The 288,358-nt window shown below is 35.7% G+C and overlaps 1 protein-coding gene and 2 pseudogenes across 2 annotated transcripts; 1 reads left to right on the plus strand and 2 right to left on the minus strand.

Annotated features, from left to right (window-relative positions):
- The first annotated feature begins 35,712 nt into the window (after positions 1–35,712).
- On the plus strand, positions 35,713–223,633 carry LOC149530227 (ChaC-like family protein). Of its 2 annotated transcripts, XM_089809205.1 has the most exons (7): positions 35,713–36,113; positions 69,726–69,779; positions 129,616–129,672; positions 222,733–222,773; positions 222,941–223,012; positions 223,104–223,183; positions 223,283–223,633. In XM_089809205.1, exons 1-7 carry the CDS (start codon positions 35,922–35,924, stop codon positions 223,381–223,383), a joined length of 597 nt encoding a protein of 198 aa, XP_089665331.1. In that variant the 5' UTR covers positions 35,713–35,921; the 3' UTR covers positions 223,384–223,633. The 2 variants fall into 2 exon arrangements, with proteins under 2 accessions (XP_089665331.1, XP_089665332.1); XM_089809206.1 differs by lacking the exon at positions 69,726–69,779 and having other exon boundaries at positions 35,809–36,113.
- Positions 223,634–260,512: 36,879 nt separating this feature from the next.
- LOC149530228 (UDP-glycosyltransferase 74E1-like) lies at positions 260,513–261,852 on the minus strand (annotated as a pseudogene).
- An 8,423-nt stretch (positions 261,853–270,275) lies between these two features.
- On the minus strand, positions 270,276–283,971 carry LOC149530229 (mogroside I-E synthase-like; annotated as a pseudogene).
- Positions 283,972–288,358: the final 4,387 nt, after the last annotated feature.

A 288,358-nucleotide genomic window follows, 5' to 3' on the forward strand; every position in this document is an offset into this window, starting at 1 on the left:
ATGATTGTACCTTTCTTCCTTTCATTCGAAAGAGGCTAATGTTTTTTTATAGAAAATTTCTAAGATTGCCTTGCAAGAGATGATCACAGTAAGTGACAAACCTTTAAATTTTGAAATAGGACTAGGGCCCATAATTTAAAACCCTAGAGGTACAAGATGACCTAATTGACCTATATAGTTATAGATTGACTAGGTTAACCTATCCTCAAGAAGTGTGAATTATAGGGAGCTTCCCCAAAATCTCATAACTGTAAAAGGTTTGAGTGTAATTGCTTGGAAGATAGAGAAATTGAGATCAAAATAAAGAAATAGGACCTAGAAAGAGGAGGATGCATAGAAATCATATCCTACCTCAAATTTGCAAGAGGGGAAAAGAGAATTTATGTAGGATGTGTTAGGTCCAACCTAATTTCACCACGGAGAAATAAAAAGAAAGAAAGAATATGTGGTCCAAGTACAAATGTATAATGGAAACACACTAATGCAAATGCATAATATATATACACTTAATATTTTATCAATTTGATAAAAGAAAGGTATGTTAAGAATTTAATATATAAATATAATGAAATATAGTATTTTCTTTAAAAAATTAGTCATTACAAGTACAAATATCAAGATTTAAAAATATAATTAAAATGAATTTAATTATTATTTCTAAACTATGGTCAAACTAGATAAAGTTTATTTATGATTTTTTTAATTTTTATTGAGAAAACTTTCAACTTAAATTATTAGGGTTGGTAAATTATGGTTATAGTTTTGTTAATGTTATCAAATATCAAGACAAACAATGAATTGTTTCAAGAATAGTGTGTTGGTATATTTACCATGAAATTGGCTTGTGTAAGTAATGTAATCTTAATAAACATTAGAGAAATATGATCAAACCTAACCCTCAAGATAGTAAACTTTGATTTTAAGTAATATCAAATTGTATGATTTCTCAACATAAGTGTTTACCTTGTACATAACAAACTTTTTATGTCATTATCAACATAGCTCCTTATAAACTCAATGATGTAATTGTTAATATGATTATTTCCTAGAAAATCAATATGTGAACATTGAACAAAAATGGTAAACACTTCATTAGTAAGTTCCAATCAAGGTTATCATAAAATTTAATATGGCCCCTTAAACATAAAACTCTTACTTCCAACTTATACATTGAAAATTCTACTACTCGAATAGAAACATAGTATATTTAATTTAACAGAGTAGCTAATCTTAACATAGTAAATGGAAAATTAACCCATTATGCTTCAACTTATGTAAACACATTAACCTTTATGTAGGATACTAGTTGTTACTTGAGTCAATCGAGTAGGACAAGGTAGTTGAGGTGGTTGATGCAGTGGGGCTCCTACAGCTTCTCGTTCAGCCAATGTTGACATAGAGCATGAGGTTGAGGTTTTTTGAGGGGATCTTGTACCTCTACCTAAACCACCTTTAAATCCCAACCAAGATATTTTGGATGCCCTTATAATTTGAAAGGATTTTTTTAGTAGAGATTACAACTTGTACCTCCATAGTAAGAGCAGAGGATTTCAAGTAGTCATAGGATAGTGATCAGGGAGAGGAGTAGGAGTCCACAACCCACTCAGGTTGAAGGTTGGGATGATCATAAGAAGTCAATTCATCAAATATTACCATGTCCTAACCTAGTCGCATGCATAGTGGAGAGAGATCTTAGAGACACATAAGATGAAATTAGCAAGTTGATTTGACTCCAACCTCCCATATTTAAAAGGAGATATAGAAAATGTAGGAGCATAGGAAAGGTTACAAATTTTATAGTGATACTTTGGATTGTGTCCTTATGGGAGAAATCTAAAGGCGTGACTTGCACTCCATCTTCTCTGACACTCAGCCTTTATCTAGTGGTAGGAAGAGGAGGCTTTAGGTGAGATGAATGTTGACACACTTACATGGGAAACATTTCAAAGCACATTTAGGGTAGGTACCTCTTAGAGAATTTTAGACAGAGACAATTGCAGGCCTTCCATGGTCTTCACTAGAGAGGTCTTATAGTAGTGTAGTATAAGTGTACATTTATTGAACTACTTCCCTATGTTGACTACATGAAGGATGAGAAACTATGTATTCATTGTTTTGATAAGGGTCTCAATGCACCACTCTAGGATTTAGTCCAACCAACTTTCCCTACTTCTTTTAGAGAGGTGGTTGAGACAACCCTAGTTGTAGAGGATATAAATAAGAGGGGATAGAAGTAGTTTCAGAATTGTAACACTTTAGGTTAGTCTTTAAGACATTAGAGCCCCCCTTGTAAATGGAATAGGAATTAGTTAGGAGGATCCTTTAAGGTTCCACAACCATAGTAAGATGATAGACATAGATCATCATGAGGATATAAGGGCTCTAAGCCTAATAAGTAGTGGTAGTCTTTGGTTCTTAGATAATATTAGAAGACAGAAACCCCTTATACATAGCTAGGTAGGACTCAACAACCCAATAGGGGTGGTTTGAGTAGATCCAGTAGGACTCGAGGTACTAAACAAACTAGGTCTCAGGGTGTTTAGATCTAGGCTAGAGGACCATGCTACACTTGTGATGGTATGGATCACATTGCTAGAGATTACCCCTAGGGTCAAACATTATGTTATCATAGAGTGGCTACTTCAGAGCCCATAATAGGTGAAATGGGTAGATCTCACAAAGTATTTGCAGTGATTGATACTTTCCAAGAAGAGCACCAAGTCACAGTCATTAAGGTCGCAGGTATGATTCAAGGTAGCATAGTTTCTATTCTATTTGATTTAGGAGCTACTAATTATTTTGTGCCTCCATTTATGCTAGAGCATTGTGGGATGATGGCAGTTAGACGAGATTAATTTGGGAGGTAGAGTTAGCCTCAAGACCTAGAGTGTTAGTTAATTCTTTGATCTGTGGTTCTGAGATTCATATTGGAGACATGAATACCATAGTTGACCATCACAATAACTCTTTAGGTACATATGGTGTAGTTCTTGGTATGGATTGGCTATATTCCCATAGCACCAAGATGGATTGCCAGAAGAAGGTAGAGTGTGTAGACAGTCATGACACTTCCATAATGATTTCAAGAGTACAGAGACCCATATCTCTTTTTATGATATCTGTGATGCAACTTAAGAGGTGAATGTGAAATGGATGTCACTTATTTTCCATCACTATTAATGACATAGATGAGGATTTTGAAAATGAGATTTCTCTCTATGATTTTCCTATCTTATAGGAGTTTGCAGATGTGTTTCCCTCAGAGCTCTTGGTATGTCTCCACCTAGAGTAGTTGATTTTTACATTGATCTTGTGCCATGAGCTAAGCCTATACCTAGAGCACCATACATGATGACTACATAGGAGCTCAATGAGCTCAACATTCAATTAGAAGAGTTGTTAGAGAAGGGGCATATTTGTCCTAGTGTGTCACCTTGGGGTGCACCAACCATTTTTGTGAAGGTGAAATATGGATCACTCAAGATGTGAATTGATTATTGATAGCTAAAAAAAGTAACTATTAGGAACTGATATCCAATTCCTAGGATTAATGATCTTTTTATCAGCTTAAGGGTGCCCATGTTTTCTCAAAGATAGATCTTAAGTCAAGTTATCATCAGTTGAGGATTGTGGAAAGTGACATCCACAAGGCTTATTTTCACATGAGGTATGGTCACTACGAGTTCACTATGGTACAATTTTGGCCTCATGAATGCTCTATCTATATTCATGAGTCTCATGAATGAGGTATTTCTTGCATTTTATAATAAGTTTTTGGTGGTGTTCCTTGATGATATTTTTGTTTATTCTCATGATGAGAAGGAGCATGAGAAGCACTTGAGAAAGGTATTGTAGTTATTAAGGGAGAATTAGTTGTATGGTAGCTTGAAGAAGTGTGATTTCTATAGATCTGAGATTCACTATTTAGGTCACATGATCACAGGTGATGGGATCTTAGTGAACCCATAAAATATTAGAATCATTAAAGATTGGCTTGCACCTACTAGTGTTACTTAGGTCAAGAGGTTTATGGGAGTAGCATATTACTACTAGCACTTGGTTGTGAGATTTTTTAGGTTGGCTCATCCCATCACACCACTTTAGAGGAAGGGAAATAAAATTGAGTGGATAAAGAAGTGTGATAAGGCTTTTTGAGAGCTGAAGAGGGGACTTACTACTGCTCCTATTCTTGCAGTATGTGATCCTTCAGGGGATTTTGTATTTTGCATAGATGCTTCTTTGGATGGCATAGGAGTATTTCTTATGCAAGATGGTTGAGTTATAGCATACACGTCTAGGAAGCTAAAGAATCATGAGCTTGATTATCCTACTCATGACCTAGAACTTGCAGTAGTAGTTCATGCTTTGGTGAGATGGCATCATTTCCTATTAGGTCACCATTTTGAGCTTCATTCAAACCATAAAATTTTACAGAATATATTCTCTCAGTCAAACCTTAATGCTAGGAAAAGGTGATGGATGAAGTTCTTATGCGTGTTTGATTTTAATGTTCATTAAATCAAGGGGAAAGAGAATGTGGTTGCAAACTCTTTTAGTAGGAGGCACCATGAGATATCATCCATGATTACTAGCACATATGTGAGAGAGTGTATCTTATGATGTTTTCTTAAGGATAGGTCATATGTGGAGGTTTTTAAAATAGTTTGTTCTCAAAGGACCTTAGAAGGGAAGTATGCAGACTATTCCTTGGAGTCTGATGGACTTTTACATCACAGAGGACACATTTATGTACCTTCTACTAGTCATTTTCATGAGTTTATTATGTTTATTATATTAGAGACTCATTGAGCACCATATGCAGAGCATCCCATTGTTAAAAAGTTTCATACAGATTTGAGGCAGTTGCATCATTAGCCAGGCATGAAATTGTAGGTCACCAGTATAGTAGCTAGATGCTTAGAATGCCAAAGAGTAAAGGCCGAGAATAGTCATCGAGGTGGACTCTTGTAGTCACATGAGATACCTGAGTGGAAGTGAGATTTGATTTCTATGGACTTCATTGTTGGTCTTCCTATGTCTTCTCTCTACCATGATGCTATTTTGGTGATAGTTGATACATTGACCAAAATCGCCCACTTTTCACTTGTTCATACTACCTTTACAACACTAGTAGTTGCATAGGTGTTTTGTAGGATATTTTTAGACTCCATGGAATTCCTTGTAAGATAATTTTTCATAGAGACACCTTGTTCACATCATCATTTTGGAGTGAGCTTCAGATAGCTTTGGGTAATCGCCTTGATTTTAGTACAACAAATCACCCTTAGATAGATGGAAAAACTAAGAGAGTTAATCAGGTTTTGGAGGATATGTTGCAAATATATTTTATGGATCACTAGGTCAAATGGGAAGAGTGATTTCATGTTCTAGAGTTTTCCTATAATAATGGGCATCACTCATCCATTGGTATGTCACCGTATCAGGCATTATATGGAAGACCTTGTAGGACTCCATTGAGTTTGAATAGGATTGAGGATAGAGTTTCTATTAGACCATAGTTGTTTAGGGATATGAAGTAATTAATAGATTTTATTAGACATCATCTTAGAGAGGCTCAAGATAGGTAGAATAAGTATGCATATGTGAAGAGGGTTGACAGGGAGTACATGGTCAAAGATAGATTTTTTCTAAGAGTGTGTCCGCACAAGAGTCCAATTCATTTTTGAAAGGGTTCTAAGTTGGTGCCTTAATTTCTTGGACAATCTAAGATATTGGAGAGGATAGGACCAGATGCCTACCATTTAGCTTTACCACTTAGCTTGTTACACATCCACGATGTGTTTCATGTTTCAATATTAAGAAAGTATTTTTATTATGAATCTTACATTATAGATTGGGATGCTTTGCAAGTAGAGTTAGACAAGAAGCTAGCACTAGAACACATTTGTATTTTGGGCTAATAGACCCTAGTACTTTGAGGCAAAGAGTTGGACTAGGTTAGAGACTAATGGGACTGTTATGATAAGGACACGACTTCATGAGAGGACACAACACATATGAGATAATAGTACCTGTACCTCTTTGATGAACTCCAGGAGGATATTCATGCCTAGGGGGGATAATGTAAGGCCTCACCCTAACCCATCATAGCATATAAGTTTAGTTGCATTTTAGATATTTTATATTTTGAGACCTTGTTATATGATGGACTTATTTGGATAGTTATTTAGACTATTGGATACCATATAATGTTTACTTTATGGTGGTTAGGACTTATTATGATGGTTAATGATTATTTATACTCATGCACATGTTTTCTTATTTTATTGAGTTGACATAGTCATGTTTTAATACTAATGATAGATGGAAATGATATCATGTTTTTTATAAGATAAACAAGTTTTATAGGGACCCTAAAACCCAAAAGTAGCTACAAACCAAGGCTGATAATAAGCAATAAAGCCCAACTAGATAAAATGAGTCTAAAGGTTGATAATAAGCACGAGGCCTAGCCAACAACAAAGCCCAACAAAAAGGCTAGAACAAACAATATTTAGCAAAACTAAGCAAAAGCCAAAACAAAAAGCTAGTAGAACAACAAAAACACAAAAGATAGAACTAGAGGACTACTCTTCATTCTTCTTCTCAAAATCTTGCATGGTTTGGGAAGCCTCATAAATCTTCTAGTGCTCCTTGGCCTTCTGCTCCTAGACTTTATCTATTTCCTTGTCCAAACTAGTAAAGGTGATGTCAGTAGCCATATCATCATCAAACCTGGCTCTTTCTCTGTCCTTTCCCTCCTCCCCTACCAGCAAGCCTTTGTCTTTGATCACACTAGTTAAAGAGAGCATATTGTCATTGATCAAATTAAGGAGAGAGATCATCTAACTAGCTAGATTGTGATTGTAGTTTTCAAGATTCTTAATTCTCCTCTCAACCAAACTGGATCTATCACTCTGATCCTCCTAGTTCTCATTTTTGTTCCTCCTTTTGTTGCCCTCCAATTGACACACCTTCTCTCTGACCTCTTCTAGCTCATGGTATATCCACTTGATTGATCTGAAATTATCAATCATGTTGTTACGAGCATTGTTTAGAAGGTTCATTCCAGTCTCCCTTGCATTATTAGAGATGGCCACAATAGTTGGATCAATGAGCTCTTCAAGCTTGGGCTCTTCTTGATTCTCCACCAAAATATGAGGATTCATAGCGTCTCTATAAATTCCCAATGTCATAGTCCTAACATTGAAATTCCTCCAAGCTTTTCTCCTCTTTTTGACAAGCACTTCCCCCACTTTAGCACCGGCATTATCCTTTTCCTTCTCCTCAGAATGAGATTGAGGGTGGGGATGAACAGGGGAAAGGGGGAGAATTGAAACATCTAGTTCCTGATTTGAAGCCCTCGCTATATTTGCATTATCCCTCTTCCATTTTTTCCTGGCCTGGTCCTCTTTAATCTCCTCTTCCATCTCCTTGTCTTCATCCTCAAAGTCCATGTCCTCCTCATCCTCATTGTAATCCATATCCTCTTTGCCAGAGGTTTGGCCATGGTCCCTAGGGCTCTTTCTCCTTGGGGTTAAATCAGAGGACTGCTTCTTAACATGACCCTTAATTTTCTTTCTAGAAGTAGCATTCCCTTCCTCCAAGCTTATGCTCTAGATTTCATTAGAGTCAAAAGAATAGTTGGAGCTACCATTGTCCTCATCTGCATCTAATGAAGGATTGTTGCTAATTGTCTAAGCTTTGAAGTACTCATGGATTAGAAGCAACAATCCCTCATACAGAGTAGGGTTGATAATGGGTTTCTTCTTAAAGCTAGTGATAGCCTTGCTCATGGAATTAAGTAAGTAGAAAGGGAAAGAAATTTTCTTATCATGGAAAAATGATTAAGAAGAATGAAATGGTGAGTTCTTACTCGATCAAACCTAGGGTCCAGAGTTATATATTCAATAATAGCATGCAATACATACCTCCAGAGCTTTTTGATGGATTTTGTCACATAAAATGTCTCACTCTTAATCAATTCATTCATTTCCTCAGCGCTTTTCACAAAATCCTTCACAGCATTGGTAGAGAGTTTTTTGTCCCTGTAAAACTTGAAACCCTCCATAGGAATCTCTGTGACCATAGAAAAAACCTCATCAGTGATAAAAAAGGAGACACCATTCACTTTCACCTTGCCATCTTTGCACAAATTTTCCATACTATTGGTGACCTTAGGATCTAAACCATGAAGTTTGGCAATGTAACTAGCATCCCCTCCCTTTTTCAAAATTTTCCAAACTTTTCTTCTTTTCCTCCATTTCTCTTGCTCCCCCATTGACTCCTTTCTGTAGCGTTCTCCCACCATCTCTTCAGTATTTGCTCCAACAATTCTCATAAATCCAATCTTTGCAAATCCTTCACAGACAAGATTTTGGCACAATTTCTCTGATATGCACCAAGATAATTCCCCTTACTTAAACACAAGTAGTAAATGACAATTTTGACCCACAAAATGTGTTGAAAAGACAAAGAAAGCCTCAACTGCTTGCATAAACCAAAAAGGCCTTTATGACGCGTACTCATATCCCATATACCTTTAATATTCATTATTACCATTAGATCTCCACCATACACCCCTAGATTTTTTCCAAGTCGATAAGAGTCTTTGCTTCCATCAGAATATCTATTCCCAATTGCCATGTAATCAACTTGTCAGATTGTACACCTTTATTGGCAAACCAATTGGCAACAAGATTTGCTTCTCTGAACACATGTGTGATGTGGATAGTCTCAAATTTAGCAAGGGTGTCATGTGTCTCTTCAATTAGATTGGCAATCGACCAAGAAGGATGATATTTTCCATTAATACAATTAATTATGTTATTTGAATCCCCCTCTAACCAAAGCTTAGTTATTTTGACTTCAAAAGCTAGATTAACCACTTGGCATGCTGCTCTAGCTTTCGCAAAATGATTAGTTTAGATTCCCAACGAAAGAGAAAAAATCATGACTCCCTCTCCAAAATTATTTCTTATTATTCCACCACTTCTCGAGGGACCTAGATTTCCTTTTGAGGCACCATCGAAATTAGCTTTATGCCATCCCTCCGGGGGAAGAAACCATTTGGCTTCCTATCTTTTAATCTTCCTATCTTTTTCCTCATCTATCTTGCTACCACCAACTTCAAAATCTCCTCCCTTCTTAACTTGATAGTTTTCCTTAATGTTTTTATTAATCTTCATCCCAAGAACAAGAGTTGGCTTCTCTCTATCCCTAAAAATTATGTTATTCCTTTCCTTCTAGATACTCCAATAGAAGTGAGGAAAAATCTAGGTGCTTAATTTTTGCAAAACAGAAGATTTAAATAGACTTTTCCATTGACTAAAAAAATCCAGAAGATTATCTAACATACACCAACTAATCTCAAGATCCTAGGTTAGGAACTCCAAAACCTCCCTAGAGTAAACACAATGAATGAAAAGATGGTTTCCTGTCTCCAGCTAGTTTTTACAAAGAGGACATCTATTAAGCATTACATGCCCTCTCTTTTTAAGATTATCTTGAGTAAGGATTTTATTCTAAAGGGCTAGCCAATAGAAGATGTTGATCTTGGGAATGAGGCCAAGAAGCCAGGCATTCACCCAAGGGGGTTTCTCTCTCAAACACCAACGAGAGTTATAACCTAAAGCCATTGAATAACTTCCATTAGTATTATCTCACCAAATCATTTCATCTCTCTTATTACTGAGAATGATAGAGTTTAATATAATCATAATCAGATTCAAATCTTCAGATAAGAGGGAAAGATCTCTCCATCCCTAGCCATTCCTATAATTGCTAACTTTATACCCAAATTGTCGCGAACATTCATTCACCCAAAATTCATATGTAGGATTGTTAATAAGGGGACCTTGGAATAGCCAACTATCAGACTAGAACTAAATATCCTCTCCATTCCCCAGTTTCCAAGAAACCTTGGCCCTTGCCAGGTCCCTAGCCTTCAGAATACAATTCCAAATAATTGACCCTTTTGGAATATACTCATTATTTAAAATGAAATGAAGAGAAGGCCTTTTGATATATTTATTGACTAGGATATCCCTCCATTCACCAATGCTGCTGAATATATGCCATATTTGCTTCACCAGGAAAGGCTTATTAAGATGGGTTAACTTTCTTATGCCAAGGTTGCCATACCTCTTTGGAAGACACACATTCTCCCAGGCAACCAGAGGATATCTTTTTCTCCCTTCAAGACTAGTCCATAGAAAGTCTCTCTGAATTTTTTTCATCTTTTCTGCAAATCTCCCAAGAATTCCATACAAGCTCAAAGCATACATTGGCAAGTTCTGTAGAGTTGATTTGACCAACTGACATTTTCCTACCTGGCTGAGCGAAGCACCTCTCCACCCAACCAGCTTTTTACTAAATCTGTCCAAAATCCCATTCCAGAAGGAATCTAGGGGAGAAGATCCCAAAGGGAGACCAAGATAAGTAGAGGAAGCTTTCCCACTCCGTAGCCAAGGATCCTTGCAATTTTTCTCTATCAGACTTCAAGGGTGTTAACACAGAAAATAGAGCTCCTTTCCCAATTGATCAACTGGCCAGACCCTCTAGTGTATATTTCAAGAATCTCCTTCATAGCCTTAGCCTCCCTAACAGAGGCCTCCCCCCCCCCCATTATTGTGTCATCCACAAATTTCTGGTGGGAGAAAGGTTCACATTTTGATGAAGGCTTGATCCCCTTGAGACTTCCATCTTTCTTTTTGCACTTAATAAGCCTACCAATATATTTAGCCAAAATAATTAAAAGAATAGGCGAGAGGGGGTCTCCCTATCTAAGACCTCTAGTAGGTTTAAAGAAATCTGAGGGACCTTCATTGACCAAAATAGCAAGAGAGGAGGTAGAAACAAGCTAAGAGATAATCTTACAAACTTTTTGATCAAAACCAAAGGCCTGAAGGACCAACCCAAGAAAAGACTAGTCAACTCGATCATATGCTTTAGAGAGATCCAATTTAATCAACATACCTTCATGTTTACTAGCTTCCAAAGAATGAATAACTTCATGAACCATCATAATTGAATCTAAAATCTATCTTCCAAGGACAAAGCCAGTTTGTTGGGGAGAAATAATTAGAGGGAGGATTTTGAGCATTCTTGAAGTAAGCACCTTTGAGATGATCTTATAAAAGGAGTTTCATAAACTAATAGGTCTAAAATTTTCCAAAGAGTTAGCCCCCAAAGATTTAGGAATGAGGACCAAGAAAGTGGAATTAATCTCCTTGAGAATACTTCTCACTCCAAAGAGCTCCTAAACTGCCTTCACCACATCTTCCATAATCACCTACCAATACATTTGGAAAAAGAAGGTAGGGAACCCATCCAGACTTGGAGATTTATCAGCAAGCAAGGAAAAAAGAGCTTCTTTAACCTCCATCACATTAGGAATAGCCCAAAACATTTTATTATGGTGGGGTTGGATTATCTAAGGGATACTAGAAAAAATGTCCTCTTGATCCACCCTTGATAACAAGGCATCCCAAGACAGAAGAGAAGAGAAGAAAGACACCGCCTCAGCAGAGATATCATTTTCTTTGGTAAGCAAAACTTGCCCCCTCTTGATAGCAAAAATTTTATTATTAGCTCTATGCGTAAGAGTGGAGAGGTGAAAAAATGTCATGTTGAGATCTCCATCCTTAAGCCAGTTTATCCTTGATCTCTGTCTCAAAAAAAATTCCTCCTTATTGATGATATTGTGCAAGTCTAAAAGGATAGTTAGCTCAGCCTCCCTATTAATCTCATTGTAACCTTCCTGTTGGATATTGTCTTGAATTGAAGAAAGTTTATCTGATAGATCCTCCTTATCATAAAAGATGTGACCAAATTCCATCTTGTTCAAGAATTTAATCACCCTCTTCACATTGCTCAATTTCCTAGCAACTCTAAACATAGCAATACCTTCCACCTCAATCCCCCACTAGAGTTTCATTTTATCTAGCAGCTCTAGGTGGGAAGTCCACATTTTTTCAAACCTAAAAGGGAAATTCTTTCTAGGTTCAAAAGGAACAATCAAAAGGGAAATAGGAGAGTGATCAGAGCCAACTCTAGGAAGCAGAGATAGCTTACATGAGAAAGATTGCAACCCATTAGTAGATATTAAGGCTCTATCTAGCCTAACCTGAATACACTCCTAACCAACTCTTTTGTCAGACCAAGTAAAAACACCTCTCAAGAGATCCAAATGATATCATGTTTAGATTGATGATGCACATTTGTTTAGAAATAGAAAATGTTATTTGGAATTTGATTGAGAAAAGCTTTTATTTGATGATTGAGTTATGAATGTAGAATTGATTTAGGATGTATATGTGTGTGTGATTTATTTATCTTGGACTGTTGATATGTGGTTTGAGTGTGAGGAGATAACCATGGTAAAATGGAGAACCAAGACTATACCTTTGAATTAATTGAGAATGCCAAGGTTAGATCTAATGAAGAGATCTTAACCTCATTGTTGAGTGTTTTGTTTTTGTAAATGCAATGTGAATAATTGTTTTAGAATAGATTCATTTTGTGAAAATTGATTTGTCACTCATAATTTAAATTATATTTTGTGTCACTTGACACATGTGGTGTTATGTGTATAGTGGCAAATCAAATAAAGACATCGGTTAAATACACCTTAACCTTAGTATTAACCAATTAGAAATGTTTAAGTTTAATTCAATTGCATAGTATTATCATATGAAGGCCTTGATCAGATTAAATTAGAACTTCAAGTTTAGGGTGACTTTAGAGGGGTTTATAGGAAACCTAGATTGTTCTTTTAGTAAAATTTACTTACCTACATGTAAGTACTATAAGTTAGGGCTCTAATTTTGACCTTATTAATGTAAAATTCACTTTATGACCCTTTAAAAATCCCAAGTGTTGCAAAAATTAGGGTTATCTCAACCAACTTCCCATCTCCTATATACCTAGTTGGAGTTCCATTCAAGAGGGAGTCATAGGTGGAGCAAAAGTAGAAGTTTAGATGCCTAGTAAAGGGGAATTCAAAATTAGAGTGGTTGTTCACCTACTTCCTAGTTTTAGAGACCTTGTGGAATTGGGAGTTTGGTTGAAGAAGTAAAAGGGATAGCTCTTCTTTAGTTTTTCATTTTCCATAGCTTTGGATCAAGGTTGGTGGATTTTAACATGGAAGAAATCTCACGTATATGGTTGTTTTCATTATGTAATTGTAGCAAGAAATTTATATGAATGTACATATGTGTATTGTAAGATTTGTTCATGTTATGTGGTATTGGGTATGCTTGATTTTCTTTGCTTCTTTTCTATTTTGATTTTTGCAAGCATGATGTTTATGTGTGGAAGGACATAACTCACCTTGGGAAGGGAAGCAGTGGCCTTTAGGTAAAGGGATTAGTTGGATCTTTCCCTAAGTGTAGAGTATCTTCCCTAGAAGGAAGAGGGACAAGCATGAAGTATGGCCTTCATGTGCTAATACAATGTTTTACACTTTGGGGGAGATAAGGCAAGAAGTTCTACAACAAATAGTAATTGCTTTGTATGCCTTATGAAGGAAAATTTGATTTATTTATTTGGTTTCTCCTCATAGTTTAGGCACACCTTCACCCATATTTTTGGTTGCTATGGTAACTTATTGTATAAGCTCAAAATGGGAGTTCAATGTTGTAATATATAATTTTTTTTTTGAGAGTTTGTGCTTGTATGTTACCCAATTGGTCTTGGTTCTCCAAGCTTGGTGGGTGGTCTCATAGAGACCTAGGTTGGGAGGTGAGCTCTCTATGGTTTCTTTTGTTGTTTCTATAGGTTTCAAAGTGGATTGTGTTGAAGAAAAATCTTAGAATATTGCATTCTATGTTGGATTTTTCAAGATGAAATATCATGAGTCCTTGTATAGCTACTATATTGTAACAGATTATATGTTGATCCTCATTGTTGTAATTGTGGTTTGATGAATTGTTTCCAAAAGAAATTGTAATAGTAAAAGTAAAATTCAATGTTGTAAATGCTTTTCACTCAAATTGTTTTCTTGAAAAATGACTTAGAAGTTATTAAAAGTTTTCTTTCATGGTATTCAAATGATAATTGAAAATGCTTTAAAAAATGGGTTTTAAATTATAGCAAAATCTGAATATTGAATTTATATGAACTCTTTAAATGATTTTAAAAAAAGGTTAGAATTTATTGTGTGTGTCTTGTTCAAATTATGAGCATGACAAAGCTAAAAGGCCATAAGTTGAAGTGCTTAAAATTTAGGATGGTACATTTAGCCCCCACTTTAGCATTATATGATACTACACGCATATACAATCTAATGTAATAAAATCACATATATGAAAAATGATATGGCTAAGTCCATACACATAGATCCTACAAAAAAATAATAGTAATTTCTCTTGCAAAACCACATATTAGTGATAATCGAAATCACCTTGGACTTACTAAAGAAAGATGACAAAGTTCACATGTAGCTACATACCCCCCTATTTTGGCTTTCTAATTTAAAAAGGTCAAATTGGGAATCATGTTTACCATAGTGGACTGATAATGCAATGCATTAACAAGTATCCTCCAAAATTATTCAAAATATTTGCTAAATATTCTTGAAGGTACTCGAATATCAAGGTTACCAAATCAAGATTCCAACACCTACAATGACACCCAATAAGAGCTTTTAGACTCATGATATGGTCAAAATAATGAGAGAGATTATTATTACTAAAAGAGTAAGAGAGAGAGTTTTATTATTTAGACATAATTGGTATATTGTCAATTAGTGTCAAAATACTTAGTCATAATGGAAAGACAGTTGTAATTGAGTATCTAGCCTATAGTGTTAACTGAGCCCACAAAGGAACCAAGCAAACAATACTAACCTTGCAAGAAATGCCAACTGAGTTGCAATGCAAACTAAGTTGATAGTTCACATTGAGCTATAGTGTCAACTAAGTTGATAGTATCTAGCAAGCTCCAATGAGAATCGAGTCAAAAGAGTTTTCCATAATAGTAAGCAAGCTGGAAAAGAAGTAAAATCCAAGTCAGAAGTGTCTACCTAGTGATTAATATCAATCAAGCATCCAGTATCAACCGAGTACTAGAGTTAGCCAAGGTGACAGTGGTGCCTGAGTATCTACAACATTGGCTAAGTAAGTCATTGGAATCAAGTTCTAGCACTGAGCCAACTTCATGATTATTTTTGGAAATAATTATGTTGTAGTTGACCTATGCTATAACTATTTGGATGGATTTAAGTATAAGATGTTTTGGTTATCCAAAAAATATATGAACAAGTTGAAGAACATTGTATAAGTGAATATGGAAGGGCATATTATCTAGAAGGCTACAAGAAACACAAGGAAAGGAAGAGACTCATCTATCACATTCAAGTGATCAATTTTACTTAAAAGGATCTTCATCAAAAATCATAGTTGCATTTCAGATATAATCCATTGATTCATCCTAATAGGTGCATCAATCCCAAATCCTCTAATAGGGTAGACCTAACAATCCTTTGCAGAAACTCCTAACAGAGTGCATACTTAATTGTATTGTATTAATCCTTTCACAAGGTGGACCTAATAGTCCTTATTACTCTTAACTGAGTAAGATCATTAGAAGCGATCATTTGTAAGCCTTAACAGGCCAACTTTATTACTACAGTAGTGAAGCATTATGGGTGTCATCCCCACCCCGGTTTTACCTTCTACTTGGAGGGTTTTTGGGTTACCAAATATTATATTATGTTGTTGTTACTTTATAGCTGTATGTTTCTTACATGCAAGTAGAGTATACAACTTAATAAAGTGGATTAAGAGAAAGAACTTTAAGTGGTTCTTGATTCACCTCCCCCCCTCTCAATCACCTAGTTTGGATTACATTTCCAACAGTGGAAGTATACAAGATAGAAAAAAACATTGAGAATGAAAAGTAGGTTCTACATGTGGCCATGGAGCAAATCAAGAAACTAAAGAAGCAACTCTCTCAATCCCTAAAAAGAAGAAAATAATTAGCAAAAAGGATGAATGACAATATCTACATAGAAGAAAGCATTGAAGATATTTGCAAAAAAAGAAGTTTAGATGAAGTATATGTAGCGATAAAAGGTCTACTTGGAAGGAACCTTATTCTTCAAGAAGAAGTTAGAAAATTGAGAAGAGAACATGAGATTCATTTAGTCAGAATATGTGAAGTCATGGAACAGAAGAACCAAGCTAAAATTGACAAAAACCTGGTAGAAGAAGACATAAGATTACTCAACACCAGTATAGAAGATAAAGACAATGAAATCCACCAACTTTCACTACATTAGGAAAATATGGAAAATCAGTTGAATAATGCAAATCAAGAAGTCATCAATCTAAGGACAGAAAATGAAAGACTCATGAATGATCTTAGAGAAGAAAGAGAAAGTAATGAAAGAATGATAAGATCACAAGAAAGCATGGATTAGTTAGCTAAAATATCTTAGAAAAGACACAAAGGGAAAGAAAGATTGGGCTACACTAAACAAGGAGAGTCATCACAACAAGGACCTACATGCAATCATTGTGGAAAGAAATGGCATACTTCAAATGACCATTGGGGCAATGTAAAGTCAAATTTTTATGGAAAATGTTATATTTGAAAAAAACATGGACATAGAGTAAGTGAATGCACCAAGAAAACTAAGTTTGAAGGAAAATTTTTCACATGCAACAAACAAGACCATAAATCTTCAAAGTGCAGAACCAAGAATTGGAATCCTACTGAACAACTTGCTAAAGAAATATTTGGTTGGGATTACAACACATTGTACAGATGTTATTTATGTGGATAATTTGGATGCATTGAAGCTAATTGCATGAAGACTCATCTTAGAAAAATAAATCCTACCAAAAGATTTTATGTATACAAATAACTAAGTCATCTAGCAAAGAAATGTATGAATAGAGATAAAATTGAAGATGAAAAGAAATCAAAGGTTGATAATATTAGGACTCAAATGAAGTAGAAATGGGTGAAAAAGTCTTCAAAAAATTTAAGTGAAAATAGTGAGGTTATTGACACCTAAAGCAATGAATTGGGTAACCCAATTTTCTTTGCTTGGATAGGCAAGAGGATCACTAGAGCTATGATAAAACTCATATTAAACATTAGTTCCAGTCATTCAAGCAAGATAGTCCATATCAACATATCATATTTATGTAGTGTAAGGAAGGAGAAACCCTAATGGAGATGTTCTAGCCCCCAAAAAATAACCACACAATGAAAAATGAAAAATAACACAAGATGTGATAGTCAATGTGTCAGGTTGTAAGGCCTTCCTAGTTATGGCCAAATATAAAGAAATTCCAATAGTTCTTCAAGATACCTCAAGATCTAACTCAAATCCTAGCTTACCTAAATCTATAACACAACAACAATCTAGTAGAAACCTCCAAGATCTCAACTTGTGCTCGCAAGCCACCAAGCAACCTCCTTGTTTCTAAACTATAGCCACTAGCTCTTCTCACAAACTCCCATTCCAGATTCCAACTTGAATATTTCCTCTCCAACTCCCACACTAAACTAAATTTCTTCCTCTTTTGCAATGCTATGCTTAAGACACTACCCAAGCTCTCCTTATATAGCCAACTAAGCCACAAGTCGGCTAGTCAAGCATTTATTACAATATAGGTCCACCTTGGAATAGTAAACCAAAACTATAAAAAGCATCGACAAAACTAATTGACAACTTATATTTAGGTCCACACATGATACAATAACAGGTCCCTATCTTAAAAATATCCCATTTCCTCATACAAAATTGTGCAAGATGAAAACTCCACACATTTTCATGAAAACTATTGATCGATACCTGAGGAAAACAATGATATCTCCTTGCTTTGATTGAGTTAGAACTTTTTCTTTGAAATAACAATATTTTTTTAAGGTCCTCTACAACCCCTTAAGTATGTAAAGTCAAATTCACTAAGGACAAGTGCGCATCCACCCCAAAAGTCACACACAGAAACCCATCGCACAAACTGACAAAAATTCATACTCCAAGAGAATTGTCATATCTCGCAACTCATAATGAATTAAGAATTTTACTCTTAAAAAAAAATATTACTCTAGGCCATTTTCAATCCCTAAAATTTTTAGCTTATAATAATTGCACATAATTAGTTATGTCACCCGCAATAGGCATGCAAAAACCAAAAAATATAGTTCCAACAACAAGGTAAAAATGGCTCTAACTTTAACACCATAACTTCAATCTCTATGCGCTCATGAGAAAGGTTCCCCAATGTGTCTCCAACACATTCCTAACCATGAAAATCATAACTCCACCAAAATCCAATCTTGATGCTCTTGCATCAAATTCCCTAGGTAAATAGAAAAGTATGTCCCATACTTTGATGCCCAACAAAAGATTTGAAACTAACTTCATCTCTACCAAAGGAATCCATGCCATCAAAATCAATAGAAAAAATATGAAAATCAACCATCTATGCTTCATCCACTAAAACATCATAATCAAATAAATCTCAGCAACCCAATTAGCATGCTCGCTCCTAAGAACAAACTAAACATAATGCTTCACCAAGAATCGCTGCAAATGATCACAACCAGCAACAACAATATCCTCAAATATGTACTCCATGTTAGCAAGATCATGTAACTCCAAAACCAAGTTAGCAATATGTAATTTCAAATCCCCAATAAGAACAACATGTAAATCCTTAGCCATGTCAACCATAGGAAAATCGAGAATATATATATTTGGGGTATCATATAGATCCAAAACCAAACCAACAACTAGTGAATCCACACCAACAACATCAGCAAAAACATCCATACCCTCAATCATCTCAGCAACAACTTATTAATTTAGATCCATATCAATAACCATATGCAAATCCTCAACAATCTTATTGATCACAACAAGATGCTCTGCAACATGTAACTCATCACCAACAAAAACCTGATTATCCATGACCAAGTGCTCTGCAATCTCTATATTAGACTCAACCAACTGATCATGAAAACAAATTTCTATCCCAACATCAACAAGGTTAGGAATATCCTCAGAAACAACCTCAAGTTTCTCTATAGGTTTTGTATCATACTCCAAAAACTAAACAACAAAACCAACTTCTTCCTCCTCAACCTTCTCATGCCATCTTCTCTCTTGAACAAGTCCCTTAACCAACCATACAACTTTCTTTTAGATTAGTATAATCCAACTCTAGCAGTGTACAACTTCATTCTTTTGTTTCTCAAATCTTTTATAAAAATTAGCATCCACAACAACATCCACCCAAGCTATTGTCTCATTGATCCTTCTCTCCACTATATCAAAGAGATTTTCAATCATCTCAGTTTCCAATCCTCTTAGAGCCATATTCAAAGATCTTCGTAAACCCTCTACAACAAATCTTCCTCACGCTCCCTATGACAACCTAAATTTTTTCACAAGTTAGATTGCAACCTGCCACCTCACACAAACAATCAAGAACCAAATAAAAAGTCCAAGAACATAGATATCCAATCCACAAATGCTCTGCAATCATGCCTCAACAAGATCAACATTTGATCTTCGCATCCATCTATTCATTTGCAATTTCTTTGCAAGTGAAAGTTAGATCAAAATCTACCACCCCACACCAAGAATCACCAACTAGGACTCTAGAAGCAAATGATCCTCAACAGAATCACCACTAGATCAAGGTCTTCTCAAATTAACTCCACACAACCTAAGGTCCTGGTGCAAACTACCTCAACTGTGGCAATTTGTCTACACACTCAAGAACAACTATGCTCTAATACCACCTGATGAAGTGCAAGGTTGGAGAATCCCCAATGTAGATGTCCTAGCCCACAACAAATAACCACACGATAGAAAATAAAAAATAACACAAGATCTGATACCAATTCACAACTCTTTATTCATAAAACAACTAATTATAGTTAATGTGTCAGGCTATAAGGCCTTCCTGGTTGTGGAAAAATACAAAGAAATTAAAATAGTTCTTCAAGATCCCACAAGATCCAACTCAAATCCTATCTAGTCTAGATCTATAACACAATAACAATCTAGTAGAAACCTCCAAGAGCTTAACTTGTGCTCACAAGACACCAAGCAACTTCCTTGTTTCTAAACTGCAACCACTAGCTCTTCTCACAAACTCCCATTCTAGATTCCAACATGAATCTTTTCTCTCCAGATCCCACATGTAACTTAATTTCCTCTTATTCCTCAATATTATTCTTAATACACTACCCAAGCCCTCCTTAACTAGCTAGCTAAGCCACATGTCAGCTAGTCAAGCATTTAATTACAATGTAGGTCCACCTTGGAATAGTAAACCAAAACTATAACAAACATGGAAAAAGCTAAATGAAAACTTATATTTAGGTCCACAAATGATCCAATGATATGTCCCTATCTTAAAAATATCCCATTTCCTCATACTTAATTACATAAGATGAAAAATCCACATGTTTCCATAAAAACTACCCGAAAATCGATACCTAAGGAAAACAATGATATCTCCTTACTCTGATTGAATTAGAACTTGTGATCTGAAATTAAGGTATTAATTCAAGTCCTCTATAAACCATTAAGTGTGAAAAGACTAATTCACTAAGGATAAGTTAGCATCCACCCAAAAGTCACTCAGAGAAACCCATCACAAAAAATGATAGAAATTGATACTCCAGGAGAATTGCCATATCTCCCAACTCATAATGAATTAATAGTTACACTCTTAACCAAAGATTTTACTCTAGCCCCTCTTCAATCCCTCAATTTTTTAGCCTTTGAATAATTTTACATAATTAGTTACATCGCTCAAAATAGTTATGCAAAAACCAAAAAATATAGCTCAATCAGCAAGGTAAAAACAACTCTAACTTTAACACCATAACTCCAATCTCTATGCACTCCTGAGGAAAGGTTCCCCAATCTAACACATCCCTAACCATAAAAAATATAATTCCACCAAAATATAAGCTCAATTCTCCTACATCACAGATGCACTTGGACAGAAAGAAGACTCAGATCAAACCAAGCTATTAGTTCTAACTAAGTCACTCCTTTGGCCTAACTGAGGTGTTAGACCAATTGAATCACTTCTTAGACCTAACTAAGAATGGAAAGAGTTGACTAAGTTACTAACTCAACAAAGCATGGTTAACTAGTGTTTACTAATCATTTAAGGGTTAGAGACCAAATCGAGCTTCTCTTACCTACCCTAGTATGGAGCATTGAATAAAGCCCTAAAATTGAAAATTGATAAAAAGGAAGAAAATGCAGTCTTATTCTCACCATGAATTCAGATTTTTCTAGAGAGTGTAGCATTCCTTGAGCCCCCAAAGTGATTAGATGAAAGTTTTTTGAAAGAAAATTCTCAGGAAAAGTCAATATTATTTAGATTCTTCCTTAATCGAGCATCATGGCATCATCTTCCAGTGTAAAGGTAAAGAAAGGATTAAAAATCATGGTGAAGAGTTTGGATTAAATTCCTCCAAAGTTCTAGCTTTATCCATCAATTGTTGAGAAGGAACCTCAAGGGGCACACTCATCGATTCCTCTAAAGGTACTTCTCATCCATGACATCAGGTCATTTTATCATTGCTATACTCAAGACCTAGGGAATCTTGAGCTAGATCAAGCATATGGTGCATTGTGCAATAATGATGTATTGAATCCAAAACACAAACACATGGAGTTCAAGGGATTGACCCACATCATCCACATGCCAAGGAACTTCCAAGTCAAATGGATCAGGCTTATATTAAGCCAAGTCCATGATATGTCATTTTGGTTGGAGTAGTCCTATCCCATCACCAAGAAGATGATTCACAGGATAAAAGGGTGTATGTTGTTAAAGAAATCTAAGACTACCAAAAGCCTAGGTCAAGTAAAATTGACAAAGCTAACCCTACTTGAATGGGATAGTAGAGGTATGAAGTTGAATAATGTGATAGACATGGAAATCAAGTTCAACATTCATGTCATTACATACAAAATCTACAACCCAAGCCATGCAAACAACATTCCATGTGAGGCAATGGACCTAGCATACAAAATTGTTAAGAAGAATCTATCTATTGACCTAGCTAAGCTTCAATGTACCCAGCTAAGCAAGAACATGGAGAGCATGTAGGCCTCAATGAATAACACATGTAAGTTTGATTCACTCTTAGTATTTTTGTTATTTTATGTATAAAAATTATTTCCTTTAAGAGGAAATGTTGTTTGAAAGAAAGATAGTTCAGTCCTATATCAAATAAATGAATTCATAAGTGAGATGTTTGAGAACTTTGAGAAAATCATGGATGCTTACTTTGAAAATTTCAAGGAGAGAATGCAGAGAAAGCTTATGATCCCTAAGAAACTTGTAGAGGATTATGAGCAAGATATATGTCTCCTGGTTGACTATGATGGAGTTCACATACATGCAGTTAGGCCTAGGATAGAATGGGTTAAACCTCTACCATATGAGGTGAATATTGATGAGACAAGAGACAGTGATGAGGTTCTCATCAATGAGTCAATGGACCCTAAGGCTACATATTTTGGGACATATGATGAAGTTTAAAAAACAATCTCGCTTGAGATTCAGATCCCTCAAATTCTAAAAAGAGGAAAGAAGAGGTAGAAAGCATTGAAAAGAAACTTGCCAAATCATATTCATCTTCTATGATCACTGAAGGAAAAGGTGATGATATAGAAGAGGAAGAAGAAGATGAAGAGGTAGAAGAAGAAGAAGAGTAAGAGGAACCTCCCAAGAAGAAGGCAAAGACCCCATCCAAGCCACCAAAGAGGACTACAAGATCTACTCCTATGATTACTGCCTCCAAGCCAAGAAAACCCAAGAGGAAACTAAAGCTACAAGATGAAGATGAAGATGATGATGATGAAAACAATACCCCAATTATATCTTTGAAAAAGGCACCTCCTATCTTTGAGAAACAACTAAAAAATATAAGGGGAAGGAAGGGATATGGCAGGCTTTAAATATTTCAGGTATGACTCTAGGAGCAAAGAGGAGTAGAAATAGATTGAGGAAGATTTGGTTGAGAAAATGGCAAGATGGAAGTATGACCCTTTTGAGCTTAAAGGGCATGCTCCTAAAAATCTATTGAAGGTTGTTTCACATCTTTGGGATAATACAACAAAAATAGAGAACGATATCAAATAATAGACCCTAAGGAGTCTTATGCCTAATCTCTTTGATAAGGAAATCAAGGAGGAAATGTCCAAAAATAAAATAAAACAAACTCCAAAATTTAAAACTTTTCAAGTTTTATCAAATAATATAGAAGATGTTGTACAGTCCACAACAAAGACATGGAAGAACATTTTTTACATCAACGAAGAACGTGACCTACCAGAGGTTCAGACTATAGAAGAGTCTAATCCTAAGAAGATAGTTGTAGAGGTAATAGCATCACTTCCTACCACTCCACCTGAGGGAACACTTGAGTAGGATCCCATAGTCTCAACTAAGCATAAAAAATAGTAGACTCCCATAGCCTTGACCAAATAGAAGGAGCATCTTATTCTCACAGTCTCGACTGAGCAGTAGCAGAAGGACTCAATTGACAAAGGAAAAGCTATAGTTCCTTCTTAAACTATCCAACACAAGAGAAAAGGCAAAGGAAAATGGATGATAGTTGATGGAATTGATCTTGATGAGGAGATTATTATCCCTAATTAGGACCAATCTAATATATATACTAAGGAAATGAACATTTTGGGAGAGCTATGGAAGAAAAGAGCAAAGCAACGAATGTTAAGAGTTGAGAGAAATAGGAGCAAAGTCTTGGAAGACATCAAAGATATATTTGTAGATGCTCTATCTCTAGAGGTAAATGATAAAACCCCTTATCATTGGTCAATTAATTGATATTGTGCATAGATTTGATGAGAGTACTGATGGGCATGATAAACTTCTTATGAAAGCTTAAAGGAAGTTTGAAAATAAAGTGCTAGAAAATGTAGCACAAAAGATAACAATCGATCAAGTAGAACTATTTACTTTGATTTCCACATTAGAAAATATTATAAAAAATGTTATATCTTTATTTCTAAATTTGAGTGATTCCACTAACTTTACCAAGGAAGTAAAAGAGAAATTGGCCAAGATTTTCATGGACTTAAAGGATAATGCAAATCAATAGGTACTTTATCCAAGCTCCAATTCCAATCATTTTGCAAAAACCATATTTTTGATAGATCTTCAGGTCAAACTATTAAGGGAAGAATCCATAATAAGGGTAACATTGGTTGATATGCAAGGTATGATTCTTCCCCACATGGACATTATGAAGAAGAGAATGGATCATGGAAAGACACTAAACAAAGATACAAATTTGTCAATTGAAAATCATATGTATGAGTTATTTGTAGAGCTTCAGATTGATCTTCACATTTTGAAGGTGCTAGAAGATAACTGGGATATGACTTTGTCTATAATTTTGAAGGTACACCATGATTTTCTTTCTCATTTTGGCATAACCCTGTAAATTTTTGACATTTGTAACAAAAACAAGGGGGAAAATATACTAAGGGGGAAAGTGTACTACAGAGAAAGTATAATGCATATATTTATACATATAAAGGGAAATATGTATATGAAGGACAAAGTATAATGTACATATTTATACATGTAAAGGGAAATATGTATAGGAAGGAAAAAATATGTGCAACAAAGTAGATATGTAAAAAGAAATTTTTGAAAAAGCAAAAATAGAAGTTTTAGTTCAAACCAAGTTACAGATCTTCAGTGCAATCTGAGCTTCAGAAAAAAGCATACTCAAAGGGGGAGTTTGCCTGAAGAAATTTTGTTTTTAGATCTTATACATGATAAGTGTCTTTTGTCACTAATGCTAAAAGGGAAATTGTTAATCTCATTGCAAGATATATTATCAATTAGTGTCAAAACACTTAGTCATAATGGAAAGATAGTTATAACCGAGTATCTAGCCTACAATGTTAATCAAACCCACAAAGGAACCAAGAAAATAATGTTAACTTTGTAAAAAATGTCAATCAAGTTACAGTGCCAATCATGTTGATTGTTCACACTGAGCTATAGTGTCAACCAAATTGATAGTTTCTACCGAGCTCCAGTGAGAACCGAGTCAGAAGAGTTTTCTAGAATAGTAAGCAAGCTAGTAGGGCAATGCAAACTAAGTCAGAAGTGTCTACCAAGTGATCAGTATGAAACAAGCATCTAGTATCAACCGATTGCCAGAGTTAGCCAAGGTGACAATGGTGCCTGAGTATCTTCAGCATCATCTGAGTGAGTCATTGGACACAAGTTCCAGCACTGAGCCAACTTCGTGATTGTTTTTAGAAATAATTATGTTGTAGCTAACCTATGTTATAACTATTTGGATGGATATACGTATAAGATGTTTTGGTTATCCAAAGAATATGAAAACAAGTTAAAGAACATTGGCATAAGTGAATATGGTAGTGCAAATTGTCTAGAAGGCTACACGCAACACAAGGAAAGGAAGAGACTCATCTATCACAATCAGGTAATCATTTTTACTTAAAGGGTCTTCATCAGCGATCACAGTTGTATTTTAAAGATCATTCACTGATTCATCCTAATAAGTGCATCAGTCCCAAATCCCCTGATAGGGTGGACCTACCAATCCTTTACAGAAACGTTGAACATAGTGCATACTTAATTGTATTGTATAAATCCTTTTACAAGGTAGACCTAACAATCCTTATTACTCTTAACTGAGTAAGATCATCAGAAGTGATCATTTATAAGCCTTAATGAGACAACTTTTTTACTATAGTAGTGAAGCATTGTGGGTGTCATCCCTACCCCAATTTTACCTTCTACTTGGAGGGTTTATGGGTCACCAAATATTGTGTTACGGTGTTGTTACTTTACAACTTTATGTTTCTTGCATGCAAGCAGATCAGACAACTTAATAAAGTGGATTAAGAGAAAGAAGTTTAAGTGGTTCCTGATTCACCACCCCCTCCCCCCTTCCCACAATCACCTAGTTTGCATTACATTTCCAATAGAAGTTCACATGTAGCTACATACTCCCACTATTGTAGCTTTCTAATTTAAAAAGGTCAAATAGTGAATCATGTTTACCGAAGTGGATTGATAATGCAGCGTATTAACAAGTATCCTCCAAAATTATTCAAAATATTTGCTAAATATTCTTGAAGGTACTTGAATATTAAGGTTACCAAATCAAGATTCCAACACCTACAATGAGACCCAATTAGAGCTTCCAGACTCATGATATGATCAAAAGAGTGAGAGAGAGTATTATTACTTATGAAAGAATAGCTAACCTTTTGAAAACAATTTTAAAAAGTAGTGTAATGAGAAAGGATAAAAGGAAAAATTACCTTTTCAAAAGTTCATTTGGGATATTTACTTGTGATGGTGAAGAAGGAGGAAGAAGATGTAACAACCATTTTTTCCAGGTCTTAACTACCAATTTATCATATCAAAGAAATACACTTAATACTCCATATTCGTAGGAAGATAGTTATAACAGTTATGTTCATGTGAATAAAATTGATGGATATAATAAATTAAATGGAAATTTCCTAACTATCAATTGAAGGCACCATCAATGAATTTAACAAGGAATTTAAAATCTACATACCATAGAATTCAAAATTGAAATCCATCTAGGGAGTCCATATATACCACTTAGGAACAAATAGCTATACCACATTATTAAAATGACAAATACCATCAAATACCACTATATCATTTAGGGCATCAAATACCACTGTATCATTTAGGGCATTAAATACTACTATATCATTCCTTTTCTTCCTATTTCTAATCATGGCAATAACATACAGTTAGAAGGTACGTTCATATTCATTATTCAGATAAATGAAAGACATAAATAAGAATCCATGAGATAAACCTATCTCTTGCATATAGATATATTTCATGTTCAGTTGGAAGATCAACCAATCTATTGGTTACCAATTACATTTTTGAGAAATGTTGCTTTCATTAAAGGAAATAATGGAATCGATGATACAAATCAATCCATCATATCTTCTACTTGTATAAACATCATAAAAGTAAAATACCTATTACCAAAAAATATTTGAATGAATAACTCATGTTTGTCTTGTGCATGTCCAGACATCTTGTGGAGAGGGGAAACATTATCAGGGGCTTAACCTCCCAACCGCAAACCCTTAAAATATCCCCACATAATCTCATCCAAGAAAGGCCCTCCCTACTCGAAATAGACATGGAACACCTTGTCCAGCCATTGAGCATCCCTGTACTTAATTTCACCACTCAAATTGACAACAAGGTATATGAATTGGACAAACATGAGCTTACTTGGATGTTCTTAGAGTTTAATTATATATATTAATCATACTTAAATGGTTCTGATTTTTGTTCTTCCTTTTGCATTGATTTCCTCCACCTCTTCACTCTCTTTCATTGGTCCTTCTGACTAGGATGAATCCTTGGTGATTGATTATGCTGATAAGCATGAAAATTATCCATTAGTAGTATATTGTTGACTCTAAGCTAAAAACATGAGATAAAACCATTATGGCAACAAGTTTTTCTAATGAATTAGAAATCATAAAATTAAGATGTTTCACAAACAGTCATAGATTGGTTCTATATGAGAGCCATGCTTATGCCTTCTGACTCATTTAGATTCTGAAATCGACGGCATTCAATCATGAAGAAAGAACAATAAAAGCCAACAAACATGAGTTGAGTACTTATACTTTGCTTGAAGCATTGAACATAAAAAGTTTGAGGAACAATGGAAAATTTAGACTTGTCGAGAAAGTATTGGCCTCATTTTCTGAATAAGAGGAAATGAAAATAAACATAACCTGATTGTAGATCTGTCTGGCTTAGGAAGTCTTGTCATTGTTTGGATCAAGGCATTCGATCAATAGAGAACAATGCTAGCGATGTAGTATGTAAGAATTGTGAGATAGATGAAGTTTGAAACTTAATGTAAGAAGGCCGAGAGTGAAGAAAAAGATGCAATTCCATTCTTGATTGTGAGAGAGTTTTAAATATAAGGCCGTGACAGTTTTAAAGAACAAGATCCTCGATTTTCTTGAATTCACCAAAAAAGGAAGAGGCATCTAATGTACTCAATGTCTCTCATAGAGATTTATAAATTTAAAACAAGTATCAAAGGGCTCCTTTGAAGAGTTATTAAAAGAGAAAGGATATATATATATATATATATATATATATATATATATATATATATATATATATATATATATAATTTTTAAAATGATGTCATCATACTATTATTATGTCCAAGGTGATACCTATTAAAATACACATATCTATATATGTGCATAATTTAGAAGATTATGATTATTCTAACCTTATATACTCTCGATATATATGCACGTATATATTTATACATATGTTACTAGAGACAAACTAGAGATTTAATATCATAGTGGCATCATACATTTATATACATATATGTGTTTACACACACACACACACACACACACACATATATATGTGTATATATATATATATGTATATGTGTATATATATATATGTATATGTATGTATATATATATATATATATATATATATATATGTATGTATATATATGTATATATGTATGTATATATATATATATGTATGTATATATATGTGTGTGTATATATATATATGTGTGTGTGTGTGTGTGTGTATAATGATGATGATGATGAAAAATGGAGACACCATCATAGAACAACAAAGGTAATGGTTCTAAATGTGAATTTTGATAATGATAGCTATATATTTTATGTTTGACCAAGTAGCTCATGGTATTGTCCAACGTATACTCTTGCTTGCCTAGTTGTTTACCCTTAGCCATGGTGATTCAAGATTCATGCCTATTTGCCCAGTGATGGTGGTGCCCCCATGCCCAATTCTTTTTTGACAATGCTTCCACCCCTTCGATGTGCTCCTGTAGGGAATTCTCCATGATTATATCATATTCCTCAATATAATAATGGTTTACCATAACAAGTTATTATTCGTAAATCATCATAATGGCTAATGTCCATTCTACTTCCCATGATGAATAACTAATTTTCTAAGATTTCAAGATAATCATATAATAACATCATAATGATTTACTAACATTTCATCTACATATGAAATTATAATGATTAACCATCTTACCATTTCACATAATCATAACAACTTTTAACTGTCAATTGACTTCACATGAAACCTCAAAGGCTATATGAACATTTTAAATTCAATAAAAAATTGGGATGTAACAGACAATGTCAATGAAGCAAGAGTTATCACTAGCATAGATGGAGATGCTCTGACAGGCAGTGAGAGATGACATAAAGCTAGATGAGGTAGGCCTTACTATCTATGTTCTTTGTCCTTTTGTTTGTCATGTTTATGTAAATTTAGGAATTTGATGTGGATGTCATAGAAATCTATTTTTGATGTTCAAATAAGGAAGTTGACCTATACCAAGGAAGTCAAAATGTACCTAGGAAAATGACCTATACCTCAGGATATAAGTCAACCCATACCTAATAATTTAGCCTATATCAGGGAGGTCAACCTATACCTATGTAGATCAATTTTCAAGATTGTGTCTTTATATGTTGTCATATGAGATGAGATGTTGATGAGGATCCATTGACTTGCCACTACAAGAGTTGTCGATGATGTAGTATCACTATATGCCACATACCATGGTCTATGTTTGTGACCATATAGAGGAGTTGGGAGCACATGAGACACATATCCTGAGGGATGCAAGACTCTACTATGTAGTCTGACTTCCATGCATGCATTACCATAGGTCTATGTTATTGGCTTTGATGGGGAGATGTGATAAGGATACCTGTACATTCCATCTACTAATGGGAGAGATGACCACCATTGTTGAGGATGTCTACCACATCTTACAACTCTATTCTAAGGATTGATGTTTAAACCACAAGTCAACTGGGTGAAGGAGAGATTATGAAAGACTACAGGTACCACATGGGAGTACCATATGGAGGTAGTGAGAGACCAAACCATATCAACTTGAAAGGGATCTTATTCAGTTGGGATCATTTCCTCAAGTTGCTCATGTTATGCATGATTACCATAGTATTTATTCCTGACACAATGACATAGTATTCTACAACCCTCTAGCTCATAGGGTGCATCACATGGAGAGGGAGTTAGATGTTTATGTGTGGGACTAAAGAATGCTCATACATTTTTACTACGAAGATCATCTTAAAAGAGATCTTATTCAATTGAGCTCCCTTTCTCAAGTGCCTCATTTTATGCATGATTACCATGGTGGTGACACCTGATGCGAAGGCACAAATGTTCTACATCCCTCTAGCTCATGTAGTATATTGCATGGAGAGCGATTGAGATATTTATTCATAGGACTAGAGCATGCCCATGAATTTTTACTATGAGCTAAGAATATTTTTTAGCTACTAGAGACATAGCCTACTAGTCTTCAAACTCTTATAGGTTTGAGCCTTTGAGCACATCAGCTATACCAGATCAGTGGATTACTTGTTGGATATACTAGCAGAGTCATCGATATAACACACACACACACACACACACACACACACACACACACACACACACACATATTCACTAAGCCATATGTGGAAGTTTGGAGATATATTGTGCTAGATATTTTCATTGGACTATTTACCAAGTACATATGTGATATGGAAACCCTATCATCAAATGATAGCATGACCAAAATCAATAGTTAAACTAAGATTGATACATTGGCAAAGGTTATCAAAGGGAAAACATGACTATATTATGATGCCCTACTATTATGATAGAGTCATGGACTGATTTGGTCATCATTAGGTTCCTCCCACACTCATACCCTAATATAACCATGGGAAGAGGTACACACAAAGGCCTAGGACTCTACCACAACTTGTTGTGGATGATATAAAAATGGCATATATAGAGATCTTAGATTATGTCACAATCTCTCTTATAGTAGCATATGAACGAGTGTCAAGGGATTATCTGCAATACATGAGAGTGCAAGGTTTGAGACCCTTATTCTCTAATGACTATCCCACTAGGGATTTAGGCCCATTCCTTAGGGCTCAACACAAAAGAGAGGATGAGGAGAGAGAGAATGATTATGATTATCTACCACCTAGTGGATATACCATTAAGGTGGAAGGGGGGAGATGAGATGCCAACAATAGGTGGGATATAAGATGAGGAGCCATCATCCCCTATAGAGACCCTACTCCTACAATCTTGGCTAGCACAAGCTCACATAAATATTCCCCCTTCTAGGATGAGACAATTGGAGTGTGGGGAAAGTAGTTGGTCCATGCTACTAACATCATCTTAACAGAGAGATCCCATCTTCCAAGAGGGAGATCCAGATATGAGAAAGATTTGATATAAGTTTATTAATTTAGATAATGTAATTTTGATTATATGCAATAAATTATAGAAACATATATGATATGCAACTAGCACAAGGAATGAAGATCCTTTCTGAGGGATGTCATCAAGGACATGGTCCTACCATACACACTATAGGCACGATATGAGGGACAATAAGATCTAGAGAGACATAGAGATATCTTTGTACCCATAGCACTTGATCTATAACTGAGGAGAGAGAGCGAGGGGTAGCTAGAGTGCAAGCTACAAGAGCTACAGAGTAGACTACATAGTTGATCAAAGTGGAGCTTGTTTAGGAGCTATTCCTATACATCTCCATTACACAGACCATCATTATCATGCTTGAGGGTTGAGAGGTCAAGATCTCACTATCCCATGGATGAGAAGTGATGTACTGATAAAAATATTTTGATATAAAAAAAATCACCCCAATTTCAACCACTTAGCATTAAAGTTCCCTTCTAGACATGATATTAGTGGGTGAGACATTTATGGTCGAGGCCTCTTTCACTAGTTGATTTGTAGGTTCATTTTAGCAATAACCATTTTTTTCATTTTGGTGTCTTTTTTTGTGCTTTTCCTTTGCTTTCATGCCCTTATGTATGAATGTGGAGTTAGGATACCTAGTTTAGGGGCTTATGTCAAATTGAACGCTGTCTTATCTCTTTGCAATTTTTGGGAATTATCTTTCTTCATCTTCTTTTATCATGAGCATGAGCTTGTCTTATACTCCCTAAAGTGGGGACTAAATGTATAGTCCTAAAAAGTAAGCACTTACTTTTATGTTCATTTAGGACCATTTTACACCACTTTAGTGTGTTCCTTATATTGTGATCTTACATTGCACCTAATTGAATATATAATTTAAATCAAGGTCCTATCTTGTCCTTCCATCTTGCTTAAAATTCTAAGTTAGCTCTAATGTCTATGTACAATTTCCCATTTATCTATCCATTCACATTTCATTTCACTCTTCGACCCATTTTAGCATTTACCCTCGATCTTCCCACTTATCCTTCTATTTTTTCCTAAAACTTTTAATACTTCTTGAATCCCACAAATGTTAGCTCAAAATTGACACCTCTCAAATATAGGTTGAACCTAGTTTAATTTATAGCTTAGGGGTTTAATTTTGATGGGTTTCATACCTAATGTAAAGTTCTTTTCATTTTCCCTCCCAATGAGGTTTGCCTTCAAAAATTTAGACCTAAAATCGCTATAAAAGGAGACCTCTTCCCCGCAGTTCCACATCCACTCTCAAGAAATCTATCTACAAGAAAGCTACACAAGTAAGAAAATACTTATTGAATCTACTCATCCATTATCCATCCATCGTTCATGCATTTCATTCTATGGATCCAACTTCTTTCTTCATATGAGATAAAGGAGTTGGCTATCAAGGAAGGATATCTACATTCATCTATTCAATTCTTCTTCTTATTCTTCAATTCAATATTGAGGAAAATTATGAGTATCTACTACATGAGGTAATGTCTTATGTATTTTCCTTTTGGTTTTTGTGTGTAGCCAAAGCTATTGCATCAACATACTTGATTGCATACTAAGGACAATTGCGTTTTACATTGTATGATATTTTTCATTGTTATTTACTCTCTACTATATGATAAAAATTCCTTTATTTCAATGCAAGGTTAATTCTAAATGTGGGCTTGACCAAGGCAAGCCCCTTCCCCAAAAACATTATCCTTCTCTTTGGTATGCAAGTGCAAGTTTGTGGAGTTTTGAGTTTGGAATTATAAATCTAGTGGTGCAGATTCAATTTTAGTCCCAAGAATTAAAATTCAACCCTTTGGATACAATATCATGACTAAAGTTACTCAACATGTACCATCTTAGGTAAGGTGGATACTTTAAATGTTTCTAAACCTTAAGATATGACAAAAGGTAAATCCATCCGTTGGACCTTCATCCATCAACACTTGAGAGAGGAGCATTTGTGCACAATTTTACAATATTTTATCACTTGGGCCTACAATAGTAAACACACACATTATTAATTATGTTGTTATCATGTAAAGAGTGTTTTCTGTTGTGAAAGACTAGAAGCACCATTTAACCTTTTTGCCTTGAAAAAGTCAACCAATGATTGTCTTATTATCTTTTGAGTATTTTCATGCCAAAATACAAAACAAACAACTATCCTAAACAAAATTTAAACAAACATGTTAAACATTTAAGTCAAAAAAGTCAATAGTTACACAAAACACAACTATTCCTTTGTTTCTTTTGAAGCTTAGAATATTGTAATTGTAGCATTTCTGAGGTATTTAAGACATCATACAACACATTCGAGCCATTTTATAATGCACTTGAACAAATCTATGGAGTATTAGAGTCCTTTTGTAATGTATTTAAGCCATCTTAGAATGTATTTGAGCCATCATATTACTTATTTAAGCAATTTTATAATACATTTGAGCAATTCTATGATATACTTGAGCCATTTGTGATGCATTGAGAAATACTAGAACTTATCTAAGCTATTTTGTGACACATATAAACCATTATGTGATGCCACCAATTTCATTTTTTTAGTGCCCTGAAACTCTAAAATTTAAAACAAGACTTCTATATAGGCATACTAAAGATAAAACATGAGACATACTAGTGCACATCCCCCATATTATTTTTCTCAAAACATGATTTATCCTAGTCCTAATCCCCCAAACAAGCATCATGGATTGGTTTGATAAAATGATTATGAAAGTTTAAACATATATACCTTCAATCGAAGAACAAAATTATCGCAACCACCTTCATTTCAATCTCTCATGTGACCATACCATCACAATCAACCTATTATTCATATCAATCCGACTTATACACCTCCCAAAATTATCCAACCTCACACATTCAATACATATCACCCTAATCACCATCACAAAACTTGTAATTCATAAATCTCTTATACCAATACACCACATCACCTTAACATGTCACTACACCCATCCTCATGAAAAATACTCAAAATCATTCATACATTCTTCTAAACAAGAAACCCATAACAAACATTCTATAGGCAACAACACAAAAATATACTAATTTTGGAGAACCATTGAATCTTTTAAAATAAAATTGGTCTAGTCAAATATCATCACATTACCTAAAATTTGTTCACTATGAACCTCAAGTGACACCAACATGGTGGAAAGACCCCAAATCTTACAAATACCTTATAACCAAATGATAGAAAAATTCTAATTGCATAAGATTGAAAATACTTATTTAAGACCTATCGATCAAGGTGGCACCACTATTGAAGATCATCCTAATTGTTCACTAAATACGAAATTAAGCATATGTCAATATACCTTTTCCAAACACGATAAAAATATCCACTCGTTTCTAGTAATAGATCAATCCAAAGAAATCACACGCACACAAAAATCCAACTCATATGATCTAATAATTGGCGATCCAACATAAGTTGGTTCACAAGTAGCCTTCATCTCCTCCACCATTCCTTCATCTCCTAATGTGTTGCAACAAAAAATTGCACCATCTCTACCAAATAATTTACTCGATAATAAAATCTTTAAAATTTTTTCCAAGAGCTATCCCATAATAGATAATCATGAAATCCAAGCTACTCCATTCCTTGATTAAAATTCCTTCTATGATTTAGAAGTACTAATCCAAGACCATCATACACTACATTGCCAATCAAGCCCACTTCAAAGAGTTGGATTCAAAATCTATTATTGTCATGCCAAAACATTATATCCATCCAAGAATCCTCCATACATATCCAAACTCATATCCACTCATCATAATTAGATCCATGCAAAGTAGATAATCCAAAATATGAACCACTAAGTCCTCAAAAGAATCAAGATCAAGATTGCCAAAGGGTTGTAGCTCAATCAATTGAGCACTATTGGTGAGGATGATAATAAGAGAGGATAATGCCATCCACTAAGGTTCAAATCTCCAGAGGCACATTTGTGTCAAGGATCCCATTGCACATGATTACTTAGCGAAAGGAAGCTTGTAGTTTAGATGCATGCTTACTCATAACATTGCAATCTCCCATATAAAAACAAAAATGCTGATATCTATATATACTGAAATGTTTCCATCAAAAAAAACATCAAGATCAAAATACCATAAATCTCCACTCCTATCCAATTTTTGACCGAGAATTCATCTCCATAACACCTCATTATGATCTCATCCTCACTTTTCATTGCATCTAACATGAACTGCTTCAAGATCAACTTCCTCTCCAAAAATGATATCCTTTCCATCACATCCAATACGTTGAGAATGAATAAAATACTACTTCCTCTCCAACAATGATATTCTTTCCATCACATCCAACAATAATTCCGTTGAGAATGAGTAGAATACTATTTCCAATGGAAAGGAATTTAAAACTAGCATTTGCTTTTTAAAGTTTCTTTATCGAATAAGAGTTAAGGACTGACAAAAGAAAATGTACTAAAATCAATTATTTTGAACGACGTCGACGCGAGAGCAGGCAGTGCGGGCGCGAGCAGAGGAAGAGAGATGGTGATGTGGGTGTTCGGGTATGGGTCATTGATATGGAATGCGGGATTCGAGTACGAGCAGCGCCTGCTGGGTTTTGTTCGGGGATATCGTCGTGTCTTCCATCAAGGCAGCACCGATCACAGGGGTACTCCCGCATTCCCCGGCAGAACTGTCACTCTCGAACCTCACCCCGACCCTGCTCACATTTGCGTCAGTCATTTTTCGCCTTTACTTTTCGACTATATTTCCTTGCTCATAGCTTGATAATCAATACACAATTAATTGTGTTCTGTCATCTACAGTTGACTTGGATATGCCAATGTACAATCGCTAAATATGAGTTTTAGAATTGGCAATGCGTTGTGCACATTCATTTGCCATTAAAATCAACATACGTAGGCCTGAAAAAAAGTGATATATGTTAGTGCAATAAGCTCCATTTAGGTGAATACATAATGTTCACTGACTTGTCTGCACAAGCATCTTTGTGTGGACCGTGGGCAAGCAGGGATTACTTCTGCATGATTCTCAACCTAAGAGTGCTTTGAATACCTTAAATATCCCCCGACACACATATCTGCCAAAATGTCTGTGCAGGACATACGATGTACCTTTGAACGTGTTGTTGTATTTTGATTTTTAATTAATTTATTACCGTCAAAAGTGCATCCCGACTGCTGCTTAGACCTCGGCCATCTCTACCCCAACCTCCTAAAAACCTACTTTTCCCATTCTAGGGAGAGGACCCAGTGTCCCTATTGTAGTTGTTAATTTAATACCCACACTTGTTGATTACATATCCAATATCAATGGTTTTGATAACAGTTGTTAACTTAATATCTACACTTGTTGATGAAGTATCCAATATTTTTGACAACATTATACTAATAGTTGTGACTTTAAATTTATTTCTAATGATGACTACCCATAATTGAATGGAATGCACCGTTTAAGTAATCTATCATGTGATGCCACATAAAGTGCAAGAGTATGAGGGCACCTAATGCACTGTGACTGGTCTCACCTTTTTTCTAGACTGTTTAGGACACTTGGGACTAAAAAAATGCGGATGCGTCACCATATTTGATAATGTGTCCCTGAAACCATAGTTATAAGTAGGGGACTTATCAAGTAAGCAGCTGTAAAAAAATGAGTGATTTGAAATTTACATGTACAATTTTTGAGAAGCACAAAGTTAGGGTGCTCAGCTACTGGATCCTCTACCCTAACAGATTGATGCCAACATGTTTGATTGCAGTCGCACATGCTCCCCAGACTCTTCCCACGTTAAGGCATGCTTGCCGTGTTCAACCATAGGTGAATATGTCATTCTTGCACCACATTAGATATTATGAAAGGTATAAATAGGTGAGCACATGACATTTCAAAATTGGATATTTTGATCGTTTGAATTGTAATCCTTAACCTTCCAATATCAGTTATTCATATCATTGGAATCTTGTAATTGACAATTCCCCTTTAGCATACTCACGTCTATTTGATTCAAAGTATAGGTACTCTGACGATACTCATTCTTCCATATTGATCTTTTTGAAGATATGTGCAAAGTTTCTGGAATATATGCTGAAGGAAGAGGCAAGTCTAATTTTTGAACCTTGTTTGGGGTGGTGGAGGCTATTAATATAAATTTTCAGGTTTAATGGGAAGAAATTGACATTTAGGAGGACTGCATGACTTAGGAAGGTGCAAGCTAGTTTGTTTAATGTTGAGAAAATGCTTCAAAGTGATCCTTGTAGTAATCTCCTTCAGATTAAATTTGCAGATCTTAACCCCAAAATAAAACAAATATTATTGAGCCTCAGTGTCCACGTCTCAAAGTCATTAACCTCCCAAAGGGTGTTGAAGTGTGCATGAACAGTAACAAATTCTTACAGTATATTGGACACATTTCTAACAAAATCTTAATCAATTTGCTGCCATAGGTCCATGATAAATTGTGCCACAACCTGGTGCTATAGTTCCTCTCTAAGAAGGTCTGTGGTATAAGATTAAATAAGTGTTAATTGAGGATGAGGACAGGATCTTAGAGTTTTGATTAGGATCATTTTACTTCTGCTAGAGTAGACTCTAATAAAGAATTGAGACATAAAAAAGTGTTACTAAGAAAATCAATGTTGCTTTAGAGTTGGGTGAGACTTTTTCTTTATATAAGTTAAAATTGTTAGTAGTTCCCTTAGCAATGTGAAAGCTCATGAGGTTGATGTGTTTTTGGCTGGATTTGCAAATGCAACAAACAATGGCTTTCTCCTTTTTCATTGTCGTTATATGAGGAGACCATTTTGGGTAGGACATTGAGAAGGATACAAATAACGTGTTAATCAAGCTGCTGCCTTAGTAGATGAGTCCTCTTTAATAAAAAACATAGAGGCCTATCAATTTGTCAAATATCTCCTAGAAGCAGGGAAACAAAATGCAGGTTGCAGGTTGCTGATTTATTTTTTCCTTTTACAGAAAAACGACACCCAATTACAAATACAACTTTCAGACCAGCCACAAAATTCTCAGAAAAACCCGTACTCGGATTTTAGCCACAAACTCTGCTAAAATACCAAAAATGACGACCACAACAGTGATTTGCAGAGATAAAAACACTGCTAAGAAATCCTACTTGGGTTTGAAGAAAAATCTCTCAGCGCAAAACGATTCACCAAAAAAAATGTTTTCAAAAGACAGGAAAATATTCATTCAAAATTTATCAAAAAAATGAATTTTTAGAAGGCTCTGACACCATATTACGCAAGTAATTGGCAAATAATTTGATGTATTAACAATGAGCAAAGTGTGAGAAAGTAAAGTCTAAGATAATTGGGGTATCTGATCAATACAATTTTTATCAACATTATTAAACTTCAAACATGTGATCAATATAACAACAACCATATGAAGATACACACACAATAACACCAAATTTGTTAACTAGGGAATACCTTGATCAGAGGGAAGAATTGGTGGGGATGGCACCCACAAAATGATGTACTATTATAAAAGTTCCTTGTAAGAGGATGGACTCTATCAGGAGCCAATGAAATACATTCAGTACATATTAGTACCTGTCAGGAGACTTTGAATTCCTGTTAGGTGATTCCAACCCTATTAGGAGTTGCGCCAACCCTGTTAGGAGTTGTAGAAGAGAAAAGGACCCACTGTCCAAACAGCTTCAGGGGCAAGATCATCGAACTCACTGTCCAATTGGTTTCTGTATTATTCCTTTCAGAATAATAGAAATGCAACTGATCTCAGCAATTCAATACTTGCTCTGTTCTCTTATCGTGCCTCTACTACACCATAACACTTCTTAGATCTCAATACCAGATCTGCAAACTCGCATCACAATGATCCCTTTGATCGCTTTTTCGCATTCACCAAATTCCCATATTACTTGCACACTTCACTTCTTACATTACAAGGAAAATAACTTTCCTTTATACCAAATCCTCAAAATAATTCATTGAGTTGGCCTTGATGCTTTCCCAATTAATTACAATAGGACCTTATTAAGATAATACGCTACAATACATCTTTTTCATAACTACAAAATATTGTCTGCTCATAGTCTTCACAACTTCTCACATGTGCGACCTCGAACTTTACACACTCACTGACGTCATCATCAAGCTGCCTTCTGTCTCTATCTATCTTCGCTCATCCAGATTCTATCCCTATTAGGAGATATAATCTAAACACTAGAAACAACTCCTTAGGTACTTTGTCTGCAAACTGTTTTCTGTAAATCACAAATAACTACTACCAGTCTTCGACTTTCTGCATCTGTAGTTGACCACTGAATCAAGACACACTGTAGAACATGTCCCCAATTGCTCTTGACCTAATCTTCTGTGCTTGATCCGTACGACCTCAATCTCTGTTTGCTATTTTGCCAATCTTCTCGAATCTCAGTATGTTGACATCAATGACAAACAGTCATACATGCAACACACAATCGTGCTAACTATCTCTACTGCTCTAGCAATGCTAGAATACTCCCCCATAGGAATATTGTCAGCATTCATGCTAACAATCTCTTCCTTTGGCATTGATGACAACATATATGAAAAATATTTAAGTTTCAAGAATACCAAATATACTGCTTTGTTGCTGCTCCTCTCATCTTTTCAAATCCTCTTCATCAATCAAATCTGAAACTCTCAGGAACAACTGTTGCTTCCCCATTGATAAACTTCTCTGATTGACATATTTCTCCCTCATTCATAGGAGATACTTCTATCATGCACTTACTTCTCCCCAATTCATAGGAGATGTTTTTCATGCGCTCACTTCTCCCCAGTTGACATCAATGACAAAAGCATCATTATGTCAATCAATTACTCAAATGTCTTCAACCAGCTCAAGTGTCCAAAGACACTGTTCAGTACCATCTACCAAGAGTCCTTCATGACTCTCCTCAATCACAAGTACTCCCTCGTAGAGGAAGCATCAACATTCAGTCCAGATAAACAATAGTGATGCAGAGGTAAGGGTGGCAGATGAATGGCCCAACTACAAGCTTACTAATTTGTGAAGGTTAACTAGTGTTTCCCAAGGCCTAAAGTACTTCAATGTCTTCAAAACCTAACAAGTACTCTTCCTCAAGATTCCTGTTAATGTTTAACATCAGTAGAAGTAATGATGTTATGCAATTTCTGTTTATTAGACATATGCAAATCTGTAACAGGTTCATCTGATAATATTCATTGATGTTACACACACACACACACACACACACACACACACATATATATGTATGTTTAGATGATTGTCTTAACATATGTTTGATAATATTATTGGTAGGTAGTATTATTTACAGATTATCGGCAGACATCTTAACACACATGTCATCGGGGGTCATGTGTTACTACCGATCATGTTGGATTAGTTTAACTAACAATTAGTTAGTTGTGCCTTCGTAGAGGCATGACCCTACGTGGCCAAAGGTCACATAGAGTCACGATTCTACAGGGCATGACCCTTCTCATATCTATATAAACAAGTGCAGACTGATGGGAAACGTAATCAATACAAGGCATTATAGACCCAACGATCTGCACATTAATCTTGCAGAATATATTCTCAACATTCTCCTCTATGATTTGATTGGAAGACTATCACCATATTCCTTCTACAGTCTGTGTTATTAGCGATATACATTGGAGGATATTCTGCATCTTAGCAATTTGAGATCATTCATCATTTGAAGAACAATTCTGTTCTGCAGTTATTCAAGTAAGAATATCTATTGTTATTCATATCTACTGTCATAGTTTTATCTATCAGAGATCACTAAAACTAACAATTCCAAGTGATAAGTTTGATATATTTAGATGGTATTTGCTTGGATTTAAGGATTCTCAGGGTTTCACTGTTCCCAACTCTCCAACCCTTCTAATCTCTTCAAACTGCCTTCTAGGCCTAGTTGCCCCTATTAGGCCTCCAGCAATAAATAATCTTGATTTCCTCTCAACTTTCCCAAAGCACAAATCTAACTCTATAGGTTTTCAGACACCCATTTGGCCATATTTCAACATACCAAAAGGATTCCTTGGGTTCCTTTGGACCATACCCTACTGTTCCTATACTGTGGCTCTAAAATGCATAAAAAGAGGGCAATTTAACAAAGCAACTATAAGTTCTTTGCACTCCCAAGACTCCACACTCTAGATAGTCTCTTCTTAGGTCAGGAATGTCACAAATCCAAGAGGAATTAGACCAAAAGCTTATGCAACACCAAAAGCCCCGAATTGCTTCCCAAAACCCTAAAAAACTAGGGCTTTCTAATTAGATGCTGTCCCCACACTTCTGAGATCAAACAAGGGTGGTTTCACCTTGTCCCCAACATATTCAATCATTTCCAATCATTAAACAATGACCTCTAATGGCTAGAATTTCTACTGCTGCTCCATACCTACATCTCCATTCACCATTCACTTCCTTCTTGGGTGATCACTATCAAACAAACTCTCATCTGCACATGTCAGTGTTAGAATATCATTGTACAAGTCAGGGACGAGTCATTCCATGAGAATCAGCAATGTCATTCATGGAATGATCATCCAACCATTAATTCTTGTCAAAAACTAGTAAAAAGAGCACTATTCCTAATGCTGTCAGCAGTAATTTGCAAAGTCAGAGATCAACAAGTGACTTCAAAGCATCTAAAGTGGATCTTACACAAAATACAATGCTCTCTAATGTGAGAACATCTTTTGATCACAAAACTAAATAGAAAACATCAAGATTGAATCAACAAAATGGAGTTTTATTCATCTTTCTTGCACTGTCCATACAAAATGAATGATTCACAATGCTGCTCTCTGTACAATGCCTCCAAATGAACTTAGAAACCTTCCTAGCAACTATCCCAACCGATTGGAATCGGTTTCCATGCTTAGTTAGGCTTAAAACTCCTTAAAACTACTTTCCCTCCAAAAATGCACTAACCATTGGGATTCAAAGATTTGAATTCTCCAACTTACAATTTATTGCATAAATCTATTACAAGGTAATTGGTAAATACTTGCTTATTAATAACAGAGACCGAAAGGTCAATTTATACAAAAGGAAGAGACGATGTTTCCTTAGGAAATGATCGTAAAGAATAGAAACATTCTTTTCCAGAGAAAGCAAAAAACGAAAGCAAACTAAAGCTAAAGATATTTACAAGATAACCATTAACTAATAATAGACGTCTTATCTATTATTGTAATACCCTCCCTTAATGGTTAATCTATCTAACACACCAAGCCGTCCTCTGAATTTGACAAACTTATCAGGACCAAGAGGCTTGGTGAGAATATCTGCAGTTTGATCTGAGGTAGGAACATACTGCAGATCTATAGTCCCGTCTTCAACCAGCTGTCGTATGTAATAACAATGAACATCCACATGCTTGGTTCGTTCATGGAAGATTGGATTCCGTGCTAACTTGATAACGCCTTCGTTATCAACAAACAGAGTAGTCGGTCCTGCTGGTGACATCTGCATATCCCCAAGCATCCGACGAAGCCAGACAGCTTCACATCCTGCCTTAACACTCCCTCTATATTCAGCCTCTGTAGAAGAGAGAGAAACTGCCTGCTGCTTCTTGCTGGTCCATGTGACTGCACCGGATCCCAAACTGAACACATATCCAGATGTTGACTTTTTATCATCAACAGAGCCTGCCCAATCTGAATCTGTGAACCCACTGAGTTTAGGATTAGAACTCCAAGAATACAGAAGTCCATAATCAGAAGTGCCCTTCACATAACGAAGCACACGCTTTGCTGCCATCCAATGATCAGCCTTAGGAGCTGTCATAAAGCGTGAAATATAGCTGACTGCGAAGCTGATATCAGGCCTAGTAGCAGATAGGTAGATGAGGCTGCCTACTAGTTGCCTATACGTAGTATCATCAACGGAAGGAGAATCAGACTTGGCTGATAACTTGAGACCTTTCTCCATAGGTGTAGATGCAGGTTTGCAATCCTGCATTCGGAATTTGTCTAACAAGGCTCTGACATATTTGGACTGAGAGATGAATATACCAGAAGACTATTGCCAAACTTCAACACTTAAGCAATAATGCATGAGCCCAAGGTCAGTCATATCAAAAGACTGGCATAAGTGTTGTTTGATTCCCTGAATCAAAGATGCCGAACTGCCAGTGATGATCAGATCATCCACGTAGATAACCAGAAGGATGATGTCACTGTCAGTAGTCTTGATGTACAGATTTGAGTCTGAAGAACTCCTCTTGAAGCCTTGATCACTGAGGTACGTATCAATCTTGATGTACCATGCCCGAGGGGCCTGCTTCAAACCATAGAGAGCTTTTACCAATCTGAGAACCTGATGGTCTTTACCAGCAACCTTGAAACCAGGAGGCTGTGTCATGTAGACCTCTTCATGGAGATCACCATTCAGGAAAGCACTCTTTACGTCCATCTGATGGACCTTCCAGCCAAACTGTGCTGCCATGGCTAAGACTAATCTGATGGTGCTCATCTTTGCAGTAGGAGCAAAGGTCTCCTCATAATCAATGCCCTGATGCTGAGAAAAGCCCTTTGCCACTAAACGAGCTTTGTACTTATCCAAAGTACCATCTGATTTGTATTTGATTTTGTAGATCCATTTGCAGCTAATGGGTTTCTTCCCTGGGGGAAGATCAGAAAGGACCCAAGTGTTGTTCTTCAGCAGGCTCTGGTGTTCAGATTGCATGGCCTGTTCCCACTCTGGAATTCCTTTAGCCTCGGAATATGTTTGAGGTTCAAACACACTGTGAATGTTGGCCATAAGAGCAAAGTTAACAGAATCTATAGTTTTGCTCTTTTTTCGAGTAGTTCTCCCATCAATGAGCTCATCATCATGAAGATCAGCAAGTGTCTTAGCCCACCACTTAGGCCGGAGAGGAGAATGACCAACAGTAGTACTAGGAGATGCTTGATCAGCAGGATCCTGATCAGAAGAATCTGGATCAAACTCAGGTGAAGCATCTTCAAAACGAGGTGATCCTGCAGGAGAAGCCGGAGGTGGCTGTACAGGTATCACTGGCAGGACTGGAGCTGTAGGAGCTACTGGAGCCCTCCCATCAGGTGGACCTAATGGAAGCCGAACTCCCAAATCATGAACCTGCATAGGCTGGTCTGCTGGATCAGGAACAGGAGAAACAGGCATGAATGGTCCTCGCTGCTCATCAAAGACTACATCGCGGCTGTATATGAGACGAGATGTCTCAACATCAATAAGGCGGTAGGCTTTGTGAAGACTGCTATATCCAGCAAGCATCAGTTTCTGACTCTTGGCATCCAACTTGGTGCGTGAAGCATCAGGGATCCAAACAAAAGCAAGAGAGGCAAAAACCTTCAGGTGACTGATTCTGGGCTTGCGACCTGACCAGGCCTCTTCCGGAGTTTTACCTTTGACCGCCACTGTGGGTGACCGGTTCAACAGATAAACTGCAGTGTTAACTGCTTCTGCCCAAAAACGCTTCGGAACATGTCTGTGTTCGAGCATGAAACGAGCCATCTCGGTGATTGTCCTGTTCCGACGTTCAACTACACTGTTCTGTTGTGGCGTGTGGGGTGTGGTGAACTGGCGTTGGATGCCATGTGTATCCAAGAAGCTGGAGAAAACATTAGAACAAAATTCCCCCCCATTGTCTGATCTAAGAGTAATAATAGATTTCCCAGACTCTTTTTCAACTAAGGGTTTAAACTTCTGAAATACAATAAATGCATCGGATTTCTTTTTAAGGAAATACACCCACATTTTTCTACTGAAATCATCTACAAACAACAGAAAATACTTGTACCCAAGAACAGAAGGAGTGGCCATAGGGCCGCAGATATCAGCATGAACAAGCTGAAGTACTTGAGAAGCTCGCCAAGAATCGCCACTGGGGAAAGGTGTGCGATGTTGCTTCCCAGCCTGACATGCGTCACAAACTCCAAGGTGTTGGGTTTGAATCTCTGGCAAACCAAGAACAAGCTCATCCCGAGCAAGTTGTGAGAGATAATGCACATTTAAGTGCCCATATCGCTGATGCCAAAGTGAGCTGATGGAAGATCGCCGAGCAGCCATAGCTAAGTCCTGAGAATCACCAGAATCAGTAAGTCTGAATAGACCACGATCCTCAAGACCAACTGCAATAGTAGACTTAGTCGCCCGATCAGTGATGGTGCACTGATGTGAACTGAAGGTGACTGCCAAGTGTGGAGAATGTCGCAGCAACTGACTGATCGAGAGTAGATTTAGTTCCATCCCTGGAACATAGTACACATCAAGGAATATGAGCTTCCTCCCAATAGACTGAATTTGAATGTTGCCTTTACCAACAATCGTGTACTCTTCTCCACCACCAAAGATAACAGAATCTGAATAAGGCTGGTAGTCAGTAAACCAGTCTCTGCGGTGAGTGAAATGTTGAGAGGCACTTGAATCAATGTACCAGGCAGATGACTGTACATGATCTGCGGGTCTTTTAGCCATGAAGGCATAAAAGGCAGATTCCACCTGCTCAGTGTGCTCTGCACTGCTCGCTTTGGGTTGCGAACCTGATTGCTTAGACTGGGCAGCTAAGCGTTTCTGACATGCAACCTTCATGTGACCATACTTGTGGCAATAGTTGCATTGAATGTTCTTCTTTTTGGTACCATCGGATGCTGGAGCAGAAGACTTCTGCTGAGATGGTTGCTGAAACTTGCCCTTATCCTTCTGAAAGGATTTCGCAGCAAAGGCTTGCTCAGTGGAGGTGGAACTGGAGCTGCTACCGAACTGTTGTTTCCACCGATCTTGCTGAAGTAGCAGAGTGCAGAGATCAGTGAACTTTAGATCAACACCAGTAGATGTGATGTTGAGAGTCTCGATAAAATGCTCATAGGAATTTGGTAAACTCCGAAGAGTGATTACCACAATATCCTCTTCCTCCATCTTGCGACCGATGGCAAGTAATTGATCACAGATATCCTGAATCCGATTCAGGTGTGCTTGGAGCGAGGTGCGCTCATCCATGACAATAGAAAACAGAGTGTTTTTCAGAAAGAAGGCTCTGCTCTTGTCGGAAGTCTCATGAAGACCTTTTAGATGTGTCCAGATTTCGGCCGCTGTCTTGCCGGATGGAATCTGAGAAAGCTGGTCATCAGCTACAGAGAGTTTGAGAAGCATTACTGCCTCTCGATTGTTCAGATCCCATGTATCTTGATCAGGACCCGGAGAAGTCGGACGCTGCTTAACACCCAGAGCAAGTTGATCGGTGTTTCGATATTCGAAGATTGCGATGATGCGCTGCTTCCAGGTTCCATAATTGCGACCATTGAATTTGGAATTATGCTCGAGCAAAATATTTGTCAGAGATGCCATGGCACGTTTTTCAATGAAAAACTGTGAAAATCTGTGAAGGCACGTTCTTCGAGGCAAAAATACGGAAGACCCAGAAGAATCAGAGAATGACCCAAAAGAGAGTTCGAAAAACCCAAAAGGAATCTGCTGTCGTTTTCTGAATCCGCTAGCTCGAAAATCGAGGCATAAAAATCGAGGCACCCAGAAAAAACGGACGACAACCCAGTTGAGCTCTCGAAAAACCCACCAAGAATCTGCAAACAAAAATTTTTTTCGACCCCAAAAATTAGGGTTTCGAAAAAAAACAGCCCTAGCTGAAAAAAGCTTGAAAAAACTTCAGATTTCTTGATGAAAAATGGTCGAATCTGCTTCCCAGAGCATGATGACAGACTGAGACAGCTAAGAGCATGAAGATTTGATACAGAAACATGCAGATTTTCACCCCAAAAACGCGAGTCTTCAAAAAATGGCCACGATTTCCACGCGATTTGCAGACCCGTAATTCGGGAATTTCTCCAAGCAGAAAAACCCTGGGTGGGTTTTGGAGAAATTAGCTGAAATAATTTTGGAAAAATTTAAACAAATAATTTCAAGAAGAAATTATAAATTTTTCCGAAAAAATTTAAGTATTTAGCTCTAATACCATATTACAAGATAATTGGTAAATACTTGCTTATTAATAACAGAGACCGAAAGGTCAATTTATACAAAAGGAAGAGACGATGTTTCCTTAGGAAACGATCGTAAAGAATAGAAACATTCTTTTCCAGAGAAAGCAAAAAACGAAAGCAAATTAAAGCTAAAGATATTTACAAGATAACCATTAACTAATAATAGACGTCTTATCTATTATTGTAATAAAATCAACTATTTAACTTTTCAGACTTGCCTATTAGTTCCACAAGACCAATTTAACCAATCCCAGACCTTCCTAAGACTCCTTAGAACTTATTTGAATTCATCCTTTCCACCCTTAATTCACCATTAGGGGTCTTAAGGTGCTTAACAGACCTTGTAGAATTCATTACAACTTTAACATCCTTAAAGTCTCCTAAGAGCATGAATGGCCTCAAAACATGCCAACTGACTGGTTCATACACTTCTTTGCCTCTGAACCATCTTTTGTCTTCTATAGAGATCCTTGCATGTGCTGATGCTCCTGCATCATACTCCCCTCCTCCAATGAAACTCTTGTCCCAAGAGTTGATCTTCTTAGGCCAAGCACTGATCTTTGGTGACTTCTGGTATGTAGGGGTGAGGTAATCTCCCATAATGACCTGCCTCCTCATCAAATGCCCTGCACTCACACACAAAGAATTAGTAAAACAATGTGTCCTTGTTGACTGTCTGGATGAAGGACAGTAAGATGGTTTTAAGGTCTTCATTGCTGATTTATTCTTCGGATAAAACATCTGCCTCCCCACTTCTTCTTTAGTTCTAGGTGGTGGCTCCATTATAGGACATATAACTTCCCTAACTTGCGCAAAGTTCAAATCCCAAAGCTCTCCTTGTTTAGGACTGTTCTGATTACTCAATGACTGTACTCCCTTACTGCTGTACCATCCACTATCATATTGTACCTGCACTTGCATTTCCTGCCCAAAACACATGATAATTGGATCTTCTTGCTCCTTTGACAAGGGTTGTAACTCATACCTCCTACCTTCATGTTGGACTAAGTACTTGTTTGTGAATCCATCATGGATAACTCTTCTAGACCATTGCCAAGGTCTTCCTAAACTCAAATGTCCACAACTCATATTGAGAACATCACACCATACCTTATCGCTGTACTTTCCAACTAAGAACTCAATCATGACTTGATCACTAACAAGCATATGCTGATTCATGTTCACCCAAGTTGGATAATATGGTTTAGGATGTGGAAAAGTTTGTAGATCCAACTTCCTAACACCTTCATGAGACACTACATTATGACTTGCTCCTGAGTCTATAATGAATTGACATACTTTACCTTGGATCAAAACAATTGGATTTGAAGATGCTTGGATTGTGTGGTTGTCCCCTTCCTTTCTTCTTTATTATTCTTGCTTCCAACTGATTATCATTGGTATGTTTAATAATATTTATATTTCTGAATTCATTTAGAGTTTTGGGGAATTCGAAATGAATCTTGTAATTGTAGGGAGACGTAGAGGTAGGCTTATTTTATTTAATAGCTTCCTTATTTGGTTGTCGGCAACCTTTCTTTCTCCTACAGCTTTTCTTAACATCTCTGCTTTCGGCTACCTCCTTACATCTCTAGCCAGGTTTCTTATTCCAAAATTTCGAAGCTTTTTAAGATAGAAATTAGTTCCTCTCTGAACAATCCAAAAGCAAAACTACACATTAAAGATCTCAGGCGTGAAGACTCAAAGCCAGGTAGGCGGACTTTCTTAGGTTTCGGCTTTCCAGAGTGCATTGCCCAAGGAGTCACGTAAGGATTGATTATGTTATTTTCTCCAATGAGAATGCTAAGTCTGTGTAGGAGCTGAATTAAACAAATACATATGTAATTAATTCCTGGTAATGAGAACCTGAACTGTGCATATGGATTCCATAATAGAACTAGGCATATGAAATTCCGTATTCCATTTGACTTGTATATTATAGGAAAGTAATAAAGGAAGCCGTCTGCCATAGTACATTTAAATCACGCAAGATCAATATGTCTGCCTTATTGAATTTGAATGAGTCTGTATCATTACATATATTTCGGAATATGCAATAATTCATCCTGGGATGGCTTTTCTCTTTCATGATCAAATTTAATATACAAATTGAATTAATGTTTAGGACTAAGTTAGTAGTTGGATCAAAATGCTCTGTGGTTTGTGACATTATTTGAGTTTCCTTTGATTGAATGAAGTTATAAATCTTACAATGCTTGGAATGGGGCTTTACCATTGTCAAATTGGTCTTACGATGTTTGGATTGGGTTTCACCAGTTTATACTTATGATTTTTTTCTGTTGTTCAAATATGAATAGGAACTCTCTCTTTTTACCTTGATTAAATGCTTTCTATTACTTGCTGTTTTGGTCTTTTATACTGAGGTCAAATTAGGTCTAAGCTCTGTATTTTTATTTATTTATCCACAATAGAGTTAATGCTATCATGGAATTAGAATTCTGGACGAAATGTAATAAGACATAGATCCTTAGCCATAGCTTGCAGGAATTCGTTATCATATTACTTGCATATTACCAATAGTCATAAGAATGTCTTTGTTATCCAGAGGATGTAAATCTCTATTAGAATCCGGGAACCATAAGTCCCGTCCATCATATTAAATTGTTTCCCATAATCTAATTTAAGATTGCCGTAGTTTTCTTTATATGGAAAAAGTTAAATATCTCTGATTTCCTTCAAAGAATCAAGACAAATGAGTAACAATCCAGTATTAAACATTTATAGACTGATCGACATATATAAATATCTCAATAAGAGAACACCAAGGAATTCACCAAGCGAATTGCCAAAGTATGGTGAAGAGGTGTGAAGTATCACTATGAATATAATTTGTTAGCATCGGGGAATCACCGGCTTGACAACCTGATATAGGTGAAGAGGTATAGAGAATCTACAATAAACAAGAACGTTATAATAACAAGAGAATTAAATAATGCATTAGCTCAAGCATGAAAAATGTTGTCAAGAATGTTGACATTTTGTGATCATTTAAGAATATAATCATAGAATGTGAAATGATGGATGTATGAAATCTTCTTGAATAATTGTTTAAACTGTTCGCTCTGAGAATTCCGTGTAACTGGGACTCACCCAACTATGTAGTCGAAAAGATGGGTGATCGTCAATCATACGAACTAGTAACAGTTAAGACATTTCAATATTTCTCGTTTAATATGAATTAAATAATAGCTTATGCATATTCCTGTCATGGTGATCTCCTGTTGCCAAGTCGTATGGCGTGTTATATATCATGATGCCTAGTGGATGGTAAGATGATGTTCCCTGTCGATTCCGGGTAGGGAGGGCCTTTCGAGGGCCTTTCTCGTTGGAGATTGTGTGGGGATATATTGTGGTCTGAGGTTGGGTGGTTAAGCCCTTGGCAACGTTTCACCTCTGTCAAGATGTCGGATATGCATCAGAGAGAGATAAGCCATGCATTCAATTGTTTATGAGAAACAAGTACTATTAGTTTTGTTTATGAGAAGGTAAGATTTAATTGAAGTATTTCATTGTTATCATTATTTTACTTTCATATAAATGAATATTGAATATAAGTATTTATCTAATTTTGAGAAACTATCAAAGATAAGCGATCGAAAGAAAAGAAATCCAAAGCCCTAATTGATTGTGTGACGGCTGGAACCTTAATTGATATAGTGGTATTGGAAGCCCTAACTGAATCTGTGGTATTGAAGGCGCTAGTTGAATCCGTGGTCGCGGAAGCCCTAAATTGAGTTTATCGTCGCGGAAACCCTAGATAGAATCCGTCGTCGTGGATGCCCTAATTGAATTCCGTGGTCGTGGAAGCCCTAAGTGGTAAAGCGGTATCAGAAGCCCTAAATAAACTGATGGTAATTGATGCCCTAATTGGTTAGATGATATGTGATGCCCTAATTTAAATTATAGTTGTAATCATCAAATGATTTTTGAGATAGCAGTCGATTTGAGAAATTGTTAGTGTATTTGTGGACTAACCCGAGTGGTTGTAGAAGCATACTTAGATGATTTTCAGTCTCAATTTTTTGAGGAATGTGATTTCAATTTTCTGAAGTAATTTCATTAAAAGGTATTTCAAGTATTTAGTTAAGAAATTTTGTTTAATTGACTTCAACTGTAATCTTCTTCATATGAACATGAATGATGTAACTGCCTTCTTATGAAATCGAAGTTAAAACTGTATTCTATGCTTATGTTAGATGTTAAATTAGACCCGAAAAAACTGGTTGTTACATATGGTATCAGAGTGCTAGGTTCAACACTGAAACCTTGGGTCCAGCACTATTTTTGAGAAAACTAAAAACAAAAATGTTGAAAGAGATTTATTTTTGCATATTTGGATAATGCAAACAAATCTGGAAAAACACATTGGAAAATCATTTAGAATAGCCAGGAAGGCTGAAATGATATAAAGTGAACAAATGTATAAACAATTAAAAAGATAAAAAGGATTGGCAAGCTGAGTGGTGGAGATCGGGTTTGACGACCCAAATTTTGAAATCCCTGGCCAGGGTGGAATTAGGAAGATTTGCCAGAACAATTGATCTTGTTGATTGTCCTAATGCTTCAGTTATTTTGTCGAATAATTGTTGGGACTTCAACCCACCTGATTACTCAGTGGCAGGACCAGAATGTTATATATGCCTTATCCCTAGTGGGAGGGCCATTCTTTGTCGAGAATGAGAAGATTTAAAAAGGGTCCCGCTGACTAGACTTGCGCAATCCAAACATAGTTTATAATCTTGATAAAATATTATCTAAATCCATCATAAGCGGGTTTGTCGACCCAAATTAATGAAAGAAATAAATTGTTACCAATTTGAACCTGAATTGAATGAAAATAAAACTGTGAACCATGATTCTTTCTGAAGTTGGTTAAATGACAAGATCATTATGTGCTCCAGTAAGGAGTTGGAACTATCAATGATTGTTTACAGATGTAAACTTTTGATGAAATGGGCATGGAAGCCTGAATCATAGAAATGGAAGAGATGAATTTCCAAGTATTTACAGATGAATGATGAGAATACTCATGAGAATTTTAAGAATTGTTTCAGATGCTTATGATCTTGATTTGATGATCTTGCATAGTATATCATGTTTTTACCCTTGATCACATTGTTATACATGTATAATACACATGCGATGTTGACTTTACTTATTGAGCTGTTATATATTGTTTTGGAGATATCCTAACATGAAATGGTTATTCTAATGAAATATTGGGCTTGAAGGTCAAGGATTACAATGGAAAAACATGGATTCATTAACCTATTACAGGTAATCTGTAAGCTGCAAGGATGATCTATCCATTAATAAGGACCATGTGTCAGATGATATCAAAATGAAATTGAATTGATGATATGATGGGTACCGGCATGAGTATGACAGGAACATGAAATAGAATCAACTCAAAAGATACTAAGAAAATCACAAGGTAAAGAGAACTCAGGTGAGTACGTGATAAATTTTGTATTACCATACAAGTATCTTCCTAGAAACTTTAAAGTAAACATGGATCTTGAGTTTCGATTATGATTTTCATTTTAACCCAATTGAGAAAAGAAATGATATCATAATGTTATATATATATATATATATATATATATATATATATATATATATATATATATATATATATATATATATATATATCTTGTATGTGGAATATTCTTTTAGTGTGTAAATTGCAGAGGTCATTGAGGATGATGAATCACAAGGGGAATGGTACAGTACATCCCAATTTTAAAATACTCCTTTATAATGTTCATTGCAATTTCTAGTTCATCAAGGACGATGAACCTCAAGGGGAATGGTATGTTACATCCCAATTTTTGACCTAGCTTGAAATATAGACGTTTAGGTTCACATGAAGTCAGTTGGCAGTTTAATTTGATATAATTTGGCGAAATGATAAGTTAGTTGGTCGTTATAATTTCAAGTGCAGATGACATGTTAGTTGATCGTTAATTGCGAATTCATGGAATTAGGATGAAAGGTTAATTGTTATAATTATATAATTTAAATTTAATTATAGAGAAATTTCTTGCAGGGAGCATGCCGAAGGGGTGAAGCATTGTCAGAAAAGAATTAGGCAGGGCATTACCATCACTGGGTAGGCAGACTTGGAACAGAATACATCTATGGAGTCGCATGAGTTATTTTAAGAAATAATTTAATTATAATTATTGTGTTATTTAATAAATAATTTAATTAAAATAATTAAATTATTTCTAAAACGTATCTTAAAGAATTTTGAAATTATCTTTTGTCGTAGTATTTCTAATAATTGTTTAATGATCATATAATATAACCATGATTTGGCACCATTATCATTTAATAATTTAAAAGTTGTATTTTATAATAATGTTCAGATTATAATAATTATATTATTATAATCTTCGAATTTTAATTTTCTAATTCTATTTTCTTCTTTATTATTCTTGCTTCCAATTGATTATCGTTGGTATGTTTAATAATATTTATGTTTTTGAATTCATTTAGAGTTTTGGGTAATTTGAAATGAATCTTGTAATTGTAGGGAGACGTAGAGGCAGGCTTATTTAATTTAATAGCTTCCTTATTTGGTTGTCAGCAACCTTTCTTTCTCCTACGGCTTTTCTTAACATCTCTGCTTTCGGCTACCTCCTTGCATCTCTGGCCGGGTTTCTTATTCCAGAATTTCGAAGCTTTTTAAGATAGAAATTAGTTCCTCACTGAACAATCCAAAACCAGAACTACACATTAAAGATCTCAAGTGTGAAGACTTAGAGCCAGGTAGGCGGACTTTCTCAGGTGTCAGCTTTCCAGAGTGCATTGCCCAAGGAGTCACGTAACGATTGATTATGTTATTTTCTTCCAATGAGAATGCTAAGTCTGCGTAGGAGCTGAATCAAACAAATACATATGTAATTTATTCTTGGTAATGAGAACCTGAAAATTGCATATGGATTCCATAATAGAACTAGGCATATGAAATTCCGTATTCCATCTGACTTGTATATTATAGGAAAGTAATAAAGGAAGCCGTTTGCCATAGTACATTTAAATCATGCAAGATCAATATGTCCGCCTTATTGAATTTGAATATGAGTCTATATCATTACACATATTCAGAATATGCAATAATTCGTCCTGGGATGGCTTTTCTCTTTCATGATCAAATTTAATATACAAATCGAATTAATGTTTAAGACTAAGTTAGCAGTAGGATCAAAATGCTCTGTGGTTTGTGACATTATTGAGTTTCCTTTGATTGAGTGAAGTCATAAATCTTACAGTGCTTGGAATGGGGCTTTACCATTGTCAAATTGGTCTCACGATGTTTGGATTGGGTTTCACCATTTTATACTTATGCTTTTTTCTGTTGTTCAAATATGAATAGGAACTCTCTCTTTTTACTTTGATTAAATGCTTTCTATTACTTACTGTTTTGGTCTTTTATACTGAGGTCAAACTAGGTTTGAGCTCTGTATTTTTATTTATTTATCCACGATAGAGTTAATGCTGTCATGGAATTAGAATTCTGGATGAAATGAAATAAGACATAGATCCTTAGCCATAGCTTACAAGAATTCGTCATCATATTACTTGTATATTACCAATAGTCATGAGAATGTCTTTGTTATCCAGAGGATGCAAATTTGTATTAGAATCTGGGAACCACAGATCCCATCCATCATATTAAATTGTTTCCCATAATCTGATTTAAGATTGCCGTAGTTTTCTTTATATAGAAAAAGTTAAATATCTCTGATTTCCTTCAAAGATTCAAGACAAATGAGTAACAATCCAGTATTAAACATTTATAGACTGATCGACATATATAAATATCTCAATAAGAGAACAACAAGGAATTCACCAGTCGAATTTTCAAAGTATGGTGAAGAGGTGTGTAGTATCACTATGAATATAATTTGTTAGCATCGGGGAATCATCGGCTTGACAACCTGATATAGGTGAAGAGGTATAGAGAATCTACAATAAACAAGAACGTTATAATAACAAGAGAATTAAATAATGCATTAGCTCAAGCATGAAGAATGTTGTCAAGAATGTTGACATTTTGTGATCTTTTAAGAATATAATCATAGAATGTGAAATGATGGATGTATGAAATCTTCTTGAATAATTGTTTAAATTGTTCGCTCTGAGAATTTCGGGTAACTGGGACTCACCCGGCTATGTAGTCGAAAAGATGGGTGATCGTCAATCAAACGAACCAATAACAGTTAAGACATTTCAATATTTCTCGTTTAATATGAATTAAATAATAGCTCATGCATATTCCTGTCATGGTGATCTCCTTTTGCCAAGTCGTATGGCATGTTATATATCATGATGCCCAGTGGATGGTAAGATGATGTTCCCTGTCAATTCCGGGTAAGGAGGGCCTTTCTCGTTGGAGATCGTGTGGGGATATATTGTGGTCAGAGGTTGGGTGGTTAAGCCCATGACAATGTTTCACCTCTCTCAAGATGTCGGTTATGCCTCAGAGAGAGATAAGCCATGCGTTCAATTGTTTATCAGAAACAGGTACTATTAGTTTTGTTTATGAGAAGGTAAGATTTAATTGAAGTATTTCATTGTTATCATTATTTTACTTTCATATAAATGAATATTGAATATAAGTATTTATCTAATCTTGAGAAACTGTCACAGATAAGCAATTGAAGGAAAAGAAATTCGAAGCCCTAATTGATTGTGTGACAGCTGGAACCTTAATTGATACAGTGGAAGCCCTAAGTGAATCCGTGGTATCGAAAGCCCTAGTTGAATCCGTGGTCACAGAAGCCCAAAATTGAGTCCATCGTCGTGGAAACGCTAGATAGAATTCGTCGTTGCGGATGCCCTAATTGAATTCCGTGGTCGTGGAAGCCCTAAGTGGTAAAGCGGTATCAGAAGCCCTAAATAAAATGATGATAATTGATGCCATAATTGGTAAGATGATATGTGATGCCTTAATTTAAATTATAGTTGTAATCATCAAATGATTTTTGAGATAGCTGTCAATTTGAGAAATTGTTATAGTGTATTTGTGGACTAACCTGAGTGGTTGCAGAAGCATACTTAGATGATTTTCAGTCTCAATTTTCCGAGGTATGTGGTTTCAATTTTTCTGAAGTAATTTCATTAAAAGGTATTTCAAGTATTTAGTTAAGAAATTTTGTTTAACTGACTTTAACGGTAATCTTCTTCACATGAACATGAATGATGTAACTGCCTTCTTATGAAATCGAAGTTAAAACTGTAGTCTATGCTTATGTTAGATGTTAAATTAGACCGGGAAAAATTGGTTGTTACATCATTGGATGACAATAAAGCATGTGCTTCGTTATGTAAAGAGGACTACAAATTTTGGACTTCTTTACTCTCGAATTTCTAATCCTAGACTCAGTGGGTTCACAGATTCAGATTAGGCAGTCTTTGTTGATGATAAAATGTCAACTTCTGGATGTGTTCAATTTGGGATTTGGTGTTGTCACATGGACTAGTAAGAAGCAACAGGTAGTTTCTCTATCCTCTATAGAGGCCGAATACAAAGGGACAGTCAAGGTAGGTTGCGAAGCTGTTTGACTTCGCCGGATGCTTGGGGATATGACTATGTCACTAGTAGGACTGACCACTTTGTTTGTTGATAATGAAGGCATTATCAAATTAGTACGGAATCCAATCTTCCACGAATGAACCAAGCACGTGGATGTTCATTGTCATTATATACGACAACTGGTTGAAGACATGACAATAGACTTGCAGTATGTTCCTACCATGGGTCAGACTGCAGACATTCTCACCAAGCCAGTTGGTCTTGATAAGTTTGTTAAATTCAGAGGACAACTTGGTGTTGTGGATAGGTTAACCATGAAGGGAGGGTATTATGATAATAGATAAGCTTCTATTATTAGTTAATGGTTATCTATTTGTAATCTATTGTAAATATTATAATGTTTCTAATATTAGTTAGTCTATAGTGTTAGCTTTCTGTAGCTTTTTTTTAGCTAGAATAGAATGTTTCTATTGTTTACGATCGTTTCCTAAGGAAGCATCGTTTTATTCTTTTGTATATATTGACCTCTGGGTCTTTGTTAAAATCAAGCAAGCATTTTACCAATTACTTTGTAATAGGAAAATCATCATGGCAGATACATACAAGTACAATTACATATAGAAATCTCCAAAATTGGTTTGGGCAAGGAAGAAAAGAAGTAGCATCGTGAAATGGATTAAGGAATTGAAAATGGAAAACCATTGGAAGATATATACAATGGATAAATTGCAGATTACGGGAATGGGAGAATAAAAGGGATAAGTCGAAACATCCAAATTAAGATGCAATTGGAGATTCGCCTTTGAAAAGGAAATAATATTGAAGCTGCATTCGAAAGTAAGGATTACAAATTAATTTGTGCCGATAAAGTCCAATAATTATTAGACAAAGTGTTGGTGCCTGTAAACTATTGAAAAGGTGCAATTATATTTTAAGACAAGGAGCACGATGAAGCACAAGAATGAAGCCAGTAAAGGAAAACAAACAAATAATAATTGAAGTAGTGCGATTAATTAAAAGGGAACTCTATTGTAAAATAAAGATGTTGTATCTCTTTATTTCAAAAGACACATCGTTAAAAAATAAGAGATATAAAAGGAAGTAAGATAAGTGTGAAGTCAAAAAAAAAGAAAAAAGACAAGCATGAGAATCACTAAGTAAGTACGAAGAGCAGCGAATGAGAAGAAAATGAGATATAAGGAGGAATTAAATATTCTTTACAAATTGGATATGCTAATTATTGTAAATAAGTAAAGACCATTTGTACTCATTTTACAAATTTAATGCAAAGAGCCCTATTTTTCTTATTCATCTTGAAAATTGAAGTTCAGAATATTCTTTTAGATTTATCCCTTATGATTATTATTTCTAAAATTAGTTGCTCCTAAATTGAAAAATTCATTCCAATACAAGGCTTTGATCATTAGAAGTTGCATAGGAAATGTTGTCTATGTAATTTTTATCCAGTTGGTTTTCCCAAAGAAATTAAATTCAACTATACTAAGGTTAGTATTTCTAATTGAAGCTTCAGTCTATAAAGTAGTGGATGGTGTAAGTACTCTCATCTTAGGGTTGTATAGAAGGATTTGAAGGATTTTGACTCTATTTGCCCAAGGTAGAATAAGGGACTAGTTTGCATTTTATGTTGAGAAAATGGGTTAGTGTCTGAAGTCTTGAAAGTTCGATATTCCATCATATCTATAATTCATAAACACTATTCTTTTCATTCAAATAACATTCATTTCAAAAACAGATATTAAAGCATTCACATAACCTTATTTTAATAGTTTTAAAGACTTTTCCAACCTAAGAACACCAAGTCTAAATTCACTATAGAAAAGCTTTGAACTAGGTGGTTAGGTTTGAGGTGAAGGTTGACTTGCCTAAGTGTAGTGAAGCCTAAAGTGCAGGGGAATTTCGATTATTCTCATTCGTTGGCCAGAATTGATTGAGGAATCCTATTGGAGAATTCACAGAGCTCTTGGATTTCCAATCTGTGATTTTGGGAACCAACACAGTGACTTTCCCACATGGACCCATGTCATACGAATGTTTGCAATTTGTATTAGCAAATCTTCACCAATCGCAGATTCTGAGGACATCTTCGACTTAGGAAAAATGATCAACTTGGAACTCTCAACTGTTGGGTGTAGTGGAATCGTCCTCAGGTTAATAGATCCCTCAACACATTAATAATTCTATTAAATTCTTCATCATCAACTGTATAGTTTTCCTGGCTAGTGTAAAAGGGGCCGTTATTGTCATGCTCACTTTCATTTTCAGTCAGCTCCCCATTACGCTCATAAAATGTACAACGCCATTGTAATTTTGTTTTACCACTGCCAATGGACTGCAATATGTCTTCCTAGAAAATACTTTGTTGTGAAATCCTTATTGTTTTAGGAATTTCATTCATAAAACCCAATGTTAGACGCATATGCAAAATATTATGTCTTCTCTCTCTCTCTCTCTCCCATCTCCTTCACTAACAACAGTTGGGTTTTCGTCATCACTCTAGTTATATTACATGCCTGTCAAAGGCAAAGAGAAAGTTGAGATATATTGTAATGCAGTTTCTTTCATAGTAGATTTGCTTAATAGAGTGTTTCAGTTATTCCTTGCATAAGCCTCGTAAACTTTATCAATGGATGTTGCGTCTCTCCGGTTTGTGTTTATTATGTTGGGAACTCTGATATTTACTATATATTTGAAAACTTGGTAGAATAAGAGTTTGCTGAATTGTTGATTGAAGGATCCTTCTTCACTGAACAATTCTTGTCTTAGGGTCCGCAATTGCCTTCTACTAATGCGGCCTCTTTCGTCTCATCAATATCCAAAGTTAGTCACATTTCTTTTGTAGTAATGGTATGGGAATTCCACACATTGAGCACACCCTTCTTCCATTCTTTGAATGTTATTGATTATTAGAATTGTTAAATTCATGTTGTACTATCTTTTGGTTTTTTTAACACACGGTAAGCTCATGTACTGGTATTTGGGACTGCATGGCTTTCTTCCAAAAAGCTTTTTACAAAGATAAGTTCTAGATTCCCGTCTGATGCTAGTGCTTTCTTATTTGCAACTTTTGCCTCAAGTGTAACCTTTCCACATCAAGATTTCCTCATCATATGGATATATTTAGTTACAAACTTTGTTGCAATCCTTTGTCCTCTGTAAGGTTTGATGACAACCATCATTTCTATATGGTCTCAAGAAGTACTCCTATGCAGTCTGAAACACACAGTAGTCCCCACTCATTTTCCAAGAAAAAGCCTTCATAAGACTTGAACTGTTCAAACTTGATGCATGAATCTACGCCCAATTGTTTTGGGATATTCTTTTGTGGTCTAGACAATGTTTTGGAAAATTTCCATGATATGCATAGTGCTTATATGCATGCATACATAAACCAACTTCCTCACACAACTTAGTTTGATGATGCACATGCTTTTGCAAAATGGGCTTCTAAACATCCAATGAAAGACTGTTGCCTCACACATCATATTATGCCGAAGAAACTGATCTGTGATGACATTGATTTCTAGCTTTTTTTGTCTACATAATGAAAGCAAGGAATATGTTAATCAGAGTAATTCGTATTGCACAAATGTTTGAACTTAACAATGGTGATACCTTTATAATTGGGTTATGCAAAATAATGCTTTGTATGAGATCTTGAGATTTATTTACTTTGAAGATATGACCTAAGGATATGGAAAAATACATATCTTGACTAGTTATTTGCAAAGATCACTAAATCTTTCCCTAATATAAATATGCAAAATAAAAATATAACATTAGTTATATGATAAAAAGATTAGAGAGGGTGCTCAAATGGAGGCCCTAATTTGCAAAAACTAGGGCTCCATTGAGACTGATGCCACCTAATGATGTGCCAAAGAAAAAGGGTTTAAATTCTCTTGATTGAATCCCAATCAGACTCGAGAGAGGGCCCCCTAACAATAGAACCATAGAGTATAGTTGGCTAGACCAAAGAGTCCAAGAGGGACATCTTAGTTGAGACATCTTGGAAGTGATGATTGAAGCATTGTCTCTCAAGCATAGCCATGGACCCAAGCCCCTTACTAACACGGGGCTGCATGGTAGGTCTCAAATGGAAATGGAGTCCGAAGAACTTAACTCCCAAGTAAGTATAAATGAATGTGATCTCAACCTCCATGCCCTAAAAGTATAAATGGATATGCGAGGTCTTCATGCAGTTGAACACCATTACCTAGGTCTTGCCCAAGTTTATAGCTAATTGTTGTGAATCACATAAGGAAGCCAACCCATCAAGAAGTCACAGGAGCCCCTCAAGAGAAGAAGCTAAAAGAACCACATCGTCGACAAATAATTAAATGGAGATCAAAACCTGGTTTAAGTAGCAGCCATCTCTAGTAAGCAAGAAGTATAGAAGGAAGGCCTCAAGCTTGTAAATGTAGATACCAAAGAGAGTGGAAAAGAGGGGGCAGCCGTGCTTCACCTCGATGGTGCTCTAGATAGGGTATGAGAATCTCTGCAATGTCCTAAATCTATGTACAATGCTCTCATACAACCTCATGATAGTCATAAAGAGGGCCTCTAGAAGAGAGCCACTCGAAGAACTAAATCAAAGGGTTTGCGAAAGTCTATGAAACAACAATAGACTTTCGTCGAGCGGTGGTGGGCCTCCTCAATGATGGCTCGTAGAGTTGGAATACGGTTCATGGTCTGAAAATCTGTACAAAAACTGACCTACCCCCTAGCCTAACAATGTTGTCAATCAAGCTCCTTGGATAAGATAGTATTTAGCACGAAGGCGTAGAGTTCGGAAAACCTTGTGCTCAACCATGATGGTCTTGCAGTTATCGAGGTCCGAAATTGACTTGGACTTATGAATCTGATAGATGATATGCTATCCCCAAGAGTTAGGGAAGCCAATACAAACCACTCTGTTAAAGAGCACTGTGAAAAAGGTGTCCAAAACCGTGATACCAAGCTTGAAGAAATCCGCTTGGAACCCTTCCTCATCCATTCTCCTGCTATTGTGCATACATATAACAACCTTAGTAATGTTGTAGAAAGTAAAGAGGTGGCAACGACGTGGGGGGTGAGAAGCCAAGGGGACTAGCCAGGGATATCATAGAGAGTAGAGAGGTGAGAGACAAGGGGGCGGTGGTCTAGAGTGGAGAGTGGAGGGGAATAGGGTGCCAAAAGAGCTTAGGAGACTGCAAGAGGGAGGCGCAAAGGGATCTATACTACAACAAGGGATAAGAAAGCTTCTTGTGGTGAAGAAAGTGGCAATAGGTGAGTCTCAACTGGGCAAAAGAGGGGGAAAGGGTGGCGAATGCCAAGCGAACCGAGCAGTGAAGAGACTTGTGGTCCCCATCAAACTATTGGCTCTAGGGGAAGGAACCCTTGCGCTTGGGGTGATGGGTGAGGGAGGAGGTGCGGTGGGGGATGGAGAGAAGGATATACTTCCACAATGTGGATGCAAGAAGAGAAAACATGGAGGGAGCATCCCCAAAATTAGTGAAGGAATCCTGGGGAAGGAGCTGTCTAAGGTGGTGGATAAAGAGGTCACAATCACTGATGAGTAGAATTAACTCTCAATTCTTATTATATCTAGCTATAAGAAACCTCTCTCCACAAAATATTCAAGCAACTCATGGTTGTGCTATTGGATTGTATATGTACTCTCAGGTGTTCTATATCAGCCAGTTGCAATTTCATGTGAAACAAACACCATTGTTAACGAGTATCAATTCACAATATATGTGCACATGATTATTATCATTTAACTGTTCCTGGTGCTTGAGATAATTTGATAATCCTTCTCTTCTGTATGAATTGATGATGACAATATATACACAAATTTCTCAAAGGTTTGATGTTTCTAAGGTTCAATAAAATGATAATATATTATTAGCACCACACTTCTCTCATATTCCAATTAGTCTTGACTCCCGACTATTGTCTACACTTAATAACGCATGAATCATTGATTTTATTCTCTCAAAAATGACGGCATGGATATTTTGATATGCAACATTAGTCATGCGCTATACTCGATAGCCTCCCATGAAATATATTGCTTAAACATAGAATCACTTCCAGTTATCCTCAAAATTTATAAAGTTTCACTTTTATATGATAATTCATATAATTCTTTATATCATTGTATAAAGACATAGTTGTTGATATCTGTCCTTTGAATGCTTGAATCACTATGCATGCTTCTATAAAGGCAAACTTCCATTTAAAGTATCATAGAAATATGTGTGGTGGCCTTGTCCAATCTGAATATAGGGCCCGACTTTCATATTCCAAGCTTCAACAATTCTCTCACTGTTGCCCTTGTGTGATACTTCAAAATTTCCATCATACACACTATTGGGGATATCTCTGTCTTCCAATGATTATACCAAGCGCTCAACAAAGAACTCTCTAGAGTTACTCCTACGCAATAGATGCTTCAAACTTTAGCCAGTTTAATAAGGTATCACCCTTGCTAAACTCAAATGATCTCAAAAATAACCTTCCACCCAAACCATTAGCAAAAGGGAATAAGGGAACAACTCCACACTATCTTTGCATTAGTTATTGCGATCTGTCATGAATGCACAAATCAAACTCTTGGTAGCACAACCATCTCAATTGGGATAAACTTACTGGACTCTATCTTCCAAGCGTAAGTAATTCACATGCTTATGCCATCTCTTTTTTTATCATTTAAAGCTGTGTGTATTTCACTATTTCTAGACCTCTCAAATCTGGATCAGTGCAAAGTCCCTTTTATAGATCTTTGCAACCACTTGTCTGTCTCTTTGTTTTTCTCACAGTAACAAGAGACAAAACAACCACATGCTTTTCTTACAAAATAGAGGATATTAGAATCACTTTCCTCTAGCCAAAGTCTTATGCGGACTCTATTCCTTAGACCATGGATGAACCAACAATAACCAGCGACTTTTAGATTTGGTCTGCAATCACGAACACCTCTGTGTTTTCACCGATCGGGCTTCCTAACTCCCAACGACCGAGCTGCTTTGCTAGATTATCCATGGGCAATAAATCTTGTTGCACTCCCAACCATAAGCGATATATTTGTCTCTCCCGAGCACTATGATATATTAATCTGCATATTATTCAATTGGTATTCTTGTATATTGGATGAGATCACACATCTCATCATGTGTGTGTGTGTGTGTGTGAGGTGACTTTTCACCAATGGGCACCACTCTTCCAAGTGGGGCACCAATTAATATAATATAACAATTTATAAATAATAAAAGTTATTTAATACAACTATAATTTAAGTATATTATTATATAATGATATATTATCTCACAATAATAATATAAATATAATCACAACCTTCATAATATCTATGTTGGCTTGTAGATTCTGACCATAACTACAATAAAGTCAACACATGTGAACCATGACTCATGAAACACGGGTCAATAAGTCTGACTCAAAAAACTACACAGTTGAATCCTGATAGCTATATCACAATTCAACTTGTTGTGGAAAATATCTCCTACTTATCATGGTTTATCATTTTCAAAACATATTTATTTGAGAAAGGTGGTTAGGAAGTAGCTATTGAGATAGTTACAAGTGGTTACTGAGAAGAGGCCTATACATACATTGCTATTTTGTAATGGAAGGGGGAGTCATATAGGGGGGAAACTCTAGAGAAATTCAGAGAGAAATTTAAAACTAGTTTTAGTTTTGCATTATGCACAGAAAGGTTCGAGATTGTACAATCTCATAAGCATGATAAAAAGGACATTTGCTTGTATGTTTTGAATGTTCCTCTGTGTTATCATTGCCAATCTCTCGTATGTTAAATTGGCAATCTTTTTGTCTCATTGTGCAAATACTGATTTTTCAATCAAAATATTTATAGATTGTGCAATTGTGTAATGATACGCAAGCAAACTTTGGTATCTTAGTCTGAGTGTTTTGGAGAAGTTTATCTCTTTGTATGTTGAGATTCATCATCCTTAGTTCATTTTTGTTGCATGTCTATACACACTTTTAAGCTAAAATTGTTTCATAATTGTTATCAATTTTTGAAATCCTATTGGTGTTGGTTTGTCTGTCATAGGGATTCTGTTATTCATTCTCTTTTAATTTAATGTTTTCTCCTTTTTGTACATTTTGGTTACAAGTACGCAAAAATCTTAAATACCCCCACTGTACAAGGGAGCTGCCCCTTTCTAATGCAGAGTAAAATTGTGATTTGATCGTGATTGGATATCAATCTCTCCGACTGTAGTGTCATTGTCACTGCTCTTTGGGGAAACAGGCTCAAGTTCAAAGAAACATCTGCAGTGACAAGTTTGTTTACCAACACACTGGACTATCTTGGTCATTATGCTTAACCATTCTACCTTGTTGCTACTCATTTTCCTTGGACGGTGATGCAACGTTCCTCTTTTGGTTTCCAAATTGAGTGCTGGCTGCCATTGTCATTTCCTTCCTTCGACGATTCTCCATACCAGCCCATTTGAAACTTGATTAGGTTGATGGTATCTTGGCATGATGGACGAGTAGATTCTGAATGTGAGAGGTTGTGCGTCGTACACCAATGATGGCTCCAAGTATTTCCTTCACATCTCTTTCTTGTTTTCCTCTTGATCTTTTCTTGGAATTCATGGAACTCTAATTCTGATCTGACAACTATTACTAGTTTACATAGACTTGAAAATTGCCACTAAATTGGGACTACCAGAGGCAATTACCCCACTGCCAAGTAAAAAGATGGGGTCCCCATTTGTAATGTGGCGATGGTGTGAAACATTCACTAAGGTATCAATATAGTTCTTGATCATGCAAAATGCAAGGATATGACATAATGATTTTTTCATCCTCATCTTGTAATTTGTCATTCCATTGCAATTATATTACATTAAATACACATCAGCATATTCAGATCCATCTTATACATTAGCATATATTGCAATTGCAATCTCTCTCTCTCTCTCTCTCTCTCTCTATATATATATATATATATATATATATATATATCTTCTCTAATCCTTTGATCCATAGTTTGCAAACTCTCCGAGTACTCTCAAGTTTTTTTTGCTGGGCAAGTACTCTCAGGTTTAACTCTCGCGTATTTATAGATGTTAAAAAACGTAGGTAAGCATGTTGATGCATGGAAAACATTGGAGAAGATGCATTTTTCACATCATTTTAGTGCTATAAAACTATACATTTTCTCTATTGAAATGTCAATTTCTAATTTAATACATTTTATAATTGTATTCTACAAAAATATATATGTTTATTTGAGATTTTAAATTTTAGTACTTTTTGAGTTGCCGAGTTTTCCTCGAGTTTTTGTTAAGAATATGCTGAGTTTTTCCTGAGTTGAAAATTCTGGGCTTGCCAAGTACTCTTCAAGTCCAAGTCTACAAACTATGCTTTGATCAATTTCCACTAAATATTTATCAATTGTCATTAGTTGATCATAGAAACCATCATCATTAGACAAGTATCATTCGACAATCTAAACCTTGCATATTTTCAAGATAATTCACATTGCATTTACTGCTCTCCAAATTAATTTTTGAGTTTAAGTTAATAGAAAGAAGTTTCTTGCAATTGGAATCCAAGACAGTAATCCCAAACCCTAAGAGATTTAATGAGGAAATATTACAAAAGGTCTTCAATCCCTGCTATTTATGTCCTTTTGTAGTCATTTTTTACGAAGAATTCTTTCAATATTGAAGATCTTCAATACGATCTATGTTTTCTCTTTTGCACACTCATCTAGCTAGCGAGTCATCTCCTTTTCATGTGATTGGGGCATCTAAAAATGACAGCAAACCATTTTCTCCATTTTCCTGATAAATTTAATTCTGTCAAATAAGTCATAGGTACAAGCATTGGATTCTTGAAGGCTGACTTTGTTAAAATGCCAAGCTTGTTGCATTCAACATCTCTCTCCCATCGTTTTTTCTTCAACTGTAATGGGATTAGAGCTTGTATTTCAAATCTCTTTATAAACAAGTTGCTCCCTACTGGTGATAACTCCTTTTTGGTCCACAAAAGCATGATGGTGTAAACTTTCCTATGTCTTCATTTATAGCATCCATTATATTCAAGAATGTCTTTGTAGAGTAATCGTTTCGAATAAAGAGGCCCTAGCAAATCAAATACAGCTATTATTGGCTTCCACCTTCTTATCTTTTACAAATTCTGCAAAGAGGTGTATTTTCTGTAAACGAAAATCTCTTTGAAAGAGTTGCTTCAGTTTTACATTTTAATGCTATATAAAATGCTAGATTATAGGTCAGAGAGCACTTGGTAATATACATTTGGTCTAAATGGAACACCTTCTTTGTGAATCTTTGGCTTGCTATTGAACATTCAAGAGAATTCTTTGCTTGGTAAATGATTTTCTTTCATATCTGCCTTCGAGGATAAGTTCGTAGTAGCTTTCTTGAGCTTTCTAATCCTTGACCAAAGAATGTCTTCATAATGCAATTCTTTGATAATAAAGATGCCCCATCAAATTCAATCAAACTATTATTGTCTTCCACCCTCTTTATCTATTACAAATTGTGTAAAGTGGTGTATTCTTTGTAAATGAAAAATCTATTCCAACTAGTTGTTTCAGTTTTAGCATTTTATGCTTGATAAAGCGCTAGATGATAGGTCAGAAAGCACTTGGTAATCTACAGTTGGTTTAAATGGAGCACCTTCTTTGTGAATCTTTTGTTTCCTATTGAACATTGGAGAGAATTCTTTGCTTGGTAAAATATTTGCTTTCATATCTGTATTCAAGGATGAGATCATAATAGCTTTTTTGAGCTTTCTAATCACATTGACAAGAGATTTTAATTCCAAAATCTTAGCTTCCTCAAATATGGAGGCGATGTTATTTTTTGCTAGGTAATACACCTCATCCATCACCATAGTTGCATTTCTATTTTCCACCTTTCTCTTAGCTAGATACTCATTTTTCTTGAACCCTTTTAATGTCCAAAAATAATTTTGAAATATTACTTTTAGTATTTTTGTATTGAAGGAAAATTTCTAATAGCCAGATCAGTTCACACTAATGGTGTTTATATGGCATTTGTCTACCAATGTAGGTATTTCTAATATTATGGTACAAATTTTGATAAGAAACTTTTAACTGATTTTCTTACCTAAAATGAACATTAAAATTACTTTTAAGTCATATAGATCCATTGTATTTAGAAAAAGGTATTGGAGGTTACTGGGTTGATTTTTAGTGTGGATTTCATTGCATATGAGCAATCAAGAGAATTATTTACAAAAGGGTGAAGGAACGTTCTGCAGACATTAATAATGGTTGTGTAAAAAGTTCAGCAATAGCAAAACATTCTAAAATGTGACACGTTATATCTATGTGAGATACAAAGGTGCTGTGAAAGAAGACAATTTATTGAAAAGGAAATTAAGGACAGTGGAAAGCATTCAAATAATTTTAATTGGCATGGAGGTCCAGAACTAAGAGATCCTTCAAAACCAGATACTTATAAAGCACAGGGAGAATATTGATCCATATTCTAGAAATATATTATGTTTGCTATTATAAATATATATAATAAATTTTGCATTAGCAATAAATATTTTCCAGGAAATTACCTTATAGTATTTATTCTGATTATATTGGAGGGGCTCATTATGTTTTGATCTGTAACAGAGTTATCTATATTAGGAACAACAATTGTAATTCTTATCATAGATCTTCATGGTGGACCACAATGTGCGACTGAAATCCTGATACAAAAATCCTGTAATATAATTTTTCATGAAGGTCCTTGCTGTCAATTTTACAACTATGACACTTAGCTCAATATATCAATACACACAAGATAAACACTATGAAATAAATAATTAATTTAAGATTCATGAATACATGACTTTTGTTGTTTCTTGTAACAGATAAAGTTGGATATTCAAATAATTATATTGGCATGCTGAAAATTTACATTGTTTCTCCCAAAACATGCTCCATATAAAGTTGAGCACAAGAAGCTTTACAACTATTGTTTCCATGGGGGGATCTTTTAATCAGTGTAACACCGGTACTAGGGTATGTCGGGATGCTGGGACAAGTTTTTGGGACAGGGGGACAAAGGGCCTCAATTTGGGGACAGTGGTGGGGGGAGAGGGGAGGAGAGGGGGTGTTGTATACTATACATGTAGAAATTGAAATGCTACTTATGAAATTATGTTTCAGTACGACATACCAAATTGAAATACTTGAATATAGAAAAATTGCAACACTAACCAAAACCTTTGAACATGTAACATAGTAACATAGTACATACCTAATAGTAACATTCACAATTCAAAATTCAAATAGAAATTCAAGCATCCATCTTGGCAGCATCGTGGTTGCAGAATGGCGGAGGTGGGGGTACTTGGGTACACAAGTATTAGATGCTGGAACATCTTAGGGACGGGTACTTTGAGGTTTTTTTTTTTTTTTTGGGGGGGGGGGGGGGGACGGTGTGCAAGTCCTGGTGTTTCACTGTTTTTAACAGTTCCAAAACTAGTTAAATCTACTGAATTTACTGCTTAGGGAAAACTCAGGAAATCAAAATTCGTTTCCTATGTGGCTTGATGTTGGACCACACAGTTCTCTTCCTTTATTATTATGGTGTTTTTGAAATCTGTTAACATTTTGTGTTCATTTTTATAATATGAAATGATACATTTTATTTTATTATTTTATTTTAGTTTATCTGATTTTAGTTTTTGTTTTCAATTCTCTAGTGGGGCACTGCTTACAAGGTTTCTGGACACGAGGCTGAACAGATCGCATCTTCTGTATGAGAAAAATTCTCCTTTTTCTGCTATGCGTATTTTCCATCAGTTGGAGGATGCTGACTCCTGTTTCTTGCTTCATATAGAATATTTGTATGCATCTGTCTTGCATAAATTAATATTCTTTATCACGTGTCAACTTGTTATATTACTAACAGCATTTAGCTCTGAAGTGATTTTATGTCACCCATCTTTGAAACCTTTGTTTACATGAACTTGGAAGGGAGTTTTATCATATTATAGTTGCTGAACATCAAATGATATTTCTTATTTTCCTTGAACTTCAGTGGGCAGTAAAAGCTATGAACTTAACTCAACGGGGACTACATACATGAATATGAGACCAAAGTAAACAGTTTCTTTTTGTACTGTTTGAATCGTTATTAAGGCTATTCAAATTCCTCCTCATGCTTTTCTTTTTTTTGATTCTTTGATTGTATTTCCTTTGCCATTTTTCTATCTACTGCATTTTATTTTTTGAAATACAAAAGAATGTCATTTTCCAGTGAAAAGCAAAGAAACAGATTTGCACGGTCCTAAATTTATGGCACCGAGTACTTGCATCTCTCCAAGAAGCATCAAAATTGTTGCACTTTATTTGGTTTTAGGTCATTGTACACAAATACTACTCACAGATTAGAATTTTTTCTTTTTGGGGGCTGAAGTGGTAGATGAAGAACATAATTCTATGTAAAGACTTTAAGGTCTGTATGATCTGAGTTTTTTTTTTCTAAACTGTTTAATCCTCAAAATAAATAAATGATTACAGAATATTGATTCAGGAAAAGAAATAATCAACAATGCTTTTGCAGATTCAAATCACCAAATAACAAGTTTTATCCAATAACTGTATATTCGGAAATATATTTGTATTTGAAACTGTGTAATATTCCCATGTAATGGGCTGCCTTGAACTGAGTTTTGTTTTTTCCAATGGTTATCCTTCACAGTAATTTTGTTGAACAGTTTGCTTGCAATGTTTTCAGAGATGTGTTGTGCTTGCCAAATGCATGTAATAGCTCATATTAACTACAAGAACAACTTACAAGAATAATTCATATTATCAAATACCAATACATTCATTCTAACAACAAACTAGTACCCAGTACTCTCAAATTCCAAGATATAACACAAGATTTATTTCAGAACAATACTTCTGATAGAAATTAGAAGAAAATGTTGGCAGGCCTGGAATGTTGAATGCATACGAAATTTCAGTAATAAGAGCAGCTTCAGCTCACATATTCAGTGTTCGTGAAGATCAGAGGTTGTACAGCAGATATTAGTTGCCTGTAGGCTCATAGTCCACTCCCAGATTGCTGCCCAGACCTGGACTGGTCCCTCTGGATGGCTCACGTCTCTGTGCAGCAGCTATTCATGCGACTTCCACCAAGTGTGATCTCTATAGTATTCCCCAAGATCGAATGGCTCCCTCTTTTCAGCTGACATGACACCCAATAACTGCCCAGCAGCAAGTGTTATGACTGGAACAAACCTCAATCAGACTCACATATTTAGCCAATTCAGTTTATAATACTTATGGGAGGCGACCTTCATGTATTTCCAAAGAAAATAGCATTGCAGTTTAAACTCCATCAGCCAATGCTTCAAATCAAACCTCTTACCTAGCAATAGATAAATGTCATGAACACAATATATTTCCAAAATGGTACCTTGCAGTTCTAAACAAATCTTCTTGGCTGTATCATTGCAACAGTGAGGAAGATACTATTCAAAAGGGTAAACGCCCTCAAGAACCCAGTAAAACTCCACAATCACCAAACATCGAATCTCCAGCATATAACTTAGTTCTTTCTTCGTAGCATGCTAAAAGAGAGCTCTTCAATCTCTTTTATGACAAGAGCTCAATCACTCACCTTGACAATGCAGGATAAACAAAATCACTTTTTTGCCCATTCCTTTAATTCCGGGATTTTTTGCCTTTTCGCTCATATTTTCTCACAGTTGCTTTTTCGGCCCCTATTTTATCGCGATTCATTTTTCCCCTTTGTATTTTCATGCCATGTTATATCATTTCCTTTCAACTTAAAGTGCCCAAACACTTTTTCCAAGTCTTGAAAGTATCATAAAATAGAGGGGACCATTTAATTTAAATATTTCCCACATAACTATATTCCAACATTAATAAAGTTAATTAATAAAATTTAACTTTATAAAATAACTCATTAATGCATAATAAATCATATGAATGAAAAAAAATGATCTTGTCGATATCAAACAATTTTACATCGACAATCCACTGCAACTAGAAGTCCCACATGCCCATAATGACTTTCTATAAATAGTAAGTGCATCCAAAACTTCCGAGATCATCTCGGAATGAACTGCTACCAAAATTGTCTAGGCCAAATGGCATCAAAGTCCCTTAAATGTCGTAGTTATCCTATGCCACCCTTGGGAAATAGGCTGATGACAATATCATGCAACTTGTGCTAGAAAGGGAACATTACAGTCCACCCTTCCCAAAGATTGCTTGTCTGCAAGCATTTCCAATGCAATCCAGAATCAACTAACCAATCCATACTAAAACCAAGAATGATCCCAGAGTCCCAAGTCAACCTAGGAAAATTACAACACCATCTGTTATAGACATTGTCCTGCAAAGGCACAGACCAGGACCTCTTGCCAATCTCCAGCAAGAAGAGCAGTCAAGCATTACATAAGCTTAGTCATCCCTTCAAGAAACTACTCTTTAAAAGGACCAAACTGAAAATCCATAGGAGTGAATTCTGTGATGTCAACATAAATTGTCACAATTGTATAAATTGTTGAGCTGCTAACCAAAGCAATCTCAAGGTTTTGAATCGAACTTAGAACATTACCACCACATTGACATTGCACTCCTCTGTTCATAACTAATAAACCAACATACTCAAACTGCACTCTCCTCTCGTGGAACCCCATAAAGAAAGCATCATTAAAACCAAAATTGAATTCCCTAAATGGAAGTAACCTAGAAAAACCCACATCAGAAAACTCACTGCCATTCACGATCCTGGGCAATAGAAAGAACACCATGTTCAACTATATAACATAATATCAAGCGTCACTTTGTATGACATCACAAAAACAAAGAGCGATCACTGTACAACTCTGCACTTTGTCAACTGAGAAATGCCTCTTATATTGCCAAGTGGAAACATACCATCAACACTTAATCTCCAAGTGTCAAGGGAAAGACCCTGTATACACCAGTCAGACCATTTCACTATGATACAATCAATCATCATTTGAAAGATTGCCACTTAATACCTTGAAATGACTGCAGTGTCCAAACTATCCCAAGCAGAATTTGTGAATAACAGAACTGTGCCCAGAGAATCTCCCATAACTTGTCATACTGAAGACTGCAAGTGCTCAGCCCCAATTCTGAGGTTACCATCAATAGAGTAAGAAAACTAAGACAATGGTGGTCAATCAGAAAACTCACGGAATACATAAAAGACATTAAATGGAAGTATCTAAAAAATTATCTCCAGTGACGTAGTTTCCTCTACCATCAATCCTCAACCATGGACAAATCATATGCTGGACTGGAAATTCATACAAACTCATCTGCATGCCAAGAACTGTAGTCCTGCTAGTGCTGATTGGAAGGTGAACAGTGGAATGAACACTGAAACTTTGTCCACAACTCCAATCTTGAATCAACAACTCACTGCTAGCAATTGAATCTGGGTTTCAAATTGTGTAATGAACCCTACTACCATCACTAAAATTGGGAAAACTTCATCATCTAACTTGAAGAGCGAATTGTCAAAAGTCATATAAGCCTCTGCATCAAACACAGGATAATTAGTCAGCTGATTACTATCATAATTCCTATGCTCTACCGAAACATTTTGCTGCTCCAAACTCACCTTTTCTGATCTTATTGGACAAAGAGAAATATCATACTCCTCATGAATGCAATCAAGCTCCCCCATTTCTTTATATTCTCATTCTCTGAAATGTTTAGTCTCATAAAGCTAATCATTTTCTTCAAGACGTGCCTCTGAGGCACTCTTGAAAGCAAGCCTAGTGGAATCAAGCTCAATGGTGAGCTCAGTAACCTCTCTACTCAACTGATTATTCAAACACACAGTCTCATCTACAAACTTGGTGGCAACAGCCCTATCATGCATCAGGTGTAAGTAAGCTATTTTAATATCTTCCACAGAGCTCTTCAATGCTTGCAAATCAGTAACTGAAATATTAAGCTCATTTAGTCCTCTTGATGAATTGTGGATCATGTTTTCAACTTGCCTATGTGTTCCATCCAACCTTGATAAAACTTGCACTTCATTTTCAGTGGATATCAAGAATTGTCTTTTCCATCATGATGACTCAAAGGTGACAAACTGTTGTTTTGTTGCATGTAAACATCAGAATTAGATTCATACCTATCATCAAGATCTTCAAAACTGTCCCAAGTCACCTGTGCCTCTCCTTTATCATTATCAACGACAAATTGTGAATCCAAGTCAACAAGGCCACTATGATCAGCATACTTCTCATGCTTGGTTGCCTCTGTGAATAAATTTACTCTCCAATTCATAAGTACCATCTTCAGCTTCAATTGTTCCCATATCTTCAAGACAACTTGGCTGCAATGTTGGAAGCTTTTGTTCAAATTCGACTAGGGATCTTAGGCTCTCACTTCATCTGTAGGAAAAACCTCACCATCTACATCAACTGATTCACTAGTTGAAACAACACATTCTTCAAGTGAGTGAAATGTGACGGCATTATGATCAAACACAATATCATCAAGGGAATTCACCTCTTCATCATGATTATCAATGATGATCTCTATGTCTCCAATATAGACGCTTGTGCAACCCATACCTGTAGCAACATGTGATTCTTTTTCGTTATCATCGGAAAGTGCATTTACTATTTCTAACTCTTTACCAACTTCTTGTGCAATCAAAGCTGTTGGTTTGAGCATTTCATTGTAGTCATTTCCAGCTTGTATTGATGCGTGAACATCAGTAGAAACATCTTGGAGAATTGTCGCACTTCCATCATTAGACAACTTATTCTCTATGTTCTTCGAATTGAATTTTTCATCTTCTATTTTCTGCTCATCTTTTTTAAGAATGGCCTTCACCTCACAAGAACTGAAAACTCTGTTGACTAATTCACCTGCAATGGAAGAGACAATCCTCTAATTTTTAAGAACTGCCATTACCATGGATGATAGGGGCTGAGATATAACAACACTCTCATTTATACACAAGACCGTAATGGTCTTCATAGCTGCAATAATTTCTTTGTCATGTTGTATATTGGTTGTGTCCAAGAAATGATAAAACCTTTTGTAGATCAGGTAATGCAATTCCAATTCTTTCGAATCTTTTCTTAATCTGCTTTTTGCAAATATTCAGTATAGAAATCCTTTGTGAATAAAAAATATTTTTGATGTCATCAAGGTCCTGAAAACTATCCACAATTGGATACATTACCTCCTTCATTGTATCCTTATCATAAGGAACTTCAAGTACCAAAATCCTCATAATCTCGCTCAAACATGAAGTAACCAAATGTACACAAAGAAGTTAAACACAAAATAACACTTACAACTCATGCATGGTTGTAGAAATTGAATAGCTTCTTCATCTTGAGCCCTGTTGGTTTCCAAAACCACAGATTGGAAATCCAAGAGCTTTGCCAATTCTTTAATAGGATTACTCAATAAGTTTTGGCCAATGAATGGGAATAACCTCTTGATTCAATTCCCCGACACTGTAGGCTTTGCTAAACCTAGGCAAGTAAACCTTCCTTAAACCCTTATGACTTGATTCAAAGCTTTTCTATAGAAAATTTAAATCTTTTGAGTTCTTAAGTTGGCAAAATCTTTTAAACATGATCAAAATAAAGTTATATGAATGCTTGAAAATATTTACTTGTGAAATGCATATTGCTTGAATGAAAGAAGTAATGTTTATGTGTTACGAATATGGTAGAATATTGAACTGCAAAACCTCAAACATCAACCACTTTCACAAAATAAAAGGCAGACCAATTCCCTTATCCAACCTTGGGTAAATAGAGCTAAAATTTCTCCAATTCCTTATATACAACCCTGAGAGACAGTGCTATACCATCTACTACTTCATAGGCTGAAGTTTCAATTGACAACACAACCCCTAGTCTAGTTGAATTTAATTTCTTTAAGAAAATGTAATGTCCCCATTTTCACTAGCATCAGGGTTTGAGGGATTAGCTTATTATTGAGATCCTCGTAAGCTAATTATTGTGGATAGAGGGTCTTTTGAGGCAGTGGCTTGGCTTGGGAGGGTCTTCTCTTCTCCTCAATTCAGTAAGTTACAGGTTGGTCTTCGTTTGGCTCAGATTGGACTTTGTTTGGGCTTAGTTTTGTGTACTTACTATTTGTGGTAAGTTGGGTGTTGATTGAGATGGACCCTTTCTATTTTTGGAAGGTGTATTTGGTGACATGGAGAAATAATAGGTGTGACTCCTATTTCAGATGACATATTTAAATGATGAGTATTTTGGGAGTTATTAGATTTTTAGTGGCCAAATTATTATTAAATCATTAAATGGCTTATTATAAAGTTATAATTTAACTTTATAATTTCACTTAAGTTGAGGGTTGAGTCATCATTGGAAGGGGCCATTTAATTAATTAGTTATAAGCCAAGTCAAGTACTAAATACAAAGGGGCAAGGAATTTTTATTCATTAAAATAATCTAATGGAAGCTTCTAATTAATGTTGTGTTCATGAAGCTTCTTGAGTGGAGTTTCGTTTGGGAAACAAGTGGTATTTGGAGATTATAAATATGGGCTCATTGTGAAAGGAAAGGCATCCGATTATTTGATTGATTATTTTGTTTGCCGTCTTTGTGACATTTCCTGAGGTTGATTCCTTTGTCCTTGCTAAAGTGTAAGGGTTTGAAGTTGATCGTCTTCCACAGCTGAGGTATTGTGGATTGCTGAGAATTTGCATTGTCTTCTTACCATGCTTACTGTTGCTGGAAGACATTAATTATTACTATCTTGATATCTGGCTGAGGGTTTTGGAAACCTGAAAATTATCCTTGCTATTGTTCTGCAAAAGTGTTGCTGTTGTATAGCAATTTTGCCATACTTCTCTACTGTTTCAGACTGTGGCTGAGAAGTTTTGTGTTGAGGAGTTAATATTGAATTTCTGGGAATTATTTCATAGTCTTCCTTACTGTTAGTATTGTTTCTTGGAGGACAATTGCTCTGAAATTTAGAGGATTAATTTATCTACATAATTGGGATTACAGTTCTGTTTATTTAGCATTACCATTGGATGCTGAGTATTAAGAAAGTGGATGTCAGGGTTTCCTGTGTAGTGGTGTGAAGTGATTCACAGTGGGAATCGAGGCCGGAAATTCGATGTCAAAGTATCCATGCTATTTGGTGTTGCCTGTCATTGCAGATTGGGATCCCAATTACCAGTAGATCGAGCACTTGTATTCAGTTGTTAGGCGACTGTATTCACTGTTCCGAGTGTAGGTTTGTGTGCCAGCTTTAGCATTTGGAATTGGAGACTTTTGGCAGACTATTGGCTGCATCTAACAGCGATTTAGACACCTATATCTGTACATTTGGGACTGACTGGAAATTAGCAGCAGGCATCCACTCTTTGCAACTGATGTCCAGGTTTGGAGGGAGGTTTGTCACAGCTGGGAATCGCTGCTTTGAAGCGATTATAATTTCTGAGTCTCCCTGTGAGAGAGTGTGGGAAGCTGAGAGTATTTTGGTGACACTACAGGTCAAGTGGTTGGAAGCTCTATGAGCTGGGCATTTGAATTCAGGTCTTTCATATAGGCTTGCTGCAAATCGACAGGTCTTTGGGAGAAATACCAGGTTTCTCACTAATTTTGAACATTTAATATTTGCAACTCTACTTACTGTTACAATATTTGGGCAATAATTGATGTTCATTTCTGATTTTAGTAGATTAGAGTTGATTATTGTTATATTCCCAGCATTGTCATTTCTTACAATATATATATCTATATCTAATTTGCCCAATGATTTAAATGCAAACATTCATTGTCATTTCACTAGCATTATTTGGGTTTCCTACAGTAGCATTAAATTTGCTTGCCAAGTGTTTGATGAAGCATCAAATGGTTTAATAGTAAGCAAACTGTAGTTGGACAATGTTATAACCAATCACGGTTACTATAGAAAACCAATTAGACAAAATTTCACATAGACAACGTTTGGTATGTAAGTTCTGAAAATCAAAGACTTGTATCGAAATCAAACTCGCCACCGTTAGTAGCAATTAATTTTAAAATTGATATCACGGGGGAGAAATCTGAATAAAATATTTTGAACTTCAATTTTCAAGATAAATAAGGAGAACAGGGCTCTTGCATTAATTTTGAAAATGAATATAAGGAGTTAGTGTTTTAATTACAATATCCAATTTACCCAAAAACTGCAAAAAAAAATCTACTTCTCCTTATATCTTTATATTTTGTTTTTCTCTTTCTTTATATTACTTCTCTTTTTATTTTCTCTTCACTTGTCTCTCTATACACATGAAATAAGTCTCATAAATAGCTTATCCTTTATAAGGCGTGACTTTTCAAATACATAAGGTCATGCCCCTTTTAGATATAAGTTACGTTTCCTTTTTAATTGAAAAATTCATTTAATTTAATAATCACAGTTTCGACAAGTCAATGAACTTTTGTTTTAATAGATTTATTTGTCCTAAATCTCCATCATAGATTCCTCTCTAACTTAATTTCTTCATGCTGAGTGGTGAACAACAATATTCGTTTGCAGTGAATCACTGCCCATCATGCCTGGCACCTTGATGAATTCTAACGCTGTCATAATTGTTTTCTTGTCTCTTCAAATATCCCAGTTCACACTTTTTATGGCCATCTTTTTGTGCTCTTACACAGCTGTATCATTGGCACAATCGCTGTGACTGGATTTGATTATATTTCTCTTGGATAAACATCAGAGTTCCCTTGTATCATGTTCGATATTTTAAAGACTCCCGATGGTATCCCAATTACAAGGTATTGTTTGATTCTGCCATAAATTGCATATTGCTGTTGTGGCTGCTTGAAACCTGACATATATTATCTATGCCTTTGTCTTATATTATATATGAATCGGGTTTTTAAATCCCTGACAGTAATTCTTTGAAAACAACGCTTCTAACTTGTTTTACTTGGATGGCAATTGTTGTTTCTGAATGAATTATTCAAAACTCCATATTTATTTTCCAAACCCAATGCTCCTTTGTATTTTATGAGTATGTCGCGTATCATCAAGTTTATCAATAATTGTGTTCTGTATTACATGGCATTTGTAGTGTTGGTTAACAGTTTGTAATTCTCCTTTGATTGGTTTTATCTTGACTCTTAATGCCCAAAGTGTTGAGAAACAAACTATTACCAGCAGATTGGATTGGTGCAATCTGATGTCACTAATCCCTGAATTGAAGGGTACAACTCCCCTATATGCAAGATGTGCAATGAATTATGTTTTTAGTTGATCAAAGGGCAGGCATATGCTCTTAACCTGAGAGTAGAAGAGGATTTAACTAAGGTACTCATAACTCTAAGTAACTCAGGCGGGTTTATGGTCTACAACTAACACTACTCCTACTCCTAAATGCACATTAAACCTATTGAATGCAACCAGCAACAAGAAAGTAGAAAAGATTAAATGATGCAGTAAGAGTCAACTCACCCTGTCAAGCTACAACTCTCAGGCTGCCCCTAACTTGAACAGTTTCTCACTAACCAGACCCACTCTTTGGCACTGTATGAAATGCAGCCAAGGAAAAGAACAGAAATGCATGTGAAAGACAACACTCAGACTGCTTCGACTATTAACACTTGTTGACTCTCTCATTGGCTAGACATTAACAACTTCACATGAACTTGTCCTACAATTCTGAGGAGAAACTAATCTACATGCATGTTAGCTCGGCAAACAAGAGACAGTGAAAGGGAAAGACACTCACAAACACCATCAAATCCCTCCCCACAACCTTTCGATTCCCACTCAATAGTCTTAGCTACAGGGGGAAAGATTGCAGAACAAATTGCCGATCCTATTTACTTCTCAAAAAGTTACATTTATAGGCCCTTTAGAACTGGCCAATTACATTTCGTGATTACCACACAGAGCACTTGAATCGCTCAGGAATCATCAGTCATTAGTTACAATTCAATACATCAGAGAAGGAAAGCATAAATGGTCAGAAACCGTTAAAACTATAACAGTTTGGCATCATTACATGGTTTTTGTAACGTTCCTAACTCTAGATTTGACAACTTGATATTCCTTATTAACCTCTGGCATCCTCCATGGCTTTTGTAGTTCACTGTCATTTTGGAATGTGCTCGGAACGCTTCATTTTCTATTACTGGTTCAGAAAAACCCTTCTCGCCACCTTTTCCATTTTATATTTCCAGCCGTTTCTTTGAGTTTAAATCTCTGTTGTCGATGTACCATCTTCAATTACCAAATCGACGATCAAGATTGTTCTTTGTGCTTTGACTGGGCCTTTAACTTTATCCTTCCTTCGCTAAGATAATGGATAGCCACGATTAATCCAGATCAACAATCGCGATTGAGTCTTTGCGCTTTGATTGGAAACTGCATATTAATATGTTGGGTCCGCACCCCCACGTGACATTACTTTATTTGCTCTGGGTCCACGCATTTATCTTTTCAACTGTTTCTCGACTGTTGTTGATTTCTTCAAAATCTATGACCACAATCACACGAGCTCTTTGCCTTTATAATCTGAAATTACGGTTGCTGTTTACAAGTCAATTTTGATCCTTTTAATTTTTGGCCCGAAATGAATTTGAGTGTAGACAAGTGTCATTATTCCGGAGACTTTCTCCAAAACTTTTTGTCCTTCAACATTTAGGCCCAAAATATGACTAGGGCGATTCGATCTTTGTTTTGTTGGACGATCAACATGAATTGATGATCTGGGCCCGCAACTTACTAGGTGGAAGGAGATCTACAGCTCCCATTGTCTCGTGGAACTTAACTAGCACACATCTTTTGCTTACGGGACAACGGGGATCGTTCGGTAAAATCGAACGTTAATCCGAGCTTACAAGCATCTTGTGGGGGCCTTGACTTTTCAATCTCAATTCTCATCCATTGATCTTCATACATTTGACGATCTGGATTGATCGATGCGCTGGGACCACCTCCTTCCAAGGTTAAAGAGATCAATGGCTCCTGCATCTTCGTGATAAGTAACTGAAGGTCATCTTTCTTTGGCGGATACATGGGAACCGTTGGATCATCTCGATCTTTAACTTGCCTTTGTTTAGTGCATGGCGGGACACTTGACACGTGGAAACATCTAATTGGAGCTTGACTATTCAAACTTCTGACTATGTAAACATTAGATTAAAACTACTGACGTTGATTAAACCTCCATTTGACGGTCCAGATCACCTCTTCGAACAATTTGACTTTTTTGCCTTCGCTACGTAGATATGAAGATCAAATCTGTGCCATTGATTCAGTTCATCATGCAAAAATCAGAATTGACAAGAGGATTCGCTATTGCTGATCAGTTCCATTGCTTCCTTTCTCCAAGTGACTTTGTGCCCGATTCCATTGAACTTGATTTCCATTCCTCAGTCATCAAGATAAACTCTTTAAATTTGACCATGCAGTTCTATGTTGCCTTGTTCTCTTGTGTTGATGTGATCTTCTTCTCCAACTGGAGCCTATCTCAGAATGAGCATTCATTGAACATATATTGGAGTTTATCAGAGAGATAGATTTCTTCTTATCTTAGGGATATGCTTGACACTTACCCACCCAGAATGGTACTTCCAAGAGCTTACCTGACTCAAACAAACGAGAACTGTGCAAGAGTTTTCTTGTAATTTCCAAGGCTTATCTGTTATGGTCTCAGATCTTTTCAAAAAGAGGCTGACTTATATGCTTATAGGAGGACTAAAGGATTCCAACAAAAAAATTGTAAAACCACTTGAACCTCAAAATTTGGAAGAAGCCATTGAAAAAGAAAAGAAAGTTAAATCAGATCCGTCAAAAGAAACACTGAGAAGTTTTCAACAAACAAAAATCACAACCATGAAGATTCGAGAAAAGATTATAGAGAAAAAGAAATGTTATTCTTGCAAGGAACATTTGAGCAAGGGACAACAACGCCAAAACAAGAAAGCCCTAAAACAAAAAGAGGACTTATTGAAGAAAGGAGTATGTTTGAGATGCATTGTTCCTTGGGAGCCAAGACATTAAGTCTGAGAAAAAGAGTCAAATCCGTAGGTTAGTAGCAACATCGGAAACACATGAGGAAGGAACTCCACATAAGAAAACAAAGTGTGATTAAGGGAGTCTTAGCAATATCCAATCAAAGAATGAGGGAATAAGAGGCCGTTGGAGCTTCGACGAAGTTCAACTATGGTCATACTCTAATCTGAAGGTTTATCTTCAATCAAGAATATAGCAAATATTAAATAATGTAAATAGTTTTCATGATTGAATGAATGATTTTAATGATGTCTACGAGACCACAACAGTCTAAGGGACCAAAGGATCGCAACACTAAGAAATTTCCATATTCCTTTCTATTTCCAATCTTTTGATAGGGATCTTAACCAAAAATCTTGCAGTTTTCTTGATCTTGTCAACTTCAAATAAGCTACGCATGTTGTTCGTCTTTAGGATGACATCATAATAAGTTTAGATATTGTTGTAAGCTTTGCATTCTGAGAGAAAATTTCATTTCATTTCAATTGCTCCCGTCCTACAAAACATGCATGTTCTCTCCTCCCAGGTCTCTTCAGGCCTCTTCCATCTACCCGTCATGCACCTGAGGTGACAAGATCCTCTCCTCAATTGTGCCACTAACAACCTTTCCTTACCTTTAATAGCAGCCCCAAGGTGCGCTTTCTCACCATGTTCTCTGGTTGGGTTTGATTCTTTAATGTAATAAGCCTTTCTTCTACCAATGTTATTATTCCACATGACACTCTAAAACTTCTCTCTGACAAACTATTTAATGACCTCATTTGTGTTTGGACACTCATGTAGCTTGATGTTTCATTTATCCATCCATTTAATGTTTTGCTTCATCTAGATTTTCTTCCTACGGTTAAGAGCCTCTCCTTTCGCAATTTTCGGCCTATGATGGTCATGCATGTTTGCCTCTAACAGAAAAGCACTGGCCTCCGCCAAAAGAATTTCATAGGGTATTATCGCTGAAGCCTCTAATGGAAAAGCATTGGCCTCTGCAAAAAGAATTTCTTAGGGTACGAAAGTTTTGACTTTGAGATTGCTTGTGATTAAGTGTTTCTGAATTCTCTCTATTTGTCTCTATCCACATTTTGACATGCTACCCCCCACACCTCGCAGCCATAAGAACCATCAGCGTGATGAGAAAACCGAAGAGAGTCTTCTTGATTTTCTAGTCCCATAGTTCCGTTGTCTTGCATCTATTCCAAAGTAGATATGAAGCTTTCCAACCCCCTTGAATCTATTTTTCTCTACAAGTCTCCCAACTGAGTTTATAATGGAAGTCAATCCCAAGGTACTTGTACTCCTTCATGATTTTCAGCGGGCTGCCTTCGAAGAGGAATATAATATGCTTTTCTTTTATCCTTAAAGAGAAAATCATGACCTTGGTTTTGGTAATATTCATCTGCATCCCAACTTCTTGGCAAAATTTCTTCGAGGCCCTTAAATGATCTCTTAACTCTTGAGCTGTTTTTAATATCAAAATAAGATCATTGGCATACAAAAGAAGCTTCACCACATACCCTGCCAAATGAACACCCTCCCCCTTACTTAGTGTTATCTAGCCAAGTTTTTAGTTTATCGATGTACAACCCAAATGAGGTAGGAGATAAAGGACATTTTGCCTTTTCACTAATGGCAATCCCAAAACATTCAGACATTCTATCACTAGTTCTGATTTTAGCTCTAACTTTTTCATATAATCTATGTACTCCTACTCTATATTCATCTGGAAAGCCTAATTCTTTCATTCTATTCCATAACTTGTCTCTAGGCATTGCGTCAAAGACTTTCTTGAAGTGTACAAAACAATAGTAAGCTTCTTCTCCCTAATTGCCCTGCACTTTCTCTATTATGTGCCGAAGAGTAATGCATTGATCAATGGTGGAGTGTCTAGATCTGAAACTTGCTTGTCCTCTTGCTCTTTTACCTTCATTTTCTGCCCATTTGTTGATTCTACGTTCTATCATGCTCCCAAAAAGTTTGCCGAGAAGTGGGTTAACCATAATAGTTTGGTAGTTCAATGGATTATTGATATCTCCACTCTTAAGGAGTGGGATAACCACACTAGTAGTCCAGTCTAATGGGAAGCCTTTACAAGAAACACATTTGAAGATATCCTTTATATGAGGTGCAAGGATTTCTGCTCCCCATTTTATAAATTCAGCTTGCATCCCATCAATGCCACTAGCTTTACCATTTGCCAATTTCTTTATCCCTATTTTGATATCATCAACCGCAAAGATTTCCTCCGTTGTATTCGCAATAGGAGGATTGTTCTCCTCTTAGGGGTTCTCGTATAGCAGCTTTGCTTATTCAAGCCATTGTGCATTTGTAATGTTGTTATTTATTTGTTTTCTCTCCTGCTGTAATTCTTTCTAAAACTTCTTGGGGTCATGCTTTCCAAGGGGTATTAACTTTTACCTTCTTGCTGTAACATACACTTCATTTTTTTGTGCGAATCAGTTTGGTATACCATTTCTTGAGCTCTTTGTTTGTTTCCTTTTCTTTCATAGACCTGTTTGCTGCCTTACACTCCTCATCATACCATGGATTTGTCGAAAAAGTATTAGTAGCACTCTTTTCGTTGTTTGACCTTTTACATGCGTCTAAAGCCTTATGAATAGTAATAATGGTCATCAGGCTGCTATGGATCTGTTCACATTCCTCATTAACCTTGTCACTAACCAAAAGATTATTACTTTCATGGAGTTGCTGCTCAAGCATTGCATTAAAGTTGACTTTGTTCTCTTGATTTAAAATGATTTTGCCTTTGTTGGTTGTTTTCTATTGCACATGAGTATCATGTTTATTGTGTGGTTTGTTTGAAGTGAAGTCCAGCTTAAAACATAGAGGCATGTGATCAGAATTCATCTTTATGGGGAAAATACCAGTGTTAAACTCCAGCACTTTAGCTATAAGATTTTGTGAATAAATTACATAGTCAACCACACTTTGGCCATTTATATGTTTTGCACGTGCCACCCATTGATTTTGGCCAACTTTTCAACCCGTTGCAAATAACCATATCAAACACGCTACACAACCCCAATAATTCAGATTGAAAGTGCAAGACACCCCCATTGCCATCATCAGAGACTTTCTTCCAAAGTCGATCATTGCCTACTTCTAACCATAGAGGATTATTTGTCTTTTTTCCACTATCAATCAGCTGCAAGGATTGATTATTAGCTGTCCTAGCATTGAAGTCCCCCACTAACATTATGTCTTTGGTGCTGCTGAAATTTAAAATGTCTTTTTTCTGTGATGCATATGGATCTTTGTTCTCCAGGTTCCAATCCTTATAGAACTTAGAGTTTTGCGGAACGAAGTAGCATGTAGCTAGTCTCGGATTTAGTTCGTTCACTGATATTTGCAGCCAAATATATTGCTTATTTGGTTCCTCAAATTTAACAATGCTGTACCAACTCTCACGAATAAGCAATGCAATCCCACCATGCCATTTACCTGTCTCATTCCCTTTACTCCAAACTGATTTTTTTTTGTAACCTTCAAAAATTGGTACTGTGCAACCATCGCTCATGGGTTTCTACAAGAATGATAATATCCTTCTCTTCCACTATGGGCCCCACCTTCAAACCTCTTCTCCATGGATAACCTTTGCAACTCCAACTTATTGTTAGAATATATAGTCTGTAATGTCCTAGGCTAGCAATGGAGTGATTAGCAGATTTGTTTATACAAAAAAATGGCTGCGAATATGTTCTTGAATGAGGTCCGTACGGTGAGGGCAGCTGTCTGAAGTAGCCATACGGTGGAGAGGATGAGTTGCAGACGTTATATGGAGCTCAGGAAAGTATGTACAGAGTCATAGGAAGCTGTACAATAGTCAAACCCGGCTGTTATGGAGATAGCTGGCTGTACACTAGACAAGATAGTCCGTACAGATGTTATAGAGGATTGTACAGTGTATTTAGAAGGTTGTACTGTGTTTATGGAATGCCATATGGTGACTTATAGAAGGCCGTACGGTGACTTGAACAGACTGTATGGTGATTTCAGCAGGACTGTAAGAAGGATGCAAATGGAGAATGTGTGACTGTACTTTGTAATCAGAAATCTTAAGCCATATAGTGATGTGATGAATAGCACGGATGGATGGATGAGGGTCGTATGGATGAGGAATACACAGTTAGGTATTTGGGACCGAAACAAAATCTTGCTCATACACAAACACAAAAAATGTTGATGAAATCCACACAACAATAGAGACTCGAATGTGAATAATGATTGCCGGAAGATAATGCTCCGATTTGCTAGATCCGAGCGAAGTAATACATGCAACAACGGAATAGGGTGAGGGTTGAATCCCACCGGACCGCACGAGCCAAATAGGGAAGATCTTTCACTTTTGAAATGGCGAATTACAAAGAACTCCAATAGGAATTCGCAATATAGAGAAAAATAATCTAAAGCATGCCTACAGACTACCTACAAGCCGTGCTTAAATACCCGTCGGGAAACTTTTCGAGGGTGTACAAAGATATCCGACGGTGACACAAACTACGGAAACAAAAAAAAAGGGTCCAAGATACATTAAATCAATCGGCCCATTACAAAAGTTTGATTTATTATTTATTATATTACGGGAACATTACATAGTCCACCAATATAATTGGGAGGGGGGGGGAGGTGAATCAATTATCCAACTATTATCACAACTACCAACCTTATTAAAACATAATCATATGAGTAATATAATCAGAAACCACAGCAAGATACTCATACACAATAACAGTAGATATGTTAACTAGGGAAACCCTTGATCAGTGGAAAAACCTCGGTGGGGATGGTACCCACAAGATGATGTATTAATATAAATATTCCTTGTTAGAGGATGGACCCTGTTAGGAGTCTATAACAACATTCAATATATATTAGTCCTTGTTAGGAGACTTTAAAACCTTGTTAGGAGATTCGAACCCTGTTAGGAGTTGTAGAAGGCAGATGGACCCACTGTCCAAACAACTTCAGGGGAAAGACCAATGAACCCACTGTCCAAATGATCTATGTATTATTCTTTGCAAAATATTAGAATTGTACTGTACTGATCCTTCCTCTTTCTTTGTTCTGTTAACCGAACCTCTGCTCCTAATCTCAATACTAGATCACAAACTTCACATCCAATAATCCTTGGATCACTTACTTGCATTCACCAAACACTCTACTCTTATTCGCACTTCCTTGAACACTTTGCATTCAACTTACATTACAAACAAGGAAAACATCTTTCCTTTATACCGTCTCTTCAAAATAATTCCTTGAGTCGGCCTTGAGGCTTTCTCAATTAATTATAATAAGACAATTAATTAATTCACAATTACAATATCACTGTTGGCTCACAATCTATACCACTTCTCACACGTGCAATACTAGGGCTTGCACACTCGCTGACGTCACCATTAGACTATCTTTTGTCACTGTTTAACTGTGTATCTCTAGATTATATCTCTGTTAGAAGATATAATGCAATATCAGAAACCGCTTCTTAGGTACTCTGTCTTTGTACTGCTGTCTGTCAATCAAGCATATCTTCCATACATCTTCTACTTTTGTTACGCGCATTGAACCTTAACATCAAGACACAGTGTAGAAAATGTCCTTAGCCGCCCATCACCAGAACGTTAAACATCTTTCCGTACGACCTTGATCACTGTTTGCTACTCTGCCAGTCTTCATATTCTTATTGCTATGTTCACATCAATGACAAACACAATCATGAATCCAACATGTCAATACTGCCACATGCTTTCCAATGCTTAGTATACTCCCCTACAGGAATACCATCAACATTCATACTAACACTTACAATGCTTAAGCAGTCCTGTGGGGTCCCTAATTGCTATTTCTCATTCGAGAAACATTCACTGATTTGGACTTTCCCATTCTTCAACCAAGCTCATTTCCCTTGATTTCTTGTTGTTTTCACCTTTTCCAATTCCTTTGTTTGTTCTTCTTGCTGGGAAAAGGTTAAATCTTCATCAAAATAAAATTGAGTGCCTTTGAGCAACCCTCTATTTCTAAGAATGATGTTCTTATCTTCTATATTTTTCAAGGTAACCCTTATATGCCCATCTCTCCCTCTATCTAACCATTTACCAATCTTGTTTGCTTGTTGAATACCACTTGTCCATTTCAGCTGATCTCTAAGAAAATCCCTCATACGGGTGTCCGTTTTCTCATTCTATCCTAAATCATTCACTCCTTTGACTATTGTATTGGTCACTTTGCCATGCTTGGCCTCCTCTTGTATTTTGACTTTTCATTCAATAATCTCCTTTTGTTTGATCGCTGATCTGTTAACGACTTGAGACCAAGACTCTCTTCTTCTACTTGTACTTTTGGTGGAGACTCTTTAACTTCCATATCCACCATGGCTTCTTGAATCTCCTTTATTTGTGTTATAATTTTGCTACATTTGTTATAACCGACCCCTTACTTCCAACTGATCTCCATTGCTTCAGTTCATGTTTTATGGTTTCTAGCCCTTCCTATCCTATCTCCATTTTCACTTGCATGATTGAAATCCACTCTTTTTAAAGTTTTGTTTTCTTGCTCTAACTTGTGTACTTCATTGCTTCATATACATTGTTCTCTTCTTCCCAATTCCTCGTTTCTATAGATTCGAGCCTTGTTTTTAAGTCCATGAGCTCCCGTACAGATAGTTCTCGGCACCACGTTAGTGGCGTAATAGTTGGGCTGTAATATATTTTATCGTCTTGTGATTCTCCAGTGCTGTATGCTTTAGCCATTGTGACTGTTTCTCCTTGTTGTGTAAACAAACTGGAGCTCTCGCTTGCTACTACCTATTTTTGAAAACCCTCAACCCCCTTCTCCTCCAACCTTGTTCGTTCCACATTGGATTGACCGATAGTATCTAAGACACCATTTACATGCGGAAAAATCATTGCAATACACTTCTTATATGATTGTTTGAACTTCCAGATCTATCTACGTCTTAAAGGCTCTTTGTATTGTTTTGCATTTACCAATATTAGTCTTTTGATCCAGCATGATAGCCTCCCACACACCCCTTAAACCATTTGAGTTGTCCATAGGTAATGGTGTTGTGTGCCTAGCTGTTTGCTCTCTTATAAATTGGTTACATCCCTCTTGATATAGGGCGTTCAGCATTGGACCCAACAGATGAATATTGTTGTTGAAACTGACACCACCCATTAGGCTGGGTTGGGACAAAATCTTATTCCCTTTTTGTTAGTTGAGAGTCTGCTATGTTGGGTTCATGACAGATGTTACATCCCAATTTTTGACCCAATTTAAAATGTTCATATAGCCATTGAGGTTCACATGAAGTCAGTGGACAGTTGAATTTGTTATAATCTTGCGAAATGGTAAGATGGTTTGTCATTATAATTTTATATGAAGATAACATGCTAGTTGATTATTTATCATGAATTCATAGAATTGAAAAGGCAGTTAGCCGTTATGATTAATAACTTGTTATGGTAATATGATTTAACTACGGAGAATTTCCTTGTAGGGAGCATGTCAAAGGGGTGAAAGCATTGTCAGAAAAAAATTGGGCACATGAGCATCACCATCATTGGGAAAATGGGTATGAATCGTGAATCACCATGGTTGACGACCTAGCGATTGCATAACATGATACAATCATTGGACACACATGAGCTATTAGATAAATATTAGAAACATTAATGATCTTAACTTAAATTAAAGTACATACCTTTAATGGTTTATGGTTGACATTCTCATCACTTCATTACAATACATATTTATGTATGTGCACATAGATATAGAAATAAAGGTGACACCATAGTATTATTTTTATATAAAATTTTATCAAATTAATATGTACATTTAAATACGTACAAGAAGATAAAATAATCTTCCACATGAAGCATGTATTTAGAAATACATATTTCAAAGATACGACTTTGGATAAAACATATAATATGATGCCAATCTTATAAATACATCTATGTGCACGTAGATAAATATATTATAATTATCCTTGATTCATAGCCTTCAAATTCTTTTCCTTATCTATTCAATTCTTTACTTGAAAACTGAAACGTACATTTGGCATTTGATTCTTGATGGATCAAAAAAACAAATCTTTCTAAACCGATCATGAGTTACGGCTGACGATCTTGGAAATCCTTTTTATTTATAGAAGCCATGAGAAACCAAGAATATATTATACGATTGAGTCTCATTCCTCACGATATATCTCTCTACATTTTTCCTTACGTTCTTTCCCTCTGCATCTTTTCTTGCCCCAATATTCCCATTTCATTTATACTTTTGCTGAAAGATGCGATTGGTAATCACACTAAGATAGCGTTTGGAGTTATTTCCGTAAAGGAGCTGGTTGATAGTGTCCAGCCAAGGCTCAATTACCTTTCAAACTTACCAGGTTATGTGGTTGCCTCCCCACATTCGAATGATTTATAATGTGTTTTATCAGATACTACTGCATTTGTAATTACAACAGTAAGGTACAGTTCCTAGAAATGCCGTACATCATCCTTGTTTGATATCATCAAATAGATCCTCCTTAGGTTAGAACTTCTCATGATGAGTCAAGACCAAATATTCATGTCATGATTTCATATCTTTATTTTATTGTTGAATTTCAGAATCAAATGGTATTTATTTTGCAAGTCTTAAGATTATAGTTCTTAAGTCACAGAAATGTGATATGCTGAAAACATGTAATATTCTTATGTCTGTTGAGGATCAAAAGAAAGAGCTGGTTGCTCTGAGATTCAAACACCTGGGACTCACTGGACTGTATAGCCAAGGAAGAGGTGAAGAGGTGAGAGAAAATTTGCAAGAACATGAAATCAGAATCAGAAGTGATTCATAAACTTATTACATATTAAAAGAATTATTTTAAATAGCTCATGCATGTCCAATTTTTTCTCTGTTGTTAAGTTGAGTGGTGTGATTAAGTACCAAGATGCCCAATGGTTGACAAGGTGTTCCATGTCTATTCTGGGTAGGGAGGGCCTTTCTAGTTAGAGAAAGTGTGGGGATAAGTTTGAGGTCCATGTTTGGGAGGTTAAGCCCTTGACAATGTTTCCCCTATCCACGAGATGTCAGGATGTGCATTAGATAAAGATAAGTTGAGCATTCAAAAATTTATTGGTAACAGATATTTTTACTTTTATGATATTTATACAAGTAGAAGATATGATGGATTAATTTATATCGTTGAATTCGGTTATTTCCTTTGATGAAAGCAACCATTCTCGTCAATGTAATTGCTAACCGTTTAGATCGGTTGACCTTCCAACTGAATATGGAATATATCTATAGGATTGTTAGTTCAGTCTTTCATTTATAAGAATAATGATTATGAGCATATCTTCTAATCTTATGTTATTGCCATAGTTAGCAATAGGAAGAAAAAGAATGAAATAGAGGTATCTGATGCCTCAAATGATATAGTGGTATCTGATGTCCTAAACGATACAGTGGTATTTGATGCCTTAAATGATATAATAGTATCTGACGCTCCAAATGATACAGTGGTATCTAATGTCCTAAATGATCGAATGGTAATTGATGCCATAATTAACACAGTGGTATGTGATTCCCTAAATGTTCCAATGATAATAGATGCCCTAATTTATACAATGGTATGTGATGACCTAAATGATCCAATGGTAATTGATGCCCTAATTGATATAAGTGGTATTTAATGGTAATCATCATTTGATTTTGATATAGTGGTATTGGATGATAATCGTCATTTGGTCCTAAGTGGTATTTGTGGACTAACCTGGGTGTTTGCAAAAGCATCCCTAGATTGATTTTGGTTTCGAATTCCATGTTATGTAGATTTTAATTTCCACAGTAAATTCATTGACGGTGTCTTGAATTGTTAGTTATGAAATTTTTGTTTAACTGATTATAACCGTTAATCTTATTCCCATGAACGTAACTAATATAACTGTCTTCCTATGAAAATGAAGTAATAACTGTATTTCTTTGATATGTTAGTTGTTAGTTAAGACTCGGGAAAAGTGGATGTTACAACAGACCACTACTAACTTTCCCTCTGACTTGTTTTGACGAGCTCCATGCTAAAGCATGCTATGTAACGTTTATGCTTGAAATGGTTTTGAGTTTTGGACCAATGCGGTTTGTGTGTTAACCAATTTTGGTTTAATGTTAACTTTGCAATAGCGGTACATAAATACAATAAGTGAAAAAGGGATAACAAAAAGCTGTAGGTAAAATATGACACACACCTGTTGAGAATGTAGATTTGTGCTCCTTGCTTTTTCTGCGGGCCTGGAAAAATGTTGATCTTCCAATGTGATTGGATCCATGAAAGCTTTGGGATTTGAGTTGCAATGGCAGATCTATGAAGGATAGGTGTTCATAGTATGGGTTAGATACTTATGGAACACATTTGATGGCTGGAAATGAATGGGACAGTTTGTATTTTGGGCAAAAAATGACCAAAATCGAGTTTAGAGTGATGGATTACATGAAGGTAAAGTGGGGCGTTTGTTTTGAATGGCCAAGAGTGCAAGTTGGAAGCAAATGAATGTATGCAAAATGGGAATTTAGATATTTAAAGTGTGATCTTTCACCAAAATCGGGTTCACGAGAGGTAATTACATGTGGTGAAAATTGATTATTTTTAGTTGATGTAAATATGCAGTCAGGTTTGGAAGATGCAATTGCATATGTAGGAAGATGGAGTTGGAATGTATTTGGAAAATAGATTGGCATGGAAGATGAAAACATGTATATGCACTTGCATTCTTGGGTGGAAATTCTCAACTTTTCTCCAAAAATAGACAAAAAATGAACAAGATATATACAAAACTAAAAACAAAGAGAAAAACATAGCTCTTGCTTTTGGCTCAACTTTGACAACTTTGAAACTTCTCTTTGCATGCAATTTCATTTTTGAGATGAAAAGAGCTTTGCATTTGCAATGAAGATAAAGATTTCAAGCTTCTTTAATAACTTAATGCAAAAACTAGGGCTGCATTTGAACAAATGGATATCAACGAGCCAAAAAATGCAGCAATTCAGCAAAACAAGCATGAAATGCAAGCAAAATCAAATCCTCATACTTACTTTGAGATCAATGAGAAAAATTTGGAAGGAAGAGAAGTTAGGATGAACTTGTCTTCTCCAAAATTGGATTCTCCAAGTGTACTTGCATGTGATAACCAAATATCTTTGAAAAAAAGTTTTGCTTCAAGTCGTGGTTGCAAGATGCAAATGCATGTGCAAGGTATTACCAATACGATTGCAAATGTCTTCGTAAGTGTAGATCACACTTGTTGAAGGATTTCAATGTTTGAAATAGTCTTCTTTTGGCAAGTCGTGGTCTCCAAGCTGCATTGCATTTGAATGTGTTTGATGCAAATGCTTCAAGAATCCCTTTCCTTCCAAAGATTTATGCAAAATCGGGTTTAGAATGCTCTATTACATTTGTGTTTTGCCTTGGAAAGCCCAAAATCGGGTTCATGGTGCCCAAACCCATGTTTTTAATGGGCAAAATAAATGCATTTTAGCCAAAATTGGGTTCTCAAAGGGAAAATGCACACAATGTTTGGCCTTTTGAAAGAAAAATCAGGGTCTTGGGAGGCTTTTACATGTCAAGTGTTTGGACTTAAAGGCAAGATCAGGTTCTCCAAGCCTTATTGCATGTTACATTTTTATGCAAACACATCTCTTCAAGCAAAATTGGGTTCTTTAGAGGCTTCAACATGTTTTAAATATGCAATAAGTCCAAATGTTTTTCCTCCAGAAGAAAAATCGGGTTCTTGGGAGGCTTTTACATGTCATGTGTTTGGTGTTAGAGAAAAATCACACTCTCCCAACTCAAGCGCATGAATGAAATGGTCATGCAAATACATGCATTTGACTTGAAAGCCAAAATCGCAGTCTCTACATGTCATTGCATGTGATGGTTTTAGATGCAAATGCAAAATTGGGTTTAGAATGGTCAAATGCAAGTTTAAAATATGCAAGGCAAATGCATATAATTCATCTATAGACCGAAATCGGGTTTGGAAGATCGATTGCATGTCATGTTTTCTTGCCTTCATTTATATGTTATACACTTACATGTATTTTGACAAAAACTCTTTCTCCAAGCCAAAATCGTACTCTCTAAGTGATTGCATGTTGTAAATATGTAATACATTTACATGCATTTACATATCCAACCCAAAATCGGGTTCTCTAGATGCATTTACATGTATCTCATTTAAAAAAAGAACATGTAATGGAGTTGCACCACTTAAGTTTTCTCTTAGCACATGTCTAATTGATTATTGAACAAATATCACTTAAAGGGGTCAAATACAATATTTACATTATATAGTTTACATATTATGTGTAAATAGATGAAAAATGTAATATTTCTCTTAAATGTTTCAAAATAAAACATAAGGTAAATCTCAACATTAAATTAGATTATATAGTGCATCATGCAAGGGAAAAATAGGAGGAATGAGATGAGATAAACTTAACTTAAAACTCCCAACACCCTTGCTTAGAGTTACACACGAAATCTTTATTCACATAGATCAATAAAGGACAAAAAAGCTATCTGCAACAGATCAATAGTGTAATTATTTCACTTCATATGTAAAGAAACAATATGCCTGACTGTGAGGCCTTTTAGGTTGCGGCTATATACAAGGAAAATTACAAAATCAGAGTCCAAGCTCGCATCTTCTATCCTTTTCTCTCTAAGATGATGATTTCCTAAATCTAACCAAGCTTCATATAGAGCCAGCTAAGCCACAAGTCGGTTAGTTAGGTATTTAATTACATTACAGGTTTAGTCTTGGAAGAGTAAACTAAAACTCAAGCAAAGGACACCATAAGATCATGTGCACTTAGCCTAATGCAAGGGAAGAGTAGGAGGAAGGAAATGGGATAAACTCAACTTAAACCTCCCAACACCCTTGCTTAGAGTTACACATATAAGCTTTTATCACACAGATCAATAGAGGACATATGCAACAGATCAATAGTGTAATTATTTCACTTCATATGTAAAGAAACAACATGCCCGACTGTGAGGCCTTTCGGGTTGTGGCCATATACAAGGTAGATTACAAAATTAGAATCCAAGCTCGCATCTTCTATCCTTTTCTCTCTAAGATGATGATTTTCTACATCTAATCAAGCTTCATATATAGCCAGCTAAGCCACAAATCGACTAGTCAGGGATTTAATTACATTATAGGTCCAGTCTTGGAAGAGTAAACCAAAACCCAAGAAAAGGACAACATAAGATTATCCGCGATTAGGAATAGGTCCAAACACAAGTTAGGAGTCGACTCCCAAACGCGCAAGACACCACATAAGCATAAGAAGAAACTGTGTCAACAAAAACAACGCACCTCATCGAATGAAAATTGTAGGAAATAGAGACCACAAAGAACGACACAGAACACGACGAATATGAAACATCATATTGCACACACTTAGGACAAGGATCTAGAATAGGTTCTTGACATGATGTTAGCTGCGCACACCATGAAAGCAAAAGCAACAATGACTACTTCATGAACAACGGACTGGTATAGAAAACAAGAAATATTTTTGATTGATGCAAGATTGCTCAAAGACCCAAGATGCTCCTCCATCAGACACTTGGGGTTAATAAAGATTTCATGTCCACATCAGGCATTCCTGATATTTTGACTTGAATCATAAAGATCGAACTTAGCTTGTGCAATCCATGAACTATCTTCAATTGGTTTGTCTTTCCACTGAACAAGGTATTCCATGTAGTCTTTTCCTTTGGTACTTTTTCTTATTCCACTATTCAAAATCTTTTCAATGATGTCAGCCTTCTTCTTAGGATAATCCAGGTTATCTTTTAATTCCTCATCTGTTTCAAAGTACTGAAAGATGTCCGCAATGCTACAGATAGTAAAATATCCATGTCTCCAAGTAATTCAACTTTAGAAGCATTTCCACTATCAAACTTTCTCAGAATCTCACAAGGACCAAATTTCTTTTTCTTTAGCTTACAATATGTACTTACAAGAAATCTGTTCTTCAAATGAATTATCACTTTATCCCCAACCTCAAAAGATTTATGTCTTCTCCCTTTATCTGCTCACTATTTATATCCAAGATTACTGTTCTCTAGATTATTTCTCACTTCATTAGGCAAAGTCTTTAGTTTTAGAACTTCTCTTTTTCCCAGTAGACAAATTCCTTAATTCAGTAGTCCCTTTAGGATTCAAGCCATTGACAATCTCAAAAGGTGTCTTTTTGGTGCTTCTATTCACAGAATTGTTATTTGCGAACTTTGCTTGTGCTAGAATCGAATCCCAATTAGCAGGCTTATCTCCAACCAAATATCTCAACAAGTTATCCAAACTTTTGTTCACAACCTTAGTTTGTCCATCTGTTTGCGGATGAAATGTAGAACTAAACCTCAACTCTCTATTCAACTTCCTCCAAAGTGTCCTCAAGGAATAACCAGTAAACCTGGTATCTCTGTCTGAAACAATAGTCTTAGGCAAACCATGCAATTTCACTATCTCCTTAAAGAATAATTCAGCCACGTGTACTGCATCAGATGTCTTCTTGCAAGGTATGAAATAAGCCATTTTTGAAAATCTGTCAACTACTACCAAAATAGAATCATTACCTCTCTAAGTTCTAGGCAAACCAAGAACAAAGTCCATGCTGATATCTTCCCAAGGCTTATTAGGTACAGGAAACGGTGAATACAATCCCGAATTCTGACTAGTTCCTTTTGTTGTTTGACAAACTTTGCAACCTCTAACCAACCTTTGCACATCTTTATAAATCTGGGGCCACAAGTATCTATCAACAGTACACTTAACTGTTTTATCAATCTTGAAATGTCCAACAAGTCTGCCACTATGCTTCTTCATGATGTTATCTCTCGTAGATCCTCTAGGTATGAACAACTGAAATCCTTTAAATAACATATCTTCTTGAATGAAATAACTAGCCCACTTATCTCATACCTTCTGATCTTTACAAGCTTTCCAAGGTTCTGCAAAATCAAGATTAGTTTTTGATGCAAGTAATGGGTGTAACTAACCAACTACACTCAGTATCCTTTCCTTGAGCTTATTCTAAGCCCTACTAATACTTCTTCAAGTCTCTCTCAGGACCTACCCTTGGCTTATGATGTGGTGAATGACCTCTTTGACACTTCACATTCACCTTTCAGACTCATCTCTACCTTTTAGGTACCCCAAAGCTTACAAAAAGAAACCAACTTCAACTCCTTTGCACCTTCTAGGATCTTAAGCATTCCTACACCTCCTTACACTACCTTCCATCTTTCCACGAAGTTTCAGGACCAACCAATCTGTTTTGGGCACTCTCCTAAGCTCAAACAACAATTTGCTCTAGGAGATCTAATTGGGGGCTCTTCCTTGTAGCCCTATTTCACAAGCTTCGCCATTAAGCTCACAAAACTTGCAAAGAAGCTACCAAACAAATTTGATAATCTTTCATAGGTCAATTAAATTTGACAAAATCCAAAAGATGGGATTTTGGTCTGTCTTCCTTACCCCTTAACTATCGAGCCCTAGTTTAGGCCTAAAAAGACTAAAGCCCACAATTTGTCCTAACTCTTGCATTGTTCTAAAACCCACTTCATAAATGACCATGTCAACACCTAGGACATCTCAAAACACCTCACCTTCAAGGTTTCAAGCATCTACACCTTCCCTATTGCCTTTTGCAATGTTGTCTTTGACTGTCTGCTCACTAAGCACATGAAGATGCTTAGCCTAATGACCACCAAAGGACTCCAAGTTGGCAGGTCATATGAAAATGAATTGTAAAACTCTAAACTCCATCCTATACCCCTTCTGTACACCAAGTTTCATGACTTTTTACCATGGGGTTTAGGAGGGAGAGTCCATTTAGCTTCAAACCCTAGTTACAGGTTAGGGTGACCAGTGAACAAAAATAAAAACAAACTTTATTCAATTTTATTATACCACGACCAAATGAATCAGTACATCCCTTAGAAAGAAAAAATGCAACTATCTACAATGAAAACATGTACCAACTAATATCAACTGCAAGAAGATATTAGACTACACTAACTGTCCTACACAATTTACCCACCAAAACTTGAAATTCTCTTTATTGCATCAATCCTCTTTTCAACAACCTTTTTCTCGGTTGGATTACAACAAGATATAGGTCATGATAGTTGACCTTTCACCTTCTTTCACATTTGATCGATCATTCAAAGGCCATGATTGTTGACCTTCCAAAAATTACAAAAATTGTTGCTTGACAACTTTTTGACAAATTTTCAACTTTTATTGTTTCAAAACTCTAAATACCTCCAAATGTATACAAATGCAAGCTAAAACATAATAGACTTCTCACAAACATGAAAATGCATAATTTTGGTCAAATCTTAGCATTGACCAACGTTGACTGACCCAAATCTTGCACATAGGTCTTATTACAACATGAACAAAAATTGCTTAAATGAACTCTAGAGATGCTTGAAATCTAACATAATGTTTTGTGTCAACCTAGACACTTATTTCCATCCTAATATGTCAAAATTGTGGGGACCTTGGGCCCTTGCTACAGTTTCATACAAGTACTTCAAATCATCAAAACTAAGTACCCCAACTCTCATTTCTATTAGCAAATTCCTTCTTCGGCTCAAAGCATCAACAACTTTATTTGATTGTCCACTCTTATGCCTCAGTGAAAAAGAAAAGTTCTACAAATACATAACCACTTCATGTGTGTTTGATTCAACTTATTCTGACTTCCCAAAACTGCAAAGCTTTATGGTCAGTGTACAACACAAAATCTTTAGGCCTTAAATAATAACTCCATTTCTTAAAAGCTTGAACAATAGCATGGAATTCCTGATCATAAACTGAATATCTTTTCATAGCATCATTCAACTTCTCACCAAAGAAAGCTATAGGTCTTCCTTCTTGACTTGGAACAACTCCAATATCACTTCCACTAGCATCACATTCAACTTGAAAAACTTTATTGAAATTAGACAAAGCAAGTGTAGGTAATTCTAGAACTCTCGGTTTCAAGGTCTCAAAACTTTTGTGCTCCATGTGTCCACTTGAAATCCTTTTTATCCCCTCTCATAGTCTCAGTCATAGCATTATATATTGAATTGAAATTTTTGATAAACTTCCTATAAAAGCTTACCAATTCATGAAATGATCTAACTTCTCCAACATTCTTAGGTGTAGGCCATTTAAGAATAACTTTTACCTTTCCAAGATCCATCTTCAAACCATTAGCTAAAATTAAAAGAACAAGATACAAAATCTCTTCCTTCATGAATGAACATTTCTTCAAGTTAATCAACAACTTATCTTCCTTCAATTTCTGCAATACTTATCTGATATGTTCAAGATGTAGTAGAATGTCATCAAGATATACGATCACAAACTTACCCAATTATTTCTTCAAAACTTCATTCATCAATCTCATGAAAGTACTAGGTGCATTAGTTGAAACAAAAGGCATAACCAACCATTCATACAATCCTTCATTAGTCTTAAAAGCAATTTTCCATTCACCTCCTCTAATTTTGAAATGATGATAGCCACTTTTCAAATCAATCTTGGTAAAATACTTTGCTCCGCTCAAACAATCCATTATGTCATCTATCCTAGGGAAGGGAAACCTATACTTCACTGTGATCTTATTAATAGCTGTAGAATTAGTGCACATTCTCCATTCTCCATTCTTCTTAGGTGCTAACACTATAGGTACTAAAAAAGGAATCAAACTTTCTCTAATTAGACCTTTTGCAAGCAATTCTTGCACTTGTCTGTTCAATTCAGCATCTTCTTTAAGTGTAAGCCTATGTGGTGCTTTATTAGGCAAACTAGCTCCAGGAATCAAATCCATACAATGACTTATGCTTCTTATAGGAGGTAAACCATCAGGTACATTATCATAAATAATGTCTTGAGACTTTGCCAACAAAGATTCAATGTCATGTGCATGTTCTATTTCATCTTGTTTCTCAATCTTTCTAGAAATCAAAGCAAAACAAATATTTAGTTCCTTCATATCCTTAGCAAATTGTTTTCCTTCAACCAAACATACTCTAACCGTGGTAGAATAGTTCTCGTCGGGCTTTTCTACCAACGTTAACAAAATTTGCTTCTTCCCACCAACCCAAATAGTATACTGATTCAATCTACCATTATGCAAAACTTGTCTATCATACTGCCAAGGTCTACCCAAAGAATATGACAACAATCCATAGGCATAATATCACAGAAGACTTCATCATGATAATTTCCACTTTTGAACTTAACAAGACATTGCCCAATTACAAGTAAATTATGCTCCTTTTGAATCCAAGCAACATGCTAGGGTTTAGGATGTCTCAATCTTTGCAACTTCAATTTGTTAACCAACTCCTCAGATGCCAAATTTTCAGAACTTCCAATATCAATGATTACTTTGTAACATTTCAAGCGATCATACATCTGGTCTTGAACAAACTTCTTCTCAAAATAGTTTCTTCATTTCACAAAATTCTTCTTCTCATTAGGTTCTTGCCATGCTCAAGTTCATTACGTGTTTCAACAACTGCTTCACACAACTGCTTCACAAGCCAAAGTACTTTTACTACTGCATCCAATCTTCTTGCCAGAAGTAGTTCATTCAAAATTTTTATGCGCTTCTTCTCCTCATTCGAAACAATTGCCCTTGTTACATCCCAAATCTTGCCCTAAAATTTCAAATTGATTATAGCCGTTGTTTATCCCTTCATGATCATGTGAAATTGAGTTAGTTAATTATAGCCATTGTATCGATTTAATTATCATATGTAAGTGAGTTAGTTAATTATAGCCGTTGTATCCATCTAATTCATGATCATGTGAAATTGAGTTAGTTAATTATAGTCGTTGTACATATATGATGAGCATGTAAAGTTAGTTATTCTAACATTGATGAAATCCCTAACGATTACTTGATGATTTTGAATTAGCAATTTATAAATCTTGAATTGATGTCTTGGGGAGTGTTGTTTTGAATGATTACAGGATGAAGACTGAAGAAAGAGGGGAAGCATTGCGAAACGGGGTCATTGGAAGGGGATGGTCAAATAGTTTAGTCATCAAAATCTATTGGTTTGACCTAAAACCTTCTTGACAAGGTTACTAGAACTTGGCAACATATTTCATGGTGGAACTGCATGAGCTATAAGTGGAACATTATAATAAATAATATAAAATAAACATAAATTCTTACCTTTAAAGAATTATCAAATATAAATATTATTTAATTATTATTTTACTTTCTCAAATATGATTATATGTAAATAATAATAAAATAACACAATTACATTAAAAATATTAATCCAATGATGCCACCTTATCATTACGTACATATATAAGCATAGTTGAGAAAATAAAATAATAATAAAATAATATTAATTGTTAAAAAACCTTTCATCTTTCTTTCTCATTTTTCTCTCCTTTCTTCTTTTCTTTCGAAATGAGTCTTGTAACTGTAGCAAGTCGTAAAGACAGACTCGAGTCTATATTATGAATTCCTTAATCGTCTTTTGGCATTCAACTTTCTCGGCCAGTCTTTCTCCTTGGCAACCGCATACATTACTAGATACCATCAGTGAGGCTGAGCTCTGCTCCAAAGGCACCACCCAGTCACCTATGTTCAGAATTTATTCTTTTCCAACTTAAATCATTTTCCATTTGCCATGGGTCTGATAGCAGGGTTGGCGGATTTTATCAAGTGCAAGTCGATCTCAGTTTTTGGTCACATAAGAGATATCAGATGCAACCTGTAACTTTTTATTTTATGCTTTCTTAATGAATATTTTGGATTCAAAATTCGTTCTTTAAGTTGTCCGTAATAAGGCAATGATTTAAGTAAAGGATATTGCCATTTTCCCTTTCTAAGTTTGTTATTTTCCTTAAGATAATAAGACAATGATTTAATGCATAAGTTTGTCGTATTCCATGAAAAGACTATCATTTTTCTTAGTAGAATTAGTTGACTGCCTTAGTTGATATTAATGCACTGTTTGATACATATAGTCTAACGTTTTTCCTTACATATATATATAAACATCCGAATATGTAGAATTTCTCTGAATCATTTAAGAATAATGGCAAGAAAGTTATCATTCCAGTTGGAATTAATTACACCCTGATATAATATTGAAACCAGAACACCAAGGAATTTACTAGGCGAAAATGCCAGTATGTGGTGAAGGTGTAAAGTATCATTGTGAATCTAATCTGAAAGCACCAAGGATTCACTGGCTTGTTGGCCTGAAAATGGTGAGGAGGTGTATAGAAATCTGTAGAACAAGAATGACATCAAAATAAATAAATAACATGATTATTAATAATGCAGTAGCTCATGCATGTTCCATTCATGAAGTAAGTTGTCAAGCCGAGTGGTGGAGATCGGGTTTGTCAACCAACAATTTGAAATCCTTGGCCAGGGTGGAATTAGGCAGATTTGCTGGAACAAATGATCTATGTTGATTGTCCAGACGCTTCAATTATGTCGAATAACTGTTGGGACCTCAACCCACCTGGATACTCTGATGGCTGGATTAATGAACATCCCAAGCCCAACTTCGGGGTAGGGAGGGCCGTTTTATTAAATTAGAATAAGTGGGGATAATTAATGGTCTATGGTTGGGAGGTTAAGCCTATGCCAATGCTTCTCCTCTCACCAAAGCCAGCGTTTGGACAACCAATAAAAGAAGCTTCACAAAATAATTTGTATGTTCTTTTAACCTCTATATGTTTAGTTATTTCATTTCAAGATGAAAGTCATTTACTTTATAAATAACTATTACATTAAAGTAGTTAAATGATCACAAATATCTCAAATTGTATTTCTTTTTATCTGCTATTTAATTTCGGTTGAAAAACTAGAAGTAGTTAAATGAATACATCTGATATTTACTTTCAGCTGATTAAGTTAGTTAATTGTTAACATCTCATTTTGTATTCTTTGTAATTCAGCATTGTAAATAAGTTTTATTCTAGTTTAAACAGTTGTTGGAAATCTTAGTCATGTGAAATAGGAAATCAGCTTAATTCAAGATTAAAACTTGTTTAGGAAATCCGTATGTTACATATGGTATCAGAGCACTGGGTTCGACACTAAACCTAGGGCACATCACCTTCTTAAAAACTTAATAGAAATTTGAAATGACTACAAGATGTTAGTACGTAAAACACCTCACAAGAAAACTCGGCATCCTATTTTCCCCTATCTTATTAAGAACATGGCAAAGTATGATTACTCTGGCTATTATAAACCTCAAGATAATGAAACCCTGAGCCAAGCAATTCAACGGATGAAGAAGGAGAGAGTCAGATGGACTCCTGCCAAGAAGGCGGCATATAGAAACAAACTGATACAAAATTGGAACGCTCAACAGAGCAGCTCCCTTTTCCATTTTCATAGGTCTTGGATGGTATGAGACGTACTAGTCTGAACTAGATGTTGCAAAGCAAGAATAAAGATACTGTAGACTTCCTTAATAGAGGAAAATTTTGTAAATAAAGATTGCTTAGTCGAGCAATGGAAATGAATTTTGTAAATAAAGATTGCTTAGTCGAGCAATGGAAATGAATTTTGTAAATAAAGATTGCTTAGTCGAGCAATGGAAATGAATTTTATAAATAAAGATTGCTTAGTCTCGAGGAATGCCAATGAATTTAATAAATAAAGATTGCTTAGTCGAGCAATGAAAATGAATTTTGTAAATAAAGATTGCTTAGTCGAGCAATGGAATGAATTTTGTAAATGTGATTGTTTAGTGGAACAATGAAAATGTAACTTTGAACAATGGAAATGAAATTTTTCTTAGTCGAGCAATGAAACTAAAATTGTGTAAATTAGAATACTTAGTTGAGCTATTTGAAAATTGTGTGCTTGTAAATTTTTCTTTTCGCACATTAGCACAATTGTAAATTAACATATGAGAGACCTGAAACATAAAAATGAATAACAACAGAAATGTGGAAAACCAAGATATAGTTCGCGAGAACCCCCAATCCTCTAATGAACTGTTACTCCAAATTTTGCAAGAGATGCAATTAAAACTAGAAACCATGGAAAGGAGAATGAGTGAAATGGCAGCCTAGATGGGGCAAAATCGTGAAGAAGTGCAAACCACACCCACTTTTAGAGTAGAGACAGAAATCTCTGAACGTAACGAAACCCCCTCTCCCAAACAATCAGAAAAGAAAAAGAAGAAGGAAATAGTGGCTGATTTATCTGCAGATATAAAGAAAATTAAATCACCTAAGTTCTCTGGTTCCGAGTCCGGAGAAGAAGCAGAAGCACGGCTAACTGAAATGGAGCAATACTTTGAGATTAGAAACTTCTCTGAGACGTCAAAGGCAGTATGGGGTATATGTCATTTCAGTGGGGAAGTTGCAACTTGGTGGTGAAACACTAAGGTAGAACAAAACATCAGATCTACTGACATCACCTAGGAAAAGTTCATAAATATATTTTAGAGATGTTGGCTGCCTTAGACTTTTTATGATCAGAAACTCTTGGATTTCTTGAACTTAAAACAAGGAGATTTGTCAATACATAAATATTGGGAGAAGTATACTCGGTTTCTTAAATACGTACCACCTTACTAGCAAGACACCAACCTGAAGGTGAGAAAGTTTATCATGGGACTGAATACCAGGATAGGGGGAGCTGTAGATGTTCTTGCACCTCGAACCATGGAAGAGGCTGTCCGACAAGAACATAAGATTAGAAAGGATGATTCCATCCGAGACAACAAAAGAAAGACTACCTAGAATTCAGAAGGCGCTGATTTTGGACTGCGGAGAAAACAATTTAAGGATTATAAGTGTTAAGTATAATGGATCTCTAATAGATAAACAATTACAAAAGAATGCTTGCAGATAAGTTCTAATTTGAATTATGCAGAATATAATTACTTATCGTTAACTGTGACTTCGGCAATATTTTTTATTGTCTTCCTCCTTCTGCAGTAGTCGTATCACTGGATTGCTTGTAACAAAAGAAATGATGTGAACAACAGTAAGTAATGTCTTTCAATGTGCTGATGTTGATTACAAGTACTCGAATGCCAAGGAATTGATGCTTTCCTTGCAGTAGGGCATATATATATATATATATATATATATATATATATATATATATATATATATATATATATATAAGACGTAAAGACATGACTCCGAAGAGTCATGTCTCTACGTGGCTCAAGAGCCACATAGGGACATGCCTCTTCAGAGGCATGTTAGTTAACTGCCAACTTTAACTAATATATGTTATGGCTTGATAATACATCAAGGCTCGATAAGGGTTTGAAAGAAGCAAAACACGATAAGTAAGAAACCTGTATGAAACCTGATATAAGGCAGGAAACTGAAGTTTTTCGGCAATATGAAGTCCGACTGCTATGGAGTCGGTTAATAATATTATCTTTACTCTACCGGTAATCCAAGAGGCAAAAACAGGGATGGAGACATACGTATATGTATATTAATATGTATACATATACGTATGTTTATATCTCTGTCATTCATAGAGAACAGTAGTAACTTCAGTGCATCAAGAAACTTATGTTTTGCTTCTTCTAATGCTAAACATTAACAATAAGAATAACAAACCTGAAATAAAAGCGATGGAACAAGATATAACAAAGGAAATTTTCATATTAGACCCACGGCAAATGGAAAATGATTTAAGTTGGAAAAGAATAAATTTTGAACAAAGGTGACTGGGTGGTTCCTTTGGAGCAGAGCTCAGCCTCACTAGTGATATCTAGTAATGTATCCGGTTGCCAAGGAGAAAGAATGGCCGAGAAAGTTGAATGCCAAAAGATGATTAAGAAGTTCATAATATAGACTCGAGTTTGTCTTTACGGCTTCCTACAATTACAAGACTCAATTCGAAAGAAAAGAAGAAAGGAGGGAAAAATGAGAAAGAAAGATGAAAGGTTTTTAAAAATTAATATTATTTTATTATTGTTTTGTTTTCTCAACTATGCTTATATGTATGTAATGATAAGGTGGCATCATTGGATTAATATTTTTAATGTAATGGTGTCATTTTATTATTATTTACATATGATCATATTTGAGAAAGTAAAATAATTAAATAATATTTATATTTGATAATTCTTTAAAGGTTAGAATTTATGTTTATTTTATATTATTTATTGTAATGTTCCACTTATAGCTCATGCAGTTGTACCATGAAATATGTTGCCAAGTCCTAGTAACCTTGTCAAGATGGTTTTAGGTCAAACTTGTCAATTTTGATGACTGAACTATTCGACCATCCCCTTCCGATGACATCATTTTGCAATGCTTCCCCTCTCTCTTCAGTCTTTATCCTGTAATCATTCAAAACAACATTCTCGCAAAGACATCAATTCAAGATTTATAATTTGCTAATTCAAAATCATGAAGTAATCGTTAGGGATTTCATCAATGTCAGAATAACTAACTTTACATGCTTATCATATATGTGCAACGGCTATAATTAACTAACTCAATTTCACATGATCATGAATTAGATTGATACAACGACTATAATTAACTAAGTCACATATGATAATTAAATTGATACAACAGCTATAATTAACTAACTCAATTTCACATGACCATGAAGGAATAGAGAACGGCTATAATTAACTAATTCAATTTCACATAATCATGAAGGGATAAACAATGGCTATAATCAATTTAAAATTTTAGGGCAAAATTTGGGATGTAACATACCCACCCCCTTAGATTTTTCATCGTCCTCGATGAAAATAGTACTTAATCAGTTAAATAAAAGAAAAAAAAAAGTATTCATTTTTCAACTTCAAAGAAAAGGTAGGGATATCTTTGAAAAATATCATGATAATCTTCCCAGGTGGCATTATCTTCTGTGTACTGGTCCCACGGGACCTTGCATTGTGTTACTTCTCAATTTTGTAAGCATAGCTTACGTACCTCGAGTATTCTGAGCAGTTTTACCTCTACTACTCCTGGCTCTCGGACCTGTAGTAATTTCCAATCAATCATATGCTCATGGTGACTAATAAACTTTTTAAGGTAAGACACATGGAAGACGTCATGCATCCTGGCAAGGGCTGGTGGTAAAGCAATCTTGTAAGCCACTGGGTTGACAACCTCCAAAACCTCGAAAGGTCCTACATATCTGGGGGCTAATTTCGCATTCTTGCCAAAGTTGATAGTACTCTTCAAAGTTTAACTCTTAGTAACACCTTGTCCCCTACAGAAAATTCTTTGGGTGTTCTTTTAGCATCAACATAACTCTTCTGTCTGTCGTTTGCTTCTTTCAATCTCTGACGAATCTGAAGTACCTGTTCTTCCATCTCCTGAAGCATTTTAGGCCCGACTATGACCCTGTCTTCCAATCGATTCCAACTTACTGGAGCTCTACAATTACGACCATACAAAGCCTCAAAAGGAGCCATTTTAATTGAAGACTGATAAGAGTTATTATATGCAAATTCGACCAAAGGCAAGTATGTTTCCCACTGATACTGTCGATCCATACAATATACCCTTAGGAGATCCTCTAGTACTTGATTTACTTGCTCGGTCTGGCCATCTGTTTCAGGATGATAGGCTGAACTTATATTCAATTTGGTGCTCAAGGCTGTAAATAATGTTTGCCAAAATTTGGAAGTTATTCTAGCATCCCTATTTGAAATAATTTTTTTTGGAATCCCGTGTAACCTGAAAATTTCTTTTATGAACTTATAAGCAATCTTAGGTGCTCCATCAGATAAATTCCCTGGTATGAACTGTGCAACCTTAGTCAATCTGACAACTATGACCAAAATAGTGTTATACTGATTTCGAGTCATAGGTAGCCCTTGTACAAAATCCATGGATATTACCTGCCACTTCCACTCAGGTACCTCATTTGGATGCAATAAACCTGCTAGGTACCGATGTTCTTCCTTCACTCTCTAACATTCTAAACAACCTTCTACAAACTCAATTATTTCCCTTTTCATTCCCTTCCATAAATATAAAGGTTTTATATCAAATAACATCTTTGTTACCCATGGATGTCCTGAGTATGGGGCTGAATGATAGTCACCTAAAATTAATCTTCATGGTTCAGGGTGATTGGGCACATAGATTCTATGGCAATATTATCTCAACAATCCATCTTCTTCTAGGCTAAACTCTAAATACTTGGTATCCTGTGGATCTATAATAAGTGCCATGCTGATTTTTGTATAAGACTCATCATGCTCTAAATGCTGTAAAATTTGGTCTCTCAATCTGAAATTTACCATAGTCATTGCCGAGATGTGTCTTCTCCGGCTTAGGGCATTAGCCACCTTGTTTTCCTTTCTTTTAATGTAGCTTATGTCGAACTCATAATCTGCTAAAAATTCCAACCATCTCCTTTGTCTAGCATTAAGATTTTGTAGGGTGAAAATATATTTTAAACTTTGATGATCAGATCTAAGCTGAAAAGGTTTTCCAATTAAATAATGTCTCCACATTTGTAAGGCATGCACTATTGCTGCTAATTCAAGGTCATGGGGTGCATAATTTTATTTGTAATTTTTTAGTTTCCTAGATTCATAAGCAATGACTTGTTCTTCCTGAATTCATACACCCCATAAATCTTCACTTGATGCATCAGTGATAACCACAAACTGCTTCTGTGGATCGAGTACCCTCAAGATAGGTGCAATAGTCAATTTTTCTTTCAGAAACTCAAAAGTTGATTGACATTTTTCTTTCCAAACAAATTTCTTTCCTTTCCTCTGGAGTGAAGTGATTGGATAGACTATCTTTGAGAAGTTTTTGACAAATTTTCTATAGAATCCAACTAATCCCGTGAAGCTCCTGACTTCAGATACGTTCCTAGGTATGGGCCACTCTTTAATTGCTTTGGTCTTAGATGGATCTACTGCTATAGCCTGTGCTGAAATAATATGCCCTAGGTATTGAATTTCGTTCTGTTAAAAAGTACACTTAGATAGTTTTCCATATAACTTGTGTTCTCTAAGTCTTTGTAGAACTATCTCTAAGTGTCTCTGATGTTCCTCTTCATTCTTGGAGTATACTAAAATGTCATCTATAAAGACCAATACAAATTTCTCCAAACAATCCCGAAATATATTGTTCATTAAATTCATGAAAGTTGCGGGGGCATTAGTTAATCCAAATGACAATATTGTAAACTCATAATTTCTATATCTAGTTTTGAAAGCAGTTTTATGTATATCCTCATCCTTAATTCGCGGTTGATGGTATCCTGATCTTAGATCAATTTTTGAAAATACAGTCACACCCTTCATTTGGTCAAAAAGATCATCTATCCCTGGCAATGGTTACCGATTTTTGATGGTGACTTTATTAAGTGTCCTGTAGTCTATGCATAGCCTCATGGTTCCATCCTTCTTTCTTACAAATAACATAGGGGCTCCTCATGGTGAGACACTAGGTCAAATCATCTTCTTATCCAACATATCCTGTAGTTGAATTTGCAACTCCATTAATTCTATGGTGGTCATTCTGTATGGGGCCCTGGATATAGGTTCCGCTCCTGGTATCAAGTCTATGGTAAAATCAAATGCCCGAGAAGGAGGTAATCTAGGAAGCTCTTTAGGAAACACATCTTGATAATTCTTCAAATAGGGGTATTTCTCTTCGAAGGATTCTTTTAATTTTTGTTTGATTTCTCCATCTTCATAAATACAATCATCCCCATATGTGGTTTCCCTTGTATCTTCAACTGTAACTGCGAATATTTCATAGCCTTTTCTTCCATATCGCTTAAGTTGCATCGCAGAAATCTGTTGTGTATAATGTCCCTTTTTGGGGACATTAGAAATATTAAGGGTGTCATCTCTATAATATTAAAATGTACTAGGAGAGCTGAAACTTCATTAATTAAAAGTCAAATTAATATTCCAAGTGGACAAAAGAGGACAAGGAAAGATAAGACGAAACCCAAAAAAGAAGTCAAACGGTCATCGTTGAAAGAATAAAAGGAGAAGAGGCTCTATCCTTCGTCATGCTTGATTTAGTATTCAGATTTCCAGTTCTCTCTTTTGAGAGTTTTCAGAAAGCTTCAGCTTTTAGCCAGTGTGAGGACGTAGCTCCTCGTGCAGGTAGGCAGTGGACGAAAACCCATTGTCAAGGGAGATCATTTCAGGTATCTCGGTTGTGCTTACAGGTTCTTCTCTTTAGTTTTCCAATTTGACTGTAGAACTGTGTTTAAGATTGGATTTATAGTTTGCTGGTTATTGTATTGATGTTGTATAATACAATAACGCTTTCAGACATTATTTGGAAGTTGCTGGTTAATTTATTGCTGATGAATAAGATAATAACATGCTTCCAAATTGGTTGGAAGATTGTTGGGTTAGTACTTGATTTGTATTGCATTTCCTTGTGCTTGAGTTGTTAATATTAGTGTGAAAAGACAGATTTATTGGAGAGATTTTTGGGTTTATTTGTTGTTCACATTTTTATCTGCATGTGGATGTTTTGTTGAGTGTGTTATTTAAAAGTGAGTTTGAGTAAATACCTATCTTGAATTTCATCTGTGATCTATATTGATGGTTATTTGTTAAATGAGTTTGTACTTTGAGATTTACATTTAAAAGGGAAAAATGAAAAATTGGATTCAGGATAGTACAATACTGGTTGAATTAATTACAGAACTGGTATGGGTCATTACAGTGGTATCAAACCTTCGAACCTACCAACCTATGTGGTCATGAAATAAATGTAGAGGCTCCAAGTTTGGTAAAATTTCATCAAACGGATAAATTTGTAAGGAGCTGGTTTGATTCAGAACTCATTGTTTGAGTAGATCTTCAATATAGAGACCTTCAGTCCGAAGGAAGTGAGGGTTCACTTTTTGAAAGAGAGCTGCAGTGCAGTGTTAAAATATAAAGGTATACATGATACCAAATAGAGTGTTTTATGTGGATGATAACAGTGAATAGAAAAGAATATTAATATTAAATGCTCATTTAATCTACTGGTTGCTTGAATGTGACTGGTTTCTTTCCTGAGGACAAAACCCCTTAGGATTGGTGCAGAGGTTGAACGTAGTCTCAGCTTCGCATTTAGTGTGGAATCACCCAGATTTCACCATTGATCTTCAAAGTTCGTTTTTTTTGGAGTACTTATGAACAGGCAGTGATAGCGAAAATCTGGTTGTTGAAGGATATTCATAGTGTTGGAAGAATAATGGCGATAGATGGAGGTATGGTGATTGCTTTGAATCAGTAAACGGCAACTTATTGTAACGTGAGCAGAGTGGGTTGTGAAGTCGTGTTTGTTCACAGTGATCAGCGGAACATTGGGGTTCGGCATTGTGTTGGTCGTTTGGGATTTTTAAGAAGTTGGAATTCATTATACCCATTTTCGAAAAGGTTTCCTTTGCACGCGATTGGACACATCCGCGTGGCCTCGTGAATCCTGCACGCAAGCATTGAAGACTTTGACAGACGTTGGATTCACCTATAGCCAATAGTCTTCCCCTCACAGGATCGGGCTTTTGGCTCATGTTTACCATTGTGTCGCATGGAGTGAGTGCGCTAATACATTTGGTGGCATAAATAAAATTTCGTGAGGAAAAAATAGGTCGGGTTGCAGTCATTTTGAATGATTCGCGGGTAGATAAGAGCGCCTACACCATACACACGAGGGTACAAAGGTTATCGGCCTGGTTGCTAGTTCAGGCGTCTTCTAAAACACCAAATCGTGCTTCACGAAGGTTTGATATTGCACGGCAAGAAGAATACAAGCCAGTCAAGTATTTGTTGTCGGTATTCATATTTTTGGGATTTCCGTCACCGGTGGGCACTGAAAAAGAGTTGTTTGGATGTATTAAAGAAAACTGTAAGTGCTCAGAAAGACGTTACGGCAGAGGGCAAAAAGTTCTAGAGGTCGCAACTTAGTGAAAATTAGCTTTCCAGACTCCATCCGCGGCCATACAAACGCATGATATCTTGGCAAAGACATTGCCCACCGGTTTAGTACGTGTCGATTGGGAGCAGTGATAATACGAAAGCCATTTTTTTGTCTTGTTCTTCCGTGTGCGACTTTGCATAGACGTTATTTTGCATGTTGTAAGTAGAGATAGTTTATTTTGCGTGCTGTAAGTAGAGATAACGACACTTTCTAGAATCAACATCATCGGGTTCTGACATAAAATCATTACACATACCCAAACGGTTACTTGAGCAAGATTTGAAAGCTTGGCGGTAACGCGTGGGTTGTTTTGCAAATGACGCGTTAGACATAAAGACAAGGATGTGTCTTATCTAGACCTGGCTTTAGAAAAGAACGAAGTATCATCTTGCGATTTTGTATGGTATTGATCATGGGAAAAAATCGAAACAGGATCCTAAAACAATAGTCACTTGAAATTGACACTAAGTGACTTATAGGAAGATTACGAGTGGTAGCATCCGTGCTACAGGATATCAACTTGAGTGTGCTTCTCAGATATAATGGAAGGAATACAATCAAAATGCTAGATGCATATTTGAAGCTGGAGCATCATCATTCTCTACAAGTTTGAGAAGAAGATTTTGTATCAAAGTGATAGGTACAAGAGAATGCAAGACAGAATGTTTCTTGGCCACATGTTCATACCATTGCATGTGTGCTTCTTTTCTTGGGACAACAAAGCTAAATTCATTTCATGGGGGATCTAACATAATAGTTATCAGATGTTCAAGAAGTATACAGTCTAAGAGAACGGATTTTGGAAAATTTGGCATTTTAATTCTAGCCAACGAGTCTAATATTAACTGTACAAAGTTTCGAAACTTGAGGAAGATTGATGTCACCTGTAATGTAAAGAGCCAACATTCAGAAGGTGTTGAAATAATTGATTTGAAGCTTGGGTCACAGAAAAATAGTGGAAATGATATACCTGCAAACTGCACAGAAGTACTCAAATCAAAAAGTGATTCTTTAAATTTTAATAAAGCACTACATAGTTTTGTTTCTGAGAATGTTATAGAAGGATCTTCAATTTCAGAACTTGCAGGCGGGGAATGTGTTTACACTATAGCAGAGAGCCAGTTTTTTATTTCAACTTCAAAATCCTCAAGTTCAGTCTTCAGGAGTTTGCAGATATCGATCTCGATGGGAAATGTTATTTTGTAAATCAAGGGATATCACAAGACCTTTTCCTAGTGAATCATCAGTTTTGAATCCAGATCAAGAGTTTGTCTGGAACCAGTGGTTACCATCACCATTTAGGGATATAGAACTTCTGAGGATTCAAATTAACAAGAATTTGTTGTTTCCCTTACTGCTCGACAGAGTAGAATTCATCCTGGAAGAGATAGTACCACTTGAGCAATTCCAGGAATCAGTGAAGGATGTCATGTCAAGGGGAATACATAAGCTATTAAATTTTTTCAAAACGGTTTATTGCCAAAACAAACTAGTTATGGATTTGTTGACAAACTGGTGTTTTCGTCAACACATTTAGTGTTACATACCAGTGGACAGAAGTTATTGATTGCAGATTGGTAAAGGCTTGAAGGCCAACAAAAGTAAGATAACTGTTGGAGAACTAATTATTGCTCAAGGAGACACTTAGTTTTTGAAGTTGCAATTTGTAGAAGCTAAGCTTGAAGATATTTTTGTGGCAAATTTTCACATTCATATTTTCGTTACCCAGCTAAAGAAGTGCTCAATACAGGGGAGAAAGATTTGGATAAAATTAGGAAAGGTACGATGAAGCCGCAAGCACAGTTAGCTCATGATTTTGAAGCTGATGTAAGGGTGGAAATACTCGACATTTATGGAGAGTATAATGAATTTCCTATCCGAATTAAAAATGACTTATCATTCAGCGACTACTTGGAATTTCATCTCGAGCAGCAAAATATGGCTGATATGGCAAAAAGAAAGTATCTGGAGTTGGCCTAGGATCTCATTGCAAACGAACAACACTCAGGGTGTATGAAGAAATTCCGATATGGCAGGATTATCATTTGCATGATCTTGAAATAGAAGAGTTGACAACTATCAGAAATGACCAACCTTCTCAAGATCACATAGAAGATGTTACACGAGGTACAAGTTTCTTTGTTGGCAACTTGAAGGTGAGCTTGGTCAAGCAAATTAATGAAACAGATTGCACACAAGGTAGTAGCCGTTTGGTACCTTGGCATCATGAACCCTATATTCATGATACTCAGAAAGTGAATTATGAGGAACAACTAGGGATGACACTACAAAAAAATGAACAGTTTCAGCAGGATGATAAGGAAATACATGCTGTACAAAGTCAACTAAAGGTTAGTGAAGACATGGTTGTGACATTTTTGGTGCAGTTTGATAGCACCCACGAGTTGGTTGAGCAGCTTGTTGTGAGGTTTTCGCACCATCGCCCTAAAATTTTGGGGACCCCCTTTTTTTCGATTGCCTTAGCAATTTTTTCGGTCTAGAGGTTTCAAATATGAAGATTTCATGCCTTGGACACCTTCAGGGCCAGTGGCAGAGACTTAGCTTATCTTCACCCCTTTTTTTTTTAATTTGATTTTCTAGAGCCACCAATTCTATCCTTAGGCCAAACAAATTTCAAAGTTAATTCCAACTTGGCAGGATAAAATTGTGAATTTTGTACTTAGACATTTTCTTTTGAAAATCTGGATATAATTGTATAAATTTGGATAATTTTCAAAAAATGAAATTTTTGTTAAATTTGGTCTTTTGGAAAATCTTAATTATTTTTTGGTGAAGAAAATTAATTTTTGTTATGATGAAAGCAAATGCAAAATCGATTTAAAACTCTAGAGAAATAATTTTATTTGTGTTAAAATGCTAAAATTGCTTAACAAAATCGATTTGAATTAAAATTGCAAAATTTGGCTTTAAATGGATTAAATTGCCTTGAAAACTTTTTAGCCTTTAATGAAATTAGTAATTTAATATTGAAAAATAGCTTTTGGTTAGCCAAAATCCAATTTTAATGATGTATTAATTACTAAATCCTCATTAAATGGAAATATTTAACACCTCTAAGGCATTATTTACTTTCTTTTGCAATTTTGGTTCAATTGGCGATTTAAAAAGTTAATTTTCATCATGGCAAAATTAATTTTAGCTAAGTATTTAATTGTGGGCCATAATTTTGCATTTATTATTTTTTTTTCTTGCTCCCAGGGGTCTAAGTCGGTTAGCTTGGAGAGAGTAAGAAAGTTGGGTATAAGAGGAGGCCTCTCTCTCATTTCCTCCTCACTTCTCACTTCTCCTTCTCAAGGCATTGGCGATTTTGCAAGAGTAGATCTGCACTCTTTTTGCTTGGCGAAATTTGTGGAGGGCGAAATTTGTGGGAGTTGAATTTTGTGGAGGGTGAAATTTGTGGGAGCCGAAATTTGTGGGAGATAAAATTCTGATTTTTGCAAGAGGCTGCAATTTTTGCCCTAGGTTGGGTAATTTTATTTGGAGGTGAATTGCATGATAAATTTTCAATTTGCAAGGGATTTGAAGTTCTTAAGGTCAAGTCCTAATTCCGAAAAGTCGTCGTAAAATTATTGGTTAATGTGAATTTTCATCATTTAGAGTTGCAAGGGATCCTTAAGCTAACATCCTTCTTTCGTTCTAGTCTTAGGATTGCTTCCCTTGGTTCTACTTGTCTTCTGGTCCACCACTCTACCATCCTGTAATAGGGCAACGAGCATGGAGGATGTTAGTGCAAGTAAGAATCCCAAGCGGACAAGACTAAGAAAGACAAAGAGGATATGATGCCCAAAATGCCCTTCTCGAAAATGAAGAGAATAACCGACACCAATATCGGTACAGTGGACATGATACGGATGAAGGACAGACTAAAGGAAGACAATCCCCCTTGGCAAAGAGGATGTCAACGAGACAGATTTTGGATTGAAGTTGGATGAGTTAGGAAAGGTTGCTATCAAGAAAAAGCATTTGGGCATCCTTTCCTCTCTCAGTGCTTTTATTGGATTTGCGAAGGAATATGAGAAGGATCACGAAAAGATACTACAAGCAGGAAGCAGTGTGGCAAAGTCAGTGGAACTCAGGGTGAAGCACACACCTTGTTCTCCTGTGGAAGAAGTTAACGAAAGGCTAGCTAAGTTCATTGTCTTAGCTAAGAAAATGAAAGAAAAGGGAAGATTTACATTAGAAGATCATTTGATGTAATCCCAAGTGGCAATTTCCCTTTCTTCTAGAATAGGACAAGTGTCTATTTCTGATTGGCCACCATTTTGGTGCCTTCTCATTGGTTGCCACGTTTTGCACTTTTTTCATTGGTCCATTAATGAGGTGGCAGCTTCTCATTGGCCGATGGGGTGGCAACCTTAATTAGAGTTTTGAGAATCCAATTTGGATCGTTGATTTTGTTTTGATCTCCACAGTCCGTCATATTTTTGGCCCCTATATAAGGCCATTTGCTCTCATTTGTAAAGTGTTGGAGAAATTGTTGCGAAGATAATATCAAAATTGCTCTCTTTTTCATTGTTGCGATTTGCATGTTGATTAAGAACATTGGGTATTATTGCATTTTTTCTACTTCCACTTAGATTTCCTTTCAAGTTGTTGAAGCAAATTTCATTTCAAGTTGTTTAAGTGAGACTAAAGTAGATGGATAGTTGTATGGTAGCATTGGCAAATGTTTGATAGGGATAAATACTAGATCACTAGCATCCTAGCAACTGGTTGGGAAGCTTTGTGCGGTAAACTAGTTTATTATTCCTTTGAATCATTGCACCTGTGGAAGTGAGGCCGTTGGTTAGCTCTCATTAGGTTTGATCCCCGTCCATTTGCTAACCTTCCATCCATAGGAATAGGAGTAGAATAGTGAGTAACTGGGTAGTTGAAGCTTAGAGAAGGAAGTTAGAGGAGTAAGTTAAGTATCAGAGCACATCCATTCACCTTCCACAACCATCGCTTTCCCATCAACATCATCACTGGCAGACGCATCCTCCATCACCACCACCATCAACATTATTTGCCTTCGCACATTTCACAAACCGAGTCACCATCACTTTCATTCCACCAAAGTCCAAGTCATCCTTGAATGAATAGCGTAAGGCCGCCTACGTGATTACCAACAAATCACATTGATAAAACTGAGCGAGTATCCAACAGTATAAGGAACATTGGAGTTATACTCATGCCTCATGAGCAATAGCTTTTCAAGAGAGGAATTATACGTTTGATACTCCGTATCGAATATCCAATTGCTAATATGTTATGTAAGTGATACAAAACTCGCATCAACACAGCTCTACAGGAGGGTCCCAAGGGAAGGGGAAAGTGACTGGCATATGGCCGAGTTACGGAAAGTCAAAACAGCCCTTGAAACTATGAAATCATATTACTTGTATTTGCTGACCGACAGGGATTATATCCTTAAGATTGCTGAGATATATGCTGAACAGTCAAATAGAGGGAAGGATGAGATTGACGAACTTAACATAGAGCTGAAGCATGTTTGTGAGGCATTGGATGAGGCTTGATTCTTTCTTCAAGGAGCAGAAATTCAAATCAAGGTCATGAATCAATCTCGGGAACATGAGGACGGAATGAGATAGGAATTTTTCCTAGAAGTCATCAATGAACTTGAGAGCATTCAGCAAACTTATGACTTGGATAGCTGCCCCAAACGATTAAGTAGCAAAACTTCATATCACTTTCAGTTGATAGATAACCCCTTGTTTGAAGTGACTGTTGACTGGATGTCCGATAACCCACTTTTTATGATAGATGGGGGAGTCTCTCTTGTTTGCCTTAAGGAGGAAGAAACTGATTTTAGACCTTGGAATACTGATTCAGACCCTAACAGTGATTTGGGGACTCAGCTTGGGAATGATGAATCAACTTCTATTGCTTATCAGTTGTTCAACCCAAACATATTTTTTGATTTCAACCCTCTCGGGAGTTGGGTGATTTTGCTTCATTAGCTGCTAAGTAATTCTTGGTGGAGTAGCTATGTCAGGGATGTGGTTATATTTCCATCATCTTTCAATTTCATGGCACCTATGTACTTGGGAGTTCTCCAGGTTGATGATGATGGTATTGGTTTTGATGTCCTTGAGATAGTGGTTTTAGGTTATGAGCAGCTTATTTCCTGCATCACCCATTTAGGGCAGGTCTCACACTCTACTGGGTTACACATGGACCTTTGATATGCTTCTACCTAATCGTAGCAGCGGAACGACATAACAGAGTTTTGGACCTAGGTGTTGGCAGATTGTATCTATGGTCGGACGAGGATTTTATTGTGCTCATGGTGCTGATCCGTGCTAATCAGTTTACAGGTGCATCTGCCGAGTTATTCTAGAGAGTAATATGGAATCTAGGAACCCGGTTGATAGGTGGTTTATAGTGTGACACCTTACTTCAGAGTTTGGCTGGCTTTGTTTTTAGTTCAGGCTATAGGGTCAACTGCAGATTCATATGGGATCTTGGTATTAATTGCTTGAGGGCAAGCAATCTCAAGGAGGGGAGACTTGTAATGTCCCTTTTTGGGGACATTAGAAATATTAAGAGGGTCATCTCTATAATATTTAAATTTACTAGGGGAGCTGAAACTTCATTAATTAAAAGTCAAATTAATATTCCAAGTGGACAAAAGATGACGAGGAAAGATAAGACGAAACCCAAAAAAGAAGTCGAAGGGTCATCGTTGTGAGAATAAAAGGAGAAGAGGCTCTATCCTTTGTCATGCTTGATTTAGTATTTAGATTTCTAGTTCTCTCTTTTGAGAGTTTTTAGAAAGCTTCAGCTTTCAGCCAGTGTGAGGACGTAGCCCCTCGTGCAGGCAGGCAGTGGACGAAAACCCATTGTTAAGGGAGATATCATTTCAGGTATCTCGGTTGTGCTTACAAGTTCTTCTCTTTAGTTTTCCAATCTGACTGTAGAACTGTGTTTAAAATTGGATTTATAGTTTGCTGGTTATTGTATTTCTATTGTCTAATACAATAACGCTTTAGAAGTTATTTGGAAGTTGCTGGTTAATTTACTGCTGATGAATAAGATAATAACATGCTTCCAAATTGGTTGGAAGGTTGTTGGGTTAGTACTTGATTTGTACTGCATTTCCTTATGATTGAGTTGTTAATATCAGTGTGAAAAGATAGATTTATTGGAGAGATTTTTGGGTTTATTTGCTGTTCACATTTTTACCTGCATGTGGATGTTTTGCTGAGTGTGTTATTCAAAAGTGAGTTTGAGTAAATACCTATCTCGAATTTTATCTGTGATCCATATTGATGGTTATTTGTTAAACGAGTTTGTACTCTGAGATTTACATTTAAAAGGGAAAAACAAAAAATTGGATTCAGGACAGTACAGTTCTGGTTGAATTAATTACAGAACTGGTACGGGTCATTACATTGTGCTCTAATTTCATGTTTGATCCCTAAAATACTTGTGGGTCTACCTTGATTATTCACACAGTTTATAGTTTTTGCAAGACAATCTACCTTAGCCTTATGTTCACTAAGCCAATTAATTCCAATGATAATGTCATATGACCCTAGTGGAGCTACATATATGTTCAATTCTGTAGAGAAATTCGGAAAATCAACTTGAGCTTCAAACAGGCATTGCTCTACCTTGGTCCTTAAGTGGTTTGCATACTCGACTGTCCATGGTTTTGCCATAAAACCAGATCTTTTCGAAAATCTACTTAATAGCCTAGGTGATATAAAACATTCAGTTGCTCCAGTATCAATTAATATAGACACAAGGGTTTCGTAGATCTTATCCGGACTTTCAATGGGGCCTATCTGCTGCTCCGCTTGCCTATTATCCAAGGCTGTGTGAATCCTTTATTGGAAAACTTGCTGCTGTTGTGGCAAAGGTGGGCGCTGTGACTGGTTGAGGTTAGGGCACTGCTTCTTAAAATGATTTTCTCCGCAAATAAAACATCCTGTGGTCCTTTTTTCTCATTATTTCTGTCATTTTTGTTCATATGAAAATTTTCTTTGATATCTCTTGTTCCACTGCTTTTATTTTCAAGTTTGTTATTCTTATAATCCTTAAATAATTTTCTCGTCGGTGCAAAATCAGCGCCTTCTGAATTCTAGGTAGTCTTTCTTTTGTTGTTCCGGATGGAATCATCCTTTCTAATCTTATGCTCTTGTCGGACACCCTTTTCCAAAGCCTCTTCCATGTTTCGAGGTGCAAGAACATCTACAGCTCCTCCTATCCTGTTATTCAATCCCCTGATAAACTTTCTCACCTTCAGGTTGGTGTCTTGCTGGTAAGGTGGTACGTATTTCAGTAACCGAGTAAACTTCTCCCAATATTTATGTATTGACAAATCTCCTTGTTTTAAGTTTTGGAAATCCAAGAGTTTCTGATCATAAAAAGTTTGAGGCAGCCAACGTCTCTTAAATGTTTACGAACTTTTCCCAGGTGATGTTAGTAGATCTAATGTTTTGTTCTACCTTGGTGTTTCCCCACCAAGTTGCAACTTCCCTGGTGAAATGATATATAGCCCATATTGCCTTTGAGGTCTCAAAGAAGTTTCTAATCTCGAAGTATTGCTCCATTTCAGTTAGCCATGCTTTTGCTTCTTCTTCAGACTCAGAACTAGAGAACTTAGGTGGTTTAATTTTCTTTATTTTTGCTGATAAATCAGCCACTATTTCCTTCTTCTTTTGTTTTTTTGATTGTTAGGGAGAGGGGGTTTCGTTAGGTTCAGAGATTTCCGTCTCTGCTCTAAAAGTGGGTGTGGTTTGCACTTCTTCATGATTTTGTCCCATCTGGGCTGCCATTTCACTCATCCTCTTTTCGATGGTTTCTAGTTTTAATTGCATCTCTTGCAAAATTTGGAGTAACAGTTCATTGGAGAATTGGGGGTTCTCGCAAACTATATCTTGGTTTTCCGCATTTCCGCTGTTATTCATTTTTATGTTTCAGGTTTCTCACCTATTAATTTACAATTGTGTTAATGTGCGAAAAGAAAAAAATACAAGCACATAATTTTCAAATAGCTCAATTAAGTATTCTGATTTACACAATTTTAGTTTCATTGCTCGACTAAGCAAAATTTCATTTCCATTGTTCAAAATTTCATTTTCATTGTTCAACTAAACAATCACATTTACAAAATTCATTTCCATTGCTTGACTAAGCAATCTTTGTTTACAAAATTCATTTCCATTGCTCGACTAATCAATCTTTATTTATAAAATTCATTTCCATTGCTCGACTAAGCAATCTTTATTTACAAAATTCATTTCCATTGCTCGACTAAGCAATCTTTATTTACAAAATTCATTTCCATTGCTCAACTAAGCAATCTTTATTTACAAAATTCATTTCCATTACTCGACTAAACAATCTTTATTTACAAAATTTTCCTCGATTGAGGAAGTCTACAATATCTTTATTCTTGCTTTGCAACATCTAGTTTAGACTGATACATGTCTCGTACCATCCAAGACTTTTGAAAATGGAAAAGGGGGCTGCTCTATTGAATGTTCCGGTTCTGTATTAGTTTGTTTCTATATGCCGCCTTCTTGGCAGGAGTCCATTTGACTCTCTCCTTCATCCGTTGAATTGCTTGGCTCAGGGTTTCATTATCTTGAGGTTCAGAACAGCAGGAGTAATCATACTTTGTCATGTTCTGAATAAGATAGGGGAAAATAGGATGCCGAGTTTTCTTGTGAGGTGTTTTATGTACTAACATCTTGTAGTCATTTCAGATTTCTATTAAGTTTTTAAGAAGGTGATGTGCCCTAAGTTTAGTGTCGAACCCAACACTCTGATACTATATGTAACATACGGATTTCCTAAACAAGTTTTAATCTTGAATTAAGCTGATTTTCTATTTCACATGACTAAGATTTCAACAATTGTTTAAACTAAAATAAAATCTATTTACAATGCTGAATTACCAAGAATACAAAATGAAATGTTAACAATTAACTAACTTAATCAGCTAAAAGTAAGTATCAGATGTATTCATTTAACTACTAGTTTTTCAACCAAAATTAAATAGCAGATAAAAAGAAATACAATTTGAGATATTTGTGATCATTTAACTACTTTTACGTAATAGCTATTTATAAAGTAAATGACTTTCATCTTGAAATGAAATAACTAAACATATAGAGGTTAAAAGAACATACAGATTATTTTGTGAAGCTTCTTTTATTGGTTGTCCAAGCCCTAGCTTTGGTGAGAGGAGAAGCATTGACATAAGCTTAACCTCCCAACCGCGGACCATTACTTATTCTCACTTATTCTAATTTAATAGAACGGCCCTCCCTACCCTGAGGTTGGGCTTGGGATGTTCATTAATCCAGTCATCAGAGTATCCAAGTGGGTTGAGGTCCCAACAGTTATTCGACAAAATAATTGAAGCGTTTGGACAATCAACATAGATCATTTGTTCCAGCAAATCTGCCTAATTCCACCTTGGCCAAGGATTTCAAATTGTGATTTGACAAACCCGATCTCCACCACTCGGCTTGACAACTTACTTCATTAATGGAACATGCATGAGCTACTGCATTATTAATAATCATGTTATTTATTTATTTTGATGTCATTCTTGTTCTGCAAATTTCTATACACCTTACCATTTTCAGGGCAACAAGCCGGTGATTCCTTGGTGCTTTCAGATTAGATTCACAATGATACTTTACAACACCTTCACCACATACAGACATTTTCGCTTGGTGAATTCCTTGGTGTTCTGGTTTCAATATTATATCAGCGTGTAATTAATTCCAACTGGAATGATAACTTTCTTGCCATTATGCTTAAATGATTCAGAGAAATTCTACATATTCGGATGTTTATATATGTAAGGAAAAACGTCAGACTATATGTATCAAACAGTGCATTAATATCAAGGAAGGCAGTCAACTGATTCTACTAAGAAAAACTATTGTCTTTTCATGGAATACGACAGACTTATGCATTAAATCTTTGTCTTATTATCTAAAGGAAACCGACAGACTTGGAAAGGGAGAATGGCAATATCCTTTACTTGAATCATTGCCTTATTACAGGTAGCTTAAAGAACGAATTTTGAATCCAAAATATTCATGAAGAAAGCATAAAATAAAAGGTTACGGGCTGCGTCTGATATCTCTTATGTGACCAAAAGCTGAGATCGACTTGCACTTGATAAAATCCGCCAACCTTGCTATCAGACCCGTGGCAAATGGAAAATGATTTAAGTTGGAAAAGAATAAATTCTAAACAAAGGTGATTGGGTGGTGCCTTTGGTGCAGAGCTCAGCCTCATTGGTGATATCTAGTAATGTATCTGGTTGCCAAGGAGAAAGAATGGCCGAGAAAGTTGACTGCCAAAAGACGATTAAGGAATTCATAATATAGACTTGAGTCTGTCTTTACGACTTCCTACAGTTACAAGACTGAATTCGAAAGAAAAGAAGAAAGGAGAGAAAAATGAGAAAGAAAGATGAAAGAATTTTAACAATTAATATTATTTTATTATTGTTTTATTTTCTCAACTATGCTTATATGTACGTAATGATAAGGTGGCATCATTGGATTAATATCTTTAATGTAAAGGTGTCATTTTGTTATTATTTACATATGATCATATTTGAGAAAGTAAAATAATAATTAAATAATATTTATATTTGATAATTCTTTAAAGGTAAGAATTTATGTTTATTTTATATTATTTATTATAATGTTCCACTTATAGCTCATGTGGTTCCACCATGAAATATGTTGCCAAGTCCTAGTAACCTTGCCAAGATGGTTTTAGGTCAAACCTGTCGATTCTAATGACTGAACTATTCGACCAACCCCTTTCGATGACCTTGTTTCACAATGCTTCCCCTCTCTCTTCTGTCTTCATCCTGTAATCGTTCAAAACAACATTCTCGCCAAGACATTAATTCAAGATTTATAAATTGCTAATTCAAAATCATGAAGTAATCGTTAGGGATTTCATCAATGTCAGAATAACTAACTTTACATGCTTATGATATATGTACGACTATAATTAACTAACTCAATTTCAGATGATCATGAATTAGATTGATACAATGGCTATAATTAACTAACTCACTAACATATGATAATTAAATCGATACAACGGCTATAATTAACTAACTCAATTTCACATGATCATGAAGGGATAGACAACGGCTATAATTAGCTAACTCAATTTCACATGATAATGAAGGGATAAACAACGGCTCTAATCAGTTTGAAATTTTAGGGCAAAATTTGGGATGTAACGGCCCTTAAACCAAAATCTCTCTTCTCTTTTACCGCCATTATTATTCCTAGAGTAACTAGTATAACTTCCTCTAGTGTAATTGCCTCTTTTTCCAGTAGGTTTGTTCATTCTGTCTTTCCTTTATCTTGCATTGCATTGTCAGATTTGCTATCTTCTACATAGGTTCTGCCTCTGCCTATTTGATATCTGCCACCTCTACCTTTTTTCTTTGATCATTCTTCTCCACCAACCTTTCTTTAAGTTTCAAGGCATATTGATATGCTTCTTCCACACTGTCCATCTTAACATAGCTGATTTCATCTTGAATTGATGCCCTCAAACCATTCAGGTATCTAGCCACTTTCTCAACTTGATCATCCACATGTCCTGATCTGATATCCAACTTGTAGAACTCCTTAGTATATTCCTTCACACTCATGTCCTTATGTGTCAGATTCTGCATTCTTCTCAATAGGTTAATTTGGTCATCTATAGGAAGAAACTTCTTCAATTTGCCAATCATCTTTGCCCAAGTCTTCATCATTTCTTTTCCTCTCTTCTGTCTCTTAGTTTGCAAATGATCCCACCAAAGTGAAGCACGACCCTTCAACTTGGTGATTGCTATCTTAACCTTCTTATTATTAGGAGTACTTTAATACTCAAAGTATTTATCCATCTCCGAGATCCGAATACTGCATTGGTTTGAAGTCTTCCATCATAACAAGCAACTTCAACAAAAGGTCTAGAGTTGGCCCTAGATAGAACTCTCAAAAGCCTTTCTTCATCTTGTTCAACCTCAGGCTTAGGATTAGGATTAGGTACTACATCATTACTAACATCTTCAAGATGTACACCTCTTCTTTGGGCTCTCTCAACAGCTTCAAGTCTTGCTACAATTTGCTTTAACATGTCTATATGGCATTATTTGCATTTCCTCTACCACTAACCATCTTGACAATAGTTCTTGCAAGATCATAACCCTCTACAAGTTATAGGTTAGACTCTAAATCTGCTAGCCTACAACTAATCCAATAAGGTTCTCCACGATCTGAAACTCACAAGGAAGGATAACCTCGCTCTGATACCACCTGCCGCAAGGGAAGAATAGGAGGAAGGAGATGGGATAAACTCAACTTAAACCTCCCAACACCCTTTCTTAGAGTTACACACAGAAGCTTTATTCACACAAATCAACAAAGGACATAAAAGCCATATACAACAGATCAATGGTGTAATTATTTCACTTCATATGTAAAGAAACAACATGCTTGACTGTGAGGCCTTCCAGGTTGCGGCCATATCCATGGAAGATGACAAGATTAGAGTCCAAGCTCGCATCTTCTATCCTTTTCTCTCTAAGATGATGGTTTCCTACATTTAACCAAGCTTAATATATAGCCAACTAAGCCACAAGTCGGCTAGTCAGACATTTAATTACATTATAGGTCCAGACTTGGAAGAATAAACTAAAACCCAAGCAAAGGACAACATAAGATCATGCACACTAAGTAATAGGTCCAAACACAAGTTAGGAGTCGACTCCCAACCCTGCAGGACGCCACGCCAGCATAGGAAATTGCACGAACACAAACCATACGCTTCACTAGATGAAAAATGCAAGAAATAGAGACCGGAAAGAACATAGAACACGAAGAATATGAAACATTAGAGCGCGTGCACTTAGGACAAGGATCTAGAATAGGTCCTTGACATGATGTCAACTGCGCACAACATGAAATTCAAAAGCAACAATGACTAATTTACGAACTGGTACAAAAAACAAGAAATATTTTTGGTTGATGCAAGAGTGTGCAAAGACCCAAGATGCTCCTGCATCAATGCATAAAGTCACTTAAGTGAAAATTTAAAAAGCAACTCAACATTAAATTATATCATGAAGTGCACTATAATGACTTAAATCACTTAAGTGTTAAAAGAAACTTAAAAACATAACATAGAGACATTTTAAGTTATATTTTTCAAAAAGTGCAACTCAACATTAGAACATAAGGCCAACATTATTAATATGCAATTGGACTTGCATCACCCACGTTTTAAGCACTTAAACCTTGATATCTTTTGATTGATAAGTTCAATTTAAGCCCCAAGAGATATTGAATCGAAGGGAAAACCGAAAGCAAGAGATTGAAGGAAACCAAAAGATTATAACAATATAAACAAACACTCGAAAATACAAAAAAGGGACTTTGAAGGCTTCATAAATCAAGTATAAGCTAACAAATTGAAAAAACAAAAAAGACTTGACGACAGCCTTTGGTAAAAGGATTCATTATATGAATTCTGAACGATTAGTTGATCAATCTTGGCCAACCAAATAGTGAATTACCTCAAAGAAATGCGAAACTGAATTGAAAAAGTTTCGTACTTTTACCTCTATTTTGTGATGACAAAATGGCGGACAACAATATGATTTTAACATTGGTTTCTTGGGTTTTTTTTGTTAATAGCATTGACCATGTCTTGTAATGACACATATGCCACCATGTCACAATATTATCTACTTTGTTTTTCTCAGAGCAATTCAAATAAAGAAGTCTTTGTATTTCTGAATCAGATAAGGTTTTTGTCAATTATCACTTAATAGGCCCTTAGAGCCTGCTAAGAAAGGTAAAGACCATTTGATGCGCATTACTATATCTTTTTTGGTGTAAAGCTTACCTATTTTTGAGAAATGGAATTGTCATGCTATCGATGCAACCATGAATTTTCTTTTGATTGAGGATCCAATATAATTGAAGGGTTAGTAATCCTCTAGCAAGTAATGCCATCATATGAAATTCATTCCTTAAATATGTCAATTGCAGTGAGATATAAGTTTGCATATTTTTATAGGCATGGATTCTTTGTGTAGCATAGATTTTTTTTGAATCAATGATAAATATAACACCATAGGTTTAGGGTTATATGTAGTGTTTGAAATCTCTGTGTGTGACATTAAAAATTCTTGAGAGACCTCATGACTGGCAAGGCAAACACCTTGGTAAATCACTTGCAAGAAAACTTGTGTCACCCTCCATTGTTTAAATTTTCAGTCCTCTCCCATTGAACCCAACTCCTAGTTCAAAACTTGTTCTTAGCTTAAGTCAACCTTCACTATTTCACTAAGGCTTGATTCATAGTCCTTTGTCCCATTTTTGTACCAAGTCAGCGAGTTCCTGAGTTTTTTAATCTAGTGTTCATGGTTCAGAAATTCATAAAACCACTAACTCCAGAACTAGTTTGTAAGTTGAAATCTTTTTGGTCAGTTAATCAAGTGATATCTGAACATTTCTAGCTCTCACTATTAGGTTCCTAAGCACTCAAATTCACTGATCATCTAACCCCTCTTGAAGTTTGTACCTCATTGTCAAACATTCATGTTAGTAAGGTCTTTGTGGTCGGTCAATTAGAGGGCTTCCAAATCCTTGTACTCTTTGATTATTGTTGTTCAAAATTAAATAAAGTTGTTGACTCCTGACTTAAAGAGATTTGTCATTACCTTGGGTGTGGCTATTTTTAGGTTCTAGGAAGTACAATCCATTAATGATTGATTAGGTAGCTAAAAGACGTAGAAATAAGTTGGTACGATAAAAAAAAATGAGGGTCCTCCCAACCCTGAAATTAAATGAATTTAGTGCTTCTGTTAAAAAGGGCAGTGTTATTTTGAAAAACTCATTTCGTCTTGAGGAGCTAGTAGAGAAAGGTTTTAAACTTCAACAGTCAAGGAGAATTTGTAGACATGCCTAGAAAGAAGCAAGGCTAGAGATTTCTTTACTCTCTCTCTCTCTTAAAATTAGATGAAGTTTCAATAAAAGCTTGGCTAGTGTGATAATTTTTGGGGTTTCCCCATGAGTTTTCTTGGTGAAATTCCTGTAAGTATTTAGTGAACCTATTCCTTGCCCTTTAGAATCACAGAGACTATAGTGAATTAGTATATGAGCGTTCAAATTTAAATCCCAGCTCCTTCAATGTCACCCACTATAGAAAATGGCCTAGATGATGTATCAAACATTGAATTGTAGGATGAGGCTATAGGCTACTTTCCCCATTGCAAAGAAAGTTGTTGAGAGGGGCCTTCTCAAAGCCGGTGGTTTCTAGATCGTTGTCTCATGACTCTAATTGGTCATTTGTTTTGCCAACCATTAAAACCATGAGTCTCATGAGATTTGAACTCCTAGTGGCTCAGTAATTGCTAGAATTGACCTAGAGGTCGTGTCCCAAGTTGTCAAGCTACTTAACTGAGAGCTATTTATGAAATATCCGGGAAGTCAGGGTGGGACTATTTTTGTGATAAGAGAGAGTGGTGTCTGAATTGTATCGCTACAGGCTGGCTGAAAATTAAAAGGGAAAATCAAGACATACAAGAGAAGCTGAAAATGAGTACATTGCATTTGTGCATCTAAATAAAAAGAAAGAACTAGAGGAAAAGAGGAGAAATTGAGTTCTCTCCACATCCCTCTTTAATTTCTTGTTCTATAAATCCAGAATTAAAAAATTAAATAAATTTATAAGAAGTGAAGTGAGAAAAAAGTAGGGATTCAAAATAGGAAAACATCTCTTTGAATTAGCTTTAACTTGAACAAGAGTTGCTCCAAATTATCAACTGTCCAAAATGCATTGTTGGATTCTTTAGATGTATTAAGGACTGCTAAAGACCTATTCAAGCTGCATTTAATTGACTTTAGCTGCTCAAGCTGTTCTTTTTTTTTGCATCAATGATTTGTGATTCTAGGTCCAATGTTCATTTTCTTTTCTTCCTTTTGCTTGCAAATGAAATGAATATCTTTTGAGTGTGTCAAGAGGTCATTTTGGAGTGTTACATTTGAGTGTTTTTAGTTTATTTTCTTTATTTTTGTAATTTTTGTGGCTGAATTAGATGATAAGATCATAGTAGGACTCACGAGGTTTGGTAGACATGGAAAGTTTGAATAGACTCATTGAATACTTGGGCCATGAATCTGCTAGCCTCATTTATATGCAATTGCCTAAGGACTAATCGAGTCTAGGTGATTCTAGACAAGTCTTATATAACAATTTTAATCAGCTTTTCCATAAATTTGTAGGTTGCTCCCTTTTATTTTTTAAATTGAGGAAAAGATGTTTATTATATGTAAAATATAAACATATTTGAACTTCTAATATATAATTTTCTTATTCTAAATTTCACGTTCCAAAGCATTTGAAAGTTATGTTTTGTGGAAATGATGTTGTTTATTCTTGTAAGTGATGATTCTCTGGACAAAAAAATGCATTAGCTTATAAGCAAAACACAATTCTAGGATAGAAAGTTTGAGCTCGTAAAATTTTAATTCACCTTATTAACATTTTTTATTTTCATGTACAGTATTTAGAAGTTAGAGAGAAGCAGTACGACAAAAAGGTGTACCTTGATTTCTATTCTGTAAGTAAATATACTTGTGTTACTATGTAAATCTACACTACAGGTTGAAATTGTATATTTATTCTAAAATTTATATTTATGTTCAACTGAAACCAACAAGAATTTGCAAGCAATATCCACTTCAGTTTAGATTTCTATTTTTGTTTCAACGTATTTGTATTTTTAATTGAAACTAACAGCAGGCAATATCAACTTTTGAGTTTAAAAATCTACTAGTACAATAACTCATTACATGATGAAAAAAACTTGCATATAATAAGAATAAAAATATTAGGCATTAAGTTAGGAATTTATAAATACAAAAAATGCAGTTGCTACATCAATAATTAGGCCATAAACCTATTAGAGATTTTCTTCTATATCAAGGATCGAGCATTGCCTTGGCATTTTGCAAAACAGGATCTTTAGCTTGAGAAGTTTGGAAAGCTAGCTACATAAACTTAACCGAAGTAGGTTGGAATCTGGATATAATTTTAATTGGTATTCATAATTTAAAACTGAATTACTTATTCACTACAATGTTGTTGGTAAAATCTATATTGTAGTCAATGGGTAGAATTGTATCCGAATATGTGTGTGACAGTTGAGTCACCCCTTCAGGAAGGTATATGTACACCGTTCAGAATGGATTTTGTAATCATCATCATTGTAATCAATCATATCGAATATTGTAATATCTTCTGTATACATGCAAATAATAAAAGGAATGCTTCTGTGTTACATGTTCTTCTCTATTGTCTACATGCATTAATAAACCATTTACCCGGTACGGTAAACATTTGGTACTGTTGCCTATAAGGACCGGGTGCTATGAATGCCGAACACATTGAATAAAGATAGAAATAAGAGTCCAGAAGATGACAGCATACGTGTGGCACAGGAAACATTAAACTCCACATAACAAAGCGACCGGAGGCACAGACTCCAACAATTTGCCAAAGGGTATGATAGTGGTGTCACAGGAGGTGACCACGGTACCATGGGAGCATTGACAAATGAAGTGTAGTCACCAAGTCGATCAAAGGAGAGGCTGATAGAAGAATCCTGAGAAAGGCAAAGGGTGATCAAAGGAACAAAGGAAGAATTGGCAAATTGGTATATGCCAAGGGGGAATCCGCACGAAAGGTAAAGGACCAGTGCGGCTCGGAGTGTCGAAGGAACATGAGCATGGGGTGTACTCTTTGTCCCTGATACATCTGATGAACAAATATAGTTTGGTCGAAACAACCAAGTCCTTGAGGAAGCCTTCACGCCACTTGAGAACGTAGGTGTCCGTAATGCGAGTATTCAGAGCGGTACAAGAGTACAGAACAACGCGGATATAGACAATAACACACAACAAAAGAAAGAAAAGGCATTGATGGTCAGTCCAAAGGAAATGTTACCAAAGTTCGACAAGGATGACACGGCTGACCCGATCTGACATTGCAAAACTTGCAAAACGATTTGGACAACGAATGGAGAAAACGACCATGACAAATGGGCAAGGCAATTTCCAGCCACCTTATGAGGTGTAGCAATCGATTGGTTTTCTGACACTGATCTGGCAAAGCTAACCACATGAGAAAATATAAAGAAGGAATTTATTACAAAGTTTCAATTGCTACGAGACGACAAGATAGTAGCATAAATCTACACCACAAAGCAAGGAAAAAATGAAACAGTCCGTGTATATGCTAGAAAACTAAAAGAATTAGTAAATAAAATGGAAAGTAAGCCAGCAGATGGGCTGAGAAAGAGATTGTTCATAGAAGGACTATGCCCAGAGTTAAAAAGGAAAATGAAGATTGTACCATCATCGTCGTACACTGAAGCATACAATCGAACGATGGACTTAAAGAGTGAACATAAAACAAAAAAGAAGAAGAAAAGTAGATAATCCGACTCGGATGAATCCTCTTCTGATGATAATAGTAGTGATGAAAAGGGCAGTAAGAAGGTCTGAGCCCTCCAGAAGGATATGATCAAGATGATGAAAGAGTTTAAGAATATGCAGAAAGGGAATAGCCAGACCAAAGAAAATGAGCTATGGTGCACATAATGCAAGACAAAAGATCACACTAAGGGATCTTGTCTAAAGAATCAGTTTTGTGATATTTGCCAAATCGCGGGACATTCCACAAAGAAATGCCCGTTCAATATGAAAACAAGAGGGCATCAACAAGTGCTCCTGACATAGGAAGCATCCACGTCAGGAGGAAACGGAAACACAAACAATGATGGTGCCACTTCAGGTGGGTACAAAAACAACAAAAGGGGACAAAACAACACCACCAACAACAACAACAATAATAATGCGGGCTGTAGTCGAATTTAGTATGATGCGAATGGCCGACCGATGGTTCAGTGTCGGGCATGCAACTTGTGGGGCCACTTTGCACGAAACTGTACAACAAACACACCGAAGTTGTTATGTAGATGTTGTGGTCTTGGAGACCATGAAGATGCCAAGTGCCTGAAATTGAAATCAGGAGTGAATTTGATCAGTATCGAATCAGGAACGGATGAAGAGGAAGTTCTGGTAATTACATGTAATTAGGCAAAGCTGTACCTAGACCCGACAGAAGAAAAGAAGAGACTGGAAGAAGCACGGGCGGAAATTGAGAAAGGGATGCAGACAGAGAAATCACAAATGGAGAAGGGGGACACTGCGGGTACCTCAATGAGGAATTGTGCTAAACAGAATAGAACATCATAAGGCAGATATTACAAATTGAAGTACTAGTAAAATTAAATGATTTGATCCTCACAATGCCCCAACTATGAATGACACTCACAAACATGGCTTCGACTACTAAACTACCAGAAGAACCTAAGAAGGAGAAGGAAAGTGGAACAAGTGTAGCAGACCCAATGCTGCTAGCTTTTACATCACGAAGGCATCCGACGGTCGAAGAAATGGGTATATTGGGACCGATTCTCTCAGACACAATTGTGGACGGAGGTTCGGAGGTAAATGTCCTACCAGAGGATACCTGGAAGAAGTTGGGACAGCCGACATTGTGGCCACCCACATTCCAATTGCTAACTGCAGACCAACATGGCATTAAGCCTCTAGGGATCCTGATGGCACAACCAGTAACGATTGGAACACAACCATTCCTGCATGACTTTGTAGTCATCCCGCTAAAAAGAAGGGGATATGACGCCATTCTTGGATGAGGATGGCTTGTACAAGCAATGGTTAAACATGACTGGAAGAAGAATACACTATCAATGGAGAGCAGAGGACGAAGATTCATTATTGATTTACACACACAAATGGTGGGAGAAGAAGCTAGATCATCCGATTCAGAAGGAGAGGATGAAGGTAAGAAGCAAATGGAACTAAATGAAGGAGTCCTATAGTTGGAAGGTGGATCGAAGGACGATGATCAAGATTCGATGAACGATCTATTTTATTGGTAGATGGAGGATTATGAACTCTTCCAAAGCTGCAACATACTAATGATAGAGGAAGAACGCAACGGAGATGGATTTCTAAAAGAATTTAGGGAAATAAAAGAAGGGAACACACAGCTGGATGAAATACTTGCACATATATTCAATAAGGAAAAGCCAATAAAATATGAAGAGGCCATGGTACAAACCATGAATCTGGGAGATGATACCAAACCAAAGAACATACTGGTGGGAAATAACTAGAATCCAGTATTAAAAAAAACTGCATTTAAAATAGTACGGCCTTTTAGGAGAACAAAGCAAGTACACTGTACAAATAAGTGTCAAAAGGAATTTTGGCCATACGGGCACATGTGGAGGAGAGTAGAAGGGAGTACGTTTGCCATAAAATAAGGCCGTACGGCCTATCAAGAGCGTAAGCAAGAAAGGAAGGCAATAAAGAAAAACAAAACGCTGTATGATCTAGGAAGGACGCCGTACGGTCAAGCAAAAGATAGCAGGAAATCATAGGTGATCCACCGTATGGCTAGATAGGAGAAGATATTGTACATGACACATCGTATGGCTCAAGAGGGGAATAAGTATCAGTATCACCATACGGGTAATAACCAACTAGTGAGTTGGACCGTATAGACTCAAGAACACAAGTTAATGCACCGTATGACGTTAAGGAAATCACAAAGACCATACGACAATTTGCATGTTCTGGAAAGATTGTACCAAAATCCAGAGAGAGCTTTAACTCACAAGAGAAGAGAAGAATACACCGTATGGATGGAAATTTGTGGGAAGAGACCTGGAGGTGCATTGTACGGCTGAAGAGAGTAACACAATTGCCATACGGAAGTCTGTACGACCTGGGAAGAGTAGAGTACGACCAACTATAAAAGACAAACATTGCTGTACGGCTTGGTATGGTGAGCATAAACCAAGTGTGAGCATACCGTACAGCTCGTACGGACAAGCAAGAAGAAGAAAAGGTCAGTTTGAAGGAGAGGTTATAGTATTGTACGATCTGGAAGGATATTGTACACCGTACGATATAAAAGCAGGGTAGGAGAAGTAGGTAAGCCGTATGGCCAATAGAGGAAAAGGTATGACCATCAACTGAAGGATTGAAGTCATTGTATGGACATACGGACATGAGGAGGCAATAAAGTGTGCCGTACAACCTTGAGGAAAGCACAAATCAGACAGCCACACTGTACAATACGGTTGAGTAGGAAGCAAATTAGGTCATACGGTTGTACAGACGAAGGAGAACACATGTAGATGTGTCGTATGGACGTATGGGTTTAAGGAGCAAATGGTATGACTAGGCAAAGGAGTACAAATTGAACAACTAGTGCATTGACATACCATACGGCACAAGGACAATGACATACTTTGCTGTACGGAATACACTATAGAAGCATTGCATCATGTAGCTGTACGCCATATGGAGTTAAGTTGTGATATAATAAAACTAAAAGGGATCAGAGACTAATAGAGATATAGTAATAAAGTTACTCTTCAGAGGTTGTACCAGAGCATTCAAGAGGAAGGGGGAGCCGTACTCTTTAGGAAGCAAGAGCCATAAAAAAAATGACGACTAATAAAAAATGTTCACAATGAATAATGTATGATTACCGAAGGGAAGGGAAAGACATAAACAGGTAGTAAAACATAAGGGGTTGGCTCAAAAAGTATGGAATCGAAAGAAAATCACAAAAATGGTCTATTCCATGGACTTTTGTGTGGGTTTGAGAGTGCTAATTTGGTCTTAGCAGCGGGGGTGTTGCCCTTCGACCTCGCTGGGGGCGATGCCCCATAGACCCCCTATTAGTTTAGTTATCAGCCATGGGAAGTGTGACCAGTTGATGAGACCTGGAGCTGCTGCAAGCATGGAGTGTTTGTATGCCAGAGGTGGAAAGGGCACTGGAGAAGCCTTTCGAGAGGGGTGCTACGCTTTGAGACACTTGGAGTAGGTGTTTGGCGTGAGGCTGTTTTGGTGGATGCATAGAGAGCTTGGTGCAGGCACAAGAGGAGTGTGAATGTGATGTGACGGGAACAGATCTATCTTGTCATAGTAAGTCAGTTAATGTATTCCCTTTTGTTAATTTGTCTTGGATGTTTTGTAATTGTCGTCCGGAGACGACTTTTCTTTTGGGGGGATGATGTTGTTGGTAAAATCTATATTGTAGCCGACGGGTAGAATTGTATCCGAACAAGCGTGTGAACACCGTCCAGAATGGACTTTGTAATCATCATCATTGTAATCAATCATATCGAATATTGTAGTATCTTTAGTATACATGCGAATAATAAAAGGAATACTTATGTGTTACATATTCGTGTCTATTGTCTACATGCATTAATAAACCATTTACCCTGTATGGGAAACATACAACTGCAAAGTTCATTTGAAGAAACTGTGTTATTAATCTGAAATCTCAAACAAAACCAAAACATTGACTTCACCCTTGCTGATTTTAGCACCAAAATAGAGAAATAGACATGGGAAGAAATGTTTTTTTTTTTGCATAATATGTCAACAAGATCACTTTTGATTCTACAGGAAAATTTGAATGAACATCCTTTTGTAAAATGGATATACCTCCGATCTCAGCTTTTCAAAATCATACACATTCAACTCTGGACCATAATTTCGCATTCACATGAAATATGAAGTAGCTCTATGCTAATATTAGCTCCAATAAATGCCTTCAAACTTCTCTTATAGGCTTCAAATATACAAAACATATTTCCAATTTCTTCTTCTTCCTACCTACATAAAATTTTTGGCTGTAACTTTTATAAGCTCGCTTCGTTCCCCCTACTAAAGAAAATCTTGAATAGGGCATCAAAAGAGAAAATATCCAGGGTATTTAAGAAACATCTAGAGAGAAAGTTGGAGCCCTTTTTTAGTGCGACATCTAATTCCACAATCCAGAGATTAAATTGGAGTTTAACACCAACAATAAGTCATTAATGAAGCATTATTCTTCAAGATGAGTCAAAGTGACATGCAACTCCTTTATTTAGAGGTCCTACAATCTAGCAATTGATCATGCAAGATTTTGGTTCCCAAAACCGCAAATTGGAATCCTACGAGTCTTGCCGCCAACTCGATGCTGGGATATCCAACTGGTTATGGCCAACTTGACAGAACTGAACAGTGTGGTCCGAGTTCCTTGCACTTCTAGCTCTGCAAAACCAAGGTGGGTGTACCTGATTCTGAATAAAACACTTAGATCCAAGATCATTATAGCAGATCAATTAGAATGTGAATGCAATGAAAGTTTTCCTAATGGCAAGAATTATAGAAAACCTTTATACTTGCAAATGAATATATGATTGTTTTTAAATAAAAGTAATTATTATAGATGATTGCAACAAATGAATATATTAATTCTTCAAAGGAAAGATATGAAATAATTGCCAGCGTATGGATTGCAAATTATGAAAAATATAAAGACTAGTGCTAAACGGTGATAGAGTTAATTATTAAAGTTTAAAACACACAACTTTATAAAATTCTACGCACATCAATTATAAACAATTTAGTAATCAAGATGCGACAGATTTAATATATGGACACAATTTTAAAATAATCTAGCATGTATTTTGATCCCTGTGGTTGGGAGACAAACCAGACATGGATTCAAAAACAATTAAATATTTGTCAATGTTTATGATGTTTGATTTTAAAATGCTATAATTGATCTTGTCCACTTATGTATCATATAAATTATTTATAAAATTAAAATAATAATTATAAAGGACGAAACTATATAATATTTTAACTCTAAAGCTTTATGTAAATAAAATAAAATAAATATTTCTTATTGATCGTGCTGGAAATAAAATTGCACTAGAGACACTCCTTACGAATAATCCATCCAATACAGTTTGACTCCAGAATTGCATATGAATATATTCAATAATCCACAATCCACGGGTTTAGTTCAAAAATTCATTCATTTGCCATGAAAGAATAAAATATATCAAAGTGCATAGTATAAATATCTAAGTTTTTGAAAATTATATGAATCGTCCCTTGTTTTGATTTTCATCTCCTATTTATAAATGTGCAAATAGTTATACGGTTATCACCCAACCGAAGTCTCTTTTCACAAATGACAACCAATTTAAAACTAATTGCCCAAGTTAGCTAAATTATATTCTAAGAAAAGCTCAGACATATAATTGTTTTGCTCTATTTCCATCGAACCAAAGGCAATGATATTTGGTATGGAATAAACATTCAAACATTGGTGTGAGTATCCCAAGTGTCTCTGATTTTGAGTCGATGTACTTCTATATTGTGCTCCTGGTGAAAACAACAAAGAATATTTATTAAATATGAATCTTCCAGTCCCATTCAGCACGTGTTGGACACTCAGACTAGGATTCTAGGTGACTCCCGTGTTGACTGGCGCCTCATATTGGTGATGCTTCTTCTAATCGCTCATCATATAGACCAAAATCCTCATGATTGCTATGTCTTTCAAGGGCACAAGAATTTTGTTCTGTATCTACTTGTTGACTGGAGCTTGGTATCGCTACTGCCATATAGGGCTCCTCCTTGCACCATTGGTGTTGTTGATGCCACAATATCTGACTGGAAACCCTTTATTGAAGCCGGTATCATATGTTCTCTACCGCATGTTTACCGTACAGGTAAAGAAATCAACACATACAGACAATGAACACGAACAACAGAATTATATTCGCATTAGTAGATGAATGATGATTTACAATGATCCTAGACGGGATATAAATACTATCGCCGAACCTTCCTGAAGGAGTTTGTCGGCCACAAATATTCTATCCGCTACAAACTATTTACCGACGACGTCGGCTACAGAATACAAAAACACCGCCGGATCGTCGGCTACAGAATACAGAACCACCGCCGGACCGTCGGCTACAGAATACAGAAACACCGCCAGACCGTCGGCTACAGAATACAGAAACACCGCCGGACCGTCGGCTACTGAATACAGAAACACCGTCGGACCGTCGGCTACAGAATACCGAAACATCGCCGGACCGTCGGCTATAGAATACAAAATATCGCCGAAACCATCCAGTCGGCTAACACCATCCCCCTCAAAAAGAAAATTCGTCTCCGGACGACAATTACAACATATCTGAGACAAATTAACAAACAAAATATATCATCAGAGTGATTACAAGAAGAAAAATCTGCTTCTGTCACATCACTTCCACATTCATCCCGTGCCTGTAGCCTTTGTTAACACAATACTATCTTCTCAAGCTGACCTTGATAGCCACCCACGCTACTTTCGCTATTTCCAACTCCTGGGTATCCCGAGCCAAGTGTCGCTGCACTGCCTCCAGCTGGACGATCAGCTCCTCCCGAGCTCTCTACGCATCCACCAAGACAGCCTCACAACAAACACCTGCTCCCATTGCCTCTGGTACACAGAAAGTCCATGCCTGCAACAACTTCAACTCTTCTCAACTGGTCAGACTCCCACGACTGATATCCGTAACGACTGGGGGCCTACGGGGCAATGCCCCCGGCGGGGTCGAGGGGCAGCGCCCCTCGCCGCCAAGACCAAATTAACACTTCGCAATCCACACAGAAATGCACGGATCACACCATTTTTGTCATTATCTGCCGATTCTACACTCTTTTTGGCAACCGCGGATGCGTCCCCTTCCCTTTGGCATCATTTGTCACTCATTCTGAACAACTTGATTCTGTCGTCGTTTTTTTTTTTTTTTTAATTTTTAAAATTTTTTTAATTTTTTACTGCTTCCTCTACAATCCACCACAAATCCCTCTGCACACAGAAATTCTTCTCCTTCTGACAGAACAAGCACTCTTCTTTATGTCTCTGGCGGAAGTCTGGCTGGAGGAGGGAATGGAGTCTGGTTGGAGGATTCAGACGTTTTATGCCCGCGGCTAATTTTGAACCCATGATGTTGCAGTAGTCAAGGCAACCATTCACCGTTGCACCATAGGTACCAGCTGTAGCTCAATCTTTACTACTACCAATACCATCCTGATTTTCCTTGTCCAATGATGGCCCAACTGGTGGCGAAGCTTCTGATTCAGCAACATAAACAACCTTCACTTACGCTCCTCAACAACAATTCCTTTTTGTTTATTGAATGTATCCAAATAACATCTTTCTGCTCTGTATCGGATGGCACAGCTACACCCAGAGGAAGGAATTTGTTTTGCATTGCATATTCGGCGGGGTTTATAGTTTCGGCAGCCAAATGTTTTATACCCGCGGACATCTGCCCGTGGGGCTTTTAACAGCCCGCGGACAGACTGTTCACGGGACCTTCTGCTGAACTCCCGCCGCGGGGTCTTCTGCCCGCGAGACTTTCCGCTATACTCCTGCAGGGTCTTCTGCCCGCGGGACTTCACTGCCCGCATCGTACTATGTTTTGTTCTGCGGAATTTCTTGTTGAAGTGGCGGCGGTGTCCGGAGGAGTTACTGCTTGAGATACTTTTCCAACCTCCGCCTGTGCTGCCGCAAATTTCTTCTTTTCTTCGGCGGGGTCCGGGTATTCTTTTGCTTGTTGCCGCGTAATTGCCAGAACTTCTTCCTCATCGGCTCCAACAGTGATCAAGTTCACTCCGGATTTTGGACATTTTGAGTTGTCGTGATCGCCGGGTCCGCACCATCGGCACAATAGTTGAGGTGTATTTGCTGTTGGACATTCCCACGCAAAATGCCCCCACAAGTTGCATGCTCGGCACTGAATAATCGGTCGTCCGTTTGCATCATACTGAATGCGACTTCTGCTCGTATTGGTATTGTTATTGTTGTTATTTTGTCCACGCCGATTATTCTTGTATCCTCCAGATGTAGTGCCGGTGGCATTTGTGTTTCCATTACCACCTGACGGGGAGGCCTCCTGTGTGAGAAGCACTTGCGGAGATCCTCTTGTTTTCATGTTAAAGGGGCAATCTTTTGTCAAATGTCCCATGATCTGACAGATATCACAGAATTGGTTCTTCAGACACGATCCTTTAGTATGACCATCGGTCTTACATTCCGTGCACCATAATTCACTACCTTTTGGCTCTTTCTGCATATTTTTAAACTCCTTCATCATTCGAACCATATCCTTCTGTAAGGCACGAACCTTTTTGTTACTACCTTCGTCGTCGCTGCTATCATCTCTAGCAGATTCGTCATCATCAAAGTCAGAGGAGCTGGTTTTCTTCTTCTTTGTCTTCTGCGCACTTTCAAGGTCCAGTGCTCTGTTATAAGCATCGGCATATGACGATGGTGGTACAATTTTCATCTTCCTTCGCAACTGTGAGCGTAGGCCGTCCACAAACCACCTTTTCTGCAATCCGTCCGTTGGCTTTCTTTCCATTTTGTTTATTAAGTCTTTTAATCTCCTGGCGTAGACATGGACAGTTTCGTGCTTCCCTTGCTTGGTATTGAAAATTTTCGCTACGATTTCATTATCATCCCACAAAAGTTTAAATTCCGCCAAGAACTCCTTTTTAATCTTATCCCAGGTATCCAGCTTCTGCGGATCCATATCTAAAAACCAATCAATTGCGACACCCCGTAGGGTTGCCGAAAATTGCCTGGCCCATTCGTCGGAATTTGTGATTCCATTTGTCCGCCAGATTGTCTCACATGTCTTACAATGTCGGAGGGGGTCGGCTGTACCATCGCCTTCAAATTTCGGCAGCTTTTCTTTGGGTCCCGCCATAACTCTGGAGGTCTGCACTCCTACACTGGTCGGCACTCCCACATTGGCGGTCGACACTCCCACAACGGTAGTCTGAACTCCCACACCGATAGTCTGTACTCCCACACCGGCGGACTGGTCTCCCACACCGGCGGTCTGCACTCCCTCACTGGAGGTGTCGACAGCTGCCAACCTTGGTGAAGACGAAGGATCCTCCGAAATTGTTTCCCGCGAAAGTCTATCCTGGACGAAGAGGTCACTCCACGCTCGTGCTCCGTCGGCACTGCAAGTCGTGCGAGTTGATGCTCTCTCGTCTAAATTTTCTTCCCTCGGCGAACACAAATTCAAGAATTCCTCCCGTGCTTCTTCCACCAATTCCATCCGCTACCGAGTCTCCTCCAACAATTCCTCCACACTTCGGTTTCCGTCAGCAATCTTCTAGAATCTCCGTTGGTGTTCAGCTTGCTTCGTGCTTCCCTTGCTTGGTATTGAAAATTTCCGCTACGATTTCATTATCATCCCGCAAAAGTTTAAATTCCGCCAAGAACTCCTTTTTAATCTTATCCCAGGTATCCAGCTTCTGCGGATCCATATCTAAAAACCAATCAATCGCGACACCCCGTAGGGTTGCCGGAAATTGCCTGGCCCATTCGTCGGAACTTGTGATTCCATTTGCCCGCCAGATTGTCTCACATGTCTTACAATGTCAGAGGGGGTTGGCTGTACCATCGCCTTCAAATTTCGGCAGCTTTTCTTTGGGTCTCGCCATAACTTTGGAGGTTTGCACTCCTACACTGGTCGGCACTCCCACATCGGCGGTCGACACTCCCACACCGGTAGTCTGAACTCCCACACCGATAGTCTGTACTCCCACACCGGCGGTCTGCACTCCCTCACTGGAGGTGTCGACAGCTGCCAACCTTGGTGAAGACGAAGGATCCTCCGAAATTGTTCCCCGCGAAAGTCTATCTTGGACGAAGAGGTCACTCCATGCTCGTGCTCCGTCGGCACTGCAAGCCGTGCGAGTTGATGCTCTCTCGTCTAAATTTTCTTCCCTCGGCGAACACAAATTCAAGAATTCCTCCCGTGCTTCTTCCACCAATTCCATCCACTACCGAGTCTCCTCCAACAATTCCTCCACACTTCGGTTTCCGTCGGCAATCTTCTAGAATCTCCGTTGGCGTTCAACTTGCTGTGCCAGAATTAAATTCTCTTGCACAATACGGATTCCATCTTTTCCCTTCGCCTTATTCCGATCCTTGTTAAGCTGATTTGGCATTAATCTTCATTCCTCCCACCTTTCAGATTCCCCGGCAACGGCGCCAAATGTTTACCGTATAGGTAAAGAAATCAACACATACAGACAATGAACACGAACAGCAGAATTATATTCGCATTAGTAGATGAATGATGATTTACAATGATTCTAGATGGGATATAAATACTACCGCCGAACCTTCTCGGAGTCCGTCGGCCACAAATATTCTATCCGCTACAAGCTATTTACCGATGACGTCGGCTACAGAATACAAAAACACCGCCAGACCGTCGGCTACAGAATACAGAACCACCGCCGGACCGTCGGCTACAGAATACAGAAACACCGCCGGACCGTCTGCTACAGAATACAGAAACACCGTCGGACCGTCGGCTACCGAATACAGAAACACCGCCGGACCGTCAACTACAGAATACCGAAACACCGCCGGATTGTCGGCTACAGAATACAAAATACTGCCGAAACCATCCAGTCGGCTAACACCGCACATGGCTTACTAGCAGGCTCGTCTTATCTGTATGGCATGCATTGTCAATTTGATAGCCTTCTATTAGTTTTGAATCTCCAGATCCTTCTGATCTCTTCTGCCATATTCCTGCTACAGATTTAAGAAAAGATCAGATGTTATTTATTAAACAAAACTTGAATGATTTTAATTCCTTATAGATTCTCCCAACGCAGACCAGACCCAGACGAATATATAGATAACTCGCTCTTATATTGCACATGGGGTTGCTAATTTCATTGGGCAACCATAATTCCACTGCTTAAAGAGTCAAAGTGTCATGATTATCACTATTCCCATGCTTACTGAAGGTGCTCTTTTAACATTCATTCGATATTCTGTACTCTCTGCATGATGAGATTAAATTGGTCACGCTTCAACCTGATGTCAAACAATTGTCATTCTATGACATTCTGATGTGTGCACCTTAAAACTTATCCACAATATATAAAAAAATAAGCTTGAACAGTAATACTTTTCCATTTGATTGACATGATTGATGACACCGATAATCACTGCATAATAGATTTTTTTTATATCTCAGTGAACTCTATTTATTATTGTTTCCCTTCATCGCATATTCCATATACTCTGTCTTTTCTTTCTCAGGATGTATCCATCTCTTACAGTCTTTGCTTCATGCTGTCATGTGGAACCATAGACAACTTTTCTTTTGTTTGACAATCAAAATATATATTCCATCATATTTTTCTGTGAGTGGCTGACTTAATCATATCATTGATGCTGCTGTATCTAGCATTCTTCATATACAGCTGATGATATCATTGTTGTAAAAACTTCCAAGCCAACGTCTCCTTTAGAATAATCAAAACATGCAGGACAGATTAGCCAATATTGTTAGATGATTCCAAAATACTAATTTATACAGCAATTCGTCTTCTTCTACACAATAAATCATCCATCAAAACAGCTTTCTTATGCATCCTCTGCTTTAATGTTTTGTTTACAATCATCACTGATGCAACTTTGTATGCACCCATTTACATCATATTTTGATGAAGAGAATAGGTATTTAATTACCAGCATTAATGTTGCGCTACACACAGATAATAAAATACAACATTAATCAACAAGATAAAATTTTAAAAGATGCACAAATGGAGGCCCCAATTTGGGCTCCATCACAAGAATTGATCGAAAATAAATGTCATGAAAAATCATCCTTAGTTGCAATTTCTCATGCACATGGACATGCTAATCTAGGATCCACTTATACAAACAAGACCGACACATGTAAATTACAACACCCTACAAGGTCATGTCATGCAAACTTCTCTTTCCAAGAACTTGCATCACAATCAACACGTTATGTTGCAGATAAAGATCTTGTAATGTCCCCTTCCTAACTAGTTGAGTTGGCCTATTTAGTTGGTTCCCGCAGGCTAATGATTTGGTTAAGGAACCTTGAAGGCATTTTATGCAGTACGTTGACAATATTTGATGGTTAGTTGAGCTCTGACCATTATCAGGAAGCATAATGCCCTTTTCTAGAGAGCTTTTTAGTTAGTCCTTCAATACTTAATAATTCTAGAAGGTTAGTTTTATCACTAATTGAGCTAGTTGGAAGGGTTAGTATTTTAGTATTGTTAGTGGATTCAATTTTGATCACCGTCTCGACATTTTACGTAGTCCAATGGTTTTAATTAAAATTAATTATTAATTAATAAAGTTAAATTGATTTAACTTTATTATTATTTTAATTGTTTTTAATAATGGACTAAGATAAGATAAAACAAGTTTATTAATGTCCAACAAAAGATCAGTAAAAGGGTCTAAGGGACTGCTTGGGACAGAGCAATAACTCAATACTAAGAGGAAGCACCAAACGGTGTTTGGAATAAGAAAAAGCGAAAAGCAAAGAATCAAAGACCCAAAGCAAGAGAAAACCACCAAAGGAAACAAACCAGCAAGATAGCTAGTCCAACCAACCGGGAAAAACCATGAATTGGTGAATATGCTGTAGGATAGGAGATCCCAAGCCTTCATTGAGAACCCCCAGGGTACTAGAAGAGAGAGTTGTTGCTGAGTAGATGATGATCTGCTTGGTCACAGCTGTCGGGGACTCTAATGGGGGATCCAATGCTTGCTTGGTACCCTGCATATGGGGAACCACTACGAAAAATGAGGTGATGAGCTGGTTGGAATGTGATCTCTGTGGTAGAAGCTATTGCATAGTGTAGTCCCAGAACCTTTGTGTCTTTTGAAGATAAAACGAAAAACACCTCTGATCTGTATATGTGAAGAAGGTTGTGAGAGACTGAGCCTCTTTGAATAAGTAGTAGAATCTCTCTGATCTCATAGTAGTTGTGGCAACAAAAAATGAAGTGAGTCTTCGTGTTAGCCTCCCCCAAATCACAAAGCTGACTATTGTATCCTCCCTAGCTAAATGGTAGTTGGTTAGGATGTGGAGCCAATGGGAACTCACTTTGAAAGAACCAAGAGAGATGTGGAGAGCATGAGACCAACCATGAGACAAGTACGTAGGACGCACAATCATCTCGTCCTTTCACTCGAGAAAATGCTCTGCATAGAATGCCATCTTAGGACGAAGTCCCCCAAGGAGACAAGTCCAAGAAGAATACACTGTTTGTAAATGTTCGCCTTGATATGCATGTTCAGCTTTTGTTGCGATGACTAGAGATGAGACGAGGCATCTAGGGAGTATTGGAAAGGGGTAAGGCCTCTGTGAATACCACTTTACAACAAGTAGGGGCATCCTACAAAGCTTTGCATTTGTAACGATTCCTCAACCTCTTTTCAATATTATTGATAGAAGTGACCCCACAATGGGCATATTCTTGTAACCAACCTTGCGTGAATGTGAGGAATGAAAAGGTGTAACCATTTATGCAATTGGTCCTCTCAAATAAAATGCTACACTCAAAGATTAAATAGTGACTTCTATTGAATAGAAGGCAAACAAATTATGTGGCCGATTTCCCTGGGAGAGCTGTAAAAGCAGTTTTGTGAAGCTTATTTCTTATTTTGACTTTTGATATTTCATATGGTCATGAAGATCACTGTTCTTTGGTTTGTGAGGACAAAATTCTCTTGTAGGCAACATCTTGTAAAGCCTTCAAATCGCCTCCGATAGAATTACTACGAAAATAGAGAACGAGTTCTTTGATTTTTTCTTTTACTTGATTTTTAAAAGATATAGCAAATACAAACAATTTTAACTCATCAACTAATCACTGAACATCATGAGTAATTAAAAGGAAATAACAACATTTTCATAACTAAATTCTTTTAAAAAACAAAAAAAAAGAAAGAACCTGATTAGATATGTAGACACCACTCTAACCCTGCCAGCTGAAAGGAAAGGCCCACAATTTGCAATTGGAGGATTCCTTTCGCAATATACTATGAATAAATGCTGACATTGAACCAAGGAATGGAAAGTACTGTTAACTTTGCACCAGCAATGAGTCGCCTAACTAGTGATGACGTCCAGTGGAGACGTGGTTTGTAGGTACACGTGGGCAATAAAAACTTCTAGGCTGTATTTAATTCGGCCGACCAGAATAAAACACACTCTGCCTAGCACCTTGGAAAAATACGGCAATACCTTAATCAAACTCCTTGAAATCTCAAACGCTGCTTTTAATGGAGCTGCCACAACATAATAATCTTGCAAATCAATGTGTAAATCGATTGCTAATTTGGATACCCCACACTAACGAATTTCTTGAAAACAATTTACCTCTAGAGCCACAGTCGATACAGTTGAAGATTGAGATAATTGTTTACCTCAGCACAATTATCAATGGAAAACTCAGAACTTCTTCAAACCCTAGGCAAATGGAAAGAGCTAGAAATTTATAAAATTCAAGATGCTTTTCTCTTCGGGTGAAGTCATATTTATAAGCCTTTGTGCAACTTGTTTTCACCTTGATGCTTCTCACTTAAACATCCCTTTATAATATAAAGTTCATTCACTTTATAATATAAGCACCATAATTAATCACCAATGCATTAAATAATCATTAAGTCTCAATATAATCACGATAAATATGACTTCACTAGATCAATGTACCTAAAGCCCAAAACAAAATTATTAGTAACCAACAATGTCAGAACTGCCTTGACCAAAATAGGAATTGGCCAAAAGTAACTTACTAAAAATAGTAAGTCCAAAAATAGCAAATCCATACCAAAGATCCCCAAAACCAAACGTCAACTCACAGGGATCGCGCTGATGAGCTGACAAATCCAAATTCTAGGAACTTGCTAATTGGGGACATTACAGTCCTCCCTCCCCAAGATTGCTTGTCCTCAAGCAATCGAAATCTAGAATGCTGTAGAATATCCTCAGGCTCCCAAGTGGCGTCCTCATCTAGAAAATTCTGCCACTTAAGCAAAAACTCACGAATGGTCCTCTGTTGCAATTGCTTTTCTCTAGTATCAAGAATTGCTTTCGTAATTAACTCCAATCTTCGTTCATCATCTAACGGAGGCAATACAGGAGAAGGTATCACATGATGACCCAAAGCCCCCTTTAGGCATGAAACATGAAACACATTATGAACTTTGCTATCATTAGGCAATTGCAATTCATATGCCACCTCACCAACCCTCTGCACAATCCAAAAGGGTCCATAATATCGTGGCTTAAGTTTCTTAGTTCCACTTTTCTTGATCGAAGATTGTCGATAAAACTGCAACATCAAGTAGACCATGTCCCCTACCTGAAAAGTTTGAACTATTCTCTTCTGATCAACATACTGCTTTTGGTGATTTTGTGCTTTTTGTATATTATCTTTCAAGGTCCTCACTACATCCTGATTGTTTGCAACAACTCCCCAGCACTTGGTACTTTGCTATCATCACATTACAAGTCTACAAAACTAGGTGGTTCATATCCATATAGAGCTCTGAAAGGCACATCTGTATAGTATTTGATGAGTGAAATTGTAACAATATTCACATAAGTGAATCCATTTTACCCATGCCTTCTGCTGAGAAGAGACATAATTCCGCAGATAACCTTCAACCCACTTGTTCACTATTTCCATCTGGCCATCTGTCTGCGGATGGTAGCTGGTGCTAGGAGTCAACTAAATCCCACACTATCTGAAAATCTTGCCAAAAATGACTCATAAATCTACTTTCACGGTCACTCACAATGGTTCTGGGTAAGCCATGTAACTTGAAGACCTCTTTGAAAAATAATTCAGCCAACTGCACAGCTGAATAGGTAGTGGTAATAGTAAAGAAATGAGCATACTTCATGAGCCTGTCTACTACCACATATATACAATCCCGCCCTTGGGCTTTAGGCAAACCCACAATGAAGTCCTTGAAGATCCCTTCCCACTTCCTTTCAGGAATAGGAAGTGGCTGTAATAAACTAGCAGGATATGTGTGTTCATGTTTGTTCCTCTTGATGGAGCTCAAAATTCTTTTGCCTCCATTTGACAAAAAAAAAAAGGAACAACTCCATACACTAAGGAAACAATAGGAACATTTATTCCTGAATGTTTTAAGCAAATTTGGACTGTGGATATATATGATGATTCTGCCTGTAACAAGATAAGAATTTTAAAATTGAATGTGGGTATCATCTAAAGTAGAGAGTGAGGGGATTGGAAATCAAATTAGACAACAACAAGATCCCTGATATGTTTCTGAATTTTAGAAGAATGGATAGAACGAAGACTGTATAAATATTATCAATAATTGCATAACATGTATGTGTGAAATACATATAAACAGAAAAAGTGCATGCAGTTGGGAATAACGAGCACATATCGCATGTTGTCAATTTTGGAGCTATTAGAGCAAACCACTACATGTCAAAACCATCAAGTGTGCCTTGTTTCCAAAATTTTAAACCACAACAATAAAATGGACAAGTCATATCAAACATAAGGCTCCTAGCTCGAAGGATAATGACAAACTGTGTACAGAGATGTGTAGAAGCTGCATATTCAATGGATAGATAAGCGAATAGCTTTTGGAGTTAGACATTGAAGTATTTGAATGGTAAATGTATAATGCCCACCAAATGCAAGGAATAATGAATAATATCATAGAAAGAGAACTGAAGTTAAAAATCACAACGATGAAGATGAGATATTATTATCTAGATCACCAACATAGAGTGTGAAGAAATAAGACACATATACGCAGAGGATAGGCAATGTGAAAGCCATGTCGTCCATTCAACGGCCCTGTCAAGTAAGAGATTAAAAAAGCCATCACCGTCAGAAACCTGGAGTCCATGTCAGAAGATCAAACGGAACAGAGTCGACACATCTGTTTTACTCACAACTATGCGGTTATGATTGAAAATGATTAAAATATACAAAATCACCCCACAGAGTCAAGAATATATTACAGTTTAATTAAATCAAGATTATGAATTCATTAATATTGTTTTTGAAGCCTCGTTAAAATGAATAGAGAAGATACAAACAGAGACCCAAGCTTCTATGCAATTCCTAGAAGAATATTGTGCCTAAATACTCCAAAATGAGGCCAGACCATTGAATGAAGAACAAAAGGAAGATATTAGACAGATAAGAACATTAGCGTGTGTTGGAGCCATGCAAGTGGACAAAGCGGAATTTTTTCAGGTTACAACATCATCGGGAGTCTTGTAACTTTGAAGGGCCTCTTAAAAGATATAAATATTGGCAGCAACCATATTGGCAAAATGAATAAGAGCTTTAATCTTATCGATTAAGGTCATTTGATTCTTCAAAGAGTTGTGGTTATAATAATAGAGATTATTGCATATTAAAGATATGACTTAATCATAAACCTATGATAATTAGGGTGAAAAGGCATGTAGTTTAAAGTTAGGACTTTTCATTTGCATATAAATATAAGATGCAAAGGGAGAGAAAAAAATATAGAACATATTCGGACATTCACACTTAGATTCACAAGAAGTATTTCTATATTACTTGTACAAAGGGATAAGGAGCAATAATATGACTTTGTAATATGAATTCAATTATTTTATTATTAATCAATGATTTTATTTTAATAATAAAATAAGAAGTCTTTTGTTTATTTTTGAAGGCATGGAGATATAAACTACAGATGAATCGTCCTTTGTTATTAATTTTTGGAATTTTGTATACAATTTAAATATCAGATAAGTGGACAAGGTCATTTAGCTTTTAAATTTGATCATTGCAGATATTGTGATATATTTAATTGTTTCCGTATCTTTGTCCAATTTGTCTCCTAACTAGAGGAGTTAAAATTCAATTTGGACTAATTTAAGATTGTATAGATATTTGGTTTGTCACATCTTGATTATTTAGTTGTTGGCAGCATAAATGTGTAAAACATTATAAAGTTGTACGTGAAAATTCACTAAAGTTGACTCTATTGCCCGGATGAGCAAAGGCACTGGTCTTTTTATTATTGAAGTTAGAAAATCTATATATTCCTTCCTACAAGCATCAAGTTCATTATTAATAAACATTATACAAAACATTCAAACACTTGGCATCCAGTTTTCATTTTAATTGAGTTTGAGGACCTTGCCAGCCAAAGAACTCAGAATTTTAAATTCTCTTTAGAAAAGCTTTGAACTAGGTGATCAGGTTCGACAAGAAGGTCTACCCGCCTAGGTCTAGCGGAGCCTGAAGTGCAAGGGAATCGAGAAGTATTCCCGTTCATTGGCCAGAACTGATTGAGAAGTCCTATCAGAGAAGTGGCAGGCTCTTGGATTTCCAATCTGCGCTTTTGGGAACCAACACCTCTAACAAACCGAACACTCTTGGACATAGTGATCAACATCAGTCTTCAATCCCTTCCATGTAAATCTCTCCCAAATCAGTCTATAAGTCTTAAAAAACCCAGGGTGACCAGCCATAGGAGAATCATGAAATGTATTGAGTGGATATTTTGCAACTGACAGTTTTGGGTAAAAAATCAAGTTGCAAAATAGGATGACCATCCATAGCGTGTGAGATAGAGTCTCTCCTACTTTAAAGGGAAGGCTCCCCCTTCTCACCGTTCCTTGTATCAACTCAAGGTAAGCAAGAAGTCGAGAGATTTTTTAAAATTGGTGTTACCAATATCCTTTCTTCTTATCTTTCAAGAAAGAATCCACTTACTCATGGAGCGAGTAATGGGTACGGTAAATCTCTAACTACACTTCTATCAAGAGCTGCAAATAGTGGTATCGATAAACTTTCACAAACTCAAAGGCTAGCTGAAAATGTACTAGTTTTTCTCTAAGTCCGGTCATATTCTTATATGGAAAAGCTTTACAATTAGGGCACAAAGACTCCTAAAAGTGAAAGTAACTTAACTATTTTGTGAATTAAGAAGAAAACATAAGCTATAGACAAAGCTTCTAGCTATATATTTCCACAATTGCTTCTGGTCAAAGCTCCGTCTCCAATTGCTTCTTAACTCTTTTCTATTCAATTCACAAGATACAATTACCAACAACACAAGATAATATGAATCAATGATAACTTGGATCAATTATAGAGAAAGCTTACAACTCACACAAATAACAATCTCACTTAATCAAAGTTAAGTCTCAAATGCTCCTTTGTATTCACTTTCTCTCAAAATAGTGCTTGCACAAATACAGTTCTACTGGCACAATTTCTGCATAGCTCTCTTGCATAAAGATAATGATGATTTTACAATGAGGGGGCACTCCTTTATATAGGCACATGAGTTGAGAAAAAGGTGGAGGAAAAAGTGGGAGCAACTCAACCAACTTTGACCTAGTCTAACTATAGAAGAAAATAAAGGGTTGCATGCAACTGCTCATGCAACTCGCATTACATCCTTTTACATACATGTAATTTGCATTACATGTAATTATGTTTTTTCATGTAATGCATTCTTTACAACTACTAACATGAAATAAAAACAATAGAACAATCTTAGAGATTGTTTCTCCGTGCCTTGAATTTGATAATGATGTCTCACACTGTGGGAAGATTAGCAATTTCCATAGTCTTCGATATGGCTTCTACTCTCACTGCATCTTCATATGCTGATCGCACAACTTTGAAATTTGCTTCTGTAATATCTAACAAGTGTTTTGTTAGGGATTTATACAAGACAAATTTGTTCATCGTGTGCGAACCAAAATCTTTAGAAACTACATCAGCATTGATCTTGATTGTATATTTTGAATTTACTCTTTCTGCTGCAATAAGATTACCAGATTCATCAGTAACATGGCATCCCATCTGTTCCAAATCACAAATAACACTTGTTTCAATTTCTTGACAATCTCCAAAGGCCATCTGCAATTTTGTAATCAGCTTCCTCAATGTCTCCTCTTTGTAACCAATGAGGCCTTGAAATCTGAAGAACATTTCACATGACAAAAGAATGTCACATGAGATCAAGGCATCCAGATCGAATTTCACCGTTTCATCCCAATCATCAATAATTTCTTTCAAGTTGTCCGCTTCTTGAGTTAGAGAAGAAATTAAGTTTCGTTCCATTTCATTCATCTCTTTGACATGCCTAAGAATTGCAAATGTTTTTGTGATTGCTCGAACTCCTTCAAAAAATGTTTGAGACATAATAACAACACTCGAAGATTGTTTCTGGATGACTTCATCCAGACGAGAGACCTCCTATTTCAGTTGATTTTTGTTTTCCCAAAGCTCACAATTGCTCTTTGATACATTAGCCAATGCATCTTGAGTATCTTGCAAACAACTCAAACGTGATTGCTTTCCAATTTCAACTTTAGTATACTTGTATTCAGAACGAGTAAGTTCCTCAACAGGTTTATCTACCAAGGGCTCAACAACTTCAACATTTTTGGTTTTATCAAAATCAACCAAAATTTTGGAAACAATCTTGTCTTTCAAAGATTTGGATTTAGTCTTCTTAATAGGAAGATTGTCAGGAGGAACAACCACTGTCCTTCTTTTTATTGTTATTTTGCTCAACCATGCAGGTAGGCTGAAATTTTCATCCGCAAAAGCAGGTACAGTGGAAACCATTGGCATTGATCTAGATTGTATTTCTGAAGTGACTGAGCAATATTCAGTCTGTACAACTGAAGGCGTAGGAACATGTTGAGAAAACTCCGTCATAAAAAGCCCAAATCTTGTCAAAGATGTTAGATTTTAGTTATCTCTGATAGACCAAACTATTACAATAGACATGAATAATAATAGATATTCTTACTTGTATAATTGCAGAAGAGAATTGGTCTTCAAATGGTGAATGTTTTTGAATTGCTGAGTTGTAGAATATCTTTAATGAAGACTGCTGATAACATGTATTGTAGGAGGAATATATTGATAGTCTTTCAACAAAGAGTGCAGAGGAGAAAGTTGAGAATTTATCCTGTAATTATAGTGCAGATCGTTGGGACTTATAATGCCATGTATTGACTGTTGTCCTCAATGATCTGCATATACACTTATATGTTTGTGAAGAGCCATAACCCCCGTAGAGTCAGGGTCATGCCTCTACAAAGGCATAACTAGCAACCTGTTTGTTAGAGTAAATCAAAATATTCACAATGCTTTAGTATAAGCAATTGGTGCCATAATACAAGACCAGCGATAGTATATGCTTTATGATGTCCGCCGATATAATACTATCTGCCGAATAATATCATCAACCATATGTTAAGACAATCATCTAGACAACACACACACAGATATATATATATATATATATATATATATATATATATATATATATATATATATATATATATATATATATATATATGTAAGTAACATCAATGAATATGATCAGATAAATCTGATACAAATTTGCATATGTCTGATGAACATCATTACTTCTACTGATGCTATACATCAACACTCCTTAGCAAGGGAGAAGTGATACACCTCTAGATTTCAGAATAGAATATCTAAACACTTTATCTGATCTTAACACTCTGAAATAGTGACTAGTCAAATAATTAAAATCACCATCCTATGAACACTATCATAACATATATTATGACTAGTCAAATAATTAAAATCACCATTCTATGACCACTATCATAACATATATTATGATCTCTAATTGTCCGAAACAATATCTAGAGTAATCATAATGGATTTGTTATCTATGATCTCTAATTGTCCGAAACAATATCTAGAGATGTCCATGATAAGAGGCCTATCATTTGCAAGATCGTCACCTTACAAATGATTACCTTCTGAATATATATGTCCACGAAAGATCGTTACCTTTCATTACATATCTAATACGACTAAACAACAATAGAAGCATAAACTCACATGAATTGAAATCTTAAATTCAATATTCAACATTACACTTTAATCATACCAAGTTTTTCTTTGAAGTATTTCAACTTCACTTTAGCAAGAGGCTTAGTAAAGATATTTGTTGTTTGCTCATTACTACTGATGCACTCCAGTTGAATGATTCCTCAATCCACCATATCTCTTATTTAGTGGTAAGGAATTTCAATATGTTTGGAACGATTGTGGAAAATTGGATTAGTTGAAAGCTTGATGCAACTTTGATTATCACAATGAATCACAGTGGGCTTTAAAGGTCTTTTGAACAAATCTACTAACAATTTCCATAGCCATACCGCTTATCTAGCACCCAAGGAAGAGGCAATGTATTCTGCTTTGGTAGAACTTAATGCAACCAAAGATTGTTTTCTGCTAAACCAAGAAAGCATTCCAGATCCTACACTAAAGCAACATCCATAAGTACTCTTAGGTTCAGTAGGACTGCCTGCCCAATTGAAATCAAAATATCCATGAAGTTTGATGTTGACTTTATCATATTTGATTCCCATGCCAATAGTACCTTTTAGATAGCTCAAAATGTTTTTAGTTGCATGTAGATGTATCTTTTTCGGTGCACACATAAACCGACTCAAGGTGTTAGTAGCATAACATATGTCAGGACGAGTATTCACCAAATACATTAAAGATCCAATGATCTTCCTGCAATAAGTAGAATCTGTAGGTTTTGATTTGATCATATCATCTTTCAACTTGTGTAGATTGACTTCCATAGGAGTAGAAGCTAGTTTACATTCCATTATTCCAAATTTTGTTAAAATATCGATTGTATATTTTCCTTAATTCAGAAAAATGTAGTTATGTTGTTACCAGACTTCCAATCCAAGAAAGTAGTGAAGAAGACCTAAAACCTTCATTTCAAACTCTACTGCGAGTTCTTTTTTGCATTGCTTTATGAGATATTCTTCACCTTTTACTAACAAATCATCAACATATAACACAAGAATAATCATATCATCACCATCTATTTTGAAGTATAAGTTAGGATCAACTTCATTTCTAGAATATCCTAACTTCATTAAATAGTTGTCTATCCTTTCATACCACGCTCTGAGAGCCAGTGTGAGACCATATGGAGCTTTCTTTAATTTACAAACGTGAGTTTTGCTATCATGAGTGCTGAATCCTTCTGGCTGCTCAATATAAACTTCTTTAATTTGGCCATTTAGGAATGCTGTTTTAACATCCATTTGATGAGCCTTCCATCCTTTGGATGCTACAATAGCCAAGATAGTTCTAATTGAAGTATATCTAGCAACTAGTGCAAATGTTTCTTCATAATTGATGCCTTCTTTCTGTGAGAAACATGTGCTACAAATCTGGCTTTGTACTTTTCAATGTTGCCATAAGATGTATGCTTAATTTTAAACAACCATTTAGAATAAACAATTGATTTGTTTTTAGGTCTTGGTACAACATCCCATACATCATTTTTTAGTATGGAGTTATATTCTTCAATTATTGCTTCTTTCCAAGAATGTCTTGAAAGTGCTTCTTTAACATTTGAAGGTTCTGTTTTTATAAGTTCAATTAATAATGCAACATAACATGATTGATTTCTCATTCTTTTACTTTCTCGAATCACTTCATTAGGTTCAACTTGATTTTCTTCTATCATTTTCCTAGCCCAAAGTGGCCTCTTTTTATTGTTGACATTTTCAAAATTTTGATGATTAGATGTAGTAGTAGAGGATGGTTCAATATCATTCTCCCTCTCAATTTTTGCTTCGTGATTTTCATCTACTTAAAGAATAGGTTCAGTAATAGATTCATCATTGTTTCTAGAAATATTAAAGGCAATATCTTCTTCAAATTTCACATCTATACAAATCTCAATTGTTGTTTGACCTAGAATAAAGACCCTATAACCTTTGGTTGTTTCACTGTATCTAATGCGTATCTCCTTCTTTTCGGATGGTTCTAATTTTGTTCTTTTTTCTTTAAGAATATGGATATAAATAAGACATCCAAATATTCTTAGATGACTTAGATTTGATTTAATGCCCGTAAATACTTCTTCAATAGAGGTGTTCTTTAATACTGAGTGTGGACATCTATTTTGAATGTAGACTGCAGTGTTAGATGTTTTAGCCTAGAAGGAAGTATGAAAGTTTTGATCGTGCATCATTGCTCTGGTTGATTCAACAATTGATCTATTTCTACGTTCAACAACTCCATTTTGTTGAGGATTATATGGTAGAAAAAACTCCCTCTTAATCCCAACAACAATGCAAAAGTTTTTAAAAACTTTCGGAGATGTGTTCACCTTCATTGTCTGACCTTAGTATTTTTATTTTCTGTCCTGACTGATTTTCAACTAGGGCTTTGAATTCTTTGAATTTTGATAATGCTTCAGCTGATTCTTTCTGTTTTAGAAAGTAGATCCAAGTTCTTCTAGAGTAATCATCAATAAAAATTACATAAACGAGGCACCTGTTAAGAGAAGTTACAAATATAGGACCGCAAAGGTCAGTGTGAATCAGTTCAAGAATGGATTTTGATTTGTGAACACTTTTAAGAAATGATTGCTTAGTGTTTTTGCCTAAAGCACATCCTTTACAAATACTTAAGTGATTAGTTTTAAGAATAGGTAAACCTTTTACAATTTTTTTTATGGATGATAATGCACAATAGTGAAGGTGACCTAGCCTCCTACACCAAATTTCGGTTGAATTTGATGTTTCATGACTAAGAGCTAGGTTTTGATTATTACAAAGTTTATATAGACTTCCATCTCTAAATCCGATGGAAATGACTTTCTTGATATTAGAGTTCTTTGGCCAAGATAGAACTTTGTCCTCTTGGAAATTGATTCTGAATCCTTGATCAGTAAGACCAGAAATAGAGACTAGGTTTATTTTTATTCTAGGTACATATAAAACATTTTTGAGTTAGAAAGTAATTCCTGAATTTAGGTAAATTGAATAGGAACCAATGCCTTTGATAGGATGAGTTATCTCCAATGGTAACTTCTTCTGAGGAGTGTTATGAGAAAGTCTCAAATTTGTCTCTAAAACCGGTGATGTGCCGAGATGCTCCACTATCTATGATCCAAGTATTGTTGTTTGAGTTTAATTCACTTGAAAGTGCTAAGTAAAAAGCATAGTTTTCTTTTTTTTCTTTTTCTACTACCTCTTCTTTGATTTCTGCTAAGGCTACTTGAATTCTCTTCTTTTCAGGGTAGAAGTTATGGGAGTGACCAATTTTATCACATTTGAAACATCTAACTTTGGACCAATCATGTTTCTTAAATGATTTGTCAGAATCCCTTCTATTATGTTTGAATTTTCTTTCCTTGTTTGAATTTGCATGAAGTGCTTGAATGTCTCCCTCTTGATTTATACTTAGTCCTCTTGAGACTAATCTTGATTCTTCTTGTGTGCATTCATTTTTAGTAAATCAAATTTAAGAAGTTCGGGTCAAGAGCTTAATCTTCGAATAAATGTTTCCCAAGATAGAGGAAGACCTCTTAATGCTATCATGCTGAGTTCTTTGTCATCAACTTGATTTTTCATTGTTGCAAGTTGATCTTTAATTCATAAATCCTTAGAAAGTAGGATGTAATAGATTCTCCATTTTTCATCTTTATATATAGTAGATCTTGTTTTAGGGTTAATAATCTACTAGTATTGTTGATTTCAAATGTATCTTTGATAGTAGAGAACATCTCAAATGTAGTCTTGAGACTAGATATGGATGGAAGAATATGATCTTTTACAAAATCTATTATAATTTTCATTGCTTTGTTATTGTGTCTTTTCCATGTTACTTTCTTTGGATCATTTTCAAGCATGGATATATTTGTTTCGATATACTCCTCTAATTCCATTTCTCTTAATATTATCATGACTTGAATTTTTCATGATGAAAAATTTGGTGCACCCTCAAGCCTATCTTCTAGCCTTACATGATTCACCATTTTGATTTAAGAATATGGTTTAACTTTTATAAATCTGAGACTTTAGATTTTAATTCTGAGTAATATATTTTCTTATTAGAATGACTCTAATATGATGTTAGATTTTAGTGATCTCTAATAGACAAAACTATTACAGTAAACATGAATAATGATAGATATTCTTACTTGTATAATGCAGAATAGAATTGTTTTGCAAATGGTGAATGTTCTTGAATTGCTGAGATGTAGAATATCTTCAATGAAGACTGCTGATAACACGTACTATAGGAGGAATATATTGATAGTCTTTCGACGAAGAGTGCAGAGGAGAAAGTTGAGAATTTATCATGTAATTATCATGCAGATCACTGGGACTTATAATGCCATGTATTGATTGTTATCCTAAACGATCTACATATACACATATGTTTGTGAAGAGCCATGACCCCCATAGAGTCATGACTCTACGTGGCCAAAGGCCACGAAGGGTCATGCCTCTACCCATAACTAACAACCTGTTTGTTAGAGTGAATTAAAATATTCACAATGCTCTAGTATAAGCAATCGGTGCCATAATACAAGACCACCGATAATATCATCAACCGTATGTTAAGACAATCATCTAAACAACATGTATGTATGTATGTGTAAGTAACATCAATGAATATTATCAGATAAATCTAATACAGATTTACATATGTTTGATGAACATCATTATTTCTACTGATGCTATACATCAAGAAAAGATGTATCAAGTTGGGAAACTTGACCAATGGTAAGAGTTGGAAAATCTTCAAAAACATTTGCTAAATGATCATATTGTTCATGTGCAGGGATGCGAGGAGTAGTAGAGGAAATAGGAAGAGCCATGGTATTAACTTCCGAAATTGGAATGGAAGGAGTGAAAATAGTGGAGAATGAATCCACATCATCATTGACCTCATGCAAAAAAGGCTCTTCATGTATAGAAGATGTACAAGCTTGTGCAAGCTTTGGAGGAGATATGATCATGATTTCCCTTTCTTCATTTGAATCTCCTTTATCAGATTTTGTTTCCAATTCCTCTTCTGATTCTTTCACTGATTCTTGAATTGGTTCAGGAACTTGAGATGAATTAGCTCCTTTTCCGCCTTTCAATTGGAATTTGAGGGAGCCCTTAGCATTAGAAGATGAGGCACCATCTTTCTCTATGATTTCTAGTTGTGATTTCCTGCCAGGAGGACCAAAACTTCCACAATCCAAGTCCATCTTAGGATTTTCTCTTTTAAGGCCTTTACTTTTCAACTATTTGTTGGTGTTGACTAAGATGGATTGAAATCTATCCATGATAGATGTACCTTCCTTTTGTTACCATTGGATAGGAAAAGGACATTTCTTATCAAAGCCGGCTTGATGAAACTCCGGATCAAGGATGTTGCCATCATCTTCAACTTGGAAATCAGAAGGAATTTCCAACATATTAAGATCAATTATTTGTTGCAAAGTTAATCTACACTAGTCCATCTTCATGATGTCAAGTTCTGTCCTCATATCTATCTAGATGTCTTTGATGCGATGAACATGAGTGTAGGCTCTTTTCATCTGACAATTCATCTCTCAGTAGTCAAAATCAAATCTGGCCTTGAACTTCTTCAAGATAATCAACTGCAACTTTGCTTCCATGTTTTTGCTTTAGGCACAAAAATGATTGAATAATTGCCAATAGCCAAAGGCTTAGTTGAGTTAATGCCAAACTAGTCCTATGCAAAGCATGCTAATCGCTTTGCACATCCATGAGCTGTCTAGCTAGCTCTATTAGGATGATTCGATTTGTAGCATACCTAGGTAAGGTATATGGCTTACCTTTGAAATATCCAACTCTCAAGTATGTCAAAGTGAGAAATTGAATAAAAATACAGCCGTATTGGTTCACTTTCTCCCACGCTGCATTTGTACTCTTTTGATAGACAACTACTTATTGAACAAACACTAGAAATGCCCAAAGAAGGCATCTTAGACTCTTTTGTAATGGAATTTACTACTTGCCAAATGATTTGGTCATAGTCCGAAATAGGAAGTTGAAGACGATCTCCCTTGGTAGAAAGACCAGAGAAAGATCCCATGGTAGCAGCAATGCAAACAAGATAAGAATTCATGTAGAAGGGTACTGATGTTCCCACATTGCATATCTGCTGGCAGAGTGCAGTACTAACGAGTTCTCCTCAAAAAATGTGTTTTTTATTCTCCATAATTTGAAACATGAACTTATACATCCATGGCTCGAAATCAGTAGAATCTTTGAGGCCACAAATTCTGCTAAGAAGGATGATAAGATACTTATATTCTTGTTTGAAAATCTTTGGCCATCTGGAGAAGTTGTTTCTCTTATTGTCTAACCAGTAAAGGTTGACATACTTCTGATAACTACCCTTTTGCTCATTCCAACATATCAACGATGATTCTTTGGTCAAATCAACACATTCTGCTTTATGTGGAACCTTGAAAATTTGTTCAATGACCTCAGGATCAAGGATAATGATAAACTTGCCGTCAACATCTTTGATAGTCTTCGTCTTAGCAGTGAAATGCCATGCACATCCAAAAATGAAGTCAGTATAGCCACCATAGGAAATGTAGACACTAGGTGAATATTGCTTCTCTTAGTACGCTTTATTTCATGACTAGCTGGAGCTTCAACTCTTTGTCGAAAATCAGCCACATCCACATGACCAATCTTTGTGTCCAACACGTTATCCAAAATAGATATGATTAAAGGAGCTGCATGAGCAAATTTTTTATCATATTGATATTTTATTTGCCTTTGGATTTTGATGGCGAGGACATCTCGTGCTTGCACTGTAACACAAAAATCCCAAAACACAAATACATCATCAGAAGGAATCTCCATGCAAATGGATTCTGGATCAGTAGTGAAGATTTCAAAATGGATTGGAGACTTCACAAATCCAACAAAGTGACTTTAAAGAGAAAGCATATGCAGATGCATTGGAGTGGGGAATGAAATGAACGAAAAGTGAAATGAAATGGTATGAAAGTGAGAATATGCAAGATGGAGTGAAACGGAATGAAATGAGAATGCATGAAGGTGGAACGCATGAGAATGCGTACAAATGAAAATTACTGAATTTCAAAAGTGACTTAGTGTTTTCAAGACTTTATTGCATGAAAAATGATTACATGTAACGGGAGAGGGTAGGTGAGATGAGATGTGAATGCGGGTGGAATATGCACTTCACATGTAAATGCGAATGAAGGATGAGATGGAAAGCACGGGAAAATGTATTTTCTTATGGAGGTGCAAATGCATATAGAGGAATAAAAATGGAAAATGGAAGTGAGATAATGAGTTTTATAGTCACTTTTAGTAAAAAGGGGAAGTCAAAGTACATGGGAGATGAAAATGACATCATTTTGACTTTCCAAAATGTGACTTTTAATCTAAATCAGACCTTTTGGGTGTAATTACACGTAATGCTTTTTGTGTAATCGTGTCGTGTGAGTGGATGCAGAAAGTGAGATGGGTGAAAATGGAAGCAGAAAATGGGATTACATGCATGTGCAGATGGTAAATAAAATGAAAAACATGTAATTGTATTTGTAAGATGGAATGTGAAGTGTCGTGACACGGAAATGGAATGTGGAATGTGATGATGCTTTCGCATGTAATGAAGCAAAAATAAGTGCTTGGGAAAGAGCTTGCAATCTCTCCAAGTGAAGAAAACCAACAAGCAAGCACAAAATGCAAAACACAAATGAAACACATACCTTTGGAAAGTGACTCTAACATGCCAAGATGCAATGCACTTCAATACTCAAATTCGAAATTAAGACTTGGGAAAGAACCAAAAACATGAAAATGAACAAAAGCTTCATTTTAAAGGAAAAATGCATTATCCATGGCAATGATTTTAACAAATGACAACCATCAAGTAATTTCATGCATATAACACTAAGATAAACATGAATTTAAAGCAAGAAAGAAAGAGTCCACTTATATGTGCCAAAAATCAAGAGAAAAGATGCTCCAATGTTTGAAAAATTCTTCAAAAACACTTAGACATTTTCCAATCTAACCAATTCGAATTGGAGAGGGCAGCAAACAAGGAATTCTTGTTAAATGATGCCAAAATGTGCCCTATTCATGCTCCACAATCCAGCGTTTTTGGATGCTCATGCTTGTGGGACGTTTTTGGTAAAAACGTTTTTTCCATGATGATAGATCAAAACATTTTGATCTTTAAACACCAAAAACTGAACCACAATTCAATGTAACCTCCAAAATATGCCAAAACGATTTGCTTGGGAGCTAAAACATGTATTAAAAATGGATTTATTTGCTGATTTTCCCAAAAATGTGCCCTATCATGAAGCTTTCTGATGCAGGAGCATCCAGAGGGATAAGGGCAATCCTGTGTCACCCAAAAAAAAATGTACTTAGACTTAGTTTCTGTTTCATGTGTTTTCATTTTTGGATACCCATTTGGGTCAAATAAAGGTTCCAACTCTCATAGCTCCACTATCAGTGTGTTTGAAAATCCCGAAAAAATAGGAGCATGTAATTGGGCCATCATTTTGGTAAACTAGAAGGTGTGAATTTTTTAGATGAATGTAATCGTGATTTAGAGCATTCCAGAAAAAGAATCAGGTCAATAGGCCCCACGGTTTGAAAGTTATTGCAGTTTTTCGAATTTTGGAGACCTAAGAATGCTTCATAGTCAGGTTAGGGGCATTAAATGACCTCGAAAAGGGCCGAAAAATGGGGGACGAGCAAAGATGTCCATAGGGCTATAGAGCGCTTCGAGAGCTTTTCGGAAATGTAAACGGTTCGTCAATCGGAGCTACGGTTCAAAAGTTATGCCTCCCGGAAGCTCGGTTACCGTTTTTGGATTCTTCTAGATTTGCTCCGACTTCTAACGCAGCTTCTGGAACCTTCTATTTGGTCGGTGGATGCCTACTAGCACTTTCTAGAATGTACTCCTAGTCCTTAACCCTCCGGGGTCTATTTAAGGAGGTTTCTGGCATTGTAAAAGGCAGTTCGGAGTGGAGTTTGAGAGGAGGTATTGAAAGGAGAAATTATCTCCAGATTTATGCTATTGTAAGCCCTTAGGGCATGTTTTGAAGTTGATTTTCTCTGTACTATTTGTGCTAGCTTATTTTCTCAGTTAATATAATTTCCCCTTTTCTGTTGTGTCCATTCTGTTCTTGGGTTGTGTCCCCATCAAGTGGTATCAGAGCTGGTTTTCCTGAGTGTGTAGATAGAGCGCCGACTGTGAGGCAGTTTGCACCAGGATTGTGTAGTTGTGGGTTCGAGTTGGAAGATGCCTCCACGAAGAGAGCATGGCGGAAGGGCCAGAGCTATTAATCCTGAGGAGGTTAGACCCTCCAAAGGTAGGTACAGGCATTGCAAGAGGAGCTCCGTAGAGGAGCAAATGTTGCCGCAGGTGACGATAGTAAGGATGACAATGAAGAAGAAGTAATGGGACCAGAAGGGGAATTTGATGGGGAAGTTCTAAATCATGCAGAGGAAAGGCTTTTTAGGGCCATTACTAAGTTTTGGAAAAGACCCACAATTGAAGTGGGTGTATTTTCAGGAAATCTGAAACCAGATGAGTTGATCAATTGGATAAATGAATTGGAAGAATACTTTCAGTATGAGGATATCAGGGACCCAGATAGGGTTAAGTTTGCAAAGGCCAAACTGAAAGGCCATGCCAAAATCTGGTGGCAAGAGGTTCAATTGGAAAGAAACAGAAGAGGAAAGGAGAAGATCACAAGATGGGATCGCATAGTGGACAAATTGAAGAAGCAGTTCATTCTTGTGGAGTATGAGCTTGATTTGTTTAAGAAGATGCATGGGTTAAAGCAAGTAGGAAGATCAGTCCAAGAATATACAGAGGAATTTTACCGACTCTTGATTAGAGCGGGGCATGCAGAAGCAAATAAGGAGAAGGTTGCTCGTTATATTAGTGGGTTGCGACCTAGCATCCTGAAGGAATTAAGTCTGGTAAGAATGACCAGCGTTGAAGAGGTATACCAGTTTGCCCTACGAGTTGACGAGAAGCTGAATAAAAAGTTTGAAGTAAGACAAAGAGGGGCGCGGTCAAGGAGGAAGGGGAAGCGGTAGATCATCTGGAGGCTGCAATGAAACCCAAAAGAAAAATGAAGATGTGAGTACTAGCAGGAACCAGAGGAATGAGGGTTTCAACCGCTCCCATGATCAAGACTTTGGAAATCAGAGAGGAAGAGGTAGAGAACATGGACAAGGAAGAGGCGGCTTCTGTGGTACCTGTTTCCATTGCAATGAAGAAGGCCATCGTGCCTTTGAATGCTCTCAACAACAAGGAAGGACAGATAGGAGAACTGAGGGCCAAGCTAGGGTTGCTCATGTGGATGAGGATGCACAATCATCACATTCAGAGGATGCAGAAAGAGGAGAGACCTTGGTAAATGAAAGAGTCCTACTAAGTGGTGAGATTGAACTAGGACAGCGGAGGAGTTTGTTCCGTACCAGATGCAAGTGTGAAGATAAATGTTGTGATGTGATCATTGATGGTGGTAGCACTGATAACTTGGTATCAGAAGAGATGGTCTCTAAGCTGAAGCTCAAGAGGGAGAAACATCCCCAGCCCTATCGGATTGCTTGGGTAAAAGATGATCATAAGGTCCTGGTAAGTGAACAATGTTTAGTAAAATTCAAAATTGGAAGTTACCATGATGAAGTTCTCTGTGATGTTATTTCGATGGATGTTTGTCATCTATTGTTGGGTAGACCATGGCAGTTTGATAGACATGCAGTGCATAATGGACATGCAAACACATACTCTCTGACAAAGGATGGAGTTCGCCACAAATTGAAGCCCATGAAAAAGGAAGGTGAAAAGGTATGTAGCAGTGCTAGGATTTGTCTTGTTGATGGAAGGAAGTTTTTAGATGGCATAAAACATCAGCATATGTGCTATGCTTTGATTCCTAGGAAAGATAAAGAAGGTAGTAGTGAAATACCACTTGAAGTTTCAGATTTACTAGGGGCGTTTGGAGATATTATCTTTGATAATGTTCCAGATGGATTGCCACCAATAAGGCAAATCAGTCATCAGATAGATCTGATTCCAGGAGCCAGTTTGCCGAACAAGGCTTCTCACAGGATGACTCCTACTGAAACAGAGGAGCTAAATAGACAGGTTCAGGAGCTGTTGAGGAAGGGCTTGATTCAAGAGAGCCTGAGTCCATGTGCAGTACCTGCAGTACTCGCACCAAAGAAGGATGGAGAGTGGAGGATGTGTATAGATTCTCGAGCTATAAATAGGATAACCATCAAGTACCGGTTTCCTTTGCCAAGGATAGATGATCTTATGGACTGCTTGAGTGGAGCTCAGTACTTTACAAAGATAGATCTCAAGAGTGGTTATCACCAGATACGGATTCGAGAAGGAGATGAGTGGAAAACAGCCTTCAAGACCAAGGAGGGTCTTTATGAGTGGTTAGTCATGCCCTTTGGATTGACGAACGCCCCGAGCACCTTCATGCGGCTCATGAATGAGGTACTTAAGAAGTTCTTGGGAAAATTTGTTATTGTCTATTTGGATGATATTTTAATTTTCAGCAAGATTTTGGAAGAACATTTTCTGCATATTCGTAGTGTCCTTGAAAGGCTAAGGAAAGAGAAACTATTAATTAATCTGAAGAAATGTATCTTTGCAAAAAGGGAGTTAGTCTATTTGGGGTTTGTTATATCACCTGAAGGTCTCAAAATGGATCCAAAGAAGGTAAAAGCCATCTTGGAATGGCCTACTCCAAGGTCTGCTACTGAGGTAAGATCATTTCATGGTCTGGTTGGTTTTTACAGGAAGTTTATTAAGAATTTCACTGGCATATGTGCACCCCTAACTGATACAATAAGAGGGGATAGAAAAGAGTTCAAATGGACTGTAGCAGCTGCGAGAAGTTTTGAATTGCTGAAGAAGAAGGTAACAGAACAACCTGTGTTGGCACTTCCAGATTTTAGAAAGGTTTTCCAGGTGGATTGTGATGCTAGTGGCAGTGCTATTGGGGCTGTATTAAGCCAAGAAGGTAAGCCTATTGCATATTTTAGTGAAAAATTGAATGATGCAAAGAAGAAGTATTCTGTTTATGATCAAGAGTTCTATGCAATAGTTCAGGCCTTAAAGAAATGTAGGCATTATTTATTGCCAAAGGAATTTGTTTTGTATACTGATCATCAGGCATTACAGTACCTAAATAGCCAAGGTAAATTGAATCAGAGGCATATGAAGTGGGTAGAGTTCTTGCAGAGTTATACATTTGTGTTGAAGCATAGAAGTGGAAAATCTAACAGGGTTGCAGATGCATTAAGTAGGAGACAGTTGTTACTTACAGTAATGAAGGTTAAAGTAGTTGGGTTTGATGAACTCAAAAATTTGTACCCCGAGGACCCTGATTTTGTTGAAGCATGGAAAGCTTGTAAAGAACCTGTTGCTATGGATAGAACCAAGTGGTTAGACTATTTGATTCAGGATGGCATGTTGTTCAAAGGTAGTCAATTGTGCATACCAAGGAGTTCCATGAGGGAAAATCTGATTAAGGAGAAACACAGTGGAGGGATGGCAGGACATTTTGGTCGAGATAAGACCATTGCCATTCTTAGAGAACACTATTTTTGGCCTCAAATTTCATAGGATGTGAAGAAGTTTGTACAGAGTTGCCAGGTTTGTCAAGTTGCCAAGGGGTTTAGTCACAATACTGGCCTATATCAGCCATTGCCTGTTCCATCAAGGCCATGGGAGGACATAAGTATGGATTTTGTTCTTGGATTGCCAAGGACACAAAGTGGTAATGACTCAGTATTCGTGGTGGTTGATAGGTTCTCCAAAATGGCACATTTCATTCCATGCCACAAAACTCATGATGCTGTCCATATTGCAGACTTGTTTTTCAAAGAGGTGGTAAGACTACATGGTCTTCCAAGGAGTATAGTTTCTGACAGAGATACTAAATTTGTAGGGTATTTTTGGAGGACATTGTGGAAAAAGTTAAGAACCGACTTGAAATTCAGTTCCACGCATCACCCACAAACTGATGGCCAAACAGAAGTGGTAAACAGAAGTCTGGGCAATTTGCTGAGATGTTTAGTTGGGGATAAGCCCAAGGGATGGGATTTGATTCTACCACAAGCAGAGTTCGCTTACAATAACTCTATAAATAGGAGTACTGGAAAATCACCATTCCAAATTGTATATGGGAATAGCCCAAGGACTGCACCAGAACTGAGGAAGATAGAACAAGGGGAGAGGACAAGTGCTGAAGCTGAGGAATTTGCTGAACATATCAAGCGTCTACATGAGGAGGTTCAAGCACACATTACCAAGATGAATCAAGAGTATAAAGCTAGGGCTGATCAAAGGAGAAGACATAAGGAATTCCAAGTAGGGGATCTAGTCATGGTGCACTTACGAAAAGAAAGATTTCCAGCCGGTACTTACAACAAGTTGAAAATGAAGAAATTTGGCCACTACAAAATTTTGAAGAAACATGACTCAAGAAATGCATATGAAGTGGAGCTGCCATATGGTATTCACATTTCTCCCATTTTCAACATTGCAGATTTAACAGAGTATTATGATGATGGTGCAGATGAGGAGCTGGTGTTAGAGCCATGTCCAATTCCTGCTTCTAAGAAGGAGGAGATAGAAGACATTCTAGATCATCGTGTGGGTAGGAGTACCAGAAACAGGCAGTATGAAGAGTATTTGGTCAAATGGAAAGGATGACCGATCGAGGACTCAACTTGGATTTCAGTAGCTGAGGTTTCCCATTTGGGATTTCCTCTACCATTCATAAAGTGATAGGGTCACTTTTCAATCTACCCTGGGTGTCTGATGCAGGAGCATCCAGAGGGATAAGGGCAATCCTGTGTCACCCAAAAAAAAAATGTACTTAGACTTAGTTTCTGTTTCATGTGTTTTCATTTTTGGATACCCATTTGGGTCAAATAAAGGTTCCAACTCTCACAGCTCCACTATTAGTGTGTTTGAAAATCCCGAAAAAATAGGAGCATGTAATTGGGCCATCATTTTGGTAAACTAGAAGGTGTGAATTTGCCAGATGAATGTAATCGTGATTTAGAGCATTCCAGAAAAAGAATCAGGTCAATAGGCCCCACGGTTTGAAAGGTATTGCAGTTTTTCGAGTTTTGGAGACCTAAGAATGCTTCAAAGTCAGGTTAGGGGCATTAAATGACCTCGAAAAGGGCCGAAAAATGGGGGACAAGTGAAGCTTATCCATAGGGCTATAAAGCGCTTCGAGAGCTCCGGAAATGTAAACGGTTCGTCAATCGGAGCTACGGTTCAAAAGTTATGCCTCCTGGAAGTTCGGTTACCGTTTTTGGATTCTTCTAGATTTGCTCCGACTTCTAACGCAGCTTCTGGAACCTTCTATTTGGTCGGTGGATGCCTACTAGCACTTTCTAGAATGTACTCCTAGTCCTTAACCCTCCGGGGTCTATTTAAGGAGATTTCTAGCATTGTAAAAGGCAGTTCGGAGTGGAGTTTGAGAGGAGTTACTGAAAGGAGAAATTATCTCCAGATTTATGCTATTGTAAGCCCTGAGGGCATGTTTTGAAGTTGATTTTCTCTGTACTGTTTGTGCTAGCTTATTTTCTCAGTTAATATAATTTCCCCTTTTCTGTTGTGTCCATTCTATTCTTGGGTTGTGTCCCCATCACTTTCAAAAACGTTTTTGAGCTTAATAAATCCATTTTAAAAGCAACAGAAATCATTGCCAACCAAAAACGCCTCCAATAGAAGAAATCTCATGCAAATCCATTAAAAAAATCTCGAGTTATGATCAAAATCGGGTTCTTGGAGGGCAAGAACATATTCTTCAAAAACAAACTTTTGGAGTGTCAATACATATATTAAAACGTATTTGTTGATCAAAATCGGACCTTTTTGGGCCACTTTCATATTTTAAAACATGTATCTCTCCAAAATCGCACTTTTTGGGTGCCATTACATGTTTTAATATGTGCTCATAGGCAAAAACGGACCTTTTGAGGGAGGAAGCATGTTTTAAAATGCAACTCACCTTTTAGATGTCTAAGTATGAAAACTTCACTTTTCATGCAATAGCATCAAAAAGATCCACTTATGAAGAACTTTCGATGTAATAATATCAAAAAAGTCCACCAAAGTAAACTTTATATGCAATGACATGTAAAATGTCCACTTTTGATGAATTTTTGCATGTTATTGCATATAAAATGTCCACTTATGAAGACTTTAAGTCATTTAATTCACTTAAAATTATAAAATTATTACAAAATGGGTCAAAAACAATATTTATTATCATATTTTGAAATATTACATATAAACATCATTTGAAAGTAACATTTAAATAAACATTTGATTTTTAAAACAAAAAATTAAACTGAAACTATATAGCTATATAGTTACTTTAAGTGAAAAATTAAAAAGTAACTCAACTCAAAATTATAACATAAAGTGCACTATAGTTATTTTAAGTTAAAAATTTAAAGTTAAAGTAACTTAAAAACATAACAAAAAGTGAATATAAGTCATATTTTTCATAAAATGAAAGTCAAATTGAAAATATAACATCAAATTTTTAATTCATGTTTTAGATTATGGTAAAACAGGGTTTTGAAGGGGCCCCGAAACCCTTTTAACGAAAACAAGAAAGATAGGCAATTAAGACCACCAGGAACAATCCTGAAACCTACTGGAAAGTAGAAAGAAAATTAGGTCTTACAGGGACCTGAAACCATTAGCAAAGTTCAATTAAAGTATCGAGGTTTTACAAGGACCTGGAACCTGAAACAAAGTTTTACCAAAACACAGGACCAGAACCAGAAACCAGAACCAAAAACATAGACCAGATAAAGGACCTATACATAAATAGAAACAACACAAAAGACCCAAAGCTTCTATTGCAGTTTCGTAATCATCTTGACAACCTCCCTCTCGATCGTAGCAGTGTTTTGAACGGAAGTGGCAGCCGAAGTTGCAGCAGCTTGCAAGGCTTTCTTCCTCGAACTTTGCCTTGTCCTCTTACTTAGGCCTTCCGAAGAAATAGTGTCTTCATTTACTCTTTTTCCAAGGCTAGCTGTAGCGGCACAAATGCTTGATGTTACCTGCTCCATTTTTGTACCACTTTCCTTGATGAGCATTCTAAGATTTAACTCATAATCTTTAAGTTTTTTAGGGATATCTCCCATTTGCACCTCCAAGTGATTAATTATGGCCCGATCAGCATCCTGGTTGTGTTGCATTATTTCCACTTTCTTCTTCAACCCCATAATTTCATTATAGATCCAAGAATCAACTTGGAGAATAGAGTCCGCTTTGAGCTTTGCAGAATGTAAGAAGGAAAGCTTGTTGTCCCTCTGTGGTGAATCACAAATGTCATCAGTACTCTCATGTAAAGAGGAATCAACCTTATCCATTTGTTCCTCCCTATCCATCTGGACCTCCTCTCTGTTTTCAACATGAGCTTCTTGCTGAACTAGATCCTCCTTTTGTTATTCCCCAGTCTCCATAGCAGGAGTAGAATCCAAAACCATATGATCCACATCCTTCATAGTAACTGGATCATCAGTTAAGTTATCTTTGTCTTTAACACTCCCACCGGACACAGTGTGATTTCCTTCATTGTCAGAGATGCTCTGTTTTGAGTTACCCTCTGAAGTATCCTCCTCTTTTTCTTTATCAAATTTTCCTTTTCTTTCCGGATATCCCTCCAAATTTGAGCTGAATTCTCCAACATCTGTCCCTTCCTCTTCCTCTGGGATATCCTTCTCAGAACCTTCAAAACTCTCCGACTTCGATTCCGTTTCAACAATATGTTTCTGAAAACTTGAGGGTTTAGGTTTAACCTTTTCTTTCCCTTTAACATTCCCATCCATCATACACTTCTTGGACTGAGAACCTTTCTTCTTATCAAAAGAAGGAGTGGAAGCAATGGACTTATTTTTACAAAAGCCCTCAATAAGAAGTATCAGACCTTCATGTAAAATAGGTCGAGACTCCTTCCTATGGGCAAATAAACTTTGAAGCAATGTAAAACGCAGATAGAAAGGGAAAGAAATTCGAACCTTGTATCTAAAATGGTTGAGGAAAACAAAATGAAATTTGTGAACTCTTTTGTTCCTACCATCCAGGATAAAATACTCATGAATGCAGCAAAGCACATCACGCCAGATACCTTTAATCTACTCCACATCAAAGAAGTCTCCATTCTTTTCTAGTTGCTTCTCCTCATCATCCGTCTTCGGAAATTTTTTATAGGCTGCATTGGAGATACTAGTTTGTTTTGAGAACTTAATGCCACACGTGGGGAGCCCCGTGACCTTGGCAATGAATTCCTCAGTAAGCTTCACAGTGACTCCATGGAGAGTGACTTTGTCATCAGCCCAATTTTTAAAGAAAGCGGTAGTGATATGGGGTTTGAAGCCATGCAAACGCTTCAGATAACTAACCACCTTCCCTTTCTGAAGAATCTTCCAAACATCCTGACGAGCCTCCCAGTCATCACATTTTTGGGTTCTTGTTTACGCGGCTCACCCCCCATTCTGCCAAGCAAACACAAAACCAGAAACACCCAGATACCGAACACAGAGAGTTTGAAAGGAAACCAGTTTTTAGTTACCTGAATTAGAGGTCGCCTTTTAGAAGATACGTGCTGAAATCACGTAACATTCACATGAATGTACCTCCTCGGGGAAGGTAATCTGACAGTCGTAAGGCCACTCCACCAAATCATTAAATTGCTAATCCAAACAAATCTTTCCCACTTCGGAATGAATGGCTTCATAATTAATAATCATTTTAAGATCAGCATGCTTTTTTAATTCCTCATGCCACCTCACCTTATGCCCTGTTTGAACAACACAGTTGGCTATCCAGTCAGCAACACCATTGGCCTCGCGATATGTATGGGAAATGACCACCTTATCAAACTTTTGAATTAAGGTTTAAATTTCCATAACCGTAGCTTCAATAGACCATGAGATAACATTTTTATTATTTAGGGTATTTATAATGTTCAAAGAATCACCTTTGAACCATAATTTGGAATGCCCCAACTCGACAGCTAGCTTAATAGTATAGAGGGCAGCAGTGGCTTCAGCAATGTGGCTATTAGATTTACCAATAGGGATAGCAATAGCGTCAATAACATTACCCACCTCATCTCTCAGGACCCCTCCACATCCCGCTCTTCTCGGGTTTCCCTTTGCAGCTCCATCAAAGTTCCCTTTGATCCATCCAAAAGGAGGCACCTTCCATTTTATAGTCAATCTAGGATTATCAGTTTTCAGATTGGACCTTTCAGATCGTAAAGGGTTCTCAAAGTGGAACCTTTGCTCAGAAATTCTCTGGGATTTAAAGTTCTCCTTGATGGCTCTAATGATATTCTGACCAAGCACCCATCCCGGAAGATCTTCACTTCTAAAAATTCGATTATTTCTTTCTTTCCAAATTCTCCAACAGAGGTGAGGGAGAGTAAGTTTCCAAAGAAAAGAGCATCAGGATCCTTAGAGGAGCAAAGCGAACTTCTAAAAGAGAGCTCCACATTGTTTTGATGGACCCATGTTATACCCCAGAAATTAAGAATCTCCGTCCAGACTTGCTGGGTGTAGGAACAATTCAAAAACATATGGTCTCTATCTTCAAAACCATTTTTGTATAAAATACACCTATTAACCACATTAATACCTCTTTTTTGCAAATTATCTAGGGTCAGAATGTTATTTTGAAGCAGAATCCAAAAGAAGATATTAATTTTGTGAATGAGACCCTTAATCCAGGCATGAGACCAAAGAGGTTGACTTCCCTTATCCTTTGAGGCGAATATAGAAGAGACTTTAAAATGGCCACTAGGGTCAGCATGCCAAATAACCTCATCCTCACGATTAGGATACAGAGGAACAACATTGAGAGATAATTGGATATTGGAGAAGCCTTGATCAACATCAGTTAAATTCACCCAGGAATCATTTTGCCAATAATGACTAACTAATATGCCAAATCTCTACTTGCATCGGTCAACAAGATCATTGTCAGGGACATCTTCAAATAAGGGATGATCCATTAACCAAACATCTTCCCAAAATTTCACCTGAAGGCCATTACCAATTTTCCATGAACATCCTTTTCCTAGAGTTTTCTTGGTCCCCTGAACAGCCCCCCATATAGAGGAAGGATGAAAAACATCAGGAGCAGAGAAGAAATTAGGAAGGGATTTAGCATTGAAGAGGTATTTTTGTTTCCATATGGTGCTCCACTCTTTGTTATCATGATAGACTCTCCATCCTTGTTTTGCTAAAAGAGCATCATTCATGCATCTAATTTTCCTGATTCCCAAACCCCCTTCTCTTAATGGTTTGCAAACATTATCCCAAGCAATTAAAGGCATTCTCCGTTTCTCTTCAGAACCAGTCCATAGGAAATTTTTTTGAATTTTTTCAATAGACTCAGCATATTTTGTAGGGATTCTAAAGAGACTTAAAGCATAAGTAGGTATGCTTTGAAGACAAGCTTTGAGAAGAGTTAACTTACCTGCCTGGCTTAAAAGATTCCCTTTCCATCTCGCAAGTTTCTTACTGAATTTGTTAATAAGATCTTCCCAGAAGGTATCAGGGATCTTCAGACCTAGAGAGAGGCCTAAGTAAGAAGAGGGGAGGGATCCTATAGAACATCCAAGGATTTAAGCATTATTGTTTAGTCTCTGGATAGGGGTATTAAAAAAGTACACAGTACTTTTGTTCCAATTAACCAACTGACCAGAGGCAGAGGAATATAAGTTAATAACTTGCTTCAAATTTCTAGCTTCCTTAACTTCAGCCTTACCCAAGAAGATGGTATCATCAACAAATTGTCCATGAGAGGAAACAAGAGGATGGGAGGAAGGTTGTAAACCCTTAATGAAACCTCTATGGATCAAATCCCCAATATGCCTCCCCAAGCAATCAGCCATGATTACAAAAACGATAGGAGATAAATGATCACCTTGTCTCAAACCTCGAGAGGAATAAAAGATCTGAGATGAGCTACCATTAACCGGAACAACAATAGAAGAGGTAGAGATCAATTGATGAATAAGACTTACAACCTTATGATCAAAACCAAAAGCAGAAAGAATTTTTAAGAGGAAAGACTAGTCAACTTTGTCATAGGCCTTAGCTATATCCACTTTCATAATGAACCCTTGATTGTTAGAACAAGATAAGGAATGAATATTCTCATGGGCAGAGATGATAGAATTAAGGATCTGCCTACCAGGAATGAAGCCATTTTGTTGCTCAACAATAATCAAAGGGATAACTTGGATAAGTCTGGAGGTAAGAACTTTGGAAATAATTTTGTAGAAAGAATTACAAAGGCTGATCGGTCTGAAAAGATCAGGAGAATCAGCACCAATTTTCTTAGGGATCAGGCACAGAAAGGTGGAGTTGACTTCCTTAAGCATCTGTTTGGTTCCATAGAATTCCTTCATAGCATCACAAACATCTTGGCCCATGAATTTCCAAAGTTTTTGGAAGAAAAACATGGGAAAACCATCAGGCCCAGGAGCTTTATCTCCTTCCAGGGAGCTGACAGCTTTGAAAATTTCATCATCCTTAGGTATAGAGCTTAAAATTTTATTCTGTTCCTTCGAAACTAGAGGAGGAATCACTCTAAGGAATTCAGCCTGACTCTCTAGATTTAAGTTATGATCAGCTGTCATAAGAGAAGAGAAAAAAGTCACCATTTCTTCCATGATGGCATTGTCCTCTATAATCTTCAGATCTCCCTTTTTAAGGTGTGAAATGTGAATTTTTGCCCTATGTTTAAGAGTACAGAGATGGAAAAATTTAGTGTTTTTATCACCTTCACTCAACCATAACAGCTTTGACCTTTGTTTCCAGTAGATTTCTTCTTTAGTAATGATGTTATGATATTGAGCCAATTTTTCATTTTCTTCAATGAGGAGATCAAGAGTATAACTAGTCTTCTGAATTTTTTCCTGGATTATAAGAATTTCCTCCTTCATTACAGTTTTGTTCTCAAAGATGTTCCCAAAACTGTTCTTGTTCCAGGTTTTAACTTTCCTTTTAACATTCTTGAGCTTAGAAGCAACTCTATAAAGGGCCGTCCCTTCCATATCAATACTCCACCATTCTTCCAATTTACTTTCAAACTGAGGGTGTTGCAGCCACATCTTCTCAAATCTAAAAGGAAAATTCTTCTTGAGATTAATCTTCGCAGCCGAAAATATGAGGGGGAAATGATTCGATCCAATTTTCTGACTGGCTTCCAGCTTGCACCTGAAATCTTTATTCCAGTCTAGAGAAATAAGAGCACGGTCGAGCCTGGCCTGGATACATTCATTGCCTACTCTCTTATTACTCAGGTAAACTGAATTCCATGGACATCCATATCCATTAAGCCCTCTTTATTTATAAATTCCAGTAAATCCAATCTCCCTTCCAACTGGGTAGCATTACCTCCCATTTTTTCATGATCATAGAGAGGCACATTGAAGTCTCCCATTATAATCCATCTTCCAAAATAGTCCTTACTTTTAAAATTGGAAACAGTCTCCCGAACCTTTTTCCTTAGTTGCTTAGTGTTGGGAGCGTAGATATTCACTATATACCATCCATCCTTCTAGTCAACATTAGTGATTTTGGCTATCATAAGATGTTTGCTTTCAATCAGGATAGATCCAGAGTAATTCTTCTTCCATAACATCAGAGTTCCCCTTGATGCACCTTCTGAACTGCTAGCCTTTATAGAATAATTTTTAAAAGCTTTAATCTGTTTCGCCTTCTCTTTACTCATATTAGTTTCTTGTAATAAGAGAAAATCAGGCTTTTGTTCTCTAACAAAATTCCTACAAATATCTAGTTTGTGAATGCTATTCATCCCCCTAATATTCCAAGTTATGATTTTCATATCCTATTTTTTAGGGGTAAAATCTAGAATAGTTGCTTGCCTCCCATCAACAATATTCTGCATACTTTCCAATTCTTTGGTTTTCTTATTGGGTTTTCTTCCTCGTTTGTCCAGGGAACCAACATTCGGTTTCATCTTAGAAGGCTGTTCCGCTCTTTTTCCAGATTTGTTCGGAGTAGAAGCAAGAGGATTCTTCTTAGATTGCTGTTCAATTTTGCTACTTCTAGTTTCTACTCCCTTTGTGATAATCTTGTTATTAGTCCTTTTTCTTTGATTTAATATAAGCTTTGAGTTTTCTCCAGAGTCTTTCACAACTTCTAGGGAAAGAGACTCATCCAAAGGAAAGTCAACATCAGCCTGAGAGGACACCTGGATCTCCCTAGTCTGAGAAGAAAGAAGATCTCCCTCCTCAGGAATGTTTCCGTCATCAGCCAAGAATTCACCTTCCTCTAGCTCGATTTTGTCCTCCATATCTCTCCATCCATCTTCTATCCTTTGATAGATAACGATTTGTTTTGATAGATCTGTCAAATCCTCTGGTCTTTGTACAGGTCTGAGGAATCAATATTCTCACCATGTCCTACTATCTCTAAGATAGCAATCTCAAAAGAGGGTACATTCCCCAACTCAATCTGTGGAGCATTAGATTCTTCGACTAAAGGTTCTTTTCCCACCTCAACATTAGGATCAATAGACTCTTCATTATTCTTTTGAGCTTGTCTAAGAACAACTTTGGGTTTCCAAACTTTCTTTTGGTGAACCTTGGGCTTTTTCCCTACCGAAAGACTGCTTGGAAGCTTTTTACTCGTGGAGGGACAATTTCTAACCAGATGCCCCTGTTTCTTGCAAGCATAACAAGAGTTGGGCAGATCTTCAAAAAGAATCTCTTGAGATTTTTTACCTAGCTTGGATATAAGTTCCACCTTATCAGGAAGATGATTCAAGTCAGCCACTTTAACAAAGATTCTGGCACAATGAAGTTTGGTTCTAGAAGCCGTAGCACTGTCCAAAGCCACAAGTTCACCAAAGGAACTGGCAATACCTTTAAAAATGTCCTCATGCCAGAATTCAAGAGGGAGATCAGGAAGTCTAGCCCAAATGGAAGTGGTTAAGAAAAAAGAATCAGAGAGATCCATGTTGGGCTCCCATTTTTTAATAGTTAGAGAACTTTTACCAAAGGACCACGGTCCACCACAAAGAACCGTATTTCCTCTTAACCATATTTCTTAGAGAATCTAGATCTGGTCTTGCCCCTAGAAATTTACCCACTAAGGTGGAATTCATGGAAGACACAAAGACCTCTCCTCGAATAACCCATTTCCTCTTAACCATATTTCTTAGAGAATCTAGATCTGGTCTTGCCCCTAGAAATTTACCCACTAAGGTGGAATCCATGGAAGACACAGAAAAATCGACTAAAGGATTTGGGATAAAAACTTGAAACTCACCTTTCTCCCAGCAAGACTTAGTAGTCATCGGCGGGAAAAGAGATTTACAAGTAGGTTTCTTGCCAAACAGAGAAGACCAAGTCCTACTTTCTGAGAACCCTTCTTTCAGCCCTACTGAGGACTTTTCCTTGTTGGGTTGAACAATATCTTTCTCCTTCTCGAGATCCTGTCCCGACACTTGAAAAGCGGAGGAATCCAATGGTGGGATACAGACCCCACCGAAAGGATCAGATTCTCGAAAAGATTTTCCAGCAGATACACACAAAAGCTTCCCATCATCCACATCGACCAGAGGTTCTGACTCACCCTTCTTCTCAACAGCCCCTTCCGTTCCTCCTGGGTCAGAACCTCCTGCCAGATTCTCCCCGACCAGTTTCTCGCCTACCTGCCAACCAGTAGATTCAAAGTCGCCCATCTATATCGCCTCATTCTTCTGTTGGTCCCTTGTTCGTCCCTATGTTAATAATGTGTCCTCTTTGCAATTTTTAAAAAAAATTTAAATTCATGTTGTTGGACCCAAAAGGTCCACTTTCGAAGCACTAAAATGGGCATAACTCTTGACTAACAACTCCGATTGACCTCTAGGTTAGACTGAATCGAAGGGAAAAATGAAGGCATGACATGAGCAAAACCAAAGGATGAAAAACAAACAAATGCAAACTCAAAAACAAAGAACGGATAATAAAGGCTTCAAAAATCAAGTAAAGGCTCGACAAAAAACAAAACGGAAAAGACTTGACGAAGGCCTTTAGTAAAACAATCTTACATATGAATTGAAATGGATCGATTGATCAACATTAAACAATTGAATATCAAATTCAAGCTTAGAGAAACACGAAACTAGCTTGAAAAAGTTTCATGTTGTTACCAACATTTTGTGGTGACAAAATGCAGGACAACGAAATGCCCGCAGGATAACCTTACGCACATCTAACTCTAGAATCAAATATATCCTCCCTTTGTAGATAATTAAGTCTCTTGAAAGCAAATATCTCTCATCCTGAATACTACCATCCACAATACCTGTTGCCCATTGATCTCTGGCATATTTAGCTATAATCAAGTATTTCCAATCCTCTAAAATATCAGAAACTATACAAAGGTGAGGTCTCCTTGAAAGAGCATCTGCAACTACATTTTGAGTTTCCTTGATGTAGGAGATACCAAAATTATAAGACTAAAGCTTGCTGACCCATTTCTGTTGTTTCTCATTCAAATCCCTCTGCCCCAGGAAATGCATCAGGCTATTATGATAAGTCTTAATACAAAACTTGTTGCCTACCAAATATTGTCTAAATCTAGTCAAATCATGCATGATAGCTAACATCTTCTTATCGTAAATATTGAAAGTTTCTCTCAGGACCCCGCAATTTCCTGCTCTCAAAAGCTATGGGATGTCGACCCTGGGACAAAACAACACCAATGCCTTCTCTGGAGGCATCATAATGCAAATCAAAAGGCCTAGAAAAATTAGGTAAAGCCAATACTGAACATGAAGTCATAATACTCTTAAACTTCTCAAAACAATCTTGTGCCTGGGTTGACCATTAGAAAGCACCCTTGTGGGTCAAGTCTGTAAGGGGAGCAGCATGTTGGCCACAAATCTATGGTAAAAAGCACAAAAACCAATAAACCCTCTTAATTGTGTTAGGGTCTCTAGTGTAGGCCACTCTACAATAGCACAAATCTTATCCGGGTCCATACGAACTCCATCGGCACTGATAATATGTCCTACATAAAGTAACTCTGTCATACCTAGAGCATACTTGGACTCTTTGGCATACAAGGCAGTCTCGTCCAAAATACCCAAAATTGTATCCAGATGAACTATATGATCATCCTAAGTCTTGCTATAAATCAAAATGTCGTCAAAGAAAACCAACACAAACCTGCAGAGCTAACTTTGGAATACCTTGTTCATAGTAGCCTGAAAAGTGGCAGGAGCATTGGTGAAACCAAACGGCATGACTAAGAATTCAAAATGCCCACAGTGAAACTTGAATGCTGTCTTCTTTGTGTCCTGCTCTCTAACCCGGATTTGATGATAGTTGGATCCCAGATCAATCTTCGAAAAATACTTTGCCCCATGTAACTCATCAATGAGCTCATCAATCTGTGGAATGGGATACCGGTTTTTTATGGTCCTCTTATTTAGCATCCGGTAATCAATGCACATCCGTAGGGTACCATCCTTCTTTTTCACCAAAAGAACTGAAGAAGTGAACGGGGACTTACTTGGCCTAATATGCCCTTGATCAAGCAACTCCTGTATGGTCTTCTCAATCTCATCTTTGAGCCTCTTCGAATGGCGATAAGGAGCAATCATAATAGGCTTAGTGCCCTCTTCCAACTCAATAATATGCTCAATTCTGCAATCTGGGGGTCTACCAAGGGGTAAATCATTAAACACTTTAGAGTGTTTAATCCACAACTGCTAGATATTAGGATGATATTCTGCCTCCTCAATATTCTTCTGAGTTGGCATAATCCTACACTCGACTGCCCAATCAATAGTATCCTCATGACAAACCACGTGCTGCATACGCTTAAGTGAAATCTGCTTCAGCTCTTCATTACGGATTGCTTTAAGAACTTGGGGCTGCCGGTCCTTAATGAACCTCATCTCCATCTTCTTAGTGCTCAAGTAGATATCTTTAAGTGTGTGTAGCCATGCCATACCAAGGACTATATTTGTCCCCCCCATGTCTACCACATAAAAATCTGCAGTGAAAGTATATGTATTAAGAAGCTTCACAAGAAGATTTGCAATCATCTTGTTACACTTCAAGGTGTAACCGTCAGCTACGTGTACCCGTAGGCCCTCGATCTCCTCAGTCTACATACCCCTCCTGGTAACCAAACGAGCATCAATAAAATTCTGAGTAGCTCTAGTATCAAATAAAGCAACAATCCCTTGTCCAGCTATGAGCCCACGCATTCAAAAAGCTCCCTCCTTCCTCATACTGGATAAGTAAGCTACTTTGAGGTTGGAGTCATCACCTCATCATCAACATCATCACTCCTATGCTGATCTTGATCACAATCCCCAAATGACTCCTGAAAATCAGCACTACAATCATCATCGTAGAACCACTCCATCATCCTATTTTTACCCTTAGGCTTCATGGGATAGTCATGGTTGACATCAGAAGGACCCCTGCAATAGAAACACAACTTCCTCCTCAAATTGTTAATTGTTTCCCAATCCAAAGGTGTTGCAGCAGGACGCTTATCCTCTGTCTTCTCTTGTCTCCGGGAAGGTGTCCTATCATAGGACATAGTAGGCTTTGAGGCAAACTTGCCTCTAGGTGTAGAGGCCTCTAAATTATGGGCCTTTTTCATTGCCTCCTGTAATGATGGGGTCTAATGACTTAACCCACCCTCTGAGTGGCTCTGCAAGGCCCTCAATGAAAAACATAACCCTCCTCTGTTCAAATATGGCATACACCATCAATGACAACCTCTGGAACTCACTGATGAATGCCTCCAAACAAGTTGTTTGTCGTAATTGAGCCAACTCCGTAAAATAAACCTCAGGATCCTTTTTGTCACAATGTTCTATCAATCTATCAACAAACTCTTGGTATGATATGATCTGATCATGATGGAGACATGATACCACCAATCGTGCGCAACTCCATCAAGGTGTAGCACAACAAACCTGGTGGCATCCTCCTTAGTCATAGGATGCAATGCAAGGTAGGTGTCGAGCTTGTGGACCCAAGCTCTAGCAGTCACTCCACCACTCCCATCATAATGAGCCAATATCATCTTACCAGCGGCTTGCTGGAGCTCAGTATACCTAGGCTATTGTTTGTCAGTAGCAGGCTTACCCTTGGAATGCTCACGCTTCTATGTCAGATATTTGTCAAAACTCAAGTTATCCTTTAATGCTTGGGGAAGAGCATCCCACTCATGAAAATGAGTCAGTACATCATTAACAAATGGAGCAGTGTTAGAGGTAGTGCTAACTATATCTAGTTCGGGTCTCAGAAAAATGGGTCTCTGTAGCCTGTCTTGAGCACCAATATAACCTGTCTTGGTTATCCTGTCATCTATCCTGACATGATTCTTGATCTTGTGCCTGTCATCAGCCCTAGGCCCTGCATCCACACATGACTTGTATGACCAACAAAAACATCCCGATCTCTCTCTCTCTACCTCGATCCCAAGGTAAAGCTAACTGCTGCAGGTTGTTAGACAACTGTTGGAGAACATCTGTCATTTGTTGTTAACTGACTGCGATATTCCTAAATGCCTGCAAGGCATCTCTATCAACCTAAGCATTTGTAGCACGTTGCCCAATGCCCCCAGAACCACTCGGACTACCCACAGAGCTAAATTGAATCTCAGGTTCCACTCTGGGAGGTACATTCTGATCCCGTTGGGTGTAGTGCATTCCTGGTACAAATCTTCGTTCACTGTCCATATTTCAACAAATCAATTTGACAATCTCGGAAGTAAGCACTGACCAAAATAATAATTGAGCCCAATTCTTGTAGGCTAGCAGGAAACCGCTCTGATACCCCTGTAAAGACTTCAAATTGCCTCCAATAGAATTATCGTGAAAATGGAGAACAAGTTCTTTGATTTTTTCTTTTACTTGATATTTAAAAGGAATAGCAAATACAAACAATTTTCCTCATCAACTAATCTCTGAACATCATGAGTAATTAAAAGGAAATAACAACATTTTCATAGCTAAATTCTTTTTAAAAAAAAAAAAAAACAAAGAACTTGATTAGATATGTAGACCCCACTCTAACCCTGGCGGCTAAAAGGAAAGGCCCACAATTTGCAATTGAAGGATTCCTTTCGTAGTATACTATGAATGAATGCTAACGCTGAACCAAGGAATGGAAAGTACTATTAACTTTGCACCAGCAATGAGTCGCCTAACCAGTGATGACGTCTAGTGGAGATGTGGTTTGCAGGTACATGTGGGCAATAAAAACTTCCAGGCTGTAATTTGATTCGGCCGGCCAGAATAAAACACACTTCACCTAGCACCTTGGAAAAACATGGCAATACTTTAATTGGACTCCCTAAAATCTCAGACGCTACTTTTAAAGGGCCCACCACAGCATACTAATCTTGCAAATCGATGTGTAAATCGATTGCTAATTTGCATACCCCACACTAACAATTTTCTTCAGAACAATTTACCTCTAGAGCCACAGTCGATACAGTTGGAGATAGGGAGAATTGTTTACCTCAGCACAATTATCAATGGAAAACTCAGAACTTCTTCAAACCCCAGGCAAATGGAAAGAGCTAGAAATTTATAAAAATCAATATGCTTTTCTCTTCGAATGAAGTCATATTTATAGGACTTTGTGCAACCTGTCTTCACCTTGACACTTCTCTCTTAAACATCCCTTTATAATATAAAGTTCAATCACTTTATAATTTAAGCACCATAATTAATCATCAATGCATTAAATAATCAGTAAGTCTCAATAAAATCGCAATAAATATGACTTCACCAAATCAATGCGCCCCAAGCCCAAAACAAAATGATTAGTAACCAACAATGTTAGAACTGCCTTGACCAAAATAGGAACTGGCCAAAAGTGACTTACTAAAAATAGTAAGTCCAAAAATTTCAAATCCATACCAAAGACCCCCAAAACCAAACGTCAACTCACGGGGGTCCTGCTGATGAGCTGACAAATCCAAATTCTAGGAACCTGCTAAATCAGGGACATTAGACATCTCCATGTTATCGAGAGACATAATCTAGAGAATTCTTGGTGTTTTTATTTAGGAAATATAGTTGAGCTGATTGAGGGCTCTATTGTTTAGTTTTATTGGAGATCCCTTACAAAATTTGATTGAGAGACATTTATATTGAGGAGTTTGCTGCTGTTTTTTTTCTTTTGAGCTGGTCTTACCTCCTTATTGGTTGGGTGGTTAGGCTTTTGAGGCATTAAGAACTGCTTTTTGGAGATGATTTGAATCTATTTAATCATTTTTTATTCCTTGCGCTGGTTTTTTTGGAGTTTTTGGAGAGGCATCCAGTTTTGACACATTTAGATTGCATATTTTGTGAATAGTGGAAGCTATATCATTGCTGCATTTTCTAGCGATGTCTGAAATTGAATGTTCAATGTAATGTTATTTAATAATTTATGTTTCTGTATCGTCCCCTGTTTGGGGCATTAGTCATCAATTTAATTATTGAATTTTAAATTGTCAATTTATCTCAGATTTAACAATAATTTAATTTAATTAATTTAATAGAGCAATTAAAGTGACTGTTTATATCAATTAGAATAAAAAAATTAAAGCCACTTCATCTCAGATTTAAGAAAAAGGCAAAGAAGTGGAATGCCAAGAGTCGGGCTGATGGAAGGCCAATAGTTTCTTTAGAGTGCTATTAAAGAAGAGGAGGATTTTCAGAAGGCGTGGAGATATTATTTTGATTTGAAGAATTTATCTGATGCATTTTGCATTAGTTGGATTTTCTGAAGACAAAAACCTGGTGCTACTAGTTAAGCAATTAAAGTGACTATTTATATTAATCAGAATTATAAAATTAAAGTTACCTCATTTCAGATTTTAAAAAAAAGGCAAAGAAGTGGAATGCCAACAATCAGGGTTGATTGAAGGCCATGATTTGCTGGAGAGTGCTATGAAAGAATAGGAGGATTTTTAGAAGGGGTGGAGATATTATTTTGATTTGAAGAATTTGTCTGATGCATTTTGCATTAGTTGGATTTTTTGAAGACGAAAGTGTGGTTCTTCCTGGGAGTGGATTCGTGATGGAGTTCACACTTGTGTGCAATTTGTCAGGTTGAATTGCTTAAAAAAATAACTTGCATATTATTGTTTTGAAAATAAAATGAGAGAATTCAGTAATTCTGAAATAAAATAATGCTTTGACGGATGTCTGGCTTTAATTCATATTTTACAAATTGTTTAAAGCTTCATATGAAGATTTCAAATAAACAAATATTGGTTTGGTCATATTTTAGTTTTTCCTGGCGATGAGATTTATGCAACATCATATACCCAATAGAGAAGATATATAGTGGGCCCCATATATAAATAAGCTTTGTAGAGAATGAACCTGAGCTCTTGATTAATACTTTTTCCCCTGGTCATAAGGAGAATTGGTGAGCTATTATTGTCATGGGTTTATTTGTGTAGTGTCCCCTTTTCTAGGCCATTAATTTATGGTGTGTCATTAACCCATTTTGTCTTGGTCCCTTGGGCTACCCAGGACTCTACAGGGATCAAAGTGAGAACTGACATAGGTGATTCTAGTTTTAGGCCGATTAGAGTGTTTTAGCAGGGTTTCCATATACATCCTACTTACAGTAAATTTTAGCAGGGTTTCCATATACATCCTACTCACAGTAAATTAAAAGGGCTCAGTATTATTGACTATCAAACTAAAGTACATATTATTATGTCACTTTAATATTGAAAGAGCACTTTATTCACTTAAGTGGGCATGGATATCTTAAAGGGAAAATAAATAGATAAAGAAAGGAAAATAAAGAGTCAGGAAGAAGGGAAATGAAGAGTTACATGGTTGTTCTTTGAAGGAATAGTGAGAGGCGCATTGTATTTATACTTTGGTTATATGATTTGATTGCTATTCTCTTAGAGAATTTGAAAGTTTTAGCTTTTAGTCAGTTTGAGGACAGAAACCTTTGAGCTTGGAGGCAGTGAACGAAAACTCATTGTTAGTTGGAGATGTCATAGAGGTGTCTCACTTGTGCTTAAAATCTATTTTCCTTATTATCCAATCTTGCTGGAATTTGTATAACTACAATTGGAATTTGTTATTTCTGACTGAAGAATAAATTGCAATATTCATTTCTAAAACTATATTTCATCCGGGCATTTTTGTATGTCTAGATAATTTGAAATCATCTATTGCATGAAATTATTTAATTAAATTTCTGAGCGAAAATTTGAGTGTAATATTTTGTGGGGATAGTATAGTAGTATCAGAGCTAGTTTTCCTACCAGCTTGTAAAGTTCAAAGAATAATTGAAGTTAAGATTTATAGTTTTAAAGTATTTATCAGATTTGGGAGAAACAAGAAATTTTAGTTTTGATTATGATTTAAATCCTTGGTGTCCACCTGAACTTCTACAGTTGTTATTTTATTATAAATATCATTTAAAGAACCGTTTCATATAAATAGTTCCTTAGTCGAAATTGTGGGGACCGATTTCTTATTGGGATTTGCCGTGGGCATTTTAATATTATGTTGTACGTGTGGAAATGGGCAACCCATAAATACTTGTGCTTGGGCCCACGTTATATTAGTGAAAGGAAATATTAGAAAAGACTATCATATTTAATAATAATATTGGATGCTGCAGATTATGATTTCGTTTAGTGTTGGCTTGGTCATTGTGGGTTCGTTTTTATTTATGTGGGCTCCTAATATGCACGAAAAAGGTATTCTGAGCCAGATGAAAAATAATATTTGAAACTTTGTTTTTACAACGTGAGAAGCAATCGTATTGTGGAGACATGTTTTATTAGGGGTCGTAAAAGTATATTTTCATATGGGCCTCAAATATATATTTTAGGAGTCATAATAATTTCGTGCATATATTCAAAATAAAAATGTCTGCTTATCATTGCAAATATAAGCGTTGGACAAATACTGACAAATTGGAACAGTGGAGTTCGCCATTACATTTCTTTTGGGTGTGGCCTATACTCCCTCATGTGGGTTTTTTGCTAGATTTAAGAACACTCATCACAGTGCTTGTACTTACCTTGGACGTAGGAAGAAGTAATGGGTTTGGCTTTATCGGTCTATGATCTGCTAAAAATTGGTGTTGACTTTACATTGCTGTAGCTTCTTTGCTGCTATGAGACTCTCTTATAATTCTCTCCCGAGTCTGGGCATAGTGATCTTGACTAGAGAGTTGGAATTGATTTTGTACACATTGCTACTACATAAATATCTCTGTCGCACTGGGATGAACAGAGATGGTTGTTTGAACAAGTCAACCACATGGGAGTTTTTATGTCTTCATCGGGTATGAAATGGAATTATCCTTTACCAGTTTAATTGATGCTACTTTTGTGCCCATCTCATTCAGTTGTATAATCTACATTTGACACATGTATTCCAACTATACCAATTTGGAACCAAATTATTGTATGAGATCGTATTATATATGTTGCCATAGTTTTCTACTAAGTTTGTAACGGTGAACAACAAATTTGAGTTAAAAATAGTAGATATACTTGTGTCAAGAGAAGCTATAACAACTGTTTGACGAAATGTCAGAATACTGATCCATTGTGAAGTTCACCATAGAGTCTCCATTTGGACTAGATTCTTATAGGGATGTTACTGTGGTATTGAAGGTCCCAAAACATCAGCTTTCTACATCTTGAAAGAGTAATTACGCTGATAAGTTTGGGCAATGTAACACTCAAAAGCTTCTGTAAATGTTTCATCCCATTGTGTGAACATGACTCATTCTTTAAACAGGAGTTTGAACATTCACCTGCAGAAACTAGTAGGTATATAGCTACATGGGAAAGATAAATGGTCTAGAAAATGTTTGGAAAGACCTTGTTAAGACTCAACAACAGTTAGCCCAAAATCCACAACCTGATGAAAGATTGAAATACTTGGCATGTATAATGAGTATAACACACCTCCTCCACAAGTTGTTATAGATTTAACCTTCTCCAGTTTCATGGACTTTCATCCAAAGCTACAACACAATACTTTGATGGCAAAGATGCAGTACCAAGAATTGGCTCCAGCTCTACTTGCCCAAAATAGGTGCAAAAATATATATGAAATGTTTCCAGCTGTCACTATTCAGCTCATAAAGTGAACAAAAAAACTAAATCAGTTATTGAAGAAAAGCCTTATGAGATAGTCATCGAAGGGGGAGATTTTAAAATAAATGTTGAATCAAGGCATGAAAGAGAGGCTAAAGAGGAGGCAACAAATGTAGATGTTACATGATGTTTACTGAAGAAGAGCAACCAACTTCTGTTGATATTCCACATACACTTGATCAAGGAAAATATGCAAGCGACTGCACAATCCTTTTAATAGGTACATTTGGAGTAAAGGCGTCCAACTAGGCTTCCTACACGAGTGCACTTGTTGAGCATGTTGACAGCTCATGAGAGTATGTTGTTCAATCAGCTGATGATGAAGACTCCACTTCCTATGTTAAAGTTGATGCTTATGTTGGATTAGGTGAATTGGTCCCTATATGTAGTGTGGATTCTTCTTGTCATGGATCTACTTTTGACCATAGTGCTTTCATTGCATCCTATACACAGTTGGACATGAAAGATTACATTCATGGCATTGTTATATGTGATGAAATGCACCCCACCTACCCCATGTGTATTTGATTTCTCTCGTACACCTACTAGTTTACCTGACTTGGAGAGTTGAATGACATTTGGTGGGGAAGCAAAAGAGGCTCAAAGAGGAATTTTCGTAATTGTTAATGATCAAAGTGTTGGAATCACCTCTGCCGTTACACAAAAAGCTTGAGTTGTCAATGAACATCACAACAGCTAGAGACAAGGATCCACTGGAGGCAATTAAGCACATGTCACAAATCCATTGGTCTATTCTGAACAGTACCTTCACCTAGAGGGGACAAAGGCACCAACTTCCCAACACAAAGAAGGGCTGAAAAACAATGAAATCAGATTATCTACATCTTTCATATCGTGATCATCTTCTTGATCTTGCACAAACTTATTTAGAAGCATTGAGGAAGAAGGAAGAAGCAAACACTTACCAATGACATTGGGAATGCTAAGGAGATCCTAGAGGCTACCTTGGTGACGCTTCAAGTAGTTGAATATCAGATTGTTGAGAATCGAGATTGATAAAATATTAAATTTATCACGTCTACTTCAGCTCAACATTCATATGTAATAGTTGAGGAGGACCTATTGGTAACTGAAATTGATGAATTTTGAGTGTGTGAGTTGGTACAATAAGCTTCCATTAGAATGTGAGATAGTTGCATGTGAGCATGGTGCTGATTAAAAATTAGCCATGAATGAGAAGAACTCACATAATGATACAAATTGCAATTTTGAGGTGTAGAATTTAACATGGAGTGCAAATCAGTTTCAATAGATTCACCTCTTGATGTAGTTTATGAAATTGTGTACCCAGGAAAGGAAGCGTTAACACAAGCCTTGGACCAGGTTGATTAGGATGAGTATGACTCTTTTGCATTTAGTAGGCCGATTGTGTTTAGTGATGAGTCATTCATTGAGGTTGGTGTTCTTTAATGCAACTATGCAGTGAGGAGTGTTCATCATTTTTTTAATCCACACATGGAGGACTCGATGATCTGTAGGTGTGGATTGGCTAGGGATTATATCATCCATTGTGGGATGGGGGGTTGCCATCTTCAGAAGATAGGACTGGAGGTTGTAAGTATTCATCTCAGATGATTGTGGGAGATAGCTTATAGGGACACCAATTAGTTTTCCGTCATATTGATATGTATTTGAGAGGGTTGGTTACTTCTATATCACAAAGATTTCATACAAATAAATGGTTACAAGGTGATTATGGTGTTAGTAGCTGCAAGCTAGATTGTTTGCAAAGTCAACACATCTGTGGGAGGCTAGCAAAGGCTGGAGATAGTTACGGGGTTGCAAATGTTAAAGTTTGTAGCTACAATAGAGATCTTTATCTCTCAAAATTTGGACGCTATTACCGTTATTATTATCTTCAGCTGAAAAGGACACTTAAGTTTAATTTAATATTAAATGTAAATGACGTGTCATTCTCATGCATTGAGGCATGAATATTCGAAGAGTTATTATTAATTATAGGAGTTATAGGAATCTCAATAGACCTTTTAGTTATAATGTGAAGAGTCTCTCCTATTGTTATATATTTGCATCAAGCAAAGGATATTGTACACTAAACATTTCATTATCAATAAAGATATATTTGTGTTGTGTGGCTGGGTTTTTCCCTTCCTTCTCGAAGAGTTTTCCTAGGATAATTCTGATGTTTATTGGTTTGGTTTTGGCTCATTCTTATTGCTGTTTATCTCCATTGATTTCTGGGCTTTAAGATTTAACATAGTATCAGAGACAAGTTATTTTGTGATTTTGATGTTTTAATGCATGCAGTTTATTTTTACTGTTTCTTTTAGTTATTGTATTATTAGCAGTTGAAGCATTTATTTTATATTATTTGTATATCATATAAGAGACTAGATCAAGTCTCGATGTTGTATAACTCTGATATCTGCACATTGTCCTAATCTTCATATTTGAGCAACTTCATCGTGTTTTGCATATATTGGTCACTTTTGGCAGATTTTTTTTTTTTTTGGTCAAGAGGATTGATTTTATTTTCACTATTTTCTTATCTCCTTTTTGGCTAACACTTGCTTGGGCTTTGAGTGCTTCCAGTTTGTTGATGTACCATTTGTTTTTACCCTTCATCATTCTTCTACATTATGGTAACTTTTGTGTCTTTCTCACTCATTTTCTTCCAACAGTGCATGCTTGGGATGCATATACACAAGAGTGCATGATCGAATCATACACACAGTCGGTATATGATCAAAGCAAGCAATAACAACAGTTTTAGCAGGATGGTGCGATTGTATTTTTCTTGGTCTCTGTTCGTTCTCCTGAAGGCTGAGATGTAAAGTCCTCTTTCACATTTTTGGAGTGTTCATGAACAACGATTGATGCTCAATCTATGTCTTGATCGTATGTTCTTCTCTGTTAATAGAACTGTGGTTATTATGTCATTGAGGTGGCTCGCATGATTATTCAGAAAGTTTCTTTGACATTTTGCCTTCGTCTTTCTTGGTAACTATAATCGTTCTCTATCTCAACATTTGGAGTTATTTTTTATTTTCTTTCATATCTGTCATCGATTGATTTTTTACGGTTCACGTCTTGAATCAATTTTAATTTTTTTGTTGGAAGCCGGGTTCTCACATTAATATCCTGGTAACTGTCAATTTGTTTATCATTTTTATAGTTACTTGAATATTCCGTCAGTTCCATCTTAGTATGACTATTTACTGTAACAAAAATTCTTTTAATTTGACTATGTCTTCTAGTTCATAGTTTTATAGCAGCTATATTACCATCACATTCTGTAACTGTCGCTGACCATTGTAATATCAGTTGGTGTGAAAGTGTTGTTTGGTTATTAAAAGAAACTTATATCTTCGTGTCTTGTATTCGGAAGGCAAAAGATTGTGTTTACGTCTGGGTCTCTCCATTCCTTCTTCAGGGCAGTAGTCCAATGATCTCATCTTTGTGTATTCTCTACCGTTGAATTTTTTGTGCTTGCTAGCAGTGATCCTTATGATTTTTCACCATTATCATTAGGTCTTTGTATCATATGTTGTGATTTGAATTTTCAACCCACGTGTGGGTATTTAGAAATCATTGGGTTTCAAATCATTTGCAGTATTGCATGAGATTCGTATAAGATCTAGTATCATATTCTAAGACTCTTGTGTATTTTAGAAACAGAGTTTGTATATTTGGAAAGGCAGTCGTGTTTTCTTACTCTCCTTATCAGAGTTATTCTATATTATTGTACTACAAAGTATATGCTCGATGAATGATTGACTGATTCTTGTGACTGTAATTCATATGTTATGTAAACAATTTTGATTGGTAGTACACGTCAATCATAAAGGATCTATTCCTCGGGTATTTCTGATTATTGCATGTTATGACAAAAGAGATAAGTATTTCATTTTAAGCATTGATCATAAATTTTTATCATATAGGGTATGGTTACTAATTTTTATCATGGTTGATTTATTAGGTTTTAATATCTCTTTTGATTGCTGAGTGCAACAAGAAGTAATGAGATGGGAATGATTTTTTGAGGGAGATTTTAGCTTCAATGGGAGGCTTCATAATTAAGAGGGAGTGCTTATGGAATCCCCTTCATCTCATATATGATTGTGATGCTTGTCGTGTTTGTAAAATTTGAGACTTAAATGGATCTAAGTCTTTATTTTATTATTGCCTATTTTATTCATGTGAATAAATGAGATTGTAAGATCAGTTATGATAACTCTTTCACTATGCGATAGTGAACATCATGTTGAGAGAGTCCATGGTGTCATCATGTTGAGAGATTCCATGACAGTTCACATTGAGAGAGTCCATGATTAAAGGCTTTGCTGTGAGTCTTACAAATTTTTTCATGTTGAGTGATTCCGTGGATATGAGTAATTGTTGTAGGTTTTTCATGTTGAGTGATTCCATGAATATGAGTAATTGTTATAGCTTTTCATGTTGAGTAACTCCATGAATTATGATTTGAATTCGTATGGTCAGAATTTATTATTGACATTTTCCCATTGTAGCTTTATGTGAATGTTCAACTAAAGATCTCTCTCTTGCTAAGAGGGAGTGTTAAAGTTTGTAGCTACGATAGAGATCTTTATCTCTCAAAACTTAGACGTTATTACCGTTATTGTTAACTTCAGCTGAAAAGGACACTTAAGTTTAATTTGTAATATTAAATGTAAATGACACGTGTCATTCTCATCCATTGAGGCATGAATATTCGAAGAGTTATTATTAATTATAGGAGTTACAGGAATCTCAAGAGACCTTCAATTATAATGTGAAGAGTCTCTCCTATCGCTATATATTTGCATCAAGCAAAGGATATTGTATACTGAACATTTCATTATCAATAAAGATATATTTGTGTTTTGTGGCTACATTTTCCCCTTCCTTCTCGAAGAGTTTTCCCAGGGTAATTCTGATGTTTATTGGTTCAGTTTTGGCTCATTCTTATTGCTGTTTTATCTCCATTGATTTCTAGGCTTTAAGATTTAACAGTAGATACCTTCAATGATTTGTATCTCCTCATAGTCAATGGGTGTAAGAGAAGTTTGTTTTTGGACCTAAGTAATGATAGGGTTAGCACTATAGTTTGGGAGAGTTACATTGATTTGCTTCCCCACTTCTGGCATGGTGAAGATGAGATCGGATTGAGCAATAAGGGTATGTGAATCTTTGTGGCACGCTTCTATTCAAAGTTCAAGGTTCTTTGGTTGCACCGGAATTATAGTTTGGGTTCATAGTAGAGCATTTTAGCATGTTTAGTGTGCTTAGAGGAGATTAGTTCATCCTTGGCCTTGTTGGATTATTCTTGTCCATAGGGGTTGGATAGTTATTCCATTGGATTACTCCATTTCTTGCAAGGGTATGTTGTAATTGTGCCAATTTGACAGGTTTCATCATTTCCTTTGGTGCAAGTATTACAAGATTTGGTTGGTGATATTAGGGATATTACACAAGTCTTCACTTGGGATGCAGGTGGAGCCTTGCAATTGGTGGTTATTGATCAGGGAGTTGATTTTCCAGAGTTTTGTTTCATCCATTGTTTGATAGATCTTGGCACAATGTTGAGCTACCATCGCCACTTGACATTAGATGTGTATACGATTACAACTAGATTGAGGTTCTCAGTTCAATTGAGGTTGTTCTTAGACATAATAACAACACATTGCAGGTTGCCTTAACTTATTATGCTTTTGGGGTGATTTGGGATACTGCCATTTAGTTGATTGGTGCATTAGTTCATAATGAGTTGCTTCACAACTTTGGGGTTGGGCATGTTTATACCAATGTAGTGCATCAGATGGTAGATCAACATTCTTGAGGCAAGTATGGGATCCAAGCATTTGGTTATCGCAAGCGGGAGGACTATAATGTCTCCTTCTCTAGGCCATAATTAATTTATGATGTGTCATTAGCCCATCTTGTGTCATGACCTATTGAAAATTATAACTTTAGTTAGATGGTTATGAATAATAATTATTAATAGAATGATATAATTATATGCATGTATATATATCAATATACATGTGTATATTGATATATATATATACACACACATACATATTTAATACTTAAACTCATATCATTATATTGATTATTATTTGTGAAGTTAAGTTATTATTCATAACCAACTCAAAATTACCATTCATTCCAAGTACAATCGATTTGCATATCGATCGATCTTGTCAATTAATATTGTTGATTATGATTATCGAGTATGTATTTATATTCATCAGACCCGAGTCTGATAAACCTACTTATGATTGTCGTCGATTATAGTATCAATTGAATTTTGATCACCTTTGTAAATTAATTGGTAACTATTGATAACTATTGGTTTACTTAAGGCAATGAATGTGCATCATGAACGGGACATGTTAATAACAATCATGTCTCTACTTATGTGGAGGTATGTCTATTCATTAGCATGTCCCTCCCCTTGGTTACATTCATATTTATATGTAGTCTGATCGGACTTAGGCCAGTATACCAATCAATATAACAATCAATTAGTGCAAGCCTCTTGGAGTTTGATCACTTTAACATAAGTAGGAGATATTTTCCACAACAAGTCAAATTGTGATATTGCTATTAGGATTTAACTGCGTAGTTTTTGAGTCAAACCGATTGACCCATATTTCATGAGTAGTGATTATCCATCTCTCATGAGAATAAATGGAACACTGAACACTCATTGGATCTAGGTGATGCTCACACAGGTGAAGCATTGAAACTTCCCGAGAGGTCACCCATCGCAGTACTTTAAGATATTCATATTCAGTTTTATAAATACAATAATCAGAACTAATCACTCTTGTTTCATATTCATTTCAATATTGGGAAATACAATTATTATCATCATTCTGATTATAATCTACAAAAGAAACAATTAGTTAGTAAGATTATTGTTCAAGAAAATTAGAAAAGATATACATCTAGTCTAATATGCAATAAGTCTAGTCCACTTTAACATGGTATCATAGACTTGCTAAGGAAGATCCGATTAGATTTGAGAATTCAGATTACTCAAAATATAATTTCTCTCGTGAAAGAATAATCACATTCCTTTCTTCATAATGTCAAGTGTAATCAGATTTGAGGATCATCTTGAAGGAGCATCCAACTTCATATCATTGAAGTTTAGAGTTATGATGATATTTAAAGGAAATGAACTAGATTCATTTGTGAAAGGAAGCACATCTAGACCAGAGAATGACCCTAAGGAAACTCATGGATCAAGAACAATGAAAAGACTATGAAAATAATTGTGGATGCAGTTAGGGACCATATGGTTCCTATTCTATCAAAATGTGATACTACATATCAAATGTTCAAATCTCTTGATAACACAAATGAAATAAACAACACTAGAAAAATCCTCACATTGAAAAGACAACCTCAGCTTGTGAAGAAGAATAAGGGAGAAACCATCACAATATACTGTGTGAGGATCACTGCATTGTGAGATCAACTTTCGACAATTGGTAATCAAATTGGTAGTAAAGAGTTAACATTGATAGCTTTAGGTGGCCTCCCAACATCATGGGAATCATTTATTTAGGGAATAAGTGCACGGTCAAAACTGCCTAAATTTGATGTCAAAACTGCCTAAATTTGATAGGTGAAAAACAGATTTGCTTATGAGAAGACTCCAGACTGATCACTAGAGAAACAACCAAAATGTCATAAATGAAGATATTCATGTATTAAATGCTAACTCTCATAAGAAATGAAAGAAGAATTTCAAAAGGAAGAAAAATACAGATGAAAACGACTCTTCCAAGATGAGGAAGAATATATCTCAAATACGATATTTCAGATGTGATCAATATGGACATTATGCAATCAAGTGCCCTAATAGAACAAAACAACAAACCACTTTTGTTGAAGTTGGAAAAGCTAATATAGAAAATGATTCAAAGAAACTCGTTTTCCTATTCAGCCTTATCAAGCCAAGTTTCAAATAAACTCAACACCTAGGTGATTAATAGTGGATCTTCATGACATATTACAGGATTTAGAGACATTTAGACACTATGGTAGAAGAATATGATGAAGAAGTAACTATTGGTGATGATTTTGACTATATAGTAAAGGGGATTGGAACTTGCACCATCAATTTGAGATCAAACATATCCCCTTCAACTCATTGAATTATTCTTTGTACTAGGGATAAAAAGAAAGCTAGTCTCCATTTCTACACTTGTAGACAAAGGGTATAGAGTAACCTTTATAGATAGAAAAGTTCTGACATGACAAAAGAATTCCACTATAAAGAAAGCACATACTATAGGAATAAGACAAGGGTGTCTTTAGAAACTGATTTAAATCAAGCCCTAATCCATGAGACTTTTAACTCAAATAAAATTTGGCAGAGAAGACTAGGGCATCTTCATTTTTGCGCTCTACCTTCAATAGAGAAAACTAAATCAATCTCATGAAGGACAATGCAAAGTTTGTGGTCCAGGAAAGAATATGAAGGGGACTTTTCCAAATAGTATTAGTAAAACTAAAAATATACTAGGAGTAGTCCATTTTGATTTGTGTGGACCCATGTCTGTACCTCTATGGGAGGATTCTTGTACTATATAATTTTTGTATATGACTTCTCTAGGAAAACCTGGGTATTCTTTCTTGAGTGTAAAGACTTTAAAGAAATCCTTAAAGGGTTCAAGGAATTCAAAGCTCTTGCATAAATCATGTTCGGGAAGAAAATCAAAACACTAAGAATAGAAAATGGGAGGGAATGCACTTAAGAATTTAAAAAAAAAACCCATGTGAATGTTGGGATTAAGAGGGAGTTTACCGTACCTTATAATGCACAAGAAAATGGAGTTGTAGAAAGAAAGACTAGTACCATTGTAGAAGCTACTAGAGCCATGTTGTACAATCAAAACATAGAACTTTAATTTTGGGTTGAAGTCTCTAGGACAACTATTTACATTCAAAGTAGATGTCCTCATCTAGTCCTAGACAACAAAACTCTTGAAGAAGCATTCACCGGTGTCAAATCTGATTTAACTCATCTAACAATCTTTGGGCGTCCTATCTACATTCATGTGCCTAAAGAAAAGAGGTCTAAGCTAGAACCCTCAGTCAAGAAAGGAATATTTGTAGGCTACAATGAAACATATAAAGCCTACAAAATATACATACCTGAACAAAAAATTACTGAACTTAGCAAAAATGTCATATCTGAGGAAGACATTTCTTTCAGGGGATCCAAGAGCTCACATAAGATAGAAGTTCAAGATTCTCCTAAAAACATGGAGGAGGATCATGCTCCTGAGGTTTAGAGGGAGTCTCTTGTAGAGATTATAAATGAAAATCAAACTACTACAGTAGATGAACCAAACAATAACAAAAAGAGACTACTTTGGGTCAGAAAGATGATTTAGGAAGCTGAAAATTATGCAACACCCAAAGGAACTTTCAAAGAAAGTAAGAGACCCTACATATTCTCTAGTTATGTTGCCTTAATGAGTGAGATCATAAAATAGGAACCTATGTTGAAGAAGCTCTCAATTATCAAGTATAGAAAGATGTTATGTCATAAGAGTATTAATCCATTGTAAAGAATGATGTGTGGCACATAGTGTTGGTTTCCAAAACCGCAAATTGGAAATCCAAGGGCCTGCCACTTCTCCGGTAGGATCTCCCAATCAAGTTTTGGCCAACGAATGGAAATCGCTTAGATTCCCCTGCACTTCGGGCTCCGCTACACCTAAGTGGGTAAGCCTTCACCTTGAACACTGACCACTCAATTCAAGGGTTTTCTATAGCGAATTTAAACTTTGCGAGTTCCTCGACTGGCAAGGTCCTTGAACTCGATCAGAATGAAACTGAAATGTTGGATAATGGTTAAATGTTTTGAACAATTGAATAATAATAGATTTGATGCTTGCAGGAGGAATATATGGATTCTTTGACTTCAATAAAAAGACCAGTGCCTGTAATAACCCCAATAGGTTATAACTTCTTCAAACACCAAAAAAACTTTATACTTCAGTGGTTTGACATTTCGTCAAACACTTTGCAAGCAAGCTCTGATACCACTGTAATAACCCCAATAGGTTATAATTTCTTCAAACACCAAAAATATTTATACTTCAGTTGTTTGACATTTCGTCAAACAATTTGCAAGCAAGCTCTGATACCACTGTAATAACCCCAATAGGTTATAACTTCTTCAAACACCAAAAATCTTTATACTTCAGTTGTTTGACATTTCGTCAAACACTTTGCAAGCAAGCTCTGATACCACTGTAATGACCCTCAAATCTGCCCTCAAAAAAATGCTGATGAAAGCTCAAGGAATTTCATCAAACAATTCACATGCAAGACACGTATGACTGATATAGTATTTCAACTAGCTTCAAATGACTTTTTCTTCAATTTGCATCAATGAGAATCTTGTGCTAGAAGACTACAATGGACTACACAATGACCTAACATGAGTGTGCTACTAATTTTGACAATATTCAATGCATATATATGATCTAAGCATGAGAAATGAACACCTACAACCAATTGGCATTTTTACAAACAGTTGGTATGCAAACTAACTAGCTAATAAATAATGATATTAAATTGCTTAAATGACACCAGCAACTATTATCTTCTTAATTGCAATGAAAATTACAATGCTCATGAAATATGGCCAAGACTTTTGGCATTTATATGGATTACAAAATGATAATGCTGGTATAATGCACACTTATAGCTGAAACCTATAACACCTTAAAAACAATACTAATAAAAGAACCTGGTTGTAGATGGCTGTAATAATTTTCTTCAATGCTGCCCCTTCTGCTTTGCTTTTCCGAACTGCTTTTTCGGACTGCTTTTTTCGGTTCCACTTTTTTCGGACTGCTTTTTCGGTTTCGCTTTTTTTGGACTGCTTTTTCGGCCTACTTTTTTCGGTTTCGCTTTTTTTCGGACTGCTTTTTCGGCCCTTTTTTTTCGGTTCCGCTTTTTCGGACTGCTTTTTCGTATCTGCTTTTTCAGACTGCTACCCTGTTGAATCTCAAGACCATATCTTTCAATGGCGTCAAGATTTCAGGGCAAGCTATACTTCTTCTATGTTTTCAAATCATTATATCATCACAAGTAGATTCTGAGATCATATTGATATTTGGCATTGCCATAAAGCACTCGCAATATGCACAATATCCTTTCTTCAATGCTTCTGAATTTTGCTTGAATATTGGAATCATAGATGGTCGCTTTTAAATTCTAACCATATAATCATTGTCACAGCTCTATACAAATATTAATTTTTATCCTGATTAGTATCAATGTATATATTCGCACCGCTATTTAATTACTGGAGTCACTTGGATTTCAGATTGAACATGTATTTCCATATAACGCTTAGTTGTAGCACATTAGCTTGCTCAGGTTGAATATTTGCTTAATTTGCAGCCACCACGGCAATATCCAGTCAATTGAATTTTCATTTTATATACTGATTCCCTAAAAGAATTTCAAACTGTACAAATGAATGCTATAGGTGCTCATAGATTTTCACGGGCTTTCAAATATATTGAATATCACTTCCCATTGATGTAGATATTTAATCCTGCTAGTTTTTTCTCATACATATTTCTTTGAATATTTTATGATTCACATGACAGAGACCCCATGGCAAGACAATCTGCAGATATGAACAAGTAAATTGAAGATCATCCTCTTGCACATTGTCACCACCTCAGATATTCCCCGTTGTCTTGCCCAATGCATCAATTTGTTTAAGTCCTTTGTTTTCTTTCATCCTACGATCATAATCCTTAGCAATTGAAAGAGACCTTTTTCTTGCACATTTTTTTTAACATGGTGTACAGTGAGTTAGATGAATAGGATCACCTGGGTAAGCTTTTAACATAAATTCCCACCATTATTTCAAAAATGGAGACCAAAAATTTTGAGCTCCATCACATAGTGCCAAGATCGAAAGGGAAATTTTTTGTTTTTTTGAAAATGGCTCTTCAAAATTAAACATGTTGCAAACAACAGTATAGAGAAACACAAAGCTCATTTTGTTGGTAGAGGTTTCTCACATGAATAAGGTATTAATTATGAATAGACTATTGCTCTTGTTGCCAATTACATGTAAGTTAGAGTAGTAATAGCTATTGCAACATCTAAAGGATAGAAGATCCATCAAATAGATGTAGAGATTGCATTTCTGAATGGGAAGATTGAAGAAAAAATCTATCTAGAGCAACCTGAAGGTTTTGTTATACATAATGTTGAACCACATGTATGCAGATTAAAGAAGGCTTTATATAAACCCAAACAGGCCCCCAAAGATTGGTATGAAAGGATCGATCACTATCTTGTGCGACTAGGATTTTCCAAAAATGATGCTGATCCAAACATCTACTTTAAGGCAATTAATGGCGATATGTTGATACTTATTTTATATGTTGATGATCAGCTAATCAAAGGAGAAGATCACCTAATCTCTCTGTGTAAGAGAGATCTAGCCTCATAATCTGACATGAAGAACTTTGGTATTTTAAAATCTACATTACTTTCTTGGTTTAGAAGTCTAGCAGAAATCAGATGGCATCATTCTTAATCAAGGAAAGTATACTATTGGCATTCTGAAACAAATTTGCACAATTAAAGAAAGAAACAACAGAATCAAAATTTATAGGCCCCACTCTTTATAGATAGATAATTGGACCACTAATGTATTTGGTCAACACAATACCTCAATGCAGTGAATGCTCTTAGCTAGTTTATGTGTGGACCAAAGGAGATACATCTTGTTGTTGCAAAACATATTTTGATATACCTTCAAGGTACAATTGGATATGGTCTTAAATAAAAAAATATAGATGTAGATCTACATGGATACTCTCAATCAAATTGGGATGGAAGTGTAATTGATGTTGCTTCAATTTAGGATCACCAAGAAACAACCATCAATTGCTCAAAGTTCTATAGAAGCATAGTACACTACAACATCTATGGGAGCAAGAGAAGCAATATGACTTAGAAAATGGCTTGTAGGATTATCTGGTGAGCCCCTGATTCCTACCATTATCCACTGTGATAATTAGAGTTGCATCAAGCTTTCAGTGAATCCAGTGTTCCATGATAGATTAAAGTAGATTGAGATTCCTCACCATTATGTTAGAGACATGGTAAAAATGAGTGCAATTCAGTTAGAGTATATTAGTTCGAGTGACTAGACAACATTCTCAACAAATCTCTATCCAAGGTAAAAGTTGAGCACTTTCGAAATAAACTTGGTATGGTTGAAAATGTAAGTCAAACTTGAGATTGAGTCTCAAATTAGTATTATTTTGTACTAATATATAAAAAGATGTTTAATGTGTAAACTCTTTTGTTTTTGATTAAGGAAAACAGGTTTTGAAGGGTGCCTGAAACCCTTTACAAATCAAAATATTTTCAATGTAGCCTGAACTAAAGAAACAACAGATCAAAGGTGAAACAGGTCACTTACAAGAATTAGGTGACCAATGTGGCCTCATAGATATCACTGTACACTTCTGCCACCAAAAATAGGTTTTGAAACTATTGCCTGAAACCCCATGGTTACAAAAGAAATAGATATTAAGTCTTGAACCATGTCAAACTGCAAAGAAACAATGGGCCAAAAAGGCCATGAGAGCCATACAAAAAGGCATTGCCTGAAAAGAACAGGCTAGCAACAGGTTTTAAAAGGACAAACCAAATACAAAAACCAAGCCTAAAGATTTACCTTTCAGTCCCGTCTTTCAAGAACGTAGAGACATCAAACAAAGGATTGGAGGGCTTGACTTTTCTTCCTTTTATTGTTGTCCATCCATCCTCCACCTTCCCAATAGCCTTCTGCCTCACAAGGACATCAGCACCACAACCAACCCCCAACACCCTCGTGGCAAGAGAAGAAACATCTCCACCACACAATTTCTGGACCACAGTAGAAGAAGGGATGACAACATTTTCCTGAGATAGAGCCGCAAGAGGGGCAGCAAACAAATCAATAGTTACATCACCCAAAGAAGGGACTACTGCAACATTCTTGGTCAACACCATAAGGACATCATTTGAAACATCAGAGACAACAACCGAATCCTTAACCACAGAAATATCTTCCTGAAAAGAAGCATCCAAACCATCCCCAACAGTGGAAACTTTTTGAACCGTGTAGTGATCATTCAAAATCCCCAACCACCAAGAAGGTGATTTCCTCAATCTAACCTTTTCAGAGGAGCATCTCGCAACAAGATGGCCGGTTTTATGGCATTTCTTGCATCTGAAGGGAATGCCCTTATAATCAAGAAGTTGAATCTATGAGCCATTTGGAGAGGCCAACTTAATCATTTCAGGGAGCTCCTTGGAGGCGTCATTCTCCACAAGAATGTGAGCATATGTTGTCCGATACACATTGGAAGACGTGACATCAACCATCAAGAATTCACCAAGGGCCTCCCCTACAGCCTCCAGAATTGAATCCAACCATAAGTGAAGGGGAAGATTCAATAGCCTAACCCAAAGAGGAATCTTTTTAAAAGATTCAGTTGACGGGTCAAAATCCGTATGCCAAGGTTTAGCCATCAAGGGGAACCTTTCCTGCTAGAAGAAACCACATCATAGGATGGCCTTTCTATCTTCAACAGAAGCAAATTTCACAATGTGTAAACTCTTTTGTTGTCATGTGTGACTCCACATCTTTATGGGCCCTTGCGAACATAATTGAAATGTAATGACTTTTCAAATAATGAACACTTATGATTGACATTGTAAAGTGATGACTTTACAATGATTAGCTTCACTATCATGATGGATATCATGTGATTTGATATCTGTAGACATGTCATGATAATTAATATCTTTTGGACATTTATATAGATATCATGAGAATTGATATCATTTTTGAAGATCATAATGATCCTTAAGAGATAATCGAGGTGGATATTGTATCCATCAATATACCATGATTTATTATGGTAGAGATTATGAGACTTGATGTCAGTACACATATCATAATATAAATTTTGAGTTATGAAGAATGTCACGTGACTTGATAATCTTAAGCATCATACCTCTTGATATCACAAGTAAGGTGATAGATTTTTTCACGATAAATGGATTTATTGTGATATACTTGGATTGACTTATATCTTCCCCAACTAACTAGGAGTGTTGAAAATGATGGCTTTTAAATTTAAGCTATTGATTATATTCCCCAACTAACTGGGAGTGTTGAAAATGATTATATTTGTAAATTTAAGCTATTGTTCATAACCAGATCGAACTACCATTCATTCCATGTATAATCAATCTGCATATTGATTGATCTTATTAAGCAATTAATATTGTCGATTATGAGTATCGAGTGTATTTATATTCATCATACCCAAGTCTAATAAACCTACTTATGTCATTGATCATGGTATTGACCGAATTTAGATTGCCTTTGTAAGTTAATTGGTTACTACAAAGAACTATCGGTTTACTTAAGGTAATGAATGAGCATCATTAAGGGGACATGTTAATGAACATACATGTCTCAACTTACGTGGAGGCATGTCTATTCATTAGCATGTCCCTCCTCATGGTTACATTCATATTTATATCTAGTCCGATTGAACACAGAGACAAGTACAACAATCAATTAGTGCAAGCCTCTTGGAGTTCAATCACTTTCATATATTCATATTCAATTTTGTAAATACAATGATAAGAATTATCATTCTTGTTTCTAATTCTTTTCAGTAATGGGAAATATAATTATTATCTTCATTATGATTATAATCTACAAAAGGAACAATTAGTGAATAATATTATTGTTCAAGAAAATTAGAAAAGATATACATAGTAATCTGCAATAAATCTAGTCCACTTTAACATGTATTTTAAGACGTGTAAATTGTTTTAAATATAAATATAATTGGTTCCTTAAACAATAATTAATTATTTAATGAGTAAAACATATTAATATTAACCAATGTAATTAACATCTATCTAGAAGAAGGAGGACCTTGGAATGAATTTGGAGGATCATAAGCTCCTCTTTAAATTCCTCGCTGATGACTAGGCTCGGATTCTGCTGGCTATAAAGGGAAAGGAGAAAATTGTTAATTAAGTTTTTTAGATTTTGGGGATCCTCGGATCCAAATTTTTATGTTTTAATGTTTATATGCTGTTTCCAGTTTTGCTGGTTTTCAGCTGTTGCTCAGACTTGGGTAGGCATGGTTATATCAACAGTTTTTATGATGAACTCTCGTAGTTTGATAGACTTATTAGACTGCTAGTGTAGTTTAGATGATTTTGTTCATAGTATTATGCTGGTTGGTTACATGCATAAGTTTTACTGTGGTTAGGTGGATCTTTATTTCAATTTGTTAAGGTCCTCAGTTGGACTCTGCTGGTAATGTGTTCGTTACTAGTCTTTTGGTTGTAAGGGCCGACCCCCTTTTTTTTTTTGCTTGTTATTTCAAAAACATCTATCTAGAAGAAAACCTAGCATCAATCAAATACCAACACCATATGCAATCTTATTTTGCGCTTAATTAACCTAATGAATATTGTAAGGATTTGGTTGTTCATAAAGGTAAAATCATCTATCTAAATTTATGAAATACTTGTAGATTTTACACATGAACAAAATTCTGAAAATATAACTTTATTGCAGCTCTATTGAAAAAGATTCCAAAAGCTTCAATATAAAGAATTCATAGCCAGAGGAAAAAAAAAGGAGCAAAAAACTAGATACGCATGTATCTAGACATGTTTTATTTGCTAGAGAATAAAACAAAAAAAATCAAAATTCTAAATATAAATATGCATCTTTCAACACATTCTTTATTTACATAAAAACTCAAAAAAACTAACTAAAATTAGTCTCCAAAAAACTTTGTTTTCCAACAACATTACTTATCCACATACTCCTTGATGCTGAGTGGGCTCACAATCTGATCATGAAGAACAAAAATTGATTGTTTTCAATTGCCTTGGTGAAGATATCTACTAGTTGTTCTTGGGTGTTTATGTGTTTCAATTCAACTTCCTTTTTCTGTACTAAGTCACAAATAAAATGATACTTCAAATCAAAAAAATTTGTCCCGCTGTAATGAATTGGATTTTTCACTAACTTAACAGCACTTACATTGTCACAATAAATTACTCTAGGTTGAATTTGCTTCTACCCAATTTCTGCAAGAATCTTTTTTAGCCAAAGAGCTTGTGTGCCAGCTGAATTAACTGCAACATACTCTACTTTTGTGGATGAGAAAGCAACAATGCTTTGTTTCTTTGAACTCATTTAATCAAACCAGAACCAAAAGAGAAACAGTTTCCAGATGTAGACTTACGGTCATCCATACTACCTCCCCAATCTGAATCACTAAATCCAACAAATTTGAATGTTTTAAAAGAGTGGTAATGAATACCAAAATTGATAGTTCCTTTCACATACCTCAAAATTCTTTTGCCTACTTTCATATGCATCTCTGATGGATTTGTTATGTACCTTGAAATAAGAGAAACCGAATAAGCAATATTAGATGTTGTGTGGGTTAGAAACATCAAACTCCCAACAATACTTTTGTAATTTGTCTCGTCAACTAATTCAACGACGTCTTCTCTACACAACACAACTCCATGAGCAAATGGAATGGAAAGAGGTTTACAACCAACCATATCAAAAGTCTTCAACATATCCTTTGCATGCTTTGTTTAACAAATAAAAATTTCATCTTTATCTTGATAAATCTCCATTCTAAGAAAATATTTCATGAGACCAAGATCTTTCATCTCAAAGTCATCCATCATAGCAGCTTTGAATTCATCTTTCATTTTAGAACAACTACTCATATATAGTAATTTATCAACATACAAACTTACAATGATAATATCATTACCTTCTTGTTTGTAGTAAAGGGTAGGTTCACTCTTACTTCTTTGGAAGCTATTCTGCTGAAAATACCCATCAATCCAAGCATACCATGGTCGTGGTGCTTGCTTGAGACCATACAAGGCCTTCTTCAACTTGTAGACATGATCTTCTTTGCCTTGAACTTCAAATCCTTGTGGCTGTTGTATATATACTTCCTCTTCTAAGTATCCATTCAAGAAGACATTTTTCACATCCATATGATGGATACTCTAATTCTTTTGTGCTACAAGAGAAATTAACATCCTAATAGTCTCTTGTCTTGCTACTGGTGCAAAAGTTTCTTCATAATCAATGTGATACCTTTGAGTAAAACCCTTACCAACTAATCATGCCTTATGTCTTTCAACACTCCCATCATTGTTATACTTAGTCTTGTAGACCCATTTGGTGCCAATCTTCATCTTCTCATGTGGAAGCTCCACAAGCTCCCAAGTCTCATTCCTATGAATTAAATCAATTTCTTCTTTCATTGCTTGCATCCAAACCTCATTAGAACATACATCTTCAAAACATGATGGCTCAAGATCAGCTTGAGCAAGTAAATAAAAATTTACTGTCTCACCAATCAGATCTTCTTCAAGCACTTGCCTTTGACTCATTTGATAAATATCATTCATTCTTCTCATCTTCTTTGTAGGCCTTGGAGTTTAATTTAGACTTGTGCTTGGACTTGAATTTGGCCCAGTGCATGGACTTGATAAGGGGCTACTTGGTGAACTTGAAGATCTCGAAATAGAACCATTAGTTGGCTGCTCAAGATCATTATTATCAATAATATCATCATTCAAAATAGATTTTGGCTTTTCAACATGGTCTTTTTGATGACCATAAACTCCCCCTCATCAAAAATCACATCTCTTGAGGCAAGAATCTTATTAGTAACAAGATTACACAATCTATAAGCTTTGCTCTCCTCACTATAACCCACAAAAATGCGTGATTTACTTTTAGCATCTAGCTTTTGCCTATTTGGATCAGGTACATGAACATAAGTCAAACAACAAAAAACTTTAAAATGATTTACATTAGGCCTTTTCTCATACCATGCTTCATATGGAGTCATCTTTTGTAGGGCACTAGTAGGAATTTTGTTGAGAATATAGACCGTTATAGCAATTGCATTAGCCCAATAAGAATTTCTCAAACCCTTGGTTTGTAACATGCTCCTTGCCATTTCTACCACGGTATGGTTCTTCATTTCAACCACTTTGTTTCACTAAGGTGTGTAGGTAGTTGTGAGTTGTCTCTTGATCTCATTCATCTCACAAAAATTTTGAAAATCTCTTGAGAAATACTCTCCTCCACAATCTGTTTTCAAACATATGATTGTGTTCCCTTTTTCATTCTCTACTCGAGCTTTAAACCTCTTGAAAGTTTCAAGGGCTTCATCCTTAGTCTTCAAAAAATACACCCAACACGTGCTTGAGAAATCATCAATAAAAGTGATAAAATATGATGACTTACCTAAATTTTGTGTTTGCATAGGGCCACATATATCAGAATGAACAAGTTGTAGTGGGTGATGGGCCCTCCATGCATTGCCTTTTGGAAAATGATTCCCTTGCATGCTTGTTTTTTGCACATCCTTCACAAATCCTAGTATTCTCTTCAACCTTAGGCAACCCAAGAACTAAAGCATTTGATTTTAGAAGCTTTAAACTATGGAAATTCAAATGACCATACCTGAGATGCCATGACCAACTTTAATCCTCATAAGCCATATTGACAAGCCAATTGTCATTTTCACTAAACTTCGAAGGAAACATCCTATTCTTTGTCATAGGAACAACTGTAATCACTTTATTTCCCTAATTCTTATCATAAATAGTACATTTCATATTCTCAAATATTACTCTATAATTCTTCTTATATAGCTGCCCAACACTTAATAAATTATGCTTCAAATTTGGAGTATAATAAATATCTGGAACACTTTTCGTACCTTTCTTCGTCTGAACATTTATGACTCCTTTGGCTGCAACCTCCACTATATTGTTATTACAAAGAGTAATATTGGATCTAAAGCCATCATCAAGCTTTGAAAATATTTCTTTACTACCAGACATGTGATTAGAACACCTTGAATCCAAATACCAAACTTCATTCACATTATTTTCAGCTTTGTCCAAACACAAAACTAAATTACTTGAGGATGGATCTTCATTTTGTTGAGCATAATTGACATCATTATTACTTGATTTCGATCTACAATCTCTTTCAAAATGGCCATACCTATTGCAATGATAGCATTGAATGTTCTTTTTATCAAATCCACCTCTTCCTCTTCCTCCTTGAGCACCTCCTCTTCCTCTAGTTCCTCTTGAATAATTCTGATTTTGACCCCTTCCCGAGCCTTTGTTGTTATTATTGCTGCTACTAGCACCATCATTCTTTGAAATTTGCAATTAGGAAGCAAAAACCTTCTCATTAATACTGGTATAAGTATCCTCCAATCTATCCTCATGTGACATGAGAGATCCAACCAAATGATCATACTCTATGGTAGCTAAATCTTTGCTTTCCTCTATAATAATTGCCATAGTAATCCCATGTATTCCATCTTGGGGTTAGAGATCTCAATACCTTTTGTATCACATTGTCTTCGGTCATAGGTTCACCTAAAGTTGCCATTTTATTGACCATGTCTTTGACTCTCACACAAAAGTCCCAACATTCTCTGTTTCCTTCATCTTCAAAATTTCATATTCTCTTTTTTAGTTATGTAGCTTTACAACCTTAATTTGATCATTGCCACGATAAGCATCTTTTAGAGTCTTCCATGCCTCCTTTGTTGTTTAGGCATCAACAATTTTAGGAAACAAGCTCTTTTTAAGAGCCATTTTAATGTGAAACAAAGCCATTGCATTCTTTTTTTCAGCTTCCTTCTTTATTCTCCTGTCATTTCCTTGAAGATCATCGCAATCTTTAGTCTCCTTATATCCCGATTCAATAATGTCCCAAAAATCTTGTCCTATCACATATCTCTTTATCTTGATTGATCAATATTGATTATCAGCTTCATTAAATTCTAGAATTTGCAAAGTATTTTTTTCCATACTAAAACCTTCACAATCCTGAAGCTCTGATATCAAATGTAGATTTTACACATGAACAAAACTCTGAAAATATAACTATATTGCAGCTCCACTGAAAAAGATTACAAAGGCTTAAATACAAAGAATTCACAGTCAGAGAAAAACGAGCAAAAAACTAGATACACATATATCTAGACATGTTTTATTTACTACGGAATAAAACAAAAAACAAATAAAACTAAATCCTAAATACAAATATGCATATTTCAGCACATTCTATATTTGCATAAAAACTTAGAAAAACAAACTAAAACTAGTCTCCAAAAAACTCTGTTTTTCCAGCAGCGTTACTTATCCACAATACTTGCTTGATGTTCAATCAATCTATTCTTTTCAAATCACTACATTATAAACAAATGCCATATATGTTTCCCAACGACTATTATATTGTACTTGCAAATGGACTGTTGTTCATAGAATGAAATTGATCTTGATAGTTGTATTATACTATAGATCATATGCATTAGAAAAATTTGTCCAAACATCGTTGTCAACTTCAGATTGAGATCAAGCTCGAAGTCTTAGTTGATAGGTTCAAGGATTTGGTCTCATTGCTCGTGGAGTCTATTCGCTGACATTATGTATTCATTGTCTTGTATGTATCCAAATACATTGCTATGACATAAAGTTGACTTCTTAAATAATAAAGACTTATTGAATATAAAAATGATTAATGACATTGAGAAATCACCAAGTAATACATAATTTACAGGTCATAATTAATACTGAAAAAGTGCATTTATCAAAAGACACATGCCTTTTAATATCATTGCGAATTTAAGGCAGTAAGAAAGCATTTGTATTCGGAGGAAGGGGCATCATGGATGGAGGAGATAATTAGCAGAGTAGATAATAAAAATAAATAGATAATAAGGAATTAATATTGATTAAGCAACGTATCATATTCATCTGAAGGTTCATTCACATGAAGGAAAATTTAATCATTTTTACTCAACTGAACCAATTAGCATCAAAGGAGAATATAGAATATGAAGAGTCGAATAAGATTCATGATAGAAAGAAGAATAAATAATCAAGTGTGATTAGATGTACAGAACAAAAAGATATAAAAGACCATATATCATACCTAGTGCAGTATTAATAAAGGAGAAGCAAGCATAATATAAGAAGGGTATGCACGATAATTCCAAGTGCAAATATCAACGGAGAGAGGAAAATATGGTACATAAAAGAACAACCAAGTAAAAAAGTTTCAAAACAATAGCAACAAAAAGGGATAAAACAATGTCTCCACTTTTTGAAAGGATTAAAGTCAAGCTACCTAAGAATATATAAAAAGGCAGTTTATTTAAGTTTAATGTAAAATTGTGATTTTTCATTTCAAATATATATATAATCAGTATCTAACCATCTTCGAAATTTCATGACTACATATTTAAGATCAATATGTCTATTATTGTGATATCTTCGTCAAATAAAAAATATAAATGAATTAATAAAAATAAAAATAAAAATAATAAAATATTTATAATCATATTATAATAATCTATGTTAAGCATGAAAAATTAATTATTACTATACAAAATGATGAAATATAATGATTAAGTTATTAATCATATTAATATTTATACTATTAGTAATATTATTAATACTAATTAACCATAATACTAATGTTAATAAATAGTACAATTAATTGAATAAAAAGACACTTCTTTTCTAATATCAATGTATATAAAGAAATTTTAAAACATCTAAAAAAATATAGATGAGGAAAATAATACATATAAAATTTGTCTGCAAAAGCTTAATACATAAATATTTAATAAATTATCCAAGTCCCAGGAATATTACAATTGGTATCACAGCATGGAACTTGCCATCCTATTGGATATACTTGGAAAGATTTAATCAGAATTTTCATGGGTTTTTATTACAATTTTTTTTATCCAATACTAGTATGGAAATATGGTAAGCAGTGAGATTTAATATTCTGAATATGGCATTGAGCTTATTACTTAACAATGAAACACCATGTTTTCATATTGGGAAATAATATTATACGGGAAAATTAAATTGTTATTTCTTCTAATATTATACGGGCAAATTAAATTGTTATTTCTCCCAATACTTTGGAAATGTAAAAGCTAACATCGAACGACAGAGTCTGGACGAAATATTGTTCTTATCATGGCTTATAGTTCTCTATTAAATTTTTACAAATCATTATCAGACATTCTCTAAGGGGAGAGTAGGCGTTATAATGTGTGTCAAGAATACTATTTGATTGAAACAATTGAATATATGAAGGATTATTTCTTCCTTTTAATACTTCATGTAGGCTTGATCTTTTGAATCAGTCACCTAACCTGAAGTTGGATTTAAAAAGCCTTGAATTATTTAAAGCCACAATTAATACTGAGGTATTTCAAAGTATCTCTTCCAAGAATTGCACCTAGCAGATTGGTGTCATCGAAAATCTTTGTCTAGTGGAACACTTCACATAACAACTATACAACAATGCTAATATTCTCAAACCATTTAAATAAATGTGGGTCTGTGTAAGTGCTTTCCGTGAATGATAATTGATAGAATCACAAAAGGTACAACGACTAGAAGGCATGGGTAAATTGCATGTTCACATTGGCTAGTTCTCCAAAGCCCAAAAAAGGCCTTGTATAAACGTCTACTTGCCCACTTGCCTACTATTGCCAGGACAAAAAAAAGACAATAATCCATTTATGAAAGGACACAATATGGCTGCAAGTGAAAAGGAAAACTATTAAGTCTTCAACAACAATGCATTATATGATGACTACTGATTGTATATCAATTAAACACTGATGAGAATCCAAGAAACAAATTATTGATTACTAAAAAGGTATCAGATATTCTTGAAGACGAAAGATCATAGTAACATTGGTTAATCCACAAACACTAAAGAAATTGATTAACACTAAATATTGATTAAGAAGGACAATTATTTACTTTTGAAAGGGCTTTGACAAGTGTCGTTGCCTCATTTCTTACGAGAAGTCGAACCCTTTAAAGATTAGAAACTCATTCTTGGATGGGCTCGTGATTATACACTAGTTGATTTTGAAATTTGTGAAGGTTTTTCGAAGAAGTTTCCATGGGGAAGATTCTTCCATTTTGGATGTGAGGGCGAGTCAAGAAGGAGAATTCCAAATGTCATTGTAAAACTCATAGTCCCCTTTTCGTCTTCTTTCTAGGAGCTTTCTTGGAAACTACAGTTGGTAAAGTCTTTTCGGCATTTTTCCTTGGCCGTTGAGTATAATTTGTTAAATACAATGTCTCCATGGATCATTTGCAATCAATGTTCTTGTCTCTTGCTTAAGGAATTAGAGTATTCAATTATCATGCTATAACAAGGCTGGTGTGTTATCAAGATTGCATCGACATACATAAATTTGTGGTACTCTCTGTTAGGAATGACTCGGATTGTACAATGCTCACAGTATGGTGAGGAAACTTTGGGTGCACCGATTCCTAAGGCAAAGGGAATGTCTCGAGGCGAAGAAAGATTCATGAGGTGAAGGAAATGTCCCAAGGCGAAGGAAGATTCCTAAGGCAAAGGGAATGTCCCGAGGTGAAGGAAGATTCTCGAGGTGAACGAAGATTATTGAGGCGAAGGGAACATCCCGAGACAAAGAAAGATTCTCGAAGCAAAGGAAGATTCTTGAGGCAAAGGGAGTGTCCCCAAGAAAGATTCTTGAGGCAAAGAAAGCTTCTCGAGTTGAAGGGAGTTTTCCAAGGCGAAGGGAATGTCCCAAGGCAAAGAAAGGTTTCTAAGGTGAAGGAAGATTCTCAAGGTGAAGGGAGTGTCCCAAGACAAAAGGAATGCCACCAAAGGCATCCGCATCATGGAAAGCATTCGTGTCACTGAAGGAGTCCACATGTCTAAAGACATCCATGTGACCTAAGGTGTTAGCATAACCGAAGGCATCTGTGTGACCGAAGGTACCCCGAGTGACTAGAGGCGTCCAAGTAACCGGAGACATTTGATACCTGAAGGAGTGATCGTCGGATGGATGATTGATCCTTGGATGGATGAGTTCCAAGGTTCCTAGTAACCGATTTGTTCTTGATAGTTAATGCACCAGATTCCATAACAAATTATAGAGAGTATAAATGTCTGTGAGATTTGTTGGAAATGGAATGAGCTGAAGGTTGTAAAAGTCAACTTGATTGTAATACAATCTGAACTTGTGAGCCTGTCTAGAAACCAAAGCTTGTTGTATGTAAATTGTTTACTGTAATACAAAGTTTTTCGGGGGTTTTTGGGTGGTGGGTGTTTCCTAAAAGTGTTTCCCACATTAAATTTGGTCTCTTGTGTTTATTTTGTGTGCATATTGTTTTCCTCTTTTCTTTTTTTTCCTGTGCATCTCAATGTTCTAATGTAGATTTGAAATCTTTTATATTTCCCCTTTAAATTGGCATTTGGAAGGCATTTCCACATGTAGCTTTCCTAACAAGTGGTATCAAAGCCTAGGTTACCCTTGTCGGGTAGTGTTGTTCTCGATGTCAATTTGGTTCCAATGGGAGTTTGCAAAGTGTTTATTTGGAATTGAGATGGCGGGTATAGGGAGAATAGACATTGAAAAGTTCAATGGCACAAACTTTGAGTTGTGGAAACTTAAAGTTGAAGATATATTGGTTGATTGAGATTTGTGGATTGTTGTGTCTGGCAACAAGCCTTCAGGCTTGAAGCAAGAAGATTGGGATCTAGCAAATCGAAAGATTAGAGGACTGATAAGGTTGTGTCTTGTAGATTCTGTTATGTTGAACATTCATGAGGAGAAAACTACGCATTCTTTGTGGACGAAGTTGAGAGATATTTATCAACGAAAATCCTTGGTAAGCAAGTTATTCCTGAGAAAGAAGTTGTACTCTTTGAAGATGGACACAGGAACGACTATGGAAAATCATTTAAATGCGTTCAATATGGTGATTGCACAACTAACATCTGTTGGTGTGTCCGTGAGTGAAGAAGAGCATTGCATGTTACCGTTGTGCTCGTTGCATGATTCATGGGATCATCTCGTGATGGCCATTGGAAGTACTACCACCAAGTTTTAAATGGATGAAGTGGTTGTTGCACTTTTGATGGAGGAAATGCGTAGTACATCTCTAGAGGTGGCTAAGGAGGTTCTCATTGTTCGAGACCAAGTGAAGGACAATAGCAAGGACATGAAGCCTGAATGTTCTGGAAAGAAGTCCAAAACGAAGTGCTAGAATTGCAGGCAAGTTGGTCATATCCAAAAGGATTGTAAAGAGAAGAAGAAGAAGAAGAAGAGTTCTTCTCATTTTGAGTCTTCTTAGAGTGATGATGAAGTTACCAACAATGCTGCTTTGACTAATCTGTCATTTGATGATGACTGGTTAGAGTAATTCAATCTTCATGTGGAAGATGTTTGTCACAGTGCCATGTGTGACTTGGCACTACTTACGGTGGGAGTTTTTGGCAGTGATGTAGATGCCATGTGTAATTTGGCACCACAGTTTAATGAGAGTTATTGGTAGTGATATAGTGAATAATCTTCATTGGTATTGCAGATGTCAAAGGCGTGAGATTTTGATGTTGCAGAAGGATCTGTTCACATTTGTTAAAGTACTGTTTGGAGATGTTAATCTTCATGTGACTGAACATGTTGACATCTTGAGGGCTCAATAGAGTCTTTGGTAAAGGTGTGGATGCTATGATATGTTTAAATGGAGCATGTAATCTCTCTGGTTGAAATGTTTTAGATCATGTTGTTATGTTTATGTTCCTGAGGCCATGGTTGGAACTATGACATGTTGATCTTGAATTAAGTTTCTCTGTATTGAGTATATTGATCATTTGCTTGATACATTGTGATATTGCAATGTTGTATATGGAGTTGGCATGGATTGATCAGTTACATGTGCTCATGAATACCTAGAGACTGTGGTGATGTTGTTTAATGCATTCATATCAGACCGACATTACCTGTGCATTGGGAGCTTCTAAATATATATGTGATGGATTGGCTTTGAGGCTTGACACTATAGTTATAGGTTGTATATGTTGTTTCTTTTGAATTCATGTTGTATACCTTAGATGTATCAAAGTGAGAATAATTAAGTTTGAATGACACATGTGGTCATGTTAAGTACCTCTCTGGATATGAGTACGCCCTCGCCAAGTGGGAGATTGTTAAGGATGACTCAAACTATACAATGTTCACAGTACGATGAGGAAACTTTGGGTGCACTATACGATAAATGACGATTCCTAAGGCAAAGGGAATATCTCGAGGCAAAGGAAGATCCCTGAGAAGAAGGAAATGTCCCGAGGCAAAGAGAATGTCCCGAGGCAAAGGGAGTGTCCCGAGGCGAAGGGAATGTCCTGAGGTGAAGAAAGATTCTCGAGGCAAAGGGAATGTCCTGAGGTGAAGAAAGATTCTCGAGGTGAAGGAAGATTCCTAAGACAAAGGGGATGTCATCGAAGGCATCCACATTGTCAAATGCATCCACATGACCAAAGGCATTTGCGTCATCGAAGGCGTCCGAGTGACTAGAGGTATTCGAGTGACCAGAGACATCTGATACCTGAAGGAGTGACCATTGGATGGATGAGTTCCAAGGTTGCCAATAACCAATTTGTTCTTGAGAGTTAATGCACCAGATTTCATAACGAATTGTAGAGAGTATAAATGTCCGCGAGATTTGTTAAAAATGGAATGGGCTGCAGGCTATAAAAGTCAGGTTGATTGTAATACAATCTGAGCTTGTGAGCCTGTCTAGAAACCAAAGTTTGTTGTATGTAAATTGTTTACTATAATACAAAGTTTCTCAAGGGTTTTTGGGTGGTGGGTTTTTCCCGAAAGGGTTTCCCATGTTAAATCTAGCCTCCTGTGTCTATCTTGTGTGAATATTGTTTTCCCCTATCCTTGTTTTTCATGTGCATCTCAATGTTCTAATGTAGATTTGAAATCTTTTATATTTCCCCTGTAAATTGGCATTTGGAAGGTGTTTCCGCATGTAGCTTTCCTAACACTCTCGTGACATAGGATGGAAGATGAAAATACTCTTAGGAAGGTCAACAAACATTTCCTAAGATTTGGTGCATATTTTGAAGTTGACTTCTCACAAGTTTAGGAGTTTATATTGCTTTTGGAGTGAGTCAAGGTAACTTGAGTTGTGCATTTCCATTATCATTGTATCTTGACACAACTTCCCTCATCACATTTTTAGGCTCAAGGATAATAGGTATACAAAACCAAGGCATCTATTAAGTGTATGGAATTTCCATGGAAAGTGTTGTATTCTTGCAGATGATGATTCAAAGGAGATTTTGCTACTATGTATAGCATGGAGTTGACCTGAGCTTTGCCTTCTCAAATTGAAGGACTGATGTTATGCATATTTTATTCCTTGTAGATTATCATTGCTAGGTGCAAGGAATTTCCAATTGCAAGTGTTCTTAACTTTTCAAGAAACTAAAATAGTGAAAATTGAATAATAAAACCCCATCAAAATCAGCAAAACATTTAGCAACAAGTAGAGGGGGATATTACAAGTCTGCAATGCATTCTCATTATGACTCATCATAATTTAATTTGAGTGAGTTGGTAATTGTGAGCTCTTAGATAGAGGGTCACAAAATAGATCTTCTTCTGTTAATAGTTGATGGTGTTATAAAGCAAGTAGGGCATCGTGATCATAGGGAATACCTTCATGTATGTATCTTTGAGATTGGTATGTACTATGTTGTCTATTTTAATTATATTATACATATTCTAAATAAGTAGAATATCATGTCATTCCCTTTAATTAACATTCTTGCTGAAACCAATTACTATTTCTAAACCCAAGAAATGAGTAGGGATATAAGAAAGACCTGTATAAATCTAGCCAATGAGTTATCTCAAGATGGGTAAAGGGTTAGCATCCCTATAAGATGCCTTGAGGACTTGTCCAAGATGGGATTAAGGGCTTGGATCCATAGAAACCTTGAGGTAGACTGTTGAGTTTGGTGTCAAAACAACCTATTGTATCTCATCAATCCTTCTAGGCCAGAGCTATAATCAAAATATCATGGCCTTTTCAATTCACATATAGTTTATTACTTACCTATAAGGGTAGCTTGAGGAGAGAGAACAAATGCGTATTTAGGGAAAGGCTAGTGTAAATCTAACCAGTTAGTTATTTTGAGATAGGTAAAGATCAACGCCCCTAAAAGATGCCATGAGGACTTGTCCAAGATAGGATGAAGATGCCATTAAGACTTGTCCAAGATGGGATTAACGACTCGGATCCACTAAAACCTTGAGGGAGACTGTTGAATTTGGTGCCTAAGAAATCTATTTACATCCTAACTTGTATTCTTCTCAACTAAGAATATTAATAAGCGCAAACAAAACAAGCATCCCGCTAAGTAGGCCACCTTGTATGGATGCATAAACAACACCACCAAGACCAAGGAGGTCAAAATTTTGCTGTTGGACTTAGTATGGGATTGGCCTGGAGTAATTTATCATAATCCATATTTTCTTAAAACCTATATACACACTCATGTACTGATGATCACTTGTGATTGCAAGTTTGTAAATTATTTTCTTGGGTCTAGTACTATAACGCATTAATAAAAAAAATGCATGCATATGTGTCTACATCGTGTTTTCTTCGCGTTTTCATCCACTTAAGTGTCTACTTCATGTATGCTTCGTATTTTCATGCATACTCCATGAATTCATTACGCTTTTTGGCATTCAATTATATGCTCTACAAGAAAAGTTATGAATATATCTTTTTTGCTCGAGGACAAGCAAATTTGAGAGGGAAGGATTGTGATATCCCCATCAAATTTAAAATATAAATGAATAAGTAAATAAAATAATATTTATCATCATATTATAATAATATATGTTAAGTATGAAAAACTAATTATTATTCTATAAAATGATAAAATATAACGTTAAGATTATTAATCATATTAATATTAATACTAATAATAATATTATTAATATTAATAAACTATAATACTAATGGTAATAAATAGTACAATTAATTGAATAAAAAAGACACCTTTTCTAATATCAATGTATATAAAGAAATTTTAAAACACCTATAAAGATATAGAGGAGGAAAATAATACATATAGAATTTGTTTGCAAAAGGCTTAACATAGAAATATTTAATAAATTATCTAAGTCCCATTAGGAGACATTACAATTATGGCAAAAGAAATTGATCTTAAATTGTTTAGTGTCATTATCAAAGATGGATGCAATTTCCATTTGGCTAACACAATAGAGATGAATCTTAAACAAGTATTAAAGATGGGTGAAGTTCCCATTTGGCTAAAATGATGGAGGTTAACTAGAAACTCTTAGTGTCAATATCAGAGATGGGTGTAATTGCCCATTTCGTTGACATGATAGAGATGAAAATTTAGTGTCGGTATCATAGATGTGTATAACTCAAATTTGGTCGACACCACCTAAATTGATATGATCTCTATAGTGGTAGCATGTGAAAATTATCTCTATCTGACTAACATCCCTGAGTTTAATATAATGGCTAGAATATTCTGATAATGTCAAGGTATGCATATGTGATAAAGCCTTGGATAGAGAATATCCCATCCAAGAAGAACCTTAAGGGGTGCACTTCAAAGGATGCAGTGGAATAACTAAGGGTTAGGAAACTCAATTTAGAGATGTCTTTAAGGTTTGGGGTTAGGATAGATGGTAGAATATATAATTAGACTTGTTATTGTTTTATTTTGATATTTCTTTTTCTAGATTTACTTCTTTCTTGCTGACCCTAGTGGTGAGGACATTATATATTGTCTTAGTCCCATGGGCTAACAAGGACTTTACATGGATCCGAGTAAGAATTGGCTTAGTCAATTCCAATTGCAAGTTGATTAATGTGTTTCAACAGGTTTCCAGATACTTTCTATTTATAGAGTCAACAGGGCTCAATATTCTTGGTATTTTAGTGTTGGATTGGGAGCATCTCGCCAAGACCTTTCCAACACACTATCACGCATGATTATCCTAGTCCATTTGATCAATACTTTTAATGCCTAAAGATTAAATGATTTAATAATAAAGTGACTACTAAATTGAAGTACATATTATTATTTGTCACTTTATTTCTAGAACATTTTTCACTTAAGTGGGAATTGATATTTTAAAGGGAAATAAAGAGACATAGAAAGAAATATGAAGAGTTAGGCGGAAGGGAAATCAAGAGTTACAAGGTTGTACTTTGAAAGAATAGTGAGAGGCTCATTATGTTTATGCTTGGTTATATGATTTGATTACTATTTTCTTAGTGTTACTTGGATAATTTACCCGAGAAGCTAAGAGCAAGTTTAATTTTGGAATGAGAGCAAATACCAAAACTTTCTCTCTCCACATAGTCCAACTTCTCCCTCTCTACATATTAGAAACTCACTCTCACTACGTACTAGAACTATTCTCTCTCCACATACTAGTACTCTCATTCTCTCAGTACGTAGTATTCTCTCTCCATTTACAAAAGTGTCTCTCTCTATACGTACTAAAACACTTCACCCTAATCCTAACTCGTACCTGGTTAAGACCCCCGACTCCAGTCAAAACTCTCATTAAGACACAACTATCATGTCTGGAGATCTAAACAAAAGAACCAAAGGTAAAAACAAAGACGTTTCTATATGCAAGGGTAGTTGATGGTTATAGAATGTAGTACTTGTATACACAAATGAAAGTGTGAAGAGAGAGATTTGAATTAGGAAGAAACGTTGTGGCTTGTCAGTCACCCAAAGCCAGACAAGCCATGAAAACTAGTTGACTAAGTGTTCCAATTTTCGGTTTGTTGTAAACGGTTCCTTGGTAATTTGAAAAATCTATGAACTGGAGCCTTTGGTGTTTCGAGCAACATGAGGCATAACCTGGATGCATACAAACTGTTTGACTGAAATCCATTAAGAGAGGTGCCAGTTTGTGGAAGGGAATCTGGTAATATTATTTTGTTTTGCAATGCATCCCCTGTCACCTCTTGGAGTTCAACGTCTACATGGATATGCATTCAAAATACAAAACCATCAACAACGGAATTGGGAAGTGTAGTGCGATATGTGTGGGCAAAGTATCTGAACGAAACCTTTAGCAAGTCACGCGTGACTGAATGTCTCACGCCAAGCATTCTTTCCCTGTTGGCAGCGTAGAAAATATACACCACTCCTTATAATCATTGCGCTATTGGGATGGAACCGATCAAAAGTATAAATGGAGAGGAAAGCGATTGAATTTCATGTGTGCATTCAAAGGTAGAAGGTTGAAAGTAAAGATAGAGGCAATGGAAACTAAACTCTAGTCAAAGGAATACAAAATATGATATCAATTGCAGGTAAACTGTCTAACACTCGTCATATAACTCAGCCCGTTTAAGACAGCCAAAACACGTTATTCCTCACCAACCTGTGAACATCCAAAGCATAGAAGTTGGCGCCCATTCAATGTATTGAATGCCTTGTTGGGGGTGATGCTTGATATTCCAAGCATACACTAGCCACATGACTCAAAGCAAATGTGATGACAAGACACATAAACTATTTGACTGATGCCTCCAACCAAGACTTGTACTTAGTAATTGGCATACGGTGAAGTAGGAATTTGCGTTATAAAATCCTAGGTGATCAGATGGGTTGCTGATGTCTGCTTTGATAATAATGAAAGATGCATTCACATACAGGTAACATTTGGATTTGTAGACCAAGTTTGGATAATGCACATGATCCATTTAACAAAATGATTGATCATTGGGTGTACAAGGCATGTGAACTATATGAATAATGTCTCCAAGCTACGCTCCATACAGATTTGGCATCGTGGTGATATACGTTAGGTGATTAGCAACGTGCCACTGAAAATGTCGCTATTTTTTAAGAGTTCAAGATATACATATATTGTTTACTCAAGGGGCAATCAACATATATGTGAACACCAAATATGGAAACATAGACAAGCATGTGAACTGTTCGACATAACATTTGCCCCCGTACGTATGACAGTTTCAAACATTTGGTATGGAAAATTTGAATTTTTACAGAGCATGCCAATGACCTACACAGACCATCCAGCCCAAACACTGATGGGATTTATGTTCAACAAACTAGTGACGTCAAAATCGACCATTCTTCAGTTACTTGTGGAGAGAACTGTATGTCTATACAAACAAGTTTCTCTGGCATTCGAATTTTAACATCAATTGCATCCCTGTTCACGGTATCGAGATTGGATTACTAGGGAATGACCAATCTATAATAGCAACATCCAAGATGCTTCTAATGATGTCTATATCAAAACATGGTAGGGAAGAGTTGGATTGGTATAGAAGTATCCAACGTAAGGATTCCCATTGATATCAATTGATTCTACTGTGATAAAACTGCATGCCAAAATTAATTATCAAATGTTAATATAACGGGCGTGACATATCAGAAGATAATTGGGAATGTCATAAAGGATGTCATCTCAAGTAATGGAATGGTCAAAGATGAGTACTTTGTGAAGTCTCCATATAATTTTTGAGCAAATGTAATTGGTTGCTGTCAGGTGAACATCTCACCAACTTTTACCTGGTGTTAGAGTTCAAAGTCATCTAATGGGAATTCAGTGCAAACTATGAAGTCACAGTTGCAGAGTTTGACACTCTAGTGGTTTCTTCATTGGAGGCGCCATCATGGCAGAATAACTCATGTGAAGAGGGGCAGTATCCCAAACAAGGTACAATTTCATAGCAGATCAAGTAAGAGAAGTGATAGGAATGAAAACAAAACTATCACCTTCACAAACTCACAACACTTCAAATGGAGAATTGGAGGTCACACTCTCCGCTAAATGAAATTCTGAGAAACAAAGTGAGGATTACCTTACATTGAAAAGTGACATGTGTCACTTATTATAACCAAAGTTAGGATGTTGTGCTTTGACTTCGTAAAAGGTTGGAATTGGTAGTGAAATGCATTCCCAATGTTCAGATCCTAACTGTTTAGGTAGTTGTGAACCCAAAAAGTTGGTTATGCTAGAATAGATTATAAATTCATGAACAAGGCATGTAATAGAGGACTTTTTGGAATTTGAAATAGGGGAACACTTATGTTTCGGTGATAAGACAATTTTTGGAAAGTGTGTACATAGGTTGTCTATGTAATCGTAGTTTCTGTTTATGTTCTTGGTGCAAGGAAATAAAGGAATGTGCATTCTAGTTTCTTTTTCCATACTTCTAAATGGTTCACGTGGTGATTCTTTGTGATGAGTATTTTCATGGTATTGTGTAAATATTCGTGAATTATTGAATGAACGTTGTGTTAATGATAGCTTTCAAGCGTAGTTCTTGGTTATTTTCATTAAATAGTTCACATCAATTTAGGGAAGCTTTGAAGTCGTGTGGTGCATTCGTCATCAATAGCTTTCTTTTGATCTTCTAAGTTTGAATACATTTTCATTGAAAAATCACAAATACCCATATCTTACGAGGGAGCTGCTCCTCTCAAGTGTAGAGCAAGATTGTGATCTGATAGTGATCAGTTGCGATCTCTCCAACTATTGGCAACCTTGTCATTATTCACGGGGCGAATAGGGTCATTTTCAGAAGTAACTTCACAGTGACAAATCTGTTTACCAAGAGAATTCAGAAGCTTCAACTTTCAGCCAGTTTGAAGATGGAATCCCTTGAGCTTGGACGCAGTGGAAACCCATTATGTGTTGGAGATGTCATACAAGTGTCTCACAGATATTAAAAAGGATCTTAATAATCCTAACAAAATTGACTGCTAATAAAAATGAAATATTAAATATTGTTAATTATTTATAGTCTATCATACCAAATTTATCTTGTATTTTAATTAAATTTATCTTTAAAGAAATCTCATTTTCAATATAAATAGTTATTGTAATGGAAGGTCACAAAATATGGGTTCAGATATCAAATCCAAAGTTTGTTCTTGCACCAATTTATTTCGAAAACATTCTTTTTTAAATATCTATAAATATTGCACAGTTTGATATATGATAGAAAATATCATTCATTCAGCTGATGCACTTAAGCCAAGGAGTTTGGTTCAATAAAACTACCTATTCCTCATACTGATTGTTACAAATATTTTATGAACAGACTTTAAGAGGTCAGATTTTAGTACAAGTGATTTTTGCAACATATTTTTGAAAAGAGTGACATTTCATTCAACAATCATGATAAATGGATATTCATTTCTTATATATTAACTAAATAAGAAATAAATGTACACTATAAATGAAAGATTTTCCTTTTTTTTTTATTATTTTATTACTAATTTTGAATAACAAAAACTATGTTTTTTAAGATTATACATTCCTTTGAAACATGCAGACTATAATTCAAATATAAATCTGGTTCTAAGATTTTATTGATAATATAGAATGTCTAACAATCTAGTTAAAATCTTTTATCAATTACTACTTAATTTCAAAAATTAGTATATTACATTTATCTTCATCATATATGTATATTGCCTATTTCAATAGCATCCTTCCAATTTTCTCCGGGTAGAATGAATCAACCTCCTGTAATTGTCTTGAGACCGGATGCATAGGTGGACAATTAGTGGTAGCTAGTGTATATGTCTCGTAATCTTTACGCTTTGCTAACTAATGTTTTACAAAATTAATGTAGCTAGTGAATATGTCTCCTAATTGGTCCGTATAGCGTAGATTGCTAAGAATAGCTTCTTACTAATCACCTTCATCTACAATCATTTCATTTTATGATTATTAGCCGAATTTTCTTGTGTAGAATGAGGACGCGACAGAACCAACTGTTAAAAACGTCCTTGTGTAAGTACTCTTGTTCTTAGTGATCAGATTATTCTTTTGTTTGTACAATGTCTCCCTTAAAATACATTTTAATTTTAAGTTAGAGAGTTTAGTCATGCCTCATTCTTTGAAAATAGATTTCTATTCCTATTTCAGAGGGGCCACTAATATGGATGTCTATTTCTCAGATATATTGCATCAACTAACAAGGATGTGAATATAAATTACTTGGGCCCTGCACCATTACAAACAATGGCTCAGTACGTCTGTTTTCTCAATGTGTCATCCCCCATGAATTTACATAATTCCAAGTTCTTATGAATAAAAACTAACTAGTTTTTGGTTTTATAGTCAAATAATTGAAGCTAGAGGACCCTCGGGGCCCAATATAGAGTATCTTTTCAAGCTCGAGACAATACTGATTGAAATGGGTTAGTTTTTCCTTTCCTATTCTATATTTCTCGTATGTGAAAGGACTTTCATGATTACTCTACACCGTTCTTTGTTCAATTTCAATTCTTTATTTGCAGGGTGCAAAGATGAACATGTGACAGACCTTGCCAATGCAGTTAGGAAAGCTTTGATAGAGAGGAATGAAAATCATACATTAAAGGAGAATGGTGTTAAATAAGGATATTTTATATAATCTTTATAATAATGTCAGTATACATCATACATTCTACTGAGAATATCTCTGCCGTCAACAACCATTCAAGGTCAACAATGTCTTGGCTTAAGAGAAGTTTGGTTAGCTTATAATATAGAATGTTTAATCGTAAAGATTTTTTCATATTTAAAATATTTTAGATATATTTTACTCACCTTGTATTCATCTTTCTTTAAATGTAAACATGGCTGGGGATTCAATTAGAATTTTTAAATATAGGGCTGCACTAATCTCTGAAAATTAAAGACGATATGTGGTAAATTAAAACCTTTATCATGTCATGTGCATCTTATTGTACTCATCAAAATATCGATGTTTGAAATGACCTAGTGAAAACTTTGTTATTTACTTCTATATTTCTTAAGGGTGTTGTTTCATGGAGATGGAATTCCTCAAAAATCTCATTGTGTCTTGTTGAGATTATTCGGAATTGTTTTAAATTGGGAGCTGTCATGAATTTTTTAATGTAGTTCATGATTAAAAGTTTAAGCTTGATAATTTATGGTAGTTGATGGCAATTTTTTATTTAATATATTCAATCCACATGACTAAATAAATGAAAAAGTAAAATACAACTTATTGATAAGAATTGGAAATTTTCATATGATTGACAAGTGGCACAAAAGTCTAATTTTCTAGGGCAATTTCTGGCCCCACCATCTTTCTCACCCTTTCAAATTTGCAACGTTAAAAAGTAGGTTATGCTACTTCCAAAAAAAGATTCTAATCAATATCATAGAAAACTTTAATTGGCTTCACGAGACTTCTTGCTTCAAGCCCCATTATTGAACTGCATTGTAAACTATATGAGTTCTTTGAAAAAGTTATGTTTGTGATTGAATAGGATTTACCCAAAGATGGCTTGTGTATGTTGGCTAGAAGATGATATAATATAGTGAATCTTTGAATATGCAATCAAAGAAAGTGTTGATGGTATTCACTGATTGTAAAATATGTGAATATGGAAAACTCTAAATAAGCAATTAATTATAGAAGTTTTTGTAAAGAGCCTTGAAGGTCTTTAATTAGTGAATTATATTTGAATGTTCGTAGAAAATGTCTCTTGGATCAATTACTTGAAGGTGGCTCATTAACAAAACACCCAAAATTGTCTCAAATTGAATCATCTTTGAAACTATCAACTCAAACACATAGTCAAAGCTCATTGAAGGCAAAAAAGATTAATCTATTGTGTAAAACCACCTACATGCAACTTTGGATTCCCAACTTCATATTCAAGCATTTGGATCATTGCTTATCTATTTTTTTGAGTCCATGAAACCTATTGTCAATCAATAAAATTTTAACTATAAAATAAAAAAAGATAGAACTACATAATCACACTCTTCTAATTTAGGATGTTGTATCCTTCTGGTAGAAGACCAATAATTATGGTGATCCAAGAAAAGCATATAGGAAACCACTGGAACAAACCAAGACATAAATTCAGGGCAATTAAATTGGCAAGTCCTCACAAATGTTGAATGGTAGAACACATCTTTTGGTGCATAAAAGAAGAAATTGTAGGAATGACAAATCATGAGAAAAAAGAAATTGCATGAGGTGAAGGCATTAAGAAAAAGAGATAAGTCATAACTATTATACTAAGGATAGTAAGGATGAATAGTTGAAGATTGACTAGCAGGGGAACCATAGCCATTACCATATGAGTAAACATGTGCAAGAGGAATGTTTATCTTGATAACAGGGGATGAAGGTGGAGTTGCAAGAAAGAGAGGAGGAACAAGAACATTACACTCCTAACATATTGATGGGAGTACAAGTGATGGAGAAGATTAGAACTATTGGGTACCCACCGACTTCTCTATAGATACCACAAAAATCACCAACAAGAACAATCATTTCATAGTCATTAATATCTACAATAAGATTTGTTGCCAATTTAACTAAGGTAGATATTGGATGTTGTCATTTATGGCAACATATCTTCAACATGAAGAAGGAAGACCTTGAAGATCAAGTTATGGCACTCATACTTAGAAAATTGTCTATGTATCACTCAGTTTATCTAGCAGAACAGATAGAGTTTTGGTTGGCGAGCTTCACATAAGTTACATTGGCACACACACACTCAAGGGAAGTATAAATTACTATAATGGTGCATGCTAGAGTGCAAGTCGGTATAGACTACATGGAATAAGCTTTGGGCAAATTACCAATTATGACAATGTATAGGTAGAACAAAGTATGTCAAGGAATCAAATATTTTGGGTTAAGGAATTATTTTGTTTACCAAAATAATTATTTAACTAATTAGGGATGACATGCTTAATGTTAACTCTAAGAGGGCAAGAGTTAGTAATATATTTTGTAAAGTGTGTAAAAGGTTGAAAGTTGTTTGGACAAGAATATTATAATTGTAAAGATATATAAGAAGATTATAATGTGTGAAGTTATTGTGTAGTTGTGAAGTGTGATATGATAATGTTTTAAGATGTGAGTTCTGATGTATGATCAGAGGTATGCGAGTTTTGTGATGAGCATGTAAAGTTATATCAGATATTGAAGATATCAATAATAGAGTAAAGAGGCTTTTATAACTCTCTTTGTATCAAGGAACTTCATTGTATATTGCATGTCAAGGTAGTGCACTCTTCCTACATACATTTTGTATTTATATATAAAAACTCCTAGTAGGGTTGAGGCTTCTAACAAGGCCTAAGTCATCTAACAAGGACCGAGACACTATACATATGTAATAGACTCCTAATAGGATCAATATCTTTCACAAGATACTTTTGATTAGTGGATCTTTTTGTGGGTACCATCCCCACTAGGGTTTTCCCTTGGCCAGGGTTTCCCTAGTTAACAAAATATGGTGTTATGAGTTCTCTTATTGCATGTTATGTTTACTGTTCAACATAATTAGTTAGATCTAAAAACTGAGAATTCATATCTAAGATCCCATCTTACAAAGGTTACATCTGAACTTAAATCCATGAGGTTGGAGTATGTAGAACTTGAGAAGTACAGACACTATTGTGAAAGGAGAGATAACCTAGACTAAGCAATAATTAGATAAGTTATATTCTAGTAGTGAGAAAAGTGATGAGAAAATATATTTCCATGGACCTTCTTATGATAAGATTGGTCTTGGATATTTTATTGGAGAAAAATTAGCTAAGAAATTTGAAGCCAAAAAGGAACCTAGTTCTGAAATTCATTAGCCTATGCAAGAAAAAGATCTGAACAAAGTTGAGCCAAATCAATCTGATAATGCACCCAAGGAGATTGAACACGTTGATCAACTTGAATAAACTGATGAACCTAAGCAACATGCGAAAATCGAATCACCCAAGGAAGCGAGGTATGAATTCAAAGGTAGATGCTTTGCATGTAATGAAATTGGTCATATGAAAAGAGAATACAAAGGTGAGCCATTTAAACATGTTATTGATTTCTATTGTTAAATTTTCATGGTTTTGGTCATAAAGCAATTAATTGTAAGAAACCTAAATTTGATAATAATAGTAGAAATAATATAATGTTAAGAGGTACTAATCTTGTGGGAGAAATAAGGAGATCTAATGAAGGAACTAATGGAGCAAGGAACAACATTGTATGGTACAAGTGTAGCAACTTTGAACACATAGCTAGATATTGCAGAGCACGTGTTAACCAGACTGGATCTCGATTTGAAAACAATGCACTAGTATGTCAGTTGTGTAACAACTTTGGGCATATAGCAAGATTTTGCAAAATGGATATGAGGAACACCAACATGAATTCAAATTTTAGAAGGAATATGAACAAGAATGTCAGAAGAATAGATTGCAGTAATGACAGTCAAAAAGAGAGCTTAAAAGAACATGTAGAGGAATTCAAAGAGGTATTTGTCAAAGCCAAAGATCCATCTAGTTCACATGTAGTATTGGAAGAACAATTATTTCAAGCACCTGAACAAAGATTGAAATAAAAAATTTTATTTGATTCATCCTATTTGAATTAAGTACTTTAGATATCAAGCATTAGAAAGGTATAAATGATGATAGAGAGCAGGTTAAGGTTTGCACAGTTAGTATGAGGTACAATATGATGATGTGAAGCCATCATTAAGAGCACAAATGATTTGGAGATCGTATGTGAGTGCACAAAATAAATCGAGTTTCCTGGTAACCATAAACAACTTTTGGGTGATTATGTACTTATGCAATTAATGCAATGGTAAATTGGAAGCAATTTAAGTTTGGAAATCAATTGATTGGGTACCATTTGAACGTGCAAGAGTTAAGCAAAAAATTAAAGAAAAAATTAAAGAGTTCTCAAGTGCAAACAAAAGAAACCCTAGGTCCACGAAATTGAGGTATTTAACAAATTTCAAAAGCTTTATCTGTGAATTTGAATTTAGAATTTGTGCTAAACATGGATAAGAGTTTGATTCACAATGTTGAAGTTGAGGCTAAACCTAAGATCAAGATTAACACCATCAAACCTTTAGAGGAAGACCCTATAGCAACCGTTTTTGTTATTCCAAACAATGTATTATATTTGGAAAATGTAGGAAGCTATCTGAAAAGAAAATTCAAAATAGTAGGTGAGGGAAACATATAAAGAGAATTTGATCACATTTACAACTAAGACATGAGCCTTAAGACCGGTTATGAACACCTAGATCAAAATGAAATGATTAAGATCTTATTTTCACACAACTTTGACAATGAGGATTGGGAAAAAGTCATATTGAATAGAATTCATGATGGGAAATTCAAGTTAGGAGATGTGGTAGAAATATCAGTTAACCTTATTCATGAGGTGACTGGATTATTTAATGAAGAATCAATCCCAGTTAATGAGAAGTATGTGAAGAAACTTGTGTTGGAATACACCAAGTCTGAGTACAATGGGAGAGGCATTGTGATAAGCAAGATAAAACAACATGATGTGAGATTTATATGTAGAATTATGCCATCCAAGATATGTGCTAGTTCTAGAGAGGATGTCATGGAAACAAGATTCATTCATGCAGTCTATAAAATATGTGTGGAAAGAGTTAAGGTCAATATGTGTGAAATCTTGAGAGCACAATTAATAGAGAAATTGGAAAGATTAAATAGAGTAAAGAACGATCAATTTAGATTTAGATCACTGATCACTTGTATATATATATTTGATTAAGAGATTTCCATTCCTATTTATGACTGAAATGATTAATAGTGACAAGAGCACAACTAAGAAGATAGCTAATGTATATAAGGCATCCAATTGATAAGGTTGACAATAGTCCATATCTTATTGTGAAATCATTCCAAGCAGAGATGAGACAAAGATACAAAATCTCACCTTCACTTGTGAGGGAATTCAAGAATGATATATGTTTCATGGTTGATACTGATTTTAGCTACATAAAACTGGTTGAACCAAGAATGACTTATCTTGAACCACTTGGTTATGGGGTTACTGAGGAGCAAGTAGAGGGATATGCAGAAGTAATTCCAAAATCATATAGAGATGATGAATTTGATATGTTTGGAACCTACAAAGAAATTATGCAAGCAACTACTCAAGCTTAGCTTGAGAAATCTTCAAAGAAGAAGGTAGGGGCTGCAATGAGAAAAATCATGGAGGAAACCAAAATGACACCAGAAGAAGTAGCAACAATGAGACAAATTGTTATTGGAATGAGGCATAGTAGTCAAGAAGGAATTATGTATGTGACACCTCTTGCAACAGTTGGACCCTCACAAGGCACAATAGTTGTAGATACATAAGCAGTTACATCAGCAATACCATATGTCGCAATTTCTCAAGTATAACATATTGTTGTATGACAAGTACTGAAGAATAGGAGTGAAGATGAGGTTAGTATAACAAAAGTACAAACTACAACCCCTCCCACCACTAGAAGGTTAGCTAGATTGACTGAAGTAAAACAAGAATTAGATAGGCCACAACCTAAGAAGAGGAGTGAGCAAATGGCCAATGGGCTAGGACAGAGAAGAAAAACCTTATAGGTAATTGAGTAAGATGAATTTGATGAAGAATGTAGCGTCTGCCCCTAGGTCGCATTTTTTTTATCATTGTCAAACCTTATTAGACTAGTTTTATGCTGATGGTTAGTAACATTATTTTGAGACTATTAGATATTGTGCTATGGATTCAATTGATGTATGATGAGTTTACTTAGACTCTACATTTCATATATGCATGATGGTTATTACATTGCTTCCAGTTATTGATGATGATTAGTTAGATGGTTTATTATCACATGTGTTTTCTTATAGATACTTACCCCATACTTGCATGTGTATGGTGTGCGTGTTTTTTCTTATATTGTATGGCGTTTCTGATGTGGTTAAAGAAGGGATTCATAGTCACCTGCTAGTCGGGATCTAGACGATGCACCACTTCCTGCCATTGCCTATTTAGCTTAGCATATATATATATATATATATATATATATATATATATATATATATATATATATATATATATATATATATATATATATATATATATATATATATATATATATATATATATATATATATATATAGTATGTACATGCATAGATTTTATGCAGGTTGCAAGTACTAGGTATCGAATTTTCTGAATTGCCAAGATGAGCGTACCCTATCGCATTGTCTCAATGGTAAGAGAGGGGAGATGAATTCTCATGTCCAAATCCTAAACCCTTAAACCATTTGTCCTAGAGAGATAGGACAAGTATTTGGATATTTTACCTTCTGAATGTGTCGGATGACATAATTCATGATTTTGACCCTTTAGACTGATTTTGTATGGATTGTTCTATGATGGGTTTTCATATTTTATCTTGAAGGTCTATGGTGAATTTTCTATTAATTAAGTCTTAAATTAAAAGATTTAATTAATAATTTAATTATTTGGAAAAAAATAATATAATATCATGATCTTTAGATATTTTGATTTAATTAATTGAGAAAAAGAATCAAATAAAAGAAATTAGAAATTAAAATAAATAATAATAAAATAATAAATAAATAATAATAATAGAAAAGATAAAAGAATTAAAATAAAAGTTATAAGCTTACCTAGGAGTAAATACACCTCTTGATTTCACATATGTCAACAACATAGGAGTTAGCGCACAAATTAAGCACATGGTGTCTACAACCTTGTGACTAATCTAGAACGTTGAAAAAGACTCATGCTTAGTTATCAACACCTTCTGGTTGTTTCTAGAGACATTCTAGGTGCTTCCTAAGAGTTCTTTATATTCAGGCACTCCTAGAAGCTTAGGAGGGCGTGTTTGGAGGATCCGACAACGTTGGAGAAGGAAAGAGCTTGCTCTGCAATTTCTGAGGCATAGAAAATTAGCATTAGTATCCAGGTGCACTCATGATTTTTCGCATATTTCATTTGCACTCTTTATTTTCCTATCACCACTAAACTTCCTCTCGCAATACAATTCTGGATTTATAATTCTATATGATATCTTCCTGTCGCCACTAAACTTCCTGTCGCAATGCAATTCTAGATTTATAGTTCTGTATGCTATTTTTTTGTCGCCACTAGACTTCCTATCACAATGCAATTCTGGATTTATAATTTTGTATGCTATTTTTCTGTCGCCATTAAACTTCTTGTTGCAATGTAATTCTGGATTTATAATTCTGTATGCTATCTTCCTGTTGCCACTAAACTTCCTGTCGCAATGCAATTCTGGATTTATAATTCTGTATGCTATCTTTCTGTCGCCACTAAACTTCCTGTTGCAATGCAATTCTGGATTTATAGTTTTGTATGCTATTTTCTTGTCGCCACTAGACTTCCTGTCGCAATGCAATTCTGGATTTATAATTATGTATGCTATTTTCTTGTCACCATTAAACTTCCCGTCGCAATGCAATTCTGGATTTATAATTCTGTATACTATCTTCCTGTCACCACTAAATTTCCTATCGCAATGTAATTCTGGATTTATAATTCTGTATGATATCTTCCTGTCGCCACTAAACTTCCTGTCACAATGCAATTCTGGATTTATAGTTCCATATGCTATTTCCCTGTCACCACTAAACTTCCTATCGCAATGCAATTCTAGATTTATAATTATGTATGCTATCTTCCTGTTGCCACTAAACTTCCTTTCACAATGCAATTCTGTATTTATAGTTCTGTATGCTATTTTCCTACCGCCACAAGACTTCCTGTCGCAATGCAATTCTGGATTTATAGTTTTGTATGCTATCTACCTGTCACCACTAGACTTCCTATCAAATAAGCTTTCTTTTCTGCCACTGCAGCAGGTTTGGGTTCGAATTAAAATGGAATCTTATTTTTATGCATTAGTTTTATATGATTTATTAACTAATCTAATTAAATTAAATTAAATTAAAATTAGTTAATAGTAGAAGAAGTGTAATTAATTATTAGTCAATTTAAGTAAATGGATTTTTATATGAGGGCAAATTTTAAAAAAAAGAGATATTAATAAGTGTTTAGTGAAATTAAATAATTGAATTATTAATGAGATTGATTTTACTTAAAATCAATGAGGATTATTTTAAATAAATGATTGTCCTTGAAGTGTTCAAAGAAAATTGTAAACTAATTATTTGAAAGTTGATAAGTATTATTCTAATGTTTTGAATAGTGTGAGTGATTTTATCTAAAAGTCAATGGGTACTAGTACAATGATTTATACAAGTATATAATTATCTTATGATTATTTTAGAGAATTGTTCTATGTTGGCATGGAAATTAAATGTAGAATCTTATACCATTGAAGTATACTTGAAACAAAAACTGAAACCTCATATTTGGCTTAACCATGTGATTGCAAAAGTAAACTAAAATATGTGTTTGTATCTTGTTCTCTATGCTATTTGTGTTTTGGGGTTTGTCCTAGCTTTGACCAGACTTAGGTTGTTACAGAGGCTCGGGGGTTATGTGTTTGTGATGTCATGCTGATGTTGATCTTGATTCTTTATAAACCCAACCATGGTAATGTGATGGTATGCTCTATGAGATATTTATATTTACTGATTGTTATTGCTCGTTAGTCTTCTTGAGTGAAGCTGAGTTATATGTATTTGAGACACTTGACTTAACCATTTTGATTCATTGATCAGTTATCCTTGGATTACATTCCAATCACCATGATGGGACTGAAGTGATGATTTATTTCTTGATGATGTCATGTTGTGACATGTTTTGACTCAACCATTTTGGAGTCATTCGATCAGTATCACTTTGAGATAATTTTTGGTTGCTTGTTGAGAACCAATGGATATTGTGTTTATCATTGATACCTTCAATTGCCAATAGAGAGCTGTTGTGGTCATGATTATTAATGGATGCTTTTCAACTGCTCATGGAGATTTGATGCTTTTATTATGGATTATCTTTTGGTATTTTTCCAGTCGCTTGTATAGGACTGTTGTGATTTTGTGATTTATGATTTCATGAGCTTAGGGTAGGTTATCTACTTGTAGTGACGGAAAGTGGCTTGCAATGGGGGAGGGGGCCCTAAGAGGCTGCCAGGGTAACTCATTGTAAGTTGTCTTAATAAGTGAAAACACTCACACCTAATATTGACTTAATGAACCTAAAAAGATAATTGTTTTGTTCTCGCCCATGCCTCGAGTGCTAGTACAGACTAGGATGGGAGTATAGAGAATGTTTGGTTGCGACCTTGCATTCCGTAGTATGCCTTGTCAGTACGAGAACATACTAGTGGCCACATAGGGATCACTAGGGGGGCCGAGGTATATTGGGAGACTACTAGGGTAACTCTAGTGTGATCCATGCGATGACACTTTCCCACTTGCATAGTAGGTTTCCTACATGTCTATGTTGTGCCTCTGGGATTAGATGTCGGTTTGTGATTGGAACCTTTGAGTTAGTATACTTTTAGGATTCCTAGACTTAGAGAGTGTTTGTGCTATGTGGTTTTGATAACCTATTTGAGACTTGAGATTATCTCCTCAGCGCGGTGGGAGTGGACCATTTAGGTTCCACGCAGTTGGGTGGTAGTGCTTTATCACTCTTATCATTTGAGATTCGTTTGAGATCCATCCGTAGTCACCGTGGCCGATGCATTCTTTGTTGGCATCTATCTTCATTCTGTTCATGGATTATGATGGTGGACACATATCCTTATATTGATGATTTGCATATGTTAGATGATGTTATCTTATGCTTTATTTTGCATGTTAGATTTTTTTTTTGCATATGATGTAGTATGTTTTAGAAGTGACATTCCTACTTGATAATACCGATGATCTCTTCGGTGATTTGGAATGTTACACGCGGAAAGATGGCTAGGGCCCACGATGGTCTAATGATGCTATTTACGGTTGGGAGGAACCATGCACTTAGTTAATTATGTTTGTGATAAATGGTTATCTTTTATGATGATGTATCATGTATGACATGTGGTTTCATTTACTTTATTGCATAATGGACTAGAATAAGGATGATGATGTACTTTATTTCACATATGTATTTTTTAAAGCCTTTCATACCCTCTGGTATGTACAGTGGATGATTGAGCAATCAAAAATGTAATATATGAACATTGGACTTTTCATTATTATTTCATGTGGATGCAATATTAGTTGGAATCATTAATAGTTGATTTAGATGTAATTCAACGTTAAGGGATCCTTAAATAATGTAACATGTTATGTATGTATGTTTATGTCTACTTTCAGTTGGATATTGTTATTGCTTTCGCTACTATGTTATGAATGGTGCTACTTTCATGTTTAAAAAAAAAAAAATGCTACCAAACTTAGTGAAACTTTAGGTTAATTCTTTGGATCCCTTGGCAGGGCATTACATTTGGTATCAGAGCCCAAGTTTCAACATTGGGAGCTCTGGGTATTTTGAAACAAACTAGGACTTTGAACTATTATGTGTATCTCTTTCAAACTTGAAACTAGGTGAACTAAAATAGAACTTGAACTATTACTTGCATATTTTTCATACTTTAACACTTAGGTTTCAAACCTAAAATTATACTGAAAACTTAAACACGGGCAAAACTGAAAATTGAAACTTATTCTATTTTGAAAACATGTATCTATGTTTTAAGGTAGTATGCCTTTGATTGTCTTTGCGAACATTATGTTGCTCTTGTTTAGAGTGTTTAGGAGACCTATTTTAGTAGTTAGTTAAGAACGGATGTTGGATCAATGTGATTTTCGATTTACTATTAAACCAGAATCATATTGCTCTAAGTGTATTGTAGTGTTCTCAGTGGAGTCATATCCTCTTATGGGGGGAAAGGGTTCAATGGGACCCGCACAGTGAGTTCTTTAGTATTATCATTCATGTAGGCTTCCAAGAGTAAGCCTAATTCTAGGGGGGGTGGATGTAGTTCCTTCCCCTAGATCGCATTTTTGTTATCATTGTCGAACCTTATTAGACTAGTTTTATGCTGATGATTAGTAACATTATTTTGAGACTATCAAATATTGTGCTATGGATTCAGTTGATGTATGATGAGTTTACTTAGACTCTACATTTCATATATGCATGATGGTTATTACGTTGCTTCCAGTTATTGATGATGATTAGTTAGATGGTTTATTATCACATGTGTTTTTTTATAGATACTTACCCCATACTTGCATGTGTATGGTGTGCATGTTTGTTCTCTTATTGTATGGCGTTTCTGATGTGGTTAAGGAAGGGAGTCGTAGTCACCTGCTAGTCGGGATCTACATGATGCACCACTTCCTGCCATTGCCTTTTTAGCTTAGCATATATATATTGTATGTACATGCATGGATTTTATGTAGGTTGCAAGTACTGGGTATCGACTTCTCTGAATTGCTAGGATGAGTGTACCCTATCGCACTATCTCAATGGTAAGAGAGGGGAGATAAATTCTCAAGTTCAAATCCTAAACCCTTAAACCATTTGTCCTAGAGAGATAGGACAAGTATCAGGATATTTTATCTTCCGAATGTGTTAGATGACATAATTCATGATTTTGACCCTTTACATTGATTTTGTATGGATTGTTATATGATGGGTTTTCATATTTTATCTTGGAGGTCTATGGTGAATTTTCTATTAAGTCTTAAATAAAAAGATTTAATTAATAATTTAATTATTTGGAAAAAATTAATATAATATCATGATCTTTAGATATTTTGATTATAATTAATTGGGAAAAAGAATTAAATAAAAAAAATTAGAAATTAAAATTAATAATAATAATAATAAAATAATAAATAATAATAATAGAAAAGATAAAAAAATTAAAATAAAAGTTATAAGCTTGCCTAGGAGTAAACGCACCTCTTGATTTCACATATGTCAACAACACAGGAGTTAGCGCACAAATTAAGCACATGGTGTCTACAACCTTGTGACTAATCTAGAAGGTTTGAAAAGACTCATGTTTAGTTGTCAACACCTTCTGATTGTTTCTAGAGACATTCTAGGTGCTTTCTGAGAGTTCTTTATATTCAGGCACTCCTATAAGCTTAGGAGGGCGTGTTTGGAGGACCCGACAACATTGGAGAAGGAGCTTGCTCTACAGTTGCTGAGGGATAGCAAATTAGCATCAGTATCCAGGTGCACTCATGATTTTCGCATATTTCATTTGCACTCTTTATTTTCCTATCGCCACTAAACTTCCTGTCGCAATGCAATTCTAGATTTATAATTCTGTATGCTATCATACTGTCACCACTAAACTTCCTGTTGTAATTCAATTCTGGATTTATAGTTCTGTATACTATTTTCCTGTCGTCACTAGACTTCCTGTCGCAATGCAATTCTGGATTTATAATTCTGTATGCTATTTTCCTGTTGCCATTAAACTTCTTGTCGCAATGCAATTCTGGATTTATAATTCTATATGCTATCTTCTTGTCGCAATGCAATTTTGGATTTATAATTCTGTATGCTATCTTCCTATCACCACTAAACTTTCTGTCGCAATGCAATTCTGGATTTATAGTTCTGTATGCTATTTTTCTATCGCCACTAGACTTCCAGTCACAATGCAATTCTGAATTTATAGTTTTCTATGCTATCTACCTGTCGCCGCTAGACTTCATATCGCATAAGCTTTCTGTTCTGCCATTGCAACAGGATTGGGTTCGAATTAAAATAGAATCTTATTTTTATGCATTAGTTTTATATGATTTATTAACTAGTCTAATTAAATTAAATTAAATTAAGATTAGTTAATAGTAGAAGAAGTGTAGTTAATTATTAGTCAATTTAAGTAAATAAATTTTTATATGAGGACAAATTAAAAGAAAAGAGATATTAATAAGTGTTTAGTGGAATTAAATAATTGAATTATTAATGAGATTGATTTTACTAAAAATCAATGAGGATTATTTTAAATAAATGATTGTCCTTGAAGTGTTCAAAAGAAATTGTAAACTAATTATTTGAAAGTTGATAAGTATTATTCTAATGTTTTGAATAGCGTGAATGATTTTATCTAAAAGTCAATGGGTACTAGTAGAATGATTTATACAAGTATATAATTATCTTATGATTATTTTAGAGAATTGTTCTATGTTGACATGGAAATTAAACGTAGAATCTTATACAATTGAAGTATATTTGAAACAAAAACAAAAACTTCATATTTGGCTTAACCATGTGATTGCAAAAGTAAACTAAAATATGTGTTTGTATCTTGTTCTCTATGCTATTTGTGTTTTGGGGTTTGTCCTAGCTTTGACCAGTCCTAGGTTGTTACCAGAGGCTCGGGGGTTATGTGTTTGTGATGTCGATGTTGATCTTGATTCTTTATAAACCCAGCCATGGTAATGTGATGGTATGCTCTATGAGATGTTTGTATTTACTGATTGTTATTGCTCATCAGTCTTCTTGAGTGAAGCTGAGTTATATGTATTTGAGACACTTGACTTAACCATTTTGATTCATCAATCAGTTATCCTTGGATTACTTTTTAGTCGCCATGATGGGACTGAAGTGTTGATTTATTTTTTGATGATGTCATGTTGTGACATGTTTTGACTCAACCATTTTGGAGTCATTCGATTAGTATTACTTTGAGATAATTTTTGGTTGCTTGTTGAGAACCAATGGATATTGTGTTTATCAATGATACCTTCAGTTGCCAATAGAGAGCTGTTGTGGTCATGATTATTAATGGATGCTTTTCAGCTGCTGATGGAGATTTGATGCTTTTATTATGGATTATCTTTTGGTATTTTTCCAGTCGCTTGTATAGGACTGTGGTGATTTTGTGATTTATGATTTCATGAGCTTAGGGTAGGTTATCTACTTGTAGTGAGGGGAACTGGCTTGCAATGGGGGTCGGGGCCCTAAGAGGCTGCCAGGGTAACTCATTGTAAGTTGTCTTAATAAGTGAAAACACTCACACCTAATACTGACTTAATGAACCTAAAAAGATAATTGTTTTGTTCTTGCCCATGCCTCGAATGCTAGTACAGACTAGGATGGGAGTAGAGAGAACGTTCGATTGCGACCTTGCATTCCATAGTATGCCTCGTCAGTACGAGAGCATACTAGTGGCCGCATAGGAATCACTAGGGGGTCGAGGTCTATTGGGAGACTACCATGGTAACTCTAGCATGATCCGTGCGATGACACTTTCTCGCTTGCATAGTAGGTTTCCTACATATCTATGTTGTGCCTCTAGGATTAGATGTCAGTTTGTGATTGGAACCTTTGAGTTAGTATACTTTTAGGATTCTTGGACTTAGAGAGTGTTTGTGCTATGTGGTTTGGATAACCTATTTAGGACTTGAGATTATCTCCTCAGGGCGGTGGGAGTGGACCATTTAGGCTCCACGCGGTCGGGTGGTAGTGCTTTATCACTCTTATCATTTGAGATTTGTTTGAGGTCTATCCATAGTCACCGTGGCTAATGCATTCTTTGTTGGCATCTATCTTCATTCTGTTTATGGATTATGATGGTGGACATGTATCCTTATATTGATGATTTGCATATGTTAGATGATGTTATCTTATGCTTTATTTTGCATGTTAAATTTCTTTTCTGGATATGATGTAGTAAGTTTTAGGAGTGACATTCTTACTTGATAATATCGATGATCTCTTCGGTGATTTAGAATGTTACGCATGGAGGGATGGCTAGGGCCCACGATAGTCTAATGATGCTATTTACGGTTGGGAGGAACCGTGCACTTAGTTAATTATGTTTGTGATAAATGGTTATCTTTTATGATGATGTATCATGTATGACATGTGGTTTCAGTTACTTTATTGCATCATGGACTAGAATAAGGATGATGATGTACTTTATTTCACATATGTATATTCTTTTAAGCCTTTGATACCCTCTAGTATGTACAGTGGATGATTGAGCAATCGAAAATGTAATGTATGTTTATTATTTCATGTGGATGTAGTATTAGTTGGAATCATTAATAGTTGATTTAGATGTAATTCAACGTTAAGGGATCCTTAAAGAATGTAACCTGTTATGGATGTATGTTTATGTCTACTTTCAGTTGGATATTGTTATTGCTTTCACTACTATGTTATGAATGGTTTTACTTTCACGTTTAAAAAAAAAAAAAAAAAGCTACCAAACTTAGTGAAACTTTAGGTTAATTCTTTTGATCCCTTGGTGGGGCGTTACAAAGAAGAGGTAAAGGAAAAAAAGTACAAGCTTATTGAGAAGGTTGAAGAAAAAGAAAAGAAAACTTTGGGTAAGAAAACTTGGAAAGTCATTGTAGAAAATCTGAATGTGTAGATCATTGACAATAGAAATTTTATAAATTTAAATAAGTATTACTATTTGTAAAGAAATATGGATAGATTATAGCTAGAGAATGTTGTAGTTAAGCACATGATCCTAGCAAATAAAATATTTGAGGATACATAGAAGGATATTCCACATGACTTGTACAATAGACTAATTAACAAAAGAAGAGAAGCAAAGGAGGATAAAAAAATCAGAGAAAATCTGGTCATAAAATTTTGTTAGGTTAACACTAATGATGACATAGATAGAATGATGAAAGGCATTGAACCTTTGTTGAGAAACAAAAGGAGAACAATTGTGTTAATGAGTGACAACTATGAAGAGGTAAATAAAGAGACTGAATCAGCAATTTTCACATTCATGACATCCACACCTAACATTTTATAGCCTAACAGAGCTTTAGGGGGAGCAATCCCCATGACAGAAGTAAAGCAAACACCAGCAAAGTCCGCAACAACAAAGAAGACATTAGAGTTTACAACGACAACAACATTGATGACAAAGTCAACTCCACAAGTATCCATTGGTACTAATACCATACAGGTGGATAATACAAGGATTACTTTAGATAATTTAGAGGATCAATTTAAAGACTATGACACTAATGTTGTTAATTTGGTGAGTTACACTAGCTCTGAGAATGAAGAAGAAGAAGAAGAAGAAAGTAAAAGGAAAAAGGAAAAAGGAAAAAGAAAATAAGAAAAAGAAGGAAGAAAAAGAAGAGAAGAAGAAAGAAGTAGAAGATAAGAAGAGGAAGAAAGACTAGAAGCAGAAAAGAAAAATAAATTTGAAGAAGATAAGAAGAAGAAAAAGATTGAAGAGGACAAAAAGAAAAAGGAGGAAGAACATAAGAGAATGGAGGAAGGGAAGAAGAAAATTGAGGAGGAAAGGAATAAATTAGAAGAGGAACAAAAGAAAAAGGAAGAGGGGAAGAAAAGGAAAGAAAAAGAACAGGAAAAGAGGAAAGAGGAAGAAGAGAAGAAGAAAAATGAGGAAGAGGAGAGTAAGAAAAATGAGGAAAAAGAAAAGGAGGAGGAAGAAGAAAAGAAAGTAAGTGCACCTAGTACTTATAAGACATCCTTTGCACTATCAACACTAACATGATCAGATGATGATGATCAAATTGAGTTGATCTCATCACTTAGCAAGATAATAGAAAATAATAAGAAAGTTAAAAGCTTGTAGAGTTCACTGATAGAAGTGATAGATAGACTCCAGAGTACTATTTTAGTGAAGATGACTGATCCAGATCCTTAGGATAGAAAAAAAGCTATAATTCAAGCTTTTGATGAGGAATTCACAAACTTAGCAAACATTGTAGTAGTTAAGGCATAAACCATGCATGATGTAGAGATGTTCAGAATGGTTTGTAGAAACATCAAGGAACACCCAAAGAACCTTGATGAAAAGGTTAATGATTTAAGACACTATCTAACTAAAGGAAAGACAGTTTATGGGAAATTATTTTGGAGTGCACACACTAATTAGGGATATATCATATGGACTGAATAGAAAACATAGATAGTTTGAAACATTAATACAATATGTTCATGGTCCCTTAGTCAAGATTCAGATCATGAGAACAAAGCCAACAAATTAAATGATGACATCAAAATTTTAGAGCTACAAAAGGAAATGAAGTTGAAAATATTTTCATTGCTAAGGGAACACCTTGCATTAAAGAGCGACCTTGTACAAAGGTAGTTGGATGAATGTTTGTTAGTAAAGACATCTTATGAAAAGTTTTCCTATACATATTTATGTGTAGTGGAGATATCATCATGTGTTGTTTGTGTAGTTTTGAGCATTGAAGATGCAGTGAAAGACAAATGGGATATGGAGTCCACCATATTAAAGCAAAACATTGGTGATTGCTTTGCACAAATTTCCAGCCAACAGCAATCATGAAGGTATTGAAACAAGTTTTTGACTTACATAAGTTTGTTTTGACACCTTGACACCTTTATCATTGATGTTAAAGGGAGAGAGTTAAGGAAAATTGTATATATGTAGTACATAAGTATATGTATGAAGGAGAAATAAGGTATAAGTTAGTGGGATTAACGTAACAACTAGAACTATAGTCAAAGTGGGAGATATAATCTATTTAGGAGATATAAGGAAAGATGGTTAAAATGCAATGATCCACAAGTTTGTAAATTTGGATAAGGCCAAAATTTGTAAAGTTTTGATGCTATAAGTTTTTGGGACTTAGCCAATTTTCCCATATGTTGTCATCAATTTCAAAAGGGGAGATTGTTAGAAATTTGGCTAAGGTAGATATTGGTTGTTGTCATTTATGCCAACATATCTTTGGTGCGAAGAAGGTAGGCCTTGAGATCAAGTTATGACACTCATACTTAAAAAATCATCTAAGTCTCACTCAATTTATTAAACATAACATACAGAGTTTTAGTTGGTGAGTTTCACTAAAGTTACATTGGTATGTGCACACTTGTTAGTGTAAATAATTAATTACTATTTACACTTTACTTAAGTTTACTTAGGTTAATGTATTATTTTATTAGTTTTCATGTAGATACCTAAGTAGTATGTGTAGTCATATGAATTGTCTTGTTGATAACACATGAGTTTGCATATTCAACTGAGTTGTTATGTAGACAACATAGTTGTTCGCACTCTAATTGAGCACATGGTGTCTACAACATCTTTTTTTGAGATACACTTATGTAAGCTTATCCTCTCATCATCGCACAAACTCATATGCTCAATGGAGGACAATCCACTCTTGGTGGGCATGTGCTTAGTTGTGAGGCTTACATTTTGCTAACTCCTAGTCATTCTAGAGGCCTTTATACATAGGCACTTCTAGTGTGTATTAATCAATTATTCATTCTCATATTATTATTATGATCATACATTATTGGTTCATATTGTGCTAAGTTCTTGAGCTTCCTAATCTTGGTGTCATTTTTCCCTAAGGAAAATTCTTACAAAGGGAGGGAAGTAAAAATTACTATGATGACATATGCTAGAGCACAAGTCGAGACAAACTGTAAAGATTAAGTTATGAGCATATTACCAGTTATGATAATGTACATGCAAAAAAAAGTATGTCAAGGAATCATATATTTTGGGTTAAGGAATTATTTTGTTTACCAAAATAATTACTTAACTAATCAGGGACAAAATTCTAAATTTTAACCCTAAGAGGGCAAGAGTTAGTAATAAATTTTGTAAAGTGTGTAAAATGTTGAAAGCTAACTGGACATGAATATTATAATTGTAAAGGTATATAAGAAGATTGTAATATGTGAAGTTATTGTGTAGTTGCGAAGTGTGATATGATAATGTTTTGAGATGCGAATTCTGATGTATGATTAGAGGTATGTGAGTTTTTTTATGAGCAACTAAAGTTATATCAGATATTGAAGATATTGGTTGTAGAGTAAAGAAGTTTTTATATCTATCTCTTTGTATCAAAGAACTTCATTGTATATTGCATGTTAGGGAAATGGGCTATCCCTAGATATATTTTGTATTTTTATATGACAACTCCTAGCAGGGTTGGGGCTTCTAACAAGGACTGAGACGCTATATGGATGTAATAGACTCCTAATAGGGTCAATATCTTTCACAAGATACTTTTGAATAGTGGATCATTTTGTGGGTACCATCCCCACTAGGGCCAGGGTTTCCCTAGTTAACAAAATATGGTGTTATGAGTTCTCTTATTGCATGGTTATGTTTACTATTCAACATAACTAATTTACTTTCATATGCAAGTTATAAGGTAATTAATAATATCTAGTTCTGGGCTAGAGTTTGTAGAGTATATATTCACCCCCCCTCTCAATATTCTCTATTTCTAACATAATCTTCATTAGTTGGGTACCAAATGCAATGTTTTTGAATGAGGCTATATCCAAATGAGTGTGAGGTTCTCACAATTTGTGCGTCTAAATTTTATTGAATAAAATTTTACAATTGAATCCACCTTTAATAGCAATCTTTTCAATGTTTAATGTGAGGGAAGTAGAGATCCCCAAGGTTAAAGTCTTTGTTTCAACAACATTGTTGGAACCCCTTGGAATCTTCTTACAATTTTCTTTAGTAACCTTGCTAGAGAAATCCCTAATAAAAATAGCAACACCAAATAAACTTGGGTTTTCCCTAGACACACCCTCAAAATTTAGCTTGTGGAAACCCATTGGGGGAGGAGACCAAACAATTTGACCATGAGATTGAGACTTACCTTTATGTGGTATACAAACTTTAGAGGGGGTGGATTTCAATGAAGACCAAGTTTTTTGAAAAACGCTATTGCAATGTGTAAAAGTGTTTAAATAATTTATATTCTTATAATATAAGTATTAACTACTTCCAAAATGGAATACTCAATCTTGTGAATGACATAAAGAGGTGGTGAGAACATTTTTTTGAAAATATTGTTGTTTCTTTCTAGCCAAAGTTCTTAGATAATAATATAGGGGTTGAGCTCCCAGAGGGAAGGAAAGAAGGAAGTTCTATGAATGATCAACCAACTCTTAAATAATGACAAAAGGTTAGGTACAATCATGGATGCCGATCCCAACTTAGAAAAGAGCCAATGCCAACTATTGAAGTTGATGAAAGCTCAACCCCACATCTCCCAAGAATCGCTATTTTACCTATCACAAAAAGAGAGGAGCAAAGCTATGGAGGCTCAAGTTTAGAGATCCATAGAAGATGAGACACTCTTGATATACAAAAAAGAATTGCAAATTGTATTGAATGAATGAATAGATTTACAATTACAATCCTTATAAGAGGAGAAAGGTAAAACCCTAAAGGAAAATATCCTAGGTTATATGATAGTAATTAATAAAAGAATTAATTATTATATGCCTAAAGTTTAGCTTAAGTAAAGTAGAGATAATAAGTGATTTAATAATTAAATCAAAATGATTTAAATAATAAGAAAATATTTTACAACTCTAACACCCCACCTTAAGATAAACTTAGGGAGTAGCTAAAAACCTAGAAATTGCTACTATAAGAAAAAATAAATGGTCCCGACAATAGAGCTTTGATGAGATACCCAAGCACAACCAAATCTCTATAAAGAGGAGAATTGTAGAGAAAACCACATGGTAAAAATTCTACTCCAAAAAGAGATGAAAATAATGTTCAAGAAGAAAGGAATCGAAGGACGATCATGAAGAACACCACTAAAGCATGAAGCTACAAACACTACCAAACTATTGATCTGAAGAACCTATACTATATAGAACATGAATGGATAGAGAAGACTAAATATGACTCAAAGATGATCAATCGAAGATGGAAGATATCTTCATGGCCTCCAAAAGTAGGAATGAAAGAGTTTTTATACGGTAAATGATCCATCTCATCAAAATGCATAGGTATCCAACCACTACAATCACCTAGTACATAGGATCAAATACTAAATACATAGCTCACTCCATCAAGCCAAAAAATCATTAGAACCAACATAACACCCCTATAATGTTGAGAGGCAAGACATGAACACTGGAACTGAATTCATAATCTCTTGAAAAAGGAAGAATTAGGAACATCAAGAGCGCAAAAGAAGTACAAACACTTATAATGTCATGTGCCATTGATACATCGTGAGGCTAATATTGTGGAAGGAACACTCACTTAAGAAAGGAAGATAGAAAATATGGCCAACATGAAACCCCCAAGGCACTTTATAATGTAGTGCAAGTACAACAAAACAAAAAGATGTACAAGATCCTAAAATGCAATAGAGTGACACTTTATCTCAACATGTTTGCAAAAATACTACAAAAAGATGTCAACAAAGACCAGAAGAGACATAAGGCTAATACAATAGATTGTACAACTCATGAAGAATCATCCAAAGCAACAAAATCGATCTCCAAAATTTTAACAACCAAGATATCCAATAGAATGCAAAAATGAAAAATACTGAATAGAACTTTCCTAGAGAATAATATGGGAAAAATTTGACATCATCGAAAAGAGCTCTAAAAGACCTTTTCAACAATGTAAATAATTCCCAAATTGGAGATCAGATGCTCAAGATATGTCTCTCAAAGTGCAAAATAGAACCCCTAGCTTCAACTGCACAAATAGAAAATCAAACAGTACCAAAAAAATAAAATAACATACATCCTTACAATGGGCTCAGAAAGAGTTTTCCAACGATATACGATTTTCCCAATTGTGATACTGTATGCCCAAGATATGGCCAAAAAACCATTAATAGGTCTCCATGACAAAATAAATCAAAGAAATGATGGTTTGAAGGCCGTTAAATTTCAGCTAAAAAATGCTGACATCATAATCTGCATCCTAGTACTATTGATGTCAAAAAATGGACAAGTGATGTAGTGTCCTTTAGCACTTTTTATTTTTTAAAAAATTGAATTTCTTTGTTTAAAAGAATGCCCTTTTTATGCAAGAGCCATGCATCATGCATGTTTCTAAACAAAGTTTTTTTTTGTAAACATTGTAACTTTTTTGTGATTTTTAGTTAATGATCTAGAGGGAAAATATTTTTCTTAGATTGCAATTATGTCTAAATCAGGAAAAATTTATATGGAAATATGGGTTTTTGGGTGCTACAAATCCAGTGATGAGGTCCATTTGGGCTCAAAGTGCATTGAAAAAAAAGTGACTCTGTAGATGCAATATAGAAAACCTCTAAAATATAATAGATATGAAAACTAAAACCAAACCTTTGTTGAAGAGAATAGGGGCATGAAAGTCTAAAGCTTTGATACCATGTTAAAGTTGATGAAAGATCAACCCCACAACTCCTAAGAATTGCTACATCCAAACACTGGTCATAGAAAGAGAGGTGTTGAGATAATGGGTGTTGCACACATTGCACAATATTGTTATATCGTATTATTTTATTTTATTATGTAATGTTCCACCTAGATGGACGTGTAACATGTAAAGATTCCCATGGGATATACTTGATGAGTTGTATTGTAACATTGTAATAATATTTGATGTAATTATTTAATATTGGGGGAAAGAATTAAAATTCTAATATTAAATGTGGGGTCAATGGGTTAGGTAGCACATGGTTTTAGCACATGATTTATGTAATACCACTTGGTGGTTGTGTGGGACTTGCTCCTATATAAGTATCCACAAGGGTAGTTGTTGATGTGAGAAAGACAGAAGGCAAAAAAGGCAAGAGTTGAGCAGGACAAAGCTTGACAGGTTAGCCAAGGGAGCATTTGTGAAGGTTGGAAGCATGGCATGGGACATGAGGATTCATGCTAGTTCACATGGATTTCTTGGTTGTCCCTATGGTTTTGAAGGCTTCTATGCTTGTATTGCAATGGTATTTTTGTTGAATAATACATGGTGATGGATTCTTTTGGAGGCTAGGGTTTTCCCCTGGGTATATCTTGTGTCACATTTTTTGTAGGTATGTTGTCTATTCTCTTACATGTGGTTTTCAATTGCATATTTATTTTAGATCTATTATGGGTTATGTGGAAATGATTATATTCTTTATTGCAAGTTTCCTTACAAGAGGAGAAAAGCTATGGAGGCTCAAATTCAAAGATCCACAGAAGATGATACATTCTTGATGTGAAAATAATAATTGCAAATTCTATTGAATGAATGAATAGATTTATAAATACCATACTTATAGAAGGAGAAAAGTAAAACCTAAAAGGTAAAAACCCTAAAGAGGAATATCCTAGGTTGTATGATAGTAATTAATAAAAGAATTAATTATTATATGCCTAAAGTTTAGCTTTAGTAAAGTAGAGATAATAAGTGACTTAATAATTAAAGAAAAATGATTTAATTAATAAGAAAATATCTTATAACTCTAACACCAATAATCCATTGAAAAAGAACACTGTAGGAATAGATGATTAGAAGATTCAACATGGTAACCACAAAATAATTAAGGGAAGACAATTGTAATTCCTAATCTGTCTAACCTCATCCTAGTAAGGACTCTAATGTGAACAACAAGCCACACAAAATATCAAGACTTGAGGAGACATGTAGGTTTCGAAAACAACCTAGAGGACCTCATATATACAAGTATTGAAGCAAAGTTAGATTCATAACCAGAGCTAACCATATATTATCTAGAATTTGATTTACTGTAGATGATTTTATCCTCATGAGGTGTATTGATAGCATTCTCTTATCCAACTCAGACATTATGATTGTAGTGAAACCCTGGGGAGCATCTAAGAATGAGATATCCTTGTATTTAGCATATGGCGGGTAAGAGGAAGTGTAAATAGTAAAATAGTCAGACAAGAATACTGTAATAATCCTTTAGGATAGTCTCCCAAAGGAACCCATCTAAAATTTGAGATGGGGGGGAACCCATTCCAAGAATCATCTTAAAAGTAGGTGTTAGTACCATCATGGATGAGCCATGATAAAGAGAGAAGTATCTAATTCTTGCAAGATGAAATAAAGTTCTAGACTTTAGAACCCTTAGGTAAAAAAGTGGTAATGAAAAATCTCTCCCTTATAGGAGAATCCAAATATTTAGAGTACACGAGTCTAGCCCATTTAGAGCTTTGTTTCTAATATAGTTTCAAAAATAACTTAGCACACAATGCTTTTTTTGGGAGGGACAAATCATGAATTCCAACCCCCTTGTGAGACATGCATTATCCCAAGCCAAAAGGGATATATTTTTCTTTTGTTGAGCATCATTAGCCCATAGAAGTCCATAAGGGAAAATTGTAATTCATAAACCATTTTCTTTGGCATAATAAGATATTATATGAGATAGATGGGAACTTCATTCAAAATTGATTTAATCATTATAGTTTTTCCAAGTAGGGTCAACCATTTGTGTTTCCAAGAAAAAATCTTATTGGAAATACTAGCTCAATAACCTTCTCCCAATTATTATTTTTCAACTTGAAAGGAATGCCTAAGTATTTTCAAGGAAATGAACCCAAATCAAACCCCTAAATAGGACCAACCACTGCTAGATCAAAGGAGGCACATTAATAAAACTATATATCTTATTTTTTAGTGTTTACTATCTGGCCCAAAAAGAAGGAATAGTGTTCTACGGTTTCTTTGATAACATGAGACCCATGTATTGTTGCCTCATCAAATAATAATGTGTCGTTAGCAAATAAGTTATGGTTATAAATTTCACCCAAGGTGCTCACCTTAATCTCCCTCCAAAGTGATAATGCATTAGCAATATTAATGGCATGACTAAGACCTTCAACCATAATAATAAAGAGGAAGGGGGAAATGGATCACCTTACATGATTCCTCTAGATGAAGAGAAGAATCCCTTAAAAGTTCCATTTATTATGACAAAGAATCTATGCATTGAAATACAAATAGAGATCCATTTAATCCATCCCTTATGAAAATAGAATCTTTTTATCACAAGAAGAAGAAACTTTTAATTAACCCAATCATAGAATTTCATCATGTCTAGTTTGACGATAATGACATATTTCTTTTCCAAGGATATAGAGTGCACTATTTCATGAGAAATAATGGTTCCCTTAGGAATTTCCCTACATTAAACAAAACCCTCGTGTTCCTCATATATTATGTTAGTAATATTCTTAACCTATCATAGAGTAATAGCTTTGGTGAAAATTTTATACAAATGTTGTATAGCGAGACCAGTCTAAAGTCAAAAAAATCCTAGGATTATCAACTTTTAGGATATGCACAATCCATGTATTTTTTAATTCTCTCAAAATGGTCTTATTCCGCCTAGTTTCTTCAAGTGAAAGTAAGATGTGCGCCCCAATAAAGTCCCAATATTTTTGGAAAAACAACATAGTAAAATCATCGAGACTCAGAGCTTTGTTTAGGGCCCTAGTAAGACAGCTGAGTTTAACTCATCCATGGTGAAGCAAGACATTAACGGAAAGTCGTCCGAATATGAAATACATGATGGAATTGCATTTTCAATTAGATTTTTGGATCAATAGGTTCTTCGATAAGAAGGTTTTAAAAAAGGATATTCGTTCTTTGGCTATATCATCTCCATTCTATAAGATATTAGAACCAGATTATATGTTAATAATTTTGTTCTTGAGTCTCCTCTACTTCATGGAGGCATGAAAGAAACTTGTATTCTTGTCGTTGTCACTAAGACAAAGCACATGATACTTTTATCAGCAATAGATTTCCTCACTTAAGAGGAATTCCTCAAGAAACTAAGTATCTTTTCAAGAGAAAATGATTGTCAACACATACCATGATTCATAACCCACGTATTGAGATCAGCCGAATCTGACTCAAGACGATCCTTTTCATGAAAATCACTTTTAAGAGAAATATTTCATTCCTTAATCCTTTATTTCATATAATGAAACTATTGGTAATCTAATATAATCTAGAACCTTCTGGTAAAGGACTAGTCTCCCACCAAGTTTTTAAGCGAGGGATATAGGAATCATTTGTTAATCACACGGGTTTGAACTTGAAGGATCCTCGCTTATGAGAGTTATGCTCTGTTATTTCGAAAAAAATGGGAAAGTGGTCTAATCCAAAATTAGGGAGAATAGATTAATAGAATTCATTATCAGTGGTAATCCAATGAGAAATTAGAAAATGGTCAAGTATTTTTGGAGTTTGGAAAAAATTAGATCTTTTATTTGTTCGTGTGAATCAACCCTACCACGGAGATACACATCCATCTATTTACAACTATCAATCGCACCTTATGATGTGATAGGGTACGCCAAAGTAATTAATGGTGCTTTCTAACTTAATTGGAGTAGAATTCTATCATGTAAGAGTTAAAAATTAATATCTGTCTCAAAATATGCGTTGTGCATGACAATGTTGTTTGATACTAGATTATCGGACGATGGAGAAAATCTATCTCCTATACTCTAGTTTTTCCAATTAGTTGGGCATTTCATGCTTTCAGACTTCTTGACAGTATCTGCTAGAAGCCTCTCCTTAGGATCAGTTTACCTAGAAGATCACATCTCACGGGTTGTAAGCTAGATTTGAACAATTTTACGAGTTTATCTGATTTTTTTCATGACCTCTATTAAGGCTATATAACATTATACTGTTAATCCTGGGTCTGTGTTTGGTGTTTACGATGATGAGCTTGCAGATTTGGGATAAAGGCAATGGTATAGCAGGTGAGAATGACTGCAACAGTGAGAGAGAAACCACGTGACCCATTCAGGAAGTGAATAAGCCCAGGCATGATACAACTCTCAATGTCTATGCTTAATATAGAACAAAGGAAGGTGATTCATCGTGATAGAGAGCTCTGTAAATCCGTTGAACATTATGTTAAGCAGGGTGAAAAACAAAGCACCAAAGTAAACATAGGCGCCTTCCTCTGTGTCATCGACTTCTACGCGGAAGAAAACTGTGAGCGTAATCAACGCAATTGTTGTATTTCGGCAATGATCAAAAGATTGCCCAACATCAACGCCAACGTGGGGAAAAATTATAATGTCCAAGACGAATAATGTATGGTTGAAAACAGAGTCATTGTACGTACTTGGAAGACCCTAAATATATAAATGGAGGAGCTTCTTTTCATCAGCAAAATCTCTACGTCGATGCAAGCTTTAATATGCTCCATTTTTCCCAAACCATACTCTTTGGTTCTAAGAGCTATGCAATGACTTTTACTATTATCATATGGAATGGCCAGTTGCGAGTTCAACTTCACACCATTGTTTTGTTGTAAACATGGACAATGTGTCTCAAGCACTGCACAATTTAAAATGTTGTAGAGTTGTCAATACCAGTTGAGATCTTGTCCATGGAAAAAAATTGAATGAAACGATGAAACTCGGGGCATCTTTCACAATAACGGCATGAGATTAAGCATCAGACGTAGTGCCATTATGAGCAGCACTATGATAATCAACGAAGAGAAAAGATTAATGTCATTGGATGATAAACAAAGTGAAACATTCTTTGTAAGGCCTAAATTAGCATTTCCTTAAAAAGAATATTATACAAACATGAACACATTCAAAATAGGATTAATACCAACGGATAATAAGAAATACAAATATATAACTCTTCTTGATGCATTGCATGCTGTCGAATTTCATCCTTTAACTGCTTTCTCCTAAACTACTAAGGCCATTGTGATTTCTAAGGCGTGGAAAATGATTCTAATTAGAAACAACCATAATCAAAACAATGATGTATATTCATCAAGAATTGTAATTGTAAAGGTTCATCCTAGGCCTTATGATAATATTAACCTTAATTGTAATCTTGATCCCAAACCTTATTCAAGAATGGAAAAATAATTGCATAAAGGGAATGGAGAAAACAACTTGTATTTATCTTCAACTCAGATTATGTATATTTTTATCATCTTGGGAGGCTATTTAATATCTTTATATTTTGTTGCAACATACAATTTTGATATTTTCCAAAAAGAGGAAGAGAAAAAAATTCTAGATTACAATTAAAGATTGTTTAAATTGGAGTCATAGATTTTTCAAATTCTCTCTCTACACAATCTCTCTTGGATATATTTCTGGTATGAGCTTGCTAAGACTGCAGAGAGCTAGAAGAGAAGTGTTCCTACAAGGGAAACATGAAAGTAGTAACCATGGAGAAAAAAGATAGTCACAATTTTAGTGCAATGAGAAGACAAGTTGGAGTTGGGTTAAGGATATTTGAAGGGTAGTGAGGGAATATTCAAAATCATTGACTATCATGAGGACCGAGAAAAAACCCTTCTCATCATATCTTAATAGATATTAAAAGATAATGTATGGCATAACATTGTCACAAAATCATGAGGTAAGGAGTTGAGAATAGAGCAATCATCCTACCAAGGAAACATGATGATTACAAGATTGGCACATTTACAGGATGACAAAGAGATGGTGCCATAAAAATGATGAGAGGTGGTAAATACATTGGTGATTCTAGTATGGAACATTGACATGACGAGGAAAAATAGTGTTTGAAGGCAATGTTGTGTGTTTCAACAATGGAAATTCCATGAAGACAAGTCTAGTTATATATTGTTCCTTCCCACTAAGAGAAAAAATTATAAAGGCAGGATTCCATGTTCTTCTAATGTTATGGTTACAATTTTAAAAGGATGGTTTCTATTATAAGAGAGGTATAATTGTTTTGAAAGTTGTGTGGCCTTTTATTTTTGAGGTAGCGCAATTGAAGACTCCATCAATCCAGGAGGCTTTTTGATTTTCAAGTTCAAATCTCCCTCTTTCTTGTTAGGCTCTAATTTTAGGGAATTTGAAAAAATTGTAAGGGTTTGTATGCAGTTTTGAAGATATGGCATCTATAAATTTGAATTGCAAAATAAGTTAAGTTTCAAAGTCAAAACTAAACCTTAATTTTGGGACAAAGATTCAAAAGTCTGAGTTTGTGATTTAGAGAAGGAAGTTTCTAGTTTCAACCTCACCTATAAGCATAAATAAGGTAAACAATTGTTTCTATAGGTGGAGTTAGTCATGACCTCTAATGGATGCTTGTTTTCCTTAAAAGGATATGAGAAGCTTTATTTTTTTTAGTTCTTTCTTCTCTCTTATGGAACACAAAAGAGAAATGCAACACAACTCATTTTCTGAAGCATTGTAACAACTATTGATTCCAATTATCTTTTGGGCATCTTTCGGTTGAAATGGGTGAAAGTATTAGAGTAATTGTTTTATTTTCATTTGAGATTGTATACTTCATATTGATTATCATAAATTCACTGCCTTGTAAATTCAATTGGAAAATATTGAAAATGGTAGAACTTTGTATATATTGACCATCTATAAGTTCATGATCTTGGGCACATCTAATTAGTAGGGGCTGAAAGAATATGGTAGCAATGTTTCTTTTATATTGGACTTAGAATATTATGTTGACTATCTATAAGCCTACTGTAACTTTAAAGTCTAACTACAACATGCACTTCCTATAAGAATAGAAGCAACTCAATCATTGCCAATGTTAAAGAGATAGAGATATATTTCATATAATTTAAAATTAAATAAAGAACATCATATGTGATCAAAATTTCATATTTAAATGGCACTCAATAGTATTTGGAAGTCAAGATATGTCACTCTAATCAATTATAAACATCCAAATCTACTATTTATATCCTCATAAAGTAGATAGAGTACTTCATTTTCTAACTACATTAAAATACATAAGATCTTCACATAAAATTTGAGTTAGGAAGAAAACTCTTACCTAAGGCATCGTAACCAGACTCTTAGACATTTTAAAATATATAAATCTATACATAAGAAAAGATTAAAAGAAAGCGTAGAGTGCAAAGATACATTCATGCAACTTTTTCAAATTTCTAAAACATATTGAAAGTTTGTGAAGGATTCAAGAGTTTTCTTTGAAATAGATATACCTTTCCCTATCTAACTCCCAAAGTTGTTCATATAACCTCCACTTAGGGGAAGCATTCAAGCCTCTTAGCCATGGTTGACTCCTCTAGAAAACCATGCAAGGAAAATAACATTATACAAGCACAAGACTTCTAGATATGATATGATGATATGATAGATTTTAATGACGTCCACAAGACTAAAGTAGTCTATGGGACCCATGCAATCACCCTCCCGAGTTAGGAGCCAAACTAGTCAGTTACAAAGTTTTGGTTAACTTGTCTCTCCTTCTCTAAATTTTGATAATCAAATCCACTGTTCTCTTCACCTGATCTTCCTCGAATAGATAGTTGAAGTCCTTGTTCTGCAGTATTTTTGTATAATCAGATCTAATGTCGTTGTAAGCCAGGCAATCCTTGACAAAGTGCTGCTCTGTCTCAATTATTTCTGTATTACAGAATAAACATGTTCTGTCTGTCCACTCTTCCTTTAGAACTTGCCATCTACCAGTTTCACATCACAGCTGATGTGAACTAGTTCTAAGTTGTGCCATCAACATTTTTTCTTTCCAATTAATAGGTGCCCTTATATAGGCCTTTTCATCATGACTAGAAGTGGGATTAAATTCTTTAATGTAATAAGATTTTTTTCGCCCTATGTGTCTTGTCCACAGAATATTGCAGAATTTTTCATTGACAAACTTCTTTATTTCTTTAATGTTATCTGGGCAAGTTTGGATGTTGATATCCCATTTTTGCATCTGTTTGTCATTTTGTTTCATCCATGTGCTTTTTCACCTCACAATTTTTTCCTCTATTACCAACTTGGGCCAATGATGTGTTTCCAGACCTTGGGTTTTCTTTAAATAGCTTAGCATCCGGATCAATGGGACGGCTTCTAATGGAAAGGAACCCACCTCTGCCAAAAGGATTTCATATGGAACTGTGGTCTTGACTTTAAGATTGCATGTGATGAAGTATTTTTGAATTCTTTCTACTTGCCGCCATTTCTATTTGGACATACTACTGCCCCACACCTCACATCCGTATAAAATAACCAGAGTGACCAAAAAACCAAACAGAGTTTTCATGGTCATCCAATCCCATAATTCTGCGTTCTTGCACTTGTTTTGTAAAGAGTATAATGCCTTCTAGTCCCCTTGGATCCTTTTCGATTTGCAAGTATCCCAGTTGAGTTTGTTATGAAAATCGATGCCCAAGTATTTGTACTCTTCCACAATCTCAAGGGGGCTATTTTCAAACAGAAACTTGTCTTGTATGCCCCTATTCTTCTTTAGTGAGAAGATCATAATTTTGGTTTTGCTAGTATTAACTTGCATTCCTACATCATGACAAAAAATTTCTAGTGCTCTTTCAAACCTTTAGCTGTTCTAGCAAGAATTATGAGATCATCTGCATATAAGAGCAATCTTATCACGAAGTGGGCCAGCTGCACCCCCTCACCATTGGTCTTGTTTATCCACTCTTCTAACTTGTCAATATAGAGCCCGAATAATGTTGGAGAAAGCGGACACCCTTGCTTAACCCCGATGTTGCTGTCAAAATATTTTGATATCCCTTCTGTCGTTATGATTTTAGCTTTGACTTGCTCATATAATCTGTAAACCGCTGACCTAAGTTCTTTAGGGACTTCCAGCTCTACCATTCTATCCCATAGTTTATTACGTGGCACTGTGTCGAATGCTTTTTTAAAGTCCACGAAACAAAAAAAAGCCTCATTCCCCAGAGTGTCCCAAACTTTCTCTATCAAATGTCTGAGAGTGATGCTGTGATCTATAGTAGAGTGTTTCGGTCTAAAGCCTGCTTGCCCTTTTGCACGTTTTCCTTCTGTTTCAGCCCAGTTGCTAATTTTTTGTTCTAGCAAGCTGCCAAATAACTTGCCAAATAGTGGATTGATCATGATGGTTCGGTAATTAGAAGGATTGTTTATATCTCCACTTTTGTGAAGTGGGATCACCACACTTGTCGTCCATTTTACAGGGAAACCTTCTCTATTGACACTGTTGAATATCTTAGTGATGTGTGGTGTGAGGATTTCAGCACCCCATTTTAAGTATTCCGCTTGTAGCCCATCTATATCTTGCGCTTTACCAGCAGCTAACCTCCTTATGCCTTGAATAATTTCTTTTTCGTTGAATAACTCCCTTGTAGTCTCTGTTTCCATGGCACTATGTTCTCTTAGATCACATTCGTAGAGAGTCTTGGCATATTCCAACCATTTGGTTCCTGTTATGTTATTCTCTATTTGAGTTTTTCTCTGCTGAGGCTCTTTCCAAAATTTTTTGGGGTTGTTTTAACCAAGATTAATCAACTCTATTCTTCTGTTGTTCACATACTCTTCTTTCTTCTTTTTAATCAGTTGATCATACTCCTTTCTACTTTCTCTGTTCATGTTCTTTTTCCAATTCCTTTTTGCCATTTTGCACTCCACATCAAACCAAGGATTGGCCGAAAAAGTGTTCTTGGCTTCTTTTGTGGCCCTAGATCTTTTGCACTCCTCCAATGCTTTAGTGATAGTAAGAACAAGCTTATCCTTGTCCATGAAATGTTTTTTTTCAGACTCAAGATGGTTTCCTGGAACCCTAGACAGCTGCAAAAGAGAGTCTTGAAAAGTATCATGGTTTTCTTGTGTCATTAAAACTTTGCTAGTCGGAATCATCTTCCTCTTCTGTAAAGGTTTTGGGACAATATGTTGATCTTTAAAGTGAGTGGCCACCCTTATCAAGATGGGTTTATGATCAGATTTTAACTCCATGGGGCAATCTTCTATCTCAAAGTTAATTATCTTTGCGACATAGTCTTGCGAGCATATAACATAATTAACAACACTTTGTCCATTGTATCTTTTGCATGTGATTCCACTTGATTTAGGCCACTTTTCCATACCATTGCATATAACCATGTTATATAAGCAGCATAAGCCTAGTAATTCAACACCAAAATGATTAATCTTTCCCATGCTATCCTGTGAAGATCTTTCCCATTTTTGTGTCCCTTCTTCTTCGAGCCAAACTGGATCTCTGCTTTCATTGTAACTCTCCTTAAGATTGAGAGTTTGGTTGTTTTCTGTTCTAGCATTGAAATCCCCTATTATCATTATTTCCCCTAAAGAGCTAAAGGCTGCTATGTCTTTTTTGAGTGCAATGAATGGGTCTTCTCGATCCAATCTATGTTTTATATATATTTTTGAGCCTTTTGGACCGAAGTAACAGATAGCCACCCTTGTAGAAATCTGATTCTCTGTTATTTTTATCCAAATATACTGCTTGTTTACATCTTTTTTCTCTAAGTTTACAAATCTGCTCCAAGTTTCTTTTATTAGAATGGTGATGCCTCCATGCCCCTTACCATTATCTATCTTTTCATTCCATAGTGATACCTTCTTATACCCTTCAAAATCTGGAACCCTACAGCCATCATGTTCATGAGTCTCGGTAAGCATAATGATGTCATTATCTTTAGCTATCGGCCCTAACCCAAGTCCTCTTCTCTAAGGATAACCTCTACACTTCCAACTAACTATAGTTAAATGTTCCTAGGTGGGCTTGAGTTCCTATTTATTGTGTGTGATTTTGTCGCTGATTTGGGCTTTGCCATTTTGTAGCCACACCCACTTGCCATTTTCTCTTGCTGTTTTTACTTTTTCCCATTCCTTCCTCCTTTCTTCTTGCTGAGTTACGGTGAGGTCATCATCAACATATATGTGTGTGCCTCTAAGAAACTTCCTCTTGCTGAAAATGTTGTTTTTATCCCCTATATTCCTCATTGTCACTCTAACATGTCTGTCTTTGCCTCCTCTAATCCATTTTCCAATTCTTTGAGCTTGTATGGTTGTTCCATGCTAGTCTAATTGGTCTTTAAAGAAGTCTTTAACTAAATTCGTTGTTTTCTCCTGTTCTCCATAGTCTTGTAGCCCTTTGACGATGATATTTGTTGCTTTCTCATTTCTTTCTTTTTCCTCTCTAATCTGTCTCCGAACTTATTTTTCTATGTTGTCAATAGGAGTGTTTGCTGGCCCCTTTACTATGTTAGCCCATGATCTAACTTCTTCAATCTGTTCTCTGAGTTGATTCTCTTTTATTTCCATATTAGCCATGGCATCTTGTATATTTTTCATTTGCGGGTTTTTGTTTGCTTCCGTAGCCTCTCCTTCTCTTGTAGTACTTGCTGCTGTCCTCTTTTCCCCTACTTCTTTCTTTAACAATATTAATTCATACTCTCATTTTTCCATATTAAATTGCAATTTTTGAATTTGTTCTCTAAGTGACTTGACCTCCGCTGCCAGCTTCCAGTTATCCTCAGTAACTCTTTTCATTGTGATACTTTCTATTTGGCTCCTCTCTTCAAGTGCATACACCCCTTCTTTCACAGCTACTAAATCATTCACAAAGATGTCTGGATACCACATCATAGGTGTCCTTGTGGGGCTGTAATTATTTGGTAGCCCATCCTCCACTGTGTCTATCAACTAAGAATTATCTAGCTTCCCTTTACCGTTAATATCTCTGATATTATCAAACCACTTAATTGTTTTAGAGATTTCAGTTAGCCTCAGACTTTGTTCTCCCTTCCTTGCGTTGTCTGGGGTTTGTGGAATCGGTTTCGAAAGTAAAGCTGCTAACTTCCCTCTTTTTGCATTTTTAAACTTTCGTATCTTTCTCTGCCTAATTATTCTTTTATATTATTTGGCATTCACATAGATGTAGTTTCCTCCTGTGGGTGGTCCGCTGGCTTGTGATAAGCTTAGAGTGTTTGTGGGTAAATTACCATTTGTCCCTCCAAGATTGAATGAACTCATGTGTCCAGCTGAGGGTCCTGGAAGAATGAGGAAGCTCCCTTGATTCCACTTGATGATGTTGTTGTGCATTAAACTATCCCCGTATGTCAAAACCAAGCCACTATTGCTAGAGATGTCATTATGTTTCGTAGCTTCTTCCAGACTAGTTTGCTGTTCTGTTGTTATGGGTGCCCTAACTATCTGATTCTCTGCCACCCTGTTACTATTAGATCCTGTGTTTTGCAAGGTGGACCCATCAAGTTCTGACTGTTCCTCTCTTATCTTAGGTTGATCAGTCAATGATACTTTTACAAGTATCTTCTCTGTAGATGTTTCTGTGATTTCCCCGTTTGTTACGTCCATGAGGACCATATCATTCCCGTTGGTGCCTTGTTATATGTTTTTTTATGGTGTTTTACTGTTGTAAATTTACCAATGCCAGGAGAAGTAACAAAGGAAGCCTGAACAGGTGCAAAATCAGATGTAAGAAAAAGGGAAAAGGCGTACCTAGGATCTGCCTGTCTTCCTATTGGAGGCACATGATGTTGTCTTCAAATGGAACTGAGCTAGAGCCCACTAAAAGAGAGGGACACCATAGCAAAAAAAATCATCATCTGGAAGCCCGCAAATATCAAAGCCTTTAGCACTAGATGGTCCCACTAGTTGCTAAGACTACCGACCAAACCCTTAAATCTGCCCCTGCACTAATCCCGTGCCTTGTGGACCCTGTACTGATTCCGGTCTGCTATTGTGTACGGGCTTCAAGAAGTGCTGCAAGATGAAATCTTGATGCAAGTGATGGCACAACCAAACAAACCGATCGAAGCGAAGAGTGCCTACTTGCACCTGCAGCTCCGACAAAATACCGTTGCAAAGTAATTTAAATTCTTAAGACAAAACCTAGGAGAGAGAACACATGGAGGAAATCCAATCCCATAGGATTTTATAATGGCGACATTAGCACCAAATGGGTATGCTGAAATCGGAGTGAAACACAGACATTCCCACAAATTTCTAAAGGCCAAGAACATGTTTGTAATATGACCATGGCAAGACATTTGTGAACAAATTAAAATCACAACTTTTAAATTTGTTCACTCGGCACGAACTATTACCGAGTGCCAATTTTTCTTGGTACTCTAATGAGCCAAGTGGCAAGAGGGTGTCAAGTGAGCTCGGCACATGAAGGAACTGAGTGAACTCAACACATGAAGGGCAACTTGGCACCAATGGATGCCGAGTGAGCTCGGTAGTGTGATTACCGAGTGAACTCGGTCACCACTGTAGGGTGGAGCTAGGTAGAAGAAGATGCCGAGTGAGCTCGACTTGAACTATAGAAAATGACTCCTACCAAAGACAATATCGAGTGACAAAACTATAACGTGAACTTTTCCACCATTAAAACCAGAGAACCAAAGCTTGAAACTTCCAAACAAACTTCTCAAATGCAATTAATAGAAGAAGAACAATGGATTCTAGTATGCCTCCTTGCTTTCTATTCAACTTTGATTAAACCATTACAAAATCTGAGAGCATTTGGCTTCAACTAGAAAACTCTAAAATAACCCTAAAACTGGTAAAACTTCAAACTTCAAAAATTTTAAACTTGTAGCTCTAATGGCTGCATACAATGACGCTTGGAGCAATCACTACTTCACAGGTCGAATCAAACAATAAACTACGAACTTATAGAATGACACAAAGGAGCATGTGCAACTGCAGTCACGTAACAAGCTTCCTTCTATCTCTGCAACGACTGGATCTGTTGATCACCTTCTTTCTACTTTGCTCTGCTCTACAACTTCTCTCTGATTTGCTGAACACACTAAATGAATCTAAAACATTCCTTTTGTCATCCTTCCAAAATCATTTCCCCCCTCTTTTTTAGATTTCAAAACTCACCTACTGCATTCATTGTTTATGACTGTTGTGTAGGTCATCAGGGATGGTAGGTGAGCATTTGGCTCTAGAGACAAATGTCAATATGCATTTAATATTCCAACAACATTATGTACGCCTTTTTCAAGGTGTTATTGATTAAAAAAAAAAAAACTATTCAGGTGTGCTTCCCATATGCTTATCGAAATTACCTTGTTCTATTTTGGTGTTGTGAAACTAGTTTAAATCTAAGAAAAAAATAATAACTAAACAAGAAATTGTAATTTGGCATCACACCTTAACAAACATAGGAAACCAAACAAAAAGGATAATGCACATCACTACTTGGTTCATCGATGATCTCAAGAATAATTTGGAATCATGAGATATTGAAATTGGTGGGATGGACAGTACTATATTATTTTGTAGGTTTGAGTAACCAAATCTGAGCCATACTAATTAAGTAAAAGTGCAACATTGATGTGGAATAATGAGTTGCTTTTATGATGAGGCTTCTGTAAATCTATAAAGATTTTGTGTTGGAAAGTACGAAGATGACTCATATAAATAACCAGTCTTACATGCTTCAAAATTTATTAGCTCAGAGAGAAGAAATGACTTGGTATTTATGAAGCCATTTTAACACAAAAGAATGCTTATTGACCTTCAACCCATCGCTTATTTCTACGATCTTCTTTTTAGAAAGAACAACTAAACTACCAAAGGAAACATAGACTATAGTTGATGCTTCATTTGCATTGAGCCAGTCCATAGGTTTTTTTTTCTTTTTCCAAAGACGACTACCCACGTCTGTCTTGTGGATTATTTTCATCTAGGAAAGATGAGGGAACAAGAGGGCGTACTGTTCTTATTGGAATGAGTAAACCCATGGACTGGATCTCTACTATTTCCAATTCATCGAAAAAGTTTCCAAGTATCCACGTGGCCTGAGAAATGGTACTGAATTGATTTAACACCAATTACAATAATGACTCATTTGTATTTGAAGCCTGAAGAAAGGATGAAAAATCTGATTGACATAGTTGCGGAAGCCCTGGTAGTTCTTTCACTTCTCTAATGTTCCTTGCCTCATCTTTATCTTTCACTAAATACAAATATTGTTAAGTGGAAATCAATATTAAAAATTAAGTAAACATAAAAAGAATATTATAATAATGCATAAGTACAAGAGCAACTTCATTAATAAACACAATCAACTTCTAATTGCATACAAGAATACAAGTTTTTTGAAAGAATTTAAAAATGACGACAAGATTACATCTATCTATGGACAATTGTGTATCCTTAAAAAACCCTACAAAACATAAAATACTAAGAAGAAAATCCAAAATAATTTGTTAATATTTGAATTAAGAAAATCTTACTCATTCCTTTGTAAAAGTGATAATAGATGGAATAAACTACACATGATTGCATCCAAAAAATGCTGAATGAATATTGAACTTGTTTACAATATGAGGAACCCATTACACTAGATAATTGTAGAAAATATACAAGACTCTATCATCTTGTGAATTGAGCCTTTCTATGACCTCTTCAAATGAAAGACTTCCCACCTTTCTGAACAAATCAAATATCTTATCTACATCTTTAGTCTTCTCCAAATTAGGAGAGAGCCCATCTGAAATTGTTTCAATCTTGATATCCTGCAAAGCACCAGTCATGAGTGGTAGCCCTCTCTTGCTCTTTCACCATTCTCTCTCTAACTCTCTATGTGGTGATGAAGGTCACGTGCATGTGATGAAGTGCAAGGCAAGAGCATCCCCAAAGGAGATGTCCTAGCCCCCTACTATAAAACCACGTAGCGGAAACATAATAATAAGAAGCAATAACACAAGATCTGATACCAAATCATAATAATATATTCATAAAATATAACTGATTACATGCAATGTGCCGAGTTGTAAGGCCTTCTTGGTTATGGCCAAATACAAAGCAAGTAATAGTTCTGCAAGATCCCTCAAGATCCAATCCCAAACCCTAGCTAGTCTAGATCCACCCTTTGGTAGAAACCTGTCATGCCCTAAATTTGCGAGGCAAAACACAATTTTTTTTATTTTTTCTTTTCTTTGAATAGTTATGTGTTACCTTAATGCATCTACTCAAGGTACTTGCTTAAAGGTTATGTCTATTTGATTTTGCATGCTTTAATCATTTGATTATTTATGATCCTTAGGTTTGTTGATAGGAAATACAATTCTAGCCAGTGTCGTGATCAAATGATTCAGGTTAAATAATACCTCATGCTTCCACAACGTCGTTGCATTATCAGTACAAGTTGTCTAATAGCTCATGATCCTAGTATATATGTTTGTGACATTAACATGGTATAATGGATTCTTTAGAGTATTTCTTCCCCAAAATACTTTCTATACATACTACTTTTATTGTATCTTATTGTTAATTATTGTAATTATCATTATGCTCCAAAAGGTAGATGATACTAAGCAAACTCAATCCTAGGTCAAGTTTATGAACAACCATGTATATTGATGAGGCTAAAATAATGACACCTATATCAACCTCGCCTTCATACTTGAGGCAAGATGATATTAAACTTCTAGTAGTGTCTACATATGTTTAATTATGCAATATAAGGATTGCTTAGATTTTCACTTAGTGTTGAAATGTCTACCCTATATTAAAAAAAAAGACATGACAATCTAGTACTAATCCACACTTATCTCCACTTCCATTGTAAGTAGTTCAAAGAGTAAATCTATGTGCACACATTTAGGATCTTCCTCTACCCATAATAATTTATATTCCCCTATAACTCTAGGTATTTATTTGTTATACATTTTGTTAGTGTTTATGTGAAGTACAATTCTATTACACCTTAATTGTATATGACTATATTAATCTTATTCAAATATATTATTATGCACAACTAGTTTCTCTTATCCTTACCATTTCATTATGCATCCTAATAACACAAGGAAAAAAAGAATTACACTAATTGAATTAATCATATCAATAATATAAATCTACTATTATTAACTATTACCACTCTCTTTATTTATTAAATAAATTGTAAATGAAACCTATTAATATATGGTTTATCACTAATACTAAAGTACCCCACTAACTTAATCATATCTACTTGCTAACACCCAACCACAATTAACCTCTCACTAATTTCTCACTAACACTCTTATCAAGATCCCATTACAACCACTAACATGACTTTAAACCTTATTTCCTTCACCCTAGACGTTAACCTATCATGTCCCATCCAAGGACCCTTGTTTCAAAATGCCTACTTTACAATAAAACAAATTGTTCCATGCCTAAATCCTTAATTCCTAAGCAAGGACATATGATGCGTCCATTATTCCAAGGGAAAGGTGGGGAAAGGCAACGGCTACCTAGGCAGCCAATTTGACTGCCTGGATGCCTCCCTCTGTTAACCATCATATTTCGTCTTCGTCGTTTCATGCATGAGTGTCAGTGTCCGTATTGTAACCTAGTATGCACTCTCTTCAATACGTACTGACAAATTGACTTGTTTGCTCAACGTCCAAAAAACAAATTAAAATCTATTTTAATATCTTTTCCAAACTTCCTTTCTCTACATGCTTTTCCGCTTAGTTTATTCGATAATTTAAAACAAAACATTCACTCAAATTAAAATCATATTACTTTACAATTATATTTTAAAATTAGAACTAATAAAACTAATTATTATTTCTTTTATATTAAAGTAATATTATATATAATTTAAATTTTTGATAAATATATTAATTAATATTTTTATCTAAATAATTTGAAATTTTTATAAATTTGTCAAAATATTTTTTATCTTATTTATTTAAGAATAATAATTTTTTTTGCTATCTATAGTATTTAATAATCTTATTTTTTAAACTAAAACTAATGAAATCAATTATTATTTCTTGTAAGACTAAAATGATGTTATATATGAAATTAAATTTATGAATATTAAATAAAGATTATTTTATTTCTATTTTATTATGCAAGTTGAACTTTTCTTTATAAAGTTCATTTATTTTATTATTTGAAAAATAGAAATTTTAAAAAAAAAATCAACAATCATAAATTATTAATAACCATTAAATATATACAACTACATCTAAATCTTCACTCAATCCTTGAAGTCTTTTATTATTTAATATTTGTGAATTTATTTAATATTTTCTAGATTATCTTTCTACATTAATATTAAATAAATTCATAAATAATAAAGTAATATGATAATCTAGAAAATATTAAATAAAAGATAGCATAAACATTAAATAAAAGATAATATTTTCTAGATTATCTTTCTACATTAATATTAAATAAACTCATAAATAGTAAAGTAATATGATAATCTAGAAAATATTAAATAAAAGATAGCATAAACATTAAATAAAAGATCATATTTTCTAGATTATCTTTCTACATTAAGATTAAATAAATTCATAAATAGTAAAGTAATATGATAATCTAGAAAATATTAAATAAAAGATAGCATAAAGATTAAATAAAAGATAATATTTTCTAGATTATCTTTCTACATTAATATTAAATAAATTCATAAATATTAAATAATATGATAATCTAATATGATATTAAATAAATTCATAAATAGTAAAGTAATATGATAATCTAGAAAATATTAAATAAATTAATAAATATTAAATAATAAAAGATGGCATGAACATTAAATAAATTAACTCAAATAATAAAAAATTGATTTCAAACTTCATTTTAATTAAACAAAGAAATGTGTTGTTTCTGGATTCATTTAAATTAAATATAAAAGTATAAATAGTTTTATTGAATTATGTAAATAAAATAATTAAATTAAATCAAATAATTGTTATGTGGAGAATTTAGGCATCTTAAATAAAAGTGTCACTAAATAGTGATATCAAGTCAAAATGTTCTTGACAAGTTGATACCTAAATATATAGATTTTTGAGCTATTATATTGGATAAGATAATATTTAGCATAATACAACAAGACTTCAAGGATCGAGTGAAGATTTAGATGTAATTTTATATATTTAATGATTATTAATAATTTATGATTGTTGATTTTTTTAATTTTAGTTTTTCTATTTTTCAAATAATAAAATAAATGAACTTTATAAAGAAAAGTTCAACTTGCATAATAAAATAGAAATAAAATAATCTTATTTAATATTCATAAATTTAATTTCATATATAACATCATTTTAGTCTTATAAGAAATAATAATTGATTTCATTAGTTTTAGTTTAAAAAATAAGATTATTAAATATTATAGATAGCAAAAAAAATTATTATTCTTAAATAAATAAGATAAATTTTTTTTTGACAAATTTATAAAAATTTCAAATTATTTAGATAAAAATATTAATTAATATATTTATCAAAAATTTAAATTATATATAATATTACTTTAATATAAAAGAAATAATAATTAATTTTATTAGTTTTAATTTTAAAATATAATTTGTAAAGTAATATGATTTTAACTTGGGTGAATGTTTTTTTTTTTAAATTATCGAACGAACAAACTAAGCGAAAAAGCATAGAGAAAGGAGTTTGGAAAAGACATTAAAAATAGATTTTAATTTGTTTTTTTAGATGTTGAGCAGAAATGTCAGTTTGTCAGTATGTATTGAAGAGAGTGCATACTAGCGTACAATATGGACACTGACGCTCATGCATGAAACGACGAAGACAAAATATGATCGTTAACGGAGGGAGGCATCCAGGCAGTCGAATCGGCTGCTTGGGTAGCCATTGCCGTGGGGAAACAAGGTACCTATGGAATCTGACATATGTCAGCCTTGTCCCAATTTCCCATGCCATCTCAAATGCCCATGAAGGGGGGCAATTTTTTCAAGTTGATGTATTTAGTAAAATAAAAACTAAACCTTTAAACTCGACTTGAAGTCCTTCCCATGTTGGTGCCCAGTAAAGACACACTACCCAAGTAAGCTTGTAACACGTGCTCACGTGATCCAAAGGAGGGAAAAGCCTATCTCGTGGGTCCCACAACCTTTTTCTTGCAAGTCCCCTTGGGCTGATTTGACCATACTGAAGGTGACGTCTTGGTAGGATTTGGTCACCAATGAGGAGGTCGATAAAGTTTGTCATTTCATTTATTTATTATTTTGTTTGGATTCTATGTTTAATGATTATTTAATTGTTTTATTCTCTCTTGTTTTGAGAAGTGTTATGAGTGGTTTTAGTACAACTTCTAGCATGCTATATGGGAGTCACATGTTTTTCTAATCCATATGGTAACCCCTCAACTCATAGGTTCCTACTAGGGGTACTAAAGCATATTCTTATATTATTATATTGGCCTGTATTAGCTAAGAGTCACACTTCGTAATTCCCATACAAATTCCAGAAACTAAAAAATGCATGTACAGGCATGTTTTCTTATGGAGACTCATCTATTGTTCCTTCCTTTAGTTTAGTGAGGATATTGAGGATATTGGTTTGGTAATGGGTGTTTCATTATTATTATTATTTCTCTTCTTCAATATTACAATGTAGATGTATAATAAGCAATTCCATTCAAAATCACTTTTGACATGAATTTTAACCCATGAAATGTATCTAGAAGAAGCTAAAACACAAACTAGTTGATTAATTCTATTCTTCCATTGATAAAATTGATTGACATTACATATTGCCCAAAGCATAACTATGAGCAATCTATTTTAAATACCATCTCTTAAATCATTTGATAAATTCCAAAGAGCAAGATACCAACAATGCATGGTTAATTTCTTGAGTATCAAAGAAATAAGTTATCCTTAAAGAGAGAAAGCTTCTTTTACATCCCTACTAAAAATGTTATGATACATAAATTCTTTCCAATGCAATCCAATTAGATGCTTGTTACTTAAACTAAAATGCAATTATATATGTAAAACTTCTCATATTCTTCCCTCTACATATTCAGATGGTAATGATGGCACAATATTTTTGCATTACATTGAGACAACACAATAGACTTTCAAAATCATTTCCACTTAAGAAAACATGAACATTGAGCTTTCTTTACACACTTGGATCCTCTCCACTTGAACAAGGGAGAAACCCCAATACTTCATGGCATTCCCCTTTACATAACCTACAAAACAACACAAAACTTGGAACCATGGAGGCTCACCTCCCAACCTAGGCTTCTATGACGCCACCCACCGAGCAGGGGAAATAAGAACCAAATGGGTTACACACATACTTCACCAAAATCTATATGAAAACACAACACAAGACACAATCAACACCCTCCCATGGCTTGCACAATGATTCTCCATTGGAATCATAAAATGTTGGGTGAAGGTGGGCTCTTCAAAGAGGAGATATTATAACAACATAAATAACATATTGCCAATGCATTTTGCCTCTCAAGGCCACCATAAAAATAAACAGCATATGGCCAATGTATTAGCCTCTCAAGGCCTTCAACAAATCATCTCCTCCTCATTCACCAAAACCTCCTTGTACCTCCCAAACAACACCTCCTTGTACCTCCCAAACAAACAAGATTCATGGCCTTAATGGAGCCGTTACTCCATGATATTAACAATCCTCTTCATGAGGTAATTTTTTTCTCATCTACAATGTCAAGCCCAACTTATGCCCTTCCTCCAAGGCTTCTCTTCCCTCCCAAGGGTGAGTGAAGCCTTCACACCCATAATCACAAACAACACTTACATTCAAACAAGAAACAACAAAAAATCAAATGAAGAAACAAGCAAGAAAAAACAAGGGAAAATCTCCATGAACACAAGACACATTCACCTCTCCACAACACAATGACAAAGCTCATAACACAAGATTCACAATGCAATGTATACTCCATTGGTAACTCTTCACACTTGCAACTTTTCTTATCCATATTAAAGAAAGAAATAAAAGAACATGTTTGAGTCACCAACCTTGGTCCAAGATAGGGTAAGGATAGTTGTAGTAGAGCTCCCTTCATCTCCCTCTGAAACTTAGTTGTCTCTAAAAATTAGAGAGTGGGTGAACAACCCAATAACTTGTCACCCCTCCCTTAAAAGACTCTCCACTAACCTCTTTTAGTAGGAACATCAAGCCTACCTTTTCTTAGATTGTTGTTCCACCAAAATAAGAAAGTTTGACCAAGTGGGGTTGTGAGGGTACTATCATGGAAAAAACTCACATTTTCGAATTGGTTCAAGATGGCTTTGTTTAAGGGGTTCCCTAGGCTAGGAAAACACTAAAATAATAGAATTTAGGCCCCTAACATGCTATGCTACCATTTGGGTGGCTTTTTAACAATAAAATAACACTTTAGGATCCCATTTAGGCCCCCTAAACTCCCTATCAAGTTTGAATTCGAAATTCAACATGATGGTGACCCATCCTAACACTCTCTCCAAAATGGGTGTACTAAAGCATTAATTGAAAGGAGGAAAAAGGACCAAGATTAAGTGACCCCGTGACCAACACGCTAGGTGGCATGTCATCAACACATAGACAATACAAGTGTCAAGTGGCCCATAAAAAAAATACATCACATTTCACCTTGGCATGCCCCTAATGCATGTAAAATATAATTAAACATATTCACAAGCAAGCAACCATACAATTACGAAGAAAATTATTTCCACAACAAGGCTTATGAATCTTCCAAATATTCACCTTGGTTAAACTGTGTTCACAAGGTTTGGAACTTGTTTCCCCCAAAGATTTCCATGGTTCCACTTCCTGCACAATAACCTCAAGCATCAGTAGTCCAAGGTGTCATATAACATATATAACGTAAATGCACATAGTGATAACCATAATTCAGATAAATTTTCCTTTCCTATTTATTCTCATTCAAATCATCTAAGATGTTAGAATATCAAATTTGCATGTCATAAACCATCAAATTAACATCTTTTTGCATTTAAATAATCATCAAAATTAAAATATCATTTATCTGTGTATCATAAATCATCATGATCACTTTTTCTGAATATCATAATCATTTACCTCATTAAGCATCATAAGAAAATTAACATTTAGCCATAATCAAATTAACGTTTAACATTGCATCAAAACCTAATAGTATCATGTCATAAAATTGCATCCATATGTTTCCAATCATTTCTTACACAATAACAGGTTCTAAGTGCATATAGTAATGTAAACACTATTGTAGTATCAAAATGTGTGGATAAAACAATCCATTGTCCATCTAAGTCTCAAATGACTATCAAAATATCAAAGTTTTGAATTTCGAAATGTAAATAAAATATCCATGCTATGACGGGTCAGGGTGAGGCCTCGCACCAAGCTTTCAGACAATTCATCTCCATATAATATTCAAAACACAATAATATCAAGATATGTGTATCACATTTATCCCTCTTAACATAATGAAATTTTCATTCTAAACCTTTACATTACTTGTCTATCATAACCTTGAAACACTGAGGTCATATCTGTTACATCATTAAAATAGATAAATGGGTCCTAGTATATGTCTTAAGTGGACGTCACTAATATGGAAACATGTAACCTAACAACCTTCCTAGCAATACCCCTTTAGAATGTTCCAAATTATGTCATCATGATTTAAAACAAATTATGAATGCAACCATCTACATCCATTGTTATTTCTTAGGAGAGAAAATGTTAATACATCTTTCCTAATCTGGCTAGTGAATCATTCTACAAATCTCTTGATCGTGTCCCTAGCTAGAACATCTAGAGTTTCATTTTCAAGTGATCTTATCTATTCATCAAAGTGTTATGGAACATATATTACACTTATAATAACCAAAATCTGCTTTAGTCTCTAATAGGATCTCCTAAATTATTATTAGTAACAACAATGTCAATCATAACCTAATTAACTCCTAATCATGTTTATTTCATCAACATCTATAATAGGGTACTAGTGTACACCTTTTTCAAGGTGTTATTAATAAAAAGAAACATAAAACTATTCAGGTGTGCTTCCCATATGCTTATCGAAATTACCTTGTTCTACTTTGGTGTTTTGAAACTAGTTTAAACCTAAGAACAAAATAATAACTAAACAAGAAATTGTAATTTGGCATCACACCTTGACAAACATAGGAAACCAAACAAAAAGGATAATGCACATCACTACTTGGTTCATCGATGATCTCAAGAATAATTTGGAATCATGAGATATTGAAATTGGTGGGATGGACAATACTATATTATTTTGTAGGTTTGAGTAACCAAATCTAAGCCATACTAATTAAGTAAAAGTGCAACATTGATGTCGAATAATGAGTTGCTTCTATGATGAGGCTTCTAGAAATCTATAAAGATTTTGTGTGTGAAAGTACCAAGATGACTCATATAAATAACTAGTCTTACATGCTTCAAAATTTATTAGCTCAGAGAAAAGAAATGACTTATTATTTATGAAGCCATTTTAACACAAAAGAATGCTTATTGACCTTCAACCCATGGCTTATTTCTACGATCTTCTTTTTAGAAAGAACAACTAAACTACCAAAGGAAACATAGACCATAGTTGATGCTTCATTTGCATTGAGCCAGTCCATAGGTTTCTTTTTATTTTTCCAAAGACGAGTACCCATGTCTATCTTGTGGATTATTTTCATCTAGGAAAGATGAGGAACAAGAGGGCGTATTGTTCTTATTGGAATCAGTAAACCCATGGACTGGATCTCTACTATTTCCAATTCATTGAAAAAGTTTCCAAGTATCCACGTGGCCTAAGAAATGGTACTGAATTGATTTAACACCAATTACAATAATGACTCATTTGTATTTGAAGGCTGAAGAAAGGATGAAAAATCTGATTGACATAGTTGCGGAAGCCCTGGTAGTTCTTTCACTTCTCTAATGTTCCTTGCCTCATCTTTATCTTTCACTAAATACAAATATTGTTAAGTGGAAATCAATATTAAAAATTAAGTAAACATAAAAGGAATATTATAATAATGCATAAGTACAAGAGCAACTTCATTAATAAACACAATCAACTTCTAATTGCATACAAGAATACAAGTTTTTTGAAAGAATTTAAAAATGATGACAAGATTACATCTATCTATGGACAATTGTGTATCCTTAAAAAAACCCTACAAAACATAAAATACTAAGAAGAAAATCCAAAATAATTTATTAATATTTGGATTAAGAAAATCTTACTCATTCCTTTTTAAAAGTGATAATAGATGGAATAAACTACACATGATTGCATCCAAAAAAATGCTATATGAATATTGAACTTGTTTACAATACAAGGAACCCATTACACTAGATAATTGTAGAAAATATACAAGACTCTATCATCTTGTGAATTGAGCCTTTCTATAACCTCTTCAAATGAAAGACTTCCCACCTTTTTGAACAAATCATATATCTTATCTACATCTTTAGTCTTCTCCAAATTAGGAGAGAGCCCATCTGAAATTGTTTCAATCTTGATATCCTGCAAAGCACCAGTCACGAGTGGTAGCCCCCTCTTGCTCTTTCACCATTCTCTCTCTAACTCTCTATGTGGTGATGAAGGTCACCTGCATGTGATGAAGTGCAAGGCAAGAGCATCCCCAAAGGAGATGTCCTAGCCCCTTACTATAAAACCATGCAGTGGAAACATAATAACAGGAAGCAATATTACAAGATCTGATACCGAATCACAATAATATATTCATAAAATATAACTGATTACATGCAATGTGCCGAGCTGTAAGGCCTTCCTGGTTATGGCCAAATACAAAGCAACTAATAGTGCTGCAAGATCCCTCAAGATCCAATCCCAAACCCTAGCTAGTCCAGATCTACACTCTGGTAGAAACCCACAAGGGAGATCTCAACTTGTGCTCGCAAGCCCACCAAGCTATCTCCTTATTTTCCAAGCCACAGCTACTAGCTTTGCTCCAACTTCATCCAAGTGTAAACTACCTCACATTCAGCGCTCTGTTCACAGACTCAGGAAAACTCACTCTTCAGCTACTTCTCACACCCACTCCTCTTCTAAGTGAATGAAAATGACTAAAGTCTTCCCCACAACCCCTAATTATACCAATCCCAACCACAAGTCAGACCAAAACACAAATTAAATGCAAATACATAAATTAAATGCCAAAGTCGGCCTCCTACAACAATTAAATTCCCAAAATTGATGTCTTAGTAAAATTGTGATATCTCCTAGCTCCGAATGAATTTGAACTCAAGCTTCAAACCATAGGTAGAAGTCTAGGCTCTCTTCAATATCTGAAAGTTTCATTCTTTAATTCATTGTGGAAAATTAGTTATACAACCTGAAATAGACACCAAATTCTTAGACCATGCCAAGCAACCAAAGACCATGCCAAGCTCCATAGACCATGCCAAGTTCCAAAGACCATGCTGAGAAACCAAAGACCATGCCAAGCTTCCAAACCATGCCAAGCTCCATAGACCATGTTGAGTTCCCTAGACCATGTCGAGTTCCATAGACCATGCCAAGCTCCCTAGACCATGCTGAGCTCCCTAGACCATGCCAAGCTCCAATCCTTCTTTGACCAAGTACCAGTCCAAACACCCTCCAAAGAAACTACTGAGCCTCCTCCCATGAACTCCAAAGTAGTCACCAAGTAAATCCAAGATGCTTCTGCATCAGACTCCCCAGGTAAATAGAAAAGTGTGTCCCACACTTTGATGCCCAAAGAAAGAGCAACAACCAACTTCATCTTCACCAAAGGCTTCCAATCCAACAGGGATAAGAAAACCAATCTACACATCATTCTATCAAACACCAGAATCTCATCTAACCAATTTGATCATCATGCTCACTCCTAGGAACAAAATGAACATAATGTTTCATCAACAAACCCCCATCCATATCAACAAGTAGTGAATCCATACCAGCAACAACCAACTCCACATCAGTGACAATATGAAGATTTCCATCAACACATGCCAAACTCTCAACACCAACCATCATATTGCTCACAACAAGATGCTCTGCCACACAAAACTCACCACCAATAGCAACTAGATCATCCACAACCAAGCACTCTGCAATTTCCATGTCAGACTCAACCAACTAATCATGAAAACCAACCTCTATCCTAGCATCAACAAGGTTAGGAATATCTTTAGCAACAACTTCCAACTATTCTGCAGGTTCTGTATCAGACTCCACAAACTGATCAACAAAACCAAACTCTTCCACCTCGCCCTTGTTATGCCATCTTCTCTCACAAACAAGTCTCTTAATTGGCCAGACGACTCTCTTCCAGATTGGTAGACTCCAACTCCACAAATAGCAACAAAATTCCTTCCTTACCCCATCCTTAACATGATCGGCCAAGCTAGCTTCAAATCAAGTAGTCATCTCAGAAAAACCCCTCTCCACCACATTACATAGATTTGCAAGCATCTCAGGGTCCAATCCTCTTAGAGCCATCTCCCAAGATCTTCAAAAACTCTCTGCAACAAATCCTTCCCATGCTCCTTGTGACAACCTTGAATTTTTTGCAAGTCAGATTGCAACCTGCCACCTTGCATGAACAATTAGGAACCACATCACAAGTCTAGGACCACAGATCCCATAATCCACAAACTCTGTACGATCATGCCTCAACAAGATCAAACTTCCATCTTCACATCCATCAATCAATTTGCATGTCCTTCCAAGGTCCTAGTGTAAACTGCCTCAGCTTCAACGATCTGTCTACACACTTAGGAACAACCTTCGCTCTGATACCCCCTGACGTAGTACAAGGAAAGAGCATCCCCAAAGGAGATGTCCTAGCCCCTTACTATAAAACCACGCACCGAAAACACAATAATAGGAAGCAATAACACAAGAAATGATACCAAATTACAATAATATATTCATAAAATATAACTAATTACATGCAATGTGCTGGGCTGTAAGGCATTCTTGGTTATGACCAAATACAAAGGAAGTAATAGTTTTGCAAGATCCCTCAAGATCTAATCCCAAACCCTAGCTAGTCCAGATCCTGGTCGAAACCCACAAGGGAGATCTCAACTTGTGCTTGCAAGCCCACCAAGCTATCTCCTTATTTTCCAAGCCATAGCTATTAGCTCTGCTCCAACTTCATCCAAGTGTAAACTACCTCACATTTGGCGCTCTGTTCATAGACTCAAGAAAACTCTCTCTTCAGCTACTTCCCACACCCACTCCTCTTCTAAGTGAATGAAAATGACTAAAGTCTTCCCCACAACCCCTACTTATACCAATCTAAGCCACAAGTCAGCGCAAAACACAAATTAAATGCAAATGCATAAATTAAATGCCAAAGTCAGCCTCCTACAACAATTAAATTCCCAAAATTGATGTCTTAGTAAAATTGTGATATCTCCTAGCTCCAAATGAATTAGAACTCGAGCTTCAAACTGTAGGTAGAAGTCTAGGCCCTCTTCAATATTTGAAAGTTTCATCCTTTAAATCATTGTGCAAAATTAGTTATATAGCCTAAAATAGACACCAAATTCTGTGACCATGCCGAGCAACCAAAGACCATGCCAAGCTCCATAAACCATGTTGAGTTCCAAAGACCATGCCGAGCAACCAAATACCATGCCAAGCTTCCAAACCATACCAATCTCCATAGACCATGGTAAGTTCCCTAGACCATGCCGAGTTCCATAGACCATGCCGAGCTCCCAAGACCATGCCAAGCTCCCTAGACCATGCCGAGCTCCAATCCTTCTTTGACCAAGTACTAGTCTAGACACCCTCCAAAGAAACTACTGAGCCTCCTCCCATGAAATCCAAAGTAGTCACCAAGTAAATCCAAGATTCTCCTGCATCAGAATGTTCCTATAGACAAGCCTCTTGGAAAACTCTATTATGGGTAAGGGAACATTGCTACATGAGCTTTATGTTGACCTAATGACCCCATCTATAAATGCAACTCAAGATTTACTGCTTCACAATAAGAACACCCTTCATGAAAATGGTAAAACCCTCATTCTCATTACAAGTAGATAAACCCCTCCATGGCCTAGAGTGTAACTCATTCCCTAGTGTGACAACATGAAAACCCCAATCTGAGAAACTCCTTCATTCCCCGAACAAAAATTAGTGGATTGTGTATCTATGGTGGGTGGAATGCCTAGAAAGCATGCCACAAAGTTGTTCTCCCACATGGTAGGTGGGCAGGGACCTAGAGGGAAGAGGATGACCATGATGTTGGCCATCATCTTGAACAACTATAGAGTAGCCTAGATCCACAATGCAAAATTGTTTTGGGATTGTTGAGAAAGGGTACACCTTCGACATAAATAGAAATAAATTGACTGAAATAAAACATAACTTTCTTGAAATGGATGATACCCTCATCTTTCCTTCATCATTCATGATATCATTCAAGTCCCCATCTATGACATATATTCCCCACTCAAAATAGAAAACAAATCACCAAGAAAATTCCAAAGTTTAATCTTTCTAGTGATGGACAATGGTTTTTATACATTAAACAACTATAATGAAACTTTAGGACAATAACTATTGACAAATACTAGCATCATCCAATCAATCATCCCACAAGATAGCAAGTTCACTGAAAGAACCATCAATAGGAGAAGAAATAGCATTCCAAGATTTCTTATAAGAGAAGATATGAGAAATAAACTATGTCAATAATTTTGTTTCTTTAATCATAAAAATATAGAATTTAATGTTATCCAACTTATGCTTAATAATGTTCTATTTGTTAGGAGTATTTAAACCCCTATTGCATGATCTCTTATTGTCCTTAAGGGGGAGAATCTCTACGTCTCTTCTTCTCAGTCTTTTTAGAAACCAATGATCCATCAACAACATACTCAAGATTCTCGTAGTCATAGATACTTTTGTTAAAAGGGGCTAAAAGAAGGTTTCCTACTTTTTCCCTTCGACTTATAGTTGTGAATAAGGTTTCTTTTATTCCAAAAAAAACTTCTAGATGGGGTTTTCTACTATTTGGTTGTCTACCCCTACACTTCCCCTGAGACCTAGAAGGTATATTGGTTGCATGAGATTGATAAATAAGAGAAGCGGGTTGAGAACCTATTTGAGAGCTAAGATTTGAAGGTGAAACAAGCTCAACAATAAACCTCATGAAGTCGAGGATCTCTGTTAGGAGAAAATAACTAATATAGGCTAGAGGTTAAAGGTAATCCCCATTTCACTATAACTAAGACAAATCAATATCTAGAATCTCCATCGGTGAATCTATAATTTCCTCATTGAGGACCACATTATCTTTGGTGACAATGTCCTACACCTTAGAAATTAATTTAGTATTGAGTGTTATAAAAAAATATCCTTAAGGCCTAAATCAGTAGTGCAGACATCCTTGTGATTGTCAATTTAAATAATAGGGATCAAATCATGTGAGAAGTAGGCATCTTTTACAATAGATAATGAAGGATTAAGGGAAATTTCAAAGGAAATGGATGAAGTTATGAGGGGAGTATTAGAAGAGAGAAAAGAGGTGAGGGCATCATGTGAGGTTTGAGCATCATCTATATCCAACTATAATGGTTTAGGGGGAGCATCATACATGACCAAGAAAGTACATGTCTGATTATTGGGAAGAGCTTGATTACAAAGGAAAAGAAAAGAAAACTCCTCTAAGTGTTGGAGTAAAGAAGGGAGACCCATGCACATCAAGAGTCAGAGTATATCAAGATTATCATCCTTGTCATATGAGTGTGAATATGGTTGATTTGATCTATTAGAAAAATGATGAAAGCAAAACCACTTAAAAGAAGCATAAAAAAATAATGATAAAAAAAAAACTACTTAGAAGAATCATAAAAAAATAATAATCTAGATGGAAGAGGGTTTTCATGGAGAAACCATTACAACGTTGTTATACATTAAAAAAAAAATCATTCCAAAGCCTTATTTTTTTCATTTTTGATTGAAAAAGAAATACAAATGTGCCAACAAAGAGTACCTAAAAAATATTAGACCATATTAATGTGCATGAAGATGATTTTAAAGTTTGGAAAGGGAGATTAATTCTCACCATTTGAACCTAATAAAAACATCAAAAGTTATAAGATCATGACCTCGCCAATTATTTTCATCACCTGATACACAAACATGAGGGGTTGGTGATAAGGATTAATTCTTAATTTTCCATGTTTCTTGTCCATACATTAGGGAACTCAACTTTTTTGTGCTCTAAAGTTGTTAAATCTTCATTTTGTAAGCATGATCAATGTTCTCTATCCAACTCCAGTTTACATTTAATTAGGTTGCACACACAAAGGGAAAAAGATCATTAGGGAACTAAGCATTTGGCAAGCTCCTAATGAGTTGTTCTTATTCTTGTGTGGAGTTAAATAGGTATTATTTAATGGAACAGCCATAGAGGGTTTCTAATCTCTTACCTTTGTCCCATTAATATCATTTATTTTAATTTATCTTTCATTGAAATTTATTTGGTCATATTTTAGCATTCCAACTACTATTTCTTAGTATTTTCATTGTTTATTTTTGTTCATTTGTCCAAATCTTGTACTTAAACTTTAATTGTTACCTAGCATTGGAAGGACCATAAAGGAACAAGAACAATTACATTGTGCTATATGAGAGTTATTTGGACTTTCGTGATTCAAGTGACATGAATTTATTTGGGTCATATGCCTTTTTTAGGTTTTTGGTTAGGAAATTAACATGACTTTAATTTAACAAAATATAGTTATCTTGTAAATTTTTTTATATTTCTCTATTTTATTTATATCTAAATAAATAAGAAAGCATGGATAAATAAAGAATAAAAAAATTCTTAATTTTTAAAATATAATTCCTTACTTTTAGTTAAACCAATTTATATTGTGTTATTTGTGATTGTACATCTTATGAGTATTGTTACCCAACATGTATTTTCTTCTGATCATGCTTGTCATAGTTTAGACTTGAACCCTAAAATGACTTCATCTAACTTCATATTTCTCTCTATAAACACATCTATAGTATGTTTGGCCCCTTTTCTTCTCTTTGTCATGATCCAAAATATTACTCTAATACCTTTATAGGATTTCAACAATGAATAGTCCCTATATTGACTTCATCCATTTATCATGCTTTCTTTAGCCACATCTAGAATATCTCTACCTATATTTCCCCTTAAACATGATTCTCATACTATAAGTGATTTGGTCACTAAGGGGGCTCATCCATGAAAATGTTCAATACATTAACAAACTCTACGTAGATGTAAAAAACATTTTTGTTGGTGAAATAATCCTTCACATCATCATGCTTCACTTGACCTTGATTCTACCAATCTTTTTATGAAATTAATATCTTATTTGTCACATTCCTAAATTTTCATGCCTATGACCCTAACAATAAAATTTATAAATTCTTTGTGGTCCTTGCATCCTCCATCCCTTGACCTACCATAAGATCTTCTTTCTCCCACCATATTGAAGCATATTTGACTAACCTTATTTTTTTCTATGGATCTATTCCACTTGCCCAACCATTCTCATGTGCACATTTAATTGGAGAATCAAATTCTCAATTAGTTCATCGTAAACTATCACTACCATCACCATTTCTTCCTATATCATATGTCCAATAATTAGTCAATTAATGAACAATATGGGATCTATGTAACAACTAGCTACCATTTACATCCCCAATTCACTACCACTATAGAATTGTATTACCACAAGTGCTTATTGAATTCGTTCCTCCATAGTTTGTTTTTTTTAAATTGAAAAGCAAGATGACAAAAGGGATCCTTGGTTACCATGTTTCCACTTTCACAACCAATTTTAGTGACTTTTTATTTGATTATTCATTATTTTTCCATGTGTTCCCATTACTTAAAGAAATGCCCTTTTACCAATAATGCTACCTTTTAAACCATTGGATCCATAATTTTGGCTAGCTTGTCTATATTTTTTGTGATTCTTTTAGGTTAACACACTACTATATATGGGCCCAAATTGCAATGGCAGACCATTGCAATTGAGATGGTCACCTATCGCCCAAGTGACAATACCACAAATTGGCTCCCGTCAAAAGGGTGTCAGACTTTTTCTGACACAAATTATGATGGAAAAGGTGTATGTCGCAATTGCAATGGAAAAATTTGTCGTAACTTGGAAGATGACAAGGAAAAGGGTTCATCTTCATGTCATCACAATTACAATAGTAGACCATCACAAATACGATGGCTTAAGCTTTCAGTGATCAGAAGAGCGACAAGTATACGACAATGGTGTCATGGGAGTGACAAGTATCCATTGGAACATGCCGTCGCAATTGTGACAACTTGCTGAATTATTAAAAAAAATTGGTGAAAAATGTTGGGTAAGTATTCCCAGATTCCCCACGAGGATATCACAAAGAGGCTCAAAGTCAGTATGATGTTCTAGGGAAACAAAAGAAGGAGATGTTCTTGGATGCAACATGTTTCTTCATTGGAGAAAGAAGAAGTGTGGCCATTGTAACATGGGATGTTGAGTATTATGAACACTTGGTTGGGGAACTCTTTTCAATAGATGTCTTATTGAGGAGGATGAAGATGGTCAGATAAGAATGCATGATCACTTGAGGGACATGGGGAGGGACATTGCAAATGGACATCCACTATTCCATCTTTGGTCTCAAAAGTAGGTTATCGAGGTGAAGTCAATGCCTTCTTGTATATATTTATTAGTCATGGCATGGTTCTGCCTTTGGTCTTGAGATATTCCTCATCAATAGGCTGTAATGTCCCGTTTAGTGCATTTTATTGATTTTCCCTAATTGGTATAAATTTAATTATATTTTCATCTAATGATCTTACTAGTGTTATTATCCTAGATATATATATTAATAGAAAGAGTCACATCCTTTCCTAATATTAATTATATTATATTACTAATAATAATATAATTATATTAATTATATATTTATATTAATAAGCTTTTGATTATATTAATAATTATATTAATGATTATATTATAACATATATTATTTTAATAATCTATCAACTATATATATTATATTATATTATAATACGACATATATAATATGATGATTATATAATATTACTTATAATATAATATTATTATTTTAATATTATTTATTAATATTACTTTATATAAAATATTTATTTATTATTTAAATTACTTGCCAAAATGGGATATCACAGTCCTCCCCTCTCGAATTTGCTTGTCCTCAAGCAAAATCTTTCACTCACAAGCTCTTTCCTAGATACAGAACACATTTGCATGCAAAAGGCCTAAAAGATTGATGAAATATACATCTTAATAAATGAAAACACAAAGCGGACAAAAGTAGTCACATGAATGCATGAAAGCGCGAAGCATACATGATGTAGACAGATGGAAACACGAAACAAATATGATTTAGACAGATGAAAACACAAAACAAACATGATGCAGACAGATGAAAACACGAAGCAAACATGATGCAGACAGATGAAGATATACATTACACAATTTCTTGATTATGAACCTATAACCACAAAAAATCATTAGTACACACATATATAAAAATTTCCTTTTTTAGGATTTCCTTATATCAATCTCTTGAGAATGTATTTATGGTCTCAATTTAGAGACTTGTCAATCAAAAGTATAGTTCATTGATTCATCATTTCTTGAGTATGGGAGGAGAAACTATAATAGGGTGCCCTATTACCCAATCATGGGCCTCACTGTTCTCCTTCATTATTGTTATATCTCTCTTTGATCATCATCTCCAAGATAGTGCCTTTGTATGATGTACCCTAGGGTATTTGCTCCATCGTAGGCTTTATCTAGTACTCTTGGATGATGCAACCCAATGCCCATCTCACTGTAGGCCTTATCTAGTACCTCTGAGTGGTGTCACCCAACCCATTCCACCACAGGCCTTATCTTATCTTAGAAAATGATGATTTAATGTAAAAAAAAGTATAAATGCACATAGTGTCTTTCACTAATACTAACTCAGTAATACATATGTAATCTTCATGCTTGGAACTACTCATAATTTTCTCTCAATTTGCTAATATTAAAATGTTAGAATATTATATTCTTCATAAACATTATTAATATATTATATATTAATATGGAAAGAAACATTTAAAATAATATACCATACACATGCCTTTATTGGGTCAATGTCAAATGCCTTTACCTTCTTGTAGCACTATGACTCAGGTCTTGCATTATACATAAATTATGAACTTCATTCTTACTTCTTCCTTGTCCTTATCATAGATGATAATATGATCTTTTCTAGAATAAATACTATTTGATTACTTTCTTCAATTCATTATATTCTTCACTTCAAGGCTCCCTATAGGGTTTTATGATTTTCTCTCTCCATTTCAAGGGTAATGTCCCATTTTTGGAATCGCTCTAGTTTTTCCCTAAACATTTCCTTGTTTATGCACGTGTATATCATTATTAATGCCTTCCTTTATCTATGTGGTGGCTTGATGTGGGCTAATGATCCAATCCAATTTCCTGTGGAATGATGGTACAAATTCTCATTTGTCATCTCTTTGCGCATTCCTCTTATATACTCGGTGTGTAGAGAATATCCTCCATTCGTTGGAATATGCCGATGTGGAACTGCTCTCATTTCCCATGTTCTCTTTACATATGATTTTCCATTAATTTCTTTGAAAATGGATAACAAATGATTTCATTAGGATGATTGCAGATCCATATTCTTCTATGCGATCTCTGGTCTCCTACTCCATTTTAATCTTTTATTGGTAAAAATTGGAGCTCCCAAACTCAACTTTAATCTTATAAAATTCATTTTCACAATATCTTCTAATTTGCATGTATAAGTATCGCGATAATGACATTCCATGTGATAATATATATTTTTGGGTTCTTGATGAGCAATTCGCATGCCAAGTCTATGAGTTGCTTGAATGATTTTAGAACACCTTCTAAACCTCTGATAAATCTAGAATATTTTGTTGCTTTCATCACAAGTGAAGTATATGATAGACTTTATCCCATTTCTTATAATGGTAGTTGACTGAAAATTGCAAAGATTAGAAACTTGCATTAAGTTTCTGTGCATTAATATTGCAATGAAGAAAGGATGGCAAGTAAGGATTCAAGCAGTGTAGTCTAAGCCGAGATTTCTTAAGGAGCAATTTTTATACACTACATCCAGTCATCGTGAGTTTAACATATGCAATAGACAAGAAGACAAGTCAACATAGTGTGTATGCAGAACCTTATATATTGCAACAATCATATTCCAAATTAGTTTTATGGTTTTAAAAAAATTCTTTAGGCCATATTGTAGAGTATTGAAGCAACTTCTCAAGGAGAATGATGAAGGTGGTAATAATTATATTATCTTTGATGAAAAACTTTGAGAGAAATCAATAAGTTCTTCACTAATTTTCACAAGTGGCAAATTTTGGATAAGATTTAGTACTCCAAAAATGGATGCGTTGAAAGAAAATAATATAGAATTAGGAAAGCATAGTAATAATATTGAAAAACTCATCCTGATAATTATCTTTGAGTTTGGAATGACTAGATGTATTAACATGCTTTTTAGCTGATTTATCTACTTTTTCAACCATTTAAGGGCTAAATATTATTTTTTCAATAATAGTCTCTCCCTAGCTCACAAAATTAAATGGTATTTCACCTAGCGTAGACCGGCCAAAGAAGTAAGTCATCTAGAAGCTAACGAGACATATGTAAAAGTTTTGTTCCAATAAGGCATAAGGAAGCCAAAGGCATGAAAAACTAGCTAAGATATCGACCCTGATTATATTGCAAAAGCAACATAAATAGCAAATTGTCCAAACTGAAAAAAATGCACAATTCATATGATTGTGTAAATTGATTCCTATACGTTTTGACGCTGAGTAAAATCTGCACCAAAGTTGAACCCCAATTGTGAGAATCTCACATTTGTTTTAATTTCGATTTCACAAAAAATCACAATATTGTGAGAATCTCACATTTGTTTTAATTTTGATTTCACAAATAATCGCAATGTTGTGAAACAGTGCGAGCAACTAGTTCATAGTCAGGAGTACTGAGGAATGCGGTTTGTATAGTGCAAATCATAACAGGTGTAAAAATGAAAGAAACAATTAATCGGCTGGGCTCACAATTACACCAGACATAAGAGTGTAGCTTTCTTCCTAAATATTCAAAATAAATCCATACTAAATCCCAAACCTCAAATGAGATAGTTTAACTATAAGTTTGGCTATAGTTTCCCAATTTGTTTTGATGTTAATTTCATTATAACCAACAAGCTCGTTGAACAGTCACACAAATTGACTAGCTGGTCTAAAAATTATGACAAATGACGGTGTAGCCGCATTTTTCATTTGAAGTAGATCTGCAGTGTCTGGTAAGAGAATTTTCTTATGTTTCTTCACATCGACAAACCCTGGACAATCTTGCAAGAATTTCCCAAAAATTGATCAGAAGGTTGTTTTTCTATGCTGGCTAGCCTTAAGTTTGCGCTGAGTATTTATTTTGATTTGCGGCCTCCTACTTTTTTGCTCTAAATTTTGGCTTGTGAGTCTAAGAATTAATGTTTTTATTAATTAAATATTTTATTCTGGTTATGCAACAGTCTAGGGTGATTCAGATTCATTTTTTCGAGTTCATCGTCAGGATGGCACGATCAAAGGCTCTGATACCACTTGTAATGTCCCGTTTAGGACATTTTACCCATGTCCCCTAATTGATATAAATTTAGTTATATTTTCATCTATGATCTTACCACTGTTATTATTCTAGATATATATATATATATATATATATATATATATATATATATATATATATATATATATATATATATATATATATATATATATATTAATAGAAAGAGTCACTCCTTTGTCTGAAGGCTAGTCATAAGGCCTACCAGTGCCCCAGTACGGCTAAGAAGATGCCCACAGAACTAGTCATCTTTGACCAAGCCAAGAAGCAATCATTCCGCCCTTTCGGTAAGAGTAAGATGAAGTTGCTCTAGAGGTGCAAACTTTCTGTGGTGCAAGGGAGGAAGGCTGTCAGTCAAAAGGATAAAGCCTTGAAGGATATCCCTAAGAAGGACATTCCCAAGGAGCAGGCAAGTGCTACCCCCCTTGAGAAGGGTCCTACCTTGGAGATGCCAGTCTCAGCCTCGATGGAGGATCCAAAGATGCAGGCAAGTCCCCACTTCCAAGCCATGGGACCTGCAAAGGAGAAAGCTCCACCTTTGGATGCAACAAAGCAGCTTAGTTCCACAGTGGAGCAAGCTCCACTTTTGGAAGCAATTGAGCTGCTTAGTTTGGGGCAGGAAGCCCTAACCTGGATTATTCCAGAAGCAAAGGAGAGCCAGGATAAGATTCTTTCCCAAAAGCTCATTGATGCCCAGACCCCTTTTGGGTTGAAGGGGGGAGAACCTTTTGTTCCCAAAGGGCTGGAGGCCAAGATCCATCTTCTCATTAAAAACACGGATCCAGACTAGATCGCCCAGTGGGAAGGTCGGTTAGAAAGTAGTGCGAGGGTTAGCCTAGATGACTGGTGCATGATAAAGAAGAAAAAAAAGAACTAGAAGAACCGAAACAAAATCCTCCCTCCTTTATCTCTAGCATCTACCAGAAGTAGGGTAAAAGCTGACGTTGGGATAACCCCCAAGGGAGCAAGAAGAAAGAGCTCAAATCAGCTTCTACAAGAAGAAACCAAAAGGAACCTAGCAGATGGGAGCCAGAGAGCCATCAAGGATTTCTCAGGAAGTAAGAAATGAAAGTCATTTCATGGAATATAAGGGGCCTCAATGGGGCTCATAAACAAGATCTAGTCAGAAATATGATTAGAGACCATAGACCCGATTTTTTGATGATACAGGAGACTAAGATGAAAAGGGACCTAGTTAAGAGGATATCCTTCAATAAAGCTTTTAGCTGCGAAGCCTCGGATTCAGAAGGTGCTTCTGGAGGAGTACTAATCCTGTACAACTCCAAGGCCTTCAAGTTATCTACTCTTTTCAGCATTCCATAGCACTGATTCTTGGCTTATCCTAAACTTGTATGCCCCCAACACCAAGAAGGAAAGAAATTGTTTTTGGGTCAAGCTCCTCGACATCCTTTCTAATTGCAATGTTAACAAAGGGATTATCATGGGGGACTTCAACTCGCCTCTCTCTGATGCTGAAAAACGGGGGGTCTTGCCCTAGATCAGGATAGTAAGCGTGACCTTGCATTGTTCATTCAGAATCTTGCCTTCTTGGATATGGACCTTCAAGGGGGAAGTTTCACTTGGTCTAACAGGAGAGTTGGGGGAGATAACATTCAGGTTCACCTCGACAGAGCCCTCATATCTCCTAAGTGGCTTCTTTCCCATTCTTGTAGATTATCCCTCCTCCCTAGGGTGGGTTCCAATCACTCCCCGATTTCTCTCTCTATTTCCCCCCTGTCTAACAAAAGGGCCTTCCCTTTTCGCTTTGATAAAATGTGGCTTTCCCATCCAGTGCTGGAAGAAAAAATCTCCTCTTGGTGGAACTTTGAGGTTGATGGTACTGCTATGTACAGAGTTGTTGAAAAGCTGAAAAATGTGAAAAGGAACATTAAATCTTGGAACAAAACTGACTTTGGCCACATTTTCCAGGAGAAAGACGAGAAAATTGATCAGCTCAATTCTGTCTAGGAAGAAATCCAGCTCTCCGGATATAATGCTCACAACAAGCAGGAGGAAAAGGCAATCCTCTCGGATTTGCATAACATCATATCTAAGGAAGAGCTTTGTTGGAAACAAAGATCTAGAGTTAGCTAGTTGAAAGAAGGAGATCATAACACCAAATTTTTTCACTTGACCACCCTTAAGCATCGAGCTAACAATAGTATATCTAATATCAAAAAGGGCCAGGTTTTGGTTTCTAAGGAAGAAGAGATAGAAAAGGAAGCTATTTGTTACTTCTCCTCTCTCGTCATAGTTGATCCCTCCCTCTCTGCATCTGATCAAGAGGATATCTTAGTAGCCATCCCCCCCTACTACAAGATCATCACAATTCCTTGCTGAAAGGTATCCCCACCCTGGAGGAAATTCACCAGGCCCTCTTTTCCCTCTTGGGGGATAAAGCTCCTAGCTCGAATGGTTTCCCTACCTTCTTCTTTTAGACTTATTAGAATGTGGTTAAGATGGATGTGGTAAAGGTGGTTCAAGAATTCTTTGGGGCTAGGAATCTACTCAAAGAACTTAATGGTACTTTTCTAGTCCTCATCCCAGAGATTCCAGGAGCTAACTCTTTGGACAAATTCAGGCCCATTAGCCTCTGCAACTCATTCTACAAGATCATTTCCAAGGTTCTCACTTCCAGACTCCTCAGTATTCTTCCCCTGATCATCTCACCCCAACAAACTAGCTTTGTCCCAAGCAGGAAGATCCTTGATTCCATCATATCGGTTCATGAAGTCATCCACTCTCTTGGGGTGGGCAATAAGGAAGGTTTCCTTCTCAAACTAGACATGTCTAAAGCTTACAATAGGGTCGATTGGAAGTTCCTCTTTGTTGTCCTTCAGACCTTTGGTCTCGATGGTCAGGTATGCAAGCTCATCTCTCAGCTTGTGTCTTCTCCCTCTTTGTCTGTTCTGGTTAATGGTCTCCCCACTCCTTTCTTCTCCCCCTCAGGGGGTTTAAGGCAGGGTGACCCCATATCTCTTGTCCTTTTTGTCATCTTGGCAGAATGCCTGGGAAGAATCATCCAGATGAAGATCTAGGACAGGAGTTTGAAAGGTCTAAGGCCTTCTTCAAGACCCTCTACTTTCACCCACCAGCAATTTGTGGATGAAACTATCTTGGTGGGTGAAGCCTCTGTCTAGGAGGCCAGGGCTTTCAAAAGCATTCTGAACTCCTACACCAAGGGCTCAGGATAGGCTATCAATTTGGATAAGAGTTCAATTTTCTTCCTCAAAACCCCTTTGGAGAGGTAGAGGAAAATTGCTCGCATCCTAGGATGTGGCATCGAGTCCCTACCAGTGACTTATCTTGGGCTACCTCTTGGAACGAAACCTTTGGATTCCTTTTGCATCAGCATTATAGACAATTTCAACAGGAAACTTGTAGGTTGGAAAGGGGCCACCCTCAGTCAAGCTGGCAAATGCTCTCTGGTTAACTCTATTCTCTAGAACCTCCCTACTTATGCCCTCAATCTTTTTAGGATTTCGGTTAAGTTTGCAAAAAGAATGGAGAGGATTCAGAGGGATTTTCTCTAGACTGGGACTGATGACCACAAGAGATACCACCTATTTGCATGGGACCTAGTTTGCCAGCCCAAAAGCTAGGGTGGTCTTGGTAATAGAAAAATTTCTCACCTCAATCAATCCCTTTTAGCTAAACATCCTTGGCGAATCTTCCAAAGCACATGTGTTTGGAGGGATATTCTGGCTGAGAAATATTTGAGTAGACTGTCTCTCAACTCCATATTTCAAGGGGTTGAGCTGCCGACGGGATCCCATATCTGGATGGGATCTTGAAGACCCTCCCCCTTGCTAAATCCAGAGCTAAATGGAAAGTTGAAATGGGAGACAAAATCCTTTTTTGGCAGGATATTTGGCTGTGTTAGGAACCCCTCATTAATCACCCCATATCTAGTAGGTGGGTTGATCAGTGTATTGGTAGATACGGTTTGATGGTAAGGAACTATAGAAATGGTAATGAATGGCACAATCTGGCTGAACTTTTGTAGGACCTCAAGCCTTTAATGTCCTCTCTGAATGCCATCTTCATCAACTAGAATGGCGACTCTTTAGTTTGGGGAGATTCTTTAGGGGGCCTTTACTCTATGGCCATTGGCTATCTATCCCTTGTGAGTAAAGAGGAGAAACCTATCTGGGCCAAAGCCTGGATCCCTGGGCTTAAACCTAAGATAAACATTTTCTTTTGGCTCCTCCTTCAAGATAAAATCCTTACCTAGGATAATTTAGCCAAGAGAGGCCAAATCTTACCTAATAGATGATGCCTCTGTAAGCAAGATCTGGAAATGATTAATCATCTGTTCATCCACTGTCCCTTCTCCTCTAGGGTGTGGAGCCATCTAACTACTAACTTGGACTTCAACTGGTGCCCTCTAGCTTGCATCCAGGATTTCTTTAGTCAGTCGAGAAGCCACCACCAAGGTTTGAATTCTTAGTTATTGAGCTCCTGGATCCTCCCACACTTCTACTAGGGAATTTGGAAGGAATGCAACAATGAGATTTTCAGAGACAAAGAAGCCCTTGAGGTTATAATAGCTGAGAAAATTGAAAACCTTATGAAAGAGAACTATGCCATAACTAGAGAAGGAGACATAAAGGTTGGAGGGAACAGTATAGCCAGG

The sequence above is a fragment of the Cupressus sempervirens genome, chromosome 11 (assembly GCF_028749045.1).
Source record: "Cupressus sempervirens isolate cs-2001-9-10 chromosome 11, ASM2874904v1, whole genome shotgun sequence".
In the NCBI taxonomy this organism is placed as follows: domain Eukaryota; kingdom Viridiplantae; phylum Streptophyta; class Pinopsida; order Cupressales; family Cupressaceae; genus Cupressus; species Cupressus sempervirens.

Coding starts and splice junctions, on each gene's coding strand:
- LOC149530227 (XM_089809205.1), top strand. CDS start 35,922: ATGGTGATGTGGGTGTTCGGGTATGGGTCATTGATATGGAATGCGGGA. Junction 223,013..223,103: donor CCATTACAAACAATGGCTCA/GTACGTCTGTTT, acceptor TTGGTTTTATAG/TCAAATAATTGAAGCTAGAG. Junction 223,184..223,282: donor GACAATACTGATTGAAATGG/GTTAGTTTTTCC, acceptor CTTTATTTGCAG/GGTGCAAAGATGAACATGTG.